The following is a 288,358-nucleotide window of genomic DNA, read 5'->3' as shown; positions in this document are numbered from 1 at the left end:
AAAATCCCGTGGATGGAGGAACCTGGTGGGCTGCAGTCCATGGGTTGTAGAGTCGGTCACGACAGAGCAACTAACACTGGTGAAAGATGTCAATGTTAGAGGAAGCTGATCAGAGTGTAGGAGAATACTATGCACTGTTTTTCTATTCTTCTGTCCATCTAACATTTCAAAATAAAAACCAAAAATGTCAAGTTCCTACAGTAGCCCACAGGTACCTAGTGACCGGTCTCCTTCAGGTTTGCCTTCACAGAGTGGGGCCCATCCTCCTTGGGATCTTGCAGTCATCTCCTCTGTGTCTCCGCTTGTGTCCCCTGACCATCTCGATTATAAGCACAGCCCTTTTCCATGCCCCTACCTTCTCTTGCCTCTTCGTTTTTTTTTTTGTTTTAAACTGAGCACTTTATAACATACCATGTTTTCACTCATTCCTTTAGAATACAACCTCCATGGGGACAAAGAATTCTGTTCATTTTTTTAAATTTTATTTTTACTTTATTTTACTTTACAATACTGTATTGGTTTTGCCATACATTGATTGACATGAATCCGCCACAGGTGTAGACGAGCTCCCAATCCTGAATCCCCCTCCCACCTCCTACCCCATATCATCTCTCTGGATCATCCCCGTGCACCAGCCCCAAGCATCCTGTATCTTGTATCGAACATAGACTGGCGCTTCGTTTCTTACATGATAGTATACATGTTTCAATGCCATTGTCCCAAATCATTCCACCCTGTCCCTCTCCCTCAGAGTCCAAAAGTCCATTCTATACATCTGTGTCTCTTTTGCTGTCTCGCATACAGGGTCATCATTACCATCTTTCTAAATTCCGTTCATTTTATTCACCACTATATAGCATGACCTACAACAATGTCTAACATTGATGAATAAATATTTCTTGAGTGAATGAACTAATAAATTCTATAAATACTGCATTTCGGCTGTGTTCCAGATTCTCTGAACAAAAAGGACATTGTCCCTATATTAGTGAAAAGTGATAGTGCAATGGGGAGATAAATACAGGAACAGCTATAAGTACAATACTTGCTATAACCAGGGAAATAGAAGGTGAAGGGTGACTTTGAGCAGAACCCTAAGGTCAATGTCACAAATGGTCAGGAAAGACCTCCTGCTATAAATGACTTTTAACGCAGAACTCAAAGAGTGGAAGGATAACTAGATAAGGAGAGAGAAAGACAACACGTTTTCCAGGTAAAGTCAGTAGAAAAGAATCTCAAAAGGAAGGACCGCTTCAGATGGCCCTTCCACCAAGACTCTGAGAATAATTATGAGGAATACTCCTTGTGGTGCAGGCTCTAAGATTTGGGATCATTTTCAGATCAGGATCTACAAGTGATTCACTGATTTACACTGTCCTTCTGAGAGAGTCAAGCAGATTACTTCCATCAGCACTGACCAGGAGTCCAGGCTGAAGTCACCATTGCAGATGCTTAAATCAGTCTATTTCATAAATTGACAGTCAGTTGTTTAAAAAAAAAAAAAAAAAAAAACCCAAACCCTAAAGATCAAAAAAGAGCATAGAGTGCATTCAGGAACTGAACAACAATTGGCCATGAGCTAGACATGATAGCAGATGCCCAATCACAGAATCCCTTATCACCTATGTCACAGGATTCTGACATCTATGTCACAGGATTCTGACATCTATCTAATGCACTTGAAGACACTGAAGAGCTTGAAGCAGAAAAGTGACTTGACATAAGATGTGAGTTTTACACCTGAGTGTGGTATAGAGCTGGGTTAGACAGATAAGACAAGAATCAGAGATGCAGGAATTCAGGTAGTAACGGGGACTGTTGTTCAGTCACTAAGTCATGTCTGACTCTTTGCAACCTCATGGATAGTAGCACACCAGACTCATCTGTCCTCCACTGTCTCCCGGATTTTGCTCAAATTCATGTCCCTTGAAACAGTGATGCTATCTAGCCATCTCATCCTCTGTTGCCCTCTTCTCCTTTGGCCTTGAATCTTTCCCAGCATCAGGGTCTTTTCCAACGAGTCAGCTCTTTGCATCAGGTGGTCAGAGTATTGGAGCTTCAGCTTCAGCCACAGTCCTTCCAATGAATATTAAGGGTTGATTTCCTTTAGGGTTGACAGATGTGATCTCTTTGCTGTCCAATAGACTCTCAAGAATCTTCTCCATCACCACAATTTGAAAGGATCAGTTCTTCGGCACTTAGCCTTCTTTATGGTCCAACTCTCACATTTGTACATGACTACTGGAAAGACCATAGCTTTCACTACACAGACTTTTGTCAGCAAAGTGATGGTGATATCTCTGCTTTTTAATACACTGTCTAGTTTGTCATAGTTTTCCTTGAAAGAAGCAAGCATCTTTTAATTTCATGACTGCAGTCACAGTGGGCAGTGGTTTTGGAGTCCAGGAAAATAAAATCTGACACTGCTTCTACTTTTTCCCCTTTAAAAATATTTATTTATTATTTGCTATGTGGGTCTTCATTGGTACATGGGGTTTCTCTAGTTGTGACGAACCTGGGCTGTCTCTAGTTGCAGTGTGTGGGCGTCTCGTCCCAGTGGCTCCTTCTGTTGTGGACCAGGCTCAAGGGCATGCAGGATCCAGTAGGTGCAGCAGGTAGGCTCAGTGGAGCACAGGCTCAGTAGTTGTGGTTCAAGGGCTCAGCTGCTCCATGGCGTGTGGGGTCTTCCCATATCAGGGATCGAACCCATGTCCCCTGCATTGGGAAGCAGATTCTCCACCACTGAGCCACCAGGGAAGCCAGGAAATAGGGTCTTCATTTGACTGAATTCTTCTATAAGGTACTGGCATATTTAATAGTGAAACTTAAGTTTCTTAGGAGCTACATGAGTTTTTTAAAGAGCCAAAGTTATCTATCCCTGCCAATGAAAAGTCCAATATTAAAATACTCTTAAAGTGGGATTTTTTTTCCATTCAATCACAGTCAATTTAATGAAACTGACATCACATAAGACTGCAAACATTTTTATGATCATGGTTGAACTATAAACCCCAGAGGGCAGAATCTATGTCTAAGGATGCATTCCTGTATCCTCCATGATACTTAACACAAAGTATATATTCAAGTTTGACAAACAGCTGTATTGTCCATATCTGACTCTAAATTAATTCACAAAATTTTATTGAGCACTTCCTATATGCTATTCATGGTGTAATGTATTGCTGCCCATCAGTAAATCCTGTCATTTATTTTTTTTAGATTTTATGTATATTAAAAGAGGTGTTAAATAACATGAGAAAAAGATACATAACAATGCTAAGCAACAGAAAATAAAATATAAAATTATATTCTCAAATATAGGTATGCATTTATATTTATTATAAAGTAATTATTATTTCAAGCATGCATAAAAATGGATTCCAACTAAGGTAATACTGTAAAATAGTTTGTGATAATAGATTTATGAAAACTTTTTCAATTCTTTATCTTTTTCTATACTTGGAAATTTTTCTGTTCTGATCACGTATTACTATTATAATCAGATAAAACAATACTGAAGTTTTTTTTTAAGTTTGGTATAAAATGGGAGGCAAAGACAACATATGATTTTACATCAATTTTTATTTTGTTATCATTTAGTCACTAAGTTGTACCTGATTCTTTTGTGACCCCATGGACTATAGCCCACCAGGCTTCTCTGTCCATGGGATTTCCCAGGCAAGACTATTACCTTACTTAATTTTCATGCTGTGCTGATTATTTCCTTAGAAATACTTTGCACAGAAGGTGATTTTTGGTGGCACATAAGTTGGCAGCTCACACCATTAAAATCATAAATGAGAGATGTAGCTTTTTATCCTTTCTTTTCTTTTCCTTTCTGCACACCTACTTTCAAGAAGTTCTTCTCCAGGATCACCCTGGCCTCCAGAGCTCTCATGTCACTTGGCCTCCAAAGGTGTGTAATGAGGTGTCTGAGCCAGCGATAATCCCCAGAGGTTCTCAGTGTTCCAAAATTCCCTCTCTCCCTCCCCCCTCAACAATGAAAACTTGAGGCCAGTATTTTGGAAAAGCACTTCTGGAAGGCTGCCAGCCCCTGCCCTGGACATTAGTGAGGCTTGATTTTCATTCCATTCATGTGACCGTACTTCTTAAAAAAAAAAAAAAAAAAAAACCAATGTGGTAGATTTTTCAGAGGTGGGAGCATTGATAGCAAAGACAGTAGAAGAAGAAATTAAAGTTGTTTTACAGAAGCCAAAGTGAGAGAATTCAGTTCATTTAACACTATTCTGCTCTTCTGAGGGCCGTATTATATGCATGCTTATGATTAATTGCACATTTACACTTTTTGATGACTCCATAGTAAAGAGCTTTTGCCAAAAATGAACCCTTGATACTCTGCTTTTCTGTTTGCTGTGTCAGTCTGCTCCCAGATTAACTGTACATATATATCTCAAGGCTTTGAAAGAAGAAATATCAGCACACAAAAGCTTGATTCAGTGATACAAGCTGGAAAATGCCCCAGAAACAAGTGGGACTTCCTGTGGCTGTGCCACAAATGGGAATTCAGGATGTCCACTAGATTCCAGGATTCAATCACCACTTCACCACTATATCCACAGTGAGCTTACCCTGCTCATTTTGCATCCTGGGTAATAAGACTTCACAGTTAGGTGTCTGAATGAGGGGCTCTGTAACACAACTTGTGGAGGGGTGTGTTGTGAAGTCAGTACTAGTCAGCCAGTCTCCTATGGGACCTAAAAGCATCTTAAAGGCTTATATTCAAAGTTCAAAAAGTGATTAAAGACCTGGGGGCTGTAGGTTTCTCTGAAACTTGTACCCAAACAGCCATGGAAATCAACATGGCTGGCACTTCAAAACATATGTTAAAAGTGAAAGGTTAGTGGAAGGTCAAGAGGGGTGACAGGTCACCTTATGTCCTTTTAAAATGGCTCACAGTCTAAAGTACCTTGTTTGCAAGGTTACCTAATTTTCTCCCTCTATCAATGGAATCAAAATTAATAATCCAGAGATCTCTTCCTCCTTGAGGCAGGAAGCTTCCACACTATGCCACTCATATATTCCTTGCAACTGATTAAGATCGCCTTAGATGTGGGAAAGCTGTTTCTGATCCCCTTATCACAGTGTAAAGTAAAACATGCTTGACTGGTTAATAAAAATGGAAGATGGAGTTACAAAGAGGAAAAGTTCACTTGAAAATCCAAACAAAGACTGAAATTCTTTGGTCACACCCAAGAAAGTCAGACAAGCATATTTTGGAAACAGAGGGTTAAAGGGTCCGAGGCAAAATTTTTCTAATTTACTATTAATTATGAATTTATCTAAGTAAAATGGTACTCTATATTAGCTGTATGAATTCAAATACGTAAGACAAAATCCTCCAGAATGGATGTTTTCCAGGTTTTAGTTAGGTATGTATTTGCCAAAGGCTTCTGTAAAAGCAATTTTTTCATATGTACAGGGAACACTAAATAAGTCCACTGTACTTCCTAAGTTATTAATATGTATGATTTTAACTTCTCCTTTCATAAATCACTATTCATTCTCTCTAGATTTTCCATGTATAATAGAATCCATTTCAGACACTGAACAAGTAGTCACTTTCTAAAGTTTTTCTACAACAATTAGAATCACAGGGCATTAGATCTTCAGTGAATCTTAAGACTCAACTAGATTTGGCCTTATTTGACAGATGAGGAGTCCAAGACATGGAAATTAAAAACAGAGCTGTGTCAGAACTGGTTCCCTAACAATGCCCTTTCCATGGAAGACCACATAAACCATAATGGTTACAAGTGTTGGCTGTGCAGTCTGGTTGCCAGAGTTTGAATCTTTGGATAAATTACTCTCTAAACCTCAGTCTCTTCATCTGTAAAGTGGGGAGAATAGCGGTACCTGCCTCACAGAGTGATTTTGAAGATTGTTGATGAAGTGCTTAGCAGGATACCAGTTAGCTCTACTAACCTTTGTAATATATCAACCATTTTTAATAATCTCTCACTCCCATTTGGGCTGTAAGAGCTAAAACCAACATTTTTCTCCAGGAGAAGTTTTATTGAATGAGGATGTTGTTTGAAATCAAACAATCACCATAACAAATCGTTTGTTTCTATATTCCAAAGCCTCTTAGCAGAGTATCTGACACCAGTAAATGTCCATTTTTTAGTAACATCAATATCTATTACCCAGTCATTCAATAAGATGCAAGAATTATGAGGTCTCTGCAATGTGGTAGACCTGGGTTTGATCCCTGGTTTGGGAAGATCCCCTGGAGAAGGGAACGGCTCCAGTACTCTGGCGTGGAGAATTTCATGGACTGTACAGTTCACGGGGTTGCAAAGAGTTGGACATGTCTGAGTGACTTTCACTTTCACTTCAATGGGCTACTATATATATAAAAAATATATAGAAAATAATTAAAAACCAATTATGGAATATAGAGAATATTAAGCATATACTATTTAATTATTATGGTCTTCAGAAACAAGTTTTCAAGATAGAATTCTTTGGATTTTCAACAGGAGGAAAGTCCTTTACGCACATTTGTTTTTAAGTAAGGAGACCCACCAACTTATATCTAGCTCTTGTCATATCACTTTGAGTATATTTTCTTAAAGCATACCCTTTTCTGTGGTTGAAAAGTTCATAAGAGGCCCCTTTCGTTTCTCAAGCCTCACATAAATGAAGCTGTTTCAGGACATTGCTAAGCACTTAGAAGAGTTTGCAATGTGGTTCATTTTAGTGCTGGGAAATCCTTCTTGGTGTTACCCTGACCTCAAGTGGTCTATTTCCTAATGCTTTTAGCAGCGAAAAAAAAAAAAAAAAATCATATTACATTCAAACCTATTTTATTACTTATACAGTTTATAAATTAGATAGGAAACACCAATCAACTTTAAACAGCCAGAGTTTTCCTTAAAGTATAAAACAGAATTATTCAGAAGGCCAACTTGCTCTACTTCATTTTTGGTCCTCCTTTTCCTTACCTTCTCTCCAAGAAGCATGCATCTTTTTATCGTCCAGGACCTCACATTTGATGCTCCTACTTGGTAGTTTCACACAAATCATACCTTTAATTTCCCACAGTGAAACCTATGTACCTATTCTCTCAAGACCCTGGGCAAAGCAGATCTATTTCCTCAGCCTTGGTTTCTCCCATGGTGGGAAGTTATAAGGATACCTACATATCAAGTGTTCTGAGATCTACCAAACTGTGGCATTATCATAGCAGAGCGGGTAAGACTGCCGGCTCACAGATCAGAAGGAGATCACGTCAAAGCACTTCTCAGCTTCATACTATGCCTCTTGAGTAAGTCACTTAAGTTGTCATCATCTGCGAAGTGGCTATAAATGGTGAGGCTGACTTCAAGGGGCTGTTGAGATAACTAAATGAAACAAAGCAAGTCGAAAACTTCACCTTGTGAGCAGCACACAAAGCACTCACAAAGACAAGCTACTGTCACCATCAACAGGCAAAGCAACTGGCACAGAACTTAACAAGTGTGGATAAATGAAATCATTAAAAAATTAGTTCTGAGGCATTTGACAATAGGAACAAACGCAGCCTCACCTCTGGTTAATAGGAGATGCGTCACTTTCAGATGCAACGCATTGTATATTAACTCTTGGGTGACACTCAGCCTCATTCAGATGATGGAGAGAGGTACAATTTGGAAGTCAAATCTGTGGTTCAGGACTCTCAAAACTCACAGGGGCCCCGTCTTGTACTCTGATCACAAAGCAGGCCTGCCCTGACTGACTGTTGCCTTTGGGGCTTCAGCCATATCACATGTGCTTTTCATTAGTGAGAATTGTATTTTACCTTTGAAGTCCTTGTTTTTAAATCCAATAATACTAAATATTCAGCCATCCAAATTATATATAACTGCTTTAGGATTTTACATACCTCCTTATAGGCTTACGAATTTCTGTGTCAGATACAAACTTTATTTTATATACACTAAATCCCAAAGACATTTATTTTGGAAACTCTTTGGCACTCTATTTCAAAACAGATGAATGTGACCCAATGAAGCTGCATTTATTTGATAAATTATGTGATCACATCTCTGAGTAAGGCATTCCAAAAACCTGTTTTTAACAATAAAAAGTCCAGTCAGTATACTCCCTTACCCTGAGGAGAGCATCAAAATGTATATTCCTATTTCCTAAATTAGGTGTTAACTAACAAAAGAAATTCTGTGATTAATTAGACTAGAACAATTCCATGCATTATACATCACTTCCTAGAGATTCACATTAACATGTTAAAGTTCTAAAAATTCCCACAGGGCAGAAATCTGTTTAAACTAGTGTTGCCTAGCTGATAAACTTTCGTGTTTTCATTTGAGTAACACCTATTATCAATCTGAGGAACTAGTGTTCCTTGAGACATATCATGGAGAAAAAAATATATTAATTCAGATGACTAATGTAAATTGTTTTTCTCTTAGATTGGGTACGTGAACAATATTTGGCATCTGACCTGTCATGTCCAGCCTCTGGAAAGGAAAGAAATTCCAATCTCTTGCTACAATCTAGGTCAGTTACATACTTAACAGCCTACCGTTGAACTTTGCATACCTCTGTCTTTGCAGTCAGAGGAGCTGAGGTTGGCCAGGAATTAACTGAAAATAATTTATCTAGTTTCGCAAAATTCTAAACCAAGAGCTTTAAGGTTAAATACAAAAAGGAATTTCTATAAACACATCAAAAATAGGTGCAAAATATATCTTAATAGTTCATCTAATAGTAACCTACAACAGCAAAGTGTTAGAATTAAAGATGTCATATTCATTCATTTAAAAACACTTCAGAAATATTTGTTAAGCACAAAATATTGGATATCTAGATGCTGGAGACATGCTGTTGGAAAAGATACAATCTCTGTTCTTAAGGAATGTAGGAGAGATGGATGTATTACACGAATAACAGAAGTGAATACTGTGATGTGATGAGCATAGGAGGCTATGGGAGCATATCAGAGGGGCACTTGACCAATCCTAGGGATGCGGTTTCAGAGAAGGTTTCCCTAGGACACAGGGTTGCCAGAAAAAAAAAAAAATAGAGAATGCCCAGTAACATTTGAATTTCTGATAAACAATGAATAATTCCTTAATATATGTTCCATGCAATATTTGTAACTAGATGCCCTGTGTTTTTATTTGCTAAATCTGACAGCTCCAACAAGGACATGATGTTGAAGTTGCAAACTGAAGGAAGAGTCAAATGGAGAAAGAAAAAAGAGCAACAGAAGCAAGTGGACCCATATGTACAAAGACGCAGATTTAAGTATGAGCACACTGCCTGCAGAGAAGTTCAGGTCAGGATGGAAGACAGAGATTTGAAGGGAACGGGGAAGTTGTAAACATATTTTTGAGTGTCTGTTTTCTTTATAGGTGATGGGGGGCCATGAGATGGTTTTATGTTTACTGTTAACGGATTTGTGCTTTAGATACAGCAGTCTGGAATAGGGCCAAACTGGATGCACGAAAGCCATTAAGAGAGTGCTGTTAGTAAACTAACTGAAAGATGACGGTGCCTTTATTAATATGGTGATAATGAGGATGAAGAGATATGAGTGACTTCAAGATATATTTAGAAATTAGTGTCATAGTAGGGGGTTTATATCCTGAAGCCAAACTGCCTTGCTGCTGGTGATCTGAGTCTGGTAATATACCATGGGGGTTAAGAATAAAAAATGTTTCAGTCTATTTAGAGAGTCCCCTCTGAGCTCAGGTTTTTACTATTAATATAAGCCTAAATAATAATGTAGGATTACTGTAGTATTACATTAAGTAACACATGTGAAGTGCTGAGCACAGGACTTGGTGGCTAATCAGCTATGACTGGCTATGAGAGAAAAGAGGGGAATCAAGAATGCCATTCAGAGTTCTCTTTGGGAAGTTAGAGTAAGAGAGGAATAAAATTCACAGTAACCCAGAGATAGACCCACACAAATATATTCAATTGATCTTTGACAGCAGAGCAATGGTGACTGAAGACAGAAAGGATAGGGACTTCCCTAGTGGTCCAGTGGCTAAGACTCCACACTCCCAACGCAGGAGGCCTGAGATCCCTGGTCAGGGAACTACATCTCACATTCTGCAGCTAAGAGTTCACATGCTGAAATTAAAGAACCCGCATCCCGCAATGGAGATCGAAGATCCTGGATGCTACAAATAAGGCCTGGAGCAGGCAAATAAATAATTTTTTTAAGCTGACTTTAAAAAAGAGAGAGAGAAAGAATAGTCTTTAAACAAATGGTGCTGAACAGGTGGGCAGCAACATGCAAAAAGAGCAAATCTACACACAGACCTTACACTTTTTATGAAAATGAATGGAAAATGGACCAAAGACCCAAGGGTGAAAGCCAAAACTGTAAAACTCCTAAGAGATAATAGAAAAGAAAATCTAGGCGGCCTTTGGTTCGGTATATTTTAGATACAACTCCAAAAGCAAGGTTCATGAGAGCAAAAATGGATAAATTGGACTTCTATAAAATTAAAATATTCTTCTCTATGAAAGACTCCATCAAGAGAATGAAAAGACATGACATAGAATGAGGGGGGTTGGAATCATCACAAAACATATATCTGATGAAGAACTTGCATCTGACAAACACAAAAACTCTTAAAACTGAATTAAAGAAATTTGGCTTTTGAAATGTACAAAAGGTCTGTAAAACACTTCACCAAAGAAGATATACAGATGGCAAATAAATATATGAAAAGATTCTCAACATCATGTGTCATCAATGAATCGCAACCTATTTTTAGGAGAGGGGCATGGCAATCCACTCCATTATTCTTGCCTGGAGAATCCCAAAGACAGAGCAGCCTGGTGGGCTACCATCCATAGCATCGCACAGAGTCGGACACGACTGAAGCAACTTAGCAGCAGTAGCATATACCTATTAGAATGTCCCAAATCCAGAATTCTGACAATACCAAATACTGTGAAAACTTGGAACACTCATTCATTGCTAGTAGGAATGCAGGCAAAACAGTCATTTAGGAAGACAGTTTGGCAATTTGTTACAAAACTAAACATACTCTTGCTCTACAATCCAGCAATTATGCTCCTTGATATTTACCCAAAGTGAATACTTATGACCACACAGAAATCTCCACATATGAATGCTTACAACAATTTTATCCATAATTGCCAAAACTTAGAGGTAATCAAGATACACTCTAATAGGTTAATGGATAAACAAACTGTGGTACCTTTATTCATACAATGGGATACTATTCAGTGACAAAAACAAATGTGCTGTCAAACCACTAAAAGACATAAGGAAACTCACATGCACTTTGCTAAGTGATAGAAACCAATATGAAAAGGTTCCATGGTTTCCTATACCGTATTCTGGAAAGGCAAGACTATGGAAAAAGTAACAAGATCAGTGATTGCCAGGGGTTAAGGTGGAGGGAGGCATAAAGAGGCAGAGGATAAATGATTTTTAGGGCATCAAAACTATTCTATATACTACTGTTGTACAACACAAAGAGTGAAGTCCATGTAAGCTACGAACTTTAGTTAATAATAGTATTTCTAAATGGGCTCATCAGTTGTAACACATGTACCACACTAATGCAAGATGCTAATACTTGCAAGATGCTAATACTAGACGAGGGTTATACAGGAACTCTCCGTACTTTCAATTTTTCTGTGAACCTAAAACTTCTCTCAAAAAACAAACTCATATCTATGAGTGTATATGTATATGTTAAGATACACATATAGACACATACCTCTCCTCAGAAGAGAGATCTGGTGTTTGGTCAAGGATATAGGTATAGCAGCAGAAGCACCTGCAAAAAACATTGAGAAGTGAGGAAAGAAGAGGACAAAGTCAAGCACCCAGAATCATCACCATTTAGACACAGAGGAAGCACAGCCTGGGGAGAATAGGGAGGGAGAGGAAGAGGATGACTAGGTGACTGGCGTGCCGTGGAAGCCAACACGGAAGAGTGCCTTTGAGGTGGAAGGGACAGTCAGAATTAGATATGCCAAATGGCTCTGAGAATTTGTATGAGTTTTTGCAGGCTGCTGTAACAAAGTGCCACAAAATGGGTCTCTTAAAACCACTGGGATCGATTGACCTGAAATAAAAGTATTAGGCACTGCAGTTCTAGAGGCCCTGAGGGAGAACCTGCCCCCCAGTCTCCCAGCATTTGCTGACTGTCAGCAATCCTTAGTGTTCAGTGGCTTGTAGACACGCCCCTCCAGTCTCTGCCTTCATCATCAAATGATATTATCTTCATGTCTGTAAGACAGGGAGGGAATATTATTTCTCTCTTCTTATGAGCTCAGCAGTCATTGGATTAGGATCCGTCCTCAACCAGTATGACCTTATCTTTACTGCATCACAGCTATAAAGACCTTATTTCTAAATAAGGTCACATTCACAGGCACTGAGGGTTAGGACTTTTGGGGGACACAATTCAGCCCAGTACAGAATCGACCAACAAAGTGCCACTGGATTTCGGTTGGTGATCTGAAAATGTACTTTCCACACTATTCCATACATCTGAAATGAACACAATATTGTAAAACAACTATACTTCAATAAAAAAAAAAGAATTAAGGTTGTCCAAAAACATTTAGCTAAAAAGATGACATTATATAAAAAATTAACAAGTTAAAGATCACTTAAGCATATTGTATCAATACAGTAGAATACTTAGCAGCCCTTAAAAATCCTGTTGTCAAAAAGACATAGGTGCTAAGTGAAGAAAGAAAGTTATGAGAAATTAAATAGGGTATAAAGCTATTTTTAAAAGTATGTGTATAGAATGTAAATGTATTAAAAAAGAACTGGAAGATGGGGAAAAAAATCCCACAGTATTTTCCATGGATTGGTATAAATCAAAACCTAGTTATGGAGATTTGAATAGTAAATGCTAAGTGAAAAAGATATTGAGAGCAGATGCACCTTCACAGGAAGCTTTGGGGCAAATCTTCACTATAGGAAGTAATGAAGGGCCATGAAGATTTTTTTCCCCATGATTATTATTACTTATTAATTTATTTTTAACCAATGAGATTAGGTGAATGGCAGAAAGGAGAAGTTTAAACAGACAGGACATACTATAAAAACTCTGACAAGATGGAAAGGGATGCAATACACAACAAGGATTCGAATTAGAAACAGAGTATCTCTTCCTCTAAAATAAACCAGAAGAAAAATACTTACGGATTTAGGTATGTTTGTAGATGCAGCGACAGGAAATTGACAGAGCTCCCAGGGGATTTTTCTTTTTTGTCTCATGAAGAAGATGCAGCGAGGTGGAGGAGCATTCAGGTAAAGGATCTGAAGAGTGGACAAGCTTGGAAAGGTTTATGTTTGAAAATGGGAAGAAGGAGTGACTGGCTCAGGCACATGGAGGGTCCCTTTGGGACCAAAGGCCCTCATTTTTAGTGGAATTAATATACATTCTTTTAGTGGAGATAATCTGCTTATATTCCTGATTTTCTTTTAAAGTCATCAGCCCAGGTGGAAGCAGGTGTGATAAAAGGAAAACAGCAGGCATTTGAAGGGACTGGCCAAAGAGTAGTGAAAGAATGGGCTGTGATGTGTAAGCTGGAGAGGAAAAACGTAGATATGGAAGGGAGCGTCAGGGAAAACATGCCGAGCTGAGGGACGGGAGGATTTGATGGGGTCAGATGACAGGCACATTGAAAAAAGCTAAAATTTGTGAATGGAGTAGGGTCCTGCCCAAGAATGGGAAGGTGGAATCTCAGATTGCCAAGAATGACACAATTTTGGGTAATCTGAAGCTCTGAGCTGTCACTAGGGACAGAGATGCCTAAAGGAAAGGGGAGGCAACAATTACTGGAGTTGATGTTGCAACACACTGAACAAGCTGTAATCTGCTTACTAAAGTTTTTGAAAGTATTTTCTACATCAGCCAGAATGTAAAATATAGTTGAACAATATTAAAAATATATCTACCTTAAAAATTTGTGCAACATCTTGTCTCTAAACAAAGTTGAAAGTTGGTAAATTTTATTCATTAGCATCCTTTTTCTTGGTGCTTCTTTTTACTGTTCCTTTGCCCTATTTCCCCCCATAACAGACCTACACATTCTCTCCCCTTTGAAGACCTCTTTGCTTTCTCCAACATTACCTCTGTGCTCCTAAAACTTCTCTGGTTCTCTAACTGGAATCTGTCAGTTTTAATACCTTAGATTTTCAAGTCAGCTCTTTAAAGCTGTTGATTAGATAAATGAGTGATTCATGTCAGTGGATTAAAAGGGAGCAAAGCAGAGAGGACATACCCTAGATCAAATGCCTGGGCCAATTCCTAGTCCCACCACTTAAGTAGCTGTGTGACATTAAAGAAACTTAACCTCTCTGTGCTTGTTTTCTTATCAAAAAGAGGAAATTGAAGGACTTGCTCATCTGTCATATAATAAGCACTAAGTGTTTGGAAAATAAAATGAGTGTTAATGAATTTATGCTCTTCCCTCACATAAACTTGATGGGATTCCCGGATGTAATACTGTAACACTGAGACACAATTCTAGTGGTGGGCCTTTCACACCAGCCATGCGGTTGATGAGCGTCTCTTGTAGACATCTCTTACACCTGTGCAGTGCCATCTACTGGCAAAAAATAATAATAGGTGGATTTACTATTTTTCTCGATAAATTTTTTCAAGTTTCTGAACTTTCAAAAATACAAAGAGATCTCTGATCTTTTGCTGACTGCATTTCATTCCCCTAAACGGCTTTTTTGTTTTTCAAAAGGTAGAGCTTGCCCAATGAAAAATAAGATAAATACAACAAATGCAGAAAAGTTTTAGAAGGAATGGCTCTCTTCAAATATTCTGCAATAAAAGAAAGTGAAAGTTGCTCAGTTGTGTCCAACTCTCTGCGACCCCATAGACTGTACAGTCCATGGACTTCTCCAGGCCAGAATAATGGAGTGGGTAGCCTTTCCCTTCTCCAGGGGATCTTCCCAACCCAGGGATCTAACTCAGGTCTCCCACATTGCAGGAAGATTCTTTACCAGCTGAGTCACAAGGGAAGCCCAAAAATACTGGAGTGGGTAACCTATCCCTTCTCCAGCGGATCTTCCCAACACAGGAATCGAACGAGGGTCTCCTGCATTGCTGGCGGATTCTTTACCAACTGAGCTATCAGGGAAGCCCACAAATGTCCTAAACTGATTATATTATTTGTGGGATAAAACAATAACTTATTTGTAACTAAGTGTCTAATTGCTGAATGGTTATACACTGACTCAGGAAGACAAGTGAAGAGCTAGACCGTTGCAGGTCCATGGTAGGTGTGCAGCTTCCATGTGGTTTATCAGCTGGGTTTACTCAAGATTTTGTCATTCACCTTAATAGCACCAGCCAAATATGCACATTAGGCAAAGAAAGTTCTTTCTTACAGTTGCTGTGTTGTCCCAGGGACTGGGAACTGCTCTTTCCTCAAATGTCACCTAAGCCATCAGACTTGAAGAATGGGTTTTGGCTAGGTATGGGCTCCAGGAAAAAAGAGAATAGATAAAAGAAGAGGGGATAGATAAGGAGTCCGAGAAAGAAACTATAGAAGAAAGAACACAAATTAAGAGATAAGTAGATTAAACAAGCTCATACAGTGAGCTGGAGACAGAGATAGAGTGCAATCAATCTTTTTTCTTAGGTACTCAAATAGAGATCTTCACCATTTTTATAATTGACTATAAATGCTGAACTCTACAGTTTTGTTGTACATGCTGCCATCAAACTGGTTTCATGGATTTCTTTAATGGTTTCTGATCAATTTGACTAATTGATAATTGTGATTGACTTATGATAGCCAAGGATAAATCCATATGATTTTTTTAAGTGTCCATGAAATTCTTTTTGCATGGGAAGGCTGAAATGAGAGATGATTTCTATCCTATGTTTTAGATTCTTTTCAGGTGATCAGATTCAGCAGTCTTCATAGCAAAGCTAAGAGCACATCCAAAAAGGAAAAAAAAAAAGCTTCTGTTTGTGGACCAAGATAAAGGCAATCTTCCCCAAAGGGGTTTGTTTGTAAATTGCTTTAGTCCACTTTACAAGGTCAAATCCATTCTCCTAATGATGAATCTCATCTGTTCTGGCAGAGAAAGAAATGTTTTCTTTCACTTCTATGTGTGGCAAGAGCTCATTCATCTCAGTAAGTTCTGAAGAGAAATCTAACTACATCAGAGAGAGGAGTATTCAAAGGGCAACGGATGGCCAGAAAGATATATGGAATTCACTTTCCTGAGACGGACATTCAAATGGTAACAAGTGATAGAAAACAGCTCTATATTTCAGCATGATGTGTGTTCGCTCCCGATGATTAAACCCCCTGTGAGCCATCTGCGTTTAATGGGTTAGAACTACTTTGTAGCTGCAGTTTTTTCCTCCCAGCGCTCTCTTATTTATTTGAGAGGAGACCGAACTCCACTCTTTAAAAGTTAAGCATGTAAGAAACTCTGCCAAGAGAATCAGAAAGAAAAGGCAAATTTATAGCCTAGTGTTGTTTTAAGCATTTAGTAGTATAAATAAGAAGTGTAGATAAATGTGTACAAGTAGACGCATAAGTGACCCTCTGTTTATCTCAGTTACATTATTTGCCTAAATTCCAGAGCAGAATTAACCCAATTAGTTTATATAATGGCTAATGCTGTCCCTCAGCTGAGCTATTAGGGACATGTATAATGAACACTAGACCAGGGATGGTGTTATTTTACTTCTAAGTCAATCCTTGGGGACTGTGATTTGTATCCAGTGACTCGTGCAGATAAAAATCAGAATCCAGTGTGGAAATTATTGTCGCTCAAAGCAAGGAACACTACTGGTGTTATTGATACAATCAAATCGAACTTCTGGTTTAAAATGCCAATGATGATAACAACTTTCTATATGCAACCTGGTCTTGCCTGAGACCTGTCACATTTTGCTAACATCTCATTATTTTTCTCTGACTTAGGAAAGTCAGCAACAATAAGCACTCAATAAATATTTGTTGAATTGAACGGAACTCTGAGAACTGAGAACTGACCGTCAGTGACACATCTGGGATCAGCACCTTGATTCTGTTCTGCCGAACAGTTAGTGATTCCAGCGAAAGCCAATGGAAATATTACATGAAGAATTTTAAGAGAATGTTCACACAGCTACAAACATTAATGTGAGTCCTATAGCTATACGAGCCTAGGAAGTTCTCTCTTGCCATGTATTTTCACTCTTAATACATTGACTAATTTCAGAGTTTTTCCTCTTCATAACCTCTAGCTATATAGCTCTCTTCCTAGGTCATTATTTTTTTTTTCCTAAGATATTTCCCTGAATAATTTCTCCTGCCTTCCTCCCCCCCCACCTTTCCTTTGAACCAGAAGACATATCTACAAGGGGGAGGTTTCTTAGGGCTTTAAAAACATCAATCAGTTTCACAGCTGAGAATGGAGAGACCTAGATGAGAAAGAGCAGTTCTTCCATTAAACCTCCGTTTATAAAATTTAGGCAAGAGTTTTGCATAAAATGAGACAAGCTTTGACCATGTTGAGGCAGTCAAAGAGTTAAATTAAAGACACAAAAGCAAGGCCCAGCTGCACTTCTTTTTCTTTTCCCTCTCATGGAGTAGGGAGTATTTTTCCTGTAGTGACCTCAGAATCTTCTATCTTTTTCTTGGTCAGAGATCAAGGGGTACAACCAGGGTGAAACTTTCTTATCAAATTTTTCTATCAACTTTCTGAGTGTGTGTTTTGAAGTTGCACTTACAAATTTTCCTTTTATTCTGTTATACATTTATATAAAATCTTACTGAAATAAGTTTGCTGTATTTTCATATTAGGTAAGTTACAGTAAACGTCATCTATCCGACTAAACAGACTATTCTGTGAAGACAAAAGTCATGATTGCATTTATTCAAAACCTCCATGGCTAGCATAGCCCACTGTAATATTATGAGCTCAGCACATATTCACTAAATTATTTGAGAGTAAAAAACTTGGAAAATATCATTGAATAAAACAATCTCTCTGCTGAACCTAAGAACTTCAATCTGGCTAATAAAATAATAAGGAAAAGAAACATCTAAGTGGTATGATGTACATTAAAAGAAGTTTGGAAATACTTTAGTATGGACATGGCTTTCCAAGACACACTTGGATTTTCTTTCAGAGAAATAGATAAAATGCTGTATTCCTAAAAGTTTCTATTCATCCTTCAGTGTCTGGCTCAAATGCCACTTCTCTACAGCTTTCTATGACTATAAAGGTTGAATTAATTGCTTTGTTACGTTTCTCAATGGTATTTTGCTTGCACGTCTTCCAAGCCATATTTTAATTATTTATTGTACTCTTTCATCTCCACAACAAGCAAGTAGTTTCTATAAGGTCTTGGCACAAAGGAAGTTCTCAATAAATGATAAATTTAGCTTGAGTAAAACTGAATTTAAATATTAAAAATAAATTCAGAAGAAAATTAACATTGACAATAGGAGGAAACATTAGTCTGTGAAATACCATATTTCAATTACATATTTCACAGACTATGACAAAGTGTTTTCAAATGCATATTTGAATTATTTTTCTTCATAGCTTTAGGGAAAGCATGTAGAATAAGAAGACAGGAGAGTTGTTGGACTTAGAAGCTCCTTATATTGACCATAAATTTAGGTGCTAATACCCACTGTCACAAAATGATGAAAGTTGGCGAAAATAAATATGAAAGTGTGTTGTTAATTCAAAGTTTTATACAACTCTTTCAATCACCAGGAGAAAACTAAGGCTCAGAGGAACTGAATAACCTTCAAGACTTTAAAGCTAAAATGTGGGGGAACAAGGATCCGTAAGGCCAAACTCCTTCCACTGTGCCGCCCAAACCATTTGCCTCTTCCCAAATGCCCAGCAAATGCCTAGAGAAGGAAACAGCATTCCACTCCAGCATTCTTGCCTGGGAAATCCCACGGACAGAAGAGCCTGGCGGTCTAGACCCCATGGGGTCGCAAAAGAGTCAGACACATCTAAGCGACTTAACAATGAACAGCAGATGCCTAGCACCCATCTACTGCGTCCCAGTTCCTCGGTGACCCTCACTAGAGTGCCTCATTCGTTCATTCAACTGCGACTGCCTGCTTGAAAAAGTCCTGTTCTCTTTCAATCCTCCATTCAGACAATCTGATTAGGTTTTTATGCACTCTTTTATACTCTTTCCATCACATAGGGCCATCCTCTAGGGTAAAAATTATTTAATCTGCAGAAATGACCCTGGTTCATCAAAAGGGTATTTTGAGGGTAGCTTTTGTGCTATGGACTCCCTCTGGTAGTTTAGGATCTTGTAAACTCCTTCACAGATGTTTTAAATAAATAAAATGCATAGGCTTATAAGGGAAAGCAATTATATGGAAATACAGGTGTCTAAATAGATCATGGCATCTGGTCCCATCACTTCATGGGAAATAGATGGGGAAACAGTGGAAAGTGTCAGACTTTATTTTGGGGGACTCCAAAATCACTGCAGATGGTGATTGCAGCCATGAGATTAAAAGACGCTTACTCCTTGGAAGAAAAGTTATGACCAACCTAGATAGCATATTCAAAAGCAGAGACATTACTTTGTCAACAAAGGCCCAGCTAGTCAAGACTATGGTTTTTCCAGTAGTCATGTATGGATGTGAAAGTTGGACTGTGAAGAAAGCTGAGCGCCGAAGAATTAATGCTTTTGAACTGTGGTGTTCAAAATTTCAAGAGAAGACTCTTGAGAGTCCCTTGGACTGCAGAGATCCAACCAGTCCATTCTAAAGGAGATCAGTCCTGGGTGTTCTTTGGAAGGGATGATGCTATTCTAGAGATCCGTCCTGGGTGTTCTTTGGAAGGAATGATGCTAAAGCTGAAACTCCAGAACTTTGGCCACCACATGCGAAGAGTTGACTCACTGGAAAAGACTCTGACGCTGGGAGGGATTGGGGGCAGGAGGAGAAGGGGATGACAGGGGATGAGATGGCGGGATGGCATCACCGACTCGATGGACATGAGTTTCAGTGAACTCCAGGAGTTGGTGATGGACAGGGAGGCCTGGCGTGCTGCAGTTCATGGGGTCGAAGAGTTGGACACGACTGAGCGACTGAAGTCAACCGAACTGAACTACTTACAAAACTAACTTTAGGATGTAGTAATATTTGTGAATCTTTATTGATACATAACAAGATCTAGCAAAAGAGATAAAAATTACCCTAATTTTGAAATAGTTTGAAAACTCTTCTAATCATATGATAAACTTCATCAATCATTATTTCAAGATATCATTAATACTCTATGCAAATATCTGTTCTATTGGTGACAAAGCACAGGTACTGCTAAAGCTACTCAGATTTGTTGTCCATATTTATAAAGAAAATGCTACGTTTCATTCTAGGTGTTATCTGAAACAAGGACCTATTATTTTTCTATCACAGTTTATGGATCCTCTGAGTTCTATTCAGATACACCCTCTTTAATCTGCTCTCTACATTATGAATTCTGCTGTAGGGGTATGGAGAGTTTGAGCATTTGAATCTTTTCATATTCTCTAACTGGACTGTATAAGTAACCTGTGAAAGTCACTCAGTTATGTCTGACTCTTTTTGACCCCATGGACTATACAGTCCACAGAATTCTCCAGGCCAGAATACTGCAGTATGTAGCTTTTCCTTCTCCAGCTTATCTTCCCAACCCAAGGATCAAACCCAGGTCTCCCACAGTGTAGGCAGATTCTTTACCAGCTGAGCCACAAGGGAACTGTTTTTATAAGTAACCTATAAAGGGCTCCTTTTGCTTTCCACCAAAAACTTATGTTTTGACAATTCTGGTAATTGTTTTGAATTATTGTCTTAAAGTGTATGTCAAATTAAATAGACAAGAAAATATTACTAGTATATATTATATGAAGATGCATGAAAACCTTCAGTATGTAGTGTCTCTTCCTAAAGTCACACTTGCTATAAAATAGTGTCATGATGAAATGCTTGAGTCATTTATTTGTCCCTTGAACTTGGAAAAATGCAAAGTGGTATACAACTCTAAGAAAAGAAAAACTTCTGTCAATTCTCTACTGTTTTATGCAGTAAAACTGAAGAAATAGTTGGACCTTGCCTTGGAGTCTTGCTTGCCATGTTTGCAATATATTTCCAAGATAAATGATGGCAGTATGTTTATTTAAAAAGTAGTTACTCAAATAGAACAAAATCTCATTCTAGCAATTACTATACACTGTAAAACCAGTATCACATTTATTTTTGAGATTCTGGGCCATAACTGCTGACTCTACTACCGTTCGGCATTTTACTTCTGATTTTGTTTTCATTTGCATCATTAGAGACATTACTGCCTGGCTTGTATAAAACACACGCAATATATGACAAAAACAAAAGTGTAACTTAATATATAACATTTTATTAAATTCCCTCACAAAAGTCATACTTACCTTAATGCAGAATATGAATAGCTATAAGAAGATGTCTGTTGGATTTTTAGACGCCTAATTTCTTTAAGTAGAAATGGCTTGATGTTAACCAATTATCACTAGCGGGATAGAACCTCTGACTGCCAATGCAGGAAACACAAGATAAACTGGTTCAATCACTGGGTCACAAAGATCCCCTGGAGGAGGAAATGGCAACCCACTCCAGTATATCTGCCTGAAGAATCACATGGACAGAGGAGCCTGGTGGGCTACAGTCCATAGGGTTGCAGAGAGTTAGACACGACTGAAGCAACTGAACACGTATGCATACACCCATGTATCTTTATAGTCTAATCAGGGAAAAGATAAGTCAGCCCAAGTTGGATCTTAATAAGCTGCTGCTGCTGCTAAGTCACTTCAGTCATGTCCAACTCTGTGTGACCCCACAGATGGCAACCCACCAGGCTTCCCTGTCCCTGGGATTCTCCAGGCAAGAACACTGGAGTGGGTTGCCATTGCCTTCTCCGCTTAATAATAAGATGGTTTCCATGTTTTTCCTAACATACTTGGCAGTGAAAGTGGTCATTATTTTTAATAAAAATATATCTAACATAATCACTCATCATTTACAATACTATTTGACTTAAATGTTGAAAGACAAAAGTCAGGGTCATTGGTAAGTTTAGAAAATTCTTCAAGAATTTCAAAAGGCTTATACAAACACTGTAGTTGATCTTTTCACTTCTTATTTTTAGCCAAGGAATTGTTTAGTTACTGATAAACTAAAACTATAGCATTACATGTAAGACAGCATTACATAAAACACAAGAAGGTAAGGAATGAATGGTACGATGGAAGTCAAATAAGGACCCAGTCCTTGAACTGAAAACATAGATACTAAAAGGAAACAGTAACATATCATCTTTGTGAAAACTGCATTGGTCTGTCCCTTACCCCTTCCTTGGAGGTAAAAAATCAACAGCCAACTGAAATGATGAAACTAATACACTCCAGTAACTTATACACATAATTTCATGAATTTCCTTAAGGTAATTCCAGTTAAGGAACCTGTTATTAAGATATACTGTCAGGACTGACGGCCAGGATTACAATGGCTTTCTTTCTCTGCTTTCAGAAAAAGTTACATAAGAAGAAAATAATCAGTAGTTACTATCTTTAAGAAATAAATATTTTCAAAATTCCACAAACCATTTTCTAAAATTTAATGTTTTTCAAAGAAACAGCAAACTTTAGCTAATATTCCATTACATTTGCTTCTTAAGTTCAAACCTTAACCAACTCACTCAGGGAAAAAAAAAAAAAATAGAGTATAGGAATCATCTACTAAACCATCTGTGCAAGAAAAGTGTGGAAGGGACAAATAGAGGATGAGATTGTTACAGGGACAAATGTCAAAGGGGATCAACTATATGATGAACAAAGACATCCAATTGCAATACTGTTGAGCCCAAATAAAACTGAAATTCTCCTAAGTTTTTCCTTTTTTAAATATGTATATTCAACGTGTTTGTGAGTGTTATGAATTCTAGTATACATAAATTTTTTAACCAAAGTTCAGAAAGAGCAAGAGAAAACTCAGGAAGTGCCTCTATGCACTCTTTATTTTAGCTTTGTCTTATTACATCAGAAGTAATTATATTTGTTAATTTTTTATTATATTTTAGCAACTTAAATACATAATAAAATTTTCAGCCAATAAAAACAAAGGTTGGAATGTTAACTGAAAAAAACTCATGCAATTCTTACTGCCTTTATAAAATGTGAAGCATGATTGAGGGTATAAACTTTAGGCATGTGTCTGTCCACAAAGATTACAAACTCATCAAGAACAAGAACTATGGATCCAATACTTATTTTATTATCCCAAATAGTACTTCACACACTGTAGGTGTCAAAAAAACCCGTGCTGATTGAATTAAATTTATACAAGAACTGATGTAGAACTTCAACTAAAAACATATTATTAAATTGAAAAGAATTGAGTTACAGAAGCTCCAACTAATTATTAGAATATAATGAGGGTAAAAACTTAGAGAAGGAAAAAATTAAGATATGAAGTGAAATTCAAACCTGATTTAAAAGAGTTTTATCTCTCACTTTAATTAGGCAAGGGACCCTAATTTTCAATTATGAAAGAAAGCCGGAAAAAATGAACATGGACACCACTGAGTGGGGAAATTTCTGAAAAGAAAATCTTACATGTTAGTTCTAAGTTTTAGTTCACAAATTTCTACTGACCACATACATGTGTGTATTAGAAGTCATTCTCTTCTTAAACATGAAGGATATTTAACAGCTGCCTAAACAACCCTTGAACAAAAGCTCCTGCATGTAAGCATAATTCTCAGGGCCAAAGTTCCACAAGTTTGTCTTGGGAACAAAACTAAAAAGAGAGAACACAAAAGTCATAAAGAACAGAGTGATTATGAAGTCAAGGAATGTTTGTTTAGGACATCACTCATCTCTATCATCTGCCTAATTTAAAATTTTATTACAGAAGATGTCTAACTGCTGTAAATATCTTCCCACTAGAGACACTTACCGAATTTAAGTACTTTTTCTGAAATTTAATTTTAAAAAATCAGTTAATCTTGTCCTTTAGCCTTTAGGACTTCCATTCATATCTCTAAAGGCTGTAGGAACCACAAGGAAGATTCTGAGTACAAAGAGCAGATGGTGCTCTGATCCAAGTCATGGAAGTCATCTTCATTTCAATTAATTTACTTTGCCTTTATGAACTTAAGAGTCTTTCAAGGAGGCTGACATTTCACTCATCTGAAAAAGCCTGGAATGTGACAGGGGAAAGGGAGGAGAAGTAAATCAAAGGGCTTAGCAGTTTTCCAGATGCAATGTATTTTTCTTTTCTTCTTTTCCACCAGAAATTTGAGAGGCTTCTGACATTTTAATTCCGTGCAAAACCACAGTAGCAAAAAATGTGTACAGCTTCTATGTCAAACAAACAAACACACACACGTGCACTTGGACATACTCATGATACAAATATACATTCCAATTTGCTGTTCCTTTAAGTGAATATTTCTTTGAGTGTATTTATTAGATGTTTGTGTGTAGTTTCACCGACCCCATTCTAGTTTAAAAGCAACAGCAGATTTTGCAACTTTCTTTTTCTCTTGTGTGTGATAACTAATGGCTGAGGCCATGCTGGCTTGTTCATTAGAAAAGATACTATTTATAGAAACTGTTCTCATAATTGTACTTTTAATCATATCAGGATATTTCAGTTATCACCTTTAGCCACATGGTTTCAGGAAACAATGCCCAAATATTTCATGCAAATGCTGGTCATTTCTGAAGAGCTCTTTTTTCATTGCATGGAAATTCACTAAAACATCTAGAGGTAAAAAATCTTCGAAGCCCATAGATAAATTCTCAGCAACAGAGGATATGTCCATTATGCCTTGGAGCCAGAGATGGAAAAATGGCAGTTAACTCCCCAAAATACCCTGCTTCAATATTTACCTGACAGCTTCAGTATCTTGACATTTTCCCCAGTGCATTTCCTCCTTTTTCAGATATTATTTTACAAGGGATTTCTTGTTATACAGAACTAACATAAATCAATCTATAACAGAGGAATTTGTTTAATACATTTATTCTTTTAAGAAGTTGCATGATCATATTTCATTGACTCGTACAATAGAAAGAAAAATCTTACTACTACAACAGAGTTTGTGGAGATGGGTGCATGGTAAACCTATTTAGTCTTTTCAGAGGTTCATTCTTAGATTTTAATGTTAAATAATAACAACTATTCATTTAAGCTGGTCTCACTGTATATCTTGACCTTTAGCAATTCCACACACAGCAGCTTATTGTGGTATCCATTAAATAGGAGAAATAAGAATGTTTTATTTTGCCATTAAGAGAAAAAGAAAAAGAGTACTGTATGTTACATGGCCCATGAAATATTGGCAGTGTGCTCCTTGGCTTTCATTCGAAGAACAGCGATACTGGAAGACCTCCTTTCAAACTCTGGCTTTGTTTCAAATGCATGTCCATTGGTAGCCCCGGTAAGAAGAGAGTCAGTGAAAAAATTGTTGAGGGGCACGTGGCTGAACTGGTTCTGGTGGTTTGAAAACCCTGTGTAACTGGAATCTGTCCGAGGCGAGTGAGAATAAGGTGTCATACACGAGGAAGTGTCACGTGGTAACATGCATGAAGTAACCACAGAACCACCACTTGCATTTCCTGCCCACAAATTGTTCTGAATCTGGAATATATAAAACAACAAATATTACATTTATGCGTTCTCACTTTTGTTCCTTACTTTTGGGAAACTGAATTTACAAAGTTTTGCTAGCTGTTCTTCGTCTGCTCCTATTGGGTGGTCTATAATTTCATTCTGAGTACATCAAGCAATTACTGAAAAATAATTATTTGAAAGATTCTTCTAGTTTGTTATACTGGAGTGGATCACCAAAACCCACATACCTGACCACATAAAATACTCTCAATACATGTCAATCTCTTGAGGATTCTTTTTACAGTCATGACTTTTAAAATGAAATCTGATTTAATCATTATTTTTAATCAATTCATGTGTTTAGAAAAGTGATTAAAATATGATTAAGTTTAAATATAGTTTCCATCTTTCCAAAGAATATTACACAATTGCATTTTTTTTAAATTTCCATAGCTGACTCAGTGTGGTATTTTTCACTGGAAACCAATGCTGATACCAGGCTGGTTGTTCTTTAGAGATATTTTTAAGCAAAATTCATTTTGGAAAATGTTTACTGTTTCATTGTTTTTCATTCCCTCTAGTCTTGAATATCTCTGTGAATAGGACAGTTATATACATATTTTAAATATTTATTCTATGATTTATATATGATATAATGAGGTTGCAGCAGAATTATAACCTGTAAAGCAGATTTAGAATTCTAAAATTTGACCAATACCCAATAATGGAAGCACAACTGAGTAAAATACTCAAGTATTAGCAAAAATACTATCTGAATAAAAATTAAGTATGAGGTAACAACTTACATAAGATTGAAAACTGAGTTATCACTTGTGCCCAAGAAATTCACAATCATCACATTAAATCCCTATAGGAAACATTTCTATATTGTGCAGTATTATCAGCAAACACAAATTTCTTTAAAGTTACTAGGATACAAAAGAAACACTAAGTCAAATTTGTATAATACGAATTTTTAGGAGGCATCTTAGACCAGCTATTTAAACAAGAGCAAGGAAAGTGATCACACGTACTACTGAGAAGCAGAGAGAAAATTGTGACAAATGGCAGGAGGAGGGAAAAAGCAAGGAAAATGCTGCTTGGTATAGCGCAGTGGAGAGACACAGCCTTGGAATACGAAATTTGAAAATTTATGCCTTTTACAATATTATTACACTAGATTTAGATTTATACTAAACATAACAGCAGTATATATATTTATCCAATCTGGCTTTCTTTTCTTTTTTAAAATCATAATTAGAATACAATAAACAATTACTTAACACATACAGAAGAATAGTTTTCTTATATTTCTTTTTACATAGAAATTTCAGTCTACTACTGTAGCCTCTGGTATACTCTTACAAAACTCAAGCTTAAGCCATACTTTTAAAGACAACTTATTTTCAATTAATATCCAAAATATGTTAATGAATATTCTAGATTACACTGTAGAGACATTACTCTGTAACTCTGAAAGGGCCACTTAACCACTTTCAGGACTGAACAAATATCATCCTTCAGGTGGGGCTTCAATGATTGGCAAGATGCCCATGTCAGTGTTGTTTTTAAAACAGTTCTTTATATATAAGTATTTTCTAAGCTGCTTTAAATATGCCAAATCTGTGAGAGATATCTATAGACCTCTATCTAGCTATGTAACCAGCTGTCCATCATGATTTTCATACTTTATCAATCTTTACATTGTCATGGGCTATGCTGTTTAAATTTTGGCTCATCCTACTATATGTACCCCCACTTTACCCAAAATATGATGATTGGTGTCAGTGATTGCTGAGCTATGTATCTCAAACCAACAGGAGGGGATGTTAATGTCATTATTCTGTCAAACTAGTTCTTCTAACTTGATCTGGGTGATTTTCCTCTGACATTCAATCAAACATTGTGCTACACTGAAAAACCACAGTCACATGTCTGACAAAAGGGCTTTCAGGAAATGAAAGTGAACTTGCTTGCTTACTTTTGAAAAAAATAAATGCAAGGCAAGATAGTGGTGGAGAGAGATTATTTAGGCTTTATGTTTATTAAAGGGTTCCTCAACTTACAAAGCGTGTTGCTAGAAATTATTATTGAAGTCATCTACTTGTATTCCAAATGCACAGAAACATATTTAACAACTAGGTAAAAAAAAAAAAAAAATAAGGAGAGTAAAAGCAAGGAAGGTGATCTATGAATTTAAATAAGTATTTTCACCCTAAATGAATTTAGGAAAATCTCTCCATTTTCTATGACATAAGCAAATATTGTTATTTTGATCAAAACTCCTTACCTCAACATGATCAAGCAAGTTAAATGCATTATTTTTCACAAAACAGAACCTACAGAAAGGTCTTCTGAACAGAACAGATTAATAAAGCAAGTTACTAACAGCAATACTTTAGTTTTCCTGACCAGTGAAGCTGTCACACACTTTGGCTGATATGCCCGGGTTCCATGATCTCTGTCTCTCATCTCTTTCCTGTCTTTCTTTGATTTTCAAACTTCTGGCAAGTTTTCACTTGACTTTGGGGATCTAGATGGTTTCTATATTACAATTGGATGCAAATCATAAAAAAATAATATCCCCAGTGAACAGAGGTCTTGCTTCCTTGGAAGCATTTCCTCTGGAGGTGTCAAACATCTGATGATGACAATCAAGCCCATGCTCATGATATCTAATAGTTATCAATTAATGGCCACGTGTCAAGCATTTTGATTAAAAGCATGATGACTTCTGAATTGTTCCAATTAAAAAAAAATGCTTTTACTATCCCCATTTCGTAAAAGGTAAAACTATAAAACAGAGAGTTTAAGAATCTCACCAAAATTGGATAACTCTCAGGGAGGAGGTCAAATCTGAACCCCGGAAATCTTATGAAATGCTACAATGACATAAAAACTAGTCTTATGAATTGAAATTATTTACTTATTCACAATCCCAAATTTGTGTGTATTTATAAATTCCACTTTCTGAAAGCAAAATTCCCAATGATCACTCACAACTGTTTCTCATCCCCAGGCTTGACACAGTACATGATAAATCCTTAGTAGACATTAATTAAATACTGGAAAATCTCTAAGAATATGAAATTTGGACTGATTCTTCTTGAAGATATAATCAAAATTTTGTGGACAATTTATGCTAACATATCTAAATTGTTTTCTCATGATTTGAATGCCAGAATCACCATACTACACAATCTTAACAAATCATGAAAATTACACAGCTAGAGACCCTGTTGACCCTGTATCTTTAGGAAGGTAATCTTTTCTTTTTTGTTACACACGTATTATCTTATGTTCTGGCGATTATGATTCATTAAGCAGGTAGTGTAGCTGAGGGGCTCTGTACTAAAATAATGGCAAAGATGATAATGGGGCTTCCCAGGCGGCTCTAGTGGTAAAGAACCCACCTGCCCAAACAGGAGACTCACGAGACGTGGATTTAATCCCTAAAGATGGTAAGACACAAAAGCAATTCAGAACATCAACTAGGATAAAGAAACACTATTGAAGCCCAATTTCCTTCCAAATGCAAAAAAATTCTCATACATTTTCAGTTATGTTCAATTTCTGTGATAAGAAGCTCACCCTGTTTTAAAAAAATATTCCATTCCCTCCTGGGGAGCTCTGTAAAAAGGTGTAATTTTCCTCTATTTCTTCTATTTCTGTTCCTTATACAGAATAAGCAGCATCCTTCTTACATGAGAAAATCTTCAAATATCATCATGAGATTATTACACAATCATAAGTCTCTCTTCTCTAAGGATTCTTCATATTGATTTCCAGACAGTATCATTCTAGTCACATTCCTTTGGATGTGCTGGAGGTTGCCAATGCCCTTTCACTCTTATAAACATCCAGCACTGACAAAAGAAAATAATACTCTAGATGTTGTCTGACCACTGTGGGGATAATCTAGCAGCTTTCATCTTTGTTCTAGATCGTCTACTTCTATTAATGTCTGAAGAAGTAATGTGGGTAAACAACCAAGTTGTTTGAGCTTGTAGTTTAATAAATCTACCACTGTTCAGGGGGGCCCCTTCTATGTCTCCTTCATTCCACTCTTCTAAGTGGTCATTTTAAAATGATGTGCTAGAATCTGTAAGTCATATTGTCTAAAACTACGTATTTAACAACACAGAAGTCATACAAAAATCTTACTCTCTGACTTATTAAAAGAAATACTATATTTGCTGTTAAATTTTGAAATGAAAGAACTTTATTTTTTCTAAGATCACTACTTATCTTTCTAGTATTTTTTTATACTGGTTCATAGACACTGCTACAGCTGCTGCTGCTAAGTCGCTTCAGTCATGTCCGACTCTGTGTGACCCCACAGACGGCAGCCCACCAGGCCCCCCGTCCCTGGGATTCTCCAGGCAAGAACACTGGAGTGGGTTGCCATTTCCTTCTCCAATGCATGAAAGTGAAAAGTGAAAGTGAAGTCGCTCAGTCCTGTCGGACTCTTAGCAACCCCATGGACTGCAGCCCACCAGGCCTCTCTGTCCATGGGATTTTCCAGGCAAGAGTACTAGAGTGGGGTGCCATTGCCTTCTCCGTCATAGACCCTAGCACCAAATAAATTTTTGTAAGCTTTTAACTGTATAATATGCAAGAGATTTACATTTAACATTTAACATTTTCAGGAGCAATGTTATTAAATGCCCATATTCTTTTTATATGTGCTTTAAAAAAAAGAAAAGAAAAATGGAAAAAGAAAGATTGTCTGTCTTTACATTTTTTCTTCTTTGTTGTGTTTAAAAGAAGCGGATAATCTAAAAATATTCCATGTTTTAATGTGGTTCACAGCATTTTTTAAAGTTCTGGGGGTATGTTCAAAGCATTGTCCACAGAATTTAGCCAACTGCCTCCCATTAGCATGAAAGAAAGTTTAGCTGACTTACTACTCTCCACTTTGAATGTCTGCCCCTTAATGTTTTTCTAATCAAGTGGAAACCTTGTATATTTAATTATTCCACAGCTTTGAATTTTGGAGGAAAAATTTTTTTTTTGTCTGATTCTTTCCAAACTGAAATCATTTAATGTTCACCTTCCTTCCAAGGAATTAAAAGCAATAATAGCTAAAAGGAGAGGGTTAATATGTAAGTATACATACATATATTAAGAGTTCTTCACTGTGTATCTATATATGTCATGAATTGATGGAACAGAGTAAATCATGGATAGGAAATCATTAACCTCATTTACCTTCACCTTAGAAACTTGATATAGATATATTCTTTACATAACCAAAGCTAGAAAGAATTTAGTATGCTAAATGTGGTATGTACTTCTAATGTATTTTCTGATTTTACTGTAGTGGGGAGTTTTTCATACTTCTATAAAACCTCTTAATCTCAGTTTGTTATTTTTTCCCTTAGTTGTAAAGCAGCATGATGTGTAAAAAAAAAATCAAATAGTTTCCTGATTTATATACTCTATATCTCAATTTATGGTATTTATGGAGATATTAGCCTATGGAATTTAATTTGGATTTAATAGAAACACTGAAAAAATGTGAGAATATAGGAGTAATTTTAGAGCATTCTTAATTTTAAAGCATCTCTAAAGCCAACCAAATAATTTTTTTCCTACTAAAATAAGTTTACTTAATCTTACTCCTCCTATACATATAGACTGTTTCTTTCTGCCACCATCATTTATATGTACACGAGACACACACACACACCAGGATACACGTATTATCCTATACTCATACGACCTTCACATCACAGCCCCAACAGTTCCCTGTGGGAGTTAAAAGGCTGCTATGAAAAAACAGAGAGCAGGGATTCACAAAGAAGTATTTGTGAGAATGTTATAGCAATAGTGTCTTTCCATTAAAATAAAAAAGTTGATTTTGGCTTTTCCTGTTTGACAGAATGCTTACTTTTATTGACTACTCTGACTATTATTCTATACTTACTATAAAGATTTATTACCACATTATCACTATAGAATTTAATTTACCAGATTTTTATATAGCCTCTTTTAAAAAGGCAAACATCACTTTTTACAAAAGTAGTTTGACTTTTTAAGAGACCATTATATTCTTTATTAGCATATCCCCCCTTTAAAATTCAGAGGGATAAAGTAGTAATAAGAATCATACGCTTATTAACTTGCAGATATTTTTAGCTGTTGGGACCTTAGGGTCCCATTAACTTTTCTAGTAACTACCTCAGTAGGCTTCTGGCAAAGAGAAAGCGTATACGTGTTTTTCTAAACATTGAATTTGCTACCAGTGAATAAATAACATACACTGAGACTTTGTGTACCTGGGGAAAAAAAATCCCAAGTTGAATTAGTCACACAGTCAAAAGATAAATCTGAGCACATCTAGGTACTACTTGAGATAGAAATGAGGGTACGTTTTCATCAGAGCCCTCTTATTAGATGTAATTTTAACTAAATATATATATATATATATATATATATATATATATACACACTAAGATTTTGGAGGAATTAATTTCAAAAATTTTAAAAATGTGTTTTAAATGCATAGTATTACTAAGTTGAAGTGGTCAGAAAGTGTTTATTCATCAGAAAAGGATCACATGTTAATTGTTCATTGCTACTTTGAGTTCCTCAATGAAATTTCATCTTAGAAATGTATATATGGATTTCAAACAGGAGGAATGCCTTTTCTGCTAAAAAAAAAACCACTATTAGATGTAATAGTCATGTGAGACTAACAAACTGGAAAGAAATTTGCTATACAGAAAAATAAGTGTGTATCTCTTATTAGTGTAAAACTTAAAGACTATCTCAATTAGTCTCATAAGCAATGTTAGTGTCTGTAAATTTCCAGAATGATATCATATAAATGTTGTTTAAATTTTGCATTATTCAAATAATATTTGAAATATGCTCCAAATAAAAGATATAGGAAACATTAAGAACATCTTTCTTTCCCTTTACTGTCGAATGTGTTCTTAAATTTTAAATTGTGATCATTACAAAAAAAATTTTATAGGAAATCTTACCCTACATACCTTAAAATGAAATCATAGCACTTGGCATTTGCTATTTTAAAAAAATATTTATCCAGCAGCAATTATCAACTGAAGTATTTTCCAATTATTTGTCACTTTATTTTTCACCTATTTTAATGCATGCATGCTAACTACTATTGATTCATGAGTGCCTAATTCATTTTTAATGAGAATTCAACTATTTAAAAAGTTCAGAATTATAAGAAACAAAAATTATAAGTTTTTTTTGTAAATTATAACCTACAATGTAAATCAAGTATGGAAACACAAAGTATTTATACAGTATATTTGTAATCTTAGAGTGTTTCACAAGGTGTCATATACAAGCTTGCAATTTATTCTTAAAATCGTGAGTCAAGTTATCAATTATATTCATCTTATATTTGAGTTAACTCTAATTTGGAATTTTTTTTTTGTTATTTTAAAATCACCTGTGCATTTGCACTAAAAAGTCTATTTAATGCTCCATAACTTAGAATAAAAATGAAAACTCACAGATGCATGTGGTTTAATAAATGTGGTGCACATACAATTCTGGATTAAAGTATATCCTGAGGTTCACACTACCAATAATGGTTTAAACTGCAGGTTTTAATCCAGAAGTTCTCGTAGACTCTTCAGACTTTGATGCTTAATTTCCCCCCTCCTTCTTCCATAAGGTAGTTTTAATATGTATGAACTATTTTTAACTTTTACTTTTTATTATTTTGATAATCTACTCAATTTATTGATTTACTCTTTCCTCTTAAAATACAAAATATGTACAACCAAATCAGTTAAATACAACACTTAACAGTGTTTACTTAACTAAAAGCAAAACAAATTTAAAAAAACAGCTAAGTTATTACTACTAAGTAAAGTCTTTAAATCACATTAAATTTGAATATTACATTTCAAAAATAAGTCTATTTTCATAATCAACAATGTGAAAGCACTTTACTTCCAGAGGATATTCTTTACTTCTTTAAAGTATCCAGAATTACTTTCACCAAATGGAAGAATTATTCACTGTCTATCTGTTCCTTTACTTAATACTAACAAAATCTACCTCCTGCTACACAAAACTTAGTTTTAACATATACATATATGTGAAATACACTTTATATGGTTTTATATAAATATATATTTAATTAAATTAGGAATGGTATCCATTGTAAAAACTATATTGATTTGAATAAATTATATCCTTCTATAACTGTAAATATTTGTGCTTACTATCAGTGATAAATTGTATCACTTGTTGACCTAGTGCTGTTAATACTTTGTCCCTCCATTCATAAAGGAAGTGTCACTGTACTACAATATATGACCATCTCATTGCTTGTTTGAAAGATATGGAATTACTCATTACACAATGCATCTTGTATAGCTACATTATCAATATTTTTAAAAGATCTTGGGATCTTTGTTTACTTCAAATACTTGGGAAAAAAACAGAAATAACAGTGATAAAAATGGTATTTTTTCTAAAGGTAAAAACTGCTCCAGGTGCCTTTAAATCACTAAACCACAGTGGTTAAAGGAAACAAGCTTCATATTCTTTATTTAGCTTAAGTAAAGGCAAACTTCAAGATTAGGAGAGAAACTTGTTGATAGAAGAAGGTAGGGTTAACAATATCTTCATAATCACTATTTTACAGAAACCTTAAAATTTCCTTTTAAAAACCATATAGCAATGTTTGAAAGAGTATATGTTAAGCTAAAAATACTTTACAGCTTTTCATGTTTTTTAAATTATTTTAGTGACTACAAATTATCTATAAAGTGAATCCAACATTTGCTAGGTTCAAACTCCAAGTGGCATATATTTCTAAAGGCTTCAATTAAACAACAGAAAGCAAAAATACTACATGGGTCCTTTTTTACATTTGGGAAATAGATATAATTATGATTCCACTATTTACTAAGTAAAACCTTACTGAAAATTTTGGCAGGAAAACTTTCAACCTTTCTTTTGAAATTTTTGATGAAAAAATATTTTGCAAGTGAGAAAATAATTCTGGTGGATTAAGAATATATACAAATTTTCCTAAAACTACCATATTTATTTGGTCATTCTAATTTAAAGAAGAAAGTGTATTTAACTGAAATTGTTCTTTCCCTGGGATCCCCAAATAGTAAATTTACTCACAGAATGTATTGATTTAAATACTGCAACAAAAAGGGGCATTCAAACCACTTAGCTACTTCTCTACTGCAGAAAAAAAATTAATAATGACTAACGGCTATTAGAGAATCATGACTATTTATTGAGCCCTCATTATGTACTAGGAAATACTTTGCATAAACTATTTTAATTCTCACAAATAACATATGAACTTCTATCACCATTTTATAAATGAAATGTTCCTAGCGGTTAATTTATTTGCCAAAGGTCTAAAAATCTATTAAGTGGCACAGTCAGGATTCGAACCCACAACTACCTGATTGTGAAGCCCGGAGTCATACATTAATCCATGGCCCACCCCAAATCCCAGGATTTAGTTCCACAGACTATTTAGAAATCATTTTAATCCTCTCCATGACAGAAAAAGTATCATCAACATCTTCATCTACACTAAGACCACCAACTCTAGTACCAACTGTACCTCAACTTTACAAATAAAGAATCAAGATCAAGGAAGTCCAGAGACTTTTTCAAAGTCACCTAGCTAGTAAATGATCAAGTTAATGTAAGCTTAATCTGAACTAAACTAATGGCGCAAAATAAACACTTATTCTAAGTGTGAAGGCTGGCTATAATCTTTCGATTGGTCATGTCCGACTCCTTGTAACCCCATGGACTATACAGTCCATGGAATTCTCCAGGCCAGAATACTGGAGTGGGTAGCCTTTCCCTTCTCAAGGGAATCTTCCCAATCCTGGGATCGAACCCAAGTCTCCAGCATTGAAGGCGGATTCTTTACCAGCTAAGCCACAGGAGAAGTCCATAATCTTTCTATAAAATATGTGTAACTTAACAAAAAATATTTTGTTCACCAAAAATAATTATTTTAAAGATGCTTTGGTTTTAATAAATTAGAAACACATTAGAATCTAATGTTGATAGATACTTGCTTGGTTCTTAAACTCAAGGACAAAATTTTGTGAGTCTCTTTTGGTGTGCTAGATATAGTCTGCATCAAGAAATGTTTGCAGAATTTGTAATATCTAATTTGCAATCTGTCTAGAAAGCAGGAGATTTTGTCTGGATCATTTGTATAACCTCTGTGCCTAGAACAAGACCGAGCATGTATCTGTTTGGTAAAATGCAAAACTATACAATGATAAAACTCTGGAAGAAAATGAATTAAGCTGAAAGGAGTCTGCAAAATCTTTCTAGTCTATTTCTTTCAAAGAGGAAAAGTTAGCTGCTTAAGACCACAGAGCTGGTTGAGAGCAGAGATTCAGAAACCATCTGTTTTATTTAAAATAGACTAATTTTGTTTTATAATGTACTCCTGAAAACTGAAGTGAACCAAAACTTTTTTCACATCTATTTGGTGTATATATAATTTGCTTAATACTGTGATGATACAATGTGAGTAAGAACTGAATCATCTTTTAAATACTTTACATCCTAAATGGCGTGGCAGACATTTTTACACAATCCACCACAAGGTCGGTGAGAAAGTGACGCATTGACTGAGGGAAAATTGAGAGGAGGCTTCCAGGTTTAGGTGAGGGAAAGGGAATTCAAGATAGAGGGAAACAGATTTAGCACAAGCAATGAGACTCTCTTCTAAAGTATCATGTAATGGAGAACATGGAATAATTTAATTTAGCTATACTGTATTGACAAATGGTAACTGATATTGTGACCCAAAATAGAGCTTTAATAAAAAACACTACTAGTTTCACTACATCAAAATATACTACCTTTCATCACTACTGACATCACAGTACTCACACTTTTATTCGCTTTCAAACATAAGCAAGTTTTAAAAAAAGAGTATCTTAGTCTAAGAAGTATCTACATTTTTTAAATGTTTTATTATTTAGGCATTTTTCCTTTCCAAAGTAAGGTGATGTTTCAGGGTCAAAATTGAACTATTTCAAGACTCAGTGTTGGTTTAAGGAGAAAATGTTGCATAAGGAGCCCGGGACTCCTGAACTCAAAACACTTGGGCTCCAATTCAATGAGTTAATGGCTATAAGGAGGAAGCCTGGCTTAAAACAAGCCCTCAACTGGTAGTTACTATTTTTACTGTTACAGCTGTTGTTACTACAGTGTAATGAAGACCAGTGAAAACAAAGTATTTATAACATTTTAGAAAGTATTAATTACTATTCATAAATAAACATTATATGTTATATATAGATACTTTATGCTAGGTAAGATTATGATACAAAGGCTTACTATTATGAGTGAGCTGAAGGAGGTCATTTTCTAAACCATTTCTGGTTTTGATGTATTTCTGCGTATGCTTTTGCTTCCCTGCCAAATTGCTAATTCTTTATTTCTGTCCTGCCGCCAACTTTTTCTAGTTCCAACTTTTTTGTAATTAATAATTTTTTTCTGTAATTAGTAACAGTAACCACATTCAATGTCTTATTGCACTGAGTTGGTTAGACTCTTTCAATTCCTATTTTTCCCATTATAAACTATTTTCAAGCCACATGATTTTTTTTTTTCTTTTTAAAAAGCAGTTTCCTTAGGCTGAGTCTTGAGACATGACTTTGGCACAGTTATTTTTTCAAACAAACGAAAATAAAGTCAACCACATATTTTTAACTGAAACAGAATTTTCCCCTGACTTTCTTTAATACCTAGAGTGGGGAGTAGCAGACACTTGATTTCAGAATTTTTGGTAACCAAACATTAAATGACTTAGCAATACAGAAAAGTACTGTGGATTTGACAGTATTTTTATTATTGTTGATGAACGCACTGTCAAAACAACTTCAACATATGATGTCTGTGTTTCCACATTTAAATTTTGAGATGGTATAACCAAATATACATAAAAATTATGGAGAACCCACAAAGAGAAATTAGTGCAAAATTCTATTATCTCTGAGGGGAATTTTTTAAATTAATCCTTTGTTGGCGTGAAAAAGACCATCAAATGTATAATTTGACCATACCATTTCCTTTCCTGCTTGAGCTACTAGGTGACCTCATTCTGCTAACTGCTAATATCAAAAGCTATGAGGCACAATAACATAATGGCAAGATAATTTTAGGGGGTGACTAATATTAAGGGTGACTAGTTACAATGTATTGTTATATTAAGTTTTTACACAGAGCTTAATTGGTGCAAGGCCCTATTTTACACATTTTACAATATTCTAAAGAAGAAAGAGGGGTTAGCAACAAGGCAACTAAGAGCAAGGAGCAGAAAAGTGGAAAATAGAAATAGGAACAATGAAAGGAATGAAGACTGAAATAAGGTGAAAAAAAGGTACGCTGCAGTCAAGTGTTGTGAGAGACTTAGCAGTTAGACTGCTTAAAGTCTACATGAAAAGAATTCACAATTTGTGACTTTATTATTTCTAAAGTCATCACAAGTAGTTTAAAACTATGTAAAGTATATGCCATCTCTGTTATTTTTCTATTGTTATTTCACTGGTTGGCAGTGAACATTTTCTGCTCCCTTGAACTGAACAGCAGATCTGAATAATGCGACATAAGTCTTATGCTCTTTTGCTATTAATCATTTAATCATGTTACTTACCCTTAAGAGCCACATTGCCTCTGCTTAAATCTGAGCTTTACTACGCTAATAAAAGTGAGTAAATATCTCACTTTCATTAGTGGCAATAAATACCTCGCCTCTCTGTGCCTCAGTTTCCACATATAAAAAATGGGAATTAATATCACCTACTGCATAAGGTTACTGCAAGGATTAAATGAGTTAATAAATGTACACTGCTTAGAACTGTGACTGACAGAGAGGGCTATCGTCTTGCTAACAACTAGGAAAACTGCAGTGTCTGCTCCCTTGGAACTTACCGCCTAGAGGAGAAACATCCTTGCAGCATTTTGCTTAAAACTCAACTAGGACACTCAAAACATGTGCTGATGGTAAGTAACCAGGGGATACACATATTTTTAAAATAGGAGAAAATATAAAGGAACTACTTTAAGATAAACTTTCTGAAGTAAGGGAACTAAGATTCCTCTTAAGGTATGGGCCTTTATTCAAAAGGTACCCGTATCACTGGTCTTTAAGGAAACTGCAGTGGCAAGGCTTAGCTGTACCAGCCCTTTATAGACCGCCCTGTAAGGAACCACTCGTGTGATCATGGACCAATTCTCTTTCTTAACTCATCTGGGTCTGGTTTCCTGACTTTTAAAATGAAGGAACTAGGTGACCTCTAAGGCTCTTATTCACATATAATATTACATTAATAAATTTCATGAATTTTTATTCATGGAGGAGTGAAAGTCTCAAGATAGATTTTTTTCAAATCATGAAAGGTACAAGAACACAAAGACAGCATGAAATTAAAACACTGAATTCATGCTCACAAGGTATGAATTTACAGTTCAAGAAAATGAATATCCTTAAGTTTGGGCTATGATGACTTGTTCACTGGACTATCAAAATATTCCACCAGTATATGTGTTACATATTCATTTTCCAAGTAGTCTCTTACAACACACATCATTAAACAATACGGAATTAAATAACAGATGGCTTGTTCCTTCTAATACACATATTCTTTATGTAGCAAATACAATTCTGAATATTATAATTCAGTAGCAGGAAAAATTAATATCCAGTTACAAAAACAAAATATATTTATGTGCATTACAAAGTATGAAAAAACAACCCTCTCTAAATTAAAAGAAAAAATTAGAGGAAAAATTTTTCTAAATACTCTTAATGAGATACAATTTAAAAATTAGGTCCAGAACTAATTCTATACATGTTTTAAGTCACAAAGGGATAAAATGTTTCCTTGAAACAGTAAGCAGTTTCAAAGCTGAAAAGACAACATAGGAGAAAAAGTAGTTTTAAGTGGAACTGAAGGTTTCATCAGCCACATTTAACAGTAGGTTATGGTACAGTTCGTAAAAAAAGAGCCACAGAGCCTAGCAATGTTTTATGTATTTTAAAAGTTAACAAAGGGAGTAAGTCCGAATTATCAAAATGCACACTAATTAAGAGACATATTATTGAATGATGCTACTTAAGTTGTTGCAATGTACACCAAAGAAGAGACCTCGAAATATTTCAAATGAATGGCTCTGGAAAAAATAAATAAAAATAAATATTTTAGCAAAATAAAATTCTAACAAACATGGAAACAATTTTTGGAGATTAAATTTTTCATTCTTAACTATTATATTAGATGTGATAAAGCTTACACTAGCCCTTTTAAGAATATACAAACCACACTTGTGTATCTCAGTGTTCTGTGCAATTTTACCATACCTGTGGATAGCTGTCAGTTCTTGGCAAAACTGATATGTCATAGGTGGCAGCAAAATGGCTCTTAGCTTGTTGGATCTGGCCATAACGTTCTCTTTTTCTCCACTTGGCCCTTCGATTTTGAAACCAAACCTAATTTTTTAAAAAAGTAGAATTTCAGCTAAGGAATAGCTGGTAATGCAAATATGATGGTCAAAGACGTTAAATCAGAAAGGTAAACCAGGTCAAGAAAATTACAAAAGCAGAAATGTTTTTATATTAGAAAGGGATCCACAAGTTTTACTTTCTATTTTATTTTACCCCGATATGATAAGTGCCATGTCTACTAGGCAATACAGTTTAATAGAATCAGACAAGATGTTTTCAAAACTTTATTTAATATGTCTGAGCCTCTGTTTTTTTTACTTATGGAAAATAAAAAAGAATTAGATCCTTGAAGATTCCTTATATCTCCAAATGATCATAGATAATAATCCTCTCTCAGAGAATGCAAGTCTGAAAGACACTCATAACTTTTTAATTTGGGGTTATGTATATAACATGAACTCAGCCAATCTATAACCAAATTAATATCTAAGTCTGTCAAAACAATTATCTTTAAAACATGTCACAAAGTGGAGGCTCTTCTGGGCTGTACCCAGACTTACAAAAACTTAGAAAAATGTAAACAAACACATTACATCTAAAACATATGGCACCAGCAGAAAGACAATGATTATTTAGAAGCAAACTAGTAGGAGTACATGTTACATTGAGTATGATAAAGATTATGGGTAAAATGGTATCATCTGAAGCTGAACGATGGTTTTAAAATATACAAATTGTTTATAACATAAATTGTGTCACTTATAAGATTTTCTCTTATAGAAAATGCTCACAAAATCGTAAAGATAATTTCTCCAATGTAAAATACTTATGGATAATATAAATTTTAAAAGAAATAGGACAGATATAATCAAGTGTCAAGAAAGCCAGTGTATTAGTATGGCCTCCACACAGTTCCTAAACTATTTTCCAAATTTCTCTAACTAATTATATAGTAGAAACATCTATTCTATCATCTGTCTTCCTCAGAGGTTAAATATTAACCAGCTCACACTTGTAAGATCTCCAGAATCTTCACTTTAATATTTTAGGTATTAAAAGGTTATATAGAAAATTAAATTCAACATGTATAATTTGATATATAATTTACATGAGCAGCTTTCTGAAGGCTGTTTAGTCTTCAGAGAACTGTCTTCAGAATACAAAATATTTAGGAAAAAAAGCTGAAAATGAATTATAAAAATGCACAATGTAAACAAGCATTTCACTAAAATTTATTTGAACTTTTTATGCTTTTTTGTATTCAATTCTACTCTTTTATATCTTTTCCTTCACACTTATGGAGACATGTTAATATTCAGTCTGGAGTGTAAGCAAGTATTGCAAATTTAAGATGGCAGTTTGAACAGTTCTCAGAAGAAGGCGAAGAGAGCTACCTGTTCAGATGGTTTCTTAGAACACTGCTGGTGTGTATTACCCACTATATTCAGGACTTAAGACAACATTAACAACAAAACAAAGCAAAACACTTTTTTATTTTCTCCATAGACAGGCACCAAGAGCATACTAAGGGAATTTAGTAATGAGGGCTTTTTTCTTTAGAAGAAAACCTTGACAATCACTTTAAAATAGGTGCTGATTACCACTCTTATGCAAAAAGCAAGGAAACTATCTGAGTAAATTAGGTTCAGGCTGGCTCTCTGTGCCTATTCTTAGAGCAAAATTAACTAGCACTTGATGAAATGTTAAGTGCACAGCTGATCATCTATGTGTAAACATATTTTTCTATGGTTATGAGTATAACTAATTTAAATATATGAACACAAGACCAAAAAACTCACGGGTAGGGTTTGTGCTACCGCTTGACAATTCTCAAATTCTTTCTTAGGACTGACTTTCTGCATATTTACTTCCTGAACCAAGATAAAATAATCATTTGTCTCTATAAAGCAAAAATCCGCTGCTTGTTACTCCTGCGCCACCAGATGTTGTCTTTAACAATGTGTAAGAGACTTACAATGGGTCAGTCTTCAGAAGGAATACTATTATTCCATTCAGAACAAAAATTTATTTCTTTATTCTAGTGGTTTATGGAAATTGCAAAATTCAGTATTATTTTTTTTAGAGTCGTAAAAACACACAAAAAGAAAAAGGTCATGCTCCTGAATTAGTCTTACTTGCGAACTAAGAAAATTGTTTAAAACTATCAGGGCTAGGAAAAATAAAATACACTTAAGAGGTAGAGTTTTACCCAGTATTTTTGTTTTTTCAAATTATTAAAAAATTTAGTATACTGAATCATCTAATTTGATAATTTGAACACATTTTACAGATATAACAATTGAATTTATACATTTAAAAGTTACTTTTAAGATTATTATTCCTACTGCTTTTGAAAAAAATCATGTAAGTTATCCAGATTTTTAAAATCACAATGGAAGGCATGTATTGACAATTGCTGGGACTAGAAAATTGTAGATGTGCTTATACAACTTTTCTTTAATTATGTATAGTGAAAATAGTTTACGGAATACCTTACAGCTGAGAGTTTGTGAGACTGTTGTTTTTTTGTTTTATCATAACTCCAACCTCGGTAAAATTATAGATGCTTATGGGCCATTATACAAATAACTTACAAATCTAAGGTATATAATCCAAAAAGAGCTTTATAGCTGATAGAAAAATAAAATATATGAATTACTAAATTGGAGAGCTATGGTTCTGGGTTCTTGTCCTTTAAAGCTCACTTTTTGAAATCAGAGGTTTGTTATCATATTCCGTTCTTTTAAAATAATCATTAGCTTTTATGCCTAAGTAATAAGTCAAGTTCTTTTCTCTTAGGCTTGTGTGTGAGTTGTTAAATCATTTGCAAGTAAACAGTAATATTAGTAGACTTACATGCCTCTGCTACACTGTTCTCCATCTTCAGCAGGAGAATCAGTTTCTGCCTTTGTGGTAAAACTTTGGAATAAACTGTGGTAAAACTCTGTGGCAACTATGGAATCATTCTAACACTACCCCCCAACCACCTCCCCGCTCCGAACACACACAGCCTCCAGCCTTCATTGGCTCCTACCTGGACCCTGGCCTCAGTCAGCTCTGTCCTCAGAGCAAGCTGTTCTCTGACATACACATCCGGGTAATGGGTTTTTTGAAAGACCTTTTCCAGCTCCTCCAGCTGCAGACTGGTAAAGGTGGTTCGGTGTCTCCGCTTCTTACTGCTGGATACGTTGCTGTCACATTTATCCCCAAGTTCATCCAGTTCTCCCTTCTCTGGGATCCCTTTCACGGGAGACAGCCGGAGACTGTTACAGTTGTCCATGGCTCGATTTAGCTCTGTGTGAAGAGGCTGTCCTTCTACTTTAGTGATCCCATAGTTCACTGCGCCCAGAGAGGGGGGAAAAACAGTTCTCAGCATTGCAAAACACCTTGATGAAAGAATTAAGTTGAAGTGATACAGAGCATCAGGCAGGTAGTCTGTTACGATTTATCGTGCCAGTGTTGACTTGATCATCATATTATCTACTATTGGGTTTCCCTGGTGGCTCAGCTAGTAAAGAATCCCCCTGCAATGTGGGAGACCTGGGTTCGATCCCTGGGTTGGGAAGATCCCCTGGAGAGGAGAACGGCTACCCACTCCTGTATTATTGCCTGGAGAATTCCACAGACTGCATAGTCTATGAGGTTGAAAAGAGTCAGACACGACCGAGTGACTTTCACTTTATCTATTATTATTAATTCACTTTGGGCAAGTTTAGAATCATCTAAAAATGTGTACATGGAACTTACATAATTTGCCAGCATCACATATAGTTCTGTTTTTCAGGTTTAATGTAATATTTATCCAGATAATTTATAATCAAAGTAGTCAAAAGATGCTCTGGTTAAAAAAACAAAACTAAATGACCATAATTTTTGAAAAGTGAGCCGAATTTCACGTCTTATTTACTCACAGCAGACAAAAGTAAGCTACTAACAGGGCTCAAAAAGGACATTTCGATTTTAAATACTGTCTGTAAACCAAAATCCATACTCTTCTCAAAGTTATATTTCTTCTCCACACAAAATCTATGGACTACAAATTTAAGAAATGGCATTGTTTCTAGTATATTTCCAATATTTCAACCGCATATCATGTCCACATTTAACATTTTAATTTTAAAAAGTGACCTACTAAGTCAAAAAAAGAATTTTTCATCCGTTTCTAAAAGTGTTTTTACAGAAAAGGATAAGATTTAAGTAGACTTCTTTAGCTTAAAAACTCACTTGGAGTTATCTAAACATGTCAAATTTATGCTTAACTCTTTTAAAACATCAAATTGTCCTAAGATAGAAAGCTTTACTCTTCCTTTCAGTAAAGCACAGAAATTGAAACATCTATTAGAAGATTACAAAGGATATCATCTGGCATTCTGTTTAGGGGTGTTTTAATTTCAGTAATTTCCTCCAGATTCGATTGTGCCCCACACACAAATATAATGGATACACATAACGAAATAGGAAACATTTTTTTAAGTCGGCTCAACCATAACAATCATTTCCAATGAACTGCTATACTTTTTTCGTTTTTGTCTATTTTTAAATTCTCTCTTACAACGTATTTTTAGCTTTTTTTACAATGTATTTTAGCTTTACTTTAGTCATTATACGAATGTATTGAACTCTAGTACCTAGGTAAAGCAAATACCCAATTGCCTTTAGGCAAAAAAAAAATATGTGATGTAAAACTAAATATAAAAGAGAGCCTTGACTGATTAACAAACAATACAGTTTTGTCTCTGTGGGCAGAGTTAATGGGGAACTGCGGTAATTAGCGATGGGGGAGGGGAAACAGGCGTTTGAGGGTAAGGGCATCTCAGGAAAAAGGCAGGAACTTTCCTAAATTTAGCGGACTGCTTGTTGCCTACATTCTCCTTACTTAAAACTTTCCTATTAAAATCCATCCTAACAGTGTGATGTTCTTTTAAAACTTTATAAAGTATCAAAAATCACCTATTTCTCTTATTTTTGGAATCCCGACAATTTAAATAAAATATTATGATTCTTATCCAGCAGTCAACAGAGGACATTTCAGAACCATTTAAAAACAAATCCTGTCCATGGAAATAACTTTATGGATACACTTTAAAATTCCAAAATATAAATACTGCAATACAGACAGAAAGTCAAAACTTCAGTATATTAAAATAAAATTATTTTTTCGCGTCTGTCTAAATAAATGGGACTTAACGGATTTTTCTCTATCGTTTGTTCCTTTATTTTTTTTTATTTAACCTTGCAAGTCAAAAGTAACTTGCAACGCTGAACAAAATAAGTAAAATATACGAGGCCTTTTTTTTTTTTTTAGCTTATTGCGTACTAAGTATTTAGAAGAGGAGCTACTATGAGCCAGTGGCTCGCCAGATTGTGAACCTCCATTAAAATAGGGGGCGGGAGGCTTGTTGTAAATATTTCACACTTAATTCGTTTGTTATTTTAAAGCAACCCGCTCCTTACAGCTTAACTGTGGAATATATACAATGATAAGGAAAAGTCTTCTTGGAATTGTAAACTTGCTTTAGCTGTCGCGATCTGAAAAAAATAGGTTTGTATTGGGTTACAAGATAGAAAAGATAGATGGTTTGTTTTGATAACATTTTGACTTTGAGATACTTGGCCATTCAAAGTCGAAGATTTCACCCAGAAGCATTCCGAAAGGCTTCTTAGGCGACTTCTACCGTGGAGTCAGAAAAATCAGACAATGCGGAATTCGCGAGTGAGTGATTATATCGGGGATTCTTCGCCCAAAGCTATGTAAAGTGATTTGGCATTTAAAAAACATTTATGTTGTTGCAGAGCAAACCCAAAGAAGCAGAAATCACAAATCCACAGAAACTCATCTAGTAAGCCTCTAACTTCACAAAGAAAGATATCGTTACGTCTTGAAAAATTAAAAAAAAAAAAAAAAAGGTTTTTCACCTAAGTTTTCTTCTTCGTGACGGCAGTGACGTCCTCTAACGAGCTGTGATGGATTTCAGCTCCCCCGGCCCAGGGCAGCGCGGCGGGCTCGCAGAGGAAGCGCGCTGTCTCGACTCAATTACGCTCTATTTAGCGCCCTATCAGTTTACGCCCGGGTCCTGGGTAGCGGGACTCCAGGGCCCGTGAGGAACGCGACTCGGCAGCAAAAATAGAACCGCGAGGATGCACCCCAGGGGCGCGGGCTCCTTCCTTGGCTTCTCCACCCCTACCCCCGCTAAAGTCTGCAGCAGCCCGAACTCCGCTTCCTAAAACCACCACTGTTCCACTGCCCTCCTCCGCCCTCCAGCTCTCCCGCTCCCCCTTCCTTTCCTTCCTTCTTTCCTTCCTGTTTTCCTTCCTTCCCTCCGTCCTTCCCTCCCTCCCGGTCCCGACCGGTCCCCGCCCTCGGATTTGCGGGTGGGCTTCCGCGACCCCCCTGAAGCAGGGGGACTCACCGCTGCTGTCCTGACAGGGCGAGGTCCTCTCCAGGCGCACGTGATGCTCGGCGCGGGGCAGGGGCCCGAAGGCCTGCACGCATTTGCCCGCCGACGCTTTGCTGTAAAAGGACTCATTGTCCAGCGTCTCCATAACGTGCTCCAACGCGCCTCCTGCGCCCATGTAAAAATCACTGTTTTTACTCGGTGGGCTCTTGAGGGCAAACTTCTCGCTCAGAAACTCCATAATCCTGGAAGGCTGTCGCAGAGCTCCCGGGAGCTCGGGGGGCTGGAGCGCGCTGGGGGAGGGAGCGAGTGGGCGGGAGGAGGGAGGGCCGGAGAGGAGGGAAGGGGAAGCGAGCGCTGCGGCGCCTGGAGCTGCCCGGCTCCGAGCCCTTTAAGACGTCCCGGCTGCAAAGGGGGCACCCGAAGTTGCTTTTATATCTTGAAACTCAGCTGGGCTCCTCGGGCAACCTCCCAGATCTAATGAATATGAAAATAGGCAGGCGACTAAACTCCACCCCGGGCCCCCCCTCCGCCCCCCACCCTACCCCCATCTTCCCCCTACTTACCAGGGCAGGGCGCGTCCAGGCCTAGGTTAGACAGACAGCTCCATTTCAGACAAATGCCAGCAGGGACGAGGCCACAACACTCAGAAACATTGTCGCCGCGACAGTGGACTGGCATTTCGGAAGAGCTTGGTGAGATCGCAAGGCAGTTAACCTTCCACTCCCCGCGCTTTGCGTCCTCCGGGGCCACCCGCCCAGCACCGGGTCCCCACCCCGCCCCCACGCCGGCCACTCACTACCAGAAAGATTTAGAGACGTCTTAAGAACTTGAAAGGAAGTAATGCTCTAAGGGGCTTTTATTTCATCCGTAAATCGTTTATGTGGAAGATCCACATTAATCCGAAGCCCAAGAAGCCGGATACGTGGGCAGCTATTAACTGGGCTGGCCGTGATCGAGGGGCCGCTGCTTCTTCCAATCCCGAAGAGTTCGGCGTCCGGGCGCTCTCGGCGCTTACGAACCCGTGGCCTTTCCTTTCTTTCTGGAATGCGGCGGCGTGTGGATGTGGTGGCAATGGGAGAGGGAGGCCGAGCAAGGCATTGAAACCATTATACCAATAGCAACCTCATTTCTCCACCCTCTCCCGCCCTCCCCTTGGTCCACGATTTTATCATTAGATCCAGATTATTTTAACCCCGATAGGAAAAGTGCCTCCTAAGGGTCCTTACTATAGGCCAGAGGGGTTACACAAAGGGGTTTATGAAAGAGTAAGGCGTTCATCGTGGTTTTTAAAAGATGATTATTTTACTTTTAAAGAGTTGCGATGGAGTTTGGAAAAGCACGTACGGGGAGCGACGGGCGCGCGCGGAGCTGGGCGCACTGGCTAGGCGGCGTCCCGGCGCGGGCTGGGCCGGGGCTTCGGCTCCCGCCCGAGGGGATGGGAGGAGGCTGGGGAGCTGGCTGCTCTCTGAGGGCAGAGTAGCGCTACGGGGTGGAAAGCCCCTCTGTGAGGCTTTAGAACTGCCTTTGGTTTCGGAGGATCCCGCCGCGTCGGAGGGAAAAGCGTTCAGTGCCTTGGGCAAGAAAAGGCCGCCATTAGCAACAGGCCTCTTAAACTGGCAAATTTGGTGAAAACTCCCATAAGTTGGGCATTAAGGGTTGCGCCCTCCACGAGAGGCCTCCGCCCGACAGCCTTTCTCGTACAGGCCTTAGCCGCGCCGACGGCGTCTCCCCAGCCCAGCGGGGCAGCAACCCCGCAGCCTTGGGCACACCGGGCACCCCCGATCCTGGCGTGGCGAGGCCAAGCCCAATTCTGGCGAGCCTCCGGAAGGGCTCGGCAATCTCCATATTCTTCAGGGTCTTGGCTGACCTAGGACTCACTGGAGACCGTCTTCGAGGCCACAGTGTGCCGCCCAGCCGGGCAAGAACAATGATGGAGCGCTCCGCATCTCAGACTTGCGCCTCAACACTGCTTTAGAAGCGCGGCGGGTCTTCAACCCGGATCGGGCCGAGTGGACCCCGAACAGGCGGCCCCGGAGCCGCAGCCTCGCTCTCTCGGGACGCTTCTCCGGAGCAGGGGCACGAGATCGGTTAGTTCACGTGGCGCCGCGCCCGGCCTGGTCTTGAGCGCTCACTCGGGTTCCTGCGAGTTGACACTATTCCTGAATGATGTAACTTTTCCTGTATTATTATTACTATCTCCAAAGCCAGACAGCCGGCATCAACCACTAAATTGTTAAATCTCCAAGGGGCGCAGTCAAAGAAAAGCTTTCGGAGACTGCGGTGAGGGAGAATTCCAGATTGCACCAAGGCGCAGGAACTCCTAGCCTGGCATCCAGGGATGGGAGGAGGGGGCAAATGTGGCGGGGGTTGGGCGGGAGGGCAATGCCAAGGAAAAGCTGGCGAGAAAGTACCCTGGAGCATCCTGTCCATGCTTAAGGAGGAGAAGCAGGCTGTGTGCTTCCTGAGCTCCTGCCAGCGGATCCTGGACCGCCCCTGTAGGAACGTTGGATGTTATCTACTCAGTCTTATGCGGGTTGATGATTTTTTATTCTCTCCTAGCCCCTTCTGTACCTTACCTTCAGATGCTCTGAAAGTACTTTCTCTAATAGACACGGGGAGGGTAAGATAAATGGTCGTTTAATAGGTTTTTCAGAAATTCACAGCAGCAAGAACAACGCCTTGCTGATTTGAGGAAATATACAAACAACTCCTAGCTATAAACTTAGTTACATCGTAGAGCTCTGTCAGCTTGTTTATAAATATGCGTCTTAAGAGCCCTAAATTCCCTGAAAAACATTCGGTGTCTCTTAAATAAAAGACATATGATGCAAGCTTTAGAGTACTTTTAAACCAATAAAGGTCCAGCTCGCAGAGAAAACTACAGGAGAGCCAGGGTCGACAGCTGCATAGGAAAGCTGTTTCCACCCCACACCTCAACCCCACTTTTGATGGTCGTGGTTGGCGGGATGGATGCAAGGTGTCACCAACCCCACTTAGTATCCCTGAAGCCTCTTGGAAATGCAAACGTATTACACAGAATCCCGTATGTTTGGGGACATGTAACCACATGTGCCCAAAACAGAGGGAACAGCTAATGACAAGCTCCCATAACGAATGCTTAATCTGCAGTTGTTGGCAAGAAGCTGGGTCTCTGGTTGCCAAGAGCTGAGTTAAATGGATTCTGAGAGGTTGAGATGCAGGTTATGGTCACTTCACAGCTCTAACCATTGGAGCATTAAATAATAAAATAATACTAATTAAAACAGCAATAGTTAAATGATTTCTGGAAGTCATAAGAAGGGAGAAGAAACTGGAGGCTAATTGGGTTGGAGTCTGTCTCATTCCCCCTTAGATCTACCTGGACATTTTCTGCCTGGTGCTTTGAAGATAACCTTCTTAGAAATTGACCATAGCACTTTGATAAATACTTGGAACTGCTCTATTCAGAGCGGACATTGAGCTTTCCTCTTCAGCAGGCTTTAAAAACCTGCTTCTAATCCACATTCCTTATCCTAGCCCTCCCCAGTTCCAATCAGTTAGCATGGCTAGGGCTCCAGGGGCCAGTACTTAAGGAATCATGGCTGGCAAGAGAGACTCAGTTTATTAAACCACATTCTCACTGGGATTTTATCTCAGCACACTCAGTCATCATTCTCAGGCCCTTATTTCCTCCACCTTTCTATTTTGCCTTGGAGAGAACTGTTCGTCACTTTCCATACCTGGAACCTGGGTTCCAAACCCAGGATTCAGCTCCCCATCTTTCATATTAGTCAAGAAATTTACCTGGCTGATAGCACTTGCAGGAGGTGGTGGGAATGGGGTGAAATTGGAGTAGGAGAGGGGATGTAGGAGTAGCAGACAGAGATGGGAGGACATCCACTTCTTTTAAATCCTAATAAAATTTGTGACATTCTAGGATGCCAGGGCTTTCAGCTCCCTGAATAGAGCTACTGATGCTTCTTCTTCCCACCTTCTTGATAAGACTGAGGCACAGTGAGTCAGGAAGGAACGTGCAGAGTCCTGGAAAGGAAAAGGATGAGGGTTAACATGACCTACTGCAGTCTCAGCCTCTTTGCAACACTGTTTTCTTATTCCTCTGGCACCAAGGATGCTAACACAGTGGGAAGGCTAGTTTGTGAAGTGACTCTGATGTTCCGATTTGAAGTTACATTTAACATTCTTGCAACCAGTTTGCGGTTGCTGCTGCTGTTGTTAGGTGCCAGCTCCCCAAACACAGTGATTTGGGGTATGTTTAAAGTCTTCTTTATTTAGCACCCTTTAGAGCCTAGAATTAAAGTATCTGAGTAAACTCAAACTAGTTAAAGTCTGTTGAAATGACAGACCCCAACCCCCATTGCCCCACACACAAAGGTAATTCAGCTAAGTCAAGTTCAGATAAAGGATTGGCTGCCAGTTTGACTTATTACATTTAAAAAAATTCTCACGGTCTGAAAGCTGCTTTTGATGCTCCCCTCCCCCACGAGAATATATTTTGGGAAATGAAAAATATTTTGAGTACATGCATCAAAGCAACAGTTTTTGTGTATACCACTATGGTTCCTTTCTCAACTTATTGAGAGAAATATCACACTTATATAGTAATAGTGGGAATGTCAAGATAGGGTTGCAAGAATTCTCATCTTAGCCCTTTCTTTTTTTGGCAAGAGTTTGAGGCATATTGGTAAGTAACGCTAGAAAAAATGCGTGCTGAATTAGATGAACTATGACAAATGTAGAAAAGCAAAAGTCTGGAGAGGGGAGGGGAAGCTGGGTAGAGCGAAAACTCTCATGAAAAAGTACTAAAATAATTGAATGTCATGTATGATGGCAAGAAGCCAGCTGGCCTCATGTTTTGTGTGTGCTCTGCTGCTGTTTTCCTTCCCTGGCTTCATCTTCATCCTTCCCACAGCTCTACAGACATAACAGATACAAAAATGTATTTTGCATTGAAGCAGCTCAAGCAGTTTTCATCAAAATAATGTATATATACAAACCCAAAGAAACATTTAAGCTTTTCTTTAAAATAGATGTCCCAATCCAGCATAAGCTACTCTGGAAAGCACTCCTACAGATTAAAGTATAACTTTGTCATATATTTGAAGCTTCTGTATTTTAATTTAAAAAAAGACAGTGGCCTGAATTTTAATGATTCCTATCACAGTCTTTCAAGTGTGCTCTTAATGAAGCTCTCAAATAGGTTAAATTTACCTGTGATTTCAATCATAGTAAATATTTTGGCATTTTAGAAATCCATAGGCTTTTTCAAAGACCTATGCTTGTTTTTGAATTTCAACTTGATTCAGTAATAGTTACTTACAAAGTTGCCCTTAAAGAGAGAAATAGACTTAATTTCTGCTCTCCAAAAGGATCTAATTTAAATGTGAAAGTCTAAGATGACTATTTTGCCCACTTGCAAATATTTTGACTTATCTAACATGTCATTTACTGTAGAAATGTATTTTATTACAAATATTAAAAAATCATCATTCAACTGTGATAATCTACCTTTATTTCTCATTATGACTCTTGTCATTGCTCCAGGAAGTTGTGAATATAATAAAATAAAAAGAAACTTAAATCTCTATGACACATACACTTTCGTATAGTGTATAGCTGTATTCAATTCCTAAATCCAGATTTCACTAGTATATTATTAATCGCTTACCTGTAACATGTCTTCCACCGTTTTGAGATGTGAATTATTTAAACTTCTACCCAGTATGTTTTCAATACATTTTTTCCTGTTGATTTGTTAGATATGTCTTAAAGACAGAACTTACTTTCAAGAAGATGCTGTGCACTTTTACGCGTTTAGTTTTCCAGTCTCTGGGAGAGACTTCCTAACATTGCAATATAGGTAGAAGCAAAATGACAGGACGAATGTTTCTCCTTTGGACTGGAATTACACATAAATCCATGGTCTTTAAACAAATCTGGCCAGGGTAGGGCCAAAAGACATAATCAAGGCAGATACAAACTGAGAGAAGCAGATTCTCCTCCCATTAGACCCCTCCAGCTACTGTGCCCCTCCCTCGCCCTCGAAAACCTTTTGCCTCGAGTCAAGAAAACGGTGTGGGTGCAGAGGAAGTGCGGTTAGAACGCGCCTCACCGTTAAGTAGCTGAAAGCCATTCGTAATCGAGTTGAACCTCTGCCGCGGTACTTGATAAATTCGACAGGAAGAAGAAAAACGCGTTTATTACAACAAGGATTAGCCGGGGAGTGGGGAGGAGGTATGGGAGAGAGCGCCAACCCCTTCATTGGAAAAATCATTAAAGAACTTTAGAGAAAGCTCAACTTTAATATTTATTCACTTCTTTGCAACCTCTCCTGCCCAGCCCCAACAATTCTGCTGTGAATTTTTATAAGGGAGCTTTAACTTGTAAAGTGCCCTGAGCAGAGATGCGGAATGAAAATGTCTCTGTGGCTCGCGTTCGGAGAGCCGAGCTGGTGGGACACCCCTCACCCGGACGCAGGCTGGACACGCGGCTGCGAGCGGCGCCCGGCGGCGCGAACCCGCATCCCAGAGCCGGCACTCCGGTCCCCCCGCAGCCGCGGTCGACCCCACGCCGGCGCTCTCCAGTCGGGAACCGGACAAGGCTGCGAGCCGAGCAAACTTCCGAAGGCCGGCAGCCGCGATCCCTGGCCCGCGTGGGTCGCCACCTGGTGCGCACCTCAGGTGGGGTGGGGGGGTAGGACCACCCTGCCGGCTACCGGCCGGGGGAGCCGCAGGGCACCGCCCGAGCGCGCCTCTGGGGTGAGGGTTGAGTCTTCAAACGCCGCCTGAGCTGACCTCAAAGCGGTAGGCGAAGTCACCTACCGGCGAGAATGACGCTGTGGTTGAGAGAGCATATGTGGAGGAATCTCTATTCTGAGCAAAGAAAATGAAGTTTCGCTTCTCCTGAAAACTTAAAAAGAGCCTCCACGACTACAGAAAGAAGTTAGTGGTTAACCGATTTGCTGTTACTGTTTCATCAGTGGTGTTCTCCCTCCTTTAATGGCTAACTCTTGGGAAAACGACATATTTTAAGCTTTCCATCCAAATATTGATATTGGCAAGTAGATCATCCAACCGTCCCCTGGTCAGGACAGGGCACTTTTTGTTTCACAAGTTGGCAGTCGGCATTAATCCATATCACAGACTGCTGCTGATTTGGGGGCTGAAGCAGAAGACGCGTCATTCTCTTTAACAGTAACGTATACTCGTGAGTGTGTGAAGTGGCGCGCACACTCACTCTTCTCCCTGCCTTCCACGGGGAATGAGCCCCTCTGTAATGGGGGAAAGCCAGGTTTCGTCCTGATGGCAGGAGGCTCCTAGCGGGTGGGTTCAATGCCAGGAAATGGTCCGGTCTTCTCTTAAGATCTTGCTTTGCAGTAAACATTTCTTAACCTTTACTGGATTAAAAAAAAAAAAAATGTCCTTTTTGTTACACTGACGCACTACCTCTAGCAGGGTGGCGCCCGCCGCCTGGGAAGATGTCTACTAAGAAGGAATCCCCTAGACCTTAGCGGATTACGTCATTTCTTAGCTTCCCAAGGCAGACGCCCCCAAGGACGTTTGCTGTAGAGTCAGATCAGTTAAATACTTTCCTAGGTTCACAGTTTGCTCTTATAAAACGTCATGAACGCACAATTTATTAATGACGTTCAAATATAAGAAGCAATTAAAGTATTTACTGCTGTTCTACCAAATCCTTCGGCGACTCTTTTTCAAGTTCCCCAAAAGAAAGGGGGGAAAAATGGCTCTAAAAAATTCATTTATATTAGATTCTTTGTTAAACTTCAACCACTTGTGCAATACCAAATATATGTGTGTGTGTATATATATATATATATATACACACACACATATATATGTATATAAGCTGAGTTCTGGAGGACTTAGTTTTACAGAACTAATGTGAGGGGAAATCTCTTTAATGCACTAACTTATAGGGAACCCCCATATTTCCAATAAATTCATTTCACGTTAACATTAATGAAATTATTTGTTTTGCTCTGTGTTTGGTTCACATGTCCTGCTTTTGGGGAGAGCGAGATGCAGTCATTCCTTTGCTACAGTAAGAATTGCTCAATAATTCAATTGGATTAAAGAAAATCTAAGTAACCGATTATTCTGTGTTTAGTAAGAATGCCCTTTAATCTTGTATCCTTTTTCATGTTACTACAACTCTGGATGTTGTCTTAGAGTTTCAAAAGAAGTATAAACTTTGGCAAAATAAAGGAAAAAGGCTTTATTAATGTAATTTTTATTTTTCATGAAATAAAATAGATCTGTGGGCAATGTTTTATTTGAATTACATGAGCTTCTTAGGGCATCTTTAAATGCTGGGTCACAGTGGAGGCAAACCACATAGGATGTAAGAGCCTCTCTAAAGTATCTCATGCAACTTTTTGGCTCTAGAAGTGAACACTGAATAATCTTGTAAAGCATTTTTAAAAACTGCATTCAAGTATGATCTATTCAAGGTGGGCATTGATTCTATTCAATGTTTTCATCAACACATATATTTATCTCATTTACAAAATTTTATGAAGTATAATTTCTTAGGAGGGCTAGTTAAAGTCTTAGATTACAAGAAAAATAGGGAGGCAAATATGTTTGGAGAAGCTAGAATAGTGAAATTAAACCAGTGAAGATCAATATAAAGTTCCAAATTAAGATTTAAAATATATATATATACAGGAGAAAGGCAGCAAAGCTTTATTATAAGGGGCCCATAGATTAAAGATTTGAAGACACTTTGAGACAACAATGTGACTTAGTTGCTAAGGTAGCAACCACAAATTTAGCTTATTTGCATTAATAAAAGGGAAGCAGTCACATATGAAGAAAGATCAGGTCCTCACTACACACTGTATTATGCAGAAATCTAGAGAACAGAGCATTACTCTGGAGACTGTTTTTACTGAGAAAAAATAACAATTTTCAGCTTTGCTAGTGTACAGGGGGTGAGTCAAAGAGAATTTGGAAACCATATTATGGAAAGAATTGCTAAAGGAGTTAGTGATTTTTTAGCTAAGACCTACTAAAGAATAATTAAATTTATTCAGTTTAGCCCCAGTGTGGAACTAAGTGTATCAAGGTCAGTTAGAAAACAGCTTTTTGTTTTGTTTTGTTTTTATGTAAGAAGCAAACTTTTTTCTTAAACAGTGATAGTTCTCTGTGACTAAAGCAGGCTGATGATCAAAGCTGCGTGCTGCTGGATAAGAGATGTTACAGAAATCTGTCTTACCTAAGTATCTCCCAAATCAAAGCTTCCAAATCATGCTCTTAATGCCTACACTAGCGTCACTTCACAACAGATTCCTGTACTATCAAGTTCCAAATTAGGATTACTCTTTTCTGTAAGAAAAAATAACTTTTATCATATTTTACCTTAATTATGAGCTAAAATTAAAGACTACACTTAGAAAGCAGGTGTTTTCTGTCAAACAACCATAGTAGTCTTTTGGTCTGCTTGTATTTTTCTTATCTAGATAACTTTATCAACTTCTAGCATAATGTATATATAGACATTTCTAACATCAAAAATACTGCAAAGTACAAGCTAGACTCACCCATGATTTGGGTCCAGCTCTGTCCAACACGTGCTAACAGTGTGATCCTGAGAAAGGTATGTGCCCATTAGAGATTCAGCATCATCTTCTGTGACATGAAACTGGTAGTACCTGTGTCAGAGGAGGGGGGTAAATATAGAAGGAGTCAATGTATATAAAGTATTTAGAGACAGTCCCTGGCCATTTTATAGGCACTGAATGTTTACTATTATTATAATCTTAAAAATTTAGAATGGGGAAGCATTTTTAATATTTTTTAATGTTTACAAAAGTTTTTTATTTTTAATAAAAAATTAAAATATTTTTTATTTTTAAGCATTTTTAATAAAAATTTGTTGTTGTTTAGTGGCTCAGTTGTGTCTGACTCTTTGTGACCCTATGGACTATAGCCCGCCAGGCTCCTCCAGGCTCCTCTGTCCATGGGATTCTTCAGGGAAGAATACTGGAGTGAGTTCCCATTTCCTTCTCCAGGGGATCTTCCTGACCCAGGGATCGAACCTCTGTCTCCTGCACTGGTAGACAGGTTCTTTACCACTGAGCCACCAGGGACACCAAATAAATCTTATGGACATAGTAAAAATAAATTAATGTTGCTAACTAGTAAAAAGTGATTTAAAAAACAGGAAATTCAATTATTTAAATTAAGGAAATGAAATATATAATTATGGCTATTTAAGAGCTAGAAAGAGGAGAAAGGGTCACATATCAGAAACAAATCTCCATGAATTCTATGTCCTGAGGGGTTCGTACTAGTGCAAGGTAAATGTGCTTGCCCAAGATGACTATTCATTTAGGCTGTAAGCACAGGTATTGCCTCTAACAAATTTTCCAAGATTTTTGTGACTTGGAAGACTTGGATCCTCCTCCAAGCTGTTATTAACCATCAATTTGTATAACCTAAAAGAAATAGAATTACTTGTTAAGGTCTCAGCTTGTTTTGTTGAGATATTCCCATTGTAAATCATGTTTTTTTTTTTTCTTAAAAGACTATATTGAAGTTGTTAGAAATATAATTCTTATTAATTAAACTATATGGTCTCTAGGAGGCTGTATGGTCTGAACCTTTGTGTCCTCCCCAAATTCATAATGTTGAGACATTAATCCCCAATATGATGCATTTGGACGTGTGGCCTTTTGTAGATAATTAGAGTTATATTTGGTTATGAGAGTGAAGCCTCATGATGAGATTAATGCTCTCTTAAAGGGATGAAGAGCCATGGGTCTCTCTCCTGCCATGTGAGATCATGGTAAGAAGATGACCTAGTGTAAGACAGGAAGAGGGCCCTCCGCTAGAACTGATCTCTGAATTCAAGATTTCAGAACTGTGAGAAATATTTATTGTTTACGCCACCCAGTCTAAGGTATTCTATTAGAGCAATTTGAGCAGACTAGGACAGAGGTCCTCCAACTCTTTGATTCTAATATACTCCACATTCATACTAGAAATTCTAGCTTTTCCCAGCCATTGCTGGGATTAGAGGACTCAGAATGGTGCTCCTTCGTGGACTCATTCCCTGGGGTGGAGCAGCTTGTTCAGGATGTCACTGTGTGCAGCAATATTCTTGTGAGGAAAATATTTACAAAGAGTTCTGCCAGTGTCTATACTTGGAAGCAGCTTCACTCAGATTTAAGAAGTATCAGCATATGCGAAATCAAATCTCAACAGACTCTGAAAGACTAATGCCTCTTAGACATTCAGTTTTGTCCCACTTAACATGAATTTTTTTAAAAAAAGAAAAAAAATCAGTGTACCCATAAATCAGAGACTTTGTGATAGGCGACCATACTCTTATCATTTCGTATTTGAATACAATTAGTGTTTTGCCTGTGCTCAGCCATGTCTGACCCTTTGCAACCCTATGGACTGTAGCCCTCAGGGTCCTTTGTCCATGGGATTCTCCAGCAAGAATACTGGAGTGGGTTGCCATTTCCTTCTCCAGGGATATTCGGGACCCTGTGATCAAACCTGCGTCTCTTACATATCCTGAGTTGGCAGGTGGGTTCTTTACCACTCGCTCTACCTGGGAAAGATTTGCATAATCATGCTTATTATTATTTTGAAATAAGCCAGTAATTGTTGGTAATAACATTATCTGAAAATACTGCTGCTGCTGCCGCTAAGTCGCTTCAGTCGTGTCCGACTCTGTGCGACTCCATTGATGGCAGCCCACCAGGCTCCCCCTTCCCTGGGATTCTCTAGGCAAGAACACTGGAGTGGGTTTCCATTTCCTTCTCCAATGCATGAAAGTGAAAGTGAAGTCCGACTCTTAGCGACCCCATGGACCGCAGCCTACCAGGCTCCTCCATCCATGGGATTTTCCAGGCAGGAGGCCTGGAGTGGGGTGCCATTGCCTTCTCCGGTCTGAAAATACTAACACCTTCCTATTTTTGAAAACTATCACATAGCAATTTCCCACCTAGAGATCACACATGTAGCCTAAACTCTCTAGACTGGACAGGTCGCAAGGTACTTCATCCAAAGCTACTTTCCAGTCCCTTTCCCCATAGTTCCGTCCCTCAGCAGGCTCTTTCGGTTCTGTCCAGTCCCTGACCTGTTCTATTCTCCATTCCCTGTACATGTGGCCGCTGTCTCCAGGCGTTTATTCAGACTGTATCCTAAAATGCTTTCCTCAAGATCAATGAATCTTTCAAGGTCAGTTAAGGAAACACTCTTTCCCTGTCCATTCTCACTTGGGAATTCCCTGCCCCAAATATTTTTTAATCCCCTTTAGGATACAAAAATGAAAGTTTCTTGTAGAGTTGTTTATTCATGTACTCCTCTTTTAAAATTATATTTGTGAAGATAATAAAAGATATGTTTTTGTTCTCAATTTAAAAAATTGAATAAATAATTGAAAGAAAAAAGATCAAGGGATGGATATCTTTTTTCTTTGTCTCCCTAAAGAGATAATGAGCCAATATTTTCCTCCGAAGAGAAGGCATAGGAAGTAGAGAATGGGGACGGGAGGAAACTGTGAGCCGATCTAGCCAATTACATGGCATTCCCTTTGGGACCTGGAAGTGGAAATATTTTCTGGGTCTATTTTGGAGTGTAGAGAGTTGCCTAGAGTTGTGTGCTGACGTTTCCACCTGTTTTTTAGAAATATATTTTTTATTTGTCCATGTGAAAAAATAAGTTAACATGCGATTAGCAATGTATGCCTTTTACATTTCCAAAGTGTTCTGCACACTTTCTATGGAGGAACACTAAATTCCACTTCTATTTCAAGGCAAATATTGAAAAGCTGGTTTTCAAGATCTTTTAAAAATATTTTGTCATTTCATGGAAATACTTCCTAAATAAAGTATGCAGAATTGATCCAATTTGGGGTTTAACTTTGGAAGATTGGTTTGGAAAGCTTTTCTGTGTCAAGCCGCCATTTATTGAGTGCTTGTGATACCCAAGGGATTGAGCCAGGGGCTTCTCATCTACTTTGTCACTTGATCTCACGGCACCCCATGAGTTGTAGTTTTAATTTACTGGTAAGCAGACAAACTCAAGAGTCTGCTGCTTGTCCCAGGTCATGTATCAGAGTGTGGGTTAGAATACACGACAGTCAGATTACCCAAAAAAATGTGTTCCCACTTTCTTCCATATATGTCATATCAAAATATGTACTGAGCAGAACAAAACTGATGTGCTGATTTCCTACTTTGTACTATATATTATACTAACTTATTCTAAATGATGGTTTCATTTTGAAGTTAATAGAACCTCCATGGTTAGACCAAATCTAATGATGCAGAGAGAGATGAAAAACAGACCCACCTTTTCTCCCTTCTTGTAATTCTCTGTTGATACATGAATTTGGGGAGAGAAATCTTGAATAACTGTGGGAGGAAATCTCAAATCCATGTCAATGAATGAAACAGTAAAATTAACACTTATTTATTTGACTTGGAATGTGTATCAATGAATATTACTAATTGTTATAGATATATAATCAGGAATCATCTTGTTTTTAATACTTTTAAAATTTTTTCTCCAAGATAAGAAATTTTAGAGACTGGTAGAATAGAAATTTTCTCTTGTAAGATAATGTTCTTATAGTTCCATTTTATTTAAAAAATGTATTGCATATGAGTTAAATAAAATATATTAATTTTATCAGTTTCTATTTACATTTGTAATGTGGCTACTAGAAACATTAAAATTACCTATGTGGCTCACATTATGTTTGTATTGTACAATGCTGATTTAGACCAATACTATGAAAATTATAAAAGAAGTTTGAAAGTTTCTAGTATGGCCTTTGTAGAAGAAAATAACTTTTTAGAAATTCCAAAAAAATTGGAATTAAAAATGTTTTATTAAAAATTTTAAATATTATTTTAAAATTATTATTATTAAATAAATTTTTACATGTACTCACCTGGTTACCACTGGTGGGTGTATTCAGGCCTTTATAAGGGAAGCATGGATTTGAAGTGGTTTCTCACCATTGCTGTTGTGATATAAAAGTGGTTATAACAAGATCTCCTAAAATGTAGGGACGCTATGCAAGTTACACTCATAGTAAAAACAAACTTTTGTAATGTTAATTCAATTGGTTTACTTTTCTCTAAAACTTCATAGAAAGGATTTGTCTCTCTGCAGTGCCTTGGCTAGCTATTATCCAAAAGCAAGGATGACAAACACCAGAGAAGCCCTCACTCTGATCTCTCAGTGCTAAAGCAGATGCCGCCAACTATGGCATTCCTACCTGCTGCTTCCTGCACCCTTCCTCACTGAGCTTGAAAGGGTCCTCATGACCCCTTCCTACTAGTAGCCATTCCAGATCTACTGCAGAGGACTCCGGCCCTTAAGTGCTGGGAGGGATACAAGTTATAAATGAAAAGTCACACCTTTTCACCTCGCTAAATTTTTGACTTCGGCAAAACTCTGGATCCTAGAAACAGTATATGAATTGCATGATATTTGGAGTGAAAGAAGATTGGTGGTCAGACTGTGCTGCATAAAGCATGCATTATAAACACACTACAATTGTTATTTTCAAATCCATTCTATTCATTTATACAACCTTTATGTTTTAGGTCTTAAAACTGGATTTATAATATAATATGATGCCAAACATAATATGGCTCCCATTAAGAGATCCCATCTCTGTCACATTTCAAATCATATCATTTGAAAAATTAACAGCAATACAGTCCTGGGTGTTCACTGGAAGGACAGATGTTGAAGCTGAAACTCCCAATACTTTGACCACCTGATGTGAAGAGCTGACTCATTTGAAAAGATGCTAATGCTGGGAAAGATTGAGGGCAGGAGGAGAAGGGGACAACAGAAGATAAGATGGTTGGATGGCATCACCAACAGAATGGACATGAGTTTGGGTAAACTCCGGGAGTTGGTGATGGATAGGGAGGCCTGACGTGCTGCGGTTCCTGGGGTCACAGAGAGTCTGACATGACTGAGCAACTGAACTGAACTGAACTGAAAACATATGTAAAGCCTGATACAACATAGACTACAACGTGGATGCAAATTCTATTTCTTACCACCAGTAACTTCAACCTGACTTTATGAGATCATCCCTTATTAAAAATCAAATTAAAATAAACAAATATACACACATACCAAACGAGAGTTAAATTAAATAAAGCAGAGTTAAATGCAATGATGCCATCTTAAAGTCTAGAACTGCAATGGAGGGCTCTTCTTTTTTATTTAATAATATTCACTATGTTTAGCAGAATCAAATTTCCTTTTCTTATAAACTAGGATTTTTTTTTTTACTACAGTGTCCTGTAGATACTGTGTTTTATCTATTATCTTATCAATTATTTTCTGCAACAATACATTATACCTAAGTTATCTCACAGAGGGATTCCCTGGTGGCTCATACGGTAAAGAATCTGCCTGCATTGCAGAAGAGTCTAGTTCGATCCCTGAGTCAGGAAGATCTCCTGGAGAAGGGAATGGTTACCCACTCCAGTATTTTTGCCTGGAGAATTCCATGGACAGAAGAACCTGGTGGTCTATAGTCAATGGAGCTGCAAAGACTCCGACACAACTGAACAACTCACTTACCTCAAAGGATAGTGTCTAGGTCAGTGGTAATTTATAGAAATGCAATGTTAAATATACATGTAACTTAACATTTTTAGTACTCCCATTAACAATTTTTAAAACCAAATGATATTATTTTAATAATACATATTTAATCCAAAATACTATTGTTTTAACATAGTCAATACAAAATTATAGGGCAACTGTGCATTCTTTTTTCATACTGTTTGAAACCTGCTGTGTATTTTATATCTCAGTTTAGACTAACCATATTAAGAGGACTCTGTAGCTACCAGTGGCTTAATGGCTAACATTTTGGACAGCATAGATTTGAATTATAGTTTTTTATCTGCTAGAAAGAGGCTTTCTCTGAATCTCACAAATTAATGTAAAAACAGTTCCATCTGGGTAGGCAAAAATATCATGGTAGGTAATGGATTTCATCCTGTATTAGAATAGTAAGATTAAATCTCCTATTAGTGATTAGTTAAAACTTAGCTTTGACAGACAATATTCTATAGAAAGTTTAAGGATCTTCTTCCCCTAAATTAAAGCATACGCGGTAGATAACTCACTTGCCCCCAGTATAGTCATGAGAATCATAAATCTTAAAATGGTGAAAAATTTTCTTGCCTCTAAAGATGATGGAAACTGTACTTTATAGGAAATAATGTGAGTGCTGTAACACTAACGCATGAGCACAATAAGAAATTAGGATTTGGATTGCTTCCCACATAAACCAGTATCATTAACTCTCCTGTTAAGACATTCTGGAATCTCCAAACATTCCATCAGCCTTTTTGTGGTCAGAGATTTGCTTTGTCATTCTTATTAGAAGTGATTGGTGATGATTGTGATAGCACTGAGGGAGGCAGCCAGGTAGGAAGGTGAGAATTGAGAATGAGGGCTGGGCATAAAACATAGGCTGCAGCAAAAAACACAATGCCATTTTGAGACATTCATTTGAATAGTAGCATTTCTGAAGTCCATTACTGTCAATTCAAAATTCAGTCAACTAAGTGACAAGGTAAGCTTATATTTCTACCTTCCCAAATATTAAAGACAAATATTTGTCTTAATATCTCATCAAGAAAACAGGAGAAAGAGTATCTATCTCTTCTTTTGATTTATTTTGAGGTTTTATTAAATTTTTAAAATTAGAAAAAATTTAATTAAAATGTATTCTCTTTTAAAATTTACCTTTTCTATTATCATAAGCACAAATGAATTAGTGTTAAAAAGGTAATTTTTAACTTTGAAAGATTTTTTTCAGTGACCATTTTAGGGCTGGACACAATAAATGATGCTGCAAAGAACTTCCAGTATAACTCCATAATTAGGAAACTATTTTATTGACAAATAAATCAGCCATAACCTACAAATTTAAGGAGCATCAACACCCATCATCTTCCTCAAAATTAATATTATGAAACAATTACACAGATCACAGAATAAGCAAACTAGAGATTAAATTATTTTAGGCTCTAAGGCAGTTTAATCATAAGCATCTCACTTCTTATACCAGCCTTTCCATGTTATTGATTGCACATATGAACCATAAAACCCCATCAATATCAGTTTTAATGTGGTTTTCTCTTGTAGGGCTCACATTAAGCTGAGATAAAATATTTTCCATCATTACATTATGTTGGTTTGTGGATGCTATTAGTAAAAATATGACATAACATCGTTCACAAAACAACTACACATGGAGCTTACTTCCAAAGCCTCAATTTCTAGGCCACAACATATGAATTTATGTTTTCTTTATCAACTGACAGCTCAAGGCTCATTAACATTTCCATCTCAATCAAGTTAAAAGACATTTACAGGCTTGAGATGCAATAGAGCTCCAAAAGTAGATGAGGGATGCAAACTACATGAATGCATCTCTAAATCTGCTAATCATTTCAAAATGAAGAATTTCAATAAAGAATAAGGAAAGCAGCAAAACAAACCAAAAGCTCACTGGATCCTATTACACAGCAACAGACTGAAAAGTCACTGGAGAATTGAAAAAAGCCCCAAACTCAGCAGAGTTAAAGATCCTGAGGGGTATGAAAGGCAAAGGCAGCATTTTGCATCTTGTACTTGCTAAGATATCACAGAATATTAACCACACAATAGTAACAGTTTAATAAAACTCATCTGCAGTTTTAGAAAATATATTAACCTTATAAAATTATAAGACCAGGATTTAAAAAATTGGAAAGATTTTTTAACAATAATTATTTTAAGGCACTTAAAAAATTAGAGTACTTTTGAATCAGAAGAATATTATTAATGAACTTCAATGAGCATTTACCCTTAATAAATGATTAGAATGAAACATTACAGATAAAATATCTAACTCATTAAATTGATATTTAAATCTGTCATCTAAATTTAAATGGAACATATATATTTTTACCATAACTCTAATTTATTTAAGATGACAAACAAAAAAGCTATTTTCATTTTCTATTCTGAATTATTTTATATAAAAATTTATGTTTGAAATATACAATTATAATGATACAAATAAAATTTATTAATATATTAATAACCTGTTAATACTATACATGTTCCAATAAAATATAGCTATATTTTCTTATGATATATTTATGGTATTACAATTTATTGTTGGTGAAAAAATCATCTCTAGTACATGTGTTATAAACATTTTAAATAAAAAAGAAATTGGATACGCAAATTCCATTACAATGTTTCAAGAATTGACTTCTGGAAGTCATCCCACATGAACACAGGAACAACAGCAAAACTGCATTTTACATATGGAAGATAAGAGAAGTCCATCAGGAAACAGAATTGTGAAATGAGTATCTTAATACAAATTAAATACAGTACTCTAAAACATTGTATCCAGTCGGTAACATGACCAGATAGCCACAGATCTCTTGAAGCCATGTGCCATAGGTTTTGAATGATGAAGCTTGAAGGATTAGTTTGAAGTTTTCATCTTCTTTTTGCCACTTCCCCATCCACCACTGAGTTGTACAGGATTGTCACGGAATGATATACGTTCTTTCTTAGAAGATCTTGTATTTGTTATCATTGGTTCAAGTATTCCCTTAATTGAACAACCTAGACAGTGATAGTAAATGTACACATTCACTTAACTTGGTCCAAGTAAAATTATGTTTAGAACTAAGAAATATATTTGCCAGTCACATTCATTTTAGAACTATGTGGTCTTTGAGTTTAAAAGAAAGTATAATATTTCCTTTTTGTTTGCAATATAATATAATCAAAATTTAGTATAAATTATATTTAGTTTAAATGAAAGAAAATGACTTTAGAAGTTAAATAGATATAATAATTCCTTCTATCTATAATCCAAATATCCCTGGTATTTCAACACTATGAGATATGTCTTCTAAGTTTCTAATATATTTGCTTATGTTTTCATAATTTAAATTTTTATAACTTTATATTTTGTAAATAATGAGTACATTAAAATTAGTTTTAGAAGTGGTCCTATTGAATTAAGAACTTTTTCAGAAAAAAATAATGCTTGGCAAATTTTGGGGGAAAGTATATTAGATGTAGACTCTAAAGATATTCATTGGTTCTAGTCTGCTTGCATAAAACACAGCTTTATCACTGGACAGGTCACAGCCTTTCTGAGTCTTGGTTTTATAAATGAGGGAATGATTATGCATTACAGGGCTGTTGTGAAGATGAACTTCCCGAGTATACTGTGAAGGTGGTTAGACCTGGGGGAATGCTTTATAAACAGGTGCTATAAAAGTGGAAAAAATGACGATTTACACTCAACAAGTTAGAACTTACCCAGAGAAAAGTAACAGAAATTGTGAGAGGTGCAAAGCACATAGTCGTTATAAGAATGGGATAGCATTTTAGAAATATGTTACTCAGCAAGAACCTGAGATACCCTATCAAGAATACTAGTAAAGAATTATGATCGTCTGCTTCACGTCTCCTGAGGGCTGTCTCGGGGAAACGGCCTGAGACGCAGCCGAGTGAGGCATTCCAGAGCTCCCTCAGTCCTGGTTTGAGGCAAAGGTTCAAACCACGTGATTCTTCTTCATTACGATGCTTTTGTCTTTAAATAAGTTTAGAGGGAAATATATCAATTTTTTTCAATATTAATACTTCTCCAACTTAAATTTAAAATATTTTAAAGTATATGTCCAAACAGAAAAATTTGAAAATATTAGACCATTTGTGGAATTTGGCCTGAGATTTCAGATTTGGTACAACATGAGGGGTAAAACTGATTGTAAAAGTCCACCTTATACTTAAGAGCTTTTTAAAAACAGAATATTGCTTTTTTATTTTTAATCTTAGAATTGTGACTAGGAAAATAAATTCAAAAGTGTTAAATGAGCCTCTGTAAAAGGAGAAAATTTTATTAGTCCACAAAGAAAATCTTACTAAAAGGCAAGGGAAAAAAAGTAAAAAGCTATTGTCTTAGGAAACGATATTCTAGAAATGGAAAGGCTGACACTTTTGCCTATAGGCAGAAGTCTGTGATGGAGTTAGAATGGAGTGCAATTTAAGAGGCCTTCACAGCTGCCACTTGTGAGGACAATCTCAGCAGAGAGACAAAGGAGAAATGCCAAGTGAAGTCGGCTTCTATGTGCCGGCCAGATTTAGCCTGCCTTAAACTACCCCTGGTAGGTTAGTCAGTATCCTTTGTGAAGCTGCAAGAACTCTTTCAAGCAACAGAATGTTACTGCTGCACAAAAGCAAGAATTTCCTAATGATAAAATAGTGACCTGAAAAATTAAGAATGCATCCTCAAAGCTTGTCCTCTATTTACTAGCTCCAAATTGGAAATATATGTATATATATTTTAAATGGAACGTCCACTTTGGTTTATTTAAAACAGCAACAATAATAGTAACAGTAAATGACTTGCCCTAGCAGTAAAAATTCTTTGATGAATAAACTATTTGTTGGATAACAAGTATCTATTTATGAGAACACATCAGTAAGGGAGAATGCTTGGGCTTGATGGAAGGTGTAGCATGCAGGATTGAGAAATGGGACATATTTAGAATTCAGGTATATTTATTTAAGATAAAAAATCGAGCTTGATAAAAGGGTAAGCATATTTCCACAAATGGCTTAACACAAATGTTTTATCCCAATAGAGAAAGCGAAGTAAAGTTCCTTGCCAGTATTATTCAAGCTAATAAGCAGAAATAAGTATATATTTTAAAATACAATTTGATAACATAGTTAATTATTGGTTAAATATTTTTCATGAAAGTATCTTAATAGTATATAGATGTATTATTTAATGCCTTTATTCTTAACATAAGCTTTTCATCCAGTGTGGCAGATAATGTGTAAGAATGGTGGCACTTTCTTTATAAAGTATTGAAATATTTAAAAATAATTTCATGTATTTCTAAAATAACTATTTCAAAATTAAATAAAAATGAATTGCGTTACAATATAGCTTTTCTGTAGACCAAATCCTGATTCTGAACAGTGTTTCTGAATTCTAAAAAATTTTTCTATTGACTACAAGTTTATGTATGGTACATTTTTTTCCTAATAGTGTTGCTGTCTTCAGTATTTGAAGCTATTGATGAATCTCCAAGCCTTTTGTACTTGTCTACAGTGTAGCCCTATATTTAAAAGGCAGCTTGTAATTTTTCATTGCTTAGTATAATTCCTTCAGCAATAATTATAATTTAAAAACATATTGTGTGATATTACAAAATAGATTCATAACAATTTTGAAGTACATTTTCTTCAAATGGGATGGAATGAAAATTCTATAGGAAATTAGTCTTTAAAATTACATAAACACTTATGTGAATATATATATATATTTAATAGTTTAGATGTGATTAAGCTTGCATTTCATTATTTTGCTATGTGTAAATAAGCAATTTGAGCAGTAATCAATATAGCTTATTCTCTCATTGCATTTAGTGAGAGCCTTTGTTATCATATAAATTCTTGACCCACCAGAAATACAGAAATAAATTGAGGAGTAAAGCAAGACATCTACGAAGGAACCAAATACTGGCATTCATTGTAAAGCTATTACTTTGTCCTATGATTACTCTAGAAATGAAAAAAGAAAATAAAGAAGCAATTTAATAAGTCAATGTATAATCATTCTGAAATTACATACTCACATGAAATACAATAGTGAGAGATTTTACCTCAAAAAAATGGATATTAGAACTAGACTACTGATGGGTTTCTGGAATAAAAAAAATTATAACTAAAGGATCTTTGCCACTTTTTCTCTTTTCTGCACATTATTGTTACAAATTTTACCTTTTTTTTTGACAACAGTCTACTACATATTTGCAGGTGACCATACACATCAACCAACCAGTCTCTTACATATATGCTGAAAGTATGTCTTGATAAGTACGATCTATCTTCCAGTAGGTCGCTTCTTTGCCACATAATCTGTGTTCTGCTAAAGATTTGTTCTGGTCCTTTAAAAATTTTTTGGGGTTAAATCCTTGGTTCTTTAACAAATGTCAAGGTCTATATACGCTGTGTTTTGATAAGTAATTTAATATGTAAAATGCTTTGAATGACGCTCCTGGTATGTATAAGAAAAACTTCCTTAAACAAGTTAAAGTAGAAATTTCATGATGTATAGTAATACGTCATTGGATTTTCGTTGAAACCCTATGTGTCTGGACAGAAAAATCATTTCAAAGTCCTTCTCATATTGTACTGCTTAACAGCAGAAACAGCAGAATAAGCATGAAGGAAAAAAAATTCAACATTTTAATGAAAGTGACCAGAACAAATTTTTTGCAGCAAAGCATCTACATCAATTTAAGTGCTGTGAGTGAGTTACACTGGGTAAGTTTGAGGTTGAGGTAGGTAGTACAGTGTTCAAGTAACAGTTGCTTTTAAAGGCTATTGCTATGCCAAACCTTGAGTTGTCATGATCATTGACAGATAGTTTAAAGTCTAACACTAAGAATGAAAATAAAACAAATAAAGGGGTTGTTCACATCATATTTAGATTGCCTTCGTATAACATGGTGATTTTGTTTGTTTGGAAATTGTTTTCAAGGTTTTTCAGTGAATAAAAGTTCTCTCTATAACATGAAAATACTAATAACATTTTCCTGTTTCTTGAAATCCCAACTGAACAATGACATTTACAGTTATCCTTCTAACCCAATATTTAAGAGACATATAAAAACGAAAACCAGTTATGTTTGGTACCTTTGATAGCCATAGGTTACCCACAGTATTTGTTATTGCTGCTAAAAATCACGATGCCTGATGTTTCTTTTTAAATCAACATGACACATATAATTTGCTTTGTCTATGTACATTTATTTTGAAAAGGCAATTCCTAATGTGCATAAAATCTAATACATATCATAGAGGGTGGGGTATCCTGATATACAGCATAGATTTTTACTTTTGTATTTGGCGCATTTCTTGATCTTTTATAATAGCTACCATTCATATCTGATCTAGAATCTTTGAGGCCTCCCTATAGTATACATTGTTTCTGGGTTTTATTATTTTTAACACACTGTTGTGTTGATTTCTTCTTAGAGATGTGTTTGGCTAGACAAGGATGACTAGAATATGGTGCTAAAAATACTACCTAGTTTCTTTAAATTCTGTTTCTTGTACTTACATTGTTTAATGTTGTTCTCATTTTTTCCCCGTGGGAATTTTTTTTTTTTTTAGTGATTTAGTGATTTTTGGTTATAAAATCTAAACAGGTTTTATGATTTTTTTTTTCATAATTAGATTAGCTTTCTGTCGTGTGACCGTTAAATAACTCTTCTTTCCTGGTGTTTCTGGCTTCCCACCAAACTACCAGATGCTTATTGAGTATTTGACTCCTACTAATAAATTGACTAGGTAATAGAAAGTATAACTCAATAAGGAATTAAGATGAAATTTAACAATCTATAAATTATCTAGGCATCTGTTTCCTTCTATATACAGTTGGTTTAAAAATCAGGTCATAGGTCTATTATTCTCATCAATTCAGAAAAAGTCTGTTCCTAGATTCTCTAATCATTCTAAAAATATTCTTTGCACTACTCTGTTTATCATACTTATAACTAAGTGTTCTTAAGTATTTGTATTTAAAGAGTAATGGCATGAATTATGCTAATAATTGAGAGTATTTTTTACACTTAAGTGATATGCATATTCTTTTGAAACAACCCAGTTCTTTGTCTTGGCCCTCTTTTCCCCATGTTAATTAATTTTGCCGAAAGTAAACATTTAGCAAAAAAATATGCATTTTAAGTCAATTCCCAAATGTTTTATCACTGCACAGTTATCCTTTGGCATTTAAATATTTAAAACCTAAATTAGATTTTCAAGATCACTTGGAGTCTTTGAAAGCTTGAGCTCAAACTCTTCCTTTTATTTTCACATTCATTCAATATGTATTTATTTAGTGCCTATTATGTAGCAGGCACTGTTCTATTCTGCCTTTCAATGAAGCTCCCCTGTCAATACACTTCCATGTGCCAAGTAATATTAGTAACCATCATTCCACAGTTGCTTTCCATTTCACTCTATTCTCATAATTTCATCTTTACAATCCTCATATGGAACTTGTATAAAATAAATATGTATTTCCACATTCCCAGATAGTGAAGACTTGTGGATAGGTTTCCCAAAAACTTTCATGGAAACTTTCATTATCCCTTTTCATGCTTATTAGTTCTTAGCAGGGAGACATTTGGCAACAATAAACATGACTCGCCTGAGGATTTATTATATTATTGCACTTAGTTTCATTCATTTGACAAATGCATTTCACATTTGACCATACCCATTTATTTGTGCACATTAAGCTAGTGTAAGAAATCAGTTTGAAAGTGACAACAATAACCAAAATAAAAAAGGAGTCAGTTTATTTATGAAGGAAAGGGGTAGAAACTAAAACACTACAGTTAGAAACATGATGCTTTAATATATTATCAATAGAGCATACATAGATCCTGTCCTCAAAAATGTTAAAATGTGTGTAAGTTGTTTTTTTATTACAAAGAATAAATGTAGTTGACATATGTATAACGAGCTCTCTCACAAAAGTACAGTTGAAATTTGTCTTCCTCTGGATAATATCAACTGCTGGTGAAACCACTGTTTTAGATCTGTAAATATTATTCTGTGGTTACTAATAACTGTTATATTTAACTATGTCTGGAATCATTGTTGACTGTTTCATTAGACTGTCTAAGATTCTGGAAACAGGCTGTATCGGGCTGTTAAAGGACATTAAATCAATAGCTATTTATTATGTGCCTACTCGGTGCTAGACTTTTAATATATGTCTATTAGATGTTTCCAGCAACCATGTAAACATGAGGGTGGTATAATAGTAATTAATTTTGACTATCCAGATCTGTTTACGGGAATATTTTTAGGGTTGAAGTGTTAATGTTAACGTGTTTGTTTATTCAGGGACACAATATTAAGATCTAACAAATCTGTGTTCGTAAAGGTCCTGCCAAAAAAACTTGAGATCCAGAAAAATCAGAGTTAATGGTTTAAGCAATAATAAAATAAAAGCCTTAAAATAAAATTTGTATATTGTTAGAGACCAGCTCTTGCTGAACAAACTTTTTTAAAAATAATAATTCTATGATATAGCTCTAAGCTTCTTTATTGACATGTTTCTTTAAATCAAACCTTTCAGATAAGGAACAAGAGGATAAACAAAGCCAGATTTTATTATACACAGAAGAAAAAGGTTTAACTTGGCCACAGTTGTATATAAAAATCTTATTTACCTAATTTTTATCTGTGGAAAAAATATAACATCAATGTCAGGATTAAAGTTTGAATATTTTAATTAAGAAGTTTGAGAGTTAGTTTTTACCTCTACAATGAATTTTACAACAGTTGCCATAGACAATGGTATTGTGGAATTATTTTATCAGAAGAATTTGTAGACTGAATGCCATCATTTACAACTATGCCAGTTAATTAAAAGTATTACTGGAGTGCACATTTTAAATAATTTCTTTATTGTGCATTTATCATCAACAAAAGTTTGCACTGTACAAAATTACTCGACTTTTTACTATCAAGTCTATTAAAAGACTAGTATGTGCCATTGTCCGCATTTTCTCATCACACTTTTATCTTCAATTCTGCCAATATTAGTTTACTCATGACCTGAAAATGTCATATCTTGAAGGAGTAGCAGGGATCTAGGAGTTCCTTATGTTCCAGGCCCTGGCATGGCACTTTATATTCACCATCTCATTTAATCTACAATATAGCTGTGCACAATACATTATCACCCGCGTTTTAAAGATAAGGAAACTGAGGCAATGAAGTTAAAATTTTTGCCCAAAAGTAAGTGACAGTAACATATTTGAAACTTGACTTTATATGACTAAGTTTATCAAAAAGAAGACAGTATCATTTTTAATTTTAAGAAATAAAGAATACCTCTAATATCATAGTACCATAAAGAAAATCATTAGGCAGCAAATGTGAGACAAATATCTTTTTTTGCATTGCTTCCAATGGAAACAACTGTCCATGATAAAACAATATCATCCTTAATTTCTGTAAGTTGAGGAAACACAAGAGAAAGACATTTCTTAATCTGTATCCATATATCTAAATTTTGTGCTGTGCAGTGCTTAGTTGCTCAGTCATGTCTGACTCTTTGAGACCCCATGAACTATAGCCCACCAGGCTCCTCTGTCCATGGGGATTCTCCAGGCAAGAATCCTGGAATGGGTTGCCACGCCCTCCTCCAGGAGATCTTCCCCACCCAGGGACTGAACCTAGGACTCCTGCGTTACAAGCAGATTCTTTACCATCTGAGCCACCAGGGAAGCCCATGTATACTGGAGTGAGTAGCTATCCCTTCTCCAGGGATCTTCCTGACCAAGGAATCAAACCAGGGTCTTCTGCATTGTAGGCAGATTCTTTACCGGCTGATTTGCCTGGGGAGCCCATCTATATACTCGTATCTATATATGATATGATAACCCTTAACATGATTTTTTAATTTAAGAATTAATTTATTAAAATATTTTTTTTCAGGCAATTTTATCCTTCAGTTACATCACTGCTTTTCTGTTTACCCATCAAGATCTTCTAGGTACTACTGGAATTTCTGAAGCTGTTCAAAGAATACTCCCATATTTCAATGATTTTGACTGAATTACATGAGCACATATAGTAATAAAACATTAATGGAATACTGGAGACTACATATTTTTTCCTTTAAGAAAATAGCTGAAGAAGAACTTCCTTCATTGTACAGTTGATGGAATCTGCCTGCCAATCCGGGGAACACGGGTTCGATTCCTGGTCCGGGAAGATTCCACATGCCAAGGAGCAACTAAAGCCCCCTGGGCCACAGCTACTGAGCCTGCACACGTACAGCTTGTGTTCTGGAATCAGACAGGCCACTGCAATGAGAAACCTTCACATTGCAATGAAGAGTGGTCCCTGTTTACCGCAAGCAAAGAAAGCCCAGGAAGCAACAAAGCATTAAAGACCAAGTGCAACCAATAAATAAATAAATAAAATATCTGAGGAAAATGCATTAGAATTACATAACTATCTAGAGTTTTTATAAAGGCTAGATACAAGTAAGATCAATATACTATTTAGCGGACAGTTGAACCAAAACTCAATTTCTTTATTATATATATATTTCAGTCTATACTGAAAAATATGCAAGTAGGGACATAAATGGGAATTCCCAGGTGGCGCTAGTGGTAAAGAACCCATCTGCCAATGCAGGAGACATAAAAGGCATGGGTTTGATCTATAGGTTGGGAGGATCCCTTAAAGGAGGGCATGGCAACCTACTCCAGATTCTTGCCTGGAGAATCCCCATGGACAGAGGTGCCTGGTGGGCTACAGTCCATGGGATCACACAGAATTGGACATGACTGAAGCAACGCAGCAAGCACAGGGACATAATTAAACAGAACTTTCACTCATCTTTTGACCACTCTACATGACAGAAAATTAAGTTAAAGGTAAAACATTTCTAAACTTCCAATGAGGAAATAATTGATTTGTAAATTTAAGTTATGGAATGCAGGGAATCAGTTGGAAGTAGCAGAGCTGCCAAAACGGTCAAAATGCTAGTTAGAGATCGTGGATCCTTGAAAAGGGAAATTTCAAAGGAGATACAGGTTAGGAGTAGGGTGGCAGAAAGGTTGGAGAGCAGCAAGATGACAAAGGTGAGTTCACCAGTGAAGCACCAGTGACCAGTATTATATTCATAAAATAAAGTCATTTATATTTACAACTATATTCACCCAATCAAGTCTCCTTACTGTGGAAGTAGAGAGAGATGGCTGATGTGGGTCAGCCACATTAAAAATTAACACTGCAATTCATTAACAAATCTTTGCATTGGATAGAATTCATTATTAATACTCTCAGAGAGAAAAACCAAAGCTCCTTCACATGAGATATATTATTCATGTTTTTAAAATACCAAAATAATTTTGAAATACCAAAATAATAAAACTTTTAATTTTTGATTTTTGAAAAGAAATTTAAGCTGTATTATTGAAAATATTTGTAATATTTTCTATATTATATATAATTATAAGGTACAGAAGTTAACTTCTAAAAAGTTTATAATTTTGATATTTAATTGAATTGGATATCATCTCTATTATAGACTCATGCCTAATATATAACACATATTTGTATATATGTTTATATATATATATATGTAAAAAATGGAGAAGCTCTGTACAGTCAGCAAAAATAAAACCTGGAGCTGACTGTGGCTCATTAAGAACTCCTTATTGAAAGATTCAGACTTAAATTGAGGAAAATGGGGAAAATCACTAGGCCATTCAGGTATGAACTAAATAAAATCCCTTATGATTAATTATACAGTGGAGGTGATGAATAGATTCAAGTGATTAGATCTGCTAGACAGAGTGCCTGAAAAATATGGACAGAGGTTTATGACACTATACAGGAGGTGGTGACCAAAACCATCCCAAAGAAAAAGAAATGCAAGAAGGTGAAGTGGTTGTCTAAGGAGACTTTACAAAGAGTTGAGAGAAGAGAAGCAAAAGGCAAGGGAGAAAAGGAAAAATATGGTAAAGATCTAATAGAAGCAGAAGAGATTAAGAAGAGGTGGCAAGAATACACAGAACTGTACAAAAAGAACTTGAGGACCTGGAAAACGATGGTGTGGTCACTCACATAGAGCCAGACATCTTGGAGTGTGAAGTCAAGTGGGCCTTAGGAAGCATCACTATGACCAAAGTTAGTGGAGGTGATGAAATTCCAGCTGAGTTATTTCATATTGTAAAAGATTATGATGTTAAAGTGTTGCACTCAATATGCCAGCAAATTTGGAAACTCAGCAGTGGCCACAGGACAGGAAAAGGTCAGTTTTCATTCCAGTCTCAAAGAAGGGCAATGCCAAAAATGTTCAAACTACCAGACAACTGCACTTATTTCATATGCTAGCAAGGTAATGCTCAAAATCCTTCAAGCTAGTCTTCAGCAGCACGTGAACCAAGAACTTCCAGACTTTCAAGCTGGGTTTAGAAAAGGCAGAGGAACCAGAGATCAAATTGCCAACATCTGCTGGATCATAGAAAAAGGAAAAGCAAGAGAATTCCAGAAAAACATCTACTTCTGCTTCATCGACTATGCTAAAACCTTTGACTGTGTGGATCACAACAAATTGTGGAAAATTCTTAAAGAGATGGGAATATTAGATCACCTTACCTGTCTCCTGAGAAACCTGTGTGCAGGTCAAGAAGCAACAATTCAGTTACTCAGTCGTATCCGACTCTTTGCAACCCCATGGACTGCAGCACAGCAGGCCTCCCTGTACATCACCAACTCGCGGAGCTTGTTCAATCCCATGTCCATTGTGTCGATGATGCCATCCGACCATCTCATCCTCTGTCATCCCCTTCTCCTCCTGCCTTCATTCTTTCCCAGCAACAGGATCTTTTCCAATGAGTCAGTTCATCACATCAGGTGGCCAAAGTATTGGAGTTTCAGCTTCAGCATCAGTCCTTCCAATGTATATTCAGGACTGATTTCCTTTAGGATGGACTGGTTTGATCTCCTTGCTGTCTAAGGGACTCTCAGGAGTCTTCTCCAACACCACAGTTCAAAAGCATCAATTTTTCGGTGGTCAGCTTTCTTTATAGTCCAACTCTCACATCCATACATGACTACTGGAAAAACCATAGCTTTGACTAGATGGACTTCTGTTGGCAAAGTAATGTCTCTGCTTTTTAATATGCTGTCTAGGTTGGTCATAGCTTTTCTTCCAAGGAACCAGCATCTTTTAATATGATGGCCACAGTCATCATCTTCAGTGATTTCTAAGTAACAGTTAGAACTGGACATTCAACAATGGACTGGTTCCAAATTGGGAATGAAGTATGTCAAGGCTGTATATTGTCACCCTGTTAATTTAACTTATATGTAGAATCCATCACACAAAAAGCTGAACTGGATGAATCACAAGCTGGAGTCAGGATTGCTGAGAGAAATATTAACAGCCATAGATATGTAGATGATACCACTCTAATAGCTGAAAGTTAAAAGGAACTAAAAAGCCTCTTGACGAGGGTGAAAGAGTGTGAAAAGCTGGCCTTGAAACTCAACATTCAAAAACTAAGATCATGGCATCAGCTCTCATTAATTCCTGGCAAACAGATGGAAAAACGATGGAAGCAGTGACAGATTCTATTGTGTTGGGCTCCAAAATCACTGTAGATGGTGACTGCAGTCATGAAATTAAAAGACGCTTGCTCCTTGGAAGGAAACCTATGACAAACTTAGAAAGTATATTAAAAAGCAGAGACATCACTTTGTTGACAAAGGTCTTTATAGGCAAAACTATGGTTTTTTCCAGTAGTCATGCAGAGATGTGGAAGTTGGACCATAAAGAAGGCTGAGCACTGAAGAATTGATGCTTTCAAACTGTGGTTCTGGAGAAAACTCTTGGGAGAGTCCCTTGGACAGCAAGGAGATCAAATCAGTCAATACTAAAGAAAATCAACCTTGAATATTCATTGGAAGGACTGATGCTAAAGCTGAAGCTCCAATACTCTAGCCACCTGATGTGAAGTGCCAACTCATTGGAAAATACCTTGGTGCTGAGAGAGATTGAAGACAGGAGAAGAAGGGAGTGACAAGAGGATGAGATGGTTGGATAACATCATCAACTCAATGTCCATGAGTCTGAACAAACTCTGGGAGATAGTAAAGGACAGGGAAGCCTGGTATGCTGTAGTCCATGGGGTTCAAAGAGCTGGACATGACTGAGTGACTAAAGAACAGCAACATCAATTTAGGGAGAAGGCCATAAAATGTTAATGGAAATGGTTTCCCTTGTTCTGGAGAAGACAATATCCATTTAAGGTTATATGAATATATGATAAGAGGAGAAAAGCAACAATGATTGGTAAATTCATTTGTTCTCTGAAGTGCTTTCTATGTGCTAATCATATACAATTCATCTTTGTACTTTTCAAAAGATAAATTATAATCTATGATATTGTCTTTTATGTTCCATCTGTACATTGCGATAGATAGAAGCAAAACATTTATGATGCCGAGAAGCTGGATGGGAAGCAATTGATATCCTTACACTAGGAATCACAAGACCCAAATTTGAGTGTCAGCTCTACAACTTTTAGCCTCCTTAGCTCTGGGCAATTTATTTATAAAATTAAAAGCTAAATCCCACCTGTTTTGAAGTAAATCTCAGGCAATAGGTGGTGAGGAACAGCCTTCTGAGCTTCTCGTTTGTTCTCCTTTTCTTTTTTCCCATTCACTTTTTATTAAGACTATTTTTTTTAAAGAGTAATTTCCGTTCACAGAAAAATTGAGAGGAGGGTACATAGATTTCCTATATATTTTTTGTCCCACATATGCATGCTGCTGCTGCTGCTGCTGCTAAGTCGCTTCAGTCATGTCCGACTCTGTGCAACCCCACAGACAGCAGCCCACCAGGCTCCCTCATCCCTGGGATTCTCCAGGCAAGAACACTGAAGTGGGTTGCCATTTCCTTCTCCAATGAATGAAAGTGAAAAGTGAAAGTGAAGTCGCATAGTCTCCTTCATTCTCAAAGACCCCACCAGTAAGGTACCTGTTACAAATGATTAAATTAAATTGTCAAAATATAATCACCCAAAGTACATAGCTTACATTATAGTTCACTCTCAGGTTTGGGTTTTGTACATTCTATAGGTCTGGAAAAATGTATGAATGGCAGTATGCAAATGGTATCATAGAGATTATTTCCACTGCTCTAAAAATCCCCTATGCTCAACCTATTCATCTTCCATACAACCCTCTTCTACCTTTGATGATATTACCATTTCCATAATTTTACCTTTTTAAGAATGTTACATAGTTGAAATCATACAGTAGGTAGTCTTTTCAGACTTTTTTTCACTTATTAATATGCATTTAAATTTCCATCATGTTGTTTTCAAGGCCTAGTAGCTTGTTTCTTTTTTTTAATCACTGAGCAATATTTCATTATTTGGATGTGCCACAGTTTATTTAGCCATTCACCCACTAAAGGACATCTTGGTTGCTTCCAAATTTTGGCAATTATGAATAATGTTGCCATAAACATCCATGTGCAGGCTTTTGTGTGGTTGTAAGTTTTCAACTTCTTTGAATAAATACCAAGAAGCATGACTGCTGGATCGTATGGTAAGGGTATGCTTAATTTTTTAAGAAAGTGTCAAACTGTCTTCCTAAGTGGTTGTACCATTTTGCATTTCCACCAGCAATGAATGAGAGATCTTGTGGCTACACATTTTTGCTGGCAGTTGGTTTTGTCAGTGTTCTGGATGTTGGCGATTCTATTGATAATAGGTGTACAGTGGTATCTCATTTTAATTTGCTTTTCCCATGGATGTCTTGGTCTTCCAACTTTGTTCTTCTCCTTCAACACTGTGTTGGCTATTCTAAGTCTTGTACCTCTTCATCTTTGTACTTGCTTAATGATTCTGTACCATGCTTTACTTATTGCAGGCACGCAACTGCTTGCACTCACGATGTTGCTGTTCATTTGCTAAGTCGTATCCAACTCTTGTGACCCTCATGGACTGCAGGACACCAGGCTTCCCTGTCCTTCAGTATTTCCTGGAGTTTGCTCAAACTCATGTCCATTGAGTTGGTGATGCCATCCAACCATCTCATCCTTTGTCGTCCCCTTCTCCTCTTGCCCTCAGTCTTTCCCAGCATCAGGATCTTTTCCCATGAGTTGGTTCTTCACATCAGGTGGCCAAAGTATTGGAGTTCAGCTTCAGCATCAGCCCTTCCAAAGAATACTCAGGATTTATTTCCTTTAGGATTGGCTGGTTTAATCTCCTTGCAGTCCAAGGGACTCTCAAGAGTCTTCTCCAGCACCACAATTCAAAGGCATCAATTCTTTGGCATGTACCCATGATGAGGTTTATATAATGACCCACAGATATATGCAATACTATTTACATCTTCAATTTACTCACTGAGGGATTAAAAATGCATATTATATGTATATACTATAGCTATGTACAAAGCAGATACCATATATGTACATAAATATGCACAGACATACATGAATATATAACATGCTAATAATGCTTGGCTTACAAACTTTAAATTATGTTAATGGAATGCACTTAGTAAATTTGAAATAAATGTTAATGGTCATCTTTGAAATTTTTTATTTTAGCTACCACTTTTACCCTTTCAATCCCCATATACTATTGGGTACTAGCAACTAGTAAACCATGTATTTCACTTTGTACTTTTGATAGTCAGATTAATCTGTTTTGATAAGAGCTGTAAAATTATTTTGTCAATATACTGGAGGCATTGTAAAATGTTAGGATTGACTCAGAATGTCTTTCTTCAACTGATTTTAGGCTTTCTAAAACAACAAGGTATTTTCAGAAATATTTGTTAGTTTCTCATTAGCAGTAGAAAAGCCCAACTCCTCCACTATATTTTCAAACTTATTTTGAAACTAGGCTTCATTTTTAATGCAACTTTATTTAACATCACTTCAGTATGTGGAACCTCTGGTCCAGACAAGCTTCTCAGTGTTTCACAAATATATATTCATATTTTACCTTATGCCCTTGTTTAGTTGGGTTTATTTCCACTTTGTCCCCCCTTAGTTAAATCCCAAATGTTAGTCTAGGTACAGATCAAGTATACTGCCTCCAAGAAGCCTTCTTCATTTCAACAACATTAGCAACTTTACTTTTGAAAAACAGTTGTTTCCATATTCAGTAAATTCAGTACCATATTATAAGGGCTTACATTTCATGAGAGTTTAGACATGTTCCTATCTTCCCTGGTGGCTCAGACAGTAAAAAAGCGTCTGCCTGCAATGCGGGAGACCCAGGTTCAATTCCTGGGTCAGGAAGATCCTCTGGAGAAGGAAATGGCAATCCACTCCAGAACTCTTGCCTGGAAAATTCCATGGACGGAGGAGACTGATCGGCTACAGTCCATGGGGTCTCAAAGAATCAGACATGACTGAGCAACTTCACTCACTCACTTAGACATGTTCAGAGAAGAAGCTGATCTGGGGTTGGCTTTCCTGGTGCCTCAGAGGTTAAAGTGTATGCCTCCAATGCAGGAGACCCAGGTTTGATCCCTGGGTCAGGAAGATCCCCTGGAGAAGGAAATGGTAACCCACTCCAGTATTCTTGCCTAGAGAATCTCATAGGCGGCGGAGCCTGGTAGGCTACAGTCCATGGGGTCGAAAAGAGTCGGACATGATAGAGGGACTTCACTTTCACTTTTCACTTTCATACACTATTATGGCAGAAAGGGAAGAAGAACTAAGGAGCCTCTTGATGAAAGTGAAAAAGGAGAGTGAAAAAGTTGGCTTAAAGCTCAACATTCAGAAAACGAAGATCATAGATAGCATCCGGTCCCATCACTTCATGGCAAATAGATGGGGAAACAGTGGAAACAGTGGCTGACTTTATTTTTCTGGGCTCCAAAATCACTGCAGATGGTGGACGGCAGCCACGAAATTAAATAAAAGATGCTTACTCCTTGGAAGGAAAGTTATGACCAACCTAGACAGCATATTCAAAAGCAGAGACATTACTTTGTCAACAAAGGTCCGTCTAGTCAAAGCTATGGTTTTTCCAGTGGTCATATATGGATGTGAGAGTTGGACTATAAAGAAAGCTGAGCACCGAAGAATTGATGCTTTTGAACTGTGGTGTTGGAGAAGACTTTTGAGAGTCCCTTGGACTGCAAGGAGATCCAACCAGTCCATCCTAAAGGAGATCAGTCCTGAGTGTTCATTGGAAGGAATGATATTGAAGCTGAAACTCCAATACTTTGGCCACCTGATGCGAAGAGCTGGCTCATTTGAAAAGACGCTGATGCTGGGAAAGATTGAGGGCAAAAGGAGAAGGGGACGACAGAGGATGAGATGGTCGGATGGCATCATCGACACAATGGACATGGGTTTGGGTGGACTCCAGGAGTTGGTGATGGACAGGGAGGCCTGGCGTGCTGTGGTTCATGGGGTTGCAAAGAGTTGGACACGACTGAGGGACTGAACTGAACTCATACACTATTACAGAGGATTTTGGATTCTCAGTCTCTGGCTAACTTTGAAAATGGAATATGTCCTGGAAAATGCAGGGATAACATGAAGAAGGCAACTGGAAACCAAAACTAGGTGTATAGTGAGCAATAATTCATCAATAAATGGCTCCAGAAAGAATGAAGGGATAAGAGGAACTATATTCTTACTAAGCTACATGTTTTAGCCCAAGGAAGAACAGAAGACAGTATAGCACTGAGTTTGGAATGAGAAAAGATGGATTCAAGTTGTAGCTTTCCTTTGCTGTTTTTTTGTGCCAACATTCAAATAAATAAACACTCTAAGTCTCTTTTATAACATCTATCAAAGAAAAATAATCATACAAGTCAGAAAAGACAATTAAAAGAAATTGGCTAAACTCTAAATTGCTAGAGCAATAGAGTTATTGTAATGTATCCTTTATTTTAAGTATTAAGGGGTAAATGAATTGAGAAAACCAGAATCACCTAAGGATATCAAGTATTTTTAAATAAATATTGTTTAAATCAGGATTTTTTTGCCTAGTCATTTCATAATGCCACGTTTTAAAATATGAATGTGACCTATTTCATCTATTTTCAAATCATAATATAGATTAGAAAATTTGGTAGCAGATTTCCTTGGCCTTGTGTAAGAGGGCAGTAAGACCTAAAAGGAACAAAACAAAGACCTTAGGAAATTCTCTAAGAAAAGACATTGTTACTTTATATGGATGGCATGGTTCTGCTATTATTTGATATACAGAAAAGGAAGACAACTCTACTTAGAAATTGTTCAAAAATAATATAACAGTAACAACACATACAATAATAACAAATAATATAAACAACAAGTCTTTACTTACTACTAGGCAATGCATCACCATACTTTACAGATATTTTTTGCTGATTTATTCCTCACTAAAATTCCATGAGATAGACATTATACTTCCATTTTACAGAGAGTAAACTCATTCTTAGAGGTTAGATAATTTACCCAAGGTCACACAACTTATCTGTGATAGTAGAGTGGGGATTTTAAACCTGAATGTATCTATTTCTAAAGAATATGTGTTCCAAATATTATAGCAATATTGAAAGAGAAATACTAGAAAAGTTCAAAAGCTGAAAAAGTTTTATAGCTGTAACCCATAAACTGCTCTCTAGATTTGACTTGTGAAGCTGAACGAACTATTTTAGCTTTAATAAGGTGACAAGATTTTGAGAGAAAGCTGGAGGAAAAGAGCTTTCAAAATACTGAGACTTTAAGTGGTTGGCCCAGGGCCATGGGGGCCTAGGACACAAAGACTCTGACAGTTAAAAGATTTCTATGTATAATAAGCTATGCCATTTTTTTTTTCAGTTCAAGAACTATTAAGAGGACATTTCTTTTAAGTTGAGCTAGTTAGCCATGTGACTAGATACTACAGACTTCAATATCTTACCTCAACTGATTTTTCTTTTTTACAACAATTACAAAGAACATTTACTAAGCACTTATTTTGAGACAGATACCATTCTGAATGTGCTATCAGTTCAGTTCAGTTGCTCAGCTGTGTCTGACTCTTTGCAACCCCATTGACTGCAGCATGACAGGCCTCCCTGTCCATCACCAACACCCAGAGCTTGCTCAAACTCCTGTCCATTGAGTAGGTGATGCCATCCAACCATCTCATCCTCTGTCATCCCATTCTCCTCCTGCCTTCAATCTTTCCCAGCATCAGGGTCTTTTCCAATGAGTCAGTTCTTTGAATCAGGTGGCCAACGTTATTGGAGTTTCAGCTTCAGCATCAGTCCTTCCAATGAATATTCAGGGTTGATTTCTTTAGTATTGACTAGTTTGATCTCCTTGCTCTCCAAAGGACTCTCAAGAGTCTTCTCCAACACCAAAGTTCAAAAGCATCAATTCTTCGGCACTCATCTTTCTTTACTTCCCTGGTGGCTCAGACGGTAAAGCATCTGTCTATAATGCAGGGGACCCAGGTTCGATCCCTGGGTTGGGAAGATCCACTGGAGAAGGAAATGGCAATCCACTCCAGTACTGTTGCCTGGAAAATCCCATGGACAGAGGAGCCTGATAGGCTACAGTCCACGGGGTTGCAAAGAGTCGGACACGACTGAGCGACTTCATTCATTCATTCAGCTTTCTTTATAGTCCAACTCTCACATCCATACATGACTACTGGAAGCGAATGCACTATATTTGATCCTAAAACAATTCTACAAGGTAGGTATTATTCCTATTTTAAGGATGAGAAAATTAAGTTATGATACAAATCTAGGCAAACTGATGTCAGAGGTCATATCCTTCACCATTATATTACATGGAGGTTACAGTAAACTAGTATGACAAGAATTTGGCAAATAGTATTTATTCATATTCATTCTGTTATTTAATAAAAAAATATTTTCTAAAGTGTCTTGTCTTAAATTGTCACCTAATGAACATTTAGTCATTAGTAGTGTTTGCAATAATGTCACTTATTGACAACTAATGGAAACTACAGTATGAATGGCCTTATTACAGTTTCTTAGAGAAAGTGTTAAGAAATGAATTCTCTATAAAGATCTTATATACTCTAAAATCTATAACTCAGTTTTATGTAAGTGAAAGATGAAGCTTGTGCATTTCAGGATAGTTGCTGACTGACTGAGTTATTTATGTTTTCACATTCAGATAGTACATTTCAAACAGAAGCTTTGATATTCTGTAAAGTGAAAAGGCATTTTGTGTAAAAATTTTATTAGGTTTGTTTATTTTTACCCACACTACTTCAAAACAATATCATATGAGTTTGTAATATGCAATGCTTAAAATGGATATGGCATCATTCACTATTATGTGTGGCATAGGTTGATTACTTCTGAAATGTTTTATATATATATATATATATATAATATATATAAAAATATATAACATCTGATGTTATTACCACATTTTGTTGCTGTAGAAAATTTGTATTAAAAGAATAATTTTACATAGGTGAATTAACCTAAAATATTTCTTAACCATATTGACCAGAGCAACCTTTCATGACCAGATTCTGGGAAATATTTGCAAGTTAGATATATTAAAATTATTTTAAAATGAAATTAAAATTCATTAAAATAAATTTACACATATAAATGGATTTAAATGACTGGAATATAATAATGCCAAGCATCTGGAGGAAAAGTCAGATAATCATTTTGAAGTTTTCATTTATCTGAGGAGCACTATCTGGATTGTTGAATTGTTCATATTCAAATAAATATTGACTTTGCGTGTATATAATCATACAATCAATGAGTAATAAATCTTTTTATAGAATAACTATTACTTAAAATGAAGTGTAAATTAATATGTGGATTTCTGAGGTTTACTATACTTTGGCAAAATTAGCAAAATATTATATTAAATAAACCATCTTTTGTATTAATATACCATAACACTATAGAAAATGTTTTGATATCTTTATGGTGTAAGTTAAATGAAGAGTTTGAAAAAATTAGGCTTTCTTACTCTCAAATACCCTGAGATACAGATAGTTTTTAAATGTTTACATTCTTTCCAGAGTTAAGAATTGCTTTGTAATTCTTGTTGAAACCATGAGATATATATATATATATATATATATAGTTATATCACCAAATTAATAAATGTGTGACAAGTTTTCAAATGTAAAAAGTCATCACTAGTAAATACAAACTGTCATCTATTCAGTGGAAATAGTTTTTAAGAGCATGATTTTGACATTATAATGTTATTATCTAAAGTCTGCTATTTAAAAAAAATTTCCTTCAAAACAAACTTTACTTACAATATATATTAATGACAAAAGACCAAAACACATTACTTTGATATATAAATCCAACGTTTTACAATTAACCTAAGCAAACCCTTTTAGAACTAAATGATCAAAGAATTCAATATGATCCATGGGGGGGTAGAGGAGTAAATCACTGAGTCACAGAATAGAATTAAAATAAAAACTGATGCTGTTAATTTTAGAAATAATTTAAATCTGTTTATATCAAAAGAAGACATTCAAAGAAGGAAAAAATTCAAATGGATATTTTTGGGCAGTTCTGGTTGCTGGCATCCTACCCCCTTATCTGTAAAAGAATGCTGCTGGCATTAGTTTCCATCAATTCATTTGTGATTTTGAAATTAATTCTGAAGGAAACCACAACTTACTTGAAGATCCCGCTGAGTGTCTGTGTGCCTGAATGTTTTTTTCTCTCTTCACAGACAAAGCACTTCCACTGGTCATGGAAGAAAGGTCTAAATCCGTGTCTTCTCTGCTTACAAGTCTTGCCTGGGAGCAATGGGAGAGAATGTATACAATCATGAAACAAAATATGGCATTTTCTGAATGCAGCTCACATTACCCCAAATAAACAAACAGGCTCTGTCAAACAACCTTCTTCAAAATGATACCACAATCCTTTATTGCTGCCCAGGCAGAACAAATGCACTATGTCAAAGCATTTTTTGCAAATAAGAGCCGATTTTAAAATTGAGGTTTGCTATTTGAGTCTGTACAACAAAAGAAAACATTTCAGTACAGTAATTTTGATGAAAATCAATCTTAAAGGCAACTGATGAAACTTGAAATAGCTTAACATCACTTATTTACCAAGGATATTATTTAATTCTTAATTGAATGTTATAAATGTCACATCGGATTATTTTCTGCAATTTTCATGTTTTACCACTTATAAAATTCCCTGAAATGCCTTTCATCCCATATTTGTATAATACAAAGCCATGAAAGATCTCTACTTTCTCACTACAGTCATTATTAATGTAAAATACTATATGTTAAGTCTAATTTGGGAGTAAGGGTAGACATATGGAAATTTCAAGATATTTTAAGGACATACGTATTAGGTAATTTATTTCATCTAAAATTCCTCTCTCAACTTTTATTACTATTTTGGATTGAACTGAAGAGTTGAAAGACTCACCTCTTGGCTATAAATATTGTTTTATATAATGTCTAATATCATTAAGCAAGGATTTATCAGGATTTGGCCCCTAAATGGGAGAAAATGCCATGATAGAAAGCAAAGCAGCCTCAAAGTAGCTGGAACTTCATCCAAACCACAGGATGCTTGAAATCCTGTGAGAAAGCATTGTCCTTAATATTTGATGTGAGAAAAATTTAGAGTAAAATAAAACCATAAAACCATCACTGTGGTTACATAGCTATTCCTATATGATGCGCTACAAAAACTCATGAAACCAGAACGCAAAGATCATCTTCCTTCAAATTCAGATGTCTGCATCCCCCCACCCCCCACCTTCTCTCATTGTTGAATAAGCAAGTCTGCTATTGGTGAGCTCAGAGGAGAAGCCACTCTGGGGCGTTAGTCACTTTTTACTTTTTATTATTTTTATTTATTATTATTATTATTTTACTTTACAACATTGTATTGGTTTTAAAATTGTACCTGGCTAAGTGATACCATTGTTTCTTTTTTATTTATTTATTTATTTTTTCCCCATTGTTTCTTCAAAAAAAACCTCCGTAGAGAACTGTTTCAAGTGAAATGATGACTGGCTCACAATTTACACTTGTGATTTTTAGGATGAAAAATGTTATACATTCTTTCTGGATTTTATTTCATTAGTGCACAAGTGTATGTATTTAATAGTCCCATTAAATGGCTCCATCAATACTGAGACATGGCAAAAACCAATCAGGAATAACGGGGAGTGAAAAAGTTGGCTTAAAGCTCAACATTCAGAAAACGAAGATCATGGCATCTGGTCCCATCACTTCATGGGAAATAGATGGGGAAACAGTGGAAACAGTGTCAGACTTTATTTGTTTGGGGCTCCAAAATCACTGCAGATGGTGACTGAAGCCATGAAATTAAAAGACTCTTACTCCTTGGAAGGACAGTTATGACCAACCTAGATAGCATATTCAAAAGCAGAGACATTACTTTGCCAGCAAAGGTCCGGCTAGTCAAGGCTATGGTTTTTCCAGTGGTCATGTATGGATGTGAGAGTTGGACTGTGAAGAAAGCTGAGCACTGAAGAATTGATGCTTTTGAACTGTGGTGTTGGAGAAGACTCTTGAGAGTCCCTTGGACTGCAAGGAGATCCAACCAGTCCATCCGAAAGGAGATCAGTCCTGAGATTTCTTTGGAAAGAATGATACTAAAGCTGAAACTCCAGTACTTTGGCCACCTGATGCAAAGAGTTGACTCATTGGAAAAGACTCTGATGCTGGGAGCGATTGGGGGCAGGAGGAGAAGACGACGACAGAGGATGAGATGGCTGGATGGCATCACCGACTCTATGGATGTGAGTCTGATGGAACTCCGGGAGATGGTGATGGACAGAGGGGCCTGGCGTGCTGCGATTCATGGGGTCACAAAGAGTCGGACACGACTGAGCGACTGAACTGAACTAACTGACTGATCAAAGCAATACCAAGATTTTGGTGACATCAGTTACAAAATAAGGAAAGACACGCTAACCACATAAGAGACCCTCCTGCTGACTAAAGAGGCTTTAACTATAAGCCTCGGGATTTTAAAATCAGGTTTTATTTGCTTCAATTTAATGACATAATTTTACTACACCTATTTAAAAAGCAGAAATCTCACCCTCCTCCAGAAAAGATGATACATACCTAAATGTCAAGAAAATATTTGTGAACATGTCTTCCAAAAATCTTGTTATCATCTAAGCCATTAACATCCAGAAGATTGTTTATTCCAAAACAGAAAACAGTATCGGTTATTAACTAAGCCAAATTATAACAGAATCAAATTTAGAAGTGAAATTTAACAATAACACACACTTTCACAATGGTGCCACAATGGTGCAGTTAAATGCAAACGTAGAAATTTCATAGAGGCTAGTTACATGTCTAGCATCATATTTGACTCAACCACATATGCATTTATATTCAAATTCTATCTGTGAAAACACTGGTTTCAAATTGAACATCATCCTTTCTCTTACTGTTAAGGAGTAGAAAAATCATAAAGAAAATATATCTTTTCTTCTATGTCATGCAAAATGGATATACTATACATGCAAAATAGAATAAAATTGACCTTGCTTTTAATACTTGTTCTATAAAACTGTATGTTTAATCCCCAAACGTTGCAATATTAAACATTCTTCACAGTTATAACATGATAAACAGTTTGTGTCAGATCAGAATTTTCTTATGTGCAATGCAATAGAAATATTTAAATAGTGATTTTGCAAAATTCTTGTTGGTCTTTGTCTTCTGATCAGGTCATGTCTGTAGCGTCATCTACAAAGTTTGTAATATTGTTTTTTCCCATATTTTCACAATGAAATGACTGGTATGAACTCTGGAACATGACTTCTAAGCAAGTGGATCCTGTTTCACCTCCAAACCAAGCTACTTAATTTAAAATAGAGAATCTCTTCCATTTAATAAAGAACAGTCAGTTCTTTCTTCTGATTTTTCACAAACAAGATTTTATTAAATATTTATTTTAAAATTTTGTATTTTTAGAAGACAAACAGCATGCATAAAATAAACACCTATTTACTTATTATGCAGATATTTTTAATAAAGAGAAATAAAATATTATAAAGTGAAACTCACTTGTAAGCTTTTCAGTTTTTCTACATATAATTTGAATAAACATATTCAAAAGTTTTTAGAAAATTATTTCAAAATTAACCTAACTTCTTTTTGCATTTTGCTTCTTTCACTGTACATTACATCTGTGAAATATAGATCTAGTTCATTTAACTGTTTGAATAATATGCAAATTATTGCAAAATTACTGTAGACGCTATGAACATACCACATCATTGTCTGTATTATCTCTAGACGTAATACCCGTGTTTTAAAAATATTTTTCTCTTTGATCACAGAAAGCTGAGGTATGCATACCCCTCCATTCATAATACATTGTCATCATTGTGAAAACCCCTTCTCTTATATGATAAGACAGAGGCCTTTTTATGTAACATATGTGGGCATGGAAGGCACTTTAAATGTTTTATAGAGCTTTAATTTATATGTAATAAAATGCACAGAAATTAAACATGAAGTTCAATCATTTTCAAAAAATTTCCCTTTCGATTTATAAGTCCCATAGAAGCTTCAAAACTGGTACTAAGAGTTACTTGTATATCCTCCACACAGCTTGTCCAAATGATATCTTGTATAATTCAAGTTCAATTAATAAAAACAGGAAATTGACATTGGTGCCATACTATTACTAAACCATAGACCTTATTCACCAGCTTTCACATGCACTATATTTTTTTGGTTTGTTTATGCTTCTATGACATTTTATCACATGTATAAATTCATGTAACTACCGCCACAATCAGAATAGACAATTATTCCATCTCTCCAAACAACCTCTTTATTTTCCCTTTATAGTAATACCTTCCCCCTAATCTAATAACTGGCAACCACTAATAAATTCCCATCACTATAATTATGTAGTTTTGAAAATGTTATGTAAATGAAATCATTTAAAGTAAGGAACATTTTGAAATTGTCTTCTTTCACGTAGCAAAGTGCTCTTGAGATCCATGAAGATCTTTGTGTATACCAGGAGTTTATTCTTGTTTGTTGCTTTTTGATTCTTTTTGTGTATCTATTGTATGTATGTACCACAATTTGTTTACCATTCACCCAGTGAATGAGATTTGGGTCATTTCCAATCTTTTCAGCTATCACAAATAAAACTACAATGAACATTTATGTATAAGTTTTTGATTGAACATAAGTTCATCTTTCTAGAAAAAGTGCTCAGGAGCAAAACTGCTGAGTCAAATAAGTATATATTTAACTTTATGAGAAGTTGACACTTTTTTTTTAAAGTGTCTGTACCCTTCTTGGTAGGGACTTCTCTGTGGCTCAGTGGTAAAGAATCTGCCTGTCAATGCAGGATATGGGGGTTATGCAGGTTCAATCTCTGGGTTGGGAAGATGCCCGGGGTAGAAAGTGGCAACCCACTCCAGTATCTTGCCTGGAGAATTCCATGGACAGAGAAGCCTGGTGGACTACAGTCCATGGAATCGCAAAGAGTTGGACATAACTTACTGACTAAAAAACAACAATTCATGCATATGGTCTATGTCTTTGATTTTTTATAAGCAATGTTTGATAGGTTATAATTGTAAGGAGGTTGCACATGTTAATGTTAACATTTGTGATTTAACTCTACTGCAGTACACCTTATCCTTCTATTTAATCCTGTTTTTTCCTTCCCTCAAAGGAGCTGTTCCTGAGAGCCTTCCCCAGTAAACATCCTACATTCAAATATCAGAATCTCAGAGTATATTTTCTGGAGAAATTGAACCATGAGTGTCTCCTGCAGGAAAACGCTAGCATTTTGGGAGGATAAGTTTAATAAGCAATGCAATTGTCTAGATCTATGACATGCATTCTGATACATATTTGGAATTAAGTAAAATAATACTTTGTTTGCATTTTTCTCATTCTTGTCTGTCATACAATAACTTTATTCTTGTTTAGAAAACAGAGATATTATTTATTAGCTTCCTCAAAACCCAGCATTTGAATGTTTGATTATGTCTAATTCTGTCCTCACTTTTGAAGCTCAGTGACAAAGTGTCCTAGATAATATTTATATTTATCCCTATATTAAGAAATAGCTCCACTGTCTTTTGGTATGCCTTGTTCTGATATAATGTCAACTGTCAATCTATTGTTCCTTTGTAGATAAACTTTCACTAATTTTGTATTCTGTCTAATCCAGGGTTCTTTTCAAAGACATTATTTTTTATTTTCAGAATTTATAATGGCCTAATTTGCATATCCATCTCCCTCTAATTAAAATTTGATCATTTTTTGTTCAATTATTTTCTGTCCTTTTATTATGGGTGGTATTTTTATGTCTTTGAGGATCTTATAGTAGCAGCTGTTGCAGTTTTTTAACATTTCAAGATTTTCCTTAGTTATGGCCTGGTCCCAGTTGTACAATTTTCTGCACAAGTTTCCTATAGGTAGGGTGTTTTCATTCCCCAACACCCTGAGAGATTTCCACCCAACTTGGCCTTCAATTAGCCCAGTATCCTTTTAGTGTAAATCCTTGATCCATTCCCCTGTCTTGACTCAAAAAAAAAAAAAAAAAAGTCTGTTCTACTACTACTACTACTTGTTTTGTGTTCTGCTGTTCTTCTTCAATATATTTTTTAAAAAGTATTTACCATTGTTATGTATTTGTTATACATTCGTGGGTAGTGTGATATAATGCGATATGGAGGAAGGAGATTAATGTCAAAGGGTTAATCTCATAGAACCACTTTGATTAGTAATCTATCCAATCTGTTTTCATTCATTTTAGAAGTATAATAATTAAATGTAATATCCCTTTCTTTATTGTGGCATTCCTCGGCACTTTATATTTCTGATTTTTGCTCCAAAGTGGCTACTCAAAAATCTGTGTGAGAGTGTTAGTCAATAATATGTAGGGTGTTAATAGCCTGAGGTACCGCTTTTTCTAGGGTAATCTTCATGTCATTCTGCCAGAAGGATTTCTATTAAAATGCAAGAAAATATTTGTTTATTGATTATTTCAAATATGTGCATCCTTCTATAAATATTTCCATAAGCACATTAATTTTAACTATTGTCCTAATTTTTCCCCTCTTTCAGGAAAACTCCTTGAATGAGTAATTCATGAGAATAACGAATATAACAGCTCTGGATATGATAATGTTATTTCCCATTAGAGAATACCTTATTTTTTAATACTAAATTCTACATGGTAAGTTAACTTATAATCAGTTTTCTTGGTGAATGTAGAGTTTGAGCAAGGAATATTCATTGGTTGATATAAATGGAAGGTGTCATAAAGTTAGGGTTATTTGATGCCCTTCATTTTCACATGCCAAGGAGGTCATGCACTTCTGTCACTGGTCAGGGTACCCTCTTTTCTGGAAATTTCTGGAAACACTAACATTTCTTGTTTGGGGACTCTGTTTCTCCAGACTCCATATTGGCCATTCTCCTGCTAACATCGGCTCCCTTCTGATAGCATATCTTGCAGCTGACTTTTGAAATGCACATGAGTTATATTGTCCAGAGTATACATTCTGATCACTGTGCTAGAACTTGGTTGCTCCTAACACTCCAACCATTTACCCTTTATTACTTACAATGTTTGAATACACAACCACTTTTTAATTTTTACCTGGTTTGACTTTTTGAGTCAGAGGGTGCTTTGCTGTTTCCCTCAAGTATCCTCCTTTTAAAATAGTCTAGACAGTAATATTGTTTTATAATTTCTTGCCCAGAGTATCTTTTAAAATATAGTAGCATCTTGTTATTTTAAAATATACCAGATAAACTAAGTATCTTAAGATGACATCATATTTTAAAGTCATATTATAAGCCAAGAAAGCACGGTACTATTTTAATATTTAATATTTTGAGATTATCCCCAAAAGATACAGTTGTGGTATTTTCATAATTTATACCACTTATTGACACATCTTGAAGTGCCATCGGTTGAGTACTGTTGTCCACAACACTTTTTCTGAACTTTAAACACATTTCTTACCACAAGCTGAACTCTTCCACCATTAAGTACGTCTGGATCTAACTCAGGCAAGAAGTGATTGCTGCATAATGACAAAAAGAGAAATCATATTATTATATTAATGTAGAGGAAGACTATGAAAAACATGCCCAATGAAAAGTTTGGGAAAAATCAATAATATACAAAATGGAAATAATTGTTTTCTTATATTAGGTGAACACAATTTATATCTTTTCATAGTTACTTTAAATTTCAATTTGACATAAATTTTAAATTTGCCAAACAAACACATACACAGATAAAAAATATCTGAAAGTACCAATAACCTTAGCTAATAAATTATAGAAAGGATAAATATTGTACCTCATCTACTTATATATCTTACTTATAAGAAAGGCAAAACTTCTTATTTTTAAAATAGCTCTGGTATGTTTAATGCATTATACTAATGCTCACAATTAACTTCTGTTTAAGGTGAGAGCATTGATATTTGGCTTTTAAAGGACTTCTGTTTTAGAAAAAAATTTTTCTTAAAATATTATTACTTATATATTCCATTATATATTGTATTTTCAAAGGAGAAAGCTGTCAATAACTGCCTGTTGCATTATACGTTTAAATATAACTAATTAAGGAGTAACTGAGGTTGTCAAATGTTTAAGTATCTTAAAAATACATCCTGAAATGTTTTGTTTGTATTTTTCACATTATCTGTACAGATGCTTTTAAATCACTAAAGAAGACCTCTTTTATCTGGTTAATATAGATGGTAAGCTGTGAGTTATGCAACATTTGGTTATAGTCCTAAAAATATCTTGTTATGAATTATGCTAAATCAATTAATACCAGCATAAAATAAACTGTACTTGCATCAATAGGAACACTCAGCAAAATAAAAAAAGCCTCAAATGTTGATTGCTTTATTCCTATTTTCTTTGCTCTCAATGAAATAGGATATAACAACTCAGGTTTTAAATTCACTTTTTTCCATATTATTAAAGATATTATATGGATAGAATTGACTACATATGAAGGCTTTTTCATTTGTATATATTATAAAAAAGGTTTAATTTTTATACATTATAACATTCTGCTATATTAAGTATTAGACCTCGTAACTGTATTCTTTGTTACTCATTTAAATAGTTAATACCCACAACCCCTGGAAATGTTTCCAAAGTGTCATCTATATTTAGATTCATATTGGTTTATATATTTGAAAATGCTTAAGTAGCACTTTTAAAAATTGTTTTGTGGATGTACGTAGCTACAGTGAAAGTCGTAAAAATTTATGATAACTGTATAATATGGGAAACTAAATACTCAGTATTCTGTAATAACCTATAAAGGAAAAGGGTTTCCCAGGTGGTTCAGTAGGTAAAGAATCTGCCTTCAGTGCACGAGACCCAAGAGACCTGGGTTTGATCCCTGGGTTGGGAAGATGCCCTGGGTGAGGGCATGGCAACCCACTCCAGTATTCTTGCTTGGAGAATCCCATGGACAGAGGAGCCTGGCACGCTACAGTCCATGGAGTTACATAGAGTCAGACATGACTGAAGCGATTGAGCACATAAGTGAAAAGAATGTGAAAAAGAATATATATGTATTCTACACCTGAAGCTAACATGACATTGTAAATCAACTATACCTTAATTAAACAAAAAATATTTCAAAAATATTATCTCCAAACTTTTATGGTTTAGTAGTTATGTACATCAATGTTTTATGTTATGTATTGTTTGGACTGAATCTTGTTCCCTCAAAATTTATATGTTCAAATCTTGTTTTCTCAAAATTTATACATTCAAATCCTAATCTTTAATACCTCAGAAAATTACTATATGAAGACAAGGCCTTGAAAGAGACAATTAAGGTAAGATAAGTTCAAAGAGGTGGGCCCTAATCCAATATAACTGGTGTCCTTGTTCAAAGAGGAGATTAGAACACGACTGAGCGACTGAACTGAACTGAACTGAACAGAGGTGGAAGGATGGTCATGTGAGCAGCCAGTGAGAAGGAGCCATCTGCAAGCCAAGGAGACAGACCTCCAGAGAAACCAAACTTGCTGACTCCTTGATCTTGGGCTTTCAGCTTCCAACACTGTGAGAAAATAGATCTCTGTGCTCTAAGCCATGCAATCTAGTATTTTTTTATGGTAGCCCTAGAAAGCTAATACATACATTAATATAACAAAAATTAATTGATTACTTATTAGGTTCAAGGCACCTTTCTTTGCTGCTAAGGGACATCAACATTTGATAACATCAATTTGAGAACTCACCTCTATCTTGTGAGAAAGAGAGATATCATCTCACTATAAAGAGGAGGCAACTAAAATATTGAGACATAACTGAAAATCAGTTACATGACTGGTAAAGTGGCAGGATCGGGATTGAGTTTAATTTTAACTGCCAAACATAAATGATAGTAAAAATAACAAAAAATAAAATACTACAAACACCAGTACCGATGATATTTATAAACAATTAATAGATACCATGCATTTTACTTTATAAAGTAGAATCATTTGTGTGGTTCATCATCACCATCAATCATTTGTGCTGATTTTTAAGCATTACAGAAACCAAGTTCTTAAATATTTTACAGTGAAAAACATAGTGATCAAATCTATCCTATATAAGAGACCATTTATAGTCTGGTAATATCGTATATTGGCCTTCGGCTATATAAAGTCATGTTTGTTCTAGCATAATTAACCTAGGTTTCACTTTTCAATATGTGTTTGCAATACAAAAATCTGATTTAAGGGAGATGACCTCACCATTTCATATTTCTGGAACCAGTCGTTTCAAGAACCCCAACCTGTGTATGAAGCCATTGGTATGTATATTCTTTACTCCTTTCATTTGCAGTGGTATCCTTACACATAAATTCTTCTTCATTATCTAGGGAAAAATATGAAAACATTATTTGTTTTTTAAAGAAATCAAGTTTTGGCCAAGCAGCTTAGTCTATGCTAACAATTTTATCACAAGAAAGAGAAAAACAAGACAGGTCATGGGAGCTAAATCATCTGTAAGAAAAATACCGTCAGTCACTTATAGATTAAGTAGTTTTCCTGTTTGAGTTTCAAACCGACCTATTTTGAAAAGCAGAGTTGTTTTAATGAAACCAACATCCTATAGGGCTTGTTTTTTAGTGTTTTAGTTAGAAAATAGAAATAATTATTTTTGGTAGACAGAATTTAACATCTAATTGTTCTCATACAATCTTATCCATATGAAGAATTTATAATTTATATTGAGGATATTCAAAACAGATTTGTAATTTTGTATAAAACAAAACTTGGTTTATATAAGCTAGTACAATTGTAAGTTAGGAAAATCATTTATATTAGGTTTAGGAAACCTGTGCTAATGGCATACCAATGATTTCAAAGATGGAGAGGGGGAAAGGCTAACAATGAAGATGAGTATGGAAACTATGCAAAAGGAGAAATTACGCCACGTGAGAATACAAGGTAACAAATATAAAGGAAAATAAAATAGTTCAAAAAAAAAAGAAAAAGAAAAATCCAACCCTTATAGCTACACATAAATATAGTATATGTATTTATATTATTCAAATTAAAAAAAAAAAGATCTGCAGACATTGCTGACACATCAATGCCTCACACTTGAGTTACAGTGAAGACCTGTTGTTCTGGAGCACTTCTCCGTGGACTTGATTGTTTAGATGGCTTCTTTGTTTGTGCCATCACCATACTTAGGGACATGTTAGCTTTGTAGGGTTCACTGACAGTACACCAGAGAGGGGGTACCTACTGTAACTAACTCATGGTAAGTAAACTCACAAGAAATCTATAATTAAAAATCTGGTATTTATATTCTTTCAACTGGCTTCACCTAGCTTAAAACTCAACATTCAGAAAACTAAGATCATGGCATCCAGTCCCATCACTTCATGGCAAATAGGTGAGGAAAAAGTGGAAACAGTGACAGATTTTATTTTCTTGGGCTCCAAAAGCATTGCAGAAGGTCTCTGCAGCCATAAAATTAAAGGACGCTGACTCCTTTAAAGGAGCTATGACAAACCTAGACAGCATATTAAAGAGCAGAGACATCACTTTGCTGACAAAGGTCTGTATTTAAAACTATGGTTTTTCCAGTAGTCACGTATGGATGTGAACACTGGACCATAAAGAAGGCTGAGCACCAAAAAACTGATGCTTTCAAATTGTGGTGCTGGAGAAGACTCTTGAGAGTCCCTTGACAGCAAGGAGATCAAGCTAATCAATCCTAAAGGAAATCAACCCTGAATATTCATTGGAAGGACTGATGGTGAAGCTCCAATACTTTGGCCACCTGATATGAAGAGTCGACTCACTGGAAAAGACTCTTGATTCTGGGAAAGATTGAGGGCAGGAGGGCAAGGGGATGAGAGAGGATGAGATGGTTGGATGGCACACTGACTCAACGAACATGAGTCTGACTAAACTCTGAGAGATAGCCATGGGCAGGGAAGCCTGGTGTGCAGCAGTCCATGGGGTTGCAAAGAGTCAGGCACGTCTTAGCGGATGAACAATTCTTTCACTATAGATCTTCAAACATAGAAAGTAATCTTTTATTTGCAGGTTGTTTGGAGGACAAATGAGACATGCTGTGAAGCTTATTTTGAATGCTAGGTGCATGGGCAGAGACACATTCACACATGTATACACACTCAGCATCTATTGTTTTGACTATGTTAAGGCAATACATTCATCATGACTTGTTTTTTTCCTTAAAATTTGCTGTGGTGCCAGTGAAATGACTAGTTTTCAGTCCAAAGAGATACAAGGTCCAGTTCTCAGAAAAGCTACAAATCAAGATGTTTATTTCTCTAAATTACATTACTCAACTTCCTGTTAACTTCTCATGACATCTTACATTTCTAAAATGGTCATATCCCTTGTTTCCTCCGTGCGTGCTAAGTTCCTTCAGTTGTGTCCAATTCTTTGTGACCTTATAGACTGTAGCCAGGCTCCTTTGTCCATGGCCTAACCCAGGCGAGCATACTGGAGTGGATTGCCATTTCCTTCTCCAGGGGCTCTTCGCCACCCAAGGATCAAACCCGTGTATCTGTTGGCAGATTCTTTACCACTAACACCACCTGGGCTTCCTGAATTTAAGCCAATCACTCCATAGTTACAGAGCTTCCCTGACAGCTCAGTTGGTAAAGTATCCGCCTGCAAGGCAGGAGGCCCTGGTTCAATTCCTGGGTCGGGAAGATTCACTGGAGAAGGGATAGGCTACCCACTCCAGTATTCTTGGGCTTCCCTTGTGGCTCAGCTGGTAAAGAATCCATCTGCAACGCGGGAGACCTGGGTTCGATCCCTGGAAAGGCTACCCACTCCAGTATTCTGGCCTAGAGAACTCCATGGACTGTACAATCCATGGGATTGCAAAGAGTCTGACACGACTGAGTGACTTTCATTTTCACTTTCTCCATAGTTGCTGAACTGAAGGAGCAATTACTCTGCATTTAAGGGCTGACCACTGAATTCATGAGCAGACACCATTTTAATAAACGGCCTTCTTTATACAGAAACTAAAAAAGAGACTCAAACAAAGGGAAGATTTGGGCTTGTCACCCTGGTTACTGCATTAAGCACTAAGTTTCTTTTTCAGCAGAGTCCCAGGGTTTTATCTGCCTTTCTTGGTTGATCAGACCAAATGGTGAACCTATGGGTGCAATGACAGAAAGGAATGATAGAGAGGAATCAGTGACCCTGATAATCAACTCAACCCACAATTGGAACTTTACTTACTCTTGATATGTAGCAAGTGTACTTTTAGCTAAAAATAATGCATCTTTCTGCTTCTGAAAACAGAGACATACACTTGCAATAGCCCCCTTTTAAAGTGCTCATTCTGAAGTTTTCCTCAATTCTACAATAACACTCCATAAACCCTAAGTGGTTTTACATCAGACTCAGTCCAGTTTCTCAATAATCGTCCTCGAGTAAAGATTAGAGATTTCACTGTAAGAGTCCAACTCATATTAATTCTTTTAACCTGAAGGCATGGATTGGTAGATTGGCATGCATTCAGTGTCAAAAGAGAACCAGCATAGTGGTGACATTGGCTGGATAGATCCAAGCATACTGCCATTCAAATGCTGCAGGAAATGATTCTGGCAAGTGACTTTTGCTACACCATTTCAGGATTACCCCTGTCACTGAGGAGAAAGTAGGATTTACTTCTTGAAGCTTGCTTTTAGCATTTTGTTTAGGAAGAATAATGGTGCCAGGTTTACTTACAGACCTTTATCATTTTCTAGCTCAGTTTAGTTGCTCAGTCGTGTCCGACTCTTTATGACCCCATGGACTGCAGCCTGCCAGGCTTTCCTGTCCATCACCAACTCCTGGAGCTTGCTCAAACTCATGTCCATGAAGTCAGTGATGCCATCCAACCCTCTCATCCTCTGTCATCCTCTTCTCCTCCCGCCTTCAATTTTTCCCAGCATCAGGGTCTTTTCAAATGAGTCAGTTTGAGTTGGAGTATTGGAGTTTCAGCTTCAGCATCAGTCCCTTTCAATGAGTATTTAGGACTTATTCCCTTTAGGATGAACTGGTTGGATCTCCTTGCAGTCCAAGAGACTCTCAAGAATCTTCTCCAACCCCACCGTTCAAAAGCATCAATTCTTTGGCGCTCAGCTTCCTTTATAGTCCAACTCTCACATACACATGACTACTGGAAAAACCATAGCTTTGACTGGATGGACCTTTGATGGCAAAGTAATGTCTCTGCTTTTGAATATGCTGTCTAGGTTGGTCATAGCTTTTCTTCCAAGAAGCAAGTGTCTTTTAATTTCATGGCTGCAGCCACCATCTGCAGTGATTTTTGAGCCCCCCCAAAATAAAGTGTCATGTTTCTACTGTTTCCCCATCTATTTCCCACGAAGTGATGGGACCCGATGCCATGATCTTAGTTTTCTGAACGTTGAGTTTTAAGCCAACATTTTCACTCTCCTCTTTCACTTTCATCAAGAGGCTCTTTAGTTCTTCTTCACTTTCTGTCATAAGGGTGGTGTCATCTGCATATCTCAGGTTATTGATATTTCTCCCAGCAATCTTGATTCCAGCTTGTGCTTCATCCAGCCTGGCATTTCTCATGATGTACTCTGTATGTAAGTTAAATACGCAGGGTGACAATATACAGCCTTGATGTATTCCTTTCCTGATTTGGAACCAGTCTGTTGTTCCATATCTGGTTCTAACTGTTGCTTCTTGTCCCGCATACAGGTTTCTCAGGAGGCAGGTCAGGTGGTCTGGTATTCCATCTCTTTAAGAATTTTCCACAGTTTGCTGTGATCCACAACAAACTATGACTATGATGGCATAGTCAGTAAAGCAGAAGTAGATGTTTTTCTGGAATTTTTCTAGTTAGACGTCCCCAAAAATCCTTTTGATTTTAGAAGAAACACCTTTCTGCCTGCAAAATGCAATCTACTACCTAACTATTGTTCTTTCTATTTTTCTAGGTCTTCGTTAATTTCTTGTACCATCATCCTAAGACAAAAGTTCTCTTTTTGATCCATGCTCTCCCCTAGTTACTACAGTCTATATATGCTGTTTTTACTTCAGGACACACATTCTATTAATTTTATTTAAATAAATTGTTAAACTCTTTTACTATATAAATAACACATTTTCACAACAGTTAACCTTAAAAATACTGAAAAGTAAAAAGTCAAAGGAAAGAAAATCTACAAAAAGCCCACTATTCAAAGATAACCACTGAATAACACTCTACAGGCATTTCTTTGCAGTTCTTTTTTTCATAGATTTGTTTTATAGCATTTTTTCTATTAGTACTATAACCAATGAATTCTATGTATTGGAAATCTAAACCTGAAAATGTTTTTAAGGTATGATACCTATGATACCAACTTGTTACATGAAGGTTTTTAATTATTCTATTTAATCCATTTTTAAGGTGGAATTAAAGATAACATGTCTGAATTTATGAATATTTTGAGGAACATGGTATAATCTATATCATCAAATAGTTTACAAAACCTTTACCAATTTATCGCAAGTTATATGAGGCTAGTCATTTCACTAAGTCCCTAGTCAGCATTGGGATATTAAGTATTTTAAAGCTGTGGATACTTTGAGAAAAATATTGTCTAATACAGTCTTAATTTATATATTTCTACTGCTAGCAGAATTTAAAGTCATTCCATATGATTTCTTATCAATAATATATAAAGTATAAAGTGTCTTTCTTGTTCTTCCCAATTATCTGCTGGATTCTAGTATTTCCATTTTTGCTTTCAACTGACCATTCAAGATCCTTTATCTGTTACCACTGGTACAAATATTTTCTCTTGCCCATTGTTTGATTTAAATTTCTACTCTATTTTCAAAAGAGGCAAATTTTTCTCTAGGTATACAAATTTATCTACTTGCTAAATATCTTCTAAACTATAAACCTTTTTCCTCTCATAATTTATAGGTTTTATCTCCCAATTTGAAAACTCTGATACCTAAGATTTCAGGGACAAATTCTACACTCTTCTAATATTTTGTCTTTCACACTAAAATATATTGGTTAACAAAATCCCATTAAGAGAACTCTAACTCTCTCAGTCTACATTGTCTTCCCTTTTCATTCCCTCCTTAATTTACTGCAATCTGATTTTGTCAAACTGAAATTATCCTTACAATGAGGACCTTAAACCATCTTATCTACCAAGCACACTTATTCCTTATCTTCATTGGCCTCTCTGCTGAATTCAATTACACAGAACATTTTCTTTGTCTTAAAACTCTCTTCTCTGTGAGACTGTGGAACATCAGACTTCAAGTGCTTCCTTTCTGGCTCCTCTACATATACTCCCTCAGATGCCGATGCTTGTCAGTCTATAGAGTTTAGGAGCACCCTACCCTCATCACCTCATTCCATGCCTAATGTTCTGCTGGCCTTTGATGACAGTCAACTGGATAACGAGATGGTATAGTGGTGGTTTCGTTGCTCAGTCGTGTCCGACTCTTGTGACCCCATGGACTGTAGCCTGCCAAGCTCCTCTGTCCACGATATTCTCCAGGCAAGAATACTGGAGCAGGTTGCCATTTCCTTCTCCAGAGGATATTCTTGACCCAAGGATCGAACCCAGGTCTCCGGCATTGGAGGCAGATTCTTTCTCAACTGAGCTACAAGGGAAGCCCAGATAACGAGATACACAGTGTTTATCGCCTCATGGGGGTGGCAGCTTAGAGGACTGGATATCACCAACCTCTGTTTTGTTCCTGTTCTCAGATCCAACTGAACTGCAGAATCACAGCGTGTTTTCATCATCATCCTAGCAAGTCTGCTTTTTCTCCTGACTCCCCAAGTCATTCAGACCAGATATTCTGGAGTTGTCCTTGGCTGCTCACTCCTTATGTAATGACATCTAATCCAGAATTAGGTCTAGTCTTCCTGCCAGTTATCTCACTGATACCTAGCTCCTTCTTCTCATCTCCACTGCTCCATTTTGAACAGGAGTGAGAGTCTCTGTTGACTAACTGACGTGTGCTTCAGCTCACTGCAATATGGCTTCCTCCCTGTACCGTTTCGCTGAAACTGTTCACACCGAGATCATTAATACTGCTAGATCTTTGGGACTTTTTGAAGTTCTTACTGACTCCTCTAATATTATACATTGTGTACTTCTTCCTGCTCAAAAGGCTTATTTCCTCTGACTCTTGCTTAGTTACACTTGTCCTGTTTTTCTCTGCCCTATTGTCTAAATCTCAGTTTCCTTCAAGGGTCCCTCTTCCTTTGGCATCTCTTCCAATCTCAGGATTCTTCTCTGGCGTAACGTCCTAGCCCCATCTTATTCTTTGGTTATAAGCTTCCTGTCAGAGGATATTCCTTCAAGTTCTTCTATCGCTTTCTGAAATGTATTTATCCAAAGCCTCTCTGCTAGGTATCCTATAGATAATTTAAACAGACTACATAAAAAGCTAAACTCAAGTTTTATCCCACCTTTTCCAAGTTCCTATAATTCTACCATCATCGTCAGTGTAAAACTCAGAAACCTGAGTGTTGTACTGAACCAGTATTCTTTCTCACACTTCTAACTTCAGATTTTACCTCCTAAATTCTTTTCATTCTGTCAAATCTCTGGTATTTGCATGGTCACTATTTTAATTCGGCCCACTATCATCTCTTCATCTCTTCTCAGTTACTGTAACAACATTCTCACTGGTCTTTTGCTTTTGACCTTGTTCCCACTTATATATCTCCATACTGCAAATGGTCTTTCTAAAGAACCCATTTAATTTGCACTTTCATAGGATGAATTCTTGGTTTTCTACTGTGTCTGGGTAATGTTCAAAACATTTTGCATGGCATACAGGCGTTCCTTATCCCTTCAGACACATCTTTTAAGTTCCTCCCTCAACCACCTAGATGTATTATAATTACTCAAAATGATCTCATTTGCCTATAGACATTGTGTTTGGGATTATATATTTCACCAATGGTGTTCTTACTTCAGGTCTTACTTTGGAATTTACATTCTTCAGAGTAAGCTCCTGATCTTCCAACACTGCACTCCTTATTCAAACTAGGTTAGAGATATCCTCCATGGATAATATAGAGACCTCACGATAAGCATTTATTACATCACAATTTACTCTTCTAGTCATGTGTCAGTTTTATGTACTAGAATATACATTTTATAAGTGATACATAGTAGGATGATGTTCAGCAAATATTGGTAAGATTAAGGAATGATTGTCATAGTTGATCAATGTTCTCTAAGACATGGAATTTAGATTTTTAGCATGCAGACAAACCTGTGTATTGTGGAGAATAACACATGTCTAAATGTGATTAACTTTATTATTATAATAGGAACTTTAGCTCTGAAAGTTGGAATTAGATTGGGATAAAACTGACAATCAAAGGTAGCAAATTAAAAACAATGTGTGTGTGTGTGTGTGTATATATATATATATATATACATATATATAAATGGCCACTTTATAAACTGTTGACAAAGTACACAATCCTAGAGAAAACCAGTTCAGCTTAAAAAAGTTCTCCAAAAGAAATTAGTCATTTTTAAATTAATGAAAACATTTTTTTTTCATGAAAAGCAAAGTAAGTGTTCATTAAACTCATATGCCTCAAATTATTAAGTTTCCTAAATTTTCAATATAGCATAGTATCCTATACAGAGGAAGATTAGGATTCAATTATCATTTGGGGCACACATAAAGAAGCTAATGATTTATATTTTTAATACCTATGGCAACTTTCCCATGACTATTTTCTTTTCTTTTAATAGCCTTTCTCAGTAATATAATAATACAATATTATTGGTTTCATGGATGGAGATGAGTTCATCTCTTTACCGAAAGCTTTTGGAGGACTTGGTGGCATGCTGAGCAAAATGTTTCATATGACAGAAATATTTTTGGTAACTTTGATAAATGGCTGATTCTATGTATCTTATGCTAGGAATAATAAAAAATATGATTTACATTATAAAGTATAAGTGGTCTGCATGTGTTTGTTAAGAGCAATTATTGCATCATACCTCACAAATAAAGGACAAATAAAATTGGAGTTTGGCATAAACAGAATTTTAAATTCATTAACATCTGTATAAATACTTGTTGATAGGCTGTTTATGGCTTCTTCCTTAACCAATCCAATCTGTTGTTGGAAAGTTGACAGCACTGGCAAGAAACCAATAACTCTCTAAGAGCCATTTGTGTATGACAAGCAACATTTCTATTCTTTTAAAATATATTTAAATATATGTGCAATTGATCACTAAGGAAAAATGACTGTATGAACAAAGAGGAGGACTGTTAGTCCAAGAGCTTAAAAACAGAAATCTTGGGAACAGAGCCAAACTATATGTAAGGGTCAAAGGCTAATTGCAGCACTAATCACTCCTTTACATATTTCACTATATTTTATGGCAGAGAAGGCAAAAACGTACCCGGATAAAAAATACTTGCTAGTTTCTGACATTTGAATTACTTTTCAAAATTCATCTATTTGGGGGTGTTGAATTTATAAAAGCAAAGAAAAATAAGAGTTACTAAATTACACAGTTTAAAATACATGGATTTTGTAAGATATAATTTTAATACTATGGAACTGCTAGCTTTAAGTAAATCCCTCTAGAATAATAGAATCACTCTTCTACAAAGTGGATATAGTTGTGCTTATTAAACAGTTATGCGTTCTGTACTCAATTTATAGGATATGTTTTCCCATTTGTATTGCTCAGTTGAGCTGTACCTCCTCATTAATGTCTTTATAGTAGAGGCCCTAATACTACATGAAGACTGGTTCTTTGGTTCTTTGGTTTCTTCTGTGAGAGCCACATAATTCAAGAAAATAGCAGGTCTGTTAACATATAATGTGTCTCCATGTTCGCTGTTAACCAGGGCTGAGGCTAGGATAAGGCAAGTGAGGCAAATGAGACACTTGCCTTAGGCACAAAATTTAAGGGAGTGCCGAAAAATCAGTAATCAAGATAAATAATATTTTAAAAGCAAAATTAGCACAAAACCCCATGATGAACAAAATATCAAAATTTTAAATGCCAGAATCTGTTAACAGTGCTGTGCCAAGCTCAACTGGAGCCTGAGGTGAAAGGGTAAATCAGTACTGCCAATCCTTCTCTGCCACGGTATTGGCAGATGTACCCATTTCTAAGTAACACTAATAAAAGTATCAACAGGATATTGTTTTTAGACCTACCCCACAGCCATTGTCTAAGATTGCTTTCTACTGTTTTTCATGAATCAGGCACACCACTGATTTTTCCACTAGACAAGGCCCTGGATCTACCATATATAAGAAAATAATTACAAAGTAATCCAGTTCATAAAGCAAAGCTACACATTACCCATCTTTCCATCTACCTAGCAACTGATTTGCACATAGTCAGCTGACCTTTCACTTACTGTGTGTCATGTTGGGCAAATTATTTATGCTGTCTCTGCCTCAGTGTTCTCCTCTTAAAATGGATATAATGACAATATAAAATAAGAAAATATATATAAGGTCACACATTTAGTATGGATTTAATAACTGTAGTCATTTTTCTTTAAGTGAAATCAGCTCTGTTATGCATAGCTTTGATGTTCTTTTGACTGTCACAAGCTAAGACTTACCTACCCTGCAGGTGGGACTATCCATATGAGTTTCTAAATCCACGCTAAGATCAAGGTTCCAGGGGATGGCTGTCAGGGGGGAAGATTCCAGGATTAACCACAGAACTAGACTGAACAATTTTCTGGGACAGTCCAGGAAGTCCCTCTTTCCAGAATTCTAAGCCTGCAACAAGTATTTTTTAAATGTATTTTATGTCATAATAAATGAGGATCTTAGTGTGTCTTTAATGCAGAATTAATTTCCAAAAGATAAGAAGGGTATACTGTCCTAATTGATTTGAAGTTATTTCAAATAACTTCAGCAATTGCTCAGTAATAACCATGAAGGAGGTTCCATTGACATGATTCTCTCCTGTTTCACTCTTTCAATTTAATTATCCTTGGAAAATATTCCTCTATCCAACCTAGACTCCCTCAGGGAGTGTTAATATAGTAGGTCATCCAAACCAGGGCCCACCCAATAGAATAATGATGAAACTGATGATGTAAGTAAGTTGGCTTTCAAAATAACATGGTTATAATGGCTACATAAATATTACTGCCTCCTTTTTTTGTTGTTATTTTTTTTTAAATATAGTTTAGACTTTAGTTCCCCGCTATATATATCTAAAAGTTCCTACTCTTTGGTAAAAAGACATCTCTAATTCATGTATATTGATTAATTGAGGGCCAAGTAGATGGTTAATTTTCTTTGTAATCATTGTTTTTGAATAGCTATAAAACAGAAGTGCTCTAATGCATATGTCTTTTCCATCATAGGGGACTGGAATACAAAAGTAGCAAGTCAAGAGATAACTGGAATAATAGGCAAATTTGGCCTTGGAGAACAGAATGAAGCAAGGTTCAGGCCAACAGAGTTTTGCCAAGAGAGCACACTGGTCATACAAACACCCTCTTCCAACAACACAACAGGTGACTCTACACATGGACGTCACCAGATGGTCAGTACTGGAATCAGATTGATTACATTCTTTGCAGGCAAAGATGGAGAAGCTGTATGCAGTGAGCAAAAGCAAGACCTGGAGAAGGTTTGGCTCAGATCACTAGCTCCTTATTGCAAAATTTAGGCTCAAATTGAAGAAAGGAGGAAAAACCGCTAGGGCCTTCAAGTATGATCTAAATCAAATCCCTTATGATACATTGGAAGTCATGAATACATTCAAGGGACTAGATCTGGTAGACAGAGTGCCTGAAGAACTATTGACATAAATTCATAACATTGTATAGGAGGTGATGACCAAAACCATCCCCAAGAAAAAGAAATGCAAGAAGGCGAAGTGGTTGACTGAGGAGGACTTACAAATAGCTGAAAAAAGAAAAGAAGCGAAAGGCAAAAGAGAAAGGCAAAGATATGAACGTAGACTTCCAGAGAATAGCAAGGAGAGACAAGAAAGCCTTCTTAAGTGACCAATGCAAAGAAACAGAGGAAAACAATAGAATGGGAAAGACTAGAAATCTCTTAGAAAATTGGAGATACCAACAGAACATTTCATACAAAGTTAGGCACAATAAAGGTCAAAAATGGCAGACCTAACAGAAGCAGAAGAGATTAAAAAAAGGTGGCAAGAATACACATAGTAACTGAACAAAAAAGCTCTTAATGACCCAATTAACCAGATTCTGTGATCATTCATCTAGAGCCAGACATCCTGGAGTGTGAAGTCAAGTAGGCCTTAGAAAGCATTACTACGAACAAAGCTAGTAGAGGTGATGGAATTCCAGCTGAGCTATTTCAAATTTTAAAAGATGATGCTGTGAAAGTGCTGCACTCATTATACCAGCAAATTTGGAAAACTCAGCAGTTGCCACAGGACTGGAAAATGTCAGTTTTCATTCCAATCTCAAAGAAAGGCAATACCAAGGAATGTTCAAATTACTGTACAACTGCACTCATTTCACATGCCAACAAGATTGTGCTCAAAATCCTTCAACATCGGCTTCCACAGGAGGTGAGCTGAAAACTTCCAGATGTACAAGCTGGATTTAGAAAAGCAGAGAAACCAGAGATCAAACTGCCAACATTCGCTGGATCATAGAAAAAGCAAGGAAATCCCAAAGAACATCTACCTCTGCTTTATTGACTATGCTAAAGCCTCTTACAACAAACTGTGGAAAATTCTTAAAGAGATGGGAATACCAGACCACCTTACCTGCCTCCTGAGAAACCTGTATGCAGGACAAGAAGCAACAGTTAGAACCGGACATGGAATAATGAACTGGTTCAAAATTGGGAAAGAAGTATGTCAAGGCTGTATATTGTCACTCTGCATATTTAAACTTATATAGAGAGAGCACATCATGAGAAATGCGGGACTGGATGAATCATAAGCTGGAATCAAGACTGCAAGGAGAAATATCAACAACCTCAGATATGCAGAGGATATCCTTTAACAGCAGAAAGTGAAGAAGAATTAGAGTCTTTGGACGAAGGTGAAAGAGGAGAGTGAAAAAGCTGACTTAAAACTCAACATTTAAAAAAATGAATATCATGACATCCTGTCCCATCAATTCCTGGCAAATAGATCGGAAAACAATGGAAACAGTGACAGAGTTTATTTTCTTGGGCCCCCAAATCACTGCAGATGGTGACTGTAGCTGTGAAATTAAGACATGCTTGCTCCTTGGAAGAAAGCCATGACAAACCAAGACAGTGTGTTAAAAAGCAGAGAAATCACTTTGCCAACAGTGGTCCATATAGTTACAGCTATGGTTTTTCCAGTAGTCAGGTACGGATTGAGAGTTGGACCATAAAGAAGGCTGAGCACCAAAGAATGGATGCCTTCAAACTGTGGTGTTGGAGAAGACTCCTGAGAGTCCCTTGGACTGCAAGAGGATCTAACCAGTCAATCCTAAAGGAAATCAGTCCTGAATATTCATTGGAAGGACTGATGCTAAAGCTGAAGCTCCAATAGTTTGGCCAGCTGATGTGAAGAGCTGGTCTTTTCATTGGCAAAGACCCTCTTGGTGGGAAAAATTGAGGGCAGAAGGAAAGGGTGGCAACAGAGGATGAGATGGTTGGATGGCATCACTGACTCAATGGACATGAGTTTGAGCAAACTCTGGGAGGTAGTGATGAACAGAGAAGCCTGGCATGCTGCAGTTCATGGGGTGGCATATTGTCAGACACAGCTTAGTGACTGAACAACAATAATACATTCTGATATTTTTTCATTGATTATTTAATAATTTTCTGCATCTGATGATTTCAGTATTTGTCAAACTTAAGAATACAGATATGCTTCTGTTAGAGGTAGAGATAACATCATATGAAATACTGAATATGTATTAAAAAGTATTGCTTGTATTATTAAAAAAAAACTATAAGTAAAAATAACTTTCTTTCCCAATTTGATTGACAACATATGAAAGACTACCAAACCTGGACCCAGACTTATTGTTTTCCATTAGTAATAACTTAAGCAAGTATCCTATTGCCTGCTGAAGATTTAAGAATTTTCTAAATGGATACTCATTAATGAAAGTTTTTTTTCTTCTGTTATATTATCCTAGAAAGACAGAACTTATTTTATGTAGCAGAATTGCATTTGTAAATGAATCACGGCCTCCATTCATGAAAAGCTTTGCTGATGTACTCCTGGCATAGTGGAGATAGAAGTCAAGGTAGAGATTACAGGCCTTCCCTATAAAATTAACTTCTAGCTTTAAACTATTTATATACTTAGTGATCTGTGGAGATCCATGAGTTTGTGTATCTTCCTTGGTGCTTTCAGTGCTCTGGATCTAGGCTATTCTAGGTGTGTAGTCTTATCCCAGTGTTCTTTTAATGTTTTCCTCTCCGTTTTTAAAAATCAGGTTGGTTGGTTTCTTATTGTTGAGTTTTAAAAGTTTTTGGTATATTTTGGATAACTGTCAGTTATCTTTTGCAAATACTTTCTCCCAGTCTGTGGCTTGCCTTCTCATGCTTTTGATAGTGTCTTCTACAGAGCAGAAGTTTTTCATTATTTATTTCCTGGATCATGCATTTGATGTTATATATATATGTTTGCCACCAAATTCAAGGTCACCTAGATTTTCTAATATGTTATCTCCTAGGAGATTTTAGTTTTGCATTTATGTCTATGATCCATTTTGAGTCAATTTTTGTGAAAGTATAAGGTCTGTGTTTAGATTCCTACTCCTTATATTTTTTCTTTTAATTTTTGCATGTGGAAGTTTAGCTGCTCTAGCACCAACAGTTGGCATGGCTTTTTTTCTCCATTGTATTGCCTTTGTTTCTTTATTAAAGACCAGTTCACTATATTTGTCTGTGCCTATTTTTCACTTGTCTTTTCTGTTTCATTGATCTATTTGTATATTCTTTTGCCAATATCACACTATCTTTGTTAGTGTGACTTTATAATAAGTTTTGAAGTTAGGTGACATCAATGCTTCAAAAAGTATTTTAAAATGAAAGTCTGAACTGCTAAAAAAAAAAAAAAGGTAGAGAAATGCTCAGAAGTGAGAAATGATGACAAAACACAAATATAAGAATGAATGAGTCTAGAGGTCTGCTGCACAACATAATAAACTATAGTTAAAAATATTGCAATGAATACTGAAAACTTTCTAAAGAAGTAAATTTCTCAGGTGCTTTCACTACACACATACGAAATAGTAACTATATGAGGATACAGTAGTTATCTTGGTTTTGTACACATTTGTCTCTATAAATGTATACCAAATCAACAGATTGTATGCTTTATATATCCGTGTGAGGATACATGCTAAGTCACTTCAGTCATATCCGACTCTTTGTGACACCATGGAATGTAGTTGACTAGGCTCCTCTGTCCATGGGATTCTCCAGGCAAGAATAAATGAGTGGGTTGCTGTGTCCCCCTTCAGGGGATCGAACTTGTGTCTCTTATGTCTCTTGCATTGGCAGGTGGGTTCTTTACCACTAGCACCACATGGGAAGCCCCTTAAATATATATACATATATAAAATTTTTATTAACATGAAATTAAAATTAAATGTTAAAAAATTAGAAAAAAATACAAAAAGAAAATTTGTAAGTGTAGCAAGTGACTGCGTAGGAGTTATCTCTCCATGGTAAGGGGGGAAAGAGCTCTTTAGTAACTGGCTGAAGCAGTCAAAAATCTTTCTGAGTTGGACAGGTTAAACTCACACCTATAAAAATTTCCCATTAATTTGGATCTAAAGAACACAAACTAATTATAACAAAAGTCATTAAACACCTTGGAAATAGTGAGAATCAGAAAAAACAAACTATAGAATCAGTCCATTGCATCATGAAGGCAGTAGGTTATCAGATACAGGATAAAAATAAACATCTTTAATTTGATAAAATACACAAAATATTATGTGTCCATATACATAAAATAGTTCAGAAAAAGCATTAAAGCAATAAGAGGTGAGTAAAATTAGGAAGCTCTGAAAAACCTGGTGGCAATTCTAGAAATGAAATATGATTGATAAAATCATAACTATAATTGACATTACAAACTTCACAGATGGAGTAAACATAAAATTAGATTAACTGAAAAAAAGTTAGTGAACCTGGTTTACTGTCATTAAGCATTATTTATAAAATTAGCCATTAAATTCCAGGGACAACACACGCCATTTTTGATTGTTACCTAGTGTTATAAATCTGAGATTTACTCAGAATTCACATGATCCAAAGTACTGGCATTTTTCTGTAGAGACTTAAGAAATTATTTTGTCTTCTGGCTCTATAACTCAAAATAATATATTAGTGGGTATTCTTAACTCTTGTGAACATGGAAAGCACTCAACTGTGGTCTCAAACAACCCTAAACTCATCAGTTGCCTTAGCATTATAGTGCATAGGGCACAAGAATCAACTTGGCAGAAGGGTCTTGATTGTCATTAACTAGCTGTTGCATCCTCAGAAAATCACTCAGCTTTTCTGAATTTCAGTTTTCTGCCTTAAAAAATGATGTGTGTTTCCTTTTTTGCTATGAAAGAAATGCATTTTCATTTGTGAATTTATCTCTGAATGTAGTTAGAGTGAAATCATAAAGACTAATTGCCTATCCTTAGGCTAGTAAAAAATACGATAAAGAGTTCTGGTAAATATCTATACTAAGAAATCAATATCTAAGATCTATTCTTAATATTATGCGGTAGCTGCCTAAGGAGAAAAGAGGACAGAATGTAATTTGTTGGGCAACCAGAGTACTCCCTAAGGACTTCCTGTATCTCATTGTGTCTTCACAACATCCTGGGAAGAAAACTATAATTATCTCTCCCCTCACTTTTCCTGGAGAATAAAACTAAAGTTTTGAGCTTATGTAAGAGGCATATAAATTTGAACCTACATTTGGCTGACTCCAAGGCCCACAGTGTTTCCACTTCATCAAGAAGCCATATTTTCCCATGAAATTTCCCTTAATGTCAGATTTCTGAATATGGAAATAAGTGACATTTAAAATGGTCTTAATATACCAGCTGTAATAAATAACACAGAATTTCTTTTTCTCTTGTGGATAGCTTTTGGAAAATAAGGAATAATTTTGAAATAAAATTTTCCATATTTTGTCTCTGAGGAATTTGTCAATTTCTTCTAAACCTATTCAAATGTTAAATTACTGGGATAAAAAAGAACAATGGACCTTCCAGCCACAGGAAATTATGTATGAGTTGGTCAAAAACACAGTAATCTATAATGCTATACTTTTCCTATCATAAATGCTTTATGAAGAATAGTTTTTTCACACACTTGAAGAATAAATAAATTTGTGACTATCTATAAAGCATAGTTTTTGTCTACGCTCTCTGAAAAACTAATTTTTAGCTTCATGTGTTTCTCTGCTACAAAAGAATTGTAAAACCATATATTTTGACCTAAAGGTACTAGAACTTATTGATGCCTCCTTTTTTGTCTTCTCCTTTTAAACCTAAATGTGAATAGTTTAGCTTAGCGTTTGAATTTGTTTTTCAATTAAGAAAACAATTTTGTAAAGAGAAAACTTTTACAAATTGAACACTCAAAATCATAGTAACGGGACATAATATTTGGTTAGATTGACCATAGCTCTAGGGCGGCTTTAGTCTGAGTTCTCGTAGAAGGAAAGGAGAAGTAAATCATTGGTTTCACATTTAAAACTGACCAGGTGGTCCTGTTGTGAGAGAGTTCTCCACTTCTGAACATCCCTGAAGTGTGGCACTAACTAACTAGCTTTTTGCTCCTGACTATTTGAAGCTGAAGTTCCAATACTTTGGTCACCTGAGGTGAAGAGCAAACTTATTGAAAAAGACTGAGCTGGAAAAGATTGAGGGCAAGAGCGGAACAGGGTGGCCGAGGATGATATGGTTAGATAGCATCACTGGCTCAAAGGGCATGAATTTGGGAGACAGTGGAGGGCAGAGAAGCCTGGCTTGCTGCAGTCTGTGAGATCACAGACTTGGACATGACTTAGCGACAGAACCACCACAACAATATTTTTTCAAAAACATTTGTATACCCAACAGCCTTAGAAGATAGTGACAGTGTCTCCTTTGAGGCAAAGGGTAGATTTTCTGGGTGTCCAGTATAAGATAATGTCTTCTCATCAGTACAAAAGGCGAGTTAATTTGCAAATCATTTTAAAGTATTTGAACTTCCTAAACTTTCTCAGTTGTGACCTAACCCTGAACTGAGTTTCTCAGTTGTGACCTATACCTACCTTGAGCTCAGTATCCACCTGGACTCCTTCATTTTAGTCCCGTGGAAATTTAGGGGCAAAGGGAATCAACACCAACAGTCTAGTGCTCAGGCTGCTTGTTGTGAATAATAAAGTCCTTTGTCCCTGACCTAGGGATCTTGTATCTCCTGCCAGCATTCACAAAATAATGTCAGGCTAACTTTCTACTTGAAAGGAGGATCAAACCTCAAACTCTCAGAGTTGCTGACATAGAGAAACTTTAATTTCACAACAACCTAAAAGGAATTACCAATAATGGGTATATATAAGTATATAATGAATCATTGCTGCTTTATGAAATGTTGCTTAAGCTTGTGTGTACTTTTATCCCATTCTTTTGATTGACTCTTTTAGTGGGAATGCAGTTAGTAATCACAAGTGTACAATTATTGCTTTTTAGCTTTACCGGAGTTTTAAGGAATACTTAACTTACAATATTCTAGAACTAATAATGTGTCAAGTTTGCCTGGCTGTGGCTATGATTTTAAGACAACTGTTATGTGAATTAGCACAAAACTTATGCCAAGAAACATTTTCTAAAGCAGAGAGAGAAACAAAAAAAAGTCTTGAAATCATGGAGACCTTGGCTCAAATATCAAAATTGCCATTTCAAAGGTTTGTATCAACCAGAAACATGAAATGGTAGTAATCTTTTTTATTTACAATACTCGAAGGATTTCATAATTTTGCTTCACAGATTGGCAAGAAATATATCCTTCCCATCTTATAACTGATAAAACTGAGATTTTAAAGAGGTAATGACCAAATTTTCTGCTTCTTAATTCAATTCTTGCCTTACTACACTAAGCTATACTAAATTCGTATCATTCAGAAATGATAGGCAATGTTTTAGCAATGTATTTTCCAATATAGTAAAATACATTGAAAGCCAACTCTGGTTACTATTTCTTTTCCATATATTGAAAATCTTTCAGTTGTATAAGATCCCTTGACTTTAGGAAAGATGCTTATAGTGAGTACCTAGAAGGAAAACAAAAGGTAAAATTGGTGAAACAAAGTACAGAAATACTTCTTGGCAAAAAAGCAGGCAAGAATACTGGACTGGGTTGCCGTGCCCTTCTCCAGATATTAGGAAAGAAGAAAGATCTAAAATCAGTAATCTAAGTTTCTACTTTAGGAAATGAGAAAAAATGAGAAAATTACATTCAAAATAAACGGAAGAAAAGAAATAGTAAGAATTAGAGAAGAAAGCAAAGAAGTTGGAAACAAGGAATTAATGGAGAATAGCACTGAAACCAAAAGCTAGTCCTCTGAAAAAGTCAATAAAATCAATAATAGCTAGGAAATTTAAGAAAACAAAGAAACAAAGAACACAAATTACCAATGTCAGAAATAAAAGAGTGGACATCACTACAAATCCCATGGGCATTAAAAGAATAATAAACATATGCCATGAACAACTCTATTCCACAAATTCGATAACCTGGAAGAAATGGACCCATTTCTGAAAGACACAAACTACCATAGCTCACATAAGAATAAATAAACAGTCTGAATAGGCCTATTTCTATCTGAAAAAATTAATCGATACAGATGGAATCATCATCTATACACAAAATCTAAAATAACTAACAAAAAACCTTCTGAAGCTAGAGTGATTATAGCAAGGTCACAGGATCTAAGGTAATATATAGAAGTCAGTCACTTTCCCATACACCAGCAACAAATAAGTAGAATTTGAAGTTGAAAACCAATATTACTTACATTGATATCCTCAAAATTAAAGGTTTTAGGGATAAATTTAACAAGATATATACAATGTCTAGATGAGGAAAAAACTACAGAACTCTTATGAAATAAAGAACTAAATAAATGGATAAATATTCCATAGTCAGGGATTTGAAGATTCAACACTGGCAAGATTTCAGTTTTTCCTAACTTGATCTATAGATTCAACAACATCCCAGCAAGTGATTTTGTGGATGTTGGCAAACTGACTCTAAAGCTTATATGGAGAGGCAAAAGATGTAGAATAGACCACACGATACTGAAGGAGAAGAACAAAGCTGACTGACGTTACTTCAAGGGTTGCGATAAATCTATAAACAAAGAGTGCGGCACTGGCAAAAGAACAGACAAAGAGATCAATGAAACAGAGTAAACAGTCTGGAAATAGACCCACAAAAATACGGTCAACTGATTTTGACAGAGGAGAAAAGGCAATACAATGGAGCAAAGATAGGTTTTTCAACAAATGGTGATAGAACAAGTGGACATCCACATACAAAAAAGTAAATCTAGACACAGATATTACACCATTCACAAACGTTAACTGAAAATGGATTGCAAACCTAAGTGTAGAATGCAAAACTCTTAAAACTCCTAGAAGATAACACAGAAGAAAACCTATATGACCTAGGATATGGCTAAGACTTTTTAGATCCAACACTAGAGGTAGGATGTATGGAAGAAATAATTGATGTTGGAATTCAATAAAATTAAAAGTTTCTGTTCTGCTAAAGATAATGTCAACAGAAAATAGACTGGGAGAAAATATTTGTAAAACACTTATCCGATAAAGGACTGTTATCCAAAATATACAGAGGACTCTTAAATCTCAATAGGAAGAAAATAACCTGATTAAAAAATGAGCCAAAGATCTTAACATATACTTCACCAAAGAAAATATACAGATGGCAAATAACCATATCAAAAGATGCTTCACATCCTATGTCATCAAGGAAATGCAAATTATAACAGTGAAATACCACTACACACCTATCAGAATGCCCGAGGTCCAGAACTGTCAACACGAGACGCTGATGAGGACGCAAGACAATAAAACTCTCATTGTTTGTGGGAATGTAAAATGGTACAGTCACTCTGGAAGAGAGTTCAGTTTCTTACAAAAAGAAATATACTCTTACCAAATAATTCAGGAATCATATGCTTTGGTATTTACCCAAATGCATTGCAAATTCATGTCCACACAAAAACTTATACAATAAGTTTATAGCAGCATTACTTATAAATGCAAAATTTTGAAAGCAACCAAGATATTCTTCAGTGGGTGAATGGATAAATGGTGGCACATCCAGACGACAGAATATTATTTGGTGAAAACAAACGGAAAAATAACAAAAGAAAAAAAGAGATCAGCTATCAAGCCATAAAAAGGTACGAAGGAATTTTCAATGCATGTTACTAAGTGAAAGCAGCTGATCTGATCAGATTACCTACTACATGATTCCAACTATGTGACTTTTTGGAAAAGTCAAAATTATTGATACAGTTAAAAAAAAAAAAGATCCGTGTTTGCTAGGGCTTAAAGCAGAGAGAGGGATGAAGAGGTGGAGAACAGAGGATTTTTAGACCAGTGAAACTATTCTGCATAATACCATAATGATGTTTACGTGCCATTAAACATTCTCCCAAATCTATATAATGTACAGCACCAAGAATGAACCCTAGCAAACTATGGACTTTGGGTGATGATGTGTCAATGTAGGCCACTGATTGCTATAAACACGCCACTCTGGTGGAGGACAGTTATAGTGGGGGAGGCCGTGTGTGTGTGAGGTGTATGCGAATCTTCTGTACTTTCTGCTCAATTTTTCATAAGCCTAAACTACTTTAAAATATTTATTTAAAATCCTTAAAACATTGTTTTAAAACTAGTATCTTAGTTTCTTGTGTGTTCAGTCATGTCCGACTCTTTGCAACCCCATGGCCCACCAGATTCCTCTGTTCATGGAATTTTCCGGGCAAGAATAATGGAAGGGGTTGCCATTTCCTACTCCAGGGGATCTTCCCAACCCAGGGATCATACCCATGTCTCCTGCATCTCCTGCACTGGCAGGTGGATTATTTACCACTGAGCCACCTGGGAAGTCCCATCTTAGGCGAGCTGTATATAAAGGTTTTAGTTCACTAAAACTAAACTGAAATAGAAATACTGTCTGAAATAGAAATCTCTTAACAGTTACCATGGAAGCAGAAGCTCAGCAGCCCAAGACTAATAGACGATGAACTGTAGTGAGAAAGTACATTTCTGATATAGCTGGAGGGATATTTGGAGGTAGAGATAAGATTTTAGCAGTAGAAACAGTTACAGTTTTCTACCGAAGACTTAATGTGCCCAGCAGAGGTCACACACTTCCAGTACATTATCTCATGCTGGGGCTTCCCCGGTGGCTCAGATGGTAAAGAATCTGCCTGCAACACGGGAGACCCAGGTTCGATTCCTGGGTGGGGAAAATCCCCTGAGGAAGGGAATGGCAACCCGCCTCAGTATTCTTGCCTAGAGAATTCCATAGACAGAGGAGTCTGGCAGGCTATAGTCCATGGGGTTGCAAAGAGTTGGACACAACTGAGCGACTAATGCCATAACACACACTTATCTCACATTATCCCAGAAGTCTACAGCATTCTTGCCATCTTAAAGATAAGAATGTTTCAGCCCAGAGAGGTTACATATAACAATATCCAGTAAGTGGTACAGCTAGGAAATTTAAATTAATCTGAAGCTCCTACGAGAATATTTTTTAACTAATATAATCCTAATGTTTTTACATTCCCACCAGGGAAAGAACGTCCAGGTCTCAGTTTTATCTGCCTTCATATGTAGAATTTGGGAGTCAGGAAGTACTTTAAATTTCTATCAAAAATAATTTTTGATATAGTCACTATACATATATTTTCCCCCTACATTTTTCATGGTGTCTTTCTGAAGCTAGATAGTGTTGGGGGGACACACTTTTACACTTCTTGTTAATTTGATATCATAATCCATATACTTTTGTTGTTCTGCTTTTCAATATGTCTCTTAATTATTCAATTACTTGATATTTTGACTTTACTCATGTGTTTTTCCCTACATCAGTTACACTTTCCCTTCCATTTTTTTCTCAGTGCTCATATTTTGGCAAACATACAGACAACGTTTTGTACAACAGTGAAAGAAAATGAACACCAGTCTATAAGGGTGCCTCTTGGAGGGATCATGCCACTCATAGAGTAATGGCAGGGCTGATGAGAGAGTGCTGATACTCAATGTCTTCTCTATATGGAATCTAGCCATTTGCTCTCCCATCTGTAGGCTCCACACTTGCCATTTTGGACATGAACTACTTCACTAAACAGGAAGCTTACCCTGGCTTTCCCTGGCTGAGGGAGTGTCTTTGAAATAGTTATGTTTATCTTTTACTTGGATTTTGCTAATTTTAGCTTGATATTTCAAACCCACAAATTTTATGCCTTGCTTGTTCTCTCTTTACGACTTAAAGCATCAGTTCAGAATGAGGTTTACAGAAATGGAAAGGTAATGTTGCCTTGCTGAGCCTTATTTCTTCACCTGTAAAATGAAGGGATCACAATTCTTTTGCCTTACTCTCTGAGTTAAATCACATTTTAAAAATTGTTGTATACTAGTGGTAATAGAAGAACCTTTTTAGCTTTATGACATGGGTGTTCATCAATCAGAGGGACCTGGCTCTGAACTGGGCGGAGTTCTGGAGGGCCTCGACTGTTTAGGAATTCTTTAGTTCTGAAAATCAGCAACTTGGAAGGGGATTTCCAGGGGAGTAGCTAAAGCTGCCACAGTGCCTGGTATGGCAGTAGTGAGACGACACTCCAAGAGTAGCTATTTAAGATAAGGGTGTATTTCAGCACTTTAACTAGCTGTTCCAGTCATTTTGAATATGCCAGTCTTATATCAGCTCTATTTAAGTGCTTTCCGAAGTTTAGAGCACTGATGATGCTTTGATCTTGAACTTGCTGGAAAATGACCCTTAGAGGTTTTCACATACTAGGTCAACTACCACCTGAGTGAGGCTGTATGGTCTCACTGACTGTATGGCCTCTAGCCTTCCAGGTTCCTCTGAATGTGGCATTCTCCAGGCAAAATACTGGAGTGGGTTGCCATGTGTCCTTCTCTTGGGGATCTTCCTGACCCAGGGATTGGACTTGGGTCTTTTACATTTCTTGCACTGGCAGGTGGGTTACTTACCACCAGAGCCACCTGGGAAGGCTATCTTCTAAGCTTCTATCTATTACCAAATGCATTCTGAGTTTAGAGAGGATAAAATGTAAAAAAAAAAAAAAAAAAGCATATCTTGGCATCAATAAAATAAGGTGAACAAATTATTACTATTTTTATTAGCGCACTGTATTCTACAAAATGAAATGCAATTATCCCTAATGGTAAATCTTGGATCATTAAACTAGCCTACCCAGAACAAGAAACCACGTGATATTTGATTGTTACTCTAATATAAATTTGATATACTTTGCACAGATTGCCTCATTTTTTTTATTGAGTGCCGACTATCGCCAGGTATTATTCTAATTGGTGAGGATCTAGTAGTGAACTGATAGAATACTGAACTTCAGCAGCATACAGAATAAAGACATTTTAGTTATAGCTATGAAACATATACCTCTGCATATGATAAGTACTAAAGGCAAGTAAGTCTGTCCTGGGTTCAGTGGGAATATATAAGAGGGGAATTATTCTTTGATAAAGTCTAATCAGACTACTATTAGGTACATTATTTTTATGTTGTGCTTTGAGGAGGCATAGGAGGCTTTGCAAATGCATCTCAGTGGCTGCTATCGGAAGTAGCCAAGAGATCAGACCCACTTCCTAAACCAGAGCAGATGTACTCAGCTATTTTACACATTATATTGCATTTGGGGTAATATTTCACTTGAAGAAAGAGGTTTTCTGCTAAAACAAAGTTTGAAAACCACTGATCTGGTGGACAAAGCATGAATTTCAGCATGAAAATGTTTAAATTAAATTTCCAACTCTACTGCCCATTTATAATTTGACTTCAAATAACCCAAACCACGTCTAAACACACGACTGACAAACAAATGATTTCAAGTGATTCTGATCCTAGGTTTCAGTTAAACTGTGAAGAAAGCTATGCAAATCATTCTAGTTGGGCTGTTGTGCCTGAAACAGCCTTCATTGCATGTTGTGATTACAAGAATTCTGGAACTCTCCTATATCTATCATGTGTCAGAATATTCATGGTCTTCCTTCTTTGTAAGGTATATAAAAAAAGCATATCACCATAATAATAAAGGTGGTAATATGTGCTAGGAGTTTTGACATGCCTTTCACATTACATTAATTTTTATTTAATTCTTATAAAAACTCTGAGGGATGCTCCCTATCTTTAAAGTGAGGAGGTTCAAAGAATTAAGTAATTTTTCATGGTGACAGTGGTGAAGCTTGATTTAAAGTCAGTAGTATTCTCTAGTACTTATCTTCAGCCGTGCCACCTCTCTGCATCAACTTTCTATAACCTAGATATGGTTACATTAGAAAGATGGGCATGGGAAGCTGTGTACTTCTCTGAGGTAGGCAAAGGGATGTATGAAAGAAATACACGTATCACTTTAAAAATGCACTGAAACAATAAACCTGCTTGAAAACAAATGAGCATTTGTTCTAAAAGTTAATAGATCACACAAACGTCTTATTTGAAAAAATTTGCATTTCGCTAGTTGTGAAATGCGACTATTAAAGTACTCAGAGATATGCATATACAAAGAATTAGCATAGTTTTTCACCATGACAGGATAGAGAGCATATGTAGCTGAGACTAAGAGGGCTGACAAATCTATGTAGGCAGACTAACCTTCCTGGCTAAGAACCAGGAGTTACGCTTGTTACATAGAACTCTCAAGGGTACCATGCAATCAGAGGTCACAATCGAGGCAACAGAAGCAATGTCACCATATCAGAGAATGGGCCAATTCAGATGTGGTCCCTGACAGTCACTGAGGTCAAGGCTTGCGGCTAATAATTGTATTAAACAGGAATATTCTCTGCACACTTTTAGAATTGTCATCTGAACAAACAAGTCCAGGTCATCTGTGGGTTAAATCTCAGTTCTTTTTCCTAGTACTTAGAACTTACTTTCTAGTCTTAATCCCTTATAATTTTTAAACTTACAACTGTAATTTTCTTTTGATCAAGTAAATGCTTGATAATTTTATTTTTGTTTTCTGATCTTAACAACAGCAAACTTTCATTTAAATGCATGCATTTGTCACTTAATTCCATTTTATTATTTGCTGCCAAATGTAATTTTAAAATTCTGACTATATGACAACAATCACAATTTAAACTTCATATTTTAGTGTATATAGGGTATTATAATTAAAATAATAAGAATAATCTTATACTCAAACTTATGAATCTCAAATTTTAATACCACTTATGTATCATTACATGTATCATTTATATAAAAGCAACTAAATTCCAAATAGCAATTTTATATAAAAGGTGTGAAATTTACAAACAGTAATTAAAATGTAACAAAAGGTATCTTTATAAATAAGTAGTTGAATCATGTATTTAAATCAAATAGGGAAAATAAAATATATATGAATAGGGTCACATTTAGGTTTATATGAGATATATGATGTGCAATTTTAGTTCACATTTTCCTCAATGTAATTTGGAATTTATGAATTATACTGAAATCACACATTAATATTTATTTTTAATTTTGGTCTATGTTTTCAATTTTATGATAAATATTTAAAACATCTTTAGTTTCCCTACTCTTTTAGTTATGGCTTAATTTAAATAAAAATCCTTGAGAGTTTATTATTTTTACTATAAAATTTTACTGTTTTGTATATTTTTCACAAATCTCACTTGGAAAACTGTATATTCTGGAGCTCTCTTTTGTTCATATAAATTCTAATAAGATGTAAGAAAATCAAGAGTTTGATTCCTGGTTTTATCTTATATTTCAATTTGAAAATGCTTATATTTAATGATTAAATTGTACACAAATATACACACACACCACACAACCTCACAGTATAGTTCCAAGTGAAATACTCAATAAACTGAATATAAGGCTATAAGATTAAAACTGGCACTAGTTCAATATTCAATGCATAAGCCTGAAAGTTTATTTTTTCCAGCTGCATAATTAGTATATTTTCAATAGAAAACTATGGTCCTATGAGTAATAGGACACATCACATTCTAAACTACCTTCTAAAATCATACTATTCTCACTGTTTAATTAATTCTATAGCTTTTAGTTGCTTATTTTATAATGATTCTTAAGAATGTGTGAGATCAAAACTGACAATGTGTAGTTTGATAAACTGCATATCCCTGTGAGAAGTGTAAATCTCAGCTTAGTTTAAACAGCTCAGATTAAGTGTCAATTTCTGAGAGTTCTTTCCATATTTACTCTTTTAAAAGTATATTTTAAGTTTAGCTCTAATATATTTTTAATACATAAGTTTATTAACTGTACAAGGAGAAGAAGTATCAAACATATGTTAAACATTAAAACTGTTATTTTAAGGAAACACTTCTTGACCTCATTAAAATAATTAACGTTTCATAACATTATATTTCACATCCAAGTTATGAAAAAGCAAAAAAAATTATCAAAACAAACTACAGTCAATTACATTTTCAGATCAGTAAGATGCACTTGTAAGGGTCTTTCTTCTCCTAATCCAATTGCCAAAGGCACTTTAGCAGCTCAAATAGGTGGTTAGAAGCATTTCTGCCATGATTTCTGAAATATAGAGGGCTTGGTTGTTGTTGCTGTTCTTTTATGATTTCCCCTTTCTACAGCTATAAATACTAACAGAGACAGAAGACTACCCACACTTATTCACACACACGTGCATATGTAATTGGAATTAATTTTAACATCTCTGTTCTCAAACTATTATGGTGAGTCACTGAAACACTATTAGTTTTGATTTATTTACTTATTTATTTTATAATGTGAATCACCTTAAAAGAGTAGAACTGAGGAACTGTACTATAGTCCATCTTTTTTTAGAGACACCTGGTAATTTTGCATCCTAATAGACAATAAAATCAATAATTTTGATTGCTTTAAACATGATGAATAGGATAGCACATTTCGTTTTGATTCGTTCATATTTAAGATACATGATTTCACTTTAAAAGGAAAAACTTTAGTTAAACCGTCTTCTACTTTTTCAAATCCTATGGCATTTGACTTGTTTCTAAAATTATCTGAGTTTCGCACTCTAGGACCTGGGTCACAACCTTATTTAGGGACAGGAAATAGTTATCAGGTCACTGAGTGGTCAAACGAAAAGGATTTGAAATGCTTCAGCACTTAGGCCTCCACTCATCGAAATGATTGACTTCTATGTTGTTTAAAGGTTGAAGTTTCTTTACTGGAACTAGTCAGATTATGCCTATATGATCACAGCAATTTTAAGAAAAATCTACAGGGTACAAACATACATAAGAGTACAAATGAACAGCCTTATACATTTATAAAAAAGAACCAGTCTTTAGGATATGCACAGATATTTTAATTAACAATATATCTGAGTCCAAGGCTAATATTAGTTCCTTGGCATTTGAGTGCAACAAAATGGGATAAAAGCAAAGGGAACATAAATGTTATCTCTCTATGCTGTCTTTCTTCTAGAATAGACTAAAAACATGCCATACTTTACTATCATACACGATAAAATCATATAATTATTCCTGTATTTAATGATTAACCTAAGCCTATTTTTACATTCACCTGATGTTACTTCAAGTGAATACAATCTATCTCCGATGATGGATATAGGCAAAATAGAAGTTGGGGCAAAATGAGTATATACTTAATATATCATTTAGCACTGGATCAGTTTCCCAAGAGTTCAGGACTATTATTAGAAATCAAAATGATCATTTTGCACAGTTTCCAAGGCAAGCAATGTCAGGGATTTTATGTAAAGAGAAGTTTGTGGCTGGAATAAAAGAAGTTTAATGTATGAAAGGTGATGGAAGAGAATTAAGCTGAAGTATTGCCTGCATAACTCATTTTCTAATGTTTGAAAGACTAAGAAAAGGACATTATGAAAACTGTACCAAATTAAGGTATTCCATATTTACATAACTTTTCCATATGATCACTAAAACTTTAAGAAATAGATGTTTTATTCCACAAATGTTGAAGGAAGCAATCCTATCACTGATGGATAGAAAGTTGGAAAATTAGGCACAGATTTTATTTTTAAGTTTTATTTTATAATAAGAAACTGGGCCATTAAAACTATGTAACCAAAGCTGGAGTGCGTGCACTGGAAGGCCCCTGCAGTCTTTTACAACTTTTCAGAGGCCTCGGTTGTGAACTGGGTTTGCACTCTGCCAGCAGAGCAGCTCTGACCCATGGAGAGCACTCCTTCAGATCAACACTGCCTCAGGCCTTTCTGCTTTCTCCAAGAAGTCTAACATTTCAGGCATCAAGTTGAATTTCTTCTGGAGATGATTAACCCAAACCCATGACAGATTTTTTCCAAGATATCCAACCCCTTATGTTTATTTTATCCTGGCTCTTTTTTGGATGTACTGGACACAAGTAACTTACTCATTTTACATGTTAAAGTACTGGTGGAGAGCCATTAATTCCCTTAAAAAATGAGAAAATATGTCAGTGTTCTGGGCTCTATTGTGTAAGTTCATATTAACTGTATGATTTAAAATTTTAAGAAAGATGTTTCTCCTCTACTATAGAATTTTTTAAAGCATTTCAGCACATCTCAAGATAGAGATCTTCTACTTTTTGGAAATGCATTCTTGTGGTGTATTAAAAAACACAATGTTAGAAGGATCAGTTACTGTTTCCATAAGCCCAGTTTGTAGGGGGTTTCAACTAACCTAAATCTTGGCATACACAGTTTAGTTAATAGTCAAATAAAAATATATAGAAGAGTCTATTCTCCTTCTTATATGCCAATCCCTGTCATTGTTTCTATATCAATGGTATTTTCTTCTTATCATGGATGAGATGAGCTGTAGGAAAATAATCCAGGTGTTTTTATATATTTCTCTAAGCAAAATATTTTTAACTAAGAGGTGATTGGATGACATCTTTAGAGATGACTATTAATACTTCTTTTTAAAAAAGACATTTTTTTCTTCTTTGAAGAAACAGTGCAAAAAGGTCAAATTTCCATAGTTTTTTAATAGATTTTTTTTTCCTGTTAGGGTGATGTACCGTTCCAAATGAAACAGGATTTTCATCATGAACATTTGAGTTACTTTAAACATATTAAAGAAATATTTTAAATATTAAGACACTCAAATATGTAAATTAAGCACAGGAATAGAAATATTTACTAAATAACATATCTGAACATTTATTCTTCTAAAATTAATAGAATGTATCAAAGGAAAAAGACATAAAGTTAAATTTAGGGGACATTTAAAATGTAAAGCCTTGGTTTCAATATACTGTTGATAAGACAAGTAGTTTAAGGAAAAAAATGTATAAATTTGAATGTAACATCTCATGCCAAGAATAAGAACTCATTTCATGAGACAGAAATTTGTATAGAGGTATACATGCAACTACATGAGAATGGACCATGAGCACAGCAGGAGATTAGAAAGCAGCTTCAAAGTATTACAGCACCACAAACACAGATAATTCCATTTCAACATAAGCGTGTCATTCATAAGCAGCAATTCTGGGGGCTAACTGAGTTTCATCTAAACTTCGAGTTTAGCATCTGGCTGATGACAAAATGTTGACTCTATGGTAAATAAGTTTTAATTTCTCAGGACTAAATCAAAATATTACTTCTGATAGTAATTCAGAAAACTAATCTACAAATAGTAATTGATATAATCTTTTCTCTTTAGGAAAGTCTCTTATATAATTTAAGGTTACTGGTGCAAAGAACCATAGGACACATTTTAGAAAACTTCAAGGGATAATTTTACTTCCATCTAACATGGACAAAACACTGCAAAACTGTCAAAATGACAAATCTTAGGATCACAAGAATTATAGGAAATTAATTCATGCTCCATATTAGTATTTTTATTCTTTTTGAATAAAGTTGCAAAATAAACTTTATCTTTACAAAATATATATCAATATCTGAGAATATTTTCTCTCTAAGCGGAGGATAAAACTAAGTTAATTTTTATAATTAGATTATTACTGGAATGTTTAAAGATATCAGTTTCTTCTTTAATTCATGCTTCAGTGGGCTACCCAAGTTCAAGACCTTCTACAGAATGAAGAAAAGAAATGACAAGGGATAGCGTATACATTGGGGGTGGTAGGTTAATGCCAGAAGTGTGACTGATTGATTGACTGACATGATTTCAAAAAATCTGGATTAAAGCTGCCTATCAAAGTTGTCCAGCTAAAATTTAGAGTAGAATGAATTGTTGACCAGAATCTGTGTCTTGTCTATTCAGGTAAATGCATTTACCTTCACCTGAAAAATCCCTTTCTATGGAAAAATGATCAGCTAAGTAGAATAATAAATTTTCCCAATACACATATACCATATTTTAAAATATAATGTTTCAAAGTGTATGGAGTTACTATAATCAAATTCTAATTTATACAGATTTCATTGTAAATGACTACTGCTCCTGATAATAGAAATAGCTAACGTGTATTGAGCTTACTATGTATTAGATACTATTCCCAGCATTTTATATGTACTGATTTATTTACTCAACTCTGTGAACTCTGCATTATTTACCTTATTATACCGATTTCATAAATGAGGAAACAGACACTGAAAGACTGAGGGTGTGATAGAGTCATACCTGCAGCAAGGGGCAGAGCTGGGACTTAAACCTAGACAGTCTGGCTCCATAGCTCATTCTCTTAACTGTTAGGTTGAGTATTGTTTTTAAACTAAAATAATGATTTGAAAAAGTCTTACGGAAGATAATGAAGCTTTGGGGAAAACACATGGGATCCCACAGTTTTATTAAGTTGCTATAAAATATCAATGGAATATGGAAGTCATTTAGTTTTCTTTAAACACAAAAACAAATAGTGACTTTATTACCCATCTCTTCTAGAAAATGTTTCAAAAACTATGAAACCATAAAATGAAAGGATGCTATTTATAACGAGGAAATTTTCAAAATCCAAAACTTCACAGCTGGTGGAGCTTAAGTAGGAAATGATTAAATGAATTCCAAAGTGTGCTAAGTAGATCTAAGGGGTGGCTGAGACAGTGGGACCTAAAGCTTGGATGTGAACACTAAATGAGTTGTAAGTTTAACTTGGGAATAGGCCAATATCTGACTTTGAGTAATAGCAATTGGCAGGAAGAGTGTTTCTGAGACTCCAAAGATATTTCTTTTTTAGAGTCAGAACTGCTTATTAATTCAACAAATACTTACTGAATGCCTAGTATAGATGAATCTAATAATGTTGGTAGGTTCTGGAGATGGGAGGAAACAGAAATATGACTAAAACTTGATCCCTGACTTTAAAAAGATTTATAGTCAGTGCAGGAAATAGACAAAAACATATAGCTATAGGAGAGTATTAAGCAGTCATGACAGAGGACTGCAGGAAGCTTGGTGTTACTAGGAGTGCCTTACAGATGAAATGACATTTATTTATCTGGGTCATGAAGGATAAGTAAATGCCTGAAACTGGAAAGGTGAGGAAAAGCATTAAAGATAAAGAAAGCGGCATGCAAAGATGAAGAGCAGGGCATTTTTTGGAAAGAACAAGCACTCTATTATAGTTGGGGATACACTGAAGTAGTTCAGTATGGTTATAGAGTATTTGGGGGAGAAATGATACAAGGTGGAAAGGTATGCTGGGAACAGTATGTGAAGGGTATTGTACGTTTAAGACCTTGGAATTTGTACTAGGGGAAACAGAAAGACACTGTGAAGTTTAAACAGCGGTGTGCTGTGGGAAGAATCACAGTTTAGAAAGTCATTGCTGTGCAAGTACGGAAGATAGCATTGGTAACATGAAGAGATGTGTGAATATTATAAAGGTGACCGTGACAATATTTCAGGGCAAGAGACACTGCAGGCCATGGCTGATGCGGGGGTAGTGCCTACACTTAACAAATGCAAAAGTGAACAGAATTAAGAATGATTCTCATTTATCTAGGTTAAGCGAGTGGATGATGGCTGATGCTCCTAACAGAGACAGCAAAAAGGATCAAACAGGTGGGTGGAGTGGAATGCACATATACACAGCATATCGGACATCCTGGGTTTCAAGGGCCCGGGATAAAATCAAAGGGTGAAGGATGGAGGTGGATATTCAGTTGTCACTGCCTGTAAACATAAGTTATATGAGAGAATTAGGTGTTATACTCTTGATCTTTTCATCACATCTTGGGAACAGGTCTGATCTGTACCTCTGTGATGTTTTCTTTTGCCTATTTATTTGTCTCATCAACTGGACTCGAGGCTAGTTTTTTAAAGGCAAAATTATGTCTACTCATCTTTGTATCCCCTCACCTACTATAATGTCTGGCCAAGCAAATTTCTGTTGCATTTGTAAATAAATCTGTGGATTGAACATAGAATAACATCAGACACACACAAAACTTTAAGGGGTGCTTCTCTTTTAGGAACAGAAATAGGCAGAGAAGACAAATAAAGAGGAGTAGTAAGATAACCAGGAGAACCAGGAGAGAAGTGGAATGAGGGTGTAACGGGAGAAAAATTCTAAGGAGAGAAATTCCCAAATAAATGGCAAATAGAAAGAGGGTGCAAAAGAGGCTCCTGAGTTCAGCAATTAAGAGGTTAACACTGATTACTATAATGAAGGTAGTTTGAGTACAATGATGAGAATGTGACCAGAATGTACACTCTGCAGAGCTTTATGAAAGGACTGTACATGAGATTATAAATTTCAGTTTATTAATTTGTCTCTTGTTAGGCTGAGTTTCTAAATCAAGACCTGATTTTTACTTCTGCTTCCAGCCTCAAGTACAATAAAAGAAAGCAGAAGCTAAAAAACGTTTTTTTAAGAGAATAAAAAATGCTCAATAAACAGAAGGTGAGAAATGAAGATAATAACTAGACTGCCTAAGAAGGTTGATAAAAAAGAGAGATGGATGGATGGGGTAGTGGCTCGAAAAGGAGGTAGCATCACATTTTCAATAATAAAGATGAAACTTATTCACAGGCTGACTTTAAACAATAGATATAATACAGGCAGAAATTTAACAAGGCAGACAACAACTAAACGTCAGAACATCACAGCATCTGCAGAATAACATCCACAGCAAGGATGAAAAGTTTAGCCTTGAAAGAGAGCAAGACCACTATTTAAGGAGAGAGTTATAGTGAAGTTTGGAATGTCAAAGGGAATAAAAATGATTGCTGCCACATACTGAACACTAGGCTAAGCAATGGTTTCGCGCCTCACAACTGCTCTATGGGGTGAGTATTATTCTTTTCATTCAATAGGTGAGAAATAACTTAAACACAGGCTTCCCAGGTGGTAGCACTGCCTGCCAACACAGGAGGTGCAAGAGACGTGGGTTTGGTCCCCGGGTAGGAAAGATCGCCTGAAGTAGGAAATGGCAATCCACTCCAGTAATCTTACCTGGAAAATTCCATGGGCAGCGGAGCCAGCAGGCTACAGTCCATGGCGCTGCCAAGAGTCAGACACAACTGGGCACACGACTTAAAACACACTCATACCTTGTGATTGCTGTTTCTCTACTTTCCCCTTACATCTTCATGTCTGCCGTGTTCAGCCTGCTCCAGGCTACCATCTCCACGCTGGACTACTGTACTGACCTCCTAACTTTTCTCATCACGTTCACTCCTGTTTCCTTTCTATCTGCTCTCCATACCACATGTTTCATAATCATTACTTGAAGAACACATCTCACCATTTCATCATCTGCTTATAATGACTATTGTTCTTGGAATCCAGAAAGCCAAATCCTTGACATGGACTAATAAGGACAAATTAAAACTTCTCTGTCCTCCACAGTGACTGTGTCAATTTATACTCCCACCAACAGTGCAAGAGGGTTCCCTTTTCTCTGCCCCCTCTCCAGCATTTATTGTTTGTAGATTTTTTGATGATGATGATTCTCATCAGCGTGAGGGTGTACCTCACTGGAGTTTTGATTTACACTGATGTTTACACTACCATCTATAAAATAGATAGCTAGTGGGAAACTGCTGTTTAGCACAGAGAACTCAGTTCAGTGCTCTGTGGTGACCTAGATGGGTGGGTTGTGGGTAGGTGTGAAAGGGAGGTTCAGGAGGGAGGGGATATAGGAATACATATATCTGATTCATTTCACTGTACAGCAGTTGTTGTTCGGTCATTAAGTTGGGTCCGACTCTTTGTGACCACATGGACTGAACAGGCTTCCCTGTCTTTCACTATCTCCCAGAGTTTGCTCAGATTCGTGCCCATTGAGTCAGTGGTGCTGATCCAATAAAAAGATTAATACCTCCCCTCCAAAAAATTAAGATATAAAGTTGCTCTGTCCCCTGCCAACTTCTCCAGCTTTATCTGACTTCTTGTTCTCTGGCCAAACCAGACTTCTTTCAATTCCTTTAATGGCCAAGGCTACCCTATCTTCAGAGTCTTTCATTAGGCCCAACTTTGGCCTGGAACACTCTTTATCCACAACTTCTCTCTTTGTCTAGTTACTCCTACCCGATCTTCAAATTCAGTTCTAGAGTCACTTCTTCCCTAAATTTATAATGAGTTTCCCTTACTTTTCCTCAATAGAACTTTATTCTGATGTGTCATTATACACTTCAGTTCAGTCACTCAGTTGTGTCTGACTCTTTGTGACCCCATGGACTGAAGCACGCCAGGCATCCCTGTCCATCACCAACTCCCAGAGTTTGCTCAAAATCATGTCCATTGAGTCGGTGATGACATCCAACCATCTCATTCTCTATCATCCCCTTCTCCTCCCACCTTCAATCTTTCCCAGAATCAGGGTCTTTTCCAATGAGTCAGTTCTTCATTTCAGGTGGCCCAAGTATTAGAGTTTCAGCTTCAGCTCAGTCCTTCCAATGAATATTAAGGACTGATTTCCCTCAGTGTGTACTGATTGGATCTCCTTGAAGTCCAAGGGACTCTCAAGAGTCTTCAACACCATAGTTCAAAAGCTATGGTGCTCAGCTTTCTTAATAGTCCAACTCTCACATCCATACATGACCACTGGAAAAACCATAGCCTTGACTAGACGGACCTTTGTTGGCACTTATACACTTATATGAATGTTAATAAATGTCAGTCACCCTCTTCCCTGCTTCTGTCAGACAGTGAACCCCATTACTTATGGCCTGTGTTTATTTCATTCACCACTGTATCCTCACCTCCTTACACAATGCCAAGCACGTGATAGATATTCAATAAAGATGTGTTGCTAGGTTAAATCGGAAAGACAAGGAAATAAGTCTGAGTTCCATTCTCAGTTTATATCTAAAGGCAATTATATTCAATCACATTGGTCTTTTATTCCACTGCTGGCCTGCGTATATCTTGGTGTTTTCATTTTTGAAATTTCTGTATATTACCTTTCGGCCTCACAAGAGAAAAGAGAAAGATTTAGTCCTTTTATAACATGTCTACCATAAACACATATACTTCATTTTCCCATTTCTTAGACAAATAATTTTTTGGCTAGATCACAATTTAATATTTAACTATTTATGATAATGTAAATGTCATTTATACCTGAGCCTTAAATATGAGCCATGGGTGCTGTATGTGTTAGTTTCTCAGTCGTGTCTGACTCTGCGACGCTTTGTAGCCCACCAAGCTCCTCTTATCAGTGGGATTTTTCAGGCAACAATCCTGGAGTGGGTTGCCATTTTCCTCCTCCAGAGGATCTTCCCAACCCAGGGACTGAATCTGTGTCTCCTCTGTCTTCTGCACTGTAGGCAGATTCTGGCTTCTTAACCCTCCGGGGTTAAGAATTGAGTCGTTGGGGAAGCCCAGTTCAGTTCAGTTCAGTAGCTTAGTCGTGTCTGACTCTTTGCGACCCAGGAAGGGTTAATAGCTAGTTCTATGGTTTTCCTATAGTTTCAAGGAAGTGTGAGGATTTAATCCTCCAGTAAAGTAATTGTTAGAATTTAATATCTACTGAATCCAATAAATGAGAATTTAGCTGTACCAGACCAAGCCCTCATTATTGAGATTATTTACTGAACTATAAGTAACCAATATGGATAAAATGCAACTGAACTCTAGCTATATACCTGCCAATGCACTGGGTTACTAGCTGATCATATACCTGGGAAGACTATATGACTGAAAAACAGTAAAATCTGCTGGGATCATCAGAGATGATGGATTGCTTTAACTCATTTTATCTACACACTCACAGACTTGACTTGACTCATGCCCACACATTTCCTAAGTGCCAAATGGAATGGTTAGGACACCTTGGGTTGTGCCCAGATGTCACAATGTCCTCATTATACTCAACAGGTTTTGAGGTCTCTTCTCCTTTGTCTTTCCTTGCTGCTGCTGCTGCTGCTGCTGCTAAGTTGCTTCGGTCATGTCCGACTCTGTGCAACCCCATAGATGGGAGCCCACCAGGCTCCCCCGTCCCTGGGATTCTCCAGGCAAGAACACTGGAGTGGGTTGCCATTTTCTTTCCTTTAAGTTAGGTAAATTTAGTGTTGTGTGAAGCCTATTACATTTCATTCATTTAACTTTTGATTTGAATTCAAAACATACAGCTTCTAGTAGAAAAAAAAAAATAGCATAACAGTTACGGATTACATTTCCTTCCTAGTGTAACTGATCATTTAGTTAACCAATTTTTTACATCTAGTTAGTTTTCTTTGTACTGTCGTCAGTGTTCAAATTCTCTGTTAGAAGGGTGCATCTACCGCAGATTCATGAATTAGCATTCTACACACACATCCACATGTACATGCTCAGTCACTCGTATCCAACTCTTGGCGACCCCATGGACTGTAGCCTGCCAGGCTCCGCTATCCATGGGGTTGTCCAGGCAAGAATTATCAGAGTGCACTGCTATTTCCTGTTCAGGGGATATTTCTGACCCAGGGATCGAACCCGAGTTTCCAGTGTCTGCTGCATTGGCAGGCAGATTCTTTACCGCTGAGCTACCGGGGAAGCCTCCACAGACATATCTATAGGTCATTCCCAAACTCTTTTCCTGAGCACTGTATCTCCTGTTGAATATGTTGGAGCATGTTCATGATGAGACAATGAAAAAAATATTTGCTCCTCAGAGATGCTGTCTGTCAGCACAGAGTATCTACTCTTGAAACCTGTGTGTGCTCTCATCTTGGGATCGCTCTTCGCCATCCCTTTGTTTCTCTCACTAGATCGCATGTTTTCTTTTTCATGGTTTACCTCTCCATCTTTGTAGAGTGGCTAATCCAGTAGCTTCCAGACCAAGGCTGCAAGGGAGATACATTAAGACTTGATATGCTCTTATATTTTTTAATTTTATTAATAATTCACCTGTTTATAGAATTATGGACTTCCCTAGTGGCTCAGATGGTACAGAATCTGCCTGCAGTGAGGGAGAGCCAGGTTGGGAAGATCCCCTGGAGAAGGGAATAGCTACCCACTCCAGTATTCTTGCCTGGAAAATTCCATGGACAGAGGAGCCTGGTGCTCTACAGTCCAAGGGGTTGCAAAGTGTCTGACACGACTTAGCAGCTAATAATTTCATTTTTTTTTTTCACTTATAGATTTCTGGGTTAAAAATAACTTTGCCCAATGATGTTGAATATACTATTCCATCATCCTTTAGGGTTCAAGATTAATGTGGGGAAGTCCAATGCCTTTTAGATAACTGATCCATTGAATAAGATCTGTTTCTCTTTCTGGAGGACTTTTAAAGTCTTTCCTTTGTCCCTGGTTTTATGACATCTTCTAAGATGTCCTACAAAGGTGATTTTAATTTTATTCATTTTCCTAACATGATCTGGAAACTAGAAATTCCCTTAGTTTGGGGAATTGTGGGGAATGATTTCTCCGACAGCTTCCTTCAATCTATTTGTCATTGTGTTCTTTCTGGAACCACTATCAATTACTAAGGCTGGACCTCCTGAACTAAGTCTCTTTTCTTTATGTTCTCTCTCATGTTTCTTGTCACTGAATTTTTGCTCCAGTTTCTGGGAAGTTTCTTTAACACTATCTTCTAACTTTATTTTTTGTCAAGATATTTTTGATACCTTATTTTTATTTTCAAAGACATTTTTTAGTTCTCTGAACTCCCTCCTTCTTATCATAGCATCTCATTCTTATTTCATGGATGCAATATTTTCTTGTCTCTAAAAATATTCATGGTATTTTTGAAGATTTTTTTCACCTGAATTTGACTGTGTTTGTTACTTTTTCTTAAAAGTTTCTTTCAGATGTTTCAGTTTAGTTTAGATGAGTCGCTCAGTCATGTCCGACTCTTTGCGAGCCCATAGACTGCAGCATGCCAAGCCTCCCTCTCCATCACCAACTCCCAGAGTTTACTCAAACTCATGTCCATTGAGTCGGTATGACATCCAATCATCTCATCCTCTGTCGTCCCCTTCTCCTCCCACCTTCAATCTTTCCCAGAATCACTTTTCTGGGAAAAGTCTTTTCTAATGAGTCAGTTTTTCACACCAGGTGGCCAAAGTATTGGAGTTTCAGCTTCAGCATCAGTTCTTTCAATGATTCAGGACTGATCTCCTTTAGGATGGACTGGTTAGATCTCCTTGCAGTCCAAGGGACTCTCAAGAGTCTTCTCTAACACCACAGTTCAAAAGTTCAGATGTTTAAAAATCTTCATTTGTGTGCTTACATCTAGAGGGCTCCTATAAAACTGATAAGAAACTGTAAATTAACTTATTAGGAGGATAAAGCAAGTGTGTGATGTCAATCATTTCATGGTTATATATTGGTGAGGGTTTTCAGATCCATCATCTTTGCCTGGAAGACCTTGGATTATCATTTACTTTTCAAAACATCATGAGAAGTAATGATTTGCGCTTCCAATCTTTACAGAAGAAAACAAAGACATGGAGCATATGGCCAGTGAGTATTTACACAAGATTCATACTGGAGTCTTCTCAGTCCAAATCCATTGTTACTTCAATATCTCATGTAGCCTTCTTTAGATAAAAACCTGCAGCCCTCAATGATGAACTTTCTAAGATACGGTAATAATTAATCTGATACCTTGATAGGATTATTAGCTATCCCAGAAATATAGGAAGTGTCCAGGGTAGCAAGTTAATAGGCAGCTGACACGTGGACAGACAGGATTCTTTTAGGGAACAAGGGACAACACAGATAAAAGGTGCCATGAGCTTCTCCCAGAGCCACTCTCCTCCCCCATTTTGTCTCTAAAGTTTTGGCTCAGGAATCCAGACATCATCCTTATTTTCCTTATGACTGCACAAAGCAGCAGGTAGACAGCTGGGTGGCATGAGTGCCCTGCTTTCTTTCTCTTTTTTTTTCATTTATTTTAAATTAATTTTTATTGGAATATGGTTGCTTTACAATGATGTGTTAGTTTCTCAGTTCAGTTCAGTCACTCAGCCGTGTCCAGCTCTTTGTGACCCCATGGACTGCAGCATGCCAGGCTTCCCTGTCCATCACCAACTCTCAGAGCTTGTTGAAACTCATGTCCAACAAATTGGTGATGCTATCCAACCATCTCATCTTCTGTTGTCCCCTTCTCCTCTTGCCTTAATCTTTTCCAGCATCAGGGTCTTTTCCAGTGAGTCAGTTCCTCATGTCATGTGGACAAAGTACTGGAGCCTCAGCTTCAGCATCAGTCCTTCTGAGGAATATTCAGGGTTGATTTCCTTTAGGAGTGACTTGTTTGATCTCCTTGCTGTCCAAGGGACTCTCAAGAGTCTTCTCCAGCACCATGGTTGGAAAGCATTAGTTACTTATTTTATACATAGTATATAAGTGTCAATCCCAATCTCCCAAATCCTACCACCTGCCTTCTTTCACCCTTGCTATCCATATACTTGTTCTCTATAACTGTGTCTCTTGCTTCTGCTTTAAGTTTTGTTGGGTATAGACTTTCATGGTGAAGCTTACTTTCTTTTAGCACTTTGAAGATGTCGTTACATTGTATATTAGTCAGCTTGGGCTGCCATAATAAGATGCCTCAGTCTGAGTACTTAACAGAGATACATGTTCTCAGTTTTGGAGCCTGGAGAAGGCAATGGCAACCCACTCCAGTACTCTTGCCTGGAAAATCCCATGGACGGAGGAGCCTGGTAGGCTGCAGTCCATGGGGTCGCACAGAGTCAGACATGACTGAGCGACTTCATTTTCACTTTTCACTTTCATGCATTGGAGAAGGAAATGGTGACCCACTCCGGTGTTCTTGCCTGGAGAATCCCAGGGACGGGGGAGCCTGGTGGGCTGCCGTCTATGGGGTCGCACAGAGTTGGACACGACTGAAGTGACTTAGTAGCAGCAGCAGCAGCAGCAGCAGCAGCAGCAGTTTTGGAGCCTAGAAGTCCCAGATCAAGGTTGTTGGCAACTTGAGTCTTCCAGAGGCCTCTCTCCTTGGCTTGCAGATGGCCACCTTCTTGCTGTGTCCACACATGACCTTTCCTCTGTCAGTATGTATACACTCCTTGCGTCTTTTCCTCTTCTAATAAAATTATCAGTTCTATTGGATTGAGGCCCCGCTCATCTGACCTCATTAAATCTTAATTAACTCCTTAAAAGGCCTTTTCTCCAAAGTCAGATTGAGATTTAGAGCTTCTACCCATGACTTTTGGGAGCATATGATATTTAATAATTGTCTCCTGACTTTCCTAACTTCTATTAATAAACCAGCTTCATTATTATTGCTACTTGGAAGATAATAAACTTTTTTTTTCTTTTTTAAAATAAAACAATTTATTTATTTTAATTGGAGGCTAATTACTTTACAGTATTGTAGTGGTTTTTGCCATACATTGATATGAATCAGCCATGGGTGTACATGTGTTCCCCATCCTGAACCCCCCTCCCACCACCCTCCCCATCCTATCCCTTTGGGTCATCCCAGTGCACCAGCCCTGAGCACCCTGTCTCATTCATCAAACCTGGACTGGTAATCTATTTCACATATGGTAATATACACATTTCAATGCTATTCTCTCAAATCATCCCACCTTTGCCTTCTCCCACAGAGTCCAAAAGTCTGTTCTTTACATCTGTGTCTCTTTTGCTGTCTCTCATATAAGGTCATCGTTACTATCTTTCTAAAGTCCATATATATGCATTAATATACTGTATTGGTGTTTTTCTTTCTGACTTACTTCACTCTGTACAATAGGCTCCAGTTTCATCCACCTCATTAGAACTGATTCAAATTTCTTTTTAATAGCTGAGTAATATTCCACTGTGTATATCTACCACAGCTTTCTTATCCATTCATCTGCCAATGGACATCTAAGTTGCTTCCATGTCCTGGCTATTATAAAGAGTGCTGCGATGAACATTGGGGTATCCATGTCTTTCAAGTCTGGTTTCTTTGGTGTGTATGCCCAGCAGTGGGATTGCTGGGTTATATTGCAGTTCTATTTCCAGTTTTTTAAGCAATCTCCACACTGTTCTCCATAGTGGCTGTACTAGTTTGCATTCCCACCAACAGTGTAGGAAAGTTCCCTTTTCTCCACTCCCTCTCCAGCATTTATTGTTTGAAGACTTTTGGATAGCAGCCATTCTGACCAGTGTGAGATGGTACCTGATTGTGGTTTTGATTTGCATTTCTCTGATAATGAGTGATGTTGAGCATCTTTTCATGTGCAATAAGCTTTTTTTTAATGGATCTGAAATTTTTTTTTCTCTTTATCTTTGGCTTTTTAGTGCTTTTACTGTAGTGTGCTATGGTATGGTTTTCCTTGTATACGTTTTCTTTGTAGTTTATGGAATTTTTTGAATCCATAAATTTAGGTTTTACCTCACCTTAGTAAATCCTCAAATACTAACTCTTCAGATATTATTTCTATATCATTCTCTCTCACCTTTTTCTTGAACTGTAATTACATGTGTGTTAGATATTTTTGCTGCATCTCACATCTCTTTTTTCTGTATTTTCCATTCTTTTTTTTTTTTTGTGCTTCAACTTTAATATTTTTTTCATAGCTATTGTCCTTCCAGTAATTCTCTCTTCAGTTTTGATTAATCTGGGGTTAAACCCACACACTGAGTTCTTTATTTCAGTTATGATACTTTTAAGTGATTGACTTGCCATTCAGATATTTTTATAGCTTTAATATGTACACTGAAATTCTAAATTTTTTATTCTATATCCCTAAAATTATTATGTCTTCATTTTAAAGCCTTTATTATCTGAAATCTCCTTGGCTCAATTTCTGTTGTTTATTGTTTCTCATGGTGTTCAGTGATGTTTCATTCTCCTTCTATGCCTTTTTTTTTTTTTTCTTTAGTGTGTGCCAAAAATTATACAGGAAAAAAAATGTAGAGATAATTCGAAGCTTGAGATGATGTTATCTGTTTTGGGACACGGTTTATATTTGTTTCTGGCAACAGGTTAGCAGAAAAGTCCCAGTTCACCAAGAGTAGTGACATTATCAAAAGTTTTGCTCAGTTTCTCAATTCTTGAGATGTCCTTCTTGACTTATAAGTCTTAACTTACTTGTTAGTTCTTGAATGACTTTAACTAGTTTTTTTTTTAAACTACATTTTCCAGCTTTTAAAGCTGTTCTCAGAAGGAGAGGTGGTTTGAATTAAATAGTCCTCTATTACCAGAAGTGGAAACCCTCTGGTATTTTTAAATAAAAAATAAACTAATAATATCGAACAGCCAATATATCAGGGTTCCTTTCAAAGAACTCTAAAAATTCTGAAATCCCTTTCCATTTTTATCCACATACACATCATATATGTGAAATATATATACAGCCTATGTGCCAATTATATATATATATTATGTACTTATATATGATATATATAAGTAATAAATGAATTACTTAGGTATATTAGTGATAGTGAAAAAAAGTGTTAGTCCCTCAGTCATGTCCAGCTGTTTGCAACCCCATGGACTATAGGTTACCAGGCTCCCCTGTCCATGGAATTCTCCAGGCCAGATTCCTGGAGTGGGTAGCCATTCCCTTCTCCGGGAGATCTCAACCCAGAGATTAAACCTGAGTCTTCTGCATTGTAGGCAGATTCTTTACTGTCTGAGCCACCAGGAAAGCCTAGGAAGTTTAATCAGCTTCTCTCTGGTCATGGATTGCCATTCCCCAAAACCCACTTATCTACAGACAAATATTTTTTAAAACTGCAGCTTGTTTTATGCTTCACTAGACTGAAATCTCTAATCACATTTTTTTTTCCTGTAGAAAGTTGAAGTGATTCCAAACGTTATACTACAAAATAGTATGATAGTGCCTAAAATATATTTAGGGAGTTTTAATTATAAGCAAGTCTCTTCTTAGGAGCATACCTTCCAGGTAGTCTTTGGTTACCGGCATTAATTTACCAGCTCTTAATACCTAATTGTGTTGGCACTATTAGCAAATACTCTATACAGCTATGGTAACACAAGACCAACAAATAAGCAATATACATAATGTGACTCTGTGCTCTAAACTGGTATTAAAAGGAGGAAAGCTTGAGAAGAAAATGCTTGTAATCATGCAGTAAAAATATTGTAAGAGAACATGGTAGAAATGATTAGAAATGCTCTGGAGTAAAAATTATAGACATTAAAGTCTTTTAATGACTTCAATACTCAAAAATTTAATACAAAAATATTTGAACTTCTATGATATATAAAGACATATGGTATGTGTGAATCTTCAGTTTTAAAGAAAATTAGAAAGTATGTTAGTGATGACAGCATCAAACTGGGAATTATGAAAGTCTGACTTTAAAGTGAAGTGAAATTGTTCTAGGGATTGGAGGAATTAAGACTGAACCTGCCTCTTTTTGAAGGCTGTTGGGCCAGATCCAATTTTTTTTTTTCCTCCCTTGCTTGACTAGCTTCCTTTCTTGGCCAAAACCAGAAGTCCAAATTTGGCATTGGCTTCAGGAGTAGCAAATTTAAGTTTTAGCAAATTAGAGCAGTAATTTAATGTATTCAATATGATTAAAATAAAATTAAAATGTCAGTTATGACTGGAAAAAGAGGAATAAATAAAACAAAAATATAGTGTTTACTTTTGGTCTGTATGGAGAGGTTCTCATCTACATGAAAATTAGAATAGGTGCTTGAAAATACTCCTAGAATCTAAAAGATTTAGTACTTAATAATGTTAGGTAATCATAATGAAACTAGATGAGATAGCAGCTAATTACAGGTCAAAAAACATATTTATCACCATTTTGACACTAAACTGTTTCTTAATTTATATTAATGCAAGCTATAGTGAAAGTGAAAGTTATGTCATCGTGTCCAGCTATTTGCAACCCCATGGACTATACAGTCCATGGAATTCTCCAGGCCAGAATACTGGAGTGGGTAGCCATTCCCTTAGAAAGGAATAAAAAAAAAAATTATTTTTTCCCAGAGTTTTGGTCAGTTTTTAAACTTTTTCTTAAATATTTTGATTTTAAACTTGTATACATTACAGGATAACCCAAGAACCTGTGTTCCTTAATGTTTTCATTTTGTTTGATTTTTGCTAGCTTTATTTTGATAAAGAAATTATGTCCATTTCCCTTTAGGCATATACTCTTTGTGTGATCTTGGGCAAGTTACTTATCAAACTCTCAAAACCAGTCTCCTCTCTAAAATATTGATAGTCATAATATATAAGAGCTTCTGGGAAGACTGAATCAGAGAATTTAATTCGAACTCATAGCATAGTACCTAGTAAGAAATGCAATGAATATTACTAATTGCAAATAAAACAAAACAAAAGAAGCCCCACACTTATCCTTTAAAAGTAACTGGTGCCAAAGATTACAAGTTTTGAGCACCCACTATGTATATATAATGTGTACTTCAAGCATTTCCCAAGTTGAATCTCATGTAATTCTCAACAACTAGAAACTGTTAGTATTTAATTTTACAAATGAAAAATAATGCTACACAGGGAAGTTAAATAATGTCCCCAGGCACACAGTCAATAAAAGGAGTAATCATGATTTAAACTGTGTTTGACTATCTATAGAATCTACACCTGTGAAAGTGAAAGGTTGAAAGTGTTAATCATTCAGTCATGTTCAACACTTTGTGACCCCATGGACTGTAGCCCACCAGGCTTCTCTGTCTATGGGATTCTCGAGGCAAGCATCCTGGAGTGGGTTGCCATGCCCTCTTCCAGGGGATCTTTCCAATCGAGGGATCAAACTTGGGTCTCCTGTATTTTCTGCATTGGCAGGTGGGGTGTTTACCATCTGAGCCACTATCAAGCTATGCCTCTTTTTACATTAGAGTGTTATCAGGCTCCAAATTGAACATTCGAAACAAACAAAAAAGGAAACATGGTGGGAAATATTTAAGGCAATAATTAAGAAAGTTTTTCAAATTTTAAGGCAAGATCAGATATTGAAACCTAAGTAGAAATCAGAGGTGATATAGAATAAACCAAGACAGGTACCGGACATGATATTAATATAAATAAAAATAAGCAAATAAATCAAGCAAATCAATGTTGAATCTATAAAATGCTCAGGCTCTTAGTTTCATATCATAGGGAAAACTAACTAGTATCTGACACATAGTTATTTTCAGAACAGATGTGGTTAAAAATTCTTCAACCTTTAGGTCTGAGTCAAGGGTCTAAATCTGGCAGCTAGACAAAAACTGCCAACGACTCATGAACAAAGCAAAATATAAGGACATTTCATAAAACATGGTCTGTTAATAGGGTATAATTATTTACCTCATGTCATTTAATATAATGACATTTCATGTTAAATATTCCCTAAATTTAAGCATATTTTAAATCCCAGACCAATAGGATATAACTACCATCCACTCTGTCTTGCTAGTGACCTCCAGATACAGGCAACAAAAATAATCAAAGCATTTTAGTAAAATTTATAAGATGAATCATGAAAAGCCCACATAGGCAATATTGAAAAGTAGATACATATTTTTACATTTTTTTTTTACAAAATCAGATGTTTTATAAAATATTTTATATTATAGAAAAAATTCAAATAATACTATCATCTAATTCCAACAAAGCCAATGAAATTATTACAGTGCCAGGATGCAACTATTCCACTATTGAGAAAGTGTTCCATATAGAATCATTCAGTCTAAATCTACAGTAAAATTTAATTCTGATCTCCCTCACTTTTGGGGGGTAAGATATTCAATTAATTTTATTTGAATTTTTTAAGGGAAAACCGTTTTTCTCATGTTTTAAAACTAGATTGTGGTGATGCTTATTAGATTAAAATTATATTTCTGTTGGGTAACTGTAAATATATTGACATTTATCAAATTATATTCAGAAAGGGTGCATCTTACACTCTGTGAATTGTATCTAGGAACACCTGGTTAAAAACGCGCCCTCCAGTGGGAAGCGGTGGTTAGTCAGGTAGCTAACTTGGAAGCTGCCTGGCTTCTAACCAGCCAGAAAATACAGAATGTGTGACTAGGAGGTGGGTGAGGCCAGAGCAGCAGTTAAAGATAACATGGTGTTCAATGTGGCCGGAAATGATTAAATCATCTTTGCCTCACTCTTTTCCCATTAAAAAAACAGGCAGAAATAAACATAATAATTTTCTGCTACTTACATTTTTGCCAAGCCCATTCTTAAAAAAAAAAAAAGCCTTAAAGTAACTATTAGTCACTAGAATATAATCCGCATACATAAAGACCATTCAGTGAAATTAATGACATGCTTCCAAATGCACTTGAGGTTTAAAAAGAAGCAAGTAAACTAAACACATTTCATACTGAGAAAAGAAAACAAAAATGCATGTCATATCAGAAAGCATATTTGGCAATGTTCCATTTTATTTCTGTCACTACTATAGTACAAAAGTCAATAAATACAGTGTATACTTATATGCCATTCTTGATAGTAACATTCACCTTTCATATGTCACAGAGCAGGTTGAGATAGATTCCTTCTTTCTGATTCTGAAGTACATGTTAATTTAAAGGGCAAAAATGCCCTAACTATCTTTCCTCCTAGGCATATCCTTCCTAAAGTAATGATGCTACTACTTAACAGGTAAGATCTATGGAGTTGTTATTTATTTTAGCAGAATTTCTATTCTTCCTTTCAAAAACAGTGAAGCTGAGACTGTTACAAAGAAATGAACCCGATTAAAACTGGTCTTGTTTTATACTGAAAGTATATTTTATTTCTATTAAAATACTAATCCATAAACATTTTTGAAATAATATTGATTTTTAAACATTCAATGGTTATACCTTTTTTAATATTTTGCTATAGGAATTTCAATTATTAAAAAAATTGGATGTTAAAACAAATTTCCTTATACCATCATCTACTGATCTAACAATTTCCATGATTTGCTATATTTGCTTTATCTATCTTTCTAGGTATATTTTTATTACTATATGCTTAAAGGAAATTCTAGACCCTATGTCTTCTACCTTGACTTAGCAAGGTATCTCTGAATAAATATAAAATTAGTAGCTATCACATTTTTCGTTAGTTGAGACATTACAGAATAGAAACATAAATGAAAGTGTATCTATTTTCAGTCATGCCATGATGATGCATAATTTCTAGGATTTATTTAAAACACACAGAAGACAGGGCTTCCCAGGTAGTGCCAGTGGTAAAACATTCAGAAGACAAAGTATTAAGATTTTTGAGTAGTTCACTTCCATGCAAAATATTTTGACTCTATTTTTTCCTATTAGAAATTACAATCCAAAACTATAGGTGAAAATTATTACCATTTTAATATTAAAGAAAAAGCAACAGAAAACTTGTTTTAAGTCATATTTGCTGTTCTATTACATTTAAATATTCCTGCTTAATAAGTCCATAATTGTTCTGAATGTAGAAACAGGGAATACAATCTGCCACTGCACTTATGTATGCAGATTTTTTATCCTAGAAGTGAGTTGGACAAGCAACAAATATAGTAAAATATTTGAAATTCCAGAGTTTAATTCATAATGTTTAAATGCAATTTGTATATATTGGCAGTAAGTATATTAGAATATAATTTCAACATGTATTCACTTCAATTGATACAAGGTAACAGTCTGTCAGTGTAAAATTTAAATAAAGTTAGTAACACTAATGATATAGCATTACAATTTTCACACATAAATACAAAGAATTTAAATTTATATATGCCACAATACAAATACTAAATGACCATGCTAATGAATCAAGATACCAAGTTAGTATTTTAGCTCCAAGAACCATATTTCGACTTTTACTTAGTTATGTTTTATACATAAATTTTTATATATGTACTTTAGGACTAATGAAGATGTTTAAAATTTTTCTTTAAAGACAATTTTCCATCTTTTTAATTTCTCTATATGTCTGTCATTAAATCATACCTTCAAAGAAACCGTCTCTTTGGGGCTGTGCTTTCTCTGGTGGTTTTGTAACAGAAAGTTTATTTTCATTGTTTTTGAATAATGCTAGGCGCACAGTGGGATCTAGACAAAAAGAGATGAAGACAGAAGTTCGGCTCTGGTTCTTTCCTTCTCTCAAATTGCTAAACATTTTCTATATTAATATTAAAAATAATAGCCATTCTATAAAACTCTGTGAAATTATGATTTTTAAAAAATACCTTTATAATATAATAAAGTACCCAACATCTATATACTCTTGGTTAGCAGATTAAGAACTAGCCAATACTTACTACACAGGGAAGAAACACTAATAATGAGAAAAAATTGCATTTAAATTTTCCAGTTATGCCATCAACTTTTAATTTATGGAGTTGTTTTACGGTTTATTTTTTTAACTCCTTTGTTAAATTCCTGATATTTTCATTTGAATACATTTTTTCATGAATAAAAATAGATAAAAGCTATTGTCATATGAAAAACCATATACCCTACTATTCTCCTTCTCTGAACTACAAGAAGGTAAGATATAGGAGATGGAAGCAAGGCAAATGAGATAATAAACATAAAATATAATTTTCATTGGTTTTACAGATAAACGAATGATTTCTGGTTTGCATTGATCTATGATATTTTACATAATGAAGATGTATAAATTCTAAGTAATTTTTATAGCCAAGAGAATTCTGAATCTATTAATTTTACAAAATAAATAATTGTAAAAGTAGGGTCCTATAGCTTTTTATTGATAATAAATGGTTCTCGGAATGTGAAATGGGGATTTAGTGTGGTTTAATTAAGACAAAAGGTTTGTGCTTGTTGAAGAACTGTAATAAAGAGTAGAAAGTTGTACATTTAAAGTAAGTTAATATACTTTAAAAAAGATAGGTTGTACAGTTATACCTCAATAAAAAAATAAATGAAGTAGGCTAACATAAAACCACAATTCAGCACAGTCTACATTTTATTGATAGCTTTATATCATCTTGCAAAAGAGAATTTAAGAATTTTCTATAACTATCTAGTATAATAGAAGTGAATATGTTAAATGAAAAATGAGATTTAAAATATAATAAAACCCGAATTACTTATTTTAATTAAATGTTAAGATAGCATGTTTTTTCAAATGTGAATTAGAAAAGCAGAATATTTGCAGTTATTCTCAAGTATGAGTATGCTGAAGATTTCCATTAGTCTTCCAGTTATAATTTACCCTTACTAAGCATGATTCACACGTTTCAGAGAGATTTTGTTTTTCAGATTAGCGAAAATATCAGTTAATATTTGGAAACATCTCATCACTGTAACTCCAGTACTCTTGCTTGGAAAATCTCATGGACGGAGGAGCCTGGTAGGCTGCAGTCCATGAGATCGCTGAGTCGGATACGACTTCACTTTCACTTTTCACTTTCATGCATTGGAGAAGGAAATGGCAACCTACTCCAATGTTCTTGCCTGGAGAATCCCAGGGATGGGGGAGCCTGGTGGGCTGCTGTCTATGGGGTCGCACAGAGTTGGACATGACTGAAGCGACTTAGCAGCAGCAGCAGCAGCAGCAGCAGCAGCAGCATCATTGTAAGCGACCGAGGTATTGTAAGAGTTGGGTGCTTCTATATGAATTCAATACGAATTATCAATAATAATAATAATAACAACTATATATTCAATTGAGCAAGTATTATATATCACTTAAATCAGTAAACAAATACTGGTATGTTAAAAAGGGCAGTAGCGGACGTCCCTGGTGGCTCAGTGGTAAAGAATCCACCTAGCGATGCAGGAGACATGGGTCCAGTCCCTAATCCCGGAAGATCCCGCATGCCACAGAGCAACTAAGTCCATGTGCCACAAGTACTGAGCCTGTGCCCTGGAGCCCCCGAGCTACACCCACGGAAGCCTGTGCACTTAGAGCCCCTGCTCCCGACAAGACAGACCCCTGCAGTGAGAAGGCTGGGCAGCGCAACAAAGGAGCAGCCCCTCGCTGCAACCAGAAGATGCCACACTGCCAAAAACAAACGCGTGTTTTAATGAAAGAGCATTAGTCAGTCAGGGAAGGTAGATTACTATGGGTTTACGACTGAGCGACTTCACTTTCATTTTATTCTATGATACATTATTACAACCTTTAATTTTTCTACACATTCTCCTTTCTGGCCTTTTCATTTGATCTGTTTGAATTTCCTGACAAGAAATATTATAATAGTACAAAACTAGGTTAGATCCAAGCTCCAATTTTTACTAGTTGTATGATTCTGGACAAATTGGTCCCACCCTCTGCTTCCTTTTTGTCCAATAATATTAACTTTGAAATATTACTGTGCAAATTAATTGTGGGCAAAGCATCAAGACATAAGTGTAGGTAGGTACTCAATAAAGGGCAGCTACTAAACAGATAATTACAACATAAAAAATAATAACATTTCCTGGAAAAGATCTTAAATCATTACTAGAATACGGTAGGATATAAAGGAACAGACTATTCGATCCATACTTGACTTCATTTAATTCAATACAGCACAAGAAATCAAAGCAGTGGATCTTCCCTAAGTTCTTCTATACTCCTTTGGGCAAATAATAAGCTCTCCATGACTTTATTTCTTCATATGTGAACCATGGATAATGACAGTACTTTCTTCACACTACTATCATGATTAAATAATTCAACACATAAAATATTTAGAAGAGTTGTCTAGTTCTATATTCTCCAGGTAAGAATAATGGAGGGAGTAGCCATTCCCTTCTTCAGAGGATCTTCCCAACCCAGGGATCAAACTTGGGTCTTCTGCACTGCAGGCAGATTCTTTACTGTCTGAGCCACCAGGGAAGCCCTAATTTACTTAATAAGATCATTTTATTCATCAAGAGCACAGAAATAATACTATTTTTATTTCAAAGCATTCTGATTCCATCACCTTAAATGGGTTAAAAATAATTCAAGTTGCAAAGGGAATAATAATAAGGAATAATGATAAGAAACCAAAAATATAGTAATTCTAGATGGGAAAAACATCACCTGATTCTAATGGTCCCTGGAGAGACCACCATGAATGATACCATTGCTACCTTCAAAAAATACACAAGTGAGTAAGAAAGCCAGTATATAAGGATATTGTAAAGACCATTCCAAAGTCATTTAAATCTACTCCTCAGCAATCATCAATGGCAGGTCTATGTTGCTGTTTTTTAAATTTTTCTATCTCCAAGTATGCCTTGCCCAGTATTTGAGAAACAGGTTGTAAATACATCTTTGTCATTTATTTAGAGAAACCTGTAAGTAAACTGCAGTTCATAGGATCATAAAGAGTCAGATATGACTTAGCAATTGAACAACAACAATAAGTAAGCTGAGCTTCTATTATGTATGTGGTTCTGCGCTTGACACTTTATATCCATTACTTCATTTAAGTAACAGTTTTCTTTAGGCATTAAAATAGCCTTAAAATTATTTCAATCTCTTGACAGATTTTATGAAATAAAATAATTTTATTTCAATATGTAAAGATCCCGAGCAATCTCTTTACAGTTTCTTTAATCCTAAACTTAGCTCATTGGTTTATCTTATTCATGAAAATCTGAAAATCTGGTTATTATCCATTTTCTCTATGTGCCATTCAGAGCAATAGTATAAAATAAGTTTTATGTTAAGTTTGAATGACTATAGTTCATTATTTAATAATGAGTATTATTTACTAATTTAAATTTGCTTTCTCATGGTAAAGAGTCTGCCTGCAGTGCAGGAGACCCGGGTTCGATCCCTGGGTTGGGAAGATCCTCTGGAGAAGGAAATGGCAACTCACTCCAGTATCCTTGCCTGGAAAATTCCATAGACAAAGGAGCCTGGCAGGCTACAGTCAGTGGGGTCGCAAAGAGTTGGACATGACTGAGCGACTTCACTTTTTTTCTTCCTTTCTCAAATATAGGCTTCCCTGGTGGTTCAGATGGTAAAGAATCTTCATGCAATGCAGGAGACCTGGGTGCAACCCGTGGGTCAGGAATATCCCCTGGAGAAGGGAATGGCTACCCACTCTAGTATTCTTGCCTGGAGAAGTCCATGGACAGGAGCCTAGCAGGCTAGGCTATGGGTTTGCAGAGGTGGACACAACTGATTGACTAAGACTTTAACTTTTTCTCAAACATATATTTTAAATTATTATAAACTACACACACAGTCATACACATACACGGAGTTATATGCCTTTAGTGATGTTTATCTAACTTACTGCTGATCTGCTTAACAGCTATTTATTGAACATCTACTACAGTATTTAAATGACTATAAAATACACTAAAATACACTAAATGACTATAATATAGGGCTTCCCTCATAGCTCAGTTGGTAAAGAATCTGCCTGCAATACTGGATACCTGGACTCAGTTCCTGGGTTGGGAAGATCCCCTGGAGAAGGAAACGGCAACCCCCTCCAGTATTCTTACCTGGAGAATCCATGGCAGAGGAGCCTGCAGGCTACAGTCCAAGGGGTTGCAATAGTCGGACACGACTTAGCAACTAAACTGCCACTACGGTATTAGGTTCAGGGAATTTGGTGGGGAACAAGTGGAGACTGAGTCATCTATGGTTTTAGTGTTCAAATAAGTTTTATTATTGTTTTATTTAGAGCACAATGAAGTAACATTTAATCAAAATTCTTTTAAGTTCCTTTTGGGAATCACTGAAGTGAACAAAATAAATCAGCAATAAACTTCACTTTGTCAGTTTTGTCTAAGCTGTTTCCTTTTGATCCTTCCTCCTTAACATGTCTTAATTGTCTTATCATTTTGCAACCTGATCTCTTTGCCATAGCTCATGAACAGCTTAATTCATACTAAAAAGTTAGCTTTTATTATTTTCTATATGGTTTAATTCTTGGCTATAACTAAATGGTTCCAACACAGTCTCAAGCTTTTCTCTTCTTTCACATGGGATCAGCAAATATTTATTGAATGCTTTCCATGTACTTGACACTGTGCTAGGCATTATCAACAGCTGCAAGATGATTCTTATTCCTAGTAATGTGTGTGTACACATGTGTGTGTGCCCAGTTGTGTCTGATTCTTTGCCACCCCATAGACTGTAGCCCACAAGGCTCCTCTGTATTTCCCAGGAAAGAATACTGGAGTGGGAGCCATCTCCAGGGGAACTTCCTGACTCAGGGATTGAACCCAGGTCGTCTGCATTGCAGGCAGATTCTTTACCACTGAGCCATCTGGAAAGCCCAATATCCCTAATGGGAGTTCTATCTTTATAATGAAATTACCTTCTTTTCTTCATCTGGTTTATCTTTCTTCTAACTCTGAAATTTGATATGCATAAATATGATAAATATTGGAAAGCCATCTTATGTTTTCATCCTTACATTCTTAGCCCTTAAACTTACCATTCATTCTCCACTAAAATCCCTACACACAGACCTCTCCTCTCTGAAGAAAGCTCCACATCAAACCCAATCACTCACTCTCTTTCTCTATCTGGCTCATCTCAGTTTTGCTACCAATTATGATATTTTTAGGATATTGACCCTTAGATTTTCAATAAACCAGCAACTCTCACTTCACACATGATGTTCTTCACTGCAGTACTAACCTCCAAACTTCACTGGCTATCTGCTAAATTCCTACCCAGATCACCAAATTCTGAAATCACTTTTGTCCATGACGTGACAACAAGAGGACAAAAAAAAAAAGAAACAAAAACCAAAAAACCCAGCAAACACAAGATCAGTCATCACTGGCTCACACCTAGGTCCATCATGAGGGAAAGAGCAATGACTTACTACAGATAACGATTAGAACCCAATGCTAAACTGAGTAAATCATGGGAACTCCTCACAATTTTAGATTCCGTCCTATGGCTTTCAATTAATTCCTCCTCACCCTTCTTCTACCCATCCTCTCTCTTCTGGCAGATGACCTAATTTATCCTAATGGAAGTCACCAATATTAAAAGTCCTCCAAAGGCTTCCCACACTGTTTGCTTTTCTTAGCCTCTTGTTTCTCCGCTAATCAGTAACCTGTCTGGTATTTCTCTCCTATCTGCTGCTGCTGCTAAGTCACTTCAGTCATGTTTGACTCTCTGCGACCCCATAGAGGGCAACCCACCAGGCTCCCCCATCCCTGGGATTCTCCAGGCAAGAACACTGGAGTGGGTTGCCATTTCCTTCTCCAATGCATGAAAGTGAAAAGTGAAAGTGAAGTCACTCAGTCATGTCTGACTCTTAGTGACCCCATGGACTGCAGCCCACCAGGCTCCTCCGTCCATGGGATTTCCCAGGCAATACTGGAGTAGGCTGCCATTGCCTTGCTCCTATCTGCAACTTTCTTCAAATAACTAACCTCCTACCTTTTGTCCTATGTTCACTCTCATCTTAATCAAATATTGACATAACCCTTGGTTAAATAAATATATCTACAAGATACAAACAGGAAATATTTTTAAGAGCATCATCAACAACTGAGCAACTTGCTATAAGGTTTTTCACATTATGAAATTTGGATTAATGCATCCATACTTCTATATTTATGCCCCACCGCCTTGAGGATTACTGCTTTGTTAGACTGAAGGGATTCCATTTAATTTTCTCTTCTCTGACTGTCCCATCTGACACTCTCCCTACACCCAGGAGACCAGCATTCAATCTCTGGGTCGGGAATATCCCCTGGAGAAGAAAACGGCTACCCACTCTAGTATTCCTGCCTGGAGAATTCCATGGACAGAGGAGGCCGGAAAAAATAGATGTGATTATAAATTAATGATAAGTGTCAGATAAAAGCTAAACAAGTACTTGGAAAAAACAAACAAACAAACAAATGGGGCTTCCCTGGCGGCTTAAACAGTAAAGAATCTGCTGCAATGCAGGAGATCTGGGTTTAATCCCTGAGTTGCGAATATCCCCTGAAGAAGGAAACGGCAACCCACTCCAGTCCCCTTGCCTGGAGAATTCCATGGACGGAGGAGCCTGGCGGGCTACAGTCCATGGGATCAGAATGGGTCAGACAGGACTAACTGACTACACCCACAGAGCTGGTTAGTCTCCCGCAGTTTTATGAACAATGTTGCCCTCTGGTGGCCTGAAATTTTCAAGTTGGCAAGTTGGACATGTAAGAGATACACATATATAACTGTATATTTGAAAATTACTAGTAAATTTTAAAGTATTTAACAGAATTAAAATGTTTAAAATATAATTTAAATGCATTAAGTAATAAAAGTTTAAAATTATGGCCATTAGAGTCAAATTGAAAGGGAAAGAAAGTGAATGTCAAAGAAAGTGAAATTTGCTCAGTCACGTCCGACTCTTTACTATACAGTCCATGGAGCTCTCCAGGCCAGAAAACTGGGGTGGGTAGCCTTTCCCTTTTCCAGGGGATCTTCCCAACCCAGGGATCAAACCTAGGTCTCCTACATTGCAGGCAGATTCTTTACCAGCTGAGTCACAGGGGAAGCCCAAGAATACTGGAGTGGGTAGCCTATCCTTTCTCCAGTGGATCTTCCCGACCCAGGAATCGAACTCGGGTCTCTTGCATTGCAGGCGGATTGTTTACCAACTAAGCTATAAGAGAAGCCCAAATTAGTTAATAGCATGTCACAACTCATTAATTAATTGCATACAGTAATTGATTGCATTAACACTAGAAAAAATTTTATTCTATAAGAAGAAAGACTGAGTTACAGAGTCTTAAATTATTTGCTCACATATGCAAAAAGACATAAATGCTATATCATCTACCTACTAAAGATTAAAATATAATTGTACAGGATCCCACTGATGTTCTTTTTCATCTTTAATCTTACCTTGACTATATCTATTCTGGATATATGTGGTGAAGGGGGAGTAGAGAAAAAGAGTAAGAAGGATTTAAAGGTCATTATTCTGTTTTACACTTCAGAATGCAAATTTCTGAAAATTGGTTTCATTTCATCAATCTGATAGTGTTTTGATAAAACACTATTTTGAGAAACAAAACAAAAGCTTAATATAAAGATGCAAAACCTCACACAGTAATAAGAATGTGATTTGGCTTACAATCATGTAACTAGAGTAAATATCTCTATAAAAATTATATGATTGCCATTTTGGATCTTTACCTAACAGGTCATACTTAATGACCACTGGCAAAATGCTAAATTTAAGATATACCTGTTAGCTTGAATATCTGGTTATCCTTTTTCTTTTGTTACCCTATCATGCCCCCTTGTGACAGATAAAAAGAAGTTTAACTTTTGCTTCATAATATTATGTCTAATTTTTGGCCACACAATGATTTTTATTTTTATTTTTGTTTAGCATATATTCCTTATTAAAATTTTTCTAAAAACATTACATACTATACTGATTTATTAAAAATGTACTCAACCTAAAAAAAAAACTCAATTACTAGAAATAGCAAGAAAGACCTATATATTTTCAGAGACAGAGTCTAACAAGACAAAATTTTCCTTAGCTTCCCTATCACAGACTATTGCAAATACTATAAATAATTTAAAAAATTAGATCTTGAACATAAATAATAAATATGTGTTGAACATTGGCTCAATCAGTTCTTAAGCTACTTTTGGTATTTGAACTTGCTCCAGGAATTTCAGTAACTTTTATTAATCTCAAAACAGTTTTTAAATGTTGCTTTTGATACTGTTGAAAGTGAGGAGAAATATCCATCAAAGCAATGTAACATTATCAAACTACCCTGAATTACTGCACTGAATTCCACTTCCCTAGAATTGAAGGAGAGTCGCACTATTTTTAAGGGTTTTGGGGTTATATTTCCCTGGGTAACCACCACAGAGGGTTCAGGTCACAGAGCCCGGGTGGACTGGGTAGGAGTTTACAACAAAAGAGTATAGGATGCACGAAACAATCTGATCACAAAGCAAATATTGACATTTTCTCTAAAAAGGATTGATATTTTAATTCTTTAAATGTAAAAATCTTTGAGTACACACAAAAAATCACACTTATCTTAAACAGATAAAAGATAGAATTAAGATATCACTCTATAAGGCCAAAAAAGGAAAGTTGAACACTTATGAATATAAAAATGAGTGATCAGTAATTTATCAATGGCTAGTAACTGCTGTGTTAACAAATATCAGTTATTCCTCAGAAACCAACAGTATCTTGGTTATTTTGTTTCTAAAAATTATATATGTATACACACACACACATATATTTGTTAGAATTCTAGAATTGAATTGATCAAAGTAATAAATAGAAAATTAATAAAGGTAAAAATTAATCTGAGTGTTTCTTTGTATACTGGTATAAGCTAGAACTATAGGATAAATACAGACTCCTTGCTTGTCTCAGGAGTAATGGTACTTTTATGGAAACATTTCACTGACATTAAGATTTTTATAAAGAAAATTGATGAATGAGAGAAAGCAGATAGAAAAGAATGTCATGTTACTTATATTGAGCCTATGAGTCCACGAGTAAACACAAAGTTATATGAAATATACAAATAACTTAAATTGTCTTAATTATAGCTATAAATTCATTAACCACCTATTTCTTGCTCTAATATCTACAAATTACTCCACATATTAAATAATTTTAATAAAATAACTAGAGGTGTCCAAATAAAGACAAATGACTTGAAGAGCCTGGCAAGTGGGACAGAAGAAAGATGCCTTTGAACATTTTGCAAGTTCAGCATAACCACAAAAGATATACATTGTGCTCCCTTCCCAAAGTGTCAAAGCTGATATTCATGGAACTGATAAATGCACGGAAATAGTTTATAGAATAATCAAGCCATTTAAAAACACACAAAGGAATAAGCACGTGAAGCAGATGCTCTTTAGAACCACCATTTGCTGAGACGAACCAGCTTAGAAAGCAATTACAGCATAATTCTCAGTGCACAATAGATAGAATAATCAATAGCAAAGCACATAAGAAACAGGGGAAAGTAAAAATAGTATTTAAGAGTATAATAAATCATTAAATGCAATATCATAAATTTCTCTACATTTTTCTTATTATTTTTATGTAATATTACCTTAGTCTCATATAGGTGCATTTTATTTCTATGCTTATTAAATACAATTTGCTAAAAATAGTTTAAATGATTATATTTTCAATGTCAGATACACAGTTATTGAGCATTGATTACCCACCTAATTTTTTCCTTAATTTCTTTGATTTCATTTTCTGTGCTCTCTTCAGCATCTGCTGAGCAGTAGAAATATCCTTAAAACCCCTATTAAAAGATCAAATTTAATAAAGGCAAAAATCCTCAGACTATATTTATATTATGCATATACACATAAACATACATATCTGAATTATATCATACCAAAACAAATTTGAATTTCCACTTAAGAATCTAAATTTAACAGAGGTATAGTTTCTTAAAAACTAATAGAGATATTCTTGAAATCTTGAAAAATACCTGTTTTGGATATTTAAAAGTATCTAAATTTCTTAATATGTTAGTGTTAAATGAACTACATACCATTCTTCTGAAATTTTTTCTTCTTTTTCAGACTTTAGCAGACTCTTTCTGCTGGTCTTTGCTTCAGGTGGTTTGGATAAAGTTCTATTTTCTGATCTAGCAATAGGACAAAAACCACACTTGACTGAATCAACACAAGTATATCAGCACTTTTTAAAACTACAAGCTGTTTATGTCGTCTCACACTTGGAAATAAAATATATTTAAGTTACAGAAAAAACTTTATCTTGTAAAGTAATAAAAGTCAGCCATTAATTTAAAATGTTTACATTTCAATTACTTGAAGCATATTTCAATCCTATTGTCGAAAGAAACAACATTGGAATTTTTATTCTAACTCTTATCTCTACCTATACAGCAGTATTTAAAAGTCCATTTGTATACAACAGTTAATAATATTATTTCACTGACACTTTGTATTTGCTTTAATGAATGTACGTCACACATTTTTCTTACACTGAAAACTTCATAAAATCATTAAATTTTTAATACGAATGCTCTACCATGTTCTAAACAAGCAAATTCATACACATTTTCATAATCTTCCTATTTTTGTCATTCATTTAAGTTTGATCCTCTAAAAGAGCAATTTAGCTTACCTGCTATTAAATTGTGTGTGTTCTGTTGAAAGCAAATTTTCTTTCTCATTACATAGCCATGCTTGAGCTGGATGACTTGGTAAATTAAGTGAAGTATCATCATATTTTAAGATTCCGGAGAACTTTCCAGAAAAAAAGTACATACATATAAATAAATTGAAAAAAATCTAACATTTATATTGTATTACTTTACATGCATATTACTGAGTAGTTTAAGAAAAACTTATATAAAAATTAAAAATTGTAATAAAATGAAATTTATAGACTAGCCATACAAATGTCCTTTCTTGCTGTGGTGAGAGGTATGCTTTTTGTATAGTTTGCATATACAAAATGATTAATTGAAAAGATCATTAAAAAATTCAGAAAACAAAAACTTCAAAGATTATCAAATAAATAACAGATATTACAGTCTATTGACCTCTGACTGAGAATCTTCAGCTGTTGCCCTTTTAATGCATATTTTTGTATTTTTAAAGTGCTGTAAACGAGTGATTTTATGCAGCTGAAGCATATCATATTTTTTTTTTTGCTACTGTGAAATAAAGTGTTGAAAGAAATCCAAAATAAAGAAAAAAAATTAGGAGCAAATGAAAGAAAAGCTACATGAAAAATTACATCTGGGGATGAGGAGGAAGTCAGAGGCTTCTAAAAGTAATTGTGTTTTTCAAGTCAATAAATTGTATTATTAATCACTGCAGCATAGCATAACCTTAAGAAATGAGCAAAGATCGAGCACTAAGAGATTTCCATGACATGTTACCTTTGGCCAGTGCAGCTGGTTTGGAAGAAGCAGTGTTTGTGAAGGGAAGCGGGCGGAATCTAAAGCAAGCCATTCCTTCTCTAAGGCAGCCTGAACAAATAACATTAATGTACATAATTTAGTTTGCATAACTTTTATAAATATTCTTTTAAACTGTCTTACACACTACCAATGTTAAGAAAGTATATCAGCATTTCTACTTGGAGGAAAATTTGCTACTTGCTCTCGTTATGAAATTGTTTAATGCAAACATTCTAAAAAAATAGGATAAAATTTTTCATCCCCAAGTAGAATAAAGTGAAACCTTGAGTACTCACATGTTCTAAAAAATGAGAAGTACAGATTGTTCAGTGTATTTAACTGTTTGAGAACAAGGACTCTGAGCCAACTCTAGATGTAACTGAAGGACATAATTGTTTAACTTTTTATTATGCAAATTATAATATTTTCCATCAAACCTCACTATTTAAAATTTATATTATTTTAACATATTAGTATCACTTTTTCGGAAAATACTATCTGTAAGTTGGCTTTTACTTAATTTTAGTTCAAAATTTCACAAATTTTCTGAATATATGGAAAAAAAGAATTTTGTGGCAATATATGGAACATGGTTCCTGATACTATATTCTCTAATTCAAAGGTTTGAATGATAAAAATATAAAATTTGAAATGATTTTAAGTCACTTCATTCTTCATCTTATAAGATTTTTATTCCATTCAGGTAATTTCCAAACTTTTTATCTTTCTACAGTGGAACTGTCCTAGTTACACTAGTTTTGTATAATTTAGGATATCATTATCTAAATTTTATTTGCTTGGCTTATCTAATATGGTTTAAATAATATTCTTTGGCTCTATAATTTTTAAAAAATCTTTAAGAAAAAAGGATGGTCAGAATACCAATGAACTTGATTTTTAAAAGTTTCTAAAATGATCAAACATATTTATGTTTTAAAAACTGGAATGACTATAAGCTAAGACTTAAATTCAGTTTTCCATTTATATAGCTTCACTGTTTCTTGACTGTCTCTTGAAAGACCACTGGAAAGGCAAGACTAAGACATTCGGACTACAGACCAGCAGTCAAGGGCAGACCATTGTTTATAGCATTCAGTCTTAGGAAATCTCATCAAATTTATGTTATCTGAATATCTATGTAAAAAGAACACAGTTGTGCGCCAGTACATTGTTCCACCTGCGAAGAGATTATTAACACATATGTCACAGTTATATACTTGTTATACCAGGCTTACGTATATATATCTGACTTAAGAGGGGCTGCTGCTGCTGCTACTAAATGCAAAATTGCAAGCAGTATGCATGGCTGAGATTTTTTAATTATTTATTTTGTATGACAATTCAAGGAAAATTTAGTTCTATCGCAGGAAAGATCAAGGTCCAAGACATATCAGTTATTGTTAAATTAATATTCTTATTCCATAAAACTGCTAAAATGAAGAGATGTGGAAACAATACTACAAAAGGCAAAATGCCAGAGGATTCTGGGATCATGGTGGGTTAGGGAGCACCAGGAACCTGTCTCCCAACCTACACAACAACTGAACCCGCAGAATCTGTCTAGTATAACCATTTTAGAAGTCTAGAGTCTACTGAAGGCTTGTAATGCCCTGGGGAAAATGGTTAATTTTGGTCAATGTCAACTCTTAGCACAGTAACAGCTACCTATCTTCCATTCCCCAGCCCCAAGGCAGGCAGTCATTCATGTGTTTCAGGAGTAAGTTGCACATAGCTTGCAGTGGTCAGGGTAGACAAAGAGGATGCTGTCTTCCAAATACTGGAGATATGTGATTGACCTTTGTTTGTTGCTTCTGATCACAGAGGTACAAAGAGGTGAGTGGCCATATCATATAGATGATACCATATAGAGGTTTCTTCCTTGGAAAAGCTATATAAAGTCTAGGGAAATTTTTAGTTCTATTGATATCTAAAAGTGCAGAAAACTTTGAAAATAGCTTTTTTCATTTTTTTTAATATAAGGTGACAGACATTTTTAAGATTCTAGAATAATTTTTTAACTTTAGTCTTTTAAAAATTTTAGAGACATAAATAGAAGGTGCAATATAAAATGCTAAAGATACTTGGTAATTATATAATCTCAACCAAAAATGTTTCTAAGACTACTAATTTATACCAGTTCAAGCTTATTAATATCAAATATACACAATAGTGTCTAGTATGTTGAGGAAAAAAACTCAAACATCAGGAGGAATTGGTCATAATTATAAATATGCTACTGTTTGAAAATGTATGTTAATATGTCTTTCTTACTGCTGGGCATATACAAATTTCATTTATTGCTTAAGAAAACCTTCTGCTCAGATATTTACAACTGAGAATTTGGAAAGCTCTCTGTTTATTAGAAGACTAAATCAAAATTTATTTATATATTAGAAATACAATTGTGTCTCCTGGTTTATGGGAACTGTAACAGAATTTGTATTTTGCTGTTGTGTGAAAATTGTATAATCTGAATTATGCTGAATCACTTCATAGTGCTTTTCAGGTCTAATATATCCTTCTACTTTTCTGCCTATTTGTTCTATTAATTTTTGAGAGTTTGATATTGAAACTCCAACCAAAAATCTAAATTTATCTACTTTAAAAAGTAAGTGTAATATGGTAGATCAGACAGTAAAGAAACTGTCTGCAGTGCAGGAGACCCAGGTCCGATCCCTGGTTTGGGAAGATCCCCTGGAAGAAGGGAATAGTTACCCACTCCAGTATTTTTGCCTGGAGAATCCCATGGACAGAGGGAGCCTGGCAGGCCACAGTCCATGGCATCACAAACAGTAGACACGACTGACCCACTAAGCAGAGCACAGCATGGACGCACACAACTTGGAAGACTCTCAAGGGAATTAAGATGAGCGAAAAAAACAATCCACAAACGTTACAAATTGCATGACTCATTTATATAACATTCTTGACATGACAACATTATAGAAATGGAGGACAGATGAATGAATGGTTGCCAACGGCAAGAGACTGGACTGGGGAGGTGGCTGAGGCTACAGGAGCAACAGGATGGATTCTTATCATGATGGAACTGTTTTGTATCCTGACTGTGGTGGTGGATACATGAGTCTACACGTGATAATATCATGATAAAACTGGAGAGAATTAAACACACATGTGAGGACAAACAAAACCAGGGAAACAGAAAAACATAAAGTTGAATTCAGATAAATTTGCAATTATGCATTCACAACATTTGAATATACATACATTGGACTTTTTATCAGAGAAGAAATTTTTACCCTATAATCCAACTTTGAAAGACTATGAAATAAGGCTATCAGAAGAGTTGGGAGTTACCTTCATGCTTATTTGCATGAAGGTGAAAGTGAAACTCACTCAGTTGTGTCCCACTCTTTGCGACCCCATGGACTATACAGTCCATGGAATTCTCCAGGCCAGAATACTGAAGTGGGTAGCCTTTCCCTTCTCCAGGGGATCTTCCCAAACCTGGGATCAAACCCAGTTCTCCCATATTTCATGCAGATTCTTTACCAGCTGAGCCACAAGGGAAGCCCAAGAAGACTGAAATAGGTAGCCTAACCCTTCTCCAGCAGATCTTTCCAACCCAGGAACTGAACTGGGGTCTCCTGCGTTGCTTATTTGCATATGTATATCTAACATTTTTCATGCCAACTAGCATAATCCTTTCATTTAACATATGAAACTAGAATCAGACTTGCTCTAAGCCACAGGTTACTTAGAGTTGAATAAGTCCTACAGATTCTAAAGCAATGTCTTGATCTTGTTTTCTTTCTATAATCCCTGACTCTGAGCCCCAACAGTTTCTTCTTCTACCCAAGTTGACTCATGCCATTTTCAAAATAATCCTTTCTAACACTTCTTGATAACTTTTGTTGCACCTCAGAATCCTTAAAATCCTTGGAAAGTTGGCCGATTATGAATTTCAAAACACACTTTCTAAACCCTCCCTTCCATTATCAATGTTGATACCTTTTCAATTATCTATTAGCTAACTTCAGCCATATGGCTGTGGCCCTTGAAATTCATCTGTATAATTTTTCTGTTTTCTGAACCATTAGAGCCTGACAGTTATGTGCCTTTTTCACAAAAGCTAACTCAACAATGAGCTGATAGACTGACTTCACAACTCTCACTTCCTTCTGTCCACATGCCTAGATAAGGCAATTTGATCAGTTATGTGGCTGTCCTCAGAAAGGGATCATATCCTTGCAGCTACTTCTTATGTAATAATTATGCAAAAATACATGGAGGATGACACAGACCTATTTTGACAGCTCAGGATTTTCTCTTGATCATTCCTAGGCATGGAATATATTTCTTTCCCTAATAGGAAGTTCCAGGCCAGCTTGATTGACACATTCTTAGGGTGAAGCCTGACAAAAAGAGGCTGAGGGTATACAAACTTAATTCTGGTTAAGTTTTATAAAAATGCACTTGTTCCTCTTCTGAACGCTTCCAGACAAAAGGTCTAGGTGTGAATAGAGAATCATTTTAATCACCACATTAAAAATGTGAAGCTATAGCTACTGAAACGGGACACACAATCCAGTTAGAATCACTTCTTAAACTAGGAGAACTACTCATATCTTTGAAAGGAAAACCTCAGATTCTGAGAGGTATAGGGAAAGGAAGGACATTAATGAACTTCTGTCCTTCAGAACTACTCTTGAAACCTCCCACCATAAGAAAAATGCCCTTGTGGGGCCCTCCCAAACCTGTGCAAACACCTTAAATTTAACTCACAGTTGGGCCTGCCACCCCCTTCCAGGAGTCTGTGACTACACTGTGACAGTCATTTTCCTTAAGTCTTATCACAACATCGGGTGATGGCCCCAGATCCTGCACCAATCCCTGCTTCCACCTCCTCATAAAACACCTCTGGATTCTTAGTCTTCCTATGGTGTGGACGAATGCCACCTGGAAGGTGTCCTGGTCATATATCACCTTCAAATGTTTAAGAAAACACCACTATGGCCTTGAAAGCATTCAACTAGGTCTCAATACACTGGCCAGGGTTGTTTTAGATGGCAGAATTGCCTTAGAATTCTTCTTTGAGGGTCAAGAAAGAGTCTGTGTAATAGTTAAGACTTCCAGCTGTACCTGGAATAAAGCTGAAGTCCAATAGGAAGTTCAATGCACAAGCTTAAAGAGGAAATGCCTGGGTCAGTTCACTTCAATCGCTCAGTTGTTTCCCACTCTTTGCAAATACATGGACTGCACACGCCAGGCCTCCCTGTCCATTACCGACTCCCGGAGCTTGCTCAAACTCATGTCCATCAAGTCAGTAATGCCATCTAGTCATCTCACCCTCTATCGTCTCCTTCTCCTCCTGCCTTCAATATTTCCCAGCATCAGAGTCTTTCCCAGTGACACAGTTCTTCCCATCAGGTGGCTAAAGTATTGGAGTTTCAGCTTCAGCATCAGTCCTTCTAATGAATATTCAGGACTGATTTCCTTTAGGATTGACTGGTTGGATCCCCTTGCAGTCCAAAGGACTCTCAAGAGTATTCTCCAATACCACAGTTCAAAAGCATCAATTTTCCAGCACTCAGCGTTCTTTATGGTCCACCTCTCACATCCATACATGACTACTGGAAAACCATAGCTTTGACTAGACAGGCCTTTGTTGGTAAAGTAATGTCTGTATTTAAATTGCTGTCTAGGTTGGTCATAGCTTTTCTTCCAAGAAGCAAGTGTCTTTTAATTTCATGGCTGCAGTCACCATCTGTAGTGATTTTGGAGCCCCAATAATAAAGTCTGTCACTGTTTCCATTGTTTCCCCATCTATTTGCCATGAAGTGACAGGACTGGATGCCATGATCCTCATTTTTTAAATGTTGAGCTTTAAGCCAGCTTTTTCACTCTCCTATTTCAACTTCATCAAGAGGCTTTTTAGTTCCTCTTCACTTTCTGCCATAAAGGTGGTGTCATCCGCATATCTGAGATTACTGATATTTCTCCTGGTAATCTTGATTCCAGCTTGTGATTCATCCAGTCCAGCATTTCTCATGATGTACTCTGCATATAAGTTAAATAAGCAGGCTGACAACATATAGTGTTGACATACTCCTTTCCCAGTTTGGAACCAGTTGGTCATTCCATGTCCAGTTCTAACTGTTGCTTCTTGACCTGCATACAGATTTCTCAGGAGGCAGGTCAGGTGGTCTGGTATTCCTATCACTTTAAGAATTTTCTGCAGTTCGTTGTGATCCACACAGTCAAGGGCTTTGGCACCGTCAATAAAGCAGAGGTAGATGTTTTTTCTGGAACTCTCTTTCTTTTTTGATGATCCAACAGATGTGGGCAATTTGATCTCTGGTTCCCCTGCATTTTCTAAATCGAGCTTAAAGATCTGGAAGTTCACGGTCCATGTACTGTTGAAGCCTGGCTTGGAGAATTTTGAGCATTACTTTGCTAGTGTGTGAGATGAGTGCAATTTTGCAGTAGTTTGAGCATTCTTTGCCATTGGCTTTCTTTGGGATTGGAATGCAAACTAACCTTTTCCAGTCCTGTGGCCACTGCTGAGTTTTCTAAATTTGCTGGCATATTGAGTGCAGCACTTTCACAGCATCATCTTTCAGGATTTGAAATAGCTCAACTGGAATTCCATCACCTCCACTAGCTTTGTTCGTAGTGATGCTTCCTAAGGCCCACTTGACTTCACATTCCAGGATGTCTGGCTCTAGGTGAGTGATCACACCATCATGATTATCTGGGTCGTGAAGATTTTTTTAAATATAGTTTTTCTGTGTCTTCTTCCCACCTCTTCTTAATATTTTCTGCTTCTGTTAGGGCCATACCATTTCTGTCCTTTATTATGCCCATCTTTGCATGAAAAGTTCCCTCGGTATCTCTAATTTTTTTGAAGAGATCTTTAGAGTTTCCCATTCTATTATTTTCCTCCATTTCTTTGCATTGATCACCGAGGAAGGCTTTCTTATTTTTCCTTGCTATTCTTTGGAACTCTGCATTCAAATGGGTATATCTTTCTTTTTCTCCTTTGCCTTTCACTTCTCTACTATTTCCAGATATTTGTAAGGCCTCGTCAGACAACCATTTTGCCTTTTTGTATTTCTTTTTCTTGAGGATGGTATTGATCCCTGCCCCCTGGAGAATATCACAAACCTCCATCCATTGTTCTTCAGGCATTCTGTCTAACAGATCTAATCCCTTGAATCTATTTGTTACTTCCACTGTATAATCATAAGGGATTTGATTTAAGTCATACCTGAATGGTCTAGTGGTTTTCCCCACTTTCTTCATTTAAATCTGAATTTGGCAATAAGGAATTTATGGTCTGAGCCACAGTCAGCTTCTGGTCTTGTTTTTGCTGATTTTATAGAGCTTCTCCATTCTTTGGCTGCAAAGAATACAACCAGTCTGATTTTGGTGTTGACCATCTGGTGATGTCCATGTGTAGAGTCTTCTCTTGTGTTGTTGGAAGAGGGTGTTTGCTATGACCAGTGCATTCTCTTGCCAAAACTCTATTAATCTTTACCCTGCTTCATTCTGTACTCCAAGGCAAATTTGCCTGTTACTCCAGGTGTTTCTTGACTTCCTACTTTTGCATTTCAATCCCCTATAATGAAAAGGACATCTTTTGTGGGTGTTAGTGCTAGAAGGTCTTGTAGGTCTTCATAGAACTGTTCAATTTCAGCTTCTTCAGCATTACGTCAGGGCATAGATGTGTATTACTGTTATATTGAATGGTTTGCCTTGGAAATGAACAGAGATCATTTTGTTGTTTTTGAAATTGCATCAGAGTATTGCATTTTGGACTCTCCTGTTGACTATGATGGCTACTCTATTTCTTCTAAGGGATTCTTGCCCACAGTAGTAGATATTATGGTCATCTGAGTTAAATTCACCCATTCTAGTCCATTTTAGTTCACTGATTCCTAAAATGTCAATGTTTACTCCTGCCATCTCCTGTTTGACCAGTTCCAATTTGCCCTGATTCATGGACCTAACAATCCAGGTTCCTATCCAATATTGCTCTTATAGCATCAGACTTTTACTTCCATCATAAAAGTTACAACTGGGTAATCTTTTTTTTTTTTTAATTTTTTTCCCTTTATTTTAATTTACAATACTGTATTGGTTTTGCCATACATTGACATGAATCAACCACGGGTGTACATGCGTTCCCAAACATGAACCCCCCACCCACCTCCCTCCCCATAACGTCTCTCTGGGTCATCACCATGCACCAGCCCCAAGCATGCTGTATCCTGCATCAGACATATACTGGTGATTCGATTCTTACATGATAGTATACATGTTACAACTGGGTAATCCTTAATGAAGCCTGGTAACCTTCACTAAATGTATAAAGAGGGTAGCCTAATGAATTCTGTCCTAGCCCCTTTCAGATTATTCACAGTGGCCACTGGAGTGGCTATGTGTGAGAAAATCTGCCATATACATACTAGGGGTACATATTGTTGGTAGATAGCTTTCTTTACGTCTCTTAACACTTCTGTGTGACTTAAGACATCTTTTGTTCTGGACTATCTTTCCAAAGATGTTATTATAGCTAACAGATTTGGAAAATATAGTGTCTGAGTGTCTTCTTGCAGTGCAGAGGCAAAATTTGTTTGCGTTCTGGTATAAGAAAATGATGACTTCCTCTGGAGCATAAAACGAGCAGATTTTTTAGCAGTCCTTTTAAAATGTAGGGTTTCCTAAGCCTCCCAATTCCCGAGAGGGAATTCTTCTCTATGGAACTTGAGGGCAAAGGGAAATAAATATGAGCATGACATTTCTGCTGCCTGACAAGTAATAAATGTCTCATTTCTTCTGCCAACCCCCTTGAAAGTGTGGCAGCCTACCTTGTTAGATTGCATGCAGGATAAAATCTCAGATCCCTCACTTCTCAGCATTTAAAAATTTAAGGCAAACTATGGGCTTTATGTAAGGAGACTCAACTAGACAATCCTAAAGGAAATCAATCATGAATATTCATTGGCATTACTAATGCTGAAACTGAAGCTCCAATACTTTGGTCACCTGGCTTGTTAGAAAAGACCCTGATGCTTGGAAAGATTGAAGGCAGGAGGAGAATGGGACAACAGAGGATGAGATGGCTGGATGGCATCACTGACTCAATGGACGTGAGTTTGAGCAAACTCCGGAGCTGGTGACGGACAGGGAAGTCAGGCATGCTGCAGTCCATGGGGTCGCAAAGAGTCAGACACGACTGAGTGACTGAACTGAAGTGAACTGATGTCTTCCCAGGTGGCGCTAGTGGTAAAGGACCCTCCTGCCAATGTAGGAGATGTGGGTTTAAACCCTGGGTTAGGAAGATCCCATGGAGTAGGAAATTGTAACCCACTCCAGTATTCCTGCCTGGAAAATTCCATGCACAGAGGAGCCTAGCTAGCAGGCTTCAGTCCATGGGGTTGCAAAAAGTCAGACATGACTGAGCATTCACACACACATGCTTAATAAAAACCCAAATAAACTGATTCTTGGTTATCAGTGTCCCCTTGGTTAAACATTTGTTAAATGCAAACACATTTCAGACAGGCAACAAACCAATATAAAAACTTCGTGGTATACTGATTCAGGCTTTTTGTTTGAGGCAAATTTATTAAGACAGATTTATATTCACTTCTTTTATAGCAATTGTAATTCACTGTAAAATTCAAATATATTTCTGATATCTGCTAGATTAGGGACCATGTTATATCTGTCTATGAATATACGCTGGTACTAAGCATGGTGGCCACCATACATAAACATTCAGTATTTGTTGTCTGGGAGTGAAAAATAAGTTTGAATAGATGACTACAACTCTTTCGTGGATATCTTAAAGAAGAGTATAGACTTAATCCAAAGGAACTACTGTTATGACCTAAATAAGATGAAAAGGAAGTACTGGTTAGATAAATCTTGCATTTGTATATAGGAAAGTAAAAGAAAGAACAACACAAAAAAAGCAGTGACACTTTGGTAATTTGATTATGACATCTGAAGTTGTTAAGATTATTTGAAAATTAAGTGATGGCAATTAAATAAACAGTAAAAATTATCAAAGGAAAGATAAGTAACAATACCTTCCTAATTGGTATTTAGCTTTAATTCTTAGCTCCCCTAAACTATAATCTCTGTATTAGAAGCAAATTTATCCATTTGAAACAAATAATACATTTAACTCCTTTGCTCAAAAGCAAGTAATAATTTTCTATCACATTTGAATAAAATTCAAAGTCCTTGAAACCATATCATGGGCTTTATGTGGACTGCTCCCTGATCATTTTTATGTTTCTTCCTGACCTCAGGTTATTCTCCACTACTAATCAGTACTGTGCTGTGCTGTGGTTAGTCGCTCAGTCGTGTCCGACTCTTTGCGATCCCATGAGAGTAGCCTGCCAGGCTCCTGTGTCCATGGGGATTCTCCAAGCAAGAATACAGGAGTGGGTTGCCATGCTCTCCTCCAGGGGACCTTCCAAACCCAGGGATCAAACCCAGGTCTCCCACATTGCAAGCAGATTCTTTACCAGCTGAGCCACCAGGGAAGCCCATGAATCCTGGAGTGGGTAGCCTATCCCTTCTCCAGGGGATCTTCCTGACCCAAGAATTGAATGGGGGTTTTCTGCATTGCAGGTGGGTTCTTAACCAGCTGAGCTACCAGGGAAGCCCACTAATTAGTTCTACTTGTGAATTTTGAGTTCCTTTGGTATACTAAAAAATCCCTGCTTTTTAAATTTCCATACCACTTAGCCATGTATAGTACTATCTGATGGCTATCCCTTCACTTTATTTTCACATCTCTATCAAAATATTTCACCTTATGCAGGCCTTCTCTGATTGTAAAATCAGATTCTATGCTCTCTTAATTTTTCTTATAAAAATTTTATAACCATTTTCAATATGTAAAGAGGGAAACTAGAGTTAAAGAGTGAAATTTTATTATTTTAAAAGGGTTAATTATACAACGATTTAACTGTTCTAAATGTGTATGCCCTAATACATATCCTCAAACTATGAGGCCAAGTTTGACAGAACTAAAAACTTACTTAGAGAAACCCACCCATGTCGATCCCTAGGTTGGGAAGACCCCCTGGAATAGGAAATGGCAAATCACTCCAGTATTCCTGCCTGGCAAGTCTCATAGACAGCAGAGCCTAGCGGGCAACAGTCCAAGGGGTAGCCAAGAGTAGGCTATGACTGAGCAGGAAACACACACAAACAATCATAATAAGAGATTTTAGCATCCTTCTGTCAATAACTGATAGGAACCTCTCCAAATCACTAAAAATAAGATTTTTAAAAATACAACTATCAAATGAAGTAATTGAGGTTTTAGTAGCCCTAACACCTGAAAAAATGCACTTTCAAGTTCATGTGGAACATTATACCCAAGAGATTATGTGCTTAGACAAATTTTTAAGAAACAAATAACATCGATCTTACATCAAACTCTTCCAGAAAAGAGAAACATAGGAAACATTTCTTAATCAAATAGGCACAATGTTGACATCAAAATCTGAACAGAATTTTACAAGAAAGATTTACAGGCATAGTGTCTTCTTGAATACAAAGGCAAAAATCCTAAAAAAATATTAGCAGAACAAATTTAGTGGTATATAAATTAATAATACATTATAGCTAAGTCAATTTGTTCTAGGAATACATGGTTTAATGCTTGAAAATCAATATCATAAGCCTGCAAAGTGATAAAATCCAAATCATGTATAGAATCATCAACATCATCATCATATATTAACTTCTTGGAAAGGGAAGGAGATGCTAAGGAGGTTAACTAAATTAAATATAGAGTTTCTAAAAGAAACCTATATTAAATGTCTGACTTTGTAGGGGAAGCTTTTACCCTGAGACCAGGAACTAGCGAAAGATGACTTCTAAAATCACCACTATTTAACATTGTACTGAAGGTACTAGTTAGGACAATAGAGCAAGAAAAATAAACAAGAGGCATAAGAATTAGGAAAAAAAAAAAGAAGAAAACTGTTAATATGCTAGGTGATATGATTGTGGGTACAGAATATTAAAAAGACTTGAGAGATAAGTAAGTGATTTCAGAAAGTGGCTGGATATAAGGTTGGTATACAAAAACAAAATAATATCATAAAATGTCAAATATCTAGGAGTAAATCTAATGAAAAATGTACGAGAACACTATGAAGAAAATACAGAGTATAGTGGGCAGAGATTTTAAATTAAACAAGGGATGAGTTATTCTATGTTCATGAATGTAAAAATGTAATATTCCAAAAAAAATCAGTTCTTCCAAATTGACTTATAGATTTATTACAACCTCAGAGAAAATTTGAACATGTATTATGCAAATTGATAGGATAGTTCTAAAATCTGTACGTAAATAAAACGGATCAAAAGTAGCATAGTAGATCTTTCTTGAAGAAGAACAAAGCCGGAGCTCTTTTAAGACTAGATAATGAAATGTATCATAAATTATGTAGTAATTAGAGTACTGCTATAAGGATAAACTGTAACAGAATGCCAAGAAAAATTAGCAGAACCCACACCAAGTTTCCTGAATTTAAACAATGCTTCCACTGTAATCCATTGTGAAAAGTATGCTCTATACAACAGACAGCTGTGGGTCAAAGAGACAACCAAATGTGTATCTTTGGAGGAGAATTTGACCCCCTACTCACATTGCAGGCAAAATTTAATTCAAGATGCACCGCAGATTTAAATGCTGAAAGTTAAGATATTAAAGTTTCTAGAATATCTTAATGAGCTGAGTCAGCAAAGATTTCTTATATCTCATGAAAACAAAAATCTTTTGTTTTTAATTTAAAATAGAAACATTCTTTTCATCAAAATAAACCACAAAGAGAGACAAAAAAGGAAATCTCAGAATTTAGAGAATATTTTTGCAAGAGAAAACAGAATAGTATTCAGATGATAAAAAGAACTCCTACAATTGTGTCAATAAGAAAAAAGATGTACAACTGAACTTAAAAACACACACAAACACTTGATCATGTCACAAAAGTAGATATCCAAATGGCCAATAAGCAAATGAAATGTATTTAACATTATTAGTTATGAGAAAAATGCTAATTAAAAGAACTAGATACCACTACAAACCTACTGGATTGGTAGAAAATGACATGAAAATACAAAGTTTTGGTGAGGCTAAAGCTCCTCTGAAATTCTCATATTCTGCTGATAGGACTGTAAATTGATACAATCACCTTCAGATGCTGTTGGACATTAGCTACTAAACACAGGTTAATGATATGACTCAGAAATTCAGTTCTCAAAAAGAAAGGTGAATATGCACATCAAAAAGCTTGTACAAGAATGTTCGTAGTGTCTTTAGTCATAATAGGCAACACTAGAGATAATTCAGTAACAAATAATCCATCAACAGTATACAGACTTTTAAAAATTGGTATATTCAATAATAGATTAAAAGTAGTATATTCGATATTCAAAAGAATGATATATACGCAACTATACTCATCCACATAGGTGAATTTCACAGACATAATATTATGTGAAAAAATAGTAAATACTGGTTGATTCTACTTATTGGAAGCCCAGAAATAGGCAAAACTCATCTATGACGATAGGGGTATGAATACTATGGAAGTGTGAGGAAGTCTTCGGGGTATAGTCATACGTTCTCTACCTTAATCTGAGTGGTAAATATCTGAGTTTGACTGTCTAGAAATAGACAAAACAGAATGAGCAAGACTAACGATGTAAAAGGTAAGTGCTCTGTATGGTAAGAGGGTGCTCAGTGTGATTAGAGTATGTGCACGCCATGGATGGGAAGTGGTAAATATGTCTGCAGAGTTTGCTGCCTGATTATTGAACCCTTGAAAAACAATTTGAGGAGGTTGTTCTCATTTTGCTAGGCAATAAAGAACTATTAGTTGTTGAACAGGGCATAAAATAAGCTCAGTTATATTTAATGAAGAATAATTGATAAACCATTGTATAAATCAGGTTGAAGAATATACAAGAATTCTTGTAAATATTCTATGATCACATTTATACACTATAGAAGCTTGTATCCTAAATGAAGATGTTAAAATATTAAAAGCATAACTTTTCAAGTGCCATTTTTATTTTTAAATCCATAACAGAGTGTTAACAGGATGAAAACCTTAGAAACTGGTTTAGCTCCAAAAGACCAATATTTTAAGACCAATATCCTTATGTTGTAATTAGCACTTACTTCATCAAATGTAAAATCTTCTAAATCTATTTCTTCATATTCTTCTTCAGATTCTTCGTTCTTAATAGCCTCTAGAGCTGCTGTCAGTTTCTTTCGCAAAATAAAGCCCTTCCAAACTGCCTAAACAAAAATTTAAAGCATGTTATACAAGGTTATAGATCAAACTCCAAACCAGATTCTCTGTGTTATCCCATTAGGAAGATAAAACATCTTAGACCTTAGTTTAATGGCTTGATAATCTGTTTTTTGAACTTTATGTGACATTTAAAACTGCAAGATAAATTAAATGACTGCTTGTGTCTAAAGTTCTGAATCTCAGGGGACTTTCCTCATAGTAAGCAGAAAAGAATCTTTAAAACTCCCTCAACTGCACATGTAGGTCAACCAATCAATTATGGGACAATCCCTCTAGGACCCATTCTAAATTAAGAAGAAAGAGATACAGAGGAAAACCAACTCTGTTAATTTTCAAATGATTATGTATAAAATAAACTAACATGTATTAAAGAAAACATCAAGATATATAAATGGCCCTATTAGAGACTTGGTATCCTGGCCTATAGCAATGAACTAATTTCATCTTTAAATAAACCAAGCACATGATAATAGAATTTAAAACATTAAGATTCCTCAATAATCATGGAGGAATCTTGGAGCTTTCCTAAATTTAACTCCAAGAATACTAGAGCTTTTAAAAAATTAGTATCTTTATACACTGCTAGGGGTAAGCGCCAGGATATATAGTAAGTGTAAAACATAGGTAGAAAGAAGTGTGTATTGCATACCTTCAGTTATCTATGAAAACCCATATAAATATATAATAAACACATATATTATATAAATTTATATATTTAAATATATGTCATTGCTAATATCTACAAAGTGGAAGCATAAAGTATAAAATTAATTTCAAAAATTATTACCTATAGATATAGTAAAGAGGGGTAGATACAGCAATAGAAGCCAGATGTCTCTGAATATACACTTTGCTTAGATTTGAATCTGGAATTGTGCACATGCTTAAGAAAATTGTAACAAATAAATATGAAATAAAAGAAACTCCTGAAAAAATATATAAAGAGATTTTATGCTATGGGCATAACCACACAGAAGTTATTTAAAGCGACTCTGAAATAGATTTATTTGGCTATACTCTTAGTGAAATGCAGTCAAAAGATAAATTTAATTACAAAAGTTACCTTAAATATATTTTAGTAATCGTATTGTTAGCAATAATACTGGTATTGTTATTCTGTAAAATATATATATTGAGAAGAGGAATATACAAACAGATAATTGCCAGAACGTATATGACAATAGAAGTAACACGCAGTCTCTGCGACAACCAGCCTAGTAGGCCAAATCGCCACAATTAGCCAAGAATGGTTAAGACTTGGTCAATGACTGCCAGCTTCTCTATTTTTGTTCCCATTTCTATCTCAGGATCAAGTGGACCAATAAGAGACAGCCAAACATACTTCCCCAACCAATCATATAAGATGCCCCATTTCTAGTTGGCCCAGGGTGTATGCATGTGTGCGTGTGCGTGTGTGCAGGTGTGTTTTTATACACACATGCACTTACATAGTGGAAACAAAGACTGCATAAATGAGAAAGAAACAGACTATGGCAAGGGAGTCAGCCATCATTAGTTGCCTCTGGCATAGACTCAAAGGTAAGGAAGGCTGTGGGATAGATGTATATACATTTATACACGGTGATGAATACATGATTGTCACATACTAGGCTCTCATTAAATATTATTTTCCCAATTTCTTCATCCCCTTGTTATAAAAATTCTATTTACTTAGTTTATCAAATAAGAAAAGTGTGATATTAAACATCACATAAAGTTTAAAATGTATAATTAACTAAAATTTATTATTTTGCCTCTAAAGATGAATTTTGGTATAGAAATAATATTCCAATACTTTTTAACTTGCTATGAATAAATTATAACCTCCCTGCTGCTGCTGCTGCTGCTAAATCACTTCAGTTGTGTCCAACTCTGTGCGACCCCATAGACGGCAGCCCACCAGGCTCCACCGGCCCTGGGATTCTCCAGGCCAGAGCACTGGAGTGGGTTGCCATTTCCTTCTCCAATGTATGAAAGTGAAAAGTGAAAGTGAAGTCGCTCAGTCGTGTCTGACTCTTTGCGACCCTGTGGACTGCAGCCCACCAGGCTCCTCCGTCCATGGGATTTTCCAGGCAAGAGTACTGGAGTGGGGTGCCATTGCCTTCTCCTATAACCTCTCAAGAGAGTTCAAAACTCTTTTGTGTGGAAAAGATCTCAATATGAATCAAGAACTTGAACAGTATTGGATGGTAGAAACAGCAGAGAGGATATCTTTGTGTAATGAGGAACATACTTAGAAGTATTGCCTAAGAAAGTGGACTTCCTCGTTTTAATTTACCCATATGGAGAAGGCAATGCAACCCACTCCAGTACTCTTGCCTGGAGAATCCCAGGGATGGGGGAGCCTGGTGGGCTGCCGTTTCTGGGATCGCACAGAGTCGGACACGACTGATGCGACTTAGCAGCAGCAGCATGGAGAGTACCATCAGCTCTCTGCCTTTGCTTTTAGTCTCATGCAGCTGGGTTGTTATAGACCGGGGTATGTCATGTACTGTGGGTATGTCATGTACTGTGGGTGACTGACATAGGGAATCTAGTTACCTTAGGGGAAAACAAACTATTTTTCTTTTCTTCCTCTTGTTTAAGTCTGTTTGGGCTGCAGTAAGAAAAGTACCATACACTTGGTGACTTACACAACAAATGTTTATTTCTTCTAATTCTAGAGAAGGCTAGGAGTCTAAGGCACTGAAAAATTTATTGTCTGGAGAGACCAAGTTTCTTAGTTCACAGATGGCTCTATTTTCACTGTGTCCTCAGATGTTAGTAGGTACTAGAGAGCTCTCTGGGCTCTCTTCTATAAGGGCACTAATCCCACTCATAGGAGCTTCACCATCATGACATATTCACCTCCAAAAGACCCCATCTCCAAATACCAACAAAATGGAGATAAAATTTCAACTTAGGAATATCGTGGAGAATATAAACAGTCAACAGAACCCTTCATTTGGGGATTTTTTAAAAACTCCTCTTTTATGATTCTTTTATCTGGCATTTACGCTCCCTTGGTTGCTAGCTACCTTTCAAGATGCTTTGCCTCAACATGGCAAATGGGCCTGTGATTTCTTCCTGTTAGGGAGGTATCCCAGTAGGGAGGTACCCTTCATATCCCTTCCTCCCTGATCTTGCTCTAACAAAGTAAAGAGCATTAGGGAAACATGTTTTCTTTCCCTGGATTCTCTCTCTCTCTCTCTCTCTTTTTTTTTTTTTTTGGTTACATCATCTTCTCTTCTTCAGTTATCTCTTCTCAACATCCCCTTTTTCCTTATACCATTAAGATACCAAGATTAGATGCAGTTCTAGGAAAAAGAGTGTATAAGGAGAATTCTTTAATACAGACCTTCAATGACAAGAGTGAAAGGACTGATTCATCATGTCTCACAGTGGATCCAGCCTAACTTCTCAGAGATAGGACTTCTGCAGAGCTCTAAGCTGTATTTTTCTGCTGTGGCACATATAAATACCACCCTCCTGCATCAGTGGAGGGTCAGAAATTCAAGTCCCAGCCATGGGAAATAAAGGTAATATAAATGTGTAATCAGTGTTCAGATTCTTCTTCTAACTTATTTATTCATGTAAGGTTTCTACTTTTTTCCCATAGTCATTCATCTATAATAAATTAATCTTTCTTTCTCACACATTCAAGTCAATTCCCTGGCCACAGTCCTATTTATATTAGATACACTTGACATCTTTTTCTTCTCTATGAGTGATAGTTGCTCAGTCATGTCCAACTCTTTGAGACCCCAAGGACTGGAGCCCAACAGACTTCTCTGTCCAGGGGATTCTCTAGGCAAGAATACTGGAGTGGGCCGCCATTCCCTCCTCCTGGGGATCTTTTTGACCCAGGGATCTAACCCGGGTCTCCTTCAATGCAGCCAGACTCTTTACAGTCTGAGCTACAGAAAAAAGGGACCATACTAAAAAGTGCAAGGGAAGCTAGAATACCTAGGCTGGCTGTACACTAGGAAGAAGAGGAGGACTTGGGTTCTGGTGAGCAGTGAGCAGTCTCCACCACATCCTTCTTGAATCTTCATTTTGCACCTTCTAAAGTCCAGGCTCTTTCTATTATATTACATTCTGCAAATTCATATTTTTAAGATGAATAGTTTAAGAAACTAGATGATTATACTGAGGAGAAAAGAAAATAAAGTTGAGTTGACTTCAATGATTTTAAGTACCATGATGTAAATCGGGAGAGACTTATTCTAAGTTGCAAAGAAAGACTGAATTATGCTTACTTTTGTTACAGACACAAACTTAACAGAAGGACATTCAACAGATGTAGTCACTGAGCTAGACTGTTTCATCAAATAATGAACTTTACTTTATTGAATAGAATGAAGCAAACATTCACCATCAATGTTGAAAAGTGTATTGCTCATCCACTGATGAGAGGAGGAAGTTTGAACTGCATAACATTTTCATTCCTCATGCAACAGAACAGTATTGTGAGACCATAACTGAGGTTCATTTCTTTCCCTCAGAGCTTCCTTGAATCCACTCCACTCCCTCCCCTCCCAAGCCATTCAGGCATCAGCAACAGCTTTGCCTGTGCATTGCCCTGAGGAATGCAGCCCAGAAAAATTAAGTCAACTAAAATACTAAATGTATTCATTAGGACTATAGCAGACACAATTCTCTTAAAAAACTATGTCTTTAATAATGAAAACCAGCAGCTTAGTTATAAGGCTATTTTTTTTTTCAGTTGCTTATGCCAATACCTTGTAGGCATCTCTAACTCTTCCCTGTCTTTCAGAATCACATCACCACATACTAATATCACTAGGTACACCTTCAAAGTATATATATATTTATGCCCTCTATATAAATCAACATATATTCTGGAATGCAACTTTCTCACCACTTCTGCACTGCTCTGGTCCATGCCACCATTATCTACTATTCGGATTACTGCAAAAGCTTCCTGATTTCGCTGCTTCTACTATAGCCTTCCTAGAGTATTGTCACAACCTAAGTAACTTTGGTCACATGAGTCCACTGCTCAGATTCCTGTAATATCTTCCCATGTCATTCAGAGTAAAAGCCAAAGTCTTTACAATGATTTACGATTTATAAGTCCTACTCTTCTCCCTTCACCCCTCTGCCATCACAGTGCTTCCTCCTGCTCTATAAACACTGTGAGTATGCTCCCAGAACAATGTCTTCAAATCTGATGTTTCCCTCCTGAAATATTCTTCCCCTACATACCTAATGGTTTATCTCTTGCTGCACTGTCACCATTTTTGGTCTTCCACATCTATTCTGTCTAAAATGATTAATCTTCCTTAGAAACTCCTATCCTGCTTCCCTGATTTATTTTCCCCTTAGTACTTATCACTGTCTAATACACTTATCTTACTTATCTGCACATCCCAGCAGTATATAAGCTAGTAAAATTTTTGTGCCAATAGAGTAATATTGACTCTAAATGAGTGAATAAAGGGAAACTACATTTTTGAGTTACTAGCATTCAATTAAGGTGCAGCACCATAAATTTCCAGACTTTATTTTAAATATTTAATTTGTTGTCGTTTTCCACCAGGACACAAACTCTAAGAGGGAAGAGATCTTGTATGCTTTGTTCCTAGTTGTATTTCTTAAACCTAAAACAGTGCTTGACACAGTATGTTCTAAAAATTATTTGATGAGTGAATAAATAAAGGATGAATGTGATCAGATTGAACTTCATTTTGAAATTTGGTCTTGGTGAGGTTTTGAATTTTTAAGTTAAACGAGTTAAGTTAAAAGACTTTACCAATTAGGATGGGCCTTCCCAGCTGGCTCAGTGGTAAAGAATCCACCTACCAATGCAAGAGATGCCGGAGATGCAGATTCCATCCCTGGGTTGGGAAGATCCCCTGGAGGAGGAAATGGCACCTCACTCCAGTATTTTTGCTTGGAGAATCCCATGGACAGAGGAGCCTGGTGAACTACAGTCTATGGGGTCGCAAAGAGTCAGACACGATTTACTGACTGAGCACACACACAATTATTTTAGTAGATTTGTACATGCTTCGGTTGTTCCATGTCCAGTTCTAACTGTTGCTTCCTGACTTGCATACAGATTTCTCAACAGGCAGGATAGGTGGTCTGGTATTCCCATCTCTTTCAGAATTTTCCACAGTTTAATGTGATCCACACAGTCAAAGGCTTTGGCATAGTCAATAAAGCAGAAATAGATGTTTTTCTGGAACTCTCATGCTTTTTTGATGATCCAACGGATGTTGGAAATTTGATCTCAGGTTCCTCTGCCTTCTCTAAAACCAGCTTGAACAACATCTGGAAGTTCATGGTTCACGTGTTGCTGAATCCTGGCTTGGAGAATTTTGAGCATTACTTTGCTAGTGTGTGAGATGAGTGCAATTGTACAGTAGTTTGAACATTCTTTGGGATTGCCTTTCTAAAGGATTGGAATGAAAACTGACCTTTTCCAGTCCTGTGGCCACTGCTGAGTTTTCCAAATTTGCTGGCATATTGAGTACAGCACTGTAATAGCATCATCTTTTAGGATTTGAAATAGCTCAAGTGGAATTCCATCACCTCTAGTAACTTTGTTTGTAGTGATGCTTTCTAAGGCCCACTTGACTTCACATTCCAGGATGTCTGGCTCTAGATGAGTGATCACACCATTGTGATTATCTGGATTGTGATCTTTTTTATACAGATCTTTTGTGTATTCAGGCCACCTCTTCTTAATATTTTCTGCTTCTGTTAGGGCCATACCATTTCTGTCCTTTATTGGGCCCATCTCTGCATGGAATGTTCCCTTGGTATCTCTAATTTTCTTGAAGAGATCTCTAGACTTTCCCATTCTATTGTTTTCCTCTATTTCTTTGCACTGATAACTGAGGAAAGCTTTCTTATCTCTCCTTGTTATTCTTTGGAACTCTGCATTCAAATGGGTATACCTTTCCTTTTCTCCTTTGCTTTTCACTTCTCTTCTTTTCACAGCTATTTGTAAGGCCTCCCCAGACAGCCATTTTCATTTCTTTTTCTTGGGGATGGTCTTGTTCTCTGTCTCCTGTCAGTGTCACGAACCTCTGTCCATAGTTCATCAGGCACTCTGTCTATCAGACCTAGTCCCTTAAATCTACTTCTCAATTCCACTGTATAGTCGTAAGGGATTTGATTTAGGTCATACCTGTATGGTCTAGTTGTTTTCCCCACTTTCTTCAATTTAAGTCTGAATCTGGAAATAAGGAGTTCCTGATTTGAGCCACAATCAGCTCCCAGTCTTGTTTTTGCTGATTTTATAGAGCTTCTTCATCTTTGGCTGCAAAGAATATAATCAATCTGATTTCGGTGTTGACCATCTGGTGATGTCCATGTGTAGAGTCTTCTCTTGTGTTGTTGGAAGAGGGTATTTGCTATGACCAGTGCATTCTCTTGGCAAAACTCTATTGGCCTTTGCCCTTCTTCATTCTGTACCCCAAGGCCAAATTTGCCTGTTACTCCAGGTGTTTCTTGACTTCCTACTTTTGCATTCCAGTCCCCTATAATGAAAAGGACATCTTTTTTGGGTGTTAATTCTAGAAGGTCTTGTAGGTCTTCATAGAACCATTCAACTTCAGCTTCTTCAGCATTACTGGTCGGGGCATAGACTTGGATTACCATGATATTGAATGGTTTGCTTGGAGATGAACAGAGATCATTCTGTCGTTTTTGAGACTGCATCCAACTGGACATGGAACAACAAACTGGTTCCAAATAGGAAAAGGAGTACCTCAGGGCTGTATACTATCTCTATGCTTATTTAACTTATATACAGAGTACATCATGAGAAATGCTGGGCTGGATGAAGCACAAGCTGGAATCAAGATTGCTGGGAGAAATATCAATCACCTCAGATATGTAGGTGACACCGCCCTTATGGCAGAAAGTGAATAAGAACTAAAGAGCCTCTTGATGAAAGTGAAAGAGGAGAGTGAAAGAGGTGGCCTAAAGCTCAACATTCAGAAAACAAAGATCATGGCATCCAGTCCCGTTACTCCATAGCAAATAGATAGGGGAAACAGTGGAAACAGTGACAGATTGTTTTCTTGTGTGGGATGGCTCCAAAATCACTGCAGATGGTGATTGCAGCCATGAAATAAAGAGACACTTACTCCTTGGAAGAAAAGTTATGACCAAACTAGACAGCATATTAAAAAGCAGAGACATTACTTTGCCAACAAAGGTCCATCTAGTCAAGGCTATGGTTTTTCCAGTAGTCATGTATGGATGTGAGAGTTGGACTATAAAGAAAGCTGAGCAGTGAAGAACTGATGCTTTTGAACTTTGGTGTTAGAGAAGGCTCTTGAGAGTCCCTTGGACTTCAAGGAGATCCAACCAGTCCATCCTAAAGGAAATCACTCCTGAATATTCAGTGGAAGGACTGATGTTGAAGCTGAAACTCCAATATTTTGGCCACCTGATGTGAAGAGCTGACTCATTGGAAAAGACTCTGATGCTGAGAAAGATTGAAGGCGGGAGGAGAAAGGGACGACGGAGGATAAGATGGTTGGATGGCATCACCGACTCAATGGACATGAGTTTGAGTAAACTCCGGGAGTTAATGATGGACAGGGAGGCCTGGCATGCTGCAGTCCATGGGGTCACAAAGAGTCAGACACCACTGAGCAACTGCACTGAACTGAAACATGCTTCTAGAAACAGCTCTAGATGAGACCAAGAGAGACTGCTTCGACTAATCAAATGTTAGCCTATGTGATGAATGCCACATCGGAGCCTAAGTTTTAATATGATTGTGCGGTTCAGCTTGACCATAATAATTTACAAATTACAGACTTACTCCTTCAGCCTAGATGCCAAGTAGAAGCACAGTCAACCTGCAGGCACCTGCAGCGTCCGTGTCACATGAGTAAGAAATAAATCAAGGTATCTATAAGTTGCTATGATTCAGGGATTGCCTGTTATACAGAATAACCCAGTGAAAGAAAACTAACACATCTCTCAAGATGAATTGTTTCACCCAAAGACTAAAACTAACCTGAATCAGAATAGCAGCCTTCTCCTTCTGTTCTTGGATATTCACGGTATTTTTAATTTTTTCTTTCTTTAAAATTGTTTGGTTTTCGATGCAAGAATTTGGCTGGGATGTCAGGGGTCCTATTGTAGCAGGGTGTAGCTTTGCAGGGAAATGAATCTGCCTGCGCACGATGCAACCACGCCAGTATGCCTGGATTACCATAGCTGCCATACTATTAAGAGGAGAAAAAAATTATTTTTAGTATCCATAATATACAGCTGCAGATAAGAGATCCTCATAAGCTATAGTTATTTGTAAATTAGACTATATAAAGTATTATTTTAAAATAAGACCTGCTCTTTTATTTAACTGTAGTCATAGAAGTAAAAATAATATGGATACCTTCAAATATGAAGGAGAGAAATGGGGCAGTAACTTAGTGATATGAGTCCTAGGGATTTTTTTTTTTTTTTTTTTAAGGAGGATGATATTACTGAGACTTTGTATGATACTGGGAATTTGAGCCAGTAGTAAGGGGGAAAAAGTGATGATGCAAAGAGGGGGACAAAGGCAGGAGTCAGTGTTGAGCTGGCAAGAGAGGATGGGATCTTGTTCACAGTAGGGAGATTAGGTTTTGAGAGGAAGAAGGGCCCTCCTTCATTTTCAGAGAAAGGACTCATCAGGCCTTTGTGAGCTTCATTTTTCTCCCTGCCCATGGACAAATGCATAAATCATTCTCTTACAAGCCCAGTAGTAGATTCTAACATTTTTCCAGTCTACGTCCATTGGCTATTATCTGGCATTCCATCAATCAACACTGTGTTTTCCCCATATCCCCGTAAGCTGCCCAGCAACAATAGCAAAAATTAAACAGCAATGTAAGTAGCAGAAATATTATCAAGGTACACCGTATAGTCAAAGTGCTAACTATTATCTTAATTGCTTTTCAGACCCTTGATTCAGTTTTAATAGACATATAAAGGAGAAGTGACGGCTGCACATTCATTTCCCCAGGCTCCCTTGAAAAAGTTGTCAATAATTTTATAATTGCAGAGCCCAAAGAAATTTTTTCATTTCAAACAAAGTGAGTGTAAGGCAAAGTGGAATTAAGCAATAAACTGCCAGAAATGATGGCTTCCAAGGTGGTGCTTGCGGTAAAGAATCCGCCTGCCAATGCAGGAAACTTAAGAAATGTGGATTTGATCCCTGGGTCAGGAAGATCTACTGGAGGAGGACATGGCAACGCAGTCCATTATTCTTGCCTGAAGAATCCCCATGGACAGAGGAGCCTGGTGGGCTACGGTCCATAGGGTCATAAAGAGTTGGGCACAAATGAAGCAACTCAGCATGCATGCAGTATGGAATGAAGTAATCATTTTCTGTTGTTATGAATATTGTTATCAGCATCACCACCATTTTATGTAAAGCCTGTGGAAATCTTCAATCTATTTTGCTATGAATTTAAACTAGTGGATAAAACTTTCTGTCTTAAGATAAACTACTTGTACTCATGATATGAAGAAAAACCATGTTTCAACAAAACATTTCCTCCTTCCAGGGTAAATGGCGCTCTTGCGTACTCAGTCATGTCTGACTCTTGGTGACCCCATGGATGATAGCCTGCCAGCCTCCGCTGTCCATGGAGTTTTCCAGGCAAAAATACCAGGGTAAATAGAACTTAGTAAATTTTGCTATGGAATTAATTCACATTTGATCATTCAGCCATCCAAAGCATGCTTAGGAAACAACAGCACAACTGATGATGAATCTTCCTGAAACACTGAATGGCAAGCTTCAGCAAGTGGGCATACATTAATTCATTCCTTCATCTTTTGGAAAAAAATAAGTTAACAAATTTGAAGAAGAGTAGATATACATTTGTGTATAACTAAATCACTTTGCTGTACACTTGAACTAACATAGCACTGTTAATTAAATATGCTGCAACATAAAATAATTTTTAAAAAGATTAAAAAAAATGAGTTAAGGACTTTTAAGGCACAATAATACCAATGCATATTTGGGTTATAAAGAAAAAAAATCTGAAAACATAATTGCAATATATAACTGGTAAAGAATGAAAAGTTGTTTAAAACAAAAGATAGAGAGATTAGTGAAAAACACATTTAACCTGAAACAGTGCCTTATATTTCTCTACAGATACATACAAGTTTCACGGACTGTAATCCTGAGTTTCTTATAAAGCTGACCAGTCATTTAGCACTTGAATTCCTCAGCCCACTATCTTTAAAATTTCCCAGAGAGAAAATAAAAAGGTATATGAGGAGTATTTTCCACAGTGACATGAACACTGGGACTGCTTTTCACCACACAGAAAGCAAGAAAAGGTAAAGAAGCTGACTTAGGGCTGCCTGAATGTTAGGTGCTCTCCGTGTTGGGAAAAGAAGCTCATATTATTACTATCACCAGCATCATTTTTTTTTTTTTTTAGTAAAAAACAATGATGCTAACAATGCCCTTAGCACAGGAACATGTGAAAAGTCTGCTTAGGAAACAACAGCACAACTGATGATGAATCTTCCTGAAACACTGAATGGCAAGCTTCAGCAAGCGGGCATACATTTTCTTTTCCCTTTATTCTTTGGGTCTTTGGTTTGTCTATATTTTCAGTTCCTCATCCTTTCTTATTATTATTTGGCAATTTTATTTACCATGAATAAACAACTCAATGTTATTTATCTGAAATTTCAATAGACAATGTCTGGAGTGTTTACAGCTAACAGGATTCAAACAGGTAATATCTAGGGTACCCTGGCTGAAACTATCCCAAAACATACCAATATACTTGGCATACTGAATATTTTAGTGAACCTGAAAGTCGCTCAGTCATTTTCTGACCATTTGTGACCCCATGGACTATACAGTCCATAGCATTCTCCAGGCCAGAATACTGGAGTGGGTAGCCTTTCCCTTCTCCAGGGAATCTTTCCAACCCAGGGATCAAATCCAGGTCTCCCACAAGGCAGGTGGATTCTTTACCAGCTGAGCCACAAGGAAGCCCAAGAATACTGGAGTGGGTAGCCTATCCCTTTTCCAGTGGGTCTTCCTGACCCAGGAATTGAACTGTGGTCTCCTGCATTGTATGTGGATTCTTTACCAACTGAGCTACCAGGGACTATTTTAAGTTCAAGGGATTTGAGAAAAGGCATGTGCAGGAAGGATTTTCTGACCTTCCCTGGAGCATGTACTAAGACCATCATATGAGAGGTCTTTACAGTATTTTAAGAACAATGTGATTGTTTTATTTCTTATTAAAAGTTCTTTTTAATTATTTAGAGATTTCTACTGCTGCTACTGGTTCCAAATAGGAAAAGGACTACATCAAGGTTGTATATTGTCACCCTGCTTATTTAATTTATAAGCAGAGTACATTATGAGAAATGCTGGGCTGGAAGAAGCACAAGCTGGAATCAAGATTGCCAGGAGAAATATCAATAACCTCAGATATGCAGATGACACCACCCTTATGGCAGAAAGTGAAGAGGAACTAAAAAGCCTCTTGATGAAAGTGAAAGAGGAGAGTGGAAAAGTTGGCTTAAAGCCTAACATTCAGAAAATGAAGATCATGGCATCTGGTCCCATCACTTCATGGGATATAGATGGGGAAACAGTGGAAATAGTGTCAGACTTTATTTTTGGGAGCTCCAAAATCACTGCAGATAGTGACTGCAGCCATGAAATTAAAAGACGCTTGCTCCTTGGAAGAAAAGTTATGACCAATCTAGATAGCATATTGAAAAGCAGAGATACTACTTTGCCAACAAAGGTCCGGCTAGTCAAGGCTATGGTTTTTCCATTGGTCATGTATGGACGTGAGAATTGGACTGTGAAGAAAGCTGAGCACAGAAGAACTGATGCTTTTGAACTGTGGTGTTGGAGAAGACTTTTGAGAGTCCCTTGGACTGCAAGGAGATCCAACCAGTCCATTCTAAAGGAGATCAGCCCTGGGATTTCTTTGGAAGGAATGATGCTAAAGCTGAAACTCCAGTACTTTGGCCACCTCATGCAAAGAGTTGACTTATTCGAAAAGACTCTGATGCTGGGAGGGATTGAGGGCAGGAGGAAAAGGGGATGAGAGAGGATGAAATAGCTGGATGGCATCACCGACTCGATGGACGTGAGTCTGAGTGAACTCCGGGAGTTGGTGATGGACAGGGAGGCCTGGCGTGTTGCAATTCATGGGGTCACAAAGAGTCGGACACGACTGAGCGACTGAACTGAATGGAACTGCTGCTAAGTCACTTCAGTCATGTCCGAGTCTGTGTGACCCCATAGACCGCAGCCCACCAGGCTCCCCCTTCCCTGGGATTCTCCAGGCAAGAATACTGGAGTGGTTTGCCATTTCCTTCTCCAGTGTATGAAAGTGAAAAGTGAAAGTGAAGTCACTCAGTCGTGTCCGACTCTTAGCGACTCCATGGACTGCAGCCTACCAGGCTCCTCCGTCCATGGGATTTGCCAGGCAAGAGTACTGGAGTGGGGTGCCATTGCCTTCTCTGATTTACAGATTAGAAGGCAAAAGGAATAATTTCACACTCATCTTCAATTAAATAATACTAGTTGCTTAAATAAGAACCTGCCAAAATTCAACCAAATTAATCTGTACTGTATTTAATAATCTGTGCATAACATAAAACATAAGGAAATGAACATGAAATATGATATGATTTAAATCCTTTACCAAATCATCCATAAAAACAATAAAACATAATGGTAAAAGAAAAATGATCTATAAAACTTACATTTTTTCGTGATGTTCGGTATTCTGGCAGTTCTCCAGTAGAAACCTTGTCCTTACTGTTTCAATGAACGGTATTCTTTTGCTGGGAAAACTGCTTGTCTTGCTGTCTTCTCTTTTCTGGTCTACTACTTCTTCCTGATTTCTTTCTTTAGTATCTTCACATAAGGAGGGGTTGGTTGATGAGGAATGACTAGGGCCAGAGTCCATCCATTTCTCAGAAATATCTGGTAAGTTCAGTTTATATTCATTTGCAAAAGAGTAAAGAACTCTATTTTGCTGTATGCTGTCACTGTGTGTAGGGGGCAAATGATTTTGCTGGGCTTCTAATTCACCTCTCCTGGTGATACTTACATCCCCATGTTCATGCACACATCGACATTCATTACTAAGTGTCATCAATTTCTTAAAATAATAGCAGAGATTTTGTGCAACATCCAAGGTGAATATATTTCTGAGCAAATAAATAATGAGGACATTTAATAAAGAGAATTATATCAGCAAATGGTTACACCTGTACAGATTTTGAAAATATCCCTGTGTGGCCTGCTATGAATATTAAATTTTACTGCAAAATTCATTAAAACTTGTTTTCTGATTGTTTTTTGTAAAAACTGATCTCATTACTCAGAAAAAGTGAAAATACTTCTGTAGTTAATCTCAATCCATTAATCCAGATAAAACATCTGGAAGTTTTAGAATCACTTTTATCCTAGGTATTTTTGGTACAAGTGAATGAGAAAAATCCATGCTTTTACTGCCATAAACACGAGAAATCATGGCTGCCTAAATTTGGAGATGTTATTTATGAAACAAGATTAAAAGCACTTTGTACACTGACTTTTGCCATGCAAAATATTTGTATTGGACATTTAAACAAATAACTTACATTTTGGGAAAGTTTTTATTTCCATTTTTCTCTGGAAAAAAAATCTGTTGCAAAGATAATTCAAATACTTTAAGACATAAATGCCTGTAATTCTCCTGAATAATTGTTGGATTTAAGTATTCCAAACAAAATGAAAGTTATATTTCCTAAAATGTAAAGATAGACACTTCCTATGTTTACAAATGGAGACATTAGCATAGATTCCTCTAATATATGTTAATATATCCTTTTTGTTGGTGAATAATGCAGAAAAAGTTCACTTCAATATTGGATGTCAACTGTTTATAGCTAAGTGTTGAATTCACCACCATTTATGATCTAACATAAAAATGGTCAATTTCCAATTCTAAAGTGGCACTTAATTGCAATAGGAATAAATTCTTAAAAATAACTGTGAATCTAAATTTCAACATGAAGGTTAAGAATCATCTTTACATAAAAATCGTAGGTTACCATACATACACAAGGAGATAGCAATTTAGATTTACAAAAATACAAATGTAAAATAAGCTAAAAAGTAAACTATCCATAACAATTGGAATTACTTTTAAAGCTGTAAGATTTGCTTATAATCTGAATAGACTATATTAAAAAAAATTTTAAATAGCAAAAACCAACTGTTACATAGGATGAGCAGTATGAAAGTACAAACAGCAAAAATTTATTATGTAATTTAGTAATTAAGCTTAGACATTTGGAAGCACATTTCATTGTTCCATTTATAATGCAGACATCATATGAAAATATAAAATAATTTTTCTTTTTCATTTGTGTTTTTTGGAGTAGTATAAATTATAAAATAGAGTTTTAATATATCAACTATAATTCATTTACAGTAATACATTCAGGATTCATGTATCATGAATTTAGTGTCATCCCTTCATGGTAAATAGATGGGGAAACAATGGAAACAGTGACAGACTTTATTTTGGGGGGCTCCAAAATCACTGCAGATGGTGGCTGCAGCCATGAAATTAAAAGACGCTTGCTCCTTGGAAGAAAAGTTATGACCAACCTAGATAGCATATTAAAAAGCAGAGACATTACTTTGCCAACAAAGGTATGTCTAGCCAAAGCTATGGTTTTTCCAGGAGTCACATATGGATGTGAGAGTTGGACTATAAAGAAAGCTGAGTGCTGAAGAATTGATGCTTTTAAACTATAGTGTTGGAGAAGACTCTTGAGAGTCCCTTGGACTGCAAGGAGACCAAACTAGTCCATCATAAAGGAAATCAGCCCTGACTATTCATTGGAAGGACTGATGCTGAAGCTGAAACTCCAATACTTGGGCCACGTGATGCAAAAAACTGACTCACTGGAAAAGACCCTGTTGCTGGGAAAGACTGAAGGCAGGAGGAGAAGGGGATGACAGAGGATGGGATGGTTGATGGCATCACTGACTCAATTCACATGAGTTTGAGTAAGCTCCAGAAGTTGGTAATGGACAGAGAAGCCTGTCATGCTGTAGTCCATGGGGTCACAAAGAGTCAGACATGACTGAGCGACTGAAGTGAACTGAATTCAGAATTCAGGGTGGGGGACAGGAAGTTCTCTTTCTTTGATATATTTTTAGGACTCTGTTCTCAGCCTCTATCCTCTGAATACATGCATGACTGCTCTTCTTCACTATGCATCCATAATAACTTAATACATAAAAATATGTGTAATATTATTCTCTATATAATAGATATATAATAAATACTATATGTTTTATAAAACTTGACTGTTCCATTGTAATGACTTATTTAGCTCATTTTCTCTTAATGAAATCATGAATTCTTTCAGGCTAAAATGTAATACTTAGCTTCTTATGTGTCTTGTCCATCAATAATTGATGAATAAATGTATGACCGAATAATTGAATGAACAACTGAATGAATTTTTGTATGTTGTGAAGCTATCTTCATGCTTTCATTTATTTTGACCTAATTTTAGCCTTTAAAATATGCTCAAAATACAGATTATTACATTTCAAATAATAAAAGATGATGCTCATAAATTTCTTTTTTAAAGAGGAAAATTTCCTAAAACACACTGTACAAGTCCAAAAAAGTAGCACTGTATTGATCAAGGAAATTTTAAATGCTATGTATAAATTGCACTATATCTTTTAATTATAAGAAGAAGATAACGGTCTTACCTGTCTCCAGTAATATATTTTTCACTTAGTAAGTTAAATTCTCTAATTTGGGACTGACAGTGTTCCAGGAAATGCTCTAATTCTAGCTGATAGTGTTCTTCAGTGTGACTTTCTGAACAAGAGGCTAGCATTTCACCATTGAGGATTCTTAGAGCAGGTAATATCTTAAGTAGAGAATGCCTATTAAAAATAGGAAAAAATTAATAATCTTGAAAAGGAGAGTTTATATCTAAAATAATTTATGTGCCTATTATTTAAATAATATAAGCAGAGAATATATCTCTGAAACTTATTGATTTTATAGAGAAAATTCTATTTTTTAAAATTATGGTATCATGTCATATATCAAATAAGTTTCAGAGTTCTTGATACACACTTAATCATTTTCTGCTAAACCACAAATGGTAAATTCAAGCAGCAGGAAACTTGGGCTGGGAGGAGTAAATAAAAGTCTGCATTATGAGAGAGTATCAGGTACACTCTTTCTAAAATAGATAATGTAACTGAAAGCTACTGTCTGTTTCAGAAGTAGGTGTGAATTCTGATCATTTCTCAGTGAAATATACTGAAAATAGGGTTAAAACAAAAAGGGTGGTGATTACTCAATATTTCATGATCTGGAAAATCCAAAATTATGATATTTCTCCTTGAATCTTGATAAGGATTATAATAAACTCCAAAATATGAGCAAAAGTCTTTATCAATTTAAGAGATTAATGCTATGAAAAAACAGGTCAGAAAGCAAAAGCGTCTACCAAACCAAGCACTTTGAAGCACTTCCCAAGCTTTACACAAGAAAGCATGTAGCCTTCTTTTCACAAGGTTGTTTATGGTCACAGGGGCAAACTAAACTTATTGAGTAAAACTTCTTACTAAAAAACTAACAGTTCCTATGAGGAAAATTATAAGTCACTGATAAAAGATATCAAAGAAGTCTACATGAATGGAAAGATGTCCTGTGGGAAAATAAATCTGTTGATAAGAAGATTCAATATTGTCAAAAGTCAGTTCTTCCCAACTTGATCTAGAGATATAACATATCTAATTAAAATATCAGCAAGAGATTTTGCGGATATCAACAAAGTGATTTGAAAGTTATATAAACAGGCAAAAGAGGCAGATAGCCAACTTAATTTTGAAGAAAATTTGGAAGACTAACACTACCTGATTTCAAAATAATCTATGAAGCTACAGTAATCAAGATAATTTGGTAATGGCAAAAGAATAATCAAATAGATTGATGGAGCAGAATAGAGAATGTGGAAATAGACCAACATAGTCAGTACAATGGAGAAAAGATAACACTTTTCAACTGTTGGTGCTAGAGTAACTGAGCATTCCCCTGTGCAGAAAAATAAAAGAATCTAAACATCCAGATGCAGACCTCTTAAGCTTCACAGAAATTAACTCAAAATGGATCACAGACTTTAAAGCAAAATGCAAAACGCTAAAACTCCTATCAGAAAAAAATATAATAAAATCCAGATGACCTTGGGTATGGTGATGACTTTTTAGATACAATACCAAAGACATATCTATGAAAAAATTGTTGATGAGTTGAACTCTATTAAAATTAAAAATTCCCACACCTAGGGACACTGTCAATTCGATGACAAGTCATACACTGGGAGAAAATATTTGCAAAAGACACATCTGATAAATTACTGTTATCCAAAATATACCCCCAAAAATGCTTAAAACTCAATGATAAGAAAATGAATGTCTTGGTTTAAAAGTGAGCCAAACATATTAAAGACATCTTACCAAAATATATAAATATGACAAACAAACATTAATTAATGGATTGCAAATTATAACAACAATGAGATACTACTACCTACCTAGTAAAATGTCCACAATCCAAAACACTGATAACACCAAATGGTGGTGAGGATATGGAGAAACAGGAATTCTAATTAAGTGCTGGTGGTATTGAAAAATGGGAGAGATATTTTGGAAGATAGTTTGGTGGTTTCTTACCAATTAAACATCTTTCTTTTTGATCTAGCAATCAGTCTCCTTGGTATTTATCCAGATGAACTGAAAATGCATGCCCATACAAAAACCTGCCCACATATGTTTATAGCAGTTTTATTTGTTTCAGCCCAAAATTGGAAACAACCAAGATGTCCTTCAGTAGGTGAAATGGAAGATAAACTGTGATATATTCATACAGTATAAAATTATTTAGCATTAAAAAGAAATGAGCTATCCATCCATGAACAAACAAGAGGAAATGCAAATGCATATTACTGAGTGAAAAAAGCCAGTTTGAAAAAGGCATATATTGTATAATTTCAGTTGTTCTACATTCTGGAAAAAAGCAAAACTATGTAGACAACAAGATTAATGGTTGCTTTAAGGGGTTAAAGCAAGCAAAGAAATGCTCAAAATTCTCCAAGCTAGGCTTTAACAGTATGTGAACTTCCAGATGTTCAAGCTGGGTTTAGAAAAGGCAGAGGAACCAGAGATCAAATTGCCAGCATCCACTGGATCACAGAAAAAGCAAAAGAATTCCAGAAAAAAAGAATTCTGCTTCATCAACTATGCTAAAGCCTTTGACTAGATCACAACAAATTGTGGAACATTCTTAAAGAGATGGAAATACCAGACCACCTAACCTGCCTCCTGAGCAACCTGTATGCAGGTCAAGAAGCAGCAGTGGACTGGTTGGGAAAGGAGTGCATCATGGCAATATATAGTCACCCTGCTTATTAAATTTAAATGTAGAGTACATCATGCAAAATGCCAGGCTGGATGAAGCATAAGCTGGAATCAAGATTGCCAGGAGAAAAATCAGTAACCTCAGGTATCCCAATGATAACACGTTTATGGTAGAAAGCAAAGAGGAACTAAGGAACCTCTAGATGAAGGTAGAAGAGTGAAATAACTGGCTTAAAACTCAGCATTCAAAAAATGAAGATCATGGCACCTGATCCCATCATTTCATGGCAAATGATGATCCCATCATTTCATGGCAAATAGATGGGGAAACAATGGAAACAGTGACAGATTTTATTTTCTTGGGCTTTAAAATCACTGCAGATGGTGACTGCAGCCAAGAAACTAAAAGATGCTTGCTTCTTGGAAGAAAAGCTAGACAGCACGTTAAAAAGCAGAGACATCACTTTGCCAAAAAGGTCCATCTAGTCAAACTATGGTTTTTCCAGTAGTCATGTATGGATGTGAGAGTTGGGCCATAAAGAAGGATGAATGCCAAAGAATTGATGCGTTTGAACTGTGGTGCTGGAGAAGACTCTTGAGAGTCCCTTGGACTGCAGGAGATCAAACCAGTATATCCTAAAGGAAATCAATCCTGAAGGACTTGGAATCAATTGGAATCAATTGGAAGGACTGATGCTGAAGCTGAAACTCCAATACTTTGGCCACCTCATGCAAAGAGACGACTCATTAGAAAAGACCCTGATGCTGGGAAAGATTGAAGGCAGGAGGAGAAAGGGATGATAGAGGATGAGATGGTTGGATGGCATCACTGGCTCAATGGACATGAGTTTGAGCAAGCTCCAGGGGATGGTGATGGACTGGGAAGCCTGGTGTGCTTCAGTCCAAAGAATTGGGCACGACTGAGCAACTGAACAACAACAACAAGGGGTTAAAGTAGAGAGAGGGATGAAAGGGCAAAGCACAGAGAATTGTTAGGGTAGTAAAATGATTCTACACGTTACCCCATGGTGGATACATGTCACAGCACATTCAAAACCCATAGAATGTAAAACACCAAGAGTGAACTCTAATATAAATCTATGGAGTTTGGGTGATAAACATGTGTCAGTGTAGGTTCATTGACTGTAAAAATGTACTGCTTTGGGACTTCCCTGGCAGTCCAGTGGTTAAGATTTCATGATTCCAGTGCAGGTTTGATCTCTGGTCAGGGAACGAAGATTCTCCATGCCCCGCACCACGGCCAAAAAATAAAAGTATACTGCTTTGGTGTGGGATATTTGCAGTGAGGGAAACTGCACATGTGTGTGTGAACTTTCTCTACTTTCTGCTCAGCTTTGCTGTTAACCTAAAATTGCTCTAAAAATAAATTTTGGTATTTAAAAAATGAAACAAACAGTTCCTAAACACTAAATGAAGGATGACAGGGTAAGAGTACTAAAATGCTAAGAGTTAAGACGGCAAAGCCCTAATAACTGTTTTTCCTTCTATCTAGGTTGTATAGTCAGGATTGATATAGCTATTTGTGCAAACACAGTTGTAAAATATAATTTTAATTATTTTTTAATGGAGGAAGTGGTCCATTAAGGCAAAAATGCATAAGGCTAACCAAAGTCATAATGTATCCTGTGTATAGTTTATGATGTTGGTAGCCTTGGTATTAAATAAAAGTCATCATAAGAGACATACAAATACATCTTTTCAATGAAACAAAATAGAAGAATACCACAGTTTTCCATTTCCTGGGGACACAGTTGACTAGCTCCCTACACTCCTCCAACCACTCCAGAAATACTGCCTTATTTCCCCCTTACAGATAACAAATAAGAGAAAAAAATTAGATTTAGATTTGGTTCTTCAGGGTAATTATCAAATGTTTTACAATGTTAAGAAGCAGATAAAAGCTTTGCTAATAGAGTTTAAGCTGTTAAAAATTTGAGCCCATATATTTTGAGCTTTAAAAAAATTATTTATTTTTAATTGAAGGACAATTACAGTATTCTGTTAGTTTTTGCCATACATCAACATGGATCAGCCATAGCTATACATACGTCCTCTCCCTCTTGAGTCTCCCACTCATTTCCCAACCAATCCCACCCCTCTAGGTTGTCACAGAGTCCCAGTTTTGAGTTCCCTGAGTCCTACAGCAAATCCTCCCTGGCTATCTATTTTACATATGTTACAAAATATAGACTGGCTCGTGAATTAATGTGTCATCCTTGCACAGGGGCCATGCTAATCTCTGTATCATTCCAATTTTAGTATATGTGCTGCTGAAGCTAGCACTATTTTGAACTTTTTTAGGTGGCTTGAAGTTAGAAATGCTTATCAATTCAAAAACTACCTATAATGCTTACCACAAAGGGTTAAATATCTGGGATATATTGTGTTTCTGCTTAGAGTCGTATGAAGATATGATTCAAAAGCAGAACGTTACCTTAAGATAATAGCTATTCATCATAGGTGATAAGGTAAGCAGAGGCATTCACCTCAGAGATACAATATTGATTAAATATAACAGGAAATCTTTAAGGCTTTCTTAGTGGCTCAGAGGATAAAGCATCTGCCTGCAATGTGGGAGATCTGGCTTCGATCCTTGGGTTGGGAAGATCACATGAAGAAGGCAAAGGCTACCCACTCGAGTATTCTGGTCTGGGGAAACTCCAAGGGGGTCACAAAGAGTCGGACACAACTGAGTGACTTTCAATTTCACTTTTTCATCAAAGCAAGGAAATTTTCAATCCTACCAAATAATTTATTGCAGTACTAAGAAAGCAACATTGTATTCTAACTATTCATAAAAATACCTAGTCAAATTTCTTTAAGATATGACTGTGATGTCAAAATAATTTATTTAATTATAAAATGTCAAGTGTGAAAAAATGATTTTTGAGAGGTGACAATAGAGAGTATTGAAAGTTAAGACTATACAGGTGTTCATAATGCTTTAATTACGCTCTATTTCTATTACCGGTAAATTTAAAAAATATTAAATCCCCTAAATAACAGAAGAGCAAACAAAAGGCTTTTAATAACTTGGTGAAAATAGTTCTTGAGAATAGCAACATTTCTAATTCTTTGGGTACCAAGCAAAGATCAATCTGATACCTTGATTTCCAGGATGAACCTGATTAGCTGATGAAATGAGCTATGCCAGTGATGGGCTCCAGTCTTTGAAATAGGTTCCCTGGAGGCACTAATGGTAAAGAACCTGCCTACCACTGCAGAAGATCTGAGACATGGGTTTGACCCCTGGGTCAGGAAGATCCCGTGAAGAAGGGAATGACTATGCTTGGACAGAGGAGCCAGGCAGGCTATGTTCCCTGGGGTCTCAAAGAGTTAGACACGACTGAAGCAACTGCACACATATGCATACCTTGAAAGGGAAATGAATCAAGCATATTATCTTATTATTATAAGTTGCATTCTTAGGGGTTAGGTAAAGCTAATTATCTTTTCCTTGAGGGTATAATCATTTCAGTAAGTGGTTGTATACACCAAACTTCTCACCAGGATGGTGGACCCATAGTGACAGTGCCCTTGTGAGACACTCGTGAGCAGTCATCTTTCAGGTCTCAATACGGCTGAATGAGGAGTCAGTAAAAAGAAGGCAATTCTCCTGCTGCTCACATGAGAGCCTCAGGGTCTAACACTTCTGTCTTTGCCTTAAAGTGAAGTGAAGTTGCTCAGTCGTGTCCGACTCTTTGGGACCCCATGGACTGTAGCCTACCAGGCTCTTCCACCCATGGGATTTTCCAGGCAAGAATACTGGAGTGGGTTGCCATTTCCTTCTCCAGGGATTCTTCCCGACCCAGGGGTCGAACCTGGGTCTCCCACATTGTAGGCAGACGCTTTACTGTCTGAGCATCAGGGAAGTCTAAGTCTTTGCCTTAGTCACTCTCTCAATTCATTGAGATGAGAATTCAAGGCAGATTTTTATGTGGGTCTTCAACCCCCAGGGTAGTGTTTCTGAAAAGCTTGCCCTTGAACTACTTCTTCAGCCGTGCTTGGGATGTTTTTTGCAATGCAGAGTCTTCAGCTACACACAGACCTCTACTGACAGGTTTGGGGAAATATATATATATATATACACATATATATATATTTTTAAATTCAGTCTTTCTTGTGCACTTTAAAGAATAAAACCACTACATTGGGAAGAAAATAGACTACAGAATGTTATGTTAAAATCAGAGATGGTCAAGTTTAAAGTAAAAAAAAACCTGAAACTCAAATCATTTATAAATTATCTTAAATTAAAAAAAACAGCTTGAATTTTTCTTAAGGAAACTTATACTCTATATATCAATGATATCAGAAGAGTTTGCTAAAATAAGAGACACTGTGGTCTCTGGGCAGTAACATTCCAATGGTATGCCATTGGTTAACATTGCCATTAGCTTTATATAAATGGTGTGAAGGTGTTTTTAGAAAACTATCCCTGTAATTCTAAAATTCAACAGTACATACCAAATACAGGAAGAAATAATTCATAAATATGTCTGAATATTTCTGAGCAATTATTTCTATTTAGAAATAATTGATGGTTGGAATGAAGAGCCATTTTAACCAAATAAATGAATACTATCCAAGAGGCAAAAAAAATTAGCATTTGTTTTATCTGATTAAGGATCAGATTAATATTTTACCACAAATATCTTATTTAATAAAATAAATGTTTATGTTCCAGACAACCAAAGTAATGAAAGAGCCATTCAGAGATAACATAGGACGGCAGAGCTGTTTCTCGGTGGTGCAACTGTCGTCATGTGGAGGCTACTGAGATGTTAATTGATGCCAGATCAGCACGGGGAAAAGTGATAGCTTTATCATCAAATGCTATATTTTGGACATAATAATAGTTACTGATACAGACTCAGTAGGTATAATATTTTAGCTACACATAATAGTTCTAGAGAATGTGGGGCAACAGATCTTGAATTTTTATGTTTGGAATATTTTGATGTTACACTCGTCACCTTTACATAAAATAGTTCCCAGTTTTAGTTAGACTGTTTTGAACCTTTGGATGTACACATGTAGTTTGGTGGGATCTTGAAGAGTGTGACAGTGTCTTGAAATCTGTGAGTTACAAAATAAATATCCAGATTGGAGCTAATGTTTTATTTGAACAATTTTTTTTCTTGAATCTTTTTTTAAGGAACAGTAGTCAGATTTGTATAAATTAGTAGTGCATGGATTGGCTTTAAATTCAAATGCAGCCTTATAAAGACTCTGTGATAAATATATTAGAAAGTGCTGTAACAAGTTGATTCATGTTTGAAATGAAGTATAAGGACACTGTGAGATCTCAGCCTTAGTTTTTCCAGCTGGGCTCCTCCTAGTCAAGGAATCAATATTTCATATAGTGAAAACTTCCTGGTGAATATTCTGTCACTTAAGAAGCTCTATTAATCATTCATGAATGAAACACATTCCCAAAGGAAATTCCAAACTGAGTCTGTGGATTAAGTTTTAAAAAGAGATTTTTTTAGTACATCAGTTTTGTTCGTGTTATCACTGGCTGGACATGAAAGTAAGAAACCAATTGGGAAAATCTATAACTAATCCCTTTGTTGGTATCAAGGGGTTATGTAAAGTTCAGTGGAACACACTAGTAAAAGTTTGGGTTGATCCTTTCATTAAAAAATCCATATCTTATAGATCACTAGATTTTAAACTACGTAGATAAGTGAATCTCTTCTTAAAATTATGAGAGCTGCATTAGGGCAACTGGATCTATATGAAACTTGACAGGTAAAATTTGCAAATTGGTATTGTTCTAGTTCAGAAAGACTAATTTAAACATAGACAATATAATAGCTAAATAATTGTACATATAAATATTAATCTATTTTCTCTCAGTATTATTTCTAATTAAATAATTTCTTTAAAACTATAAAGTGTATATACTAACTGCAGTAAAATGCGAATATTATCTTTATATATGTCTTACAAAAGGTTATATCAGTAGGTTTAACAACAAGCATATTTTATTCAATTAAATAAGTGTTGATGTTTTCTACAAACAAAATAACAAAAAATAAATAAAAGATTATTCAGGACATAGGTTTGCTTCTAGCTGCTACAACTTGCAACATGGCAGCTGTTCAGATGGTAACAGATACCAGATTAACTACAGAATTCATGCCCTATTTGCCCAACGCCTAATAGTAAAACCATCATCCCCTTGCTCTGAATAATGTACACAACTGCCATTTTGATTTGTCATTGTATGCCAATTCTATAACGTATTCTCTATAGTTACTTGGGAAAATAAAAATATCTCTCTAGAAACAACCCATTAGACATCTTTATAATAAATAATATCACCTGTCAAACAGTCCTTCAGACATAACTGCACTGTTTATATGGGTTTCAAGAAGTAAGGACCCGAACTTGGGGATTAGTGCTCTAAATCGCAATGAAAGAGAAGCAGTCCTAGATTGCAAGTTAGTGCACCTGTATGGGGACCTTGACTGCTTATATTCCAGAAGACGAAGTCCTTCACCAAGCTGGCAAAAGGTCTAGAAACATAGTCAGGTGGCCTTTGCACGTCTGCACATACATTCCTTAAATACTTGTAATTTCTGATCACCGTCTGATTTGATGTTAACTAACAGTTGACATTTCCTATAATAACTTGTCCTAAGATCAGTTTCTCAGGAAACTTAGAGAATTTCCCAAATACTATGGTCCCCAAGAAGTCTGAGGACTCCAATTTTAGAACTTCAGATATTGATAATTACTGAAAATCAAGAATAATATAAATTGTCAATCGAGAAAATGACATTGTTAATCATGAAAGTAAAACTGAGTAAGTTCAATAGAAAAATTAGTGGCTGAAACATGTATTTTTTACACATTTATACATTATAATGTAATTAAATTTAGTAATATATACCTTCAACAAATAATTTGGGTGTCATCCAAGGACTCTATAAGGATCTGTACAATACCTGGGGCCACTTCTACTACTTAATTTTAGCCATTTTTAATGCTAGCATTTTCATTTAATTTGGCTACTTCTCCTTAATTTTTTTGTCAGTTTTCTGCTGAAAACAAGCTTCCCCAAACACTGTTTTCATTTTCACATAACTGTTGAAAATTTCTCTGTAACGCCTTAAAAATAAAGCCTAGCATTATCAAATGTGTTTCTGTTAGGCATGGCTATAAAGTGCTAGCTACCATGTGGTAACATATATATTTACTCCTCATAGAGACTTCTGTACTCTGAAACTCATGTTCCTCCCTATGTTTCCCCGGTTTCTTTGCAGTTAGTCTGGCCATGTGACAAGTTACAGGCCATACAATATTAGAGAAGTAATATCTGCCACTTTTGAGGGCAGAGTGGTTAAATGTCAGTTGCTTTTCTGGTGGTCATTTTCCCCCATCACAATCTACTACCTATAAAAATGAAGTTATGTTCAAGTGTTGTGACTCAGAGTCACAAAACGGAAGCAGGCTGAGTTTCTGAATCTGCTTAGAAGAGACAGGCCAACCTCACATCAGACATAATGCAAACAAACACAAAATTTCTGTTGATGAAACCACACAGATTTCTAAGTTTGCTGCTGTGTGGTATAACCTATATTACCCTAATGAATCTATCTTAAGAGACAGGTACTATTATTATACCCATTTTACAAATGAAGGAAGAGACAGAGCAAAATGAAGCAACTTGAGCAAGGCAAACAGCTAGGAAGTGGTAGAGCTAGATATGCACGTGAGCAGTTTACTCACAAGGCTTGAAAAATACATGTTTCAAGTGTATGTTTCCAGGATAAAAGAGACTTTTTATCCCAGACATGATATTTACTATCTGGCCACAACATAACACATGAAAAAGCAGAACACAATGTTTAAATTCCAGGCTTCAGAACTCAAATAACACCCCTGACACTTACTTCCTAACTGAGCAAATCACAAGGTATCTAAGCTTCAGTAAATACTCTGTAAAATGAGAGCGATAATTACAGAACCCAACTCAGTTGCTGTGAAGTGAAGGAACATGTACAGTACTTAGCCCACTTTGACACACTGTAAGCCTAAGTACTTGATTTCTTCCTTGTTTCCAGTGGTATTTCTCACTATCCTCACTTTACCTGAACACACTGGTCTTCTACAGAGCTTAACTTCATCTTTCACATTTCTTCCTCTTTTGAATATTTCCTCTATCAGAAGTGCTTTTTACTTTGATTTTGATTCTTTAATCAAATTAACTATACTTATTATTTTGATGCAGGGAAACTGCTGCACTCAATATGCCAGCAAATCTGGAAAACTCAGCACTCAACAGTGCCACAGGACTGGAAAAGGTCATTTGTCATTCCAATCCCAAAGAAAGGCAATGCAAAAGAATGTTCAAACTACTGAACAATGGCACTCATCTCACACACTAGCAAAGTAATGTTCAAAATTCTCCAAGCCAGGCTTCAACAGTACATGAACTGTGTGAACTTGCACATGTTCAAGCTGGATTTATAAAACTCAGAGGAACCACAGATCAAATTGCCAACACCCACTGGATCATCAAAAAAGCAAGAGAGTTCCAGAAAAACATCTATTTTTGCTTTTTTGACTATGCCATAGCCTTTGACTGTGTGGATCACAATAAACTTGGAAAATTCTTCAAGAGATGGGAATACCAGACCACCTGACCTGTCTGCTAAGAAATCTGTATGCAGGTCAAGAAGCAACAGTTAGAACTGGACATGGAACAACAGACTGGTTCCAAATAGGAAAAGGAGTACGTCAAGGCTGTATATTGTCACCCTGCTTATTTAACTTTTATATAGAGTACATCATGAGAAATGCTGGGCTGGAAGAAGCACAAGCTGGAATCAAGATTGCCAGGAGAAATATCAATAACCTCAGATATGCAGATGACACTACCCGTTTGGCAGAAAGTGAAGAGGAACTAAAATGCCTCTTGATGAAAGTGAAAGAGGAGAGTGAAAAAGTTGGCTTAAAGCTCAACATTCAGAAAACGAAGATCATGGCATCCGGTCCCATCACTTCATGGGAAATAGATGGGGAAACAGTGAGAAACTATTTTGGGGGCCTCCAAAATCACTGCAGATGGTGATTGCAGCCATGAAATTAAAAGACACTTGCTCCTTGGAAGGAAAGTTATGACCATCCTAGACAGCATATTAAAAAGCAGAGGCATTACTTTACCATCAAAGGTCCATCTAGTCAAAGCTATGGTTTTTCCAGTAGTCATGTATGGTACAGATGTGAGAACTGGACTATAAAGAAAGCTGAGTGCTGAAAGAATTGATGCTTTTGAACTGTGGTGTTGGAGAAGACTCTTGAGAATCCCTTGGACTGCAAGGAATTCCAACCATTCAACTCTAAAGTAAATCAGTCCTGTATAAACATTGGAAGGACTGATGCTGAAGCTGAAACTCCAATACTCTGACCACCTGATGTGAAGAACCGACTCATTGGAAAAGCCCCTGATGCTGGGAAAGATTGAAGGCAGGAGGAGAAGGGGATGACAGAGGATGAGATGGTTGGATGGCATTACCAACATGATGATTCTATGTAGGGTCTGGGAGTTGGTGATGGACAGGGAAGCCTGGCACGTTGCAGTCCATGGGGTCACAAAGAGTCGGACATGACTGAGCAACTGAACTGACTGTGATGCATGCTGGATCTTAGTTCCCCAATCAGAGACTGAATCCATACACCCTGCAGTGGAATCTTGGAGTCTTTACCACAGGACTGCCAGGCAACTCTCTGATTTTCACTATTACCAAACTATTGGAGGATTAACTGAAAGTTTGCCTCTTAGGTGCAGGCAGTTTTGCCTGCTCTAAATTACGATATTTCCAAATTTCTAAAGCATATCTGCTGTTTACAATAATCATATGACACTTTTACTTTATTAGGTACTAAAACTTGAGTTAAGAGTAGATTTTGGAGCTAGACTACATAGGTTTGAATCCTGGGTCTTCGACTTGCTAGCTGTGTCAAATTGGGTAGATGACTTAGCCCTTTCTGCTTATATAAAGTGGGGAAATTAGGTAGCTATTTCATTATTATATTGTGAGGATTAATTGAAAACAGTGCTGGGCACAAAGTAAATGCTATATCAGTATTTGTTATCATTAGCTTTCATGGTTATCATTTTTTGCATACATTTTCTATCTCTAACAAGATTATCAAAATGGACTTGAAATCATGGCTTACACTGAATTTCCCTTATAATGTCCAACATGTTAGGACACTGACTACATGTAGTAGGCATACACTAAATACTTGGTGATTGAATAAGCACCCATATACAGTCTGGTTGGCCTAGTAATAGTAAATAATAGATTTTTGTGTGCTCACCACATTCCAGGGATTATTATCAACGAAATGTATGTATTATCCCATTCAAATCTAGTGGCTATGCCAAAGGATAGGTACAATTATTATCCTCATTTTACCAGTGAAGACTCACAGACATAGAAAAGCTGTTACTTTCCCAGGATCACAAAGCATGGGGCAGGAAGATGTCCTTATTTAAAAACACAATGATTTCCAAACTTCAATGCACCCTGAATCACCCAAAAGGCTTGAAAAGATTACTGGGAGTCATGTGCTACTTTCTGGTTTGGTGGATCTGGGTAGAGTGTAAGATTTTGCATATCTAACAGGCTCCTAGGTGATGGTGAAGGGGCATACAGCGTTAAGAACCACTGCACTGGGTTATACTCTTTCCTCCGTGCTACACAACTTAAATCACACTTGAAAACAAATGCTTCTAAGCCAGAGGTTGACAGGTTCTATTCTAAAACATGTGGAACACACCAGGTTTGCCTAACAAACAGGGTAACATTAGAAATCTATGTGGAAACTCAGTTTTAAAGCAAAAAGAAAGAAAAATAGATTTTCTAGCAAAAAGATAATAACTCTTCTATGATAAGTTATCAGAAGCAACAAATCACACAGGTGTTTGACTTGGTGTAAAAAGCTGCTATTTTCTTCACTAAAGGTCAATGGACAAATTTAAGAACCCAATACATCTAGAAAGAGAATGTCATAGGTCTGCAGTGATCTTAGGCAAGGGAGACAACAGGGACCACTCCCAAGACTCTTATCTTGTTCTACAGGTGGCTTAAGTCAGGTACAGGGATTGTAAATATAATCAGATCCTTGGTTTTTTGGTAAGATATCTTATATTCCTCTGAAATACTTAGAAAAACAAGGACCTTTCTGGCTATGGCCATACATCACAGGGAAACCAAATCAGGGCGAAAAGTCAACTGCCTCCACCCTAGGATAGATGTACACCACCCTTTTTTCAGTTATTCATTTCTCCATCTTTATTTTGTTCATAAATGTATTTTACTATCTGATCAAACTGATATGACTTGCTAACTTGATTCAAAATTAGGATTTTGAAATGGATTTTCCTACCTGAATTTTAGTACATGTTTGTCTTTCCCTACCCTTAACATGTTGCCAAATCCACCTTGCTAAATTAGGCTACAAGCCCAGTCCACTTTGGCTTGTTCTGCCTTGATATATCCATGTCCTGATATGATACAAATGTCAAATTTATAATTATTCATGTTAAATCATTTAACAAATGCATGCTGCTGGACTTAAAAAGAGATAGGAGTTCAGGCTATAAACATCATCAGTACTAGAAAATTCCAAATTATATATGCAAAGTTTCTCAGTATACTAGGATGTAATTCACCTAGAACTGTGAATGAGTCTGGAGGATATGTGAGAGAAAAATCACTTGGAGCCAAGGGAAATAACAAGTGGGAAGCAAATGGCAGCAAATATTACAGGAACCCACAGGAGGATAGGAATAATTCTCATCAGCCAAAGTCGAAAGGATACATGGAAGAGACATTAGGCAGAATACTAAGAAAGCTGGAGGCATAGTAGTTGGGCTAAATTAGTACTAGTCTAAATAAAGATTTCTTTGAGATTTCCCTAACAGAACTTAAAAGGAAGTTTTGAAATCATCTCACTAATTCCAAGAAACATATTAAATAGGTGGTGCATGTCAGAAGCAAAATATCAAGATATATTATATAAAGGAAAAAATGAAAATTAAGGAATCAACAAGCAGAAAAATTTAAACGTCCAGAATATAACCAAAATTGTCTGGGGATGCAAGAAGTAGGAAAATCAGAATCAGAAAAGAGAATTAATAAAAATAGACCTCAAAATGAGGGAGATGATGAAATTAACATACAAAGATGTCAGAATAGCTATTATAAATATTATCCATATGTTCAAGATGATTCAGGAATATATGAACATGATTAAGAGAGAAACTGTAAACGTTAAAAAAAATAAACTTGTAGAAATGAAATCTACATCTAATCTGAACTGAAAAACAGTTTAGATGGGATTAACTGCAGAGCAGGTACACAAGAAGAAACTATCAGGGGATTTGAAGCCACAGCAATAACTAGTAAGACTGAAATATAGGCAGAAAACAAAAACAATAAATATAAGAACAAAGCAATAGTGACTTCAAGGATACATCAAGTGGTCTAATACTGGTGAAGTTAGAGTTCTCGTAGGAGAAGATAGAAGGAAGCAGAAAAAAAATACTTGAAAATAATGGCCGAATTTTTTCACAATTTTATGGAAACTATGAATCTACTATATCCAAGAAGTTCAATAAATTCTAAGCAGAACTGCAACATGGATGGACTAAAAATTATCATATTAAGTGAGGTATGTCAGACAAAGACAAATATCATGTTATATCACTTATATGTGGAATCAAAAAAGTGATACAAATGAACTTATTTACAATACAGAAATAGACTCACAGACTTAGAAGACAAACTTATGGTTACCAAAGAATAAAGGCAGGCAAGAGGGATACTCTGGGAGCTGGCTTCCCTGGTGGCTCAGTGGTAAAGAATCTGCCCACCAGTGCAGGAGACGAAAGAGACACAGGTTCGATCCCTGGGTCGGGAAGATCCCCTGGAGAAGGAAATGGCAACCCACTCCAGTATTCTTGCCTGGGAAATCCCATGGACAGAGGGGCCTGGCAGGCTGTAGTTCATGGGGTTGCGAAATAGTCAGACATGACTTAGTGACTAACTAACAACAACAAAATTAACAGATATATATACTACTATATATAAAATCAACAATAAGGACCTACTGCATAACATAGGGAACTATATTTAATATCTTATAATAACCCATAATAGAAAAATTCTGAAAAGAATACACACACACAAATAATTGAATCATGTTGTTGTGCATCTGAAACTAACACATAGTAAAACAACTCTACAGCATTAGAAAAGCACTAAGCAAATAAACAAGGAAAAAATCCTAAGGAGAGTAAATCTATCTAAAACCACATCAAAGCATGTTATAATCAAATTGCTGAAAACCACTGATAAAATCTTAAAAGTACCCAGAGACAGAGGAATGAAGACAAGAATGTCCACAGACTTCTCCTTAGAAACAGTGAAAGCCATAAGACAGTGGAGACACATTTTTTTTTAATAAAAAGATAACAATATTTTATTTTGGGCATTCACTCAGTATTTCACAGATCCTCAACAAGTTTTGAGGTAGGTTAATATTAGTATTTATTTTACAAACTAAAACCCAGGCAGAGATTACATCACTTGTTGCAAATCATAACAGGAGTCCTACCATAACCAAGAATAACATGGTTTTTCAGATTAATCTGATGTGTGTGAATTTAACAGTGATAGCTTGCAAATAGTCATTAAAAACAAAACAAAACCAAAACCCCACTAGATATTACAGAAATTCTACTTTGGGTATTTTGTAATTCTTAAATCAGTCCTACAATGATTATACATGCTTTTGAATAACCTACTTACTCTCATTACAAATCTATTTATGTACAACTAATCCTTGTAATTGAAGAAGGAAATGTCAGCCCACTCTAGTACTCTTGCCTGGAAAATCCTATGGACAGAGGAGCCTGGCAGGCTACAGTCCATGGGGTCGCAAGAGCAGGACATGACTTAGAGAGTAAATCATCACCAATCCTTATAGTAACAAATTAGCACATTATTGATTTTGTTGTTTTCTGCTTTTGGAGTGGGTGGAGCAGGAAGATAATTGGCAAGCTTTCCTCAGAGTGCTAGGCAGCCTTTAGGAACAGGTGCTATGCTCAACGCACTATCTCTGGTGATTTGGAATCAAAGGAAAGCAGGTATCTAAGGAAGCCAAGATCCAGAAAAGATGCCTGGATCCAAAGGAGGTGGAGGCCCTGCACAAGTCAAAAAGAAGAAAAAAGCACTATCATTCAGGCTACTGATACTCAGCATCATGCTGCTGCTGCTAAGTCGCTTCAGTCGTGTCCGACTCTGTGTGACCCCATAGATGGCAGCCCACCAGGCTCCCCTGTCCCTGGGATTCTCCAGGCAAGAACACTGGAGTGGGTTGCCATTTCCTTCTCCAGTGCATGAAAGTGAAAAGTGAAAGGGAAGTCGCTCAGTCGCGTCTGACTCTTAGCAACTCCATGGACTGCAGCCTTCCAGGCTCCTCCGTCCATGGGATTTTCCAGGTGAGAGTACTGGAGTGGGGTGCCACTGCCTTCTCCACAGCATCATGCTACAGCATCACAATTTATGGGAAGAGCTCTTAAAAGACCAGTAAATTAGAGAGAGACATTTTAAAAGTATTGGAAGAAGGTTATGAAATACTTGAAGAGGGGACTAACCACCAAGAGGAATAAGGTAATTTTTCAAGGTGATAAAAAATGATTGTGATGATTTCTATACAATATTCATATTCATAAATAAAACTGATAAATTTTATTATATGTAAATTAATTCAAAAAACCTGATTACAAAAAAGATGTTGGCTATCTTGGGAAAAATGATGCTAGCATAATTTAAGAATTTCAGATTAGAGAACTTTTTAAAAAAGAAAATTCATTAAAAAAATTACAAATATTACAAAAATTACAAGTATAAATATTTTTTCATTTACATTTAGGTACTTACTATAGTATTCCAAACAGAGGCCAGAATTCATACATGCTTATAATACATACTTTAACAGACAGCAACTTTCTCTTTTCAGAAATTAAATAAAATCAAATCATTACCAGAAAAGAAATAATTTGAAATGGCAAGCTACAGGATGTAGATGACTCAAAAAGTAATTCCCCAAAGATGTATTTTCTATAAACAGAAACCTAAGTCAACATCATACTAAAATTGTCATATAATCAGTGGTTTGGATCAGAATTATCATTTCAAATTTGCATTAGTTCTTACATGTACAAAAAATTTGTTTTAGGCAGAAGGTATTTTTTTAAACTACTTTTATAAAATTATTCTATTTAGAATAAATTTTGAATTATTCTTTATTCACTTTTCCCAGGGAATTATTAATAATATACACAGAACAATTTTCATCAAATTGTGTTCTCTGCAATTATAATAAAGTACATACATAGGGTGCAATGATATTTATTTACCTCCAGTTTACTTCTTGAAGAAGTGGGTTTCCAGTGAGAGATAATTCATGGAGAGAAAAGCATGCATCAAACCACTTTATGGCACTTGTAAGATCTATAGAAAATAAACAATAAAAATTATTATGAGGCATTACAGATAAAGAAAAATAGTTATACATAAATGACCACTTTATGTTTGACTGTTAAAGAAAAGCACAAAAATTATTTATTCTACAGAATGTTTTTAAAAGACCATATTAAGAACAGACTCTGCTATCATAATACATTATTTCTACCATTTAGCAGCTGTGTGAATTTATGCAAATCATACAATTGCTTGGAAATTCATATATCTATCTCATAGGGTGAGAATTAAACGAGTATGTACACAGCTTAGAGCAAGCTTTGCCAGATCGTTAACACAACGTATAAAAAAGTAAAATCAAAAGTAATTGGATAGTGGTAAAAATTGAACATTTGCCTAAACAGAATTACATTTATACTTTCAAAAGTAAAAACAGTAGGTCAATCCAGCAATCCAGGGTACATTAAGAGAAATTTATACTGGAATTGCTCTCCCACAGAAAACAATCATAAAACTGGACAATAAACATGAAGCACCTGTTTTTAAGCCTGACTTGGAAGAAAACAGCAAACACACATGGTGAGCTGACAATCACAATTTTTTTTTTTTTTTGGCCTAAAAGTATTTAACCACTTTAGAGCAAGAAAGTGGAAATCAAGCAAAGAGGCTGTTTTGCTGAGTGATGAGGCCAAGTTTAGACATGAGGCTGGAATTTATGGTGAAAAGTACTGAGAAGAAGATGAGTGTGTATATGTTGGTAGGAAGAGAATTGGGGGAAAAGTGTATGTAAGGGTTTATCACAGCTACTTGGACGAGTGCTAGACAGGGCAACATTCTGAAACACCTGGCAAAGTTAACCTGCTATTAGGCTAAGAGCTGAGTGATGACAATATAGTTCATGCAGCAGGGAAAGACACTGGAATTTCAGCCCAGTCAGATAAGACTTAACTGAATACAGCATCTCAGAGATTCAGCTAAAATCCAGAAAGACCATGTATTAGGAGTGAAGACAATGCCCAGGGGTAGAGGAATGCATTGAGAGTTGAAAATTTAAATGATTTGCTGTAGGAGAGAATGAAATTAAGGTTGACAGAAATACAATTATCCATCAATGCCTTCACTGCCTTCTAGAATTACATTTACTATGCTTTAAAAGAAAGGTAACAATAGCTGGACTCAGTAAACTGTAGTATGAACAATGCTCAGCATACAGTTACAAAGTATTGGACATTAAAAAGAAACAGGAAAATATGATCTAGCATTAAGAGAAAATCAGTTAAAAGGTAGATCAAGGTGGACCAAATGGAAATCAACTTTTTGACAAAGACACCAAAGTCAATCAATGATGAAAAGTTTGTTCAACAAATGTTTCTGGAAAAACTAAATGTTGTTTAGTTGTTCAACAACAACAACACCTCGTCTTTGACTCCACACCATTTGTAAAAATTAATTTGATGTAGGTCATAGACCTAAAAGTAAAAACTTAAAGTACAAGAACTTTATAAGAAAGTTAAAAAGCATAGAAAATTATCTCATTCTGGATGTAGAAAAAGATGACAAAGGACACAGAGAGCAAAAATTATTAAAAATAAAAAAAACCCAAAATTTAAATTTCTGCTTATCTAAAGATACACTTAACAAAATTAATAGGTAAAAGAAAGAATGGGACAGAACACCCAAAAAACATACGTCTGGCAAAGAATTTCATCCAGAATACATAAAGAATTTATTCAAACCAATAACAGCAAATAGCCAAATTTTTAAAATGGTAAGATACTTGAAAAGACACAAAAAATATACAGAAACCATCAAAAAATGTATGCAAAGATGCTCAATATCATTATCCATCAGGGAAGTGCAAACTAAAACCATAACGAGATAACACAATGATATACCAGAACCCTGTAGAATGCAGTGATTGGAACTCTAATGTGGGCAAGTGAAATGTTACAACTGTTTGGTAAAACAGTTTTATTAGTTTCTTATAAAGTTAAACATGACTAACAGGGGCTTCCCTGGTGGTTCAGATGGTAAAGAAACTGTCTGCAATGCAGCAGACCCAGGTTCAATTCTTGGGTTGGGAAGATTCCCTGAAGAAGGGAATGGCAACCCACTCCAAGACTCTTGCCTGGAAAATTCCATGGATGCAGGAGCCTGATGGGCTAGAGTCCACAGGGTCGAAAAGAGTCAGACACGACTGAGCGACTTCACTTCACTTCAACTATTCTTGCCTGGAGAATTCCATGGACAGAGGAGCCTGGAGGGCTAAGTCCATGAGGCCACAAAGAGTTGGACATGACTGAGTGACTAATACTTTTCACTTTGACTTTCATGCAGCTATTCTATTATCCAGTAATTACATCCTTAAACATATATCCAAGAAAACTGAAAACTTATGTTACAAAAGTATTTGTACATGAATTTCCATAGGAACTTTATAATCAGAGTGCCCCAAACAGATTATCAATACTGAAATCAGATTGATCGTATTCCTTGCAGCTAAAGATAGAGAAGCTCTATATCAGCAAAAACAAGACCAGGAACTGACATGGCTCAGATCATGAACTCCTTATTGCAAGCTTAAGACTTAAGAAAGTAGGGAAAACTACTAGACCATTCAGGTATGACCTAAATCAAATCTCTTACTACTATACAATAGATTCAAGGGATTAGATATGATAGAGTGCCTGAAGAACTTTGGACAGAAGTTCGTGACATTGCACAGGAGTCAGTGATCAAAATCATCCCCAAGAAAAAGAAAAGCAAAAAGGCAAAATGGTATACTGAGGAGGCCTTACAAATAGGTAAGAAAAGAAGAGAAGCTAAAGATAAAGGAGCAAAGAAAAGATATATCCATCTGAACACAGAGTTCCAAAGAATAGCAAGGACAGATAAGAAAGCCTTCCTCAGTGATCAAGCAAAGAAACAGAGGAAAACAATAGAATGGAAAAGACTAGAGATCTCTTCAAGAAAATTAGAGATAACAAGGGAACATTTCAAGCAAAGATGGGCACAATAAACGAAAGAAATGGTATGGACCTAACAGAAACAGAAGAGATTAAGAAGTAGTGGCAAAAATATACTGAAGAACTATACAAAAAAAAAGTCTTAATGACTGAGATAACCAGATGGTGTGTGATCATCCACCTAGAGCCAGACATCCTGGAGTGTGAAGTCAAGTGGACCTTAGGAAGCATCACCATGAACAAAGCTAGTGGAGGTGATGGAATTCCAGCTGAGCTATTTCAAATCCTAAAAGATGATGATGTGAAAGTGCTGCATTCAATATGCCAGCAAATTTGGAATACCCAGCAGTGGCCACAGGACTGGAAAAGGTCAGTTTTCATTCCAATCCCAAAGAAAAGCAATGCTCAAACTACTTCACAGTTGCACTCATCTCACACACTCAAAATTCTTCAAGTTAGGCTTCAATAGTACATGAACCAAAAACTTCCAGATGTTTAAGCTGGATCTAGAAAAGGCAGAGGAACCAGAGATCAAATTGCCAACACCCACTGAATCATCAAAAAAGCAAGAGAGTTCCAGAAAACATCTACTTCCACTTCACTGACTATGTCAAAGCCTTCGACTGTGTGGATCACAACAAACTGGAAAATAATTAAAGGGATAGGAATACCAGACCACCTTATCTGCCTCCTGAGGAACCCGTATGCAGGTCAAGAAGCAACAGTTAGAACTGGACCCAAGTTGGGAAAGGAGTACATCAAGGCTGTATATTTTCACCCTGCTCATTTTACTTTCATGTAGAGCACATTATGCGAAATACAGGGCTGGATGAAGCACAAGCTGGAATCAAGATTACTGGAAGAAATATCAATAACCTCAGATATGCAGATGATACCACCTATAGAAAGCAAAGAGGAACTAAAGAGCCTCATGCTGAAAGTGAAAGAGGAGAGTGAAAAGGCTGGCTTAAAACTCAACATTCAAAAAAACGAAAATCATGGCATCCAGTCCCATCACTTCATGGCAAACAGATGGGAAAACAGTGACAGACTTTATTTTCTTGGGTTCTAAAATCACTGCAGATGGTGACTGCAGCCATGAAATTAAAAGACACTTGCTCCTTGGAAGAAAAACTATGACCAACCTAGACAGCATATTAAAAAGCAGAGACATTACTTTGCCATCAAAGGTCCGTCTAGTCAAAGGTATGGTTTTTCCAGTAGTCAAGTATGGTTGTGAGAGTTGGACTATAAAGAAAGCTGAGTGACAAAGAATTGATGCTTTTGAACTGTGGTGTTGGAGAGGACTCTTGAGAGTCCCTTGGACTGCAGAGAGATCCAACCGGTCCATCCTAACAGAAATCAGTCCTGAGTATTCATTGGAAGGACTAATGCTGAAGTTGAAGTTACAGTACTTTGTAACTGATGCGAAGATGTGACTCTTTAGAAAAGCCCCAGTGCTGGGAAAGCGTGAAGGTAGGAGGAAAAGTGGCAACAGAAGATGAGATGGTTGGAAGGCATCACTGACCGGATGTTCATGAGTTTGAGCAAACCTCGGGAGTTGGTGATGGACAGGGAAGTCTGGAGTGCTGCAGTCCATGGGGTTGCAGAGTCGAACACCACTAAGCAACTGAACTGAACTGACCCCAAACAGCAAACAAAATATTAATCAACAGGAAAATGGACAAACTGTGATGTATTCATGCAATAGACCACACATCAGAAAAAACAAGCAAAGAAAAAAAAATATTGCTGATAAAACAACTGAACAACTGATGTGGTGGAATATCCCAAGAATGCCAACCAAAATCTAGAGTCAACAGAGAACATACTATTCGATTCCATTAATATAAAGATGTAGGAAAGTCAGATTTAACCTATGGTGACAAACTTAAAACTGTGATTATCTCTTCAAAGGGACTGACTAAAATTGGGGACCGGAAGTTTGAGGGTGAGAGATTGTTTAACCATATCAATACATCATTCTTGATAAACTTTTTGATGGATGTCTCCTCTGTAATGGTTAGGTGTCAACAAGTTAGACAAATGTGTTTACTTATCTTCATTAGACTAATTTTTTTTCATAGGTATAGGATATATGAATTTTAAATAAGAATATAATTCTCACCTTTTCCAAGGTTTACCAGAAAGATATGGATGTAATATGAGTTTAAAAGTATAAAGAAAATTTTAATTAAATTATTTCACCACACATTCAAAGGAGTTTAGAATACCTGGCACCATAATAAGCCATTCTGGCATTTTGACTATTTTAAGTTAAACGCACTTAAAAAAAGGAGCAAATTTAAGAGCCCTCTAATCTTCCTTCTTTTTCTTAAAAGCAAGAAATTAAATTCCCATGTGAAAGATATTTTCCTATAACAGAAGCAAAGAGACATTCTTATCTTAAGGATGGGAAGCTAAAGCCAAGAGATATGTATGCAAACAAGCTTGTTAAACCAGCCTTTATTTCCTAGTCACTTTTCAATCCAATTAACTACCTTATTGCCCAAGCTCCTCGGCTTCCTCTCACTTTCACTATTTACTACTCTTTGTCCAACTCACTATGTAAGTTCAACCTTAACTGCTTCTTGGGGTCTTAATTTTATTGTGAGAACTCTCACGTACATGTAAAAAAAAAATTAAAACTTGTATTTTTTTTCTTCTATTTATCTGACTTACATCAGTTTAATTCTCAGGCCCAGTTTGAAAAAAGAGAAAATTTTCCTCCTCTACACCATTTTGTATAGGTATGTTATATACATCTACCCAGAACATTTCCTTACCATATTTAGAACAGAAACCCAAAAGCATATTATTTGAGAAACAACTATGTATTTTTATAAACTTACCAGAAAGACAATTGTTGCTGACATCCAGTTTTTCCAAAGAAACAAAGTAAAAAAGCGGTACGATTTTTGTCAGGCTGAAAACCGAAATGGAATTTAAAGAAAATTTAAATTGGAGTGTTCTTAATATTATTGATGTAATTATACAATAATATATTTATTTAATACAATAACATAATGTTATAAATTATAACTCTGGATGAAATACATAACAGTTGCATTTTCACAATAAAATACAATAATGTAACATTAACTAAAAGTACTTTTAAAAATACAGTAGTTATAAGATGCTATTTATTCTATATTTATAATAATATATACAAATATATAAATATTTATATTTATTTCTAAAGAGAAATGATCATGGAATTGATAATATCGATAATAAATATCAGGAAGCTTAATGTGTGTTTGGTATTAAAATAAGGATAAATGGGCTTTCTAGTGTTTTGTCTTTGTATATGGCTAAATTTACGAAGAATTCGTAATTTCTTTGTATTTTTTCTGGCTCAAACATATAACAAACCATTCAGAGTCAAAACATAAGATTATTTATTTTTACTTATTAACAATATAACTTTAATTAGAGTTAATAACTTTGTTTTTAATTTTAAAAAGTTTCATTTACTAAAGTATTATAAGTCCTGTAAGTATAGAAGTTACACTGGGGTTGTTTTTAAATCGGAAATATGCATTTAAGGAACACAATAATAGAAAATGTTTTCTATTGATAAAATACTTAAATTTATCAAACATATACTAATATTTAAAATTCATACTTATTAATATAAGAATGTTCAAATTCTAATAACAGTAAATTTTCTCTGGCTTTTAAAAGTTTCTATCATTATTTAAGATACAACTGTCATTAATACCTCACATTCAAACAAGGAACATAAGTGATATTGAAAATATTCACAGTATTAGTAACAAAAAGCTATGAAGGGAAAATTAATTTTAGTTTGATTTGCATTTCAAACTAAGACAAGATTATACTTTCTTTGTTATACAGCATTGCATTACCCTAGCTACTTGGCATTAAAAATTAAGCTAGTTCATCTAAATCTTTAAAAACAATGAAAATTTCTTTGTATAAAATATATTCTCATCACAAATAAAAAAGTCTTCTGACCCTCTATAAATGCTGAAGATTCATACATGTTCAGAATAAGTTTTTACTAAAGGAGTACTTCTGGTACTAAACAGAAAAAAAGTATGTATTAACTTCTACTTTTACTTTCTTGGTGTTTATAATGTCCCTCCAATTGTCCCGGCAGAGATTTTTACATCTTTATTCCTACCAACATCTTGCCATGGCAAAAACAACAACAACAACAGCAAAAAAAAAAAAGTACTATTATTCTAAGATCAGAAGTTTACAGGATAATATTGTGACTGGAAGCCTCATGTCACAAAGCCAACCCTTGTGCTGAGCTTAACTCCTCTCTTGTATTATCCTGTTCTGCATTAGAAGAGAAACAGAAGATGGTACTGATGCTAAAATAGACTAAGTAAGGAGACTGGAAGATCTCTCTGATTATAGTCAATCCTAAGTACAATATTAGTATTTATACTACCTGAGCAACACTAATTCCAGGGGAAAATATCCAAGGTAATAAAAGAAAAAGTGATCAAATATTGGTCATTACATTTGTATATATGGTTCATTATCTGCATATACATTCCTTAATAGCAAACTTTACTGAAACATCACATGTATTCTAAAAAAGAAAGAAATGTAAAACTTTTTCAATACATAATCAATGGATTTGAGTCCTAATTTTATGACATTTCCTACTCAGGCATTCTAGATCATTATTACAGGTAGGAAATTTAAGTTCTTCAAGTGAAAATACAATACTAATAAATGCATTTATTAAAAGAAAATTCTTACTTTTTTTTACCTTTAGTATATTTCTAATACTAAATCTTTGCCCTTATGCTAAAAGGATTTTGAAAGATTAATAGATACTGAGTTTTTCTCTTTTGTCAGAATATCTCATGTTTTTAACTAATAAGTTATATGTGGCAACATTTGGTAACATATAGGTTATAAGAGACATCAACTAAAAGTAACCAATAAAGTTTTAAAATTGAAAATAAAATTTTCTTTGCAAAAATAAAGTATTTCTTCAGGTAAAGAAATATTTGGTTTAACTACATATTTTTAATAATATCAGAATTTTATCTTTTCAGAGAACCATGCTTTTAACATCATATTCTTTTTTTTTTTGGAAATTTTAGTCAAGAAAACTGGCTATTCATTCACCTTTATGACTATTCATTAGGATGGCAGAAACCTAATAGTAGAATCATTTTTTTTAACCTCTATAACTTTCCTTCTACTGACATTCTGTGTATATTTTTTTCCAAGAAAATTCAAACCAGAAAGACAAAGGACATTAGTGAAAACCTAATACCATTTGACCTTGTCACATTAGCCCTGGGCATAAAAAAGATATAAATTTCAAAGACGACAAAAAGCAAAAGATTTGTACAATGAGCAGCCAATGGGTAATAGTTTCCCCTTTCTGCTCCTACTTAGAGTCTCACTGGAAGAGGAAAGACTTATGAAGCTGGAGAGTCTTCCAGTTAGAACTCCGCTGAGAAAAACTTAAAACAGTCACATGTCCTAATGAAAATTTAAAACAGAAGTCAGGATGAAACAAATATTTCAAACAATAAGCAGTAAGCATCATTCTTTATATGTATTTGATTTGCTGGAAAAGAGCATATGGATACATAATTTCTTCCTTGTGATGAAAATATTTATCAAAAATTAAAAGAAAAATATGTACATTTTAAAAGACATGCCAACCACAAATCCAAATATCACATTTATAAAATTCTCCTCAGGTTTGCAACACGTACTGACAGTATTGTTTTGAATAATCACAAAATCCTGTAAAATAGGTAAGGTAGGTATTACCACACATTTTATATGTGAAATAACTGAGGATCAGGTAGTGAGAAAAGATTTGCTTAGTGTCAACTGACAGGTAAGTCGTTAATTCAGAATTCAAACCCAGCCAGATCTATTGATCCTGAGTTTTACCAAACCTAAAGTAGTTCAAATAAGTCAACACACATGGTAAAAGCTTAACATAATATGGGTAATTTCTGCAGTTAATAGTATTAGCTTCTGGTGAAAAATACCTAGTATGAAGATTATTTTTTCACTGATTTTAGGAGATAATTTAACTAATTTACATGTTAATTTCTATCAATCACATTTCCCTAGTGCCCTCAGGACTTATTCACTTATCTTCTCAAAATGGTAGGTCATTTAGCAAAAAGCTTTCAGAAACTCACACAAAAAAACCCCTTCAAATATAAGTGATATTGTTTAAAAATGCAAAATAATATATATTATATAATTTTACCACTTTTTTATATAGCTAAGTGCACCAGATTGCTCTTTTATTTCTAAAAGATTTTGCAGGTAATGACATATGCTACTCAGTCTTGTATCACCCAATATAGCAAACACCACCTGAATATCCAAGTGTTATGAAGCTAATTGCTGCAAACAAAATTATAAATAAGGATTATTTGGTTTAAGTATCCCAGTTATTGTAATGTTAGATATGTCAGTAACTGAGTGCTTTACTGCATCTGTCCAAAGCATAAACTGAGTATTTCTACAGAAATTGTATTTCTAACCTGAAAAATACGGTGAAAAGATCCGATAAGTTTGTGATGGTGTAACTACTTAAATAGTATTATCTGACAGTGCTGTTCAGAAATAAATATCTTTTTACAGGCAAATCAACTTTCATATTTTAGATATGATTAGAACAACTAGAAGGAATTTTAAAATACAAATTCAGTTTTCGACATGTCAAATTGTGGAATAGTTTAATGGGTAGAAGTCAAATCATTTAGGACTCAAGGGATGAGCACTATTGTGACAGAAATTGAAAGAAACTTATGTTTGGGAGGGGATATATATATATATAAAACAATGAGTTGTCTTTGTTCACTTGTTTTACAAGAATTATACCACTCGCAGAAACAACTTCTTGTAAAAGATAGCTCCTTTCCCTTACTTCTTGTGCCTTTGATGACCAAATTAATCATATTAGAGTTAATAGGCCTCAATGAAATATTAAACAGAGGGAGGCATATACATTTTGTACTCTTGTTTCAGTTTCAGTTTTAGACAGCTATTCTCTGCAAAGATCCAGATGTTTGGTGGTTTCAAATGGATCTTCTCTGGCAGGTACCCATCTCGATTTAATATTAAGGTATTTTTTTAAGTGTTACTTTATATCCTTAGGGAAATCAAATTTAAATCTGTCTTAACAGTTTCAAAAAGACATGCAAGTTGAGAGCAGATTAAAAATCGTTCTTCCAGGACTTAATAAGTACCATTTGAGAGAATGAGACATCCTCCTGAATTAAATTAACTACCTCCTATGTTTTCCAAGGAGGGTATCTTTACAAATATAAACAAATCTGCCCTGAGAAATTTCCATAAGTACATTTTTGAGAAGGAACAAAGTGAGTAAGGTCAGTGACAATTAAAATCCTACTAAAATTTGAGGATATGTCAATACATGAAGTTAGATTTATAATTTATGCACCAAGTTATTGTAATGTACATTCCTTGAATTATTGGAAAAACCTAACAGCTTTTCTACTTATTATGAAGATCATACATTTACATTAATGATTCACTGCCTTTAAACTTAATAAAGCAAATTATACTTGTACCTGTTTTGAGAGATAGTCAGGATTTGCAGTAAAGGCAGCCAGTATGAAGAAAATGTTTCCACAGTTGAAATGCTGTTATCATCCAAGTGCAGTTCTCTGAGAAGAACGTGATTCCCCAAGAATGGAAGCTATATTTAAAGTTGAGTTATTAGCTTATATTAAGCAAAACATTTTTGTCAGTTAACCAAATTTAAAAATATAAAGCCTACCAAAACTAACAGATATATTCTGATAAACAGCATGTCATAAATCAAAGTATAATATTTGAGAGTGTTATTATAAATAAATTTCCAATAATTATTTTCATAATTAGCATATTTTTAATTAAAAGGCCTCATGACAAATCTTAATTACAACTGCAGATAAATTTGGTCCCACTTATACACTGAATCATAACTGAAAAGTTATGATCTATATTTTAGTATTATAAAAAACTAATGTTGAATTTATTTGTTTATAGATATTGTAATAATGTTGAACAGCTTTTAAATAGTGAAAAGTATATAATAGTTTAAACTGGAAGCGAAATTCAGTTGATAAGCAAAAAGAATAAAAATTAAACAAACTGCTTTTAAAATGTGTGGTTGATATTTGCAGCAAAAGAAAAATTTTGTGTTAATCCAATTAATTCAAATCAATTACCTGACTTAGATAATTTCCCTGTAACTTCAGTATTTGGAGCAATCCACAGTTTTCAATGCCCTCAACTTCAGTAAGGTGATTATGTGAACAATCCAGGTATATAAGGGTAGGTGTATCACAAAGACCTGTTGTACTAATTAACTGATTATGGTCCATGATCAGTTGCTGAAGATTTTTCAATGATTCTAAGCCACCTGGAAGAAAAATTTTCCAGGATCACTTTATCATACATTCTTCCAAACTCTAGAGTTTCAATTTTCTTCTAAATAAATGCATCTTTTTATTTCTGAATATTCCTAATTACAAGACTTAGCTCAATTTCCTGAGGAAAAAATATGTGTAAGTGTAAAATGCATTATTATTTGAACTTATACCGAAGAGACATATTTTTGAATGACAATTATATACCACTTTAAAATTGAACAAAATACTAGAAGTCATATATTGGGCATTGAATGTTGTATTTCAAATGAAAATATAACAAGAGAGGGGGTGTAATCATTGAAAAAATAACAGTTTCAAATTCAGTTTCAGAGTCATTGATTTTTGAATGTTTGGTTAAGTTGGTTATATACTAATAGAATGTAATTTTCATACCATTGAAATAGCTACCTTAGATTCACTAATGAAGTAGGTATAACTTATTAATATCAATAAAATATTAGCATATTTGTCTAGTATTATAAGATTGTGACAGTGGCCTTCTTTTTACACAAATAAACTTAAAATCAATGATTTCCATCTAAAAAATATCAGAGGAGACTCAGATTAGACTATAGCTCAGTGACTATAAAGAAAAAAACTGAGAAGGTTGTTTAAATAAGTCAAAAAAAAAGTCATCACTGGAAAGAAATGCTAAGGAAGTCTGTAATCATTTCATGGAAGATATTAAAAATATTTAAAAAATTTATTTAGAGTGAACATTTGACTATATAGCTACAGTTCTCTGTAGCTACTACTATGTTATATAAAATAAGCATTTCCAGAAACTGGAAATATCATTTAAGGTTTAGGGTAAGTACTAGTAAGCAGAATGTCTTCTGTGAGTATCGTGCAGATGGGAGTCATTGAACTAGACATTAGGGAACTGAACCTCATTGTGATTTTTTGTCAAGCATGCACAAAATAACTTTTTCAAATAAATGATGAAATAGTTTTTCTACCAAAAATGTTATATGATAATAAATTAAAAGATCATCTTAAAAGAAACATAATTATGAATACAAATTAAAATTGGGAATATATGTAATTAATTTTTCCTGAAGGAATTTAAAGCATTTAATCCAAGATTTATTCCTTTTATTATATACTGTGATTTACAGAAAGGGCAGATGGTTTGTTTATATCCACAGTGGATAAATAAAAGGAGGAATCCAGTAATATTATCAAGATTTCATGAGAAAACTTAATTCTCTGTATCATTTTTTTAAAAATTCAGGTAGTATAATAACTTGAATTCTGAGTGTATTGTAAAAATACTTCACAAAGATACATATTAAGAATACTTTATTAATTACAGTATATCTAATAGTTGGAGTAAAATAAACAACTTAATGTTATGGATGATTACTTCTCATAAAAAAATTTTATGCTAAAATGTAAATTTTCACATAATGAAAAATTTTGCAATACCTAAGAGAAGCAGGAAAAGGCATAGAAGACACAAAGGAACTAAAGAAAGACTCAAATTTTAATTCAGACATTTTTGTACTTTTTAAAATTCTTATTTAGAATTAATGTAATGGTATTTACCTGTAATATAAAATAGCAATTATGACCAAGAGAAAATTATTATCTGATGTTATCAAGGACTGAATTATTCTACCCTATAAGATATTCAACTAAAATGAATGAACTATATGTTATCAACTCCAAGGTATTAGAAATAATATATAACATACAATAATAAATAATATTAGCTTCAATATGGGCTTCCCTCATAGCTCAGTTGGTAAAGAATCTGCCGGCAACGCAGGAGACCCTGATTCAATTCCTGGGATGGGAAGATCTGCTGGAGCAGGGACAGGCTACCCAGTCCAGTATTCTTGGGCTTCCCTTGTGGCTCACCTGGTAATGACTGCAATGCGGGAGACCTGGGTTCAATACCTGGTTGGGAAGATCTGCTGAAGAAGGGAATGGCTACCCACTCCAGTATTCTGGCCTGGAAGAGTTCCATGGGCTGGTTGCAAAGAGTTGGACATGACTGAGCAAATTTAAAATCTGATGAACCAGAAAATACTTCAGTGTAGAATTCCTTGTAATCATATCTACTAACAGAATCAGAAAATATTAAGAAGAGGTGGCAAGAATATACAGAAGAACTGTACAAAAAAGATCTTCATGAACCAGATAATCACGATGATGGGATCACTCAACTAGAGCAGACATCCTGGAATGTGAAGTCAAGTGGGCCTTAGGAAGCATCACTACGAACAAAGCTAGTGGAGGTAATGGAATTCCAGTTGAGCTATTTCAAATTCTGAAAGATGATGCTGTGAAAGTGCTGCACTCAATATACCAGCAAATTTGGAAAACTCAGCAGTGGCCACAGGACTGGAAAAGGTCAGTTTTCATTCCAATCTCAAAGAAAGGCAATGCCAAAGAATGCTCAAACTACTGCACAATTGCACTCATCTCACACACTAGTAAAGTAATGCTCAGAATTCTCCAAGCCAGGCTTCACCAATACGTGAACCATGAACTTCCAGATGTTCAAGCTGGTTTTAGAAAAGGCAGAGCAACCAGAGATCAAATTTCCAGCATCCGCTGGATCATGGAAAAAGCAAGAGAGTTCCAGAAAAACATCTATTTCTGCTTTATTGACTATGCCAAAGCCTTTGACTGCGTGGATCGAAATAAACTGGAAAATTCTGAAAGAGATGGGAATACCAGACCACTTGACCTGCCTCTTGAGAAACCTATATGTAGGTCAGGGAGCAACAGTTACAACTGGACATGGAACAACAGATTGGTTCCAAATAGCAAAAGGCGTACGTCAAGGCTGTGTATTGTCACCCTGTTTATTTAACTTTTATATAGAGTACATCATGAGAAATGCTGGGCTGGAAGAGCACAAGCTAGAATCAAGATTCCCGGGAGAAATATCAATAACCTCAGATATGCAGATGACACCACCCTTATGGCAGAAAGTGAAGAGGAACTAAAAAGCCCCTTGATGAAAGTGAAAGAGGAGAGTGAAAAAGTTGGCTTAAAGCTCGACATTCAGAAAACGAAGATCATGGCATCCGGTCCCATCACTTCATGAGCAATAGATGGGGAAACAGTGAAAAGAGTGTCAGACTATTTTGGGGCTCCAAAATCACTGCAGATGGTGATTGCAGCCATGAAATTAAAAGACACTTACTCCTTGGAAGAAAAGTTATGACCAACCTAGATAGCATATTAAAACGCAGAGACATTACTTTGTCAACAAAGGTCTGTCTAGTCAAACTATGGTTTTTCCAGTAGTCATGTATGGTTGTGAGAGTTGGACTATAAAGAAAGCTGAGTGCCAAAAAATTGATAATTTTAACTGTGGTGTTGGAGAAGACTTTTGAGAGTCCCTTGGACTGCAAGAAGATCCAGCCAGTCCATCCTAAAGGAAATCAGTCCTAGGTGTTCATTGGAAGGACTGATGTTGAAGCTGAAACTTCAATACTTTGGCCACCTGATGTGAAGAACTGACTCATTTGAAAAGACCCTGATGCTGGGAAAGATTGAGGGCAGGAGGAGAAGTGGACAACAGAGGATGAGATGGTTGGATGGCATCATCGACTCAATGGACATGAGTTTGGGTAAGCTCCAGGAGTTAGTGATGGACAGGGAGGCCTGGCACGCTGAGGTTCATGGTGTTGCAAAGAGTCGGACATGACTGAGCGACTGAACTGAACCGAACTGAACTGAACATCAATTAACCTGCTCAAGAAAATAAGTCATTTCAATCAAAAATGCTAATTAATATTGATTTGTAGTTGTATAAAATAAAATATCCTTTATCAAATATTTAAATACCTGAAGCAATCTACTTCCATAAGCTTAATATTTTTAAAAGCCATGCACATTGCTCTTAAGTTTTTCAGAGCTAATCAAGAACAGGATTTTCTATTAGGTCATTTAGAGCAGGGAATGTACTTGTGAAACTTTTCAATGGTCACCTAAGTGGAGAACCAAGTATGAAACATTAGTTTAGACAATGAAGAAAGGCAAATAATCTGGCACAAAAGCTAAAAGTAAAAGGAAACAGCACATAAAGCAGGAGAATAATTGGGGGAAAAAAGGCAAATGAGATTCTGTGCTGATGGCAGTGATGAATAAACAAACATTTTACAATTATCAAAGGTATTTCTATTTACACTAAATTATATACAGTCGACAGTGTGAGCCAGAGTGGGCAAATGAGGAGAAAAGAGCCACTGCCTTGGCAAGTGATGATGCAGCAGAAGAATTTTGCTGGAGGTCCCCATGGAGTAATAGAAGGAAAGCCACAGTGCAGTGGAAGGGAGACAGTGAGTGTCGACTGCTTTTTAGATATTTAATAATGGCGAGGAGACCTTTCAGAGTCCTTAAAATGGCCCACAATACCCCATCTCTGAACTAATCCTCTACTATCCCCTTCTCTTGGTTCATTCTAATAAGCTGACCTCCTGGCTGTTCCTTGAAGATACCACTCAGGGCTGCCTGAATATGTGAGAAACAACAATCAGGGTGTGACATGTTAGGGTAGGAAGAATTCAAGCCCATCAGCTAATTAGACTGATGCTGACGCTGATGCTCCAATACTTTGGCCACCTGATGGGAAGAGCTGACTCATCAGAAAAGACCCTGATGAAAGACTAAAGGCAGGAAGAGAAGGGGATGGCAGAGGATGAGATCATTGGATCTCATGGTTGGCATCGTGGACTCAATGGACATGAGTTTGAGCAAACTCTGGCAGAAGGTGAAGGACTGGGAAGCCTGTGTGCTGTAGTCCATGGGGCTGTAGAGAGTTGGACACAGCCGAGTGACCAAACAACAACAAATCAGCCGATTTCAGATATTAAGACGCCATGATTCTCTATCAATATACAGAGAAGGTACACTTGTCCATAGAGATTCCGTCAGAGATTCCAATCTGGAGAAATCATCATGATTTCAAGCCTCAGATACTAAGGAATGTTTGAGCATGTCTACTTCTAGGAATCAATTATATAGTAGCACACACACAACTATGAAGTAACATATAAAGAGATTCCTTGCCATATTATTTAAAAAGCAAAGAATAGATAAAAGTTAAATGTCTATCAATAAGAGAAAAGTAAAATAAATTATGACATGAAAGTCACTCAGTCATGTCCAACTCTTTGTGACATCATGGACTATATAGTCCATGGAATTCTCCAGGCCAGAACTGGAGTGGATAGCCTTTCTCTTCTCCAGGGGATTTTCCTAACCCAGGGATCAAACCCAGGTGGATTCTTTACCAGCTGAGCCACAAGGGAAGCCCAAATAAATCATGGAGCATCTATAAAATGAATATGTATAACCTTCAATATGAACTAGCCTAGAAGAATGGCCATGATGTATTTTTGTGTGTAAAATCCAAGTTGCATACATAGGATTTTAGCTATTGAGTATACCTCATATTAAATATACACCTCTATGATTGTATTACATCGAACAAGGCCTAGATTGATTTGTAAGCAACTGTAAATAGTGGTTACTCCTCAAAATAAGAAAGAGAATGGAAGAAGCAGACAGAGAGAAGTTAAACTGCATACATTGTATACTTCTCTGTTTTAATTCTTAAATGTGAAAGTGTTAGTCACTCAGCTATGTCTGACTCTGTGTGACCCCATGGACTGTAATCCACCAGGTTCCTCTGTCCATGGGATTCTCCAGGCAAGAATACTGGAGTGGGTTGCCATTTCCTTCTCCTCTTAAATGAGAATGTACTTATTCTATAATAATTTAAAAACAACATTTTTTAAAAAATCAGAGCAAGTACTGAATAGAATTGTTATTCTATATTTAATTCTGACTACCACTATCACCAAATGGTTGTTGGACTGAACAAAAATGAGAAAAAACTGATGCTATCAATCATTAGAAGGGTTTGCTATACAGCCAAATTGTGGGAACACAGTTTATAAACAGGAGGGGATATCTGTTAGATTTCAAGATCAAAATTTTAGAGGAAATTTAGTGAAACGGCAAAAGAGATTTGGCAGGATGTATAAAACACTGGCCTAACTGTTAACAATGCGGGAGGATGGGGAAGATGTGCATTTGTGCCTGCGTGTGTATGCCTAATGAAGAAAAGGAAATCATCTGAAAAATATGTACTGAGGTCTGCCAACAACCATGTGAATGTGAGATGGAAAGTAGACCTTTCAGCCTCACTGAGCCTTGAGATGACGGCAGCCTGGTGACACCGCTTCACTGCAACCTCAAGAGAAACCCTGAGCCAGAGCCACCCAACCAGGCCAATTCCAGATACCTGATCCACAGAAAACGGGAGGTAATAAATGTCTGTGGTTTTAAACTGCTAAATTTGGAGACACTTTGCTTCAGAAAAATATGTAACTAATACAGTAGGGATCCTGCTCTGAAGAAAACATGAGACAGAAAAGAAGATATGTTGAAAATGTTTGGGGCTAGGAAAGAACATTTAAAGAAATTTAATGTAATGAGAATGCAAATATACTAAAATAACAGAGGTAGGTAAACAAATGGACCAAAATAGCACCATAACAGAAGTGATAAATCATTTGGAAAAACCAGTGTAAGGACAGAGAGCTAAAGATTGGATGGCTCACAAAGAAGAGATAGCCACACTGAGAATAAAATATTTAGCAGCAAAGATAAAATGACATAGATTACATTAATTAGATAAAAACAGACCTGACAAAGTCAACCAAAATATGGATCATCTATGATTGAGAAATAGAACCAAGCCAAAAAAGATTTCAAATTTATTTAAAAAATTTTTTCCAGAAATGAAGGAAGAAAAATCTATAGTTTAAAAACATTATATTCTAAGAAAAACTTATGTGAGTTTACTGACAATAAGATGTCTTACTGAATTTATTAATCAAGGACAAAGGATATATTATTCAGGTAGTTGAGCAGAAACCATTTATGAAGGAGTAAAATCAAGTTAACCTCTAGTTTAACCGCAGAAACAAACATATCAAAATGCAATGGAGCAATGTCCATGAGGTTTTCTCAGGTCATTCAGTGGTAAAGTATCCACCTGCCAGTGCAGGAGACGCAGATTTGATCCCTGTGTTGGGAAGTTCCCCTGGAGAAGGAAATAGCAACCCACTCCAGTATTCTTGCCTGGGAAATCCCATGGACAGAGAAGCCTGGTGGGCTACAGTCTATGGGGTTGTAAAAGAGTCAGACACAACTTAAGGACTAAACAAAAACAATAAACTGTTACTTCACTATTAGAATAAAAAATATATGCCTAGAGCACACCATTTTACATATACTTTGATAATCATAGGTTTTATTAAACATTTTTAATATTTAATTAAACTTTACTTAATTATCTAAACCTTCTTTAATCTCTATCTTAAGTAGATTCATTTACATAGAAAAAGTAGGCATCACTGACTGAATTGTTACAGATAGTGTTCATTCAAGTGATTTCATATTTTGATCACATTTTTTTGTATAACATATCTTCTTCATAAAGCAGGTCATTTTGTTTACCATTTTACATTTGCTATTCCTCAAAGAGTTTTGAATCTCTATTCAGGTATTAGCTATGCTTATTATAGTTTTTATTTTCTTATTAGTTATATGTGATAATTTTTTTTCTAATTTCCTGAAGTAATAGGCATGATATATCTTTTCTGTTAACATATATAAATTATTTATAGTTTTCACATGTCTATTATAAATATGAAAATCTGTTTTTCTAAAAATAGCTTTACTTATAATATAAAACTCATAACTTCTTGTACAGTCCTAAGACTGGGTTGTGTCCTCATGGAAATAGAAAATGAATATAGAAAGAATATCTGCTCAAGTATCATTGACTTGATAAATTCAACTAGAATTAAAAAAAATATGACATGCACAATTATTCACAATTTAATGTTAAGTGAATAAAGTTAATTTCAAAACAATATTACAGTAGTGATTTTTTAAATAGATAAAAAGCAATCTAGAAAGTTCATCAATACTGGCTCTATCTCGATGGTGGGAATATGGATTGTTATTTTATCACTTTATATTACAATTTATAGAAAATAAGATTGTGTAGATTAAAAGTTAGAAAAAGATACAAAATTCCATTTCCAGAAATTTCTATTCACATAGTGAGATCTTTACCCTTGAAAATAACTAAAAACAGTAACTACATTTTTTTAAAGGGTTTCCAAATGAGCTGTTAAGGAAGAATTCCCAGTCCAAAATCTGAATAGATATGGTAGGCAAAGAGAAGTAAGCGGAATGACAAAGCAAGTTTTCAGAGTGAGAAAACTTATTAAATCCGATGAATATGAAGATCAATTTCTATAGCCTCACAATTTGAGGAAACAAAACTTAAAATTCACCAACAGTAAGCAAGTATGACAGACAACCCCAAGTAAACTGGGATCCCAATCAGCTATACCCAACCAGAAGACAGGAAATTAAACTACCTATCTCAAAACCTCAATATTCAGTGAAAAAGGGAAACAGTCCTCCCTTTAAAATAATAAACACAAGATGACTCTCCCATAGGTTTGCAATTCAAATTCACAATAATGGTGAGCAGAAAACTTCCACCAAAGATGTAGCACAAATGATTCTATATTACTTCTGTCCTTTGGAATCTGAAAAAGTCTCTAAAGAACAAACTTTAATCTCATAACTAGGAAAAAAACACAAAGTTTAAGTCCTAAGGGAAATAAACAGGTGACAAAAAAGCACATGAAATACACAAAGAAATAAGATGCCGTAAGAGTTATCAGAAATAACAAATTCCAACAAAGCTAGACCCACACGAAAATCAGAATTAACTCAAAATAAAAACTCAATGACTAGGATTAACAGTAAATTAGAAATTATTAATTGGGATGTATAGAAATTAACTAGAGGAAGTAAAGAAAGACAGAAAGATAGAATATAGGAAATGTGGAGACAAGAGTCAGAAGATGTAGTGTATGTGAAGCACTTCAACAAAATGAGGAAGATAACTTTTGAAGGGATAATGACTAACAGATAAACTTCAAAAGTGAAAGTCACAAGTTCAATAATTTCATTAGACCCCAGAAGGATGAATTAAAAAGAAACCGATGTCTAGACACATCAGAATACAAATTCATAACATGAATAACAAGAAAAAATACTTGAAAAGACATGGGAAATATGCTCAAAGTTTCAGAAATTTAAGAGCTGATTTCTTAAAGCAACATTGAAATTTAAAAAGTAATAAAATAATATTTATAGATTATTGAAAGAAAATGAAATTCAATTTAGAAAAATACACCAAGTTAAATTATAATTCAACAATAAACATTAAGTATATTCATTTACAGAAAAACTGAATCTTCCATAAACTGGTTCTCTTCTTAGAGAAAAATTTTTAAAGTATCTGTATCATGAAGAATGAAGGTGATTTAAGATCTTAAATGAAAAAAAGAATTAAGGGCATAAAAGCAATAAACATGGGCAAATACGTGCAAACACTGACTGTATAAAATACCCATAATTGTATATCTTAAAGGGTTCAATAAAAATACACTTAAAATTCTGAAAAATCAATTAACTTGAGAGAAACTGAGTGTATTTTATAATTTCTTTGGCTACCACTAAATTAATAAAGTATATAACTATAAAACAATTGAGGAAGAAAGGAGGAAATGAGGGGGGAAATACCAAGTAGGTCAAAAGAAGACCTGAGGGGAGAAGGGGCAAAATAGAAAATGTAGCAAAGACATTCTGTTTACAGTAACAATGTACTAGGCAATGAGAAAAAAATATAAACATAGTTGAAGGCACATAAGAATTAATGATATTATGTAGAATAAGAGGATTAAGTTCCAGAAGAGATGAGGTGAACACATGGATATCATTCAGGATATCGATTAATCTGAAAAACGAAAGCTTGTAGCACCAGGGGATCAAAATTGACCTCACATCTCCTCTCAGCAAAAGAGGAATAAGAATCCCTGCCTTACGTATGGTTAGGACCTCCATGTGCTACACATTAATGCAAATATAGACTAGTTCCCAAGGTACTGAAGCCCAGATTAAATAATATCAATGCCAAAATATGGACTTAGCCAAACAGAAATTGCTAATGCTTGTAGCTTTAAACAGCAAAGACTGCTGGAGAAAAAAATAATAAAATCATCGCCTCAGAATGATTCTGTAGTTTTGTTTTTCTTAGTATTCTCTGACTTTAAAATAACAAAAAAACTAAACAGTGGGATAACATCAGGTGAAGACTGAGCCAGAAAACAACATATAATCGAAACTATCCACAAGGTATCCAGATAATAGAGTTACCAGACACAGAAATTATCAAAACTCTGCTGAGCCTATTAAAGAAAATTAAAGTTTAAAATTTATGTATGAGGTACTATAAAATATGAATTGAATTCTAAACCAAAGAAGCAAATAAAAGTTTTAAACTTGAAAACCTATATAACTACAAACAAGACTTTTACGAATGGATCGCACATTATATTAGACACAGCTAAAGAGAGAATTAGTGAACTATAATTTGAGTCACAAGGAAACATCCAGAATGGCACATAGAGATGCAAGGGAAATGTCAGAGAATTATAAAATATAAAGGGGGTTATAGAATACAGAGGGAATATATATCTACATCTATATATTTATATAAAGAAATGATAGCTCAGAAATTTTCATGACTGAATAAAGATGCCAAACCACTGGTTTCAGAGGTACAGTGGATTCAAGCAGGGTGAACACAAAAGTCACTACAGTAGGAATATCAGAGTAAACTGATGAAAACAATGGCCAAAAAAAAAAGTCTTTAAAGGGGAAATATTTTTTTCTTCCAAGGATCAACAATGAGGTTGTTGCACATGAACCTAGGCAAGGAAAACCACAATAAAATAGGATACAATCACAATGTAGCAAATGCATATCAGATGACAAGTAGGTATCTCAAAATACATACACACAGATGTGGTGTGTGTGTGTGCGTGTGTGTGCGCATGCATAGTCTTCAGGGGAAAGGGATATCACAGACAAAAGGTAGAATAAAGATCGATGGAAAGGTTTAAAAAGTGACTTTTATTGGTGTTTTTCAGTTGCCAAGTCATGTCCAATTTTTCGTGACACCATGGACTACAGCATGCCAGGCTTCTTTGTCTCTCACCAACTCCTGGAGTCTGCCCATGTTCCTGTCCATTGATGCCATCCAACCGTCTTGTCATCTGTTGCCCTCTTCTCCTGCCTTCAATCTTTCCTAGCATCAGGGTCTTTTCCAATGAGTTAGCTGTTTGCATCAGGTGGCCAAAGTATTGGAGCTTCAGCATCATAGTTAGTCCTTCCAAACAGTATTCAAGGTTGATTTCCTAAATCTACTGGTTTGATCTCCTTGCAGTCCAAGGGACTTTCAAGAGTCTTTTCCAGCACCAGAGTTCAAAGGCATCAATTCTTCAGTGCTCTGCCTCCATTATTGTACAGCTTTCACATCCATACATGACTACTGGAAAGACCACACATAGCATTGACTACATAGACCTTTGTTGGCAAAATCATGTCTTTGCTTTTTAACACTGTCTAGGTTTGTCATAGCTTTCCTGCCAAGAAGCATCTAATTTCATGGCTGCAGTCACCATCCACAGCGATTTTAGAGCCCACGGAGAGGAAATCTGTCACTGCTCTACCCTTTTCCCTTCTATTTGCCATGAAGTGATGGGACTGGATGCCATGATCTTAGTAGTTTGTTTGTTTGTTTTAATATTGAGTTTTAAGCCAGCTTTTTCACTTTCCTGCTTCACCCTCATCAAGAGGCTCTATAGTTCCTCTTCACTTATTGCCATTAGAGTGGTATCATCTGCTTATCTGATATTTCTCCCAGCAATTTTGATTCCAGCTTGTAAATCATACAGCCCAGCATTTTGCATGATGTGCTCTGCATATAAGTTAAACAAACAGGGTGACACCCAGCCTTGTCATACTCCTTTCTCAATCCTGAACTAGTCAGTTATTCCATACTGGATTCTAACTGTTGCTTCTTGACCCACATACAGGTTTCTCAGGATGCAGGATACTGTACTCCCATCTCTTTAAGAGTTTTCTACAGTTTGTTATGATTCACACAGTGAAAGACTTTAGTCAATGAAACAGAGCTAGAGGTTTTTCCTGGAATTCCCTTGCTTTCTCTATGATCCAGCAAATGTTGACAATTTGATCTCTGGTTCCTCTGCCTTTTCTAAATCCAGATTGATCATCTTGAAGTTCTTGGTTCATGTAATTCTGAAGCCTAGCTTGGAAAATTTTGAGCATAACCTTACTAGCACGAACAATGAACAATGCAAAGAAATAGAGGAAAACAACAGAAAGGGAAACACTAGAGATCTCTCCAAGAAAACTGGAAATATCAAAGGAACATTTCATCCAAAGATGGCTACAATAAAGGACGGGAATTATAAAGACATAACAGAAGCAGAAGACAGCAAGAGGAGATGGAAAGAATACACAGAAAAGTTGTACCAAAAAAAGATCTTTATGACGTGGATAACCACGATGGTGTAGTCTCTCCTCAGAGCCAGACATTGTGGAGTGAAAAGTCAAGTGGGCCTTCAGTTCAGTTAAATTCAGTTGCTCAGTCGTGTCTGACTCTTTGTAACCCCATAAATCGTAGCATGCCAGGCCTCCATGTCCATCACCAACTCCCGGAGTTCACTCAAACTCACATCCATCGAGTCAGTGATGCCATCCAGCCATCTCATCCTCTGTTGTCCCCTTCTCCTCCTGCCCCCAATCCCTCCCAGCATCAGAGTCTTTTCCAATGAGTCAACTCTTTGCACGAGGTGGCCAAAGTAGTGGAGTTTCAGCTTTAGCATCATTCCTTCCAAAGAAATCCCAGAGCTGATCTCCTTTAGAATGGACTGGTTGGATCTCCTTGCAGTCCAAGGGACTCTCAAGAGTCTTCTCCAACACCACAGTTCAAAAGCATCAATTCTTTGGTGCTCAGCTTTCTTCACAGTCCAACTCCCACATCCATACATGACTACTGGAAAAACCATAGCCTTGACTAGACGGACCTTGGTTGGCAGAGCAATGTCTCTGCTTTTCAATATGTTATCTAGGTGGGTCACAACTTTTCTTCCAAGGAGTAAGCGTCTTTTAATTTCCTGGCTGCAGTCACCATCTGCAGTGATTTTTGAGCCCCCAAAAAATAAAGTCTGACACTGTTTCCACTGTTTCCCCATCTATTTCCCATGAAGTGATGGGACCAGATGCCATGATCTTAGGAAGCACTGTTGCCAATAAAGCTAATGGAGGTGATAGAATTCCAGCAGAACTATTTAAATTCCTAAATGATGATGCTATTAAAGTGGTGCATTCAACATGTCAGCAAATTTGGAAAACCCAAATGATACTGACTATATAAAATAATGTTGTCTTAAGGCGTTCAAAACATACATATAGACACATATATATGCACGCAGAGTTAATAACTCACTGATAGTACATTAAGTTGGGAGGGAACAAATTAAATTTTCTAAGATCCTAGAATTGCCTTGGAATAAAGAGGAAGGTGGTAAATAAACTTAGATTTGGTAAAGAAAGAAGGAATGATATAACATCTATGCTAAGCCAAAAGAATAGTAAAATAATATAAACCTGAAAATATAAAAGAAAAATAGAATAATTTAAATCCTCAGCAAGAGCAAAAGAAGGCAAGTAAAGAGGGGAAACAAGCGGAACAAGTAGAACAAATAGAATCAAATAGTAATAGAGTAATTGAATCTCAAATATCTCAATAATTGTACTTAATTATTGATTACACTATCAGGGACTTAAAAGCTACAAATCAAACTGAATTTGTCAGGCATTTTAGCTAAAACAATAACAAAACAACACATTTTTCTGGTATAGTACAAAAATTCCAAGAAGAGAACTTGTAGAAACACTGTAAATGAAAGGTTAAAGAGAGATGTATTATGTAAACACTAAACCAGCAGTTCTCAAAGTGTGGTCCAGTGTCCCCATCCAGAGATACTTTTTAAGGATTTCATGGAGTTAAACCTGTTTTCATAAAAATTCTAAGAGGCCATTTGTCTTTTCTACTCCCATTTGCTCAAGAGTGTATAGTGGAGCTTTCCAGAGGCTACATGAGGTGTGATATTGTAGCAAATTGAATGCAGAAGGACACACGGAAATCCAGCTGTCTTAAGTTAGACATTAAAGAGATTTGCAAATGTGTGTAACAATGACCCTCTTCTTATCGTATTTTTTTTGTTTAAAAATACAATTATTATTCTAAAACTGTTACAAATGCAAAGACTTTATTAAACTTTGAATGAATTAACAAATAAAAACAAACATCTCAGTTTTTTCTAATACAGTAAATATTGATATATACGACCCATATAAATGAAAGCTAACTGAGGTTCCCAATAATTTTTAAGAATGTCAGAAAAGTCCTGAGTTCAAAATAAAGCTGGTTTTATTTTGTCAGACACATAAGACCGAGGAAGAAATCTCTGATACAGTTGAAAAGGGACATTAAAGATGATAAAATGGGTCAATTTAACAGAAACCTATAACAGTTAAGTGGAAGAGGAGAGTGAAAAAGTTGGCTTAAAGCTCAACAATCAGAAAACGAAGATCATGGCATCTGGTCCCATCACTTCATGGGAAATAGATGGGGAAACAGTGGAAATAGTGGCAGACTTTATTTTTGGTGGCTCTAAAATCACTGTAGGTGGTGACTGCAGCCATGAAATTAAAAGATGCTTACTCCTTGGAAGAAAAGTTATGACCCACCTAGATAGCATATTGAAAAGCAGAAACAGTACTTTGCCAACAAAGGTCTGTCTAGTCAAGGTTATGGTTTTTCCAGTGGTCATGTATGGATGTGAGAGATGGACTGTGAAGAAAGCTGAGCACCAAAGAATTGATGCTTTTGAACTGTGGTGTTGGAGAAGACTCTTGAGAGCCCCTTGGACTGCAAGGAGATCCAACCAGTCCATTCTAAAGGAGATCAGCTCTGGGATTTCTTTGGAAGGAATGATGCTAAAGCTGAAACTCCAGTACTTTGGCCACCTCATGCGAAGAGTTGACTCATTGGAAAAGACTCTGATGCTGGGAGGGATTGGGGGCAGGAAGAGAAGGGGACAACAGAGGATAAGATGGCTGGATGGCATCACCGACTCGATGGATGTGAGTTTGAGTGAACTCCGGGAGTTGGTGATGGACAAGGAGGCCTGGAGTCCCGCAATTCATGGGGTTGCAAAGAGTCAGACACGACTGAGCGACTGAACTGAACTGATAACAGTTATAAATTTGTGTGCACCAGATAGCATGGCCTCAAAAATGGACTGTCCACAAAAATTCATTTGTGTTTTTCCAGTGTTACAGTAAAAATATTTAAAGCAAAAAAAAAAAAAAAAGCTATGACAATAAAGATCTGCCATCTACAATCATCACAGGAGTCACGTAAATCATGTTTTCTCTGGGACTGTGCTAACAGGACCAGTGCCCCATTTAATCAACAAGCAGTATGGTATATATCACTAAGGCTTCCCTGATAGCTCAGCTGGTAAAGAATCCACCTGCAATGCAGGAGACTCTGGTTCGATTCCTGGGTTGGGAAGATCCGCTGGAGAAGAGATAGGCTACCCACTCCAGTATTCCTGGACTTCCCTTGTGGGTCAGCTGGTAAAGAATCCATGTGCAATGTAGGAGATCTGGGTTGGGAAGATCCCCTGGAGAAGGGAAAGGCTCCCCACTCCAGTATTCTGGCCTGGAGAATTCCATGGACTGTACAGTCCGTGGGGTCGCAAAGAGTCGACACAACTGAGCGACTTTCACTTCACTTCAGGGTATACCACTAATGAACAGGCCCCGAGGCAGGCAGTCCTGCATTTTAATAACACACGCCTATTTGAAAATAGCTATACATATAAACAAGTTATTTAACTTCTCTAATCCTTTGTTCCTTTTTTTGTGCAATGGGAATGATTTCATACTATTGGGAGGCTTAAAATATTTTCAGTAGTATGTATAACACTTTCACACGTTCGTACTAAAAGTAATAGTTATTGTTTCCTAACAATCATCCTCATAAAAACAAGGAGTTAGTAAACTGTAACTGCAGTGACCAAATAAGGCTTCAAAGAGATATGTCTGAGCTAAAACTTGAAGAAGGAATTGGATATTAATACACACTCAGAAATGTCTATACACAACTGATTAAACGGTAATTTGATCCAGTCAACACACTGGATCAAAAGGCAGAATCTAGATGGAAAGGAAGTTAGAATAAATTGACCTCCTTCCTCTTTTAATCTCAGAAATTCTTTGTTGTCAAATAAAGGATGAGAACTGAACAAAATAGACCTATAGCAAGACTTCTGTTAGAGTATCATTACTTCCTCAACATCTCTAAGAAAATTATTCTCTCCTACTCAAAATTTCTGACATTTCTTCTACAACCCATCCAAAATAAAGCAAATAAAACCCCCAAACATTCAACAGTCTCTTTCAAAGGCCTTTCATATAATACAGAATTGCTTAAATCTTCTTGAGTCTACAGCTTCAATATATTCCTTAGTAGCCCTTTAAGTTTTCTAGGTCCCACAAAATAAAACTAAAGTCAAGTACATTCATCCGTCAAATAGCCATTGCCTGCAGCAAAATTAGCATTTGGCTATACTTGTTAGAAATATCTATTTCAAAGAATTCCTCCCACAGAAATGAGCCAATGGTCTAATAAAACACTCCTGCCACAGGAGGGGAAAAAAAAAAACAAAACTTTCCTGTAAGGAACAGCAAAAATAACGATTTTTGATTAGGCTGAAGGTTTTCACTAAATAAGTGTTTGGTAAGGTCTCCCTCCTTTAGTTGCTCCATGACTGCTATGCTTGACATCTATGTACCTATGTGCTGAGTTACACATGAGATTTTCAATTTCCATCAGAAGTCCTTCAGGATCGTACAGGTTGTACAGAAAAAAAAGAAAAAAAAAGAATACTGAAACAGGAATCAGGAAATGAGGATTCTAGTCCCACCTATGCCAGAAGTTAGATGAAAACTATGTAGGTCTGTTTTTCCATCTGTAAACTAAGAAGCCTGGACTGGCAGATCTGCCAAGTCCCTTTCAGCTTTGTACTAGGCACTGTGTAGCATTTAGTAAGCTAGCACCATCTAGTGGAATCCGAAGGATTCACTAAGCGTATAATGAAAAGCATTTCTACAAGCAAAATATCTACAGCTTTCTCTTATTTTACTTCATTATTTTTTCCTAATGTTCCAATGACAACATTTGGCAGCAAGAATTAATTCAGGCACATTTCTCCATGAGCCACAATATAGTAATAAACCTGTGTGAAAATGCTGAATTAGTTCAGTATCTTTCAAACTTACAATACTAGTTTCATTTATTTCAGAAGACAGTATTAACTGAAAATAAAGCAGCAAGAAACAACAACAACAACAACAAAAACCCTCCTGGTATCTATCTACGTATAGTAATATTTTCTACAAATGTGTTACCTGAAATTTATAAATTAATGATTTATAAATTATTGGCCTCGAAGAAACCATTTTTCCAGATTAAAGTTTTACTAAAATACCAGAGATAGAAACTGCATGAATAAGGAAACAAAAACAATTATATGCTTTTATACATTAACAACACACTTATTTTCATTTTTACCCAATAATCAACAAAGAAAATATATCAATTTACACCTATTTTCTTTCTTTCTGTTCTAACGCCTGGAAAAACTTTTACACAGTCAGTGCTCAATATATTTGCTCATTAATAAACTTATTAGTGAATAAATATTAAAATTATATGTTTCAGCATAGAGTTTATAATATGGTATAATAAAACAATAATAATCTTAAATGATACTAAATGTATATTTATGAGAGAGGCAATAGAATGAAATAACTAAAAAATCAGGTATCAGCATAGACAAGTAATTTTCAAATCCTGGCTCTATCACTAAATAATGGTGTGATTTTAGCCAACTTACTTAAACTTTGTATTTCAGTTTTATTATCTGTAAAAAAAAGAAAAGATTAAACAGTACCCAACTCATACCACTTATGTGAAAATCAAATGAGTTAATATGTATAAAGTACATAAAATAAATGCCTGGTTGGTAGTTAAAAAAAATGTTATCTATTACTATATTTGTTATACTAAGTTCTATAAAACACCTTGGTCATGAAGCATGAATTTTAAAAATTAATTTAGTTTTAAAATGTTTCTGCTAGAAAGTCAATAAAATACAACATATTTTCAGAGGATAAAAGAAAACTAATCATAATTTACAAATCACCTATTTTTCATTTGTGTTGGCTATTCATTTAAAAAAAATTAAAAAATATAACTCAAAATATGAAAGATTCCCCACAGATGAGTTTTATCAGCTTTAATGATCACTGTGGCAACATTCATTTAAGAAAAGCTTCTTTCATTTTTTCTCAACATTACTTATAGAAACAAAATCTTATGGGAAATTTCAGGCAAAAGAAAGCATGAAATACAACGATGGTAACAAGCCTTAAAATTTAAACTGAAGTCCACCTAAATTAAAGTGAGTTATAAAAGATAAAGATCCATGTAACTTTAAGGAAAAAACATAAAATTTTATTCAGAATTAAAAAGTATAATAAAATCTCTTTTCCCATTAAAATAAATCTGTCTTTAAAATCATCAATCTAAAGTTAATTTAAAGAGCTTAAAGCAATTATTTTGTGCATTCAAGACATGCAAAATAATCCAGATCAAAAAAGTAATCATTAAATTACTATGAAATTTATATGGCCATGTATACCCAACATAGTAGCTTATTTTTTGCTACATTTGACCAGAAAATAATCTGTACCTCAATATGTAGCATATCTTATGGATATAATTTTGAATTATATTTGAAATTAATATTTCAGTTATGATTAACAATTAGAAACTTTTATTTCCATAATCACAGCAACAACATGCTTAAGCAAAGTGTTAACTTCATTATTTTCTATTTATAGAATTAAATTTTAAACTTTTACTTTGAAAAAGTATAGTTCACATTATGTTTCTATTTCAACAATTAACTAGTTCAACTAGAATGGAAAATATTTAGCAACCAATGATTTCAAATGAATTGCCTTGAAGAGAATAACAGTTACTATTTTGATTCACTAAATGCAAATAAAATCAAATAACTTGCTTAATACTGTCCATTAGCTGTCATGCCCGGTCAACAAAATGCTTTAAATTTGAAAGTGTAGAACACATGGCTTGGTTGAGGGTTTTTTTTTTTGTTTTGTTTTGTTTTTGTGAGAAAAGCAAGTGCAAATTTGGAGAAATTAACACGGGCATGTTGCCTGAGATTAGAATGAGTAAGATAAGTCTTTTTTTTTTTTTAATTTGTTCAAGGCAGACGTGGTGTAAGGAATATGCACCACCAGACTAACTGCCTGGGCCACAGAAACCTATGCTGCAAACCCTCCTGGTTGCTGACTGCCTCTTGACACTTTTCAAAATGGGCATTGCAGCGGTGGTGTGGATCCTGTCCATTAAGTGGAGAACTGGGGAAGTGAAGGGTTTTCCCCAGACCTTTAAGGTGGGTTCTTGATTGGGTGGGCTTTTTTTTTTTTTTTTTTCTCCTCCCTTCTGGAGTTTTACTTCTAAATGATACACTGCAGGCCTCAGGCATGACAGGCAATGAGCAGGTGAAGAACCGATGGGAAAGTGTTCAAAAACTCCTGTGTTAGCTAACAGGCTTCTGAATGTATCACTGTGGTCCACAGAGGAGGCTGGACAAGGTAGCAAGGAGATGATGTATCAGCTACTGCAGCCTTAAAACAAAGTTGGTGTCTCTTTGGACTTTAAAATTGTTCCTATGCAGCTTATTTTATTTTTGTTTAATCAAATAAACAAGAGGGTTTTTTCCATGGGAAAAAAAAAACTGTACAATATTTTCTAATAAAAAGAGTAATTAGAACTTATATCACATATTAACTAGTGTAATAATTATAGCTTAGAATTAGGAACAAATTAAACTCAAAAATACAAGTGTAGAATATGTGGTATTCCTTCCAAATTTATTTCATCTCTTTAAGAAATATTATAGTATGGAATAGTGACTTATTAACTTATAAACACAAATCTATCTTTGTGCCCCTTCGTAAGAGTTCTTGGCATCAATATATCATTGAAAGACAAAATCTATGCTTTTCACTTAGCTCAACCAGAATCTCCATAAGCAGTTCCTGAAGATGAAAAACAGACTCCAACTGGTTCAGAAAATCTACTTTCTCCTGTATACTCTCCTCACACTCCATAAATACAGCATTTCATGGTACCCAACAGACAGCAAAGATGTCTTTTACCTTGTTTGCTCAAGTGTACTACACAGAGATACCTCAGGTACATCAATTAATACTATGGCAGTTTTCACATAAATCTTGCAGATATCCTATCCCAGGAAATTCACTGACTACAAAAAATCCCATACAGAACTGCTGGCAATGAAAATGGAGTGAATGGAAGTTCAAGCATTTCTCCTTACAAACAACCTTTTTCTTTCTCTCAAACTTGCTTTAGTGCTTGCCAATAAAGTAACATACATTATCAGTGCACTTGCTTTCATTCCAACAACAACAAAATTATTTCTGTATGCATTTTAAATTAAAATTTTAATATAAAAGTTGTATCAAAAGTATCAGGATTTCCATATGGGAGAAGTCATGAATGGTCCCAAAGTAGGCAGCATGGACATATAGGCAAATAAACATATTAAAGAGCAATATACACTACATTTTAAAAATTGTGCCTTGAAATGTTTGCAAAACAAAAGCTTGCCTTGTGAAAACAACTATATGTTTCCCTTATTAAACAAAAAAAGGGGGAGTTTATGGTGACTGATTAGATTTAATTCTCCCCAAATCTCTGCCAGAAACTCATAAAGTGCAGCAAAGAAATCAAAATACTCACAACCTATCCTTCCATTGCAAATGGGAGACAAAGAAGTCACAAGTTACATTTTTTTCTAAGTAGGGTAATAAGTATCTGAGATTAACATAATCCAGGCTGAATTCACACTTTTACAAAGGAAATCTACAGAAACTGAAAGGATAAGTAAGAAAAAAGATGTCCCGGGGTGGAAGAACCCATTTATTACCAGCAAAGCCTCCCTTGAGAAAGAGTGAGATTCATCCTGAGTGTGATCAGTACCGAAACAAAGCATATAAATTAAATTAATTAATCTAAACAGCCATGGTCTGTATGAGAGAAAAACATTTAAGCTTGGATCAGTAAATAAAACCCCAATCCGTGCTGAATACAAGTACATACCTAAAACAAAGTGACTCAGAAAGGTTAAAGCTTTTTTTTTTTTTTTTTTAGATTAGGCAAATACAAACAAAATGAAACCTATCAGACAAGGTAGAATTCAGTCACAAAAGTATTACAGAGACAAAGAAGGGAACTTATCATTTTCAAGGCTAAAATCCACAATAAAGATAACACAGTTATGAGTGTCTTGTGTAACTGCATGGAGCAACATTCATCAAGCAGAAACCAAAGGATGTAAAGAAATAGGCTGATTAAGAATACGTTTAGGGCTTTCCTGGGGGCTCAGTGACAGAATCCGCCTGACAGTGAAGGAGGTGTGGGTTCCATCCCTGATCCACCTGGAAGTTCCCACACGTCAAGGAGCGACTAAGCCCACGCACCACGACTACGGAGCCTGTGCTCCAGAGCCCAGGAGCCACGGCTCCAGAAGCCCGCACAACACCGCTAAGGAGCAGCCCCTGCTCGTTGCATCTAGCGAAAGCCCACGCACAGCAACGATGACCCAGCACAGACAAAAATAAATAAATTTAAAAAAATCTTTTTTAAGATACATTTAAACTAGCTCAACTCCTTCAGTCCAAGGTGAATCAAGTAGACACAGAAAACCAAAAATAAAAGATCACTCATGTAGAGCTAAAAGATGAAAATATATACTCTATATTCCAACAACAAAAAACCCTTCTTTTCAAGTACACATGAAACATTCCTGGAAATTAACCACATGCTAGAAAACCACAAGATTCAAAAAGCAAATATAGCACAAAAATAATTCTCTGACTATAATGCAATAAAACTAGAAAAAAAATGAGAACAAAAATGGCCTTTCCATATGGAAATTTAAATTTTTAGGTAAAAGATAAAACACTTCATCAAATTATAGAACAAATGAAAATATCCTTATATCAGGAATTGCAAAATACTGCTCTGAGGAAAATTTATAGACTTAAGTACTTATGTCAACAAGAGTAAAAAATGAAAAAGAATAATTGAACTGTATATTTAACTTAAAAATTGAAAAGAAAAACATAATAAACAGAAGAAAAACAAATAAAATCCCCACCAAAACCCCAGTATTAACATGAATTAACAGGAGGAGGGCAAAATGGTACAACCTATAACCCATATAAAGTATATCTGGCACTGTGTCCCTAGGTTAAAGATACCCTTTGTCCCCAAAAGTATATGCATCAGGAAATTAACCAAAAGATATATTTGATAAAGTATGAAATGACATAGGTATCAGGTTAATCATTGTAGCAGTGTGGAAGATTATAAACCATGCACTGTCCGTCAACCAGGGATGAGTGGAACAGACTGTGGTCAATGCACACAATCGAAGACTATCAAACCATGGCAAAAGAATGCTATGAAATAATTCCATACATGGTATTAAAGGAAAAGAGCAAGATAAAGAATAGTACTTAAAATATTCTATATTTTGTGAAAGAAAGGATTAGCATATATACACATTTCTTATATATACGTCTATGTATGTATATTTATAAACACATATTATATATGTGATACACATGTATTATTATACATATATACCTATATACAAAAGCAGATGGGAGAGGGGTGGTCCTAAGATGGCAGAGGAATAGGACGGGGAGACCACTTTCTCCCTCATAAATTCATCCAAAGAACATTTCAACGCTGAGTAAATTCCACAAAACAACTTCTGAATGCTGGCAGAGGACCTCAGGCACCCAGAAAAGCAGATCATTGTCTTCAAAAACAGGTAGGAAAAATATAAAAGATGAAAAAAGAGACAAAGGAGGTAAGGAGGGAGCTCCATCAAGCGAAGGGAGTCCCGTCCCGAGAAGGGAGTCTTAAAAAGAGATGTTTCCAAACACCAGGAAACACTCTTGCTGCCAAGTCTGTGGTGAGCCTTGGAAGCACAGAGGGCAACATAACAGGGAAGAAAAATAAATAAATAATTAAAACCAACAGATTAGGAGCCCAGTGGTAACTCCCCCAGCAGAGAAGCAGTGCAGACGCCTGCATCCACCACTAGCAAGTGGGGGCTGGGCAGGGAGGCGCGGGCTGCAGTGCTTTTTAAGAATCAGGCCGGAATGCCCCAAGTGTAACCAGAGTGAACTAACATGGGCTAGCATACCAGATGCTGGGATAGCTACCACGTGAAAAGCTCTAACATAAGACACCACCAGGAACACGCACAGAACAAAGGACAGAACAGACATAGCTGGCTGCAGATCATCCCCCTCCGGTGACAGGCAGCCAGAGCTGTAAGGGCTGGAAGGGGGCAATCGCAGCCCCGGAGAGACATTACCTACCAAACTGCAAGCAGGCTGCTTTGCTAAGACTTCTTGGGGTCCTGGACAGTCACCATCCACCTGACAAGGGGTGCCAGCGGTACACTCAGAAAACTGAGCAGCAGGGATGGGAAAGGCGATAAGTCACAGTGACTGCGCTCACCAAACACCTGAGCTACTTGGTCCTGGGAAGGGCACAAAATGCAGGCCCAACCGAATGTGCACCTCTGAGGGCTACCTGAGAGCTGAGCCTCAGCTGCTTAGACCGGGGAGGTGCTTGCAGCCTAGGGCCGGCCTCAGACGGTTCCTGGAGGAGCAACGTAGAGCCTGAGCAGTGTGCGCCATGTGCAGGGGCATGCCCAGCATGGCTGAAACACTGCGAGCACACGCCAGTGTTATTTGCTTGCAGCATCCCTCCCTCCCCACAGCGCGACTGAACAAGTGAGCCTGAAAAAAAAAAAAAAAGTGTCCACCACAGACCCCCTTGTGTCAGCGCAGAAATCAGACAATGAAGACACCAGCAAACAGAAGAAGCTAAACAGAGGGAACTGCCTTGGAATTGACCCCACACTGCCCACAACACCAGAGAATGTCCCAGATATATCTTTACTATTTTTATGACCATTCTCTCTTTTTTGTTGTTGTTGTTGATGCTGTTGTTTGATTGTTTTTTCTTCTTTTTTTTAAATTTTTAAAAATTTTTAAGTCCTCTATTTCTCAACTTTTCAAAAAAAAGACCTTATTTTTAAAGCAAACGCTATATATATTTTTGTGTGGTTGTTGTTTTTTAATAGTTCTCGTGACTTTGTTTTTTTGTTTTTTTCTTCTCCTTCTTCTTTTCTTTAATATTGTATTTTTGAAAATTCAACCTCTACTCTAGATTTTTAATCTTTGCTTTTTGGTATTTGTTGCCAATTTTGTACATTTAAAAACCCAAACTTCACTACCCAATTGTACCTGAGAGCGAGATTACTGGCTTAACCACTCTCTCCTCCTTTGGACCCTCCTTTTTCTCCACCAGGTGGCCTCTGTCTCCTCCCTCCCCCTTCTCTTCTCTACCCAACTCTGTGAATCTCTGTGTGATCCAGATGATGGAAAACAATTAGGAAACTGGTTACTGGCTGGATAGGTCTCTCTCCTTTTCATTTCCCTCTTTTATCCTCCTTGCCACCTCTGTCTACTTCCTCCCTCTCCTCTTCCCTGTATAACTCCATGAACATCTCTGAGCAGTCCAGACTGTGGAGCGCACATAAGGAAGTGATTACTGGCTAGCTTGCTCTCTCCTCTTTTGATCCCACCTCATCTCATTCCAGTCACCTCTAACTACCCCCTCCCTCTTCTCTTCTCCATGTAACTCAGTGAACCTCTCTGGGTATCCCTCAGTGTGGAGAAACTTTTCATCTTTAACCGAGATGTTTTATCATCGGTGCTGTACAGATGGAAAAGATTTAAGGCTACTGTAAAAATAAAACTGAAAACCAGAAGCAGGAGGCTTAAGTCCAAATCCTGAAAACATCAGAGAGCTCCTGAACCCAGGGAACATTAATCGATAGGAGCTCATCAAATGCCTCCATACCTACACTGAAAAAAAAGCACGACCCAAGGGCCAACAAGATCCAGAGCAAGACATACCACGCAAATTCTCCAGCAACACAGGAACATGCCCCTGAGCTTCAATATACAGGCAGCTCAGAGTTACTCCAAAACCATAGACATCTCATAACTCATTACTGGACACTTCATTGCACTCCAGAGAGAAGAAATCCAGCTCCACCCACCAGAACTTCGACACAAGCTTCCCTAATCAAGAAACCTTGAAAGCCACTGATACAACCCCACCCACAGCGAGGAAACTCCATAATAAAGAGAACTCCACAAATTACCAGAATACAGAAAGGCCACCCCAAACACAGCAATATAACCAAAATGAAGAGACAGAGGAATACCCAGCAGGTACAGGAACATGCCCACCAAACCAAACAAAAGAAAAGAGATAGGAAATCTACCTGATAAAGAATTCCAAATAATGATAGTGAAAATGATTCAAAATCTTGAAATCAAGATGGAACCACAGATAAATAGCCTGGAGACAAGGACTGAGAAGATGCAAGAAAGGTTTAACAAGGACCTAGAAGAAATAAAAAAGAGTCAATATATAATGAATAATGCAATAAATGAGATCAGAAACACTCTGGAGGCAACAAATGGTAGACTAATGGAGGCAGAAGATAGGATTAGTGAAATAGAAGATAGAATGGTAGAAATAAATGAATCAGAGAGGAAAAAAGAAAAACGAATTAAAAGAAATGAGGACAATCTCAGAGACCTCCAGGACAATATGAAACGCTCTAACATTCGAATTATAGGAGTCCCAGAAGAAGAAGACAAAAAGAAAGACCATGAGAACATACTTGAGGAGATAATAGTTGAAAACTTCCCTAAAATGGGGAAGGAAATAATCACCCAAGCCCAAGAAACCCAGAGAGTTCCAAACAGGATAAACCCAGGTGAAACACCCCAAGACATATATTAATCAAATTAACAAAGATCAAACACAAAGAACAAATATTAAAAGCAGCAAGGGAAAAACAACAAATAACACAGAAGGGGATTCCCATAAGGATAACAGCTGATCTTTCAATAGAAACTCTTCAGGCCAGGAGGGAATGGCAAGACATACTTAAAGTGATGAAAGAAAATAACCTACAGCCCAGATTACTGTGCCCAGCAAGGATCTCATTCAAATATGAAGGAGAAATAAAAAACTTTCCAGACAAGCAAAAGCTGAGAGAATTCAGCACCACCAAACCAGCTCTCCAACAATTGCTAAAGGATATTCTCTAGACAGGAAACACAGAAAGGGCATATAAACCCAAACTCAAAACAATAAAGTAAATGGCAACAGGATCATACTTATCAATAATTACCTTAAATGTAAATGGGTTGAATGCCCCAACCAAAAGGCAAAGACTGGCTGAATGGATACAAAAACAAGACCCCTATATATGCTGCCTACAAGAAACCCGCCTCAAAACAAGGGACACATACAGACTAAAAGTGAAGGGCTGGAAAAAGATATTCCACGCAAATAGAGACCAAAGAAAGCAGGAGTAGCAATACTCATATCCTATAAAATAGACTTTAAAACAAAGGTTGTGAAAAGAGACAAAGAAGGCCACTACATAATGATCAAAGGATCAATCCAAGAAGAAGATATAACAATTATAAATATATATGCACCCAACATAGGAGCACCACAATATGTAAGACAAATGCTAACAAGTATGCTAGGGGAAATTAACAATAACACAATAACAGTGGGTGACTTTAATACCCCACTCACAACTAGGACAGATGAACTAAACAGAAAATTAACAAAGAAATGCAAACTTTAAATGATACAATAGACCAGTTAGACCTAATTAATGTCTATAGGACATTTCACCCCAAAACAATAAATTTCACCTTTTTCTCAAGTGCTCACAGAACCTTCTCCAGGATAGATCACATCCTGGGTCATAAATCTAACCCTGATAAATTAAAAAAAGTTGAAGTCATTCCAAGCATCTTTTCTGACCATAATGCATTAAGATTAGATCTCAATTACAGGAGAAAAACTATTAAAAATTCCAACATATGGAGGCTGAACAACATGCTTCTGAATAACCAACAAATCACAGAAGAACTCAAAAAAGAAATCAAAATATGCATAGAAACGAATGAAAATGAAAACACAACAACCAAAACCTGTGGGACACTATAAAAGCAGTGCTAAGAGGAAAGTTCATAGCAATACAGGCATACCTCAAGAAACAAGAAAAAAGTCAAATAAATAACCTAACTCTACACCTAAAGCAACTAGAAAAGGAAGAAATAGAGAACCCCAGAGTTAGTAGAAGGAAAGAAACCTTAAAAATTAGGGCAGAAATAAATGCAAAAGAAACAAAAGAGACCATAGCAAAAATCAACAAAGCAAAAAGCTGGTTCTTTGAAAGGATAAATAAAATTGACAAACCATTAGCCAGACTCATCAAGAAACAAAGGGAGAAAAATCAAATCAATAAAATTAGAAATGAAAATGGAGAGATCACAACAGACAACACACAAATACAAAGGATCATAAGAGACTACTATCAGCAATTATAAGCCAATAAAATGGACAACATGGAAGAAATGGACAAATTATTAGAAAAGTACAACTTTCCAAAAGTGAACCAGGAAGAAATAGAAAATCTTAACAGATGCATCACAAGCATGGAAATTGAAACTGTAATCAGGAATCTTCCGCAAACAAAAGCCCATGTCCAGGCAGCTTCATAGCTGAATTCTACCAAAAATTTAGAGAAGAGCTAACACCTATCCTACTCAAACTCTTCCAGAAAATTGCAGAGGAAGGTAAATTTCCAAACTCATTCTATGAGGCCATCACCCTAATACAAAAACCTGACAAAGATGCCACAAAAAAAGAAAACTACAGGTCAATATCACTGATGAACATAGATGCAAAAATCCTTAACAAAATTCTAGCAATCAGAATCCAGCAACTCATTAAAAAGATCATATACCATGACCAAGTGAGCTTAATCCCAGGGATGCAAGGATTCTTCAATATCCGCAAATCAATCAATGTAATTCACCACATTAACAAATTGAAAAATAAAAACCATATGATTATCTCAATAGATGCAGAGAAGGCCTTTGACAAAATTCAACATCCATTTATGATAAAAACTCTCCAGAAAGCAGGAATAGAAGGAACATACCTCAACATAATAAAAGCTATATATGACAAACCCACAGCAAACATTATCCTCAATGGTGAAAAATTGAAAGCATTTCCCCTAAAGTCAGGAACAAGACAAGGGTGCCCACTTTCACTGCTACTACTCAACATAGTTCTGGAAGTTCTGGCCACAGCAATCAGAGCAGAAAAAGAAATAAATGGAATCCAAATGGAAAAGAAGAAGTAAAACTCTCACTGTTTGCAGATGACATGATCCTCTACATAGAAAACCCTAAAGACTCCACCAGAAAATTACTAGAGCTAATCAATGACTATAGTAAAGTTGCAGGATATAAAATCAACACACAGAAATCCCTTGCATTCCTATACACTAATAATGAGAAAGTAGAAAAAGAAATTAAGGAAACAATTCCATTCACCATTGCAACGAAAAGAATAAAATACTTTGGAATATATCTACCTAAAGAAAATAAAGACCTATATATTGAACATTATAAAACACTGATGAAAGAAATCAAAGAGGACACTAATAGATGGAGAAATATACCATGTTCATGGATTGGAAGAATCAATATAGTGAAAATGAGGATACTACCCAAAGCAATCTACAGATTCAATGCAATCCCTATCAAGCTACCAGCGGTATTTTTCACAGAACTAGAACAAATAATTTCAAGATTTGTATGGAAATACAAAAAACCTCGAATAGCCAAAGCAATCTTGAGAAAGAAGAATGGACCTGGAGGAATCAACCTGCCTGACTTCAGGCTCTACTACAAAGCCACAGTCATCAAGACAGTATGGTACTGGCACAAAGACAGAAATATGGATCAATGGAACAAAATAGAAAGCCCAGAGATAAATCCACACACATATGGACACCTTATCTTTGACAAAGGAGGCAAGGATATACAATGGATTAAAGACAATCTCTTTAACAAGTGGTGCTGGGAGAACTGGTCAACCACTTGTAAAAGAATGAAACTAGATCACTTTCTAACACCATACACAAAAATAAACTCAAAATGGATTAAAGATCTAAACGTAAGACCAGAAACTATAAAAATCCTAGAGGAGAACATAGGCAAAACACTCTCTGACATAAATCACAGCAGGATCCTCCATGATCCACCTCCCAGAATACTGGAAATAAAAGCAAAAATAAACAAATGGGATCTAATTAAAATTAAAAGCGTCTGCACAACAAAGGAAACTGTAAGCAAGGTGAAAAGACAGCCTTCTGAATGGGAGAAAATAATAGCAAATGAAGCAACTGACAAACAACTAATCTCAAAAATATACAAGCAACGTATGCAGCTCAATTCCAGAAAAATAAATGACCCAATCAAAAAATGGGCCAAAGAACTAAATAGGCATTTCTCCAAAGAAAACATATGGATGGCTAACAAACACAGGAAAAGATGCTCAACATCACTCATTATCAGAGAAATGCAAATCAAAACCACAATGAGGTACCATTTCACACCAGTCAGAATGGCAGCAATCCAAAAGTCTACAAGCAATAAATGCTGGAGAGGGTGTAGAGAAAAGGGAACCCTCTTACACTGTTGGTGGGCATGCAAACTAGTACAGCCATTATGGAGAACAGTGTGGAGATTCCTTAAAAATTGCAAATAGAACTGCGTTATGACCCAGCAATCCCACTGCTGAGCATACACATTGAGGAAACCAGAATTGAAAGAGACACGTGTACCCCAATGTTCATCGCAGCACTGTTTATAATAGCCAGGACATGGAAACAACCTAGATGTCCATCAGCAGATGAATGGATAGAAAGCTGCGGTACATATACACAGTGGAGTATTACTCAGCCATTAAAAAGAATACATTTGAATCAGTTCTAATGAGGTGGATGAAACTGGAGCCGATTATACAGAGTGAAGTAAGCCAGAAAGAAAAACACCAATACAGTATACTAACACATATATATGGAATTTAGAAAGATGGTAATGATAACCCTGTATGCGAGACAGCAAAAGAGACACAGATGTATAGAATGGACTTTTGGACTCTGTGGGAGAGGGAGAGGGTGGGATGATTTGGGAGAATGGCACTGAAACATGTATACCATCATGTAAGAAATGAATTGTCAGTCTATGTTTGATACAGGATACAGGATGCTTGGGGCTGGTGCACACGGATGATCCAGAGAGATGATATGGGGTGTGAGGTGGGAGGGGGGTTCATGATTGGGAACTCATGTACACCCATGGTAGATTCATGTCAATGTATGGCAAAACCAATACAGTATTGTAAAGCAAAATAAAGTAAAAATAAAAATTTTAAAAAAAGAAGCAGATGGGAGAACAGAGTGAAAAGAACAAGCATGAAAGCACAACCTCTTTGAGTTTTTAAATGTAGTTTGACTTTAGAAACATATATCTGTTTTACATCTCAAAAGCAAAATTGAATTAAATGGGAAAAGTGAAGCAATTACATTTCAAATTCATAACATAATCACAAGGATAAAATACTTCAAGTAAGCATACCACTTTGGGGAACAAAGTACAAGGGCCAAAGAAATGCAAAAAAATCTCAAAATCAATGTAGCATCTTTCCTTTAAATACTACTGAAGGTTTCTAATATTGGCACTGCTGTTTCAAAGCTATTTTATTTATATTATAATATATAGCAAATAGTTATGTTAGTGTTGGTATCAACCAAGGACTATAGTGAAACAGAAAAGGAATATAACTATGAAGTTGAAAAACTAAATTTGAATTGGAGATAACAATATTTTCTGTCTTTACTCAAATTCACAGGACAGGACAATTTGAACATCAAATAGTATAATAAGAACAGAAACTGAAATATTCTGTACTATAAAATTATATGAGTTCATAAGAATACTAAGAAAGAGAGAAAGCAGGGAGAGAGAGAAAACAAGTGCCAAAACAATGCAAAAAAAAAAAAAATTCACTTGGAAACATGGAAAGTAAAAAGGACTAATAAGACTTTATTATATAGTTTGTTAATATATAGATAGGCATATCCCTATCTTTCCTCTACAAATGATTCCAAGGTAACCAAATAGTTATTAAATAAATTATTCCAGCTTTAAAAATGTGGAAGGAAAGCTCAACTTAGAAAACTCACTTTTGTATTCCCTGTTGCATTAATAATTGATTCAGGCCACAAAAATCAATAAATGAGAGCATTAGATACAAGCTTGTTGTGTGGGGAACCTTATAATGGAGCATTCAGGCTATTACTAGCATGCCCAATATGTAACTGTAGCATCATTAAAAGCAAATAAACATTGTATGACTTCTGATGTAAGGCATTATGAAGCAAAAATAGAAAATTCCTGCCAAAAATGACTAAATTTTAATTAAATCAAGCCTGTTAACTAGCTCTCATTAACAGGAAATGAAACATTTACAAGCATAATGAAACAATTTTAATACACTAAAAGGAAGTAAATGGATAAACCCCAAATAGGGCATATTAATAAAGGTTTAGGGAAATTGCCCAAACTGTATAGGGCAATTAGTAAAGGTTTGCAAAAAATCAACAGTATGGAGAAAGAAAAGTGAAAGGAGTGCAAGAGATTAAAGAGAACTTCAGTCACCCATGTGAATGCTATATGTGGTCATTGGGTTATGAGTCAAACAAATCCTGATAATATTAAGAAAATAAGGAAACTTGCATAATGGATTATTACTTGAAAGAGGAATCATTATTAATTTTATTAGGTGACACAATGCATTGTAGTTAAGTAAGGAGGGACTGTATTATTCTAAAAAATCTCCTAAGGTATGAAAGGATGAAACTTTCTGATTTGGGGATTTGTTTTAAAAAAGAAGAAGAAAACAAATAGCAATGATGTAACAAATGTTGAATATGGTACATGGAATCTCCATGTATTTATTTTGTAAATATTTGAAATTTTCAACAAGAAAAAAAAATGAAAGAAAAAAATATAAGCAAACAAATAAAATTAGTATTTAGAAGGCCTAAGTAGAACCAGGCCTAAACACAGGAAGTAGGCTTACTTCTAATTTTTCATTTACTCCAATCTCATTCCCTGACAATTCAGTCCATATCACATTTCCTAACAAATGTAGGTTAGAGAAGGTGGAAAGAATGTACCTTTTAGGGGTACAATATTTTAAGCCATTATTACTATACCAAAGTAATGTTTTTATCTAGTTCAGAATTTTTTAAAAATCTTGATTATTGATTAACCATTATTTAAGGCTAGGTTATATTCAACCATTATATTACTCAATACGCCAACAAATTTGGAAAACTCAGCAATGGCAACAAGTCTGGAAAAGGTCAGTTTTCATTCCAGTCTCAAAGAAGGGCAACGTCAAAGAACGTTCAGACACAACTGCACTCATTTCACATGCTAGCAAGGTATTGTTCAAAATCCTTCAAGTTAGGGCTCAACAGAGTGTGAACCAAGAACTTCCAGATATACAAGCTGTATTTAGAGAAAGCAAAGGAATCACAGATCAAACTGCCAACATCCACTGGATTATAGAAAAAGCAATATTGCTCCAGAAAAACATCTGCTTCTGCTTGACCATAGTAAAGCCTTTGACTCTGCGGATCACAACAAACTGTGGAAAATTCTTAAAGAGATGGGAATACCAGACCACCTTACCTTCCTATGAAACCTGCACACAAGTCAAGAATCAATAGTTAGAACTGGACATGGAAAAATGGACTGGTTCCAAATTGGGAAAGGAGTACATCAAGGTGACATACTGTCACCTTGCTTATTTAACTTATATGCAGAGTGAAAGTGAAAAACACGCAGTCGAGACTGACTCTGTGACTCCATGGACTATATACACTCCATGCAATTCTCCAGGCCAGAATACTGGAGTGGGTAGCCTTTCCCTTCTCCAGGGGATCTTCCCAACCCAAGTATTAAACTCAGGTATCCCTCACTGCAGGCGAATTCTAAGCTAAGCCACAAGGGAAACCCTATAAAACTAGAGTGGGTAGGCTTTCCCTTCTCCAGGGGATCTTCCCAACCCAAGTATTAAACTCAGGTATCCCTCACTGCAGGCAGATTCTGAGCTAAGCCACAAGGGAAGCCCAACAAAACTGGAGTATGTAGCCTATCCCTTCTCCAGTGGATCTTCCCAACCCAGGTATCGAACTGGGGTCTCCTGCATTACAGGCAGATTTTTTACCAACTGAGCTATCAGGGAAGCCTATATGCAGAGTACATCATATGAAATGCCAGGCTGAATGAAGCACAAGCTATAATCAACATTGCCGGGAAAAATATCAATAATCTCAGATATGCAGATGACCCTACCCTATGGCAGAAAATGAAGAGGAACTAAAGAGCCTCTTGATGAAGGTGAAAAGGGAGAGTGAAAAAGCTGACTTGAAACTTAACATTCAAAAAACTAAGATAATGCCATCCAGTCCCGTCACTTCATGGCAAATAGATGGGGAAACAATGGAAACAGTAACAGACATTATTTTCTTGGGCTCCAAAATCACTGTGGATAGTGACTGCAGCCATGAAATTAAACAACGCTGGCTCCTTGGAAGAAAGCTATGATAAATCTACACAGTGTATTAAAAAGCAGAGACATTACTTTGCCAATGAAAAGATCCGTATGGCCAAAGCTTTGTGTTTTTCCAGTAGTCATATACAGATGTGAGAATTGGACCAAAAAGAAGGCTGAATGCCAAAGAATTGATGCTTTCCAACTCCGGCACTGGAGAAGACTCTGGAGAGTCCCTTGGACTGCAAGGAGATCAAACTGGTCAATCCTAAAGGAGACCAACCCTGAATATTCATTGGAAGGACTGAAGCTGAAGCTCCAATACTCTGGTCACTGATGTGAAGAGCCAACACATTGGAAAAGACCCTGATGCTGGGAAAGACTCAGGGCAGGAAGAGAAGGGGGCAACAGAGGACGAGATGGTTGGATGGCATCACCAACTCAATGGACATGAGTTTGAGCAAACTGCGGGAGATGGTGAAGGTCAGGGAAGCCCAGTGGACTGTAGTCCATGGTGTCGCAAAGAGTCAGACACAACTGAGTGACTGAACAAAAAGCCCTTATCAAGTCCCTTGAGAATCTCAAAGCTACACTAATAGAAAATAAAACACAATAACAACAAAAACCCAGAGAATTTTAAGCCAAACATGGGTGAAAAACACGAGATTTTTATTTTAGACTTACCCCACTAAAAATGTATAGAAGTGAGTAGAAGCTGAATTTCAGGTGGCAGAAAAGGGAGGTTAAGTAGTAAGACATGAGAAGTGAGAGCAAGAACAGAACAGTCTTTCACAAGACTTGGCAACAAGGGGAAAGAGAGATGAGGCAGTGGCAGAAATGACTGGCAACAGGAAAAATCTGACATGAGGAAGGCGATAAATGATGGAGGAATATACCAGAGGAGAATGTCAGGGACACTTACGGAAAACAGGAGGGCTGATCTTAAATAAGAAAAGGCACTTCCAGACAGCCAGCAAGAACCTACTGGATAGCACATGGAACTCTGCTCAGTGTTGTGTGGTGTCCTGGATGGGATGGGAGTTTGGGGGGAGAATGGATACATGTGTATGTGTATGGCTGGGTCCCTTCTCTGTTCACCTAAAACTGTCACAACATTGTTAATTGGCAAAATACCCCAATACAAAATTTAAATTTTTTTTTAAATTTTAAACTTTATAAAAAATATGCCACATAGATCCCCAAACAAGAAAAACACCTAAAAATAAGACATTTTCATCACTGAATTTTATGGATTACAAAGAATAAGGGTGGAAACAGCTATTGATACAGAGGCATATAGATACTGGAAAAACACATAGCTTTGACTACACAGTAGTCAAAGTACTTTGTTGGCAAAGTAATGTCTCATAATGACAGATGGAGGGACAAAGATGATGAGGGAGATTCAAACAGATAAGTTCTTTCTTTTTATGTGGTGTTAGTAGTCTTATCTAAAGAAGGAAGGGCTTCTAGGTGGCTCAGTGGTAAATAATCTGCCTGCTATTGCAGGAGACATGAGTTCATGCAGGAGACATGCTTGGAAGATCCCCTGAAGAAGGAAATGGCAACCCCTCCAGTATTCTGGCCTGAGAAATCCTATGGACAGAGGAGCCTGGCAGGCTGCAGTAAGGGTCAGACATGATTTAGCAACTCAGCATGCATGCACAAAGAAGGAAAGGTTAGTACCAGTTATCTATGTAGGTAAAGAGAGAAATGTCGTATCAAGAAACAGTAATGACAGTTGCTGAGAAGTATAGTCAGCAAGAATGTGCTAAGTTATTTCACTGGTGCCCAACTCTGTGCGACCCTATGGACTGCAGCCTACCAGGCTCCTCTGTCCATAGAATCCCCCAGGCAAAAATACTGGAGTGGGTTGTGGTGCCCTCCTCCAGGGGATCTTCCTGACGCAGGATCGAACTTGCATCTCTTGCATCTCCCGCTTTGGCAGGCAGATTCTTTACCACTAGCACCACCTGGGAAGCCCATAGTAAGCATAGGGTCTATAAAAATATGATGGCAACAAACAACGGTATATTATATATATAATAATATATATCAATATATTCCCCAGTAGAGTTCAGATCATTATTAGTTATAAGACAAGGAACAGGGAGGTAAATATACTAATTTCAGGAGCTACTAATGACCACCCATTTGCCAGTGGTGGGAGCATATTCCTTTTATATATATTAAAAATAGTTTTGTTTCCTTAAAGTTTAAATAAGTATGGCTTGGTTGAAATTAGCTAATTAGAGATTGTGTCCTATTCTTAAAGGAGAATAAATGAAACAATATATAATCATGAAAAATAAATGTTGATATATTCAAATCCCATTGTTCTCACCAATTCGAGTGATTTTATTATATGAAAGTTCAAGACTTTGGATATTAGTGCAGCCATCCAAACCATGAAGAGAAGTCAATTGATTTTTATTAAGAAGAACGATGCAGAGATTCTCCAAATTTTCACAGTTGATAGTTTCAATATGGTTTTCCTAAAACAAAGAACAAATGTAATCAGTTTTATTTCAATGGCTTACTAATGAAACATTTAAAGCTTGCAGAAAAGAAAAAAGATGATATACTTGAATTTAAATGATTATCTGAGTCCCTAACTTTTAAGATAACTATGTAGAATGTTATACTATCTAAATGAAAATATTAGGCAATCAAATAAATAATTAACTGATTTAAACTTATTAATAATCTTTTTTTTTCAGTTTTCTACCCCTTTTTTATTTTTTTTAATTTTATTTTTATTTTACTTTACAATACTGTATTGGTTCTGCCATACATTGACATGAATCCACCACGGGTGTATAATAATCTTTTCAAATAGAGAAAATATAGAGGATCAGTAACAAAACATTTCAAACTATCTGAACAAGAGTGAACGATTTGGTCACAGTTGCTAACAAACTTACTTTAAAGAAATCAAACACTGAAAAATTTGAAATCTACCCATTTCCCTTCCTCAGTTCCTTTTGTGATGTCAATACAGTGAAATAGGTATATATCTTATATGAAAATTTATACTTTTACTAAATATAGATATCTCTTCAATACAGAATATTGGTCTCAAGGTCAAGATCATATGTCAGGGATACAACAGCATTCTCTGTTTTAAGGCTTCAGAAAGATAAAGTGAAAGTCGCTCAGTCGTGTCCGACTCTTCGCGACCCCATGGACTATACAATTCATGGAATTCTCCAGGCCAGAATACTGGAGTGGGTAGCCTTTCCCTTTGCCAGGGGATCTTCCCAACCTAGGTGTCGAACTCAGGTCTCCCTCACTGCAGGCAGATTCTGAGCTAAGCCACAAGGGAAGCCCAACAAAACTGGAGTGTGTAGCCTATCCCTTCTCCAGTGGATCTTCCCAAACCAGGAATCGAACCCAGGTCTCCTGCATTGCAGGTGGATTCTTTACCAGCTGAGCCACAAGGGAAACTCTCAGAAAGATAAATGGGCTTTTAAGAATCTTAATTGTATAGTCCCACAACACTCTCTCAAAAATATCTATGAGTATAGTCTTTGTTAACTGGAGTAAACTTAAGCATAGGGAACACAAAGTTTAAAAAGAAAATCATATTGGTGGAAGCACTGTCAGTCTGAGCTGAAAAGAATCAAAAATAAAATGTAACTCTAGCATCGTGCCCCCAATCTTCTATGAGAAAGAAACAGATTGAAAAAAATTCTCAGCTGCAATGCAAAAGAAGGTGTGCCTTGAGAATGGAGTTAAAAGACTATTGGGCAGAACCAAGAGTCATAGAGAACTATTCCCATGGAGCAGAACCAAGTCCTTACTAGGAACTAATGCTACTTTCTTAGCTATGGACCAAGGACTGCCATGAGCTTCTTGTTCTCTCCCATACTAAAGGATAAGGACTCTTGTAATTAACTAAAACCTGTCTCACCAGCATGCATTGATGTGGGGGAGTGAGAGAAGACTACTTTTCCCTTAACTTTACAGATCTCTGAGTTGAAAGAACTCTCTCTGAGCAGATCATCTCCACTTGGATCTGATTTAGATGAGAAGATTCTGTGCTTCAATTCCAAGTCAGATGTCATAAGTTCATAAGACTCAGGGGTCTTTGGAACATGAGTCGTTTTGCATGTGGGAAAGATACAACTCATTAGGAACCAGGAAGCAGATTGCAGATTACTATTTTGTAAGCAGTTTCCTATAAACTTCACAACCCAATATTCACACATACAGTCCCCACCCACTTGAACTGAAAGCTTAGTGAATAGAATATAAGCTAGTATGATGCAGGCAGATGCTTGATAAGCCCTAATATTGAAGATTGTCTTTTTGGAAAGCTCACCTGTAAAGATGCCCAAGGTGGTGGGAGGGGACAGAGAGAGACATAGAGAGGGAGGGAAATTTCAACCTCCCAAGGCACCAGACATATAACAGAATGTATTTGGATATTACAGCCCCAACTGCAAAGTACATCAGACATCCAGGCAACACAGTATGAAACAGATGGAATGCCCAGAATAAGTCTGGCCTCAATTCATGGCCCACAGAAGTAGGGTAAAATAAAACGGCTGCTTTTTTTAATTTACTAAATAATGCGGTCATTTGTCATGCAGCAAAAAGTAACAAAACAATAACTCTGTTACCTATGAATGAAGATTATTTCCCAGGTCATACCACCTAAGCATCTTTCCTGTATGGTTCTCACAAATTTTGGCCTTTGATCTCTCTAGAGCCTGAGTTACAGGCTATTTTATTAAATGTGCCTTCAAAATTGTAATTCCTTAAATGTAAATCTGAATCTGTTTTACATTGATTATAAAATAAATAATGATAGCATAGGACACACCTGTGCATCAATGTACTTCAGTTTTTTGCAGTTACTTAGACTGTGCAAGGAAGTTAATCCACAGCGCCGAAGAGACAGAAACTGAAGATTTGGACACTCTGCCAGTGTGGAGAGACTACAGCCTGGCAAGTCTTGAAATGTTATTGTTGCAACCTAGAGAATTAAAAAAAAAATCACAGTGTATCATTATCCAAATATAATGAAGACAAACTATATTCACCTTGAAAAATTGTTTTACATTTTTCATCTAAAAAAAAAGTAATGCTCTATATTGAAACCCACTTTTATTAACAACTCAATTTCATTTAAGCTCTCTGGCCATTTTGCCACATTTCTTCCCCTCATAGAAAGGCAAAATAATGTAATCATTCATGACCAACTCAAGTTCAAAGGTAATACACACAGAAGCAATCATAATACAATCATTTATTAGTTTACTCCTTGACTTTTCACCAAATTCATTTTCCTGTTCTTCATGTCTCTTGGCATTATTTTCAGGATTGCACTATATAAACATTTAAGATCTGTGTTTGACAGTATCTTTGGAGGCTTCCCTGGTGGCTCAGACGGTAAAGCATCTGTCTACAATGTGGGAGACCTGGGTTTGATCCCTGGGTTGGGAAGATCCCCTGGAGAAGGAAATGGCAACCCACTCCAGTACTCTTGTCTGAAAAATCCCATGGACAGAGAAGCCTGGTAGGCTACAGTCCATGGGGTCGCGAAGAGTCGGACACGAGTGAGCGACTTCACTTTCACTTTGGGATATCTACATAGTATCAGAAGCCATAACAGATCGGGAACAGATTTTATAACCAAACTGCCATGCTTCAACTAGAATAGCTCAGCTCTCTTCTAAAAATGAAACAAGTTTAACTGAGAAGAGATATTATAAAACCTGTAATAAGTCAAAACATGCAAAAATAACTGAACCATGCAATAAGAACAACATTCTATTATGTTTCTGTGTTATAAAAGTATGAATCACCCTTTACTATTGAATAATGTATATACCCAGATCATATAGAATCTGCAGTGTAACAAATCATGAATACTTATCATACATTTATAACATTTCCCATCATTGAGATATTACCATGCACTCACTACTTCATAAAGCTTTTATCCTAAGGAATTTTTCTCTTTTTAAGTCTTTTCAAATAAAGAAAATTCAACATCAAAGAATGTATTGATCCTTATGGTATGTATATTAAGGAATATACTTATAGTTCTATAAGAATATATCAGATATAACTATTTTGAGATTACTGAAAAGCATTCCATGAATTAAACTCAGGATCTCTCACCTAAGTAAACTTGGCACAGTAATAATGTAACGATATATTGCTTCTTCACTATAATTGAGTCTATGCACTGAAATAAGTATATAAACTAAACTGCTTTATAGTAAGAATACTTTCATATTGCCACATTAGAAGTCCTAAGGCCATATTTCCTGTGCACTGAATAACAATTTAAAAATTATTAACTGTATAGTGTATACTAGCATATATACTAGGGTATAACACATGCAAAAGAAATTTTAAAAGTGTTTTATTGAAACTGAATGCATTATTACTTCAAAAAAAGCTGGGGAAAGCATAAAATTCTTAAGCGTGTAACTCCTCTTCATGTGGAATATTTCCTGTGCAATAAAGTTGTACATTTACATATTTGTGTAAATGAATGGGAAGGTCATACATTCATGGAAACAGAACAAAGGGATTAGGCTACCCCTTACTTTAAGTAGCAAAAGCAATATCTGGTATTTTTTAAACATTTGGTGAATGAATTTTCTAGTTTCAAAATGATTTTAGGAATTTCTCAATTACCAATAATCTAAAACAATTTTTGAAATGAACTTCTTTTTTATAACTTTTCAGAAAGAAACATATTTACCTACATGTGTCAGGATAACTGCTGCGTAATGTCCCTATGACTTGTCCAAAGGAGATACTATAAATTCTAAAATTAGAAACTAATTCTATAATAAAAAACTAAACAAACTAGAATCGAACATTTAAAAACTGAAAACCCTACAGCTGAAGCTTTATAGTAACAAATGCTACTCTACCATTTATATTCTCCTGCCCAATTTAATAATATACTGCTTTGTTAGTATTGTTCAATTGCTTGGTTGTGTCCAACTCTTTGCAAGCCCATGGACTGCGGCACACCAGGCTGCCCTGTCCTTCAGTATATCCCAGAATTTGCTCAAACTCATCTCCATTGAGCCAGTGATGCCATCCAGCAATCTCATCCTCTGTCGTCCCCTTCTCCTCCTGCCTTCAATCTTTCCCAGCATCAGGGTCTTTTCCAATTAGATGGCTCTTCACATCAGGTGGCCAAAATATTGGAGTTTCAGCTTCAGCATCAGTCCTTCCAATGATCAGGACTGATTTCCTTTAGGATTGACTGATTTGATCTCCTTGCAGTTCAAGAGTCTTCTCCAACACCACAGCTCAAAAGCATCAATTCTTCAGTTCTCAGCTTTCTTTGTGGTCCAACTCTCACATCCATACATGACTACTGGAAAAACCATAGCTTTGACTAGATGGACCTTTGTCAGCAGAGTGATGGGTCTGCTTTTTAATATAGTCTATATGAGTCTAGATTTGTCATAGCTTTTCTTCCAAGGAGCAAGTGTCTTTTAATTTCATGGCTACAGTCACCATCAGCAGTGATTTTGGAGCCCAAGAAAATAAAGTCTGTCACTGCTTCCATTGTTTCCCCATCTATTTGCCATGAAGTGATGGGACCGGATGCCATGATCTTAGTTTTTTGAATGTTGAGTTTTAAGCCACCTTTTTCACTCTTTCTCTTCCACCTTCATTAAGAGGCTCTTTAGTTCCCCTTCACTGCCTGCTATAAGGATGGTCAAGTTAGTTAAGTCAGTTGCTCAGTCGTGTCTGACTCTTTGCAACCCCATGGACTGTAGCCCACAGCCTCCTCCATCCATGGAATTTTCCAGGCAAGAATACTGGAATGGGTTGCCATTTCCATAAGGGTGGTGTCATCTGTATATCTGAGGTTATTGACATTTCTCCCAGCAATCTTGATTCCAGCTTGTGCTTCAACCAGCTCGACATTGTGCATGATGTGCATAGAAGTTAAATAAGCAGGGTGAAACATACAGCCTTGATGTATTCCTTTCCCAATTTCAAACCAGTCTGTTGTTCATGTCCAGTTCTAACTGTTGCTTCTTGACCTGCGCACAGATTTCTCAGGAGGCAGGTAAGGGGGCCTGGTATTCCCATCTCTTGAAGAATTTTTCAGTTTGTTGTGGTCCAGGTCGTCAAAGGCTTTAGCATAGTCAGTGAAGCAGAAGTAGATGTTTTCCTGGAGTTCTCTTGCTTTTTCTATGATCCAACAGATTTAGGCAATTTGATCTCTGGTCCGTCTGCCTTTTGTAAACCCAGCTTGAACATCTGGAAGTTCTCGGTTCACATACTGTTGAAGCCTAGCTTGAAGGATTTTGCACATTACTTTACAAGCATATAAACACAATTAAGTTCTAGTTATAATGTAGCAACCTCTCTAATTGCAGTATAGGAGTGACAGCTGCTGCAGTATACTTGTCAATGGTGTCTATTTTTGAATATGCAGTATTTCTTGGTGTTTCCTCCTCCCTTGTACTGAACATTTAAAAATTTCCTGGGACTTCCGTGGTGGTCCACTGGTTCAGAATCCACCCTGCAATGCAGGGGATACTGGTTCAATCCCTGGTCCAGGAATATCCCACATGCCACGGGGCAACTAAGCCCCATAAGTGGCAACTACTGAGCCCACACACCACAACTACCTAAGCATGTGCACCTAGAGACCAAGCTCCAAAACAAGAGAAGCCACCACAACCACAGGCGTGTGAACAACCAGAGAGCAGCCCCTTCTCGCTGCAGCCAGAGAAAAGCCCGTGTGCAGCAATGAAGACCCAGTGCCAAGAATAAGTTAAATTTTAAAATTTCCTCATGATACAGCAATTTATTTTCTGTTGCACTCTAGATTTTCCCAAACATAGGAGAGCAAATAAACTTTTACACTAATAATTTTGATTGTCATTAATTTAGTTGCTAAGTCATGTCTGACTATTTGTGACCCCCATGGACTGTAGCCCCCCAGGCTCCTCTGTCCAAGGGATTTCCCAGGCAAGAAAATTAAAACTGAAGTGGGTTGCCATTTCCTCCTCCCTGGGATCTTCCTGACCCAGGGATTGAAACCACATCTCCTGTATTGGCAGGCAGGTTCTTTATCACTGAGCCACATGGGAAGTCCAATCATTTTGATACATGCATGAAAATAATCACACAAGTAAAACTGCTTTATGCTCTAAAAATTAAGGTCAATATAGAATTAATGCTCATAGGCGTTCATCAGCGTATGATCAGCCTGATAAAAGAGCATCTGGGGCATAGTGAATAGTCACTAAGTGCTTCTCAAATAACTCAACAAATGCATTATCTTAGCCCTGTGGAAAAACTAAAATATTTATAACATTCATAGTTGTGTTCCCATATTACCAAAGGGTACTATAAAAATATTTGGAAAACTAATATTTTTGGTCTCTCATGACAAAAATGAACTGACTCATAGAACCTAGTGGAAGTCGCTCAGTCGTGTCCGACTCTTTGCGACCCCACGGACTGTACAGTCCATGGAATTCTCCAGGCCAGAATACTGGAGCGGGTAGCTCTTCCTTTCTCTAGGGGATCTTCCCAACTCAGGGATCGAACCCAAGTCTCCAGCATTGTGGGCAGATTCTTTACCAGCTGAGCTACAAGGGAAGCCCAAAACAGTCCATGGAATTCTCCAAGCCAGAATACTGGAGTGGGTAGACTTGCCCTTCTCCAGAGGATCTTCCCAAGCCAGGAATTGAACCGGGGTCTCCTGGACTGCAGGCGAATTCCTTACCAACCAAGCAATCTAAGACTCATCATTACATCTTGATAAAATATCGCAAATTAGTTTTCCACTCAATCATCTATATTTCCCCCAAATCCTTGATAGTTTTGATAAATAAAATGACCTAAAAGAGCCACATATGTTTTTATAGAGTTCACTCTCAATTACACTTGAGAAATTCAACCCAAGCAGTGTCACTCATCGATGGTAAACTGTAATTGCCAAAGTAACAGAAGCAATGAGTGTTATGCTTTGTGTTAACAAATTCGTGATTACACCACAATCTCAAATCTATCCAACCTAGAGAAATAATTTTGTTTAAAAAATCAGCTGCAAAGAGACTGAATCTGAGGTTTGATTAGTGGCTTAAATGAACGAGAACATAACTTCAACTAAGTCATGCAGCATCACAACACCACTTAATTACAGTCTTCCTTGAATGAAGTGAGACATTCTGACCTAAAAGTTAATCAGCCCCTAAAATGTTATCATCTTCCATGCCGTATTGTAAAGCCATAGAAAAAAGTCCTTAAGCTATACTCTTTTTTTTTCAGTTGTTATTTAAGGCTAGTTACCATTAGTAGCAAAATACTCAAAAGAAAAATGAATTAGTTAAAGCATTCTGCTAGGGGAAAAAAAAATGTTAGTTGTCAATAATCACTGCTCTTCAGTCATTTCCTTCTGGAGTACTATTCCATATAGTAGATGATTCAGCATTTTCAACGTTCTAACTTATTTGATGAAATAGACTAATCAGAAGTCCATTGCCATTCTCTTCAGATGTTTGAGACCACATCTGACAATGACTATTATATACGTTACAAGCCCAAGACCAAATTCTTCACATACAGTCTTTGAAAACGCAACAATCCTATAACGTAGGTATTTCTCTTCCCAGTTTATAGAAGACAAAACTGAGGCTCAGAAAGAGCAAGGTGACCCAGTGCAAGGTGACCCAGCCAGTAAATGGCAGAAAGAAAATGAGAACACTGATCTCATTTGATACATTAAAAATAAAACTCCACAGTATCGTATTTATTTGTTTAATGCCTTTTTGCCTACCAAAGTCAGAAGCATAAGGGCAAAGACAGGTTTGTTTCTGTCCCTTTAACCTAACAATAAATATGGACTTGATCATATGGGATAGATGAATATTTGCTGAGTGAATGAATAAAACAATGTATACACATTAACATTAATGTTTCCTTTTCTCGGAATCTTACCTATATCAAGAAATCAAATAAACTTTATATTTTGAGCTTAAGGCCTAAACGTGTATTTTAATCTTAAATCCCTTCTAGTATTTAATATTCTTTCCTGTTTTTTCTACACATATGTTAGTTTCTGTCTTATTTTTGATTGAAACTATGTTTTAATAAGCATAGTAAATTAGTAGCATTTGGTGACAGCTACTTTAGTTTTTGTCTTTTGTTTTTATAATGCTATGTAATTTTTTTTTTAATTTTTAATTTTACTTTATTTTACTTTACAATACTGTATTGGTTTTGCCATACATTGACATGAATCCACCATGGGTGTACATGCGTTCCCAAAAATGAACCCCCCTCCCACCTCCCTCCCCATAACATCTCTCTGGGTCATCACCGTGCACCAGCCCCAAGCATGCTGTATCCTGCATCGGACATAGACTGGCGATTCGATTCTTAGATGACAGTATACATGTTTCAATGCCATTCTCCCAAATCATCCCACCCTCTCCCTCTCCCTCTGAGACAGCTACTTTAAATTTCAGGCTTCCCTGGTGGCTCAGAGGTTAAAGTGTTTGCCTGCAATGTGGGAGACCTGGGTTCGATCCCCGGGTCGGGAAGATCCCCTCGAGAAGGAAATGGCAACCCACTCCAGTATTCTTCCTGGAGAAGGAAATGGCAACCCACTCTAGTACTCTTGCCTGGAGAATCCCATGGACCGAGGAGCCATGTACCACCTTTATATAGCGCGTGACTAAATTACAAAAGGAGCCACTAGGTGGTGCTGTGGTCCAGGACTAAAACAAACCAGCTCCAAGCTGAGTATCAAGCTACAATTTTTCTACTCTAATTCAACTCTACTTTCCCAGATGATTCCATTGTTAGAAGCCTAATAATGCTATAGGCCCCTCGAAAATAGGTTTCAAGATATAAATCAAAGCTCTTCATAGTGTCTCACTGAAGACGATGCACTGAATAATTTTAATTGAGGAGATCTTTTAAGTACAACTCTTCTCAAATAGGATAAGTATTTCATTAGTAACTCCATTGACTGAGAAAATTCTTGGATACAAAAAAAAGAAGACTCTGAGAAACAAAGAACATATTAGTGGTTACCAGTGGGGAGAGGAAAGGGGAGAGTAAGTAAGTAAGTAAGCTACAAGGATATGTTGTACAATACAGGGAATATAGCCAATATATTATAATAACCATAAATGGAGTATAATCTTTAAAAATTATGAATTACTATATTGTACACCTGTAACCTTTTGTACATCAACTATACTTCAATTAAAAATAAAAATTGCCTTATGTAAAGATTTTTGAAGTTACATTTTAGAGAACCAATTAAAATTCAGTATGTAAAAAGTATTATAAAATACCTGCTGTAAAGTATCCCAAGGACCACATCGAAGAATTTCTAGTGTATTCAAAGGGGGCATTGTGTTGACTGGGCATTTTATAAGTCTCCTTCTTCTAACAATTTTCTTCTGTTGATTTTGCTTGAAAATTTCACACCAGGGTTTAAATGATGTTATCCAAGCTAGCCTCTTTTCTTCAATAGAAGATAGAAGTGTTGGCTCTATAGAGCAGGCCACTGTATTTTCACATTCAGCTGTGTTTTCATGACATTCTTCTGGAATTTCTTGAATCTGAGACTTAAGAGAGTTTACTTCTTTAAAAACCAAATAGTTCTTTGCATTATAGCCACCCAAATCTTCACAAGGAGCATCTACAATATAATTTTGCTTGTTTATTTTGCCTTCTACATTGATCACAGCATCATTAGTGTTAAAAACCAAGTCACTGTTCAGAGCACTGCCTTTTGGGTTCTCCTCTGCTTCTTTAGATTTTAAATCAATTTCTTCTTCTTGTAGTAATGTATTTTCCCCTATATCTTCAGATTTTTCTAATTTCAGTGGTACTGGTTTTTGTTTCATTGGTATCACCGAAATTTCCTTTATATTATTTTCTTCATATAATGTTCCTAACTGTCCCGATATTTTTTTTTCTACTTTTTGCATCTTATTCTGTTGGTTTTCATCACTTATTTTCTGTGATTCACTGTCTTTTACTTCATCAATTTCTTGATTATTTCCTAATATTATTTGGGTTTCTTGTCTCATAGTCTCATTTATGGAAGGTTTCAAGACTTCCTCTTTTTGTACTTGAGACTGTAATTCTTGCAACTGCAACTGTTCTTTGACATTTTCTTTTAGATGCAGGTTTTCCAATTGAGTTTTTTGATCTCTGTTTTCATAATTCCTTTTTTGCTTGACCAATTCTTCTGAACATTGTACTGCCAGGTTTTCATTTTTTTCTTTGACTTTAAATACAGCCAAAATTGCTTGGCTTGACATAGATTCTTTTAATTGTACTGGTTCTTTCAATACAAGCTCTCTATCTACATTTTTTCTCTTATCTGACTCTTCAGCTAACCAAGGGGAAGCATCTCCCCACATTTTTAACTTTCCATCCCCTAGCCTCTTGGCTCCATCATCCTTATTCTTTGATGTATCCTCAATAGATAAACGTTTGGCATTATATTCTCCCTTCTTTAATGCTCTACTTATTATCAGCTGTTTTCTTGTAGCTTCTCTCAATATCAATTTTTCCATCTTTAGTAGTTGCTCCCTTTCTTGTCTCAGGATGTTCTTTTTTCCCACATATTCTTTTTCTCTCCTTTTCCTTCCCTCTTGCATGTGCTTTTCTATCTCTTCTTCTCTTCTTTGTTTCTCCTCTAGTCTTTTCCATTTTTCTTCTTCTATCTGTCGTATTTTTGCTTCCTTTTCCTTCCACTCTTGTGCTTTCTTTTTCTTACTTTCTATTTGTTCCTTTATGATTGGGCCATATTTTTGGTAGGCCACAAATGCTTTATATTTAGCTTGAATTTTTACAGCTGCATTATGCTGCAGTTTTGACAAACGCATTTTTTCTTTTTCCTGAAGGTCTTTAAATTTTGTTCTTTCTTCTTCCATTTGTAAATGTAAGTTTCTAATAAATTCCTAAAATAAAGTAAGATATATAGTAGTCAGCATAAGCTAAATGTGAAATACTAAAGTATCATATGAAATATAGATTAAAACAAATACTGAAACTGAAATCATAATAAAATCAATAGAAAACTTACTTACAGGAACTAAAGTAATTTATTTAAAAGGGCATATTGATTTTTTAAAAAATATTTAGGAGCTTCTATCAATTTAGTAAGCTGATACTCTAATATTATGACTGTACTTGAAACTGGGGAATTGAGGAATTCTTTGACGATGGAAAGCATATGCAGTCAGAATGACACAGAGAAAAGGCAAGAAAAGCGAAAATCTAAAATTTGTGTAGGAGAAAAGGACTTGAAGGTTCATAAGATGGGTGTTCTGATAATAGAGACCCCTAGAGCTGGCAGCACAGGGACTGCAGAGACAGGGGATGATTTTGTAAGTTATAGTATAAGGAAGGTGAGGCAGGAGATACACCTAAGTCTAGTTATATATCTTATCCTGTCTATTAGGAGAGCTGATAAGCCCATAACGCACTAAAAGAGGTAATCCAGAGTTGGGTGAGAATATCATTGTCACTAAACTCCTGAAACAAAAGTAAACAGATCCACCAAATTGGGCAAATATTTAGAAAAATTAACACAAATGATGTGCAGTGACAAAAATGCTTCAATAAGCAAAAGGAAGGTCCGATTTCTGAGAGAACTATTTAAGTAAAAGCTAAAGATATTTTTAAGAAAAAATGTTTAAATAAGAATCTCATATAAAAAATGAAATGCAAGTGCCCAAATAAAAACATAAGACTCACTCAAACAAACAAACAAAAATCAAGATAAAATGGTTGAACAGATAAATGCCTATAACAAAAATTGAAATCCTATGTGTATTGAATAATAAATAGACACATTTTATTTTTTATTTCCACTTGAAGAGTTACATTTCATATAAAAGTTTACAAATAACGGTTTTTATTTTTATTTTTTCAGTATAAAAAATTGCCTTGATGGCATATTATGATGTAATGCTAATTGCTTGTAGAATAGTTAAATGTCAGTATTGAAACCTAATCTTTAGCTCCCGTCTTATAGATACAAAAGAATGTTCACCAAGCATGTATTTTGTATTTTGTTGCATTGTACACTGCAACTAATAAGCCAAGGAATCGACATATATTAGGTGCGTGTACTGTTTCTAAAAACTACAAACTAAGAATGATAAATTATCAATATAGTTTAGTATTTGCTAATTTTACTACACTCTTGTTATGTATATGTAGGGAAGTCATAAGGGATTATAAATTCTATTTGAGTAAAGTTTAAAACCATATATTTTATGATAAAGGGCTTTTAACTTAAGATGGCCAAAGCACTGATATTATATATTTGCTGTAAAGAGAATTATAAGAGTTTTATTTTTATGATATTAAAAGTTACTTAATAAAGACTTGTTCCCATTAAAAAAAATCAAAATTAGATGTTTCCCAAAACAATATAAAAAACACAAAGTCATGAAATATACAAAGTTCAGGTGTAAAGGCAATCAACACAGAAACTTCAACATATGACTAACAGGAGTTCCAAAATAAAATACTGAGAAAAACTGAAGAGAAGAGAATCATAGAAAAATGTTTTCTAAACCAAAATCAAAGGCCTTCAGATGAGTCAATTTCACACACACACACACACACACACATACACAAAATGATGGCTCATATAGTAAACACTAACAATATTTCAGAACACTAAGGAATATAAGCTCTATGAAGGCAAGGATTATTTCTGTTTTATTCACTGCTGTATCCTGAGTCCTCACAGAGAGGTACCTACCTGGCACACAGTAGAAAACCAGCAAATATGTGTGGATGAATGCAAAAAGTGAAAAAATCTTAAAGCTTCAAAAGAACTTAGTAAATGAGCATCAGATTTGCAATCAAAGACAGCATGTGCTTTGTGTGTGCTTAGTTGCTCAGTCATGTCTGACTCTTGAGACACTATGGACTGTAGCCCGCCAGGTTCCTCTGTGCTTGGGGATTCTCCAGGTAAGAATACTGGAGTGGGTTGCCAAGGCCTCCTCCAGGGGATCTGCCCAACCCAGGATTGAACCCAGGTCTCCCACATTGCAGGTGGATTCTTTACCAGCTGAGCCACAGGGGAAGCCCAGAGATGGCGTGTGCAAAAATAAACATGTAATGGAGTTCTATCTTTAAATTGCTAAGACTAAATTGTAATAAACCTCCATTCTGCATCCAAGAAAACTAATCATTCAGTTTTAAAAGCAAAATAAAAACATTTTCAATTGTGCAAACATTGAGAAAATTTCCTGTCCAAAAGTATACTTTTGACAAGTGTTTAGCTGTATACTCCAAGAAAGGAGAACTGAGTCCAGAAAGCAGAGGAAGACTGAGGATTCAAAGAACACTAATCAGCGAGAGCAAGGAGATCAAACCAGTCCATCCTAAAGGAAATCAACCCTAAATAAGGACTGATGCTGAGGCCAAAGCTCCAATACTTTGGCCACCTGACATGAAGAGCTGACTCATTGGAAAAGACCCTGATGCTGGGAAAGATTGAGGGCAGAAGGAGAAGGGAGCAAGTGAGGATGAGATGGTCGGATGGCATCATTGACTCAATGGACACGAGTTTGAGCAAACTCAAAGAGATAGTAAAGGACAGGGAAGCCTTGCATGCTGCAGTCCAGGGGGTCGCAAAGAGCTGGACACGGCTAAGCGACTGACGGAACAACAGTGATCAAAGGAACCCTTAACACTTAGCACTTACGTTTTTTATTCTGTCGTGTTCTTTCCATCATTTCATGTAAGGAGGAACATCAGCTGCCAGTTTACTGTTGCTCCTTTTTAGGTAATGCACCTTTTCCTTGACTGATTTTAAGATTTCCCCTCCTTATTTCGAATTTTAATAGTTATACTATTCAATCCCAAGGTGTGATTTTCTTTGTATTGATTCAACTTGGGGATCTTTACTCATGTTCAAGTTGAATTTTCTAAAACAATTTGAAACCATTTCAACTATTATTTCTTTACCCATAGGTTCTGCCCCATTCTCTCCTTTACTTCCAGATTACTATTTTATACACATTTTTAATATTTTCATTATGTATCACATATTTCTTGTTCTCTTTTCTGTTTTCCCCATTTTAGTTCTCTCTGTGCTTATATTTGGGCATTTTCTATTGACTTTTCTTTAGCTTCAATAATGTTCTCATCTGTTTTGTCAAAACTAATGTTAAACTTATCCACTGAAATTTTACTTTTTTACACTGAACTATTCAAGTCTAGAATATATACTTTGTGCTGCTGTATTGTGCTAAGTTGCTTCAGTTGTGCCCAACTCTTTGTGACCCTATAGACTGTAGCCTGCCAGGCTCCTTGGTCCATGGATTTCTCCAGCGAATACTAGCGAGAGCTGCCAAGCCCTCCTCCAGGGGAAGAATATATACTTAGTATTACATTAAAGATTCTAATTTCTTTTCATATCTCCTATCTATTTTGCTACTGCATAATAATTATGGGAATTTCATGGCTCTCCTAACTCCAACGTTTGGATTACCTGTGAATCACTATTGTCTTTTTTTTCTTGTCATTCATATTGAATCTGTGTCTTCACATGCTTAACCAACTTTTTTATTTAAAGATGGATAGGATATGCCTACTTTTTCAGGAATGTGTTTATATAAACTATAAAAAAGACTTGGAAAAATACAAAGAAAGGTAATATTTGTAACTACATTACAGAATTATGGGAAATTTTACCTACTTTTTACTTGCAATTACTTAATCTTATATAAAAACTGCAGTGTAAATTAGTTAAAAATTAATAAACATGTTATGTTAAACTTAAAGGGATACTTAACACATTCAATTAGTTGCATTAAAGAAATGCAGTAACTTTCATAACAATCCTCAATCATAATGAAATAACGGTATATTTCCTCATACATAATGTTTCCTCAAACATAACAGTATGTTTCCTCAAACCTTAGAGGAAATTTTACATTTACAGTTTTACATAGATATGTTCACTAGTTGAACCAGTTTTACCTTCCGTGTCAGGATATTTCATTTCAAGGAGAGTTTCCAGTGACTAAGTATTTTTAAAACTTGAGTAAATTAAATCCTATACCAACTAGGCAATATTATTTTAAAATATTCAGTCCAAGCATAGCAATTTATTTCAAATGGAGAATGATTATTGTGCTGCTTACAAACAATAAATACATACCTCATGCTGTTTAGATCTCTCCTTCCATATTTTCTCCTCTTTATGAAGTTCATCATTCATCTTGTCCTGTTCTTGCTGAACAAATGATAATATTGAAATATGATATTCACATGTCAAAAATATTATGTTTATTTTGTGTGGTTCTTACAACATATATTAGCAAACAATGGTTAAAGATAATAACTCACCCAATGGCCCCCAATTATTAGTACTGGAATAACAAATTTAATCTCAACTTAAAATATCATAAAATGATACCTAGGTTTCCCATTAGCACATGAAGATATCTGTAATCTTGGAAAGCTGTTTTATTAATTTGAGTATATTTATTTATATAATAAAATGTACTAGCTAGACATACTCCTGGATAATGCAAAAATTACAAATGACAATGTATGTTAAGATGGGTTTTGCATTACAGGTTTTTTTTTCTCTCCACACTATTTCATTTAATTCACATAATAAATCATCTCAGAGGGTAATTGTTTTGTTTCATTAATTCATTACTAGCATCTATTTTGTTAAGGCTCTGAAAAATAAACAAAAATCAGTAAAATATAATCCCCTTCCTCAAAAACTTTACCTTTAGTAATTCTAAAATGCTATCATATGTTCACACATTACCCCAAATTTAACAGAATAAGTTAATCACAAGATAAGAACTATAAGGATTACGATAGGAAGAGATGTAATAATTAGAGGATTATGAAAGGTTCATACAAAAGATTGTTTTTGAAATGACTTGGCTTTTAAGAGATTAAGTAAACATTTGAGGCATTGATTAAAAAGTTTTTGAACTAGGAAAATGATTACAACCCAGTTTTAGGAAAATTGTTAAGTTACATTTGATAGCAGTCAGTAAAGAGTATGCCTGCAATGCAGGAGACCCAGGTTCGATCCTTGGGTAGGAAGATCCCCTGGAGAAGGAAATGGCAACCCACTCCAATATTCTTTCCTGGATAATCCCATGGACAGAGGAGCCTGGCAGGCTACAGTCTATGGGGTCACAAGAGTTGGACATGACTTAACAACTAATCCACCACATTTAATAAGAAAGTAAGGCAAGGAAACACTAAGGAGATCAGTGAAGTAGGTATTAGAGAAGTCCATGACAGAATCAGTGAAGGCCTTCTACAGATGAGGTCACAGGAGTCAGAAGAGATGCAAACACGATGCAAATATGAAACTGCCACCAACTGCCCACTGACTGAATCAAAGGAAGTGGGAAAAGCTCTTTGGAAATTATCTCATATGAGCTATGGGAAATTTTACTGGCATTTAAGCATGGAAATAACATTTTTTTTGGAAAATAATTATCCTTCTGACTGCATTACAGTGCATGAGTTTCCAGAATACAAGACCAAAAGTAGGAAGGTCAATTAGAGAGTATAGTAAATATTCCAAGCTCGACATTAGGACATCCTGAACTATGGGGCAGCAATAGACATATGGATGAGACAGTGGATAATGAACTATTAGAAGGACAGGACCATAAAAGAGAGAGGAGTCAGAAATGGTACTCAACTTTTTAGCTTAGTCTAAGATGAGAGCATAGCTCATCAAAATAATGACTAATGAATACCAGAGGAAGAGCACAACTCAGAAAGACAATGATCCATTGAGACAATTAGATCCATTAAGTTCTGAGTATGGAACAGTTATGTGGTTCACTTTATTTTATAACTATAGATTTGGTTCTGAACAGCCATTGCTGTGTTTGAGACTATCACGAGAGAAAATGCATGGGATAAGAAAAGAAAGAGCAAAAGATGGAATCCAGGGTAGGACACATTCAGGGAGAAGGAGAAAAAAATTAACCTAAAAACAGATACCAAGGAAAAATGGATAAACATGTAAGAAGACAATCAAGGTAGTGTGGTCCCACAGAAGTGAAGGGAAAATGAAATGGTCAACAGATTTTTACTGGCATAAAAAGAAAAAGAGGCAAAAATAAATACTGACTGGTGGCTCAGATAGTAGAGCATCTTCCTGCAATGTGGGAGACCCGGGTTCGATCCCTGGGTTGAGGAGATCCTTTGGAGAAGGAAATGGCAACCCACTCCAGTACTCTTGCCTGGAAAATCCCATGGATGGAGGAACCCTGATAGGCTACAGTCCATGTGGTTGCAAAGAGCTGGACACGACTGAGCAACTTCACTAGAACCTGTGGGTATGGTTCTAGAAGTCATTGTATTTTTATCAAAGTCAGCTTAGAAGCCAATGTTTTGTTTTGTTTTGGTTTGGTTTTGTCAAAAGCAATTTAATTCACTGGGATGGAGGTGGAAGGCACCTAGAAGGTTTAGATTTGAATGAAAGATGAGGAAATGGATTGAGCACAAATAACTACTCCTTAAGAAGCCTGTCTATGATAAGTAAAGCTAAAGAGCAGCTAAAGAAAGATATCAACAGTGATCTGAGTTTTCTGTTCTGTTTTATTTCTAGGACACGAGAAAATTGAACATGAGTATAAGCAATGAGAAAGGAGGAAGTTGTAGGAGTATTTTAACATACAGGAAAAAGTAAAAGTAAACTGGAAAATGGTAGAATATAGAGCAAAGAATGAAAAGTTGGCCTTTGGTAGAAGCTCTGTTACGGAGATAAGAACAAAGGCAAAAACTAAAGTTAAAAAGGTGACCACAAAAATTAATGTTAACTAGATGTGGGACTGGGGAAGGACATGGCAACCCACTCCAGTATTCTTGCCTGGAGAATCCCAGGGATGGAGGAGCCTGGTAGGCTGCCGTCTATGGGGTTGCACAGTTGGACACGACTGAAGAAACTTAGCAGTTAGCAGATGTCAGATTAGAAAGAAAAAGAAGTTCGTAATTGAGGCAAAAATGTGATCGTTTACTAATAACAAGGAAGAGGGAGTTGGGTAGAATTCTTAAGGAAAGAAATTTATAATAGCAGTTTTAGAAATGGAAGAAGCAGCTAGCAAAGACACAGGTGAGAATTACCGAGTACGTAAATTATCTATTTAGAAGCCATCATTATAAAATTATGGAATGGTCCCAGTGGAAAACTTTGAAGCTCCAAGGTAAAACGAAGCACACATTTAGAAACTCATTAATCTACTGCTGCTGCTGTTGCTAAGTTGCTTCAGTCGTGTCCGACTCTGTGCGACCCCATAGACGGCAGCCCACCAGGCTCACCCGTCCCTGGGATTCTCCAGGCAAGAACACTGGAGTGGGTTGCCATTTCCTTCTCCAAAGTGGAAAGTGAAAAGTGAAAGTGAATTCGCTCAGTCGCATCCGACCCTTAGAGACCCCATGGACTGCAGCCTACCAGGCTCCTCTGTCCACGGGATTTTCCAGGCAAGAGTACTGGAGTGGGTTGCCATTGCCTTCTCCACATTAATCTACTAATGTCATATATATTTTTAAATCATAAATTTATGATAAAGTACAAATTGCTTTCAAAAACTAAGTTATAATTTTTAAGGGTAAGGCCCTGGCATTAAATTTTTTTTGTAACATCAAGTGAATAGCTGAAAGTTTTGCCCTTGAAGTAGTCAATAAATTTTTGTTACAAAACAAACTAAAAATGGCAATGAAAACAGAATTTAAAAATCAGCTGTTTTTTAGAAAATATCACTAACAATCAATAACAGTGATACATTTTGCCACAAGCCAGGAAACACTACTCCAATAATCTACATTGTATTAACTTCTATTCTGGAATGGGAAAAAAAATAGCTTCTGACTTTTGAAAATAACTAATCTAGTCTGTGGAAAGGAAAATATTAACTAAAAGGAAGCTAAAGATTTGTAGCTTACTATTAGTAAAAGGCATGGACAAGCTGGTTCTGCAATATTATCATTGTTTTTAACGTATTTACTTTCTACATAATTCAGAAATGCAATGTACTCAACATGGGAGGCTAGGATACCCTGAACTACCTATGTGATGACATGCTAATGTTCTGTACATGGAAGACTCAAAACTAGTAAGTTGGGAGTAATACATAAGCTAATTTTAGTAATGCAAAACAGATGTAAGTCCTGCCTGTTATCCATACAGTCTAAGGATCCTGATGGTCCACAAGTGAGTCCCAAAAATCCACCAGTTTCTCCAGATACCACTACCATGGCCTGAGGATGTGGACCACCTGAGGAGCAGCTGGGAGAAAACAGAAAGGAAAACAACACAAAACTCCCTTATGCCAAAAATGTTCTAGTCCCAGAAATTAGCTCATTCATGGGAATGGAGCACAACTATTACCTACATGCCTGAACCACTTTAACCAAATATGTCTTACATAATTGCTAGATATCAGGCTACATAGTAAGGACATTTTGTGATGGAGAAAATTCTGTTGCCTTTTTCTGTGATTAGAAGGGCATAGAAAAGCAACAATTTATGTTGTAAATGTCAGCTTTTTCAGGACAGTCTTTGAAACTTTATAGACTCTGGGGGATCTCAAAATCCAAAGCAGTACCTGAAATTACAACGAATTTCATGGAAAATAAGCAAGGGGTCCATATTAACACTGTAAATCCCCAATGGGCTGCTTTGATTATTGCTAAGTCACTTCAGTCATGTCCAACTCTGTGTGACCCCATAGACAGCAGCCCACCGGCTCCCCTGTCCCTGGGATTCTCCAGGCAAGAACACTGGAGTGGGTTGCCATTTCCTTCTCCAGTGCATGAAAGTGAAAAGTGAAAGTGAAGCTGCTCAGTCGTGTCCAACTCTTCGCAACCCCATGGACTGCAGCCTACCAGGCTCCTCCATCCATGGGATTTTCCAGTTAAGAGTACTGGAGTGGGGTGCCATCGCCTTCTCCAGCTTTGATTATTAGGACTAATTAAAACCCATAGAATGGAGCTCGAGCTACACCAAAATCCAAAACATCAGTACTATTCAGGAGTTACTGATTCAAAAAAATATATAAAAAAAAAGAATGAAAAATAAAAACAAGAAAACTTACCTTCCAAATATTCTCTAATTTCTTCTTTTCAACTTCAAATTGTTTCATCCAACAATGTCTTTTTTCTTCTTCTTCTTGCAACTGCTTTTCTTCTCTATCCCTCTGAACTTTGAGAGTTTCTTTCTCTTCATCTTCTAGTTCTTTCTGTTTGTCTTGCCAAGCCTCAAAGGACTGCCGACATCTTTCTTCCACTTCACAGTATCCAAAATTTATATCAGCATCATCTGTAATCATGAAGAGAAAAAAATTTATTCAAACCAGTCAAAGCTGATTCAATATAAAATTTAAAAGTAATTTCAAAATAAAGAAATAATGTCAATATATTACCAAAGTGAAAGCGACAATATGCTAATGCACAAAATACATGTAAACTCCATTGCAGTCAATAAGGAAATCATATAACTTGTCATACTATTCCAGAAAACTATGTGTGTGTATCTGTGTGTGCGTGCACATGCACGCATTCATGTGTGTGGTAAGAGATATATATGGTTAAGAGACAGTTAAAAAATGCAGGTCTGGGTACATCTATTGCAGTCAGCTCTACATGTGGAAAATTTTCAAATATACTTATATAAAGTTAAATTGAAAGTGAAGGTCGCTCAGTCATGTCTGACACTTTGTGACCCCAGGGACTATACAGTCCATGGAATTCTGTAGGCCAGAATCCTGGAGTGGGTAGCCTTTCCCTTCTCCAGGAGAATCTTCCCAACCCAGGGATCAAACCCAGGTCTCCCGCATTGCAGATGGATTCTTTACCAGCTGAGCCACAATGAAGTTAATTTAGGATTAAAAAAAAACCAACAACTATGAAACATGTAATTAAATAACCATAGTAAGTGTACAGTATTTTTCAAATACCATGACTATTTTCTTCTAAATGGCAAACAAAAACTGTTTAAGGATTTTAGATAATTAAAGTGAATCACATTAAAATGATCAAAAGTATCATCAAGCAAGTTAATCCACCTGGCAAACCATGTTCATCCACCGGCAAATCACAAAGATCAGACTCCAGAACCAAATCAGGACTGCCACAGTGAGTTTTACTTCTTAGAAATTCTTCTTTTTCTATTTCAGATAACATCTAAGAGGTTAAAGAAAGTACCAATGATTAAAGAAAAACAAAACAGAGAGTAAAGTTGTCATTTCAATAATGTATTAAGTATTTACACATACATATCTAGAAAATTATTTACTTCAAATTGCTCTCAAATACAATTCTATAGCACATTGATGATTATTCTTTTATGGTGAAGAAAAATGCTTTTCTCAGGGAAGCAAATTGTATTTTCCCCTCCTTATGTATTACAGAATTCTAATTACTTTCTAATATTTACTTACAATATTCAAAATTAACCTGCTTGACACTCATGTCCAAATGTTTCTATTAATATTTGTTTCCCCCTAACATCTTTTTATATTTCCTTTCTGCAGCAATTGCACATATATACAAATTGCTAATATATTCAATATGTTTTAAAGACAATTTTTTCTAATTTACCTTGAAATATATAGGTTATAATTTTGATTCATATTTTTCCATAATTAGGTTTCCACCATGCTCCAGCTTAAAAGGTACAGGATATCTATTCCAATGAAGTAGCAATATAATTCAAAATTATTATGTCAGGACTGAGCATTACCAAAAAATAGAGTAAGAAACATACATACAAGTAATTTTCAAATTCTGCTAACCTCATAAAGACCAAGAATACTGCTGCTGCTGCTGCTAAGTCGCTTCAGGTGTGTCCGCCTCTGTGCGACCCCACAGACGGCAGCCCACCAGGCTTCCCCGCCCCTGGGATTCTCCAGGCAAGAACACTGGAGTGGGTTGCCATTTCCTTCTCCAGTGCATGAAAGTGAAAAGTGAAAGTGAAGGTGCTCAGTCGTGTCTGACTCTTCGAGACCCCATGGACCGCAGCCTAGCAGGCAGGCCCCTCCGCCCATGGGATCTTCCAGGCAAGAGTACTGGAGTGGGTTGCCATTGCCTTCTCCAAAAGAGCAAGAATACAGTTACATACAATTAGAGTTATGTAAAAAGAGTAAGAAAAATGAACAAGATGCTGAGCCTGTGGAAGAGACTTTCTCTGAAATACATTTCCAGGAGTTTTACCCCCAAATCCTAGGCTTTCCTTTACTCTCACTCCTTTACGGATGTTTTTATTTTACCTTAAAAAAAAAAAAAAAGACATTCTACATTTAAAGTTTCTACAGGGTATTTAAAGACTGCATTAATCATACTACATTCTTAAGCAACGTAACAATATTAGAGTATATTTCATTGTTTTCCTTGGATTTTTTAGGTAAAAAATACCATCCAATATAGTTATGCTGGTCTTATTTACATTAAATTTCCAAGTATTTCTGGCTCAAATCACCATTTCTAATATTTTAAAGACTGTAATTTGCATTGCTTTATATTCTATGCCAGAAGAGAAAATAAAACCAACAATTATTTGCTTAAATAATTAAAATTTTAAGACAGTGAACTTTAAATCCTATATGAGATGAAAAGGAAAATTTCTAACTATATAATATTGAGCACTTTCAGTCAAACAACATATACCTTTATTAACTGTTCTGGATTTTCTTTACACTCAGTTGGTAATTCTATCCTTAAATGTATATGATTATTAGAAACTCCTCCATAACCACAGCCTATAAAGAGAAAGAAGTTATAACATTTTTAAATATTAAAGCAAGACACATGTTAAAATCCTAAACTATTTTATCATCCTTTAATCTTAAATTCTTTATTATAGAATAGTCTTGATCAAAGCAATATTAAAATACTGAAGAACCAAGAACAGAGGAAATCTGTAATCTTTATTCAAAAATAAAAGCAACAGATTTTTAGAGTACTCTTATCACCTTTCATATTCTAGAACTGAAGATCACTTTCCATGTATACAGAATAATGCTGTGTTTAATATCACAGTAACACCTTGACTAGAAATCAGCAAAGGTTCAAGTCTACATGCCACAAACAACATAATCTTGCACAAGATACTGAAAATGCTTTAATAAAAGTCTCAATTTAAAACATAATGACTAACATGTTTATGAAAGAAACTTTCATTCCCAATTTTGTGAGGTTTTGTTGAATTTTAGCGTCTTTTTTATCATCTGTGAAGAGGTAGTTATGTTTCTTTTTCTTGTTCAATTAGCTTGTTTTATTCCTTGGTTGTAAAGTATTTTTTTTTTTTTACAGATGACCATTCTGCCAATTAACTGACTATTCACAAGTATTTTGAGCAGTATTATAGATTTTCTTTTTCAACACCCATTCACAATCTCTCTGGCATGTTTTCCTATGTGAGAAGCTGAAAAGCAAAAAACAAACAAACAAACAAACAAACAAAAACTTCAGATTCCTTTGAAGGTATGTTTCTGAGGTTGATTTAGTTTCAGCCAATTGATATATTTGTGCAAGTCTTTATTTTCATAAAAATATTATGTGTGAAGAAAGGCAGAGAGAGATACTTTCATTTTTCTGGCTCAGACTATGATAGAGGGAGCTTTGGGTTGGAGGTAGGAGTGTATAGAAGACGATTAATATCTGAATTGCTTCATTTTATCAGCAGCTCCTGCTACAGCACAGTTTCACAGTGTGCATGCAGGTCTTTTTTCCTACACTTTAGATATTCAACATAGAATCTGATTTCTTCAGTTTTATTAACAATTCCATTATTTATTGTAGTTACTATTAATAGCCTCCAAAGATGTAGTCCTACACTTCCTGGTATGTGTATCCTGTGTACTCCCCTCCCACACGGAATCTGCGCTGACCCTGTGTAACCATCAGGATGTAGTAAAGATGTTGCATGACTTTGGAGAATGTCATCTGAAGCTTTACAAGGTACCACCTTAGTCTCTTAATATTTTATTCATGTTATACTCTTTCTCAAAATCCAGGTGCCATGCAAGCTACAGAGAGAGACCACATGTAGGTGCCTCCTCCGGTTGACAGCCCCACATGAATTCCCAGCCAACAAACTGCATCAACTGCAAGCCATGTCAGTGAGCCATCTTAGAATTCCAGTCCACTAAAGCCTTCAGTCAACAAAAACAAGACCAGGAGCTGACTGCGGCTCAGATCATGAACTCCTTATTGCCAAATTCAGAATTAAATTGAAGAAAGCAGGGAAAACCGCTAGACCACTTCAGGTATGACCTAAATCAAATCCCTTATGATTATACAGTGGAAGTGAGAAATAGATTTAAGGGTCTAGATCTGATAGATAGAGTGCCTGATGAACTATGGAATGAGGTTCGTGACATTGTACAGGAGACAGGGATCAAGACCATCCGCATGGAAAAGAAATGCAAAAAGGCAAAATGGCTGTCTGAGGAGGCCTTACAAATAGCTGTGAAAAGAAGAGAGGCAAAAGCAAAGGAGAAAAGGAAAGATATAAGCATCTGAATGCAGAGTTCCAAAGAATAGCAAGAAGACATAAGAATGCCTTCTTCAGCAATCAATGCAAAGAAATAGAGGAAAACAACAGAATGGGAAAGACTAGAGATCTCTTCAAGAAAATTAGAGATACCAAGGGAACATTTCATGCAAAGATGGGCTCGATAAAGGACAGAAATGGTATGGACTTAACAGAAGCAGAAGATATTAAGAAGAGATGGCAAGAATACATGGAAGAACTGTACAAAAAAGATCTTCACGACCAAGATAATCATGATGAAGTGATCACTAATCTAGAGCCAGACATCTTGGAATGTGAAGTCAAGTGGGCCTTAGGAAGCATCACTACAAACAAAGCTAGTGGAGGTGATGGAATTCCAGTTGAGCTGTTTCAATCCTGAAAGATGATGCTGTGAAAGTGCTGCACTCAATATGCCAGCAAGTTTGGAAAACTCAGCAGTGGCCACAGGACTGGAAAAGGTCAGTTTTCATTCCAATCCCAAAGAAAGGCAATGCCAAAGAATGCTCAAACTACTGCACAATTGCACTCATTACACATGCTAGTAAAGTAATGCTCAAATTTCTCCAAGCCAGGCTTCAGCAGTACGTGAACTGTGAACTCCCTGATGTTCAAGCTGGTTTTAGGACAGGCAGAGGAACCAGAGATCAAATTGCCAACATCCGTTGGATCATCGAAAAAGGAAGAGAGTTCCAGAAAAACATCTATTTCTGCTTTATTGACTATGCCAAAGCCTTCGACTCTGTGAATCACAATAAACTGTGGAAAATTCTGAAAGAGATGGGAATAACAGACCACCTGACCTGCCTCTTGAGAAATCTGTATGCAGGTCAGGAAGCAACAGTTAGAACTGGACATGGAACAACAGACTGGTTCCAAATAGGAAAAGGAGGTCAAGGCTGTATATTGTCACCTTGCTTATTTAACTTATATGCAGAGTACATCATGAGAAACGCTGGACTGGAAGAAGCACAAGCTGGAATCAAGATTGCTGGGAGAAATATCAAGAACCTCAGATATGCAGATGACACCACCCTTATGGCAGAAAGTGAAGAGGAGCTAAAAAGCTTCTTGATGAAAGTGAAAGAGGAGAATGAAAAAGTTGGCTTAAAGCTCAACATTCAGAAAACGAAGATCATGGCATCTGGTCCCATCACTTCATGGGAAATAGATGGGGAAACAGTAGAAACAGTGTCAGACTTTATTTCTGGGGGGCTCCAAAATCACTGCAGATGGTGACTGCAGCCGTGAAATTAAAAGACGCTTACTCCTTAAAAGAAAAGTTATGACCAATCTAGATAGTATATTCAAAAGCAGAGACATTACTTTGCCGACTAAGGTCCGTCTAGTCAAGGCTATGGTTTTTCCTGTGGTCATGTATGGATGTGAGAGTTGGACTGTGAAGAAGGCTGAGAGTCAAAGAACTGATGCTTTAGAACTGTGGTGTTGGAGAAGACTCTTGAGAGTCCCTTGGACTGCAAGGAGATCCAACCAGTCCGTTCTGAAGGAGATCAACCCTGGGATTTCTTTGGAAGGAATGATGCTAAAACTGAAGCTCCAGTATTTTGGCCACCTCATGCAAAGAGTTGACTCATTGGAAAAGACTCTGATGCTGGGAGGGATTGGGGGCAGGAGGAAAAGGGGACGACTGAGGATGAGATGGCTGGATGACATCATGGACTCGATGGACGTGGGTCTCAGTGAACTCCGGGAGATGGTGATGGACAGGGAGGCCTGGCGCACTGCGATTCATGGGGTCGCAAAGAGTTGGAGACAACTGAGCAACTGAACTGAACTGAAAGACTTCAGATTACCGTGACCCTAAACAATATCTGACCTTCAATGTGTAAGAAATCCAAGCAGGAACTACCTGGCAAAGCTCAGTGAACCTGTAGAACTATACAAAGATAACAACACACTGTTATTTTAAAACTCTAAGTTTGTTTTACACAAATACCCCCAAACCTTACTGCTTAAAGTGGCTAAAATAGTTTTTGTATACAACTGAACCCACTCCAGTACTCTTGTCTAGAAAATCCCATGGATGGGGCAGCCTGGTAGGCTGCAGTCCATGGGGTTGCCAAGAGTCGGACACGACTGAGCGACTTCCCTTTCACTTTTCACTCTCATGCATTGGAGAAGGAAATGGCAACCCACTCCAGTGTTCTTGCCTGGAGAATCCCAGGGACGGGGGAGCCTGGTGGGCTGCCGTCTATGGGGTCGCACAGAGTCGGACACAACTGAAGCGATTTAGCAGTAGCAGCAGCATACAACTGACAGCTTTCATCAATACATCCATATGTACAAATAAAATTAGCCTCTAGTTTCTCCTATGTATGTGTATGCTATGCTTACACAGTTTTGCATCTAAAATGTGCAGTTTTTAATGAATGAAATATAATCTGAAGATTTTCTGCTCCTTGATGGATTGGAATCATTCAATTACAAAATTATCCCTAGTTCCTACTGACACTTGAGAAGAAACCTCTTTCTACCTTCTTGCCAAATTACTGATTTCAGCATGTTTTCTACTTTTTCAAGCAATTTTGATAATTTGAATTTTCTTAGAAAATTACTCTATTCATTGAGAATATCAGACCTCTTTGTTAGAGCTATACACATGAGATCTTATAACTTTCTAAACCACTACTATGACTTTAGTTCTTATAATCTTTCATGTAACTAATTTTTGTATATTTCCTTTGATTTTTACATAATCAGGCTCTATACCTGCCAATATATTTAAAATAGATTTTCATTTTATAAACCTTAGTAAACATAAATAAGCAAATTACTAAACTCCACCTTAACTTGACAATAATCACTGCTAAAGTCTAAAGGGTCTGCATTTAAGAAGTCTTTACATATTCTTTCACACATGTACTCGGAACAAAATCTTGCAGTCAGTTTCCTCTTTTCCTTTCACATCAATCCATCAATAAATATTTTTGGTTATTTCTACTTAAAAATGTTTTCTAGAGTATGACCATTTTCACCATTTGTATTTAAACTGCTATCATCTCTAACCATACTACTGTAATAGTCTTGTAGACTCTTGCTACCTCAAGGCATCTTCACTACACAGTTCCCAGAATGATTGCCTCAAAATACATCTACTCTGTCACTCCTTTCTGAAAAACCTTAATATACTCAGAGCAGAATCCAAAGTCCACCCTTTGGATTTATAAGAGTCTTGTATATCTGACCCTTTCTTTGCTTGAATATAACCACAAAGGCTGACTATTCTCTGAACACATTAAGCCCACTGAGTGTGCCTTGGCCTTTACAATTCCCTCTTTCTGGAACACCAGCTCTCTAGATAGCTATGTGACTCACTTCTTCACCAGCATATCGCATGTGGCTTACTATCTCCTTTCAGACACTACTTAAATATCACTTCCTCAGAGATGCCTCCCCTGACTTCACATATCTAAAACAGCAAAATCAATCTCTATGCCCTTATCTTGAAATCCTCCCTTCATAGAATTATCATGATTGAAATATGTGTTTACTTATTATCTGTCTCCCAACATGGGAACACTAGAATAACAGAGCAAGATCCTTGCCTGTTTCGTTCTCTGCTGTATTCTCAGTGGCTACAACAGATCCTTTCACACACTAATATTTTTGGTATAAACATCTCTGAATACCCACATAATTTATGCCAATATAAGCATAAATGACACTGGATTTCATAATAACTTTTGTAGTATACCATAAAACTTGTATTATTAAAAATGTCTTTCAATTTTTTTAAAGAGTATATTGTTAGACATACCAACGTCCTGTTGAACATTTAAATTGTTGCCATTTTTTCATTATAAATGAAGCTAGGATTACTTCTAGTTAAATCTTTGTTCATTCTATTATTCTTAGAATAACTGCAAGATATAAATTTGCTCAGTTGAGGCAAATAAGGTTGTGAGGATTTTATATACATTATATTTTTCTCCAAAAATACATATAAACTGATAATTCTAAAATAGTCCCATGCTTGGGTTCCTTTGACAGAAAGTAACAGAATGTCTGGCTTTAATTAGAACTAGTGAAACAAATTATTAGCGACTAGTATTTATCGGAGATATAAGGAAGGTAGTAATTAAAACTGATGTGTGAAATAAATTGAACAGACCAATATACTATAGAGATTTTATTAGAGATAAATGCACACACCTGTATATGAGAAGAAATAACTTCAAGCAGTTTAATTTTCTAAATTATAAATCACTCATACTTACAGAAAACTTATCTACCGAGCAGATGAAAACTGTACTTACTTACAGCATCAGCATCCTCCAAGTCCTGAAGAATGAGCTCTTCAGCAGTTTTACTCTTATTCTTTATGATGTTGATACAGTGAAGAACTGACTCAGGTAACTCATCCGAATCCTAAAAATGTGACGAATAAAAGGAACTGTAAAATTATTTACTAAAACTATGCATCAAAATTTGTTTTGAAATGCCAAAATTTTGACTAAAATGTGTGAATGAGGTAAAAGAGCTTCATATAAAAAGCATAGTCCAAACAAACACATTTGGTTAAAGTTTGCTTTTCATTTTCAGATGGCTGTAAATTGCATCCATGATTCTGTTGGAACTCATCCTCAAATGAATAATTTCAGAACTTCTGTCTTATTTAAGTTACCTATGGATAAAAAGACATACTTAAATATTATTTTTTCCTAAAGTATTATGTAGGTTATTGCAATCCTAATTAAAAATCAAAGTATAATTATTTCAAGGAACTTGACAAATGTGTTTTCTTGGGGAAAAAAAGCTTAGTTGAAAAGAGTTGATGCAGCAAAGCTACTGAAGGAATTTGGCCCATTTTATACTTAAAAATATAAAACCAGAATAGGGCAAAAATTAACAGAATAATGGAAAAGAATAGATAACCTCAGATAGATTATATGTATATAACAACTAAGTATATACAGCAGATATGACAAGTAACTTGAGAAAAGGTGGATTATTCTACAAGTGACACCAGGGATATTTGATAAATATTTCAGGGAAATTTTAATTAGATGTACTTTTTATAATATAGCTGAAAATAAGTTTTCATTGGATCAAGAATTTTTATATAAAAGAATGAATCCATGGATAAATTTTCTAGGTATATAAACACTGGAGGCAGATACATTACTTTGCCAACAAAGGTCCGTCTAGTCAAGGCTATGGTTTTTCCAGTAGTCATGTATGGATATGAGCATTGGACTATAAAGAAAGCTGAGTACCGAAGAGCTGATGCTTTTAAACTGTGGTGTTGGAGAAGACTATTCAGAGTCCCTTGGACTGCAAGGCGATCCAACCAGTCCATCCTAAAGGAGATCAGTCCTGGATGTTCATTGGAAGGACTGATGCTGAAGCTGAAACTCCAATACTTTGGCCACCTCATGCGAAGAGTTGACTCATTGGAAAAGACCCTGATGCTGGGAGGGATTGGAGGCAGAAGGAGAAGGGGACGACAGAGGATGAGATGGCTGGATGGCATCACCAACTCGATGGACATGAGTTTGAGTAAATTCTGGGAGTTGGTGATGGACAGAGAGGCCTGGCGCGCTGCGATTCATGGGGTTGCAAAGAGTCGGACACGACTGAGCATCTGAACTGAACCGAAACACTGGAGGAAATACACAAATGAATATATATTTGATTTCAAAAAAATGTAACTATTTCTTTGATCTAAAGATTTCACATACATTTTGATTTTTATGCATATCTAATCACATAACAATATACTCATGATTAAGTAAAAAAGCAGGATACTAATATATATGTGTGTCTTCCCAGGCTCAGCTGGTAGAGAATCTGCCTGCAATGCAGAAGACCTGGGTTCGATCCCTGGGTTGCAAAGGTCCCCTAGAGCAGGGAATGGATACCCACTCCAGTACTCTGGCCTGAAGAATTTCATGGACTGTATAGTCCATGGGGTCACAAAGAGTCTAACAGGACTGAGTGACTTTCACTTTCACTTTCCCTTGACTGCGTGGTAAAGAATCCACCTGCCAATGGAGGAGACATGGGTTCAATCCCTGGGTTGGGAAGATCCCCTGGAGAGGGAAATGGCAATCCACTCCAGTAATCTTGCATGGGAAATCCCATGAACAGAACAGTCTGCAGTCCATGGCGTCACAAAATAGCTGGACATGACTTAGAGCTAAACAACAACATATATGTATACATACCTATGTGTGATTATATGAATAGTAACATCTTAATTTTGTGAAAAAATGCACACGTATACATGTGAAATTATAGGTAATTTATCAATATATTTTTATATTTAAATATCTACTAATATGCATTGATTAAAGGTCACCCTAAGGGGAAAAAAATGAGAGGAGTATAAAAAACACACTGAGAAAAGTAGTATTTCTCCTAAAAAAGCTTACTTCAGTTAAAAGTCTCAAAAGTACAACACAAAACTTACTGTATCACTATTATCACTCTGGGTTTCTGATTTTGAATCGCTATCAAAATCATATTTTTCCAAGGAAGAAATGCTGATTTTATCCAATTCAGCCTCTATTTCTTCTCTGAGCTTTATATCATCATCATCGTTGCCTTCCATCATCCTTCATAATAAAACACAGAACCATTTAGAGAAAACTGAAGAGGCTAAATGCTAGTAAAAACTATAGGTTCTTTAATGTGCCACACCAATTCAACATGTTCTATGTAAAAATGCTTTAACAAAATTTTATCACACCTTATTATGCCTATACTACATATTAAAGATGGAGAAGGAAATGGCAACCCATGCCAGTGCTCTTGCCTGGAGAATCCCATGGACAGAGGAGCCTGGTGGGCTACAATCCATGGGGTCAATAAGAGTTGGACATGACTGAGCGACTTCACTTTTGCTTTTCACTTTCACACATTGGAGAAGGAAAGGGCAACACACTCCAGTGTTCTTGCCTGGAGAATCCCAGGGACCGGGGAGCCTGGTGGGCTGCCATCTATGGGGTCGCACAGAGTTGGATGCGACTGAAGCGACTTAGCAGCGGGAGCAGTATATATTAAAGAAAATTGCTTTCTCCCTATTTTCATCCCTTATTTCTTTAGTGTTTGACTACAAAATGATCAAATTTAATGATACTCTTTAAATTCGCTGAAGGAAAAGTTATGTGGAATGGGTTTGGCTTACCTTCCTGAATCAAGAAACTTCACACTAAAATTCATTTTCATGGTAATAATTAATGGAAAAATAACTGTTAACAGCTTGAGTATTCAGAAATTAAAATACTTATAAGAGAACATCCTAGGTCTATATATGGGGACACATTTGGCTAGTTTGCACTCATTAAGTCAGAGTTGTCAATTCTACCAGATAGCCACAACAATGAAATAATGAGTAATATATGATGTATAAGTTCAACATTCATTTCATTTCAATCTTTAGGCTTGTAATGGATATAGGTCAAGCAGTACATTGCAGAATATCTTCATCTCATCATTGTTAACTACCATCATTAGCTTCCATGTATATTAAGTACCTGTGACAAGCCAGGCACTAGTAGATACTTGTGTGACTGATAATCTCTGGAGTAACTTCACAGATTAAAGGTCATTATAGTCATTGTATAGATGAGAAACCTAAGGCTGGAAGAGGTTAGTTAATTCCCCATAGCATTATGCTAAAAAATGGGAGTAGGATCCTAATTCTTTTCCCCCAATTCAAAGGTATCCAAAATTAGGAAAGCTCATTATCTGCCTAGCAGTTTTTCCGAACAACCAGTAGACTTCAAATTGCAGATGGTAATCCATTCATGGATTAAGATATTAATTCAGCAATTTTTGGTCATCTAGATTAAATGATGGGGTAGGATAGGAAAAGTTAGGGTAGGTCAGAAAAGAAACTATAAGTGCACTATATATACTAAATGTAAAGATTGTTTTAAAAACTTTGCTTCAATTTTAAGTACAGGTATATGTGTGCATGTGTACATGAAATGCAATGTAAATTTTTGTTTTAATGTGGGTCTAAGTAAAGAAAAAAGTTTGAACAATGCCGTACTAATCAGCTTTTATTTTCCAATTTTATTCATAACCTCCTTCATCCAAAACAAAACCAGAACAAGTACAAAATGCTATCCCACAATCTAACTTACTTAAAATGCAAGTCAAAAGCTTTGAATGAATATAGGGAGAAAAACCTTTGCTAGGTGGAAAATAAGATTTTTTAAATGGCTATAAAGCAGAATTCAGAGACACACAAAACTTTATGTAGAAAGAAAGGCAGAAAAATAGGGTAAAGGAAAGGGACATTTCCATCATATGTCCATCTCAGCTCATCTACTGGCTCTTTAGATCAGTCCTGTCCAATCACATATTTGAGCAACATATTTAAATTTTCTAGTGGCAATTTTTTTTAATGTAAAGAGAAACAGTTGAATTTTTTATAATATATATTAATTCAATCCATTATATCCAAAATATTATTTCAACAGAGTCAACAGAAAAGTATTCATTATATAGTCAGCTAAAAAGTTTATACTTTGTTTTGTACATTAATAATTCTTCAAAATCTGCTGTGTATTTTACATTTACAGCACATTTCAATTTGGACTTGCTGCATTTAAGCTATCAATGGTCACCTATAGCCACAGAATTGGATACAGCAGCCTTGGATCGATCCCACTGCAAAGAGCTTAGTTAAACTACTTCAAGTTGATAATAAATCAGTTGGAGTTGGCCAAAGGTGCCAAGCGAGCTTAGTGGGGTGTCTTAATGGCTTAAGTGGGGAGTCTTCGTGGCTCAGCTGGTAAAGAACCCGCCTGCCAATGCAGGAGACATAAGAGATGCGGGTTCGATCTCTGGGTCCGGAAGATCCCCTAGAGGAGGAATGGCAACCCACTCCAATATTCCTGCCTGGGAAATCCCATGGACAGAGGAGCCTGGAGGGTTAGAGTCCATGGGGTCACAGAGAACCGGACACGACTGAGCACGCACACAAAGCAGCCAAAACCGGGAAATTTTAAGGAACCCCACCCTTCAATGATAGTTCTTCAAGTTCTGAGTGAACTACCAAAATTTTTCAAAACTGAAAGGAGCCTCTCGCACCACAGACTGGCTCAGCACTCCCTGGGCGCGGGGCCCCCCTTCGCCCTCAAGGCTGGCCTTGGCGGAGAGGGGCCCGGCTCCACTTGCGCTCGCGCAGTTTTGCGGCACCTCCCGCTCCATCAACCCGGGTCTTGAGGGGTGCTCGCTCACCCAGCAGCGGCTGAATCCTCCAGCAAGGTTGGAAAACAGTGCCCGCCTTCCAAACAAAGAGTAACCACGGCAACCGCCAATCCCAAGGAAGACGGGCTTTACAGGTGCCCCAGCAGGACAAACTCTCTCTATTCCAAACGAAAACGAACGCTTCATCTCAGGAGCTCGGTGAGGAACTTACATTTTATTCCAGGTAGATTTTAATATTTAATTAATTTTGGAAAGTATTAATAAAGAAACGACACTTTGTTACAG

General features: G+C 36.2%; 2 protein-coding genes and 2 non-coding genes across 4 annotated transcripts; 1 reads left to right on the top strand and 3 right to left on the bottom strand.

The window, feature by feature from the left end:
- Positions 1–25,326: 25,326 nt before the first annotated feature.
- On the bottom strand, positions 25,327–46,705 carry ALX1 (ALX homeobox 1). The gene is made up of 4 exons (XM_052641202.1): positions 46,480–46,705; positions 43,104–43,408; positions 39,986–40,114; positions 25,327–25,647 (listed from the first exon to the last, which is right to left on the bottom strand). The coding sequence occupies exons 1-4, from the start codon at positions 46,703–46,705 to the stop codon at positions 25,327–25,329; spliced, it is 981 nt and encodes a 326-aa protein (XP_052497162.1).
- An 18,275-nt stretch (positions 46,706–64,980) lies between these two features.
- LRRIQ1 (leucine rich repeats and IQ motif containing 1) lies at positions 64,981–285,464 on the bottom strand. Its single transcript, XM_052641127.1, has 26 exons — positions 285,321–285,464; positions 283,165–283,276; positions 277,021–277,112; positions 275,421–275,538; positions 274,452–274,675; positions 269,525–269,599; positions 263,673–265,295; positions 256,187–256,339; positions 253,703–253,853; positions 217,350–217,543; positions 216,708–216,835; positions 211,995–212,068; positions 206,113–206,206; positions 187,980–188,159; positions 184,955–185,404; positions 180,216–180,426; positions 171,091–171,210; positions 156,885–156,974; positions 156,122–156,243; positions 155,523–155,618; positions 155,185–155,267; positions 145,053–145,154; positions 95,854–95,977; positions 93,093–93,153; positions 85,738–85,858; positions 64,981–65,123 (listed from the first exon to the last, which is right to left on the bottom strand). Exons 1-26 carry the CDS (start codon positions 285,462–285,464, stop codon positions 64,981–64,983), a joined length of 5,085 nt encoding a protein of 1,694 aa, XP_052497087.1.
- On the top strand, positions 83,493–83,564 carry TRNAY-AUA (transfer RNA tyrosine (anticodon AUA)). The gene has a single exon. It is a non-coding gene; the product is annotated as a tRNA-Tyr (tRNA).
- LOC128049092 (U6 spliceosomal RNA) lies at positions 192,844–192,947 on the bottom strand. Its single transcript, XR_008199463.1, has one exon. It is a non-coding gene; the product is annotated as a U6 spliceosomal RNA (small nuclear RNA).
- Positions 285,465–288,358: the final 2,894 nt, after the last annotated feature.

This window comes from Budorcas taxicolor, chromosome 5, assembly GCF_023091745.1.
Source record: "Budorcas taxicolor isolate Tak-1 chromosome 5, Takin1.1, whole genome shotgun sequence".
Taxonomy (NCBI): domain Eukaryota; kingdom Metazoa; phylum Chordata; class Mammalia; order Artiodactyla; family Bovidae; genus Budorcas; species Budorcas taxicolor.
This window is presented reverse-complemented; position numbering and strand designations above follow the sequence as displayed.

Bases quoted from the DNA above. Each gene is read 5' to 3' on its own strand.
- ALX1 (XM_052641202.1), bottom strand. From the start codon at position 46,705: ATGGAGTTTCTGAGCGAGAAGTTTGCCCTCAAGAGCCCACCGAGTAAA. The intron at 40,115-43,103 runs GTAGGAGCCAAT...TTAAAAAATTAG, and splicing joins TGACTGAGGCCAGGGTCCAG to GTTTGGTTTCAAAATCGAAG. The intron at 25,648-39,985 runs GTATGGTAAAAT...TATATATTCCAG, and splicing joins GAACTGACAGCTATCCACAG to ATTCAGAACAATTTGTGGGC.
- LRRIQ1 (XM_052641127.1), bottom strand. From the start codon at position 285,464: ATGATGGAAGGCAACGATGATGATGATATAAAGCTCAGAGAAGAAATA. The intron at 95,978-145,052 runs GTATGATTTAAT...ATTTTTCCCTAG, and splicing joins AAGAGACGGTTTCTTTGAAG to ATAATGAAGAAGAATTTATG. The intron at 65,124-85,737 runs GTAAGTTGTGGT...ATCACTGTCTAG, and splicing joins ACACTCAGCGGGATCTTCAA to GTTGTTCAATTAAGGGAATA.